General features: G+C 41.7%; 4 protein-coding genes across 27 annotated transcripts; 3 read left to right on the forward strand and 1 right to left on the reverse strand.

The window, feature by feature from the left end:
- Positions 1-27,281: 27,281 nt before the first annotated feature.
- On the forward strand, positions 27,282-37,615 carry LOC125439856 (histone PARylation factor 1). The gene is made up of 8 exons (XM_048509157.1): positions 27,282-27,435; positions 28,114-28,273; positions 28,882-29,071; positions 30,438-30,536; positions 32,201-32,351; positions 33,391-33,478; positions 35,909-36,081; positions 36,389-37,615. Exons 1-8 carry the CDS (start codon positions 27,304-27,306, stop codon positions 36,530-36,532), a joined length of 1,137 nt encoding a protein of 378 aa, XP_048365114.1. The 5' UTR covers positions 27,282-27,303; the 3' UTR covers positions 36,533-37,615.
- A 1,884-nt stretch (positions 37,616-39,499) lies between these two features.
- On the reverse strand, positions 39,500-108,438 carry CLCN3 (chloride voltage-gated channel 3). 11 transcript variants are annotated; one of them, XM_048509143.1, is made up of 14 exons: positions 108,135-108,437; positions 103,715-103,891; positions 70,749-70,906; positions 70,039-70,138; positions 57,354-57,541; positions 56,040-56,162; positions 55,527-55,733; positions 54,379-54,459; positions 52,738-53,283; positions 50,890-51,076; positions 49,043-49,441; positions 48,055-48,271; positions 43,949-44,024; positions 39,500-42,553 (listed from the first exon to the last, which is right to left on the reverse strand). In XM_048509143.1, exons 2-14 carry the CDS (start codon positions 103,872-103,874, stop codon positions 42,395-42,397), a joined length of 2,601 nt encoding a protein of 866 aa, XP_048365100.1. In that variant the 5' UTR covers positions 103,875-103,891; positions 108,135-108,437; the 3' UTR covers positions 39,500-42,394. The 11 variants fall into 11 exon arrangements, with proteins under 11 accessions (XP_048365100.1, XP_048365098.1, XP_048365107.1 ...); XM_048509141.1 differs by having other exon boundaries at positions 70,749-70,909; positions 108,135-108,436; XM_048509150.1 differs by lacking the exon at positions 43,949-44,024 and having other exon boundaries at positions 108,135-108,435.
- Positions 108,439-111,341: 2,903 nt separating this feature from the next.
- On the forward strand, positions 111,342-160,468 carry NEK1 (NIMA related kinase 1). 12 transcript variants are annotated; one of them, XM_048509468.1, is made up of 35 exons: positions 111,342-111,514; positions 113,393-113,540; positions 114,832-114,928; positions 115,243-115,340; positions 118,813-118,896; positions 119,213-119,280; positions 119,364-119,450; positions 120,275-120,329; positions 120,721-120,921; positions 121,944-122,004; positions 123,105-123,259; positions 124,729-124,788; positions 124,980-125,039; positions 125,193-125,240; positions 125,326-125,400; positions 126,255-126,430; positions 126,513-126,644; positions 131,478-131,580; positions 133,521-133,604; positions 134,004-134,087; positions 136,079-136,156; positions 140,238-140,333; positions 141,885-142,037; positions 142,620-142,682; positions 142,769-143,000; positions 143,572-143,724; positions 144,156-144,308; positions 144,732-144,852; positions 144,980-145,083; positions 150,125-150,342; positions 151,939-152,093; positions 154,048-154,247; positions 156,944-157,077; positions 157,303-157,435; positions 159,233-160,468. In XM_048509468.1, the coding sequence occupies exons 2-35, from the start codon at positions 113,424-113,426 to the stop codon at positions 159,268-159,270; spliced, it is 3,876 nt and encodes a 1,291-aa protein (XP_048365425.1). In that variant the 5' UTR covers positions 111,342-111,514; positions 113,393-113,423; the 3' UTR covers positions 159,271-160,468. The 12 variants fall into 12 exon arrangements, with proteins under 12 accessions (XP_048365425.1, XP_048365426.1, XP_048365431.1 ...); XM_048509469.1 differs by having other exon boundaries at positions 126,516-126,644; XM_048509474.1 differs by having other exon boundaries at positions 126,345-126,430.
- Positions 160,469-173,310: 12,842 nt separating this feature from the next.
- SH3RF1 (SH3 domain containing ring finger 1) lies at positions 173,311-238,144 on the forward strand. 3 transcript variants are annotated; one of them, XM_048509281.1, is made up of 12 exons: positions 173,311-173,413; positions 176,109-176,590; positions 214,775-215,050; positions 217,007-217,102; positions 221,319-221,621; positions 223,139-223,249; positions 224,297-224,448; positions 227,160-227,330; positions 227,482-227,738; positions 229,499-229,854; positions 231,749-232,086; positions 236,553-238,144. In XM_048509281.1, exons 2-12 carry the CDS (start codon positions 176,210-176,212, stop codon positions 236,719-236,721), a joined length of 2,610 nt encoding a protein of 869 aa, XP_048365238.1. In that variant the 5' UTR covers positions 173,311-173,413; positions 176,109-176,209; the 3' UTR covers positions 236,722-238,144. The 3 variants fall into 3 exon arrangements, with proteins under 3 accessions (XP_048365238.1, XP_048365236.1, XP_048365237.1); XM_048509279.1 differs by lacking the exon at positions 173,311-173,413 and adding an exon at positions 173,602-173,858; XM_048509280.1 differs by lacking the exon at positions 173,311-173,413 and adding an exon at positions 174,428-174,655.
- The last annotated feature ends 5,649 nt before the right edge of the window (positions 238,145-243,793 follow it).

Below are 243,793 nucleotides of genomic sequence, written 5' to 3' on the forward strand. Positions count from 1 at the left end.
GCTTGACACTTTGCCGTTTTCGGGACGGACATAATATCCCGGGGGGAAACAAGGTCATACATACCGGTTTCTATCTCGGTTTCTCCCTTCACACAGCTGCCTGTTATCATGTTACGATTGGGAGGAAGAACTCCAGGTAATTATGCAGAAGCCCCGGTGATTTTTTCACTTTTTTTCATTTTCCATGCCAACGTTTCCGCGCATATGTGGGCATTCCCATTTTCCCAACATTCTGATTGGCTGCAGCTGTGGGGCAGGGAGAGCAGGCAGTGTGGTGGGAAAAATAAACTGGTCCATCTCCTGTGGTGTTTGCGTGGGAGCAGGAGCGGTGTGGTGTTTTTCAAAAGAATTGTCAATTTAAGGGATAAGGGAAATCTCGTGGGGCTGGTCCAATTTAGGGCCAGAAGCCATGTGGAAGTCATGCTCAAACCAGGATGTTTCACCTCCCCATCCTAGGATATATGGTCCATGCAGAAAACGCCTTTGTGTGCTGCTGAAGGGATTCTCCCTGCCTCCATTTGTTGAAGGTTGCCCCGAACGTTTGCTCTGCAGGCTCTGATCCTGGGCATCTTTTCAGCCCAAAGAGCTATACTCTGCTCATCCTGCTGATTCTGGAAATATATAGTTTTCCTTTTTTATTTTTTAAACTGCTACACAGACTGAAGTTGTTTTGAGACTACAGATAACAGGCAAGCAAGGTCAAAGAAGGAAAAAATTCACAATATTTATGGAGCAGCTCTGCAGGCATCCTTCCCCAGCACTGCCATCTTCCATCGCCTCCTCTGGATGTCTTATTTGTGCTGTGTGGAATGTTTCCATTTGCTTTGAAATATCCTGAAGTAATTACAGATAAGAAAAAGATCATCAAGAACCTTGACAAGACTATTCTGAGTTAAATTGCTGGCGGTGACTTGCTGACTCTCAATTATTCCGTATCCAGAGTTAAATACATTCAATCTTTAAAAAAGAGATAAAAATGCACACTTTGGATACTTTGGATACATACATTTGCTAAGGTTATATTCCTTTAATTATAGATAGCTTCATCATTTATTACAGTTGTGTTTAAAAAGCTACTTAAATGGGTTAATTAATTGTGGAAATATCCAAATAGGAAATAATTTGGACGTCCACAAAACTATACTGCAGAGATAAAAATAAAATAACTAATTTCTTTGAAATGTCTTCACTTGGCTAGAATGCACCCTAATTCTCACACTCTGAGAATTTATTTCACATCAGTTTAAAACATTGACAGACATAAAAGGTTTCCACTCACAGCAAGATGAAATTTAGATTAAGCTGCACATTAAATTATCTCAAGTGGATTCAGTGCAAGCTTCAAATAGATGCTTTTGATACAAAAAAACCACATTGCAATTTGGCAGGAATAGCTTTTTCTGAGAGATGAATCTCCATGCCTCTACAGTCAGTAAAATTATAAGTTGCCTTAGAAAGTAAATGCTGAAATTTTCAGGGGCCCTATACAAAATCACAGACCCCAAACACATTTAATTGAAAAGATTTGTAAACTGGGTTGAGCACTGAGGCATGTCATCATCATGTATAAATATTAGAGGAAACATGGCCTTCACCCTTAACTGGCTTCATTTGTACTTAGTTACATTGTTACATACTGAAACATGATTGGCTACTTTGCCCTGTGACATCATCCTGTTCACTACGTGATCCCTGATTGGCAGTCATCAGCCATATGACTATTATGGAAAAACAAATTCAGTAATTATGAGGAAAAGAGCAGAAAAAAACAACACAACACAGGATCAAAATAGGAAAACATTCAGGTTTTCCAGGGTGGGAATGGTTCTGCTGTCAAAACAAAACTGTCTCAACAAAAACTGTCTCAACTGCTTTTAACCCTGAAATTCAGATGGGTATCTGGCACCTATAAGGGAGAAAAAAAGAAAGAAAGTAACTCTGAGGCATTAGCACCCTAGGCTTATTGTGTTCACTATAACGTACTTCTACACTTCAAGTTTATGTGCAAGTACAGGAGCCCTTTTCTTTGAAACATTCAATCTTGGACTTTTTCTATACCCCTAATTGCGCAAAATCAGATAAATGGATGAAACAAGCTTTAAAAGTGTTTGTAGCACGTCAGCTGCATGCTCCCTGTCTTATGAGTTTTCACTGGACCCAGTTACCATAAGCAACAAGATCCTTCCGAAGGTTTGAGGCAGCTCTTCAATCTATGTCCCCAAACATACAAGTTGTCTCCAGGTTTGCAGGAAATGAAAAAGAAGGGAGTACACACCTTGAGTGGAAGAGGGGAGCCAGCTGAGTTTGTTCACCTGTACACAGCTGGGGTGCTTTCCTAAAGTCAGGCACCACCATGGACAGCACTGCCTCTACCACTTCTCCTTTGTAGGCCAACTGGGAAGAAGAACAGGAAGCTGCTGGAGCTGCCACACATACCCTGTCCCATGAGCCACATTGGAGAGAGCAGAAGCCACTAGAGCTTTGACTCTCCTATGTGAGCCAGAAAGGTAGATGGAGAAGGAAGGAAACTGCCCCAGGACCTTCCCACTGCTTAAGTCAGACAGGTACAAGAGGAGGGGGGGAGTGAGATCAGCCAGACAGGTGGTGGCAGTGCTGGTGGTGATACTGCAGCTGGATGGTAAATGTCTGGCTGCTGATGGGGAGAAAGATGGGATTTCCACCAGGAGTCACTTGGGTTTCTGTCAGGTAGGTGTGGGGTAGGTGAGGAAAAAAGGGGAGAGCTACAACTGTATCTGCAAAGCAAGCAGCAGCTCTGCAGGAAAGGAAAAGTGGGAAGTCCAGTGGGGGGGGGGATGGGATCCCCGCACTTTCACAATTGTTTGCAAGTGGATTTTGCTATTCCATTTAAATTTAAAATCCAGCTGCAAATTGCATTGAAAGTGCATTATTCTGCATGTGCGGAAGGGGCCCAAGTCATGAAATTAGCCTTCTGACTATGCTTAGACCTTGTACCGAACCTCTGTACGACTGCACCCAAAACACAAGTCAAAAACTTCATCCAGATACATTACAAGCAATCAGGGAAGTTGCTACTTTAGGTGTCTTAAAAGGATTAGAAAAATTCATGAAAGATTGGCCCATCAATAGAACCTCCATGGTCAGAGGCAATAATCAGCTGTATGCTAGTGCTGGGGGACAGCAACATGAGTAGATTTCATGATATGCCTTCTTAGGGCATCTAGTTTTCATGATATGCCCTCTTAGGGCATCTAGTTGGCTGTTATGTGAAACATGGTGTTGGACTAGATAAAACATTTATGGAATCCAACATGGCTGACCTTACATTCTTGTGCTACCTTGCTCTGTTAGCCATGAATAGCAGCCTAGGGTTTCTATTTTCTCTGCTTAACACCAAAAATGCAAGAATTAGCTGCCATTTGCCAGTTCTTGTTATGCTTTTGGGAGCAACCTCACAGCTTCTAAAGTAATTTTTATCTCTTAAACATGGTTACATGTAGCTAATAATACCATTTGAGTGGCACAGAAGTAGTTCTCTCTTTTTTTCTTTTTTAACAAAGACTACATCTGTCATGTACTTAACAGCTCAGCTCTCAACGTGCCATAGAGGATTTCCAGTATAATTGGAAGAGAACATACTGATATAATTCTGAAGACAAATGTGACATACCAATTGTGGGGGAGGGGTACATGGGTGAGGGAGAGAAAATAGAATTGCAATTCTAAATATAGGTACATTGCCTTCAATGGAATCAGAAAGGTCTATCTGTTGAGAATTGTACTGTAAGTGATTTCTTTACATCTTACTTCACAAAAGTGGATTGCAGAGAGACTTACAGCACAATCCAGATCACCATGCTGCCTCCAGTGAGTTTTCTGGAGGCAGGGGGAGGGAGAAAACAGCAAAAACCCTCCCCACTGTCCTAAAACCCTTCATGGAGCCTAATGAACTCATCCCACCCATTTGCTCCATGCACCGGTGGAGCTGCCCCTTACACAAGGGTGGGGGGGCAAACATGCCAGCACAGTTCTGCACCACTTCCTGTGCACATTCTCCCCCCAAAAATCTGGATGGGGCTGTTATACCAGCTCACAAATTTGAAGTTATCCATACATTGAACTTACTTTGAGAATATGTTGATGGATTAAATAACAAAACGGCAACAAGACCCGATAGTGCTGATCTAAGAGGTCTAAAAGCATGTTGCAGAAAAATTGCTGGAGGGTGTACTATATCTGCTCTGTATTGAAAAACCAGAATGTAGCTAGTGCCTTTTAAACTATTATTTTGAAAGACTCCAGAAGTGGTTCTAGAAACTGCAATCCACTGATGCTATCAGCAATGCCTAAGAATAGAAGATGAATGTGAAACAGTTGCAAATATTATTTCATCTCTTACAGGAAATCCCATATGGCAAATACTAAAGTCTTAATGCATTTCATAAAATCATATTGCAAATGTATGGTTACTGAAGCATCAAAGTGAAGTTCAGAAGAAAATCAGCTTGTGTTTCATATATTACAGCACAGCTTTTGACTGGGTGGGGTGTGCACTATTTTTAAATATTCTGATCTCCTTTTATGTAGCAACAATTAAAGTGGTTCACAGTACAGAAACAATATTTTTTAACCTGTGCAATATGGTGTTTCACTTAGGTTGGCAAAGAAATTAATTTATCAGAACCTAATTAAAAAAAGAAATCACTGAATTGACTTGAATCATTACCTAAAATTACTCAAGAGATAAAAGGAGGCATATGTGATCCACACTACACAGGACACCAAGGATAAATAAAAATGTAGTTTTTGCCATGTTGTTATATGCACGTACCGCTCCACTCACACAAGGACAGGTGACATAGATAGAGAAGCAACAGTAGTAAACTCTTACATGTAGAGGCAAAGAAGATGTAAGGGTTGCTGCTTCACTTCAAAAGCATTTAAAAATATTGAAGTCATTTATCTTAAGCTGCTCAGTGTCTAGTTTATGCAAGTTTTATGCCCACAGCTTTTTAAAAATGATTTGTTTTAGTTGCAAACTTGCTCAAGAAGGTCTCTAGAGAGATGACATGTAAAGTTTCTAAACAAACAAATAAATTGGCTGGAATCCAAAGAACCTTACATCTAGTTCCACATTCCCCTGCCCTACTAAGCTCCAAGCCACATGGCAAATTACTTTTGCAAGTGAGGCCATTTTCAAAAGCAAATTATGATATTACATGGGTCAGCAAATAGGTACTAAAAAAAAATACAAAAAAATGTCCAGGAGAACTAATAGCTCTTGAGGTATATTGTTGAAGGCTTTCACGGCCAGAATCACTGGAGTGTTGTGTGGTTTCTGGGCTGTATGGCCATGTTCTAGTATCATTCTCTCCTGACGTTTCACCTGCATCTGTGGCTGGCATCTTCAGGGGATAAAGTTGCCAGTCACAGATGCAGGCGAAACGTCAGGAGAAAAATCTCTTGAGGTTCTGGCCATGATAGTTTATGCACAATTCTAACAACGTCTTGTTTGAACTAGATACTACTGATACTTCTAATGATATATGCTTAGTAATAGAGCGTTTGTCAGTTCATACTGGAAGTATGGACACTCCATTTTTCATGAATTTCCTGCATGACTATGGACACCATGAACACGCCTGAATATGGCCACTATCCTGGATTAATTTCACCATTCATTTAAATAAAGGGTGCAATTCTATGAGTATTTTTATTTGCTCAGAAGGAAGGCTTTTCCACTTAAACATATGGGGAAGCCTTCTGACATAAGACATATGAACATACGCATTAGCTAGAACACTGAGCTTTGGATTAACGTGGACCAGTATGGTGGAACTAATGTGGCTGAAGTCCCAACTCCCAACTATTTTGTATTTCTTTGAATGTGTATCAAGCCATTTGATTCATTAGGGATCCAAGAAGTACATTAATATAAAAAATATCTTCAAAAGTTCTTGAGATAGCCTTAAGAGAGTTTTTTTTAGTTTTTTCAACCATGATGCATTTTCAGTGGTTTTTTAAAAAATACATTATAACAAATAACAATCCATCAAGACCATTGCACTCATCTGTGAGCTCAAATCCTATGCTACTTTTATTAAGCTGGAGCTTCAGGTCCATTTGACAAGTTTGCATTTTAAAAACAAGCTGTAGTAAGTCAAAAATTAAAAAACAAAACAAAGCTCCTTCATGGGCAGTTCCCAGAAAATCTAGCTGGGTGATTTCCGAATTTGCAGGACTGGTGAATGGCAGTTGGCACTGCACCAAAGTTTGCCTCCTTAGTATTCACCACCATAGCCATTTGAGGAAAATCAGAAACACAATGAGAAGAAATTAAAGGCGAACAGCCGTAAGGAATGAGGGGAAAAAAGAAATGTTCCTTTATGTTGCTGGAAACATTTTTTAAATGATTCATTCTTTCTATCTCCATCTGTGACAGGGAAGAAGCAATTATCATGCAGTGCACACTCAGGATTGCCAAGATCTTTTTTTCACAAAGAGATGTTCTTTATTTTTAACGCGTGTTCTTTAACGTTTCATAAAAATGACAATGCATATTTTGAAAAATGGCTACAATGTCTTTTCAACAGTAAAGATATCACAGAATAAACCTCAAAGCTCCATGATGTACCATGTCTGTAAAAATTTGATCTGGAAATACTATACACATTGTACCAGTAATAACAATACCAGATATTTCAAGAGGTGCATATTAAGAGAGCCCTGATCTAGATAGCCTAGGCTAATCCAATCTCATCAGATTTCAGAAGCTAAGCAGGGTTGGCCCTGTTCAGTATTTGTATGAAAGACCACCAGTGTTGTGATGCACGCAGAACTATAATTCACACACTAGGTAACCACTGTCAATGAAATTTGACTTTAGATTGGCATAACTGCCTCATATTCTCATAACAAAGAGGTTTAGATCTATGCCAATAAAGGCTTGCTTCAGAAAAAAAGAGGTTTAGAGATGGAACATCTGCTCTAAAAGTCCAAAGAAGCTCATGGATACAGCAAGTGCCCTTCAAAAAAAAAATTTCCCATATTCAATCCTACCATCTCCACCTGACTGATGCCAGGCTGCGGAAGCAACAAAAGACCTTCATCTGACTGAGAGCCCAGACAGCTCTTGTCAGCCAGTGCGGATAGGTCTGTGCCCCACTACAATGCAGTGTCATATGTTTTATATCTTGACTTGGTGAAATAGCAGAAATCAAGAAGAGTCTGTCATCAATATTATTTTGGTTCATGAACACTGTATTGTGATTTAGGGATCTGGGACAATTGGCAACAGGTGATTTGCAGCTTTGAATGGCAAGGAAAATTAACTGGAATAACAACTCCTTTATTTAAAATACGTTTGAATGGCTCTTCCTAATACAAGAGTACACCTCTAAATTTATATCCATGGGTTTCTTCAGGATAAAAACATTTTTTACATAACAAAATGAAACTAAAGCTCATATGATTAAACTGGAATAGTTTCAAGACTAAATGAAAATAACAGTTTTCTATCTGTGCTCAGTACAGCAAGTATAGATTTAACTGTAAATGAAATCTAGATTTAATTGGTGCCTTATAAAATAAATGGGGAACTGAAACAGAGGGCTGTAAATGTTCAATGGCACTATTCATGGTGGCCCCTAGCCACTGGACTTTAGCAGAGTATACATTCACAACCTTCCAAACAGGTTTCTGCAATATACACAGCAATTAAAGTTTTAATTTCCTCCCTCAGCTTCATTTCCTGGTTATCAGCATCTCCATTCTCTTTCCTGGATAGTGGGTCAGCAGTCCCTAAGCACATTACTCTGATTTGCAAGTAGCACTCATTTTTTGCACCAAAACATTCAGAAGATGAAAGCAAAAGATGTATTTTTTAAATTGACCTTATCATGCCACACTGCCTGCAGACTTCGAAGTTTGTAACTCAAAACTGCAACTACATCCTGTGTCCAGGTCATCTCAGGTCTGCTTATAATTGGGTTTATAATGTGACAACAAAAATCCCCATATATGCAGCTGGCTTATGGCTGTAGTATCCATTGAAGCTTGTGAGAAAACCCTTATGAGGCAAAGGTGCAGAAAGTAGGTGAGCCAGCTGCCAGCCAAAGAGAAGGTCCAAGTCTAGATTGGAAAATTGCCAGAGATTTGCAGGGTGGAGCCTGGAAAGGGGGGTTGGGAGCCTTGATGGGGCACAATGCCACCGAGTCCACTCTCTAAAGCAGCACCCTTCTCCAAGGGAACCAACAGATGTATTCCAGAATACAGATGTGACTCCAGGAGTTCTCCAGGTTGGCAACTGTATTCACCAGGGAGGGGGATAGATGGATTGGGCAGGCTTCATTGGCAAGCTGACTGACTCAGGACTCTGGTGGGACAGAAAAGTGGGTGTGGGACTTCCCCTGCTTAGGAGGAAAAGTGTAAAGCACATAGTTAAAAGAAACAGCACATTATTCATTTGAAGACAATTACAAGTAATAGGAATTGGGTTAGGCCCCGGGCAGTAATGGCGAACCTTTGGCACTCCAGATGTTATGGACTACAATTCCCATCAGCCCCTGCCAGCATGGTCAATTGGCCATGCTGGCAGGGGCTGATGGGAATTGTAGTCCATAACATCTGGAGGGCCAAAGGTTCGCCACCACGGGGTTAGGGAAATAACAGTGACTGCTTAGCCCCTTTAGTGAACCATTGAAGAGTGTATTAATTTCCTCTGAATGCAAAACTGAAAAATTGAAAGCCATGCATGTTTGTGTACATGGGGTGGGGGTTCCCTCAGCCAAGTCCAATTCCCCTTCTTTTCAACACTGGATAAATGGATGGAGGGAAAGTAAGGCAAGGTACAGAAAGGTGGCAGCAACCAAGGGATTACAGAAAAAAAGCACTAGGACCCAGCAGAAGTCAGTTAGTGGGAAGAACTTAGAAAGAAAGCAGCCCAATCCTATTATACACTGAATAAGAAAGAAACTATAGCCCGACTGGAGAATGATCTGGGAAAGAAGACAGATGGCTTGGGCAGTTTTCTATTGAACAAGCTAAAATTACATTAGCTCTTATTGATTTCCGCCTCACCCTTCCAAATTCTGTCACGTACACCTTTCAGGAATTAAGAGTGACATTCAAGAAAGGCAGGAAGCAAGAGCAAGAAGGAGGTCTGAAGGAGACAAACAGCTGGAAGCACAGCAGAAAGAGAACAGCGGTGTGTTGTGGTGTGTTTGAACTGCGGGTACCACCTATTTATCCCTCCCATGACACTTTTTTTCTGTTCCTTCTTGCCGTCCTCCTCCTCCATTTGTTTTCCTTGCCAACGGTCAAAAAGACAAGGGGGTAGGAATGATGCCTGCTCTTATATAGGCTTCATTACACACACAAACCAAATCCATCACAAAGAAAGCAGCATCCTGCTATTTAGGTCATCCTCCTGTTAGGATGACAAACTGTGTTCCTTCTCCAGGCTCTCTGAGTCAGGGATTCAAGAGCTGCCTTACTTTCAAAACAGCCATAAGTGGCTACTGGTATTAATGTACCAGTGTCTCTGATATTCAATATGCATATACTCAAACAATTACAAATAAGCTTTTAAACTGTCTAACACAAACACTATCTACATAGGTTTATTACAAAGAAACATAAACCAAATAGTTCCTCTACAAAGGGCTCATAACAAAATTAACATTAAACAATATCCATATGAGCTGTCATTCCCAGGTTGTTGAGTGACTTCGTATACCTTCACAATGGCCCATTATCTTGTAATCTGTTTTTAAGCTTATATCATTTGTAATGTTTTAAATGTCTTTTATATTATTTATTGTACTGTTTATATGTTTTATTGTAAGCCCCCCTGAATCCTGTGGGAGATTGGCAGGATATAAGTGTAATATACAAATAAATATATAATAAAAATATAATATAATAACTTCTATGGGTTCTACATAAATATAATAGACAGACAGACAGACAGACAGACAGATAGACCAATAGACCGACCGACCGACCGACCGACCGACCGACAGACCGACAGACAGACAGACAGACAGACAGACAGACAGACAGACAGACAGACAGACAGACAGACAGACAGATAGATAGATCTTCCTTTTCTAAAAAGGCTATACAAAATCCTTTTTTCCGCTTTGTTTCTTTGTTTTGCTTTTTTTGCTTAGCTATATCAGAGCTGGCTCTCCAGGGTAGAGACTCTGGACTGTTACTCCGCTTTGGTCTCATAATCCTTGAGTGTTTGTGCATATAAGCAGAACCTCATTCTTTTTTTTATTTTAACATTGATTTCATTCTAATCTGAATTACTCCCATGATTGGGTATGTCCAGTGGTGGGATTCAGCAGGTTCGCACCACTTCGGCAGAACCGGTAGTTAAAATGGTGCTTATAAACAGCCAGTTGCTAAATTATTTGAATCCCATCATCAGAACCGGTTGTTAAGTTATATGAATTCACCACTGGGTATGTCCTCACAATCCACACTATCCAAAATTCTATTACTTTCATCATCTTTAAAAGCTAAGAAACTGCAAACTGCCGAAGCCCCAGTATGTGAATCAACCATCATGAAAGTAGGATAGGTTGCTCAAGGGTTAACCATCCAAAATCACCTATATGGCCACATTCGTTTTTATCTGTTAAAGAGTGCCTTTGTTTCACACTGAAGACTGCTATGTTTACTGGAAAAAAAAATCCTAGTTATATTCCCCCATGCACACACTAAAACAAAATTGTTCTAAAATGCATTTTTTGAGAAATATTCCCTTGTAATCAAAAATAAACCCAACATCTTATGAACTAGAGCCCACTTCTTCAGATGCAATGAACAGATCCTCACTAGGCTGAACAGAGGTGGTTGCCAATGTAAGCAAAGTACAAGTTAATAATAAATAACTTAAATATATCAGTATCCTTTGAACTGAATTGGAATAGTTCAATAGTGTCGAAAACTTGTGCAGTGTTAAGTTGTAATAATAGTCTCATTTCTTCATGTTCCAAAACTTCTTTTATTGAATCCTTTACTATCGGTTATTATGAAGCTTCACTGGGACCTTCCTAATGCAAAGTTAGCATAATATCAACTATGAAAGTCCCCAGAGGCTATATGCTGCCAAACATTAAAACAAACATTTGAGTTAACTGTCTGGCCTGATCAGCATTGCTTTTTAGGAAAGCCAAGCAGGCTAGAAGCCAATGCTTCTAGAAGGCTTTCTAAGTAAGATTTCCTGAGAAAGTCCCATTATGATTGAATCCAGCCAGCTTTTTCATTCGACTTTCAATTTCCTTTCCTACTACAGCCTTTATCTCACATGGCCTTTATTCATGTAAGTTCCATGATCTCCAGCATACCCCTTTTGGGGGTCATAGTGGACCCCTCCTTCCCTTTTTCACCAGTGGAAAAGTTGGTTGGATTCAACCCAACATTTGAGTACTCAACAAGACAACGCACACACAATAAGAGGCAATTTAGTACATTCACTAGGAAGGGATGGGACTATGAAGCAATTTGAGTGGTATTTGGTTGTTACTAATGTAAGATTTGTGTTATCAAAAAAGGTTAATGCTTTATTTATGAGTGCTGACAAGGACAGATGAATAGAGTGAGAATAATAAATAGTCCTTTGTGAACCAAGCATTTAAGCAAACTGTACCAGATAGAGGGTAAAAAACCATTTGGGCTAAAATAATATAATCTATGGCTAAAATACTTGATCTTCTGAGCAATTAAACTACATGACACTATAAGATCTTAGGGAAGTTTTAATAGTTACCAACATTTTGATCCAAATATCTTGAGTGTTCGGGGTTAAGAGCAATGAACCTGAAAACCTTACTGAGGGAGGCACATTTCTCCAATTAAAGCAGAGTTCTGCTTTGTAAATAGTTGCAAGCAGACATCATTTAAATTACACAACATTGTATAAAAGCGGGGAGGAAACTTCCTATTGATATGATCAAGGAGTAAGGTACACTGAAGGGTAAATGTAGCAGTTTTGAAAACAATAGAAGTCACATGTTTCTGTGGCAGCTTTGACCCACAAACATAATCTGTTGTCTAATTTTTCATTTAGCCAAAATAATTGATTATTTATTATAGTACTTAACCTGGTTTAGTCTTTAGTATTTCTTACAAAAAAATCTTACACATGATATGAGAAAACAATGTTTGTCAGGAGACCATGGGAATTGCAGGCTTGTTGTGAGGGTAACAAGGAAAAGAAAGAACCATGTATGCCAACCTTAGCTCTTTGAGGTAAGGCAGGATAAACATGTACCATATAGATAAGAGTATTAGACAAGGAATATGCATTTTGATGTTCACTAAAAGCATTATATAAATGCTGAAAAGCAATTACAAATAATTCACTGGGATCATATGACAACCTTATGTACACCTCAGACAGTGTCCAGTTTGGCTCAAAGGTCATGGACAATTAGAGATATGTGCTAAGGTTAAAAGCAGCTTTATTACTTGCAGAGTTATTGCAGTATCTGTTGAGTCCAAGGTCAGGCTACGTATTATATAGGGAATCTATGACCAGAAACTCCCTTTTTTTAACTTCAGAGTAGCCATGTTGAGTTGCTGATTCAATCAGAGAAGTGGCATTGATGGAGAAGCTTAATCCTTTCATCTTCTAATGCTTTTCTAATCTAAATCTGCCCCCAGCTGCTATTAGTTGGGTTTGAAGAGGCTACCACATAGGAAATTCTGTATGGAGCCCACTAAAGAAACAGTGGTTAGTACTAATTATGTTTTCTTGTCTTAATCCTGATTAAGATCCAAAATGAAACTGTTGTTGAGAATGCTGAACTAATCTTTGCTATCAGAAAACATGCACAGGGAGGAATCAGTGAGATGTGCTTAGCTGCTCATCATCTTCCAAGCACAGACTGGAGAGGCAGAGAAAAAGTCTTAATCAAAATTTCATTGAAACAATTTAGTCTTGCCTCACAAGTTGACAGAGATCCTGACAACCCCATATATACATTTTTCATGCTGAATTCAGATGTACCAGAAGATACCGTACTGTGCATCACCTCAACATATCTGCTTGGAAGAAAGATCTATGTTCATTTCGTAGATCGTGGAACTTTGTACAAAAGTACACATTGAATGTGCAGGATGTACTAAATGTGGGAGGGGCATAATTAAAGACAAGATAGCCCAATTATTCTTTTGCAGTTCAAGCTTTTAGCCAACTGATGAAATAAGCAAGGCACTGTAAACCTGGACTTAGAATAGAATTTGTGCCATACAATAAGCTTTATTTTAACAGTATTTTACAAACTTTAAAGAGTTACACCCAATAAATGAAACATTTATGTATAATATGGACACTGTTGGACTGATGCTACATTTTGTTATATGGTAAAATCAACTTTTGTTTTCACATTGGGTAGATTGTGTGCCACTTATCAAAGAAATTTCCCCTCTGAATCGCTTTTCTGCTTTCATTGTTGATATTCTTATCTTTTGAACTTGTTTCAATGCCAGCTTCACTTTCCTTTTCTAAACTCTTTCTCTGTGGGTTAAAGTATTTAAATATGTAACCACTGAATTGGTAGAACTTTCCTATGTACCAGTATTTTGCAAGAGACTTCTCATTATTGCACTAGCCAAGCTGCAGTGGCAACAGTGCATATACAGACATTGACCAGACTTGCTTCTGACTTTGATCTTGTCTTTTTTTTTTTTTTGTCTGTTGACAATGGTATCAAGAAACTAGGAAATTCCCTTGGCTCAAAACCTGTCTAGAAAACCCTGTTTGGCCACTTCTGTAGAAGCACATTTGTTCTGAACAGGCTGAAACAAAGCAGTGTACCTATAGAGTTTTATGCATACAACCAGAAAATCCAGTAACATTACCTGCAGCAAACAATTCAACTTACACTGCAAAATAAACACAGACTGTGTACTCACACTGTATGTTTGAACCACCCTGACTTAACCACTTGAAATTAGGAGACCTTAGTTTACCCTTAGCTGAATGGCCTGGGGCAAGTCACTGATTTTTTTGCTTAAATGTTGTACCTTCTAAAGTTGAGATGTTATGGTGAATATTTATGTGGAACAAGGTGCATAGTGTTGGCAAACCTGCCCTGTGTTCATTTCTCTACCTATCTTGGGACATCATTTTACATTTGATTGGAATGTATTATATTTTGTACTTGTTGTTATAGGGGATTCCTCCAGAAAAGGTTCACATTCAATTTAAATAATCAGCACAATAAAACCACCTTGTAAGTTAAATTAAATGGATCTGAGCTCATCTAGCAGCCTGAGTGAGTGGAGGCTATGCTGCCCCAGCAGCTCTTGGATGAGACATATGATCTCGACTCATTTTTAAAACTGAAACTGTCTCAGTAGTCCTGATAATCTTAGCTGTGGGGGACATATGAGATTGTGATCTTAATAGTTTCCTTGACCTTAGCAACATCTGATACTACCAACTACAGTATTCTCCTTAACTGAATATTTGACATGTGTGGGGCACTGTGTTCCAGGAATTCTGCTTGACTATCCCATTCCAGAAAATGCTGCTATCCAGCCACTTGGATACTTGTGCTTTGGGATCTCACCATGTTCTCAGTTCTGTTTAAAATATATACAAAACTATTGGATAAAGTTATCTGGACATTTGGAGTGATGGATCATTGGCCTGTGAACAGCATTCAGCTCTATTTCTCATTTCCTATGGAATCACACGAGACAGTGGAAAAGTCTTGATGAATCTCTGGATGACAGTTAATAAACTGGTGCTCAATCTAGATAACACTGAAGTACTACTGAGTGACAACAGAAACAAATCAGACTTTGAGGATTTATTCTCTTCTAGGTTCCTTAGACAACAGGTTTCAAAGATGGGCAGACTATAAAACCTGAGGTACAGATGAATGCTCAATCTCTGCAGCGTGTAGTGTCGTCAACCAACTTTAGTAGATATACAGTAGCCTTTTTCCACTTTAAGCACTAGAACAGACACGTTTGAATGTTTCCTAATATTACAGATATGTTTCCTAATTTTTCAGTTCAGATTAGCCACAATAATAGGAAGGGAGTATATTCAACTCAGGTTTTGTCTAGTCGACGTCTTCTTATTTTATTTATTTACTACCATTACACCTCATCTTTCTCCTTGTTGGGGACTCTAAGGCTCATTCCGCACATGCAGAAAAATGCACTTTCAAACTGCTTTCAGTGCTCTTTGAAGCTGTGCGGAATGGCAAAATCCACTTGCAAACAGTTGTGAAAGTGGTTTGAAAACACATTATTTTGCGTGTGCGGAAGGGGCCTAAGAGATTAACATTGCTCTCCTCATCTCCATTTTATCTTCATAACAACCACATCCTGATTGGGGTTGCCACTTTTAACTCAGGACAACACACTGGTGACTTTTACAAATAAACATTTCAGCAGTGTAATTTCTGCTGTAGTGGTTCAATTGTCAGGAAGAACACAAGGCAGTAATATGTTTACTACCTTTTGTCCATTACTTACTGTACCTTATTGCTACATCAACAGAGTACAGAAATTCTGTTATAATATGGCTATTGGGATACAATTCTAATTTGAACATGATTATGACTATACCTTAACGTTTTAGGTCCATCAATCAGAATGTTCATTTAAGAACCACAAGTTAATTAACAATCATTAATTTGAGATACTTGCTCACTCATCGTAAGCTGTTCTTATTTTCATAAAGTCTGGTAACCTTGTTCCAAAGTTTGGATTAGCATGGAAAATTGCTAAGAGAAAATTCCAGGCCTAAAGATAATTCAAAAGTGGATTGGATATCAGCTCCTAGATTGCTGTGGAACAGAACTGTAAACAAGCGTTTTTTTAAAAAAATCAGTGCAATGTATTATCTGCATTCCTCAGCTGGTAAGCAAGCCAGACAAGGCCATGCAGCACATAGCTAGTAGCTGTAAACTAACAATTACTGTTCTTTTCTGTAAAGCTCTTCTAAAGCTCTCTCCGTCACCTTCTCTTTGCTGCAATAGTTGACATAAGGAACAGTGGGACACAACAGCTCATATGCAGAGAACTCTACACAATTAATCTACTTCAGATCACATGACTGTTTTCCCACATTGTTATTTTCTTGAAAATATTGTAAAACAAGTACACCATCATGGCCAAACAAAATAACATCGCTTTTGCATCTTACACAGCAGGAGAATAATTTTCTTTCCATGGAGTAAAAATTAAAACTCACAGCAATTGTTTATTACATTGCAATCCATGATCTCATTAACAGCAATGGCCTGAAAAAAAAATGTTCAAATATCTAGAAGATTTTTGGATAATTTTTACATTGCAAATTTCTGCAGATGTGGGGCGTCATGTTATTTTACATATCGTCATAACATAGTTATTGCTAGGAAACTGATCTTCCCGTTCTTAAAAAAAACCCCACAGGACATGCTATACGAGCTGGTGGGATACACCAGCTGTGACACTAAAATATGATTTCAGGAGCTTTAAATTAAAATCTTGCCTCTGCAATGAATTCATTAAATGGCCTTAGCTCCCCCTGCTAAGCAGGGACACTAATATCAGTGTACCTCACAAACTGCTGTATAGACAAGAAATTCATGCACTGCAAAATATTAAGATGATGATGATGATTACATATGCTCTGAAAACAGACTGCATAGACTGTTGGGCCTAAATAGATTGCAAATGTCCTCCACAAGAACAGACCTGTTGCCATCCTTATGCCCATTCTGTCATATTATAACCAAGTGTATCTAAGAGCTACACACTAGCTTGGGAACTTCTCTGAGCAAGGGGGAAGGATACCCCAGTTTATTCTTCTGCATTAACTAAGGCTCCATGTCAGCCATAGGCTTTCAGCCTCAGTCAGCCATTGATGCCAGTAATGTTAGGGGATGCAGGCAGAAACCCAAGGGTAACTCTCCAAACACTATTCTGAAGCGGAGTTCATAGTCCTGGCCAGCCAGACAAGGGACATTCTGACATTCTGGACATTCTGAATTCCAGTCCTGGCATCCTCCACAGGTGATGGGGGGGGGGGGGCAAATTGTTTGTATACATTGGCTGATGCAGCCATTTCTTGATTGATACCCTAATCCTATTGTCCAATTATTCAGACACCTTGGAAGATCCTGTATGGCCAAACTATATGGTCCAAACTTCTTTAACTTCACAGATACCTTTCCAAGGGTCAACTTGCTGACCCAGGATCTATCATATGAAATTTATTCTTCTCGATCCTCCATTCTTCACAGTTGTTAATGACATAAGAATCCTTCCCTGAACTAGGATAAAAGCTGGACGTTTTAAAGTCTGCATCCTCAGGCCAAACAATGTACAAAAGGCATTTATCAGCTGAAAACTATCAGGCACACATTCCAGTCTCTGGCCCCTTCCGCACACGCAGAATAATGTGTTTTCAAATCACTTTCACAACTGTTTGCAAGTGGAGTTTGCTATTCCGCACAGCTTCAAAGAGCATTGAAAGCAGTTTGAAAGTGCATTATTATGCATGTGTGGAAGGAGCCCAGTCTAACAATGCCAGATCATCTGCAAATGGCAATTATACCACCTTATATGACCACAACTTATATGAAATATATCCTAACCCTAATTTTTCCAGCTCCTATATAAAAGGATCCCTCGCCATATGAAACAAACAAACAAACAAAAAAGACACATGATCTTCCAGCTTTACCCCAGCAGTGGTAGAGTGGTTAAGAGCAGGTGTACTCTAATCTGGAGGAACAGTGTTTGATTCCCCCCTCTGCCGCCTGAGCTATGGAGGCTTATCTGAGGAATTCAGATTAGCCTGTACACTCCAACACATGCCAGCTGGGTGACCTTGGGCTAGTCACAGTTCTTCTGAGCTCTCTCAGCCCCACCTATCTCACAGGTTGTTTGTTGTGAGGGGGAAATGGGTTTGTAAGCCCCTTTGAGTCTCCTTGCAGGAGAGAAAGGGGGATATAAATCCAACTCTTCTTAATTTAATTTCTGGGATAACACCATCTACCTGCTGGAATGATGTATTAGCTCCCTGTTAAGGATTTACTTACTAACTAAATGATATGCTCGTGTAGTCCTGTTCTTCTCAAAACCCATATTACATATTGTGTGAGACTGATTAAAGATTTTTTTAAAAAAAATCTGAAAGTACCTTGCCACCTAGTTCCCTATTTTTCACCTTTTTCAACTGAAACTCCACTTCGCCCTGCCACTGACTCCTCCCTCATTGCTAACACATTTCTCCTAACTTCTGCACCCCGATCAGATTTTCAGACCTAAAATTCTCAAAATGACCATATGAACTAAACTGCTCTAAGCCTTCAAAGATTCTCACACACTTCACTTCTCTTGACAGTGTTACTGTCTGCAAAGGCTCGTACAAGAATCAACTTTTTTTGCTGACTAAAAAATGTTAAGATTAAAAGACAGATTTCTGGTTAAGTGACACATTGCCATTGTTCATTGCTCCTGGGGTCTTTTTGTCTCACTAGAAATTTGAGAAGTCCAGTCGACATGACAGCAGGTTCAGCCAGGCCATTGTTGCATGTCACTACTGCTATTTCATCTGTAGATTTCAAGAATGCTACACACATAATCATTTTAGCATTTTGATATTTAGTCTTTGGGATTTGTTGGCTAGTCATCAGCAGGGTGAACAGGAAAGTTTTCAAAAGTTAGAATCAAGGGAAGCAAAGGCAGCCTCTTCAGTAAAATATACTTAACACTCTCATGAAAGAGCCGTATATGTGATGTGATGCCTTTGATGCCTTCAGTATCTGTGTAAACTTTCAAGCAAAGCCATTAAGGACCCCACACCAGCTATTAATTATTCAAGGCATGCCATCACATCTTTGAAATCCTTTATACACAGACATATTCAATATCCTGTATAAAAAGGGAAAAGATAAAATTACTCCATAAAGTCAATTTCCTGTGTTGAGAAATCTAGGTGCTTCTGCACAAAGCCTTGCACATCGCTAATGAGTCTTGTTGGATCATGCTCAAGAAATGGAAGGAAGGACATACCTCTAAAGAAGAGTATCTTGGTTGCTAAGCACTGTAGTTTAGCCATTAAAGAGGCCAAAGCTCACAATGAGCTGAGGCTGGCCAGGGAGGCTTGCTACAATAAAAAAAAAAAAAGCTTTTTGCAGATATGTAAGGAGTAAACAAAAGGCAAAAGGGATAATGGTCCATTCTTGGGTGAAATGGAAACTTCTAAGAGAGAGAAAACAGAAAGACTCAATGCCTATTTTGCCTCAAGCCCCCCCCCCCCTTAAAGAACAGGCTCATAAAGAGACCTCAGTAGGCAAGACACAGCCTCTGAGCTACCAGATAGAGAGATTGTTCAGAGGCGCCTTGCCACACAGGATGAGTACAAATTCCCTGGACCAGATGGCGCCTACCTGAGCATGCTCAAGGACTTCTACAGAACTTGCAGAGCCTTTGTCCATCATCTTCAAGACCTTTTGGAGGATGGGAGATGTGTCCCAAGAATGGAGGAGGGTGAATGTTATCCTAATTTGTTGTTTACTTGGATTTCAGTAAAACTTTTGACAGGATTCTCCATGATATTCTTATGGTAAATTGGAGAACTCTGGACTGGATTTTAGGATAGCTAGGTGGAGATGGAATGGATTGGAAACCACACCCAAAGAGTAGTTGTCAATGCATTTCATCTGATTGGAAGGAGGTATCTAGTGGGGTGCCACAGGGCTTGGCTCTGGGTCTGGTACATTTCAATATTTTTTTATAAGTGATATGGATGAGGAGGTGGAGGGACTACTAATTCAATTTGCAGATGACACCAAATCAGGAAAAGCAGCAAACAACTCAAAAGATACAGAATTCAACTAAATTTTAACATAATGTTGAACATACTGGAAAAGTGGAAAGATGTGAACAAGATGCAATTCAACAAGTGCAGAATTCTACATCTGGGCAACAAAAATGAGAAGCATACATATTGGATGGGGGAATAAACTTCTGGGTAGTAGTGTGTGTCAATAAGAATTTCAAGTACTGAAGGATGTAAGCTAACTATAAATGATGCAGTGGCAAAAAAAACAGCGAATGTGGTCTTGGGATGTGTCAATATAGGCGTAACAACCAAATTGCAAGATGTCATAGTTATATACACAGCATTGGCCAGGTCACACCTGGAGTACTGTATGCCGTTCTAGAGGCCTCACTTAAAAAAGGATGTGGACAAAATGAAGCGGGTGCAGACAAGAGAAATGAGGATAATTAGGGGCCTAGAGACCAAGCCCTACAAGGAAAGTTGAGGACTTGGGAATGTTCAGTCTGGAGGAGGTTGTGGGAGGACATGATTGCTCTCTTTTTAAGTATTTGAAAGGCTGTCATTTAGAGAAGAGCAGGGAACTATTCCTCTTGACAACAAAAGATAGGACTATCAATAATGGGTATACATTAAGCATGGGAAGATAATGGCTGATTATTATTTTATTTTATTTATTTATTTCTTAAATTTATATACCGCCCGATCCCCGAAGGGCTCCGGGTATTAGGTATTAGGGGGGAAATTACAGTCAGGGGTGTTCAGCAGTAGAGTTAGCTGCCTGTGGAGTTGGTGAGCTCCCTCACAGTGGCAGTCTTCAAGCAATGAGTAGACAAAGGCTTGTCAGGGATGCTTTAGGCTGATCTTGCACTGAGTATGGGGTTGGACTAGATGACCTGTATGGACCTTTTCAACTCTAATTCTTTGATAATGTCTAATTCATATTCTAGAAAGGCAATATTAGTTCTGCTTTAAACACAAATACCAAAGTGTCACATGGAGTTCTTCAGGCATAATCTGAGTGCTGTGCTTGTACATGTAACTTTTCCATGTAGCAATGTGTACTTTAGGGCCACAGATCTTTGGCATATTAAAACTGCATGTCCCTTGAACTATAAATGAAAATGAGTACCTGGAACACATGGGTAAGTTGTTTCTAATAAGCACACCATCACAGATAAAACATGCTTTAAGATTATGCTATTAGCAGAATGAGATACTGGGACCGAGTGGGTGCAAGATTATAATGATGGGATGTCATGATTGGATCACATGTCAGCTGGATTGGTGCAGCCATACTCACATATTTTTTTATCAAGTAGCCATCACTAATAGCCCTAGAAAAATCAAACTCTTTGCCTTTTTGCAGAACCAAAATCAACTTCTTTCTATAAGTATTTAGAATTGGATGGGCGGGGACATAGATGTAGATACAAGCCAAGTAACTTGTTTTAAGTTGGTGATAAATAGCTGGTAATTGTTTTTACAGTTTTCATATTTTACCATAATTGGATTAGTTCAGCACTATATACTTTACAATTTGGATTTAACTGAGATTTTAGGTTGGGGAGAGAAAAGGGTCTTCTCATATTTCATCATACATAAGAAATAGCTGTGTTTAAAGGTCCTGATAATACTATGATGAGGTTTTCCATCCCAAAACCATTTCGAGAGAGTAGCTTTTGCCATGAGAAAGAACGGTATTCATTGCAAAGCTTTCATGACCTTTCCAGCCTCCTTTAACAGTATTAAGGGCACATTTACCATTTTTACAAGTGAATGATTCACTATATTATACTTTAAATTTCCTTTGGCAGAGAAAAGGAAAAGCAGTTTTGTTTCATCATAATTTACCCAAGAGAAAATGTTCCTGAATAAAGTAATCTTGCATCACACAATGGAATACTAATATTCTTTCTTCTGACAGTCCACATGATTGAGTAATCAGAATGTATTATTACTCACCCTGGATACCAATTATTTGAGGTTTCCATGACAACATTTCTATACAGGCCTGACTTTAATCCATCCATTTAAAGCACACTCATTCAGAAGTAATGGGTACAGTGTGATCCACTTAAATATAGCATTATTTCCTAAAAACCTGATGCCGTTCAAAAAAAGTCTGGGACTCTTCTATCAGTTAGAAGAAGCAAGAGGTTGTTTCACATGTAGCATGTCCTAATAAAATTAACAAGTTACGGAACAGCTCATAGCTTTCCATAAATATTAATATATGCAGCTATAAGGCATGATGGTCTTTCAAACTTGATATCATAATTGTGTCCAAATGTTACATGAATGACACAGAAAGTGGTATTAATTTTGGTAGTCATCGTAGCACATCCATTATGGCATGTAGAGTGCAAAAAAAAAAGCCAGATATGAAATCAATACAGTCTTCAGCTTCCTTGCACAGGTGTCAAACTCACAGCCCTCCAGATGTTATGAACTACAGTTCCCATCATCCCCTGCCAGCATCATGCTGGCAGGAGATGATGGGAACTGTAGTTCATAACATCTGGAGAGCCGCGAGTTTGAGCATACCAATGAGGGATCTGGATTTTCATATTTTGTTCTCCTCCCCATTTCCCAAGCTGTATGGGCTCTTGAGAAGAACGTGAGAAAAGAGTAACCACTAGATGCTTGTGGTACTATAAGGAACATATCAATTTACAAATGAAAAGACTGGGTATGTATTATTGAGTTGCACAGAAAGGGCAGGAAGTCGTTTACAGATATTTCCAGACTATTTGTGATAGATTTTCAAGCTACTTTTTGTAGATGCAGGACAACTACTGTGAGTCAGTTCCTGCAGAAATGCAAAAATATTTTTCTAGCTCAGCATAATGTATGATGAGTTTTCTGACAGTTCTGGGAACTATAAAACTCCAGAATCCAACTGGCAGATTATCAATCCATGAAGAGCCACTATCTGTGTTGTACATTTATATAAGAGGTTTCTGAACAGATGTATACATGCAGTTAACCTACAAATATCTGTCTATGTTCACAAGGCATGAGTACTTGCATGTCAAAAGTGTTTCCACACAAATAATAATCTGTCTTTTTAATAGACTGAATAGACTACAGTACAACCTAAAGAGTTAATGCTTGTAAAGTATTAACCTCCTGAGTATAAGCTACTTAACTCCTATTAACATCAAATAGGAGTCATGTGGTTAATACTGTGTCTCATGCTAATTAAACACCATTCCCATCTGAGCTATTTGGTTTCAGATGGAGGATTCAGTATATCATAAGTATTCCTGGTTTTTTATGCTGAAAAAAATTCATATTCTTGAGGCCCAGTTTGCAAGATACACAAGTACAAGGTTCCAATTAGGAAAAAAAGTATGTATTGCTATCTCAAGTTTCAGTTTTCACTACAGACAAATCTTAGTGATAAAACATAATGACATTTGGACTGCTGTAATACAAATACTTTATTTTAAAATCAGCATTAATTAATCATATCTTACAGAAAGTGAAACAAAGATAAGAAAGGCTGGGCAAGTTAACCCCTTTTTTCAGTTTAACACTCTGCAAACTGCCAGTTCAGGACTTGAAGAAAGTTTTTATGATGCATGCGTTTAATAACAATAGCTGGTCATGTATTGCATTATTAGTTACAAAGAAAGTGTTTCAGGTTGAAGGTGCCCAACTCACATAAAAGAGTTACAAGCAGTGAAAATTCATATGTTGAGTTGATTATTGACGACTTTTGTCAACATCACTAACTGCAGCTAACACAACAAACAGCCCTGTAGCAAACAGAAGTCTACCTACTTAACAATCATACTACAGAATACTCATTAAATGAATCTACCTAGCTCACATTTAAACTGAAAGACCTTATAACAAAAGCTTTAGACAGTGGGAAATTATTTCCATCCAGGATGCAGAAATAATTTAAAGAAATATACTGTTTTGCAGAACAAGAAGTTTTGTGGCATGGAAGTTTATTATAGCAAAGGTTTTCATGAACTAGAACCAGATTAAATTGAGAGGAGGAAATAGGTTTTAGCTTACAAAAGCAATAATTTTGTTTTTCATACTAACATGGCTTCTCTTCTGGGATTTTTTTCCTAATTCTGATCAAAGACAAAACACCACTGTCAGATTTGACCCCATCTCACTTAAATATGATTATCAACTTCAAAGTGAGGCCTGTTGTTCTCCTGACCTCTACAATGCAGAGATACATTCCCTTGGAGGAACTACAGCTTTAGATGGTAAACTTTCTATTGTATATCACATGGCCTAGGAGAAACAGGGTGACATCCTAGGGTGACATCCCATCCCTGCTGAGCTCTCTGCCTTCTACAAATTCTACTTTCCCAGGGCACCATTTCCACCTCTCCCAAGAATTTCCCAAGCAGAAGCTGACAGTCATATATGAAGATCAACCATTAAATGCTGTGGCTTCCTACAAATCCATTTTTTCTTGAGTAGACTCAAAATTCAGAGCTAATCTTTCCTTCATCACAGAAAACTAAGAGTTTATGTTCTCTCACTACTATTGGTGGAAATGCTACTAATAAGTCTTGGTTTGGCCTGGATTTCACAAAGATGATGTTGGCATATAAGAAAGGTAGATCTGTTTTTGAGTTCTAATGAACAGGCTAAAAGGAATAAGGTCATAGAGAGTCATCATGTTCAAGCAATTAATAATGCAATCCTACAGTTTCACACTTCTAAGCCCACTGACTTCAATGGGCAAAGAAAGGTATGACTCTCTTCAGAGTTGTACTATAGAACACCTAAAACACAAATCAGTATTCATCTGAAAGTATATCCCCTACCTCTCCATTCATAACTTTATATACTTCAGCAATCACAATTTTTAAAATATGAAATGTATTAGCTTTTGATTAGAAAAAAAATAATTTTTCTTCTCTCAAGAGAGATCAGTATACTACCATGTTTTCCTCATCCCAGAGGTTTTTGCTTCCTTTATTCAACCATGTTTACAATGCCTACTGTGCAGAACTGTGGTGTTGAACAGAATTCCAAAATGACCTGTCAGCATGAAAAATAGTGCTGTGATGACTCAGCGAATCTATGATGTGTGTTCACACTGACTCTCCGAAGACAAATTTTCTATAAACCGTGACTATCTTGTTCTCCTTCATTCCATTTTCTACAGATGAAAGTGTTGAAGTGAGGACAGAGAAACACATAGATGGCTGAAACAAGACTGGGAACTTACACTGAGTAAAAATTAATCTACTCTGAAATATTGCCCCGTGTCTGTATAAAGAGACTCTAGATATGTCATAGGCTCTTAAGCTGTTTAAAAATTTAAAAGGGTATTTTCTCATCAGGCAGAATTTTATTGAAACCATAAAAATAAAAGCATTACCATATTGCCCTTTTGATGTGCTTACGTTATTTGATATTGTGTGAAAATAAGCAAAACAATGTCTGCAAGAATGTATATAAACACCTTCTATCCAAGTTTAGAAGGTTTGGAGCTGTGAATATGTTTATTTAAATTTAACAGGAGAATAGATCAGCTGTTCAAAAGCAGTTTACTCGGATCCTCACATCATGAGAGCTGTGTTGTCTATACTGGAGCTATCTTCCTCTTTCCAACTGCTTTGTCAAGGTTGACAGTTCTGCAAGAGTTTCAATGGCTCCCTCTTGTGGCAAAAATATAACATAAATTTAAATTCTTACATGTGCATAATCTTCATCAAAAATGGTCCTTTCCGCACAGCATAAATAAAACGTCCCATAGATGTTTCAAAGAGATCCATTTTGCCTTTTTGTGTTCCCATAGCATAGGTGACACAAGCATTGGTAACCAAAACAGTTCTTTTTTTCCTGCCTGCTGGCCAACACAGCTCTGGCCAATTTCAAAGTTGTGCAGAGCAAAATTTTGTTGATAGTACATTTTTTGCTCTGACAAAGCTTTCATCCTTTTTTTTAAATGGGCAGGATGATTCTGTATCCAAGTATTACTTTTTTACCTAAGGTGGCATCAAACTTCCATTTATCCCAACAGATTAATTCAACAGTCTTCTAATTCCACCTCAGAAGAAAAGGCCTCACACACTTTAGATTTACACAGAAATACATTAAGTGTACAGGACAAATTAAAGAAAAAAATGCGAACAATCCACTGAAGAACTGTACACAAGAAATTAAGAATGGCAGGTTCCTTCCAAAAATAAACTTTTGATAAAGAATTAACAGCTTTAGAAAGTAAAAACAGGGGTGCACTTGTAAATGAGTTTTATTATAGTTTCCACAGGTTGTCATCACAGAAAAAAAAGGAAACCTTTTTAAAGCCTTTGACAATACAGTAAACCTTTTTGTTTGTCATTCTGGTCGTAGATATGCTTCTGCTCAGACTTTGTGAAGCTGGATTTTTAATACCATCAAAGTTGCAATTATATGTTCCTTATCCATTGTCTATTCAAATTAACTCCACCAGGTCCCAAGCAACTTCAGCTGCAACACTCAAGGAAGTGTCACTACAGGATATGTGCAAGCCAGCAACCTGGACTTCACCAGAGACCTTTGCCTGTGACTATGCCATTGATATTAACACAAAACAAGAGTCAATGAGCTCTGCTCACAACCTGAATTTGATCTTAATAGAAGTCTGTTTCAGGGAGTTAGCTCAGGAAAGTAGACTCAGCCTTCCATCCTCCCGAGGACAGTAAAGTGAGTACCCAGTTTGCGCGGGAAAATAGATTTTATTGGGGGGGGGGGGATAGATTTTTATTTAAAAATATCCTTTCAACAACAACAGCAACAATAACTTTAAATACGAACTCGAAAATACAAAATACCACTACAAACTACAAATACAAATCACCAATGATCAGATACATCCTCCACTATACAGTTGAAACACATCATAACAGTACATAAACATTTTAACATATTTTTACGTGGGGTAAAGTGTAGATGACTGGGGAAGACAACAGCAAACTATCCTTTAAAAGTCTGCCAAGTAAACGTTGTGGTGTGACATCACCCCACGGGTCAGTTATACTCTGGTGCTTCCACAGGGGGCTACTTTTACCTTTAAAAAACAAAACTTGAAAAGTTCAGGACAAAGACATTGTAATACTATCCACAACAAACCCATATGCTTTCTCGAGCAGTTAACTGCATTTTTCAGCTCTGGAAAGTGAATGGGGTCTGAATAATTGCTGGTATGGTACGACGACTAAGAGAGAAAACTATGATACAGCAGCTTTCTTGTTCAAATTCAACCTCAACCAAGGACTGATTAGCCAGCCTTGCACAAGTCATTTACGCAAACCAGTTCTTCTTAGCACAGACCACCACAACTGCAAAGAACCCAGCACGCAGAGGGCGCCTATCCTCAATACGCTCTCTCGCCTGGTCAACCGAAAGACAAAGACTACGGGCGACATGCGCAGCGGCGCAGGAAGAGGAGACGAAACCTCGAAAGAGGCAGAGCCTTTCGAGGGTCTCCATAGCGACGAGGCACGGGAAGCTACGCGTCGTCTCTATGGTTGTCCTTGCGCGCGATGACATCACGGGACGGCGGCGGTTGTTGCGGCAGCCGGAGGCGGGATGTTGCCGTTGTAGCGAAGGTGGCGGCGGGAAGGGGAATGACTGGAGGAGGGAAGCGGAGGGCCCGTGCGGGCATACAGGAGCAGGTACCAGTTCTGCTCTTTTTTGTTTGTGAAAGGTTTTTACCAGGACAAGGCTCAGATAGCCCTGTCGTGCCTCCTGAGCCTCGGACGTCGTGCCATAATAAAGAGCATGCCTTTTCTTCCTCACTCTGAGCTCAGACTTTTCTTCTCGGCGATTTTGATGGTTAAATTTTGTGAGAGATCGGTCTGGATAGGATATTATACAAATATTTTCTTACTGCGTTTAAGTTATTTAACTTATTTAGCTTTCTGCTAAATGTACTTAACAATTACCTTCTACTTAAGTATCTAAAGTGGGTTCTGCACAGCATATTTATAACCAGTTGCAATCGTTATAAATGAACTGGTTTTCCCTTTTTATAAATGGAAAACGAATTCATGTACAACAGTTGCAACTGTTTATAAATATGATGTGCCGAATAGCTCTAAGAAAAGAGCACGCTTTTGGAAGAGATGGGCAAAAGTAAAATGTGAAGGGGGCATTCAGCCCCTCCCCGAACCCCAAGTTTATTTATTAGCAACTAAATATTGGGATGTGCCATATATTTTTGACAGTATGTGTCTTGGTACATAATATCTCTGCAAAAACTATTGGCTGCTTTCTGTTTAGGGAATGAGTTTGTGTTGCATTTCCATATCTTCATTTTTCTGCTCCATGCTTCATTTGTTTTTCGTTGGTAGTGTGAAAAAACAAAAGATGTAAAAAAACCACGGCCTAATGAAGCAGACATCCCCAGTCATTTGTCTCAAGAAGTGGAAACTTGCTATCGGCTAAAAATGCCTGAAGATTTTTATCACTTCTGGAAGTTTTGTGAGGAGCTGGATCCTGATAAGCCATGTGGTGGGTTTGAAAAATTATTTTTGTTCATCTTATACCGAGCCTAATGAATAATAAATTCAGATTGAAATGTCTCTCATGTGTGATTGAAAATTGATTTTTGCCTCCAGTATGCATATTGTCTCCTCTAATGTACAGAAGGATCAGTGACTTTTTCATGACTTTTCCAGAGTACATGGTTTGCGAAAGAAAAAATTATAAGAGTGGAAGAGTTGTGTACTACAAACGCCAAAAATACAACATTGTTGTTTCCACTAGCGTGCTCTGATTTTATTCTGCTTTAAGTAACCTTGTTGTTCAAGCACTTAATGACTGTACAGAGTATTTTTCGTATATCCCTAACATTTTTTCTATGAATACATAGAACATTGAGCACAGAAATAAATCTTAAGTTTATAAAGCAATAGTAAACTTTTGGCTTCCCTTTTAGCGTGTGATGGCTTGCTGTTTATTACTTCTGTTGTGAAAACAGTAATTAAGAAGAAGAGGTTTATAAAGCAGTGGGGACTGAAAGTTTCCTCACTGAAGAGTATTTTAATCCTGTTGATGTTTTGCTCAAATCTTTATTATCAAGAAACAGTATGTGTTGTTTTATTTACTTATTTTTATAGATGCACTTCAGTCAAGCATTGGCCTTCAGCTTGTTGGACCCTATGATATTCTTGCTGGAAAACATAAACAAACAAATAGACCAGGCAATGTAAACTTTAACATTCACTGGAGATATTTTTATGATCCTCCTGAATTCCAGACTGTCCTTGCGGGGGATAGCAAAATGCAATATCATGTGGGATATTTTAGGTAAGAAATTTATTTGAGAGAGAAATTTTCTTATTTTCTTGCCTTTGTGATGCTGTTATACAGCAAATGCTACTTTCCAAGGCAGATTCCACATGGGCCAAAAACCGTTTTAAACCCTTTTACACTGTTTTCACACTGCTGTTTTTGGCCCATGCAGAATCTGCCCAAGTATTTCTTCTTGAGATATGACACTGAAAATCTAATACCTCTCTCACTCAAGTGACAATAATCCTGTTGTGAAAATATGACACCAAAATGTGTTATTTATCACCTTTTTATTGTCCCCTTTCTTGAAGGAACTCAGGAAAGAGTCTATTCCCTGTAGTGTTCCTAGAGCAACTTTGTGAGTTAGGTTAGGCTGAAAGAAAGACAGGTTGGACAGACTTAGAGATACCCAGTGAATCCCATGACTGAAAGCACATTTAAACCCAGTTCTCTTCTGTCGTAATTTGACATTTTTATGACTATGCCATGGTAATAAATCTCTATGACAATTGGAGTGATCATGCAACAAAATTGTATAGTATGACACATACATTCAGAAAATGTATGTCAAGATATGGTACATCAAAAAGACTCCTGTGGTGCCAGATATTCTGTAATCTGTTACTGACTTTACTAGACATTTAGTAGACCAAACTAGACTACAAGCTAGTAGACCAAACTAGACATTTAGTAGAAGTGGAAGATTGTCATATCATATCAAAGCCTTATCCCAAACAAGCTTGTTATTAGAAGAAATTTTATGAGTTATCTAATTGGTCATTCCCCTTGCTATTTCCAACAAACTGTCAAGACAGAAAAAATCTGTGATTTTTGAGGTTGATTTATGTAACTATACTATTAAGTATGAAAGCATGTAAAAAGATAACATAATTTCCTGAGCTTCCCTTACTCAGACACAGGAAGCATTGCTAGTTGGTAAAATTGTTTTACACCATGGATAGCTGATACAGTAGTTTGTTTCTGTTTAGATTAAAATTTTGGAGTTATTCTGTATAGTTTATTATGTTCATTTTAGTCTTTCTGTTCTGCCATAATCATGGCTTTCCTGAACCCAAGCAGAGTTATAAAAAAAAACAAAATGAGTCTAATTGCATCATTTGAAGTTGGGAGGCATTTCAGTCTCAGAGAAGTATAGAATCTAATATCACTAGTTCAGTATTCTGTTTTAGACAGAAAAAACACTAGATGGGATTGCATGACTCTATTAGGGAAGACTGTTCACTTAGCAGAAATAAGTCATGGGATCAAGCTTTTTTTTGATTCCATAAAGCATCTTAAGAATGCTTGAGAATGCTGATGTAATATGCTATGTTCAACTGATGCATTTCTGACCTTTCTGTGTGCATATTGTTTTTAACAGGGACATGCCAGATGAATTGCCAGTGTGGGTTGGAGAAAACGAAGCCAAGAAAAGCTGCGTGATTTCTCAAGTTGGTGACAATATATTTGCTGCTGTAAAGTAAGGTTTAATACTTTCACTCTAATCTTGCAGACAAAAATTATACAGACTTAGAACCCAGCAGAGAGAGATGTGAACTTGTGGAATGTGTGTGTGTGTGGGGGGGGGGGGTGATGCCTCTCCCACAGCTGCTGCTTGAGGAGAAAAGCCAAAAAAGTTTTTTTTTCTTTCAGTGTGTATCCCTCCTTTTACAGAAGCATTCTGTAGGATGTAAGCTATTTTCTGGACCACACCAAACAAAATAGAGAACATTTTCTAACAAGAGTTTAATGGGATTTTTAGAAACTCAAATTTAACAGGGGTGCAGTTGAAGGGTATATAAGCTTTCTGCCTGAGATCTGATTTTTGGCTCAAAACTATGCTTCAGCTGCATATTTCCTATGTATGGGAAAGTAACTGGGAGATGTTTTTTTGTTTAAATATGGCACTTACTAAAAGTTATATTTCCCTTCTGTCCCTGTGTTGATCAAATTTGTTCAGGCACAGACATTTTGGTAGAGGGGAAAATCATTGGGAGACTGTCATGCTACTCGTAGCTTTGACATCAGAATTTCTAATTGGATATTTCTCTTGCATGCCAAATGCTTTCGCACGGCTGTTTCGCTGTTCAGCTTTATTAGCACTGGATGTGCCATTGGAGTCTATGTTTTAAAAGTTTTTTGTAATTTCTAAAAAAATTCTCAAACAGCTAATTGATGTGGTTAAATTTTGCTCAACTGAAGCTGTGTTAGACTATATAGTATCATTATTAGGATTCTGTATTAGAAAATATTTTAGACATTAAATTCAACTTTAAAATAGCAGTATACACTGGGGGTTGGCTTTCAGAATATTTGATGCTGCCTTGTGAGTTTCTGTTTTTTTCACATTCTGTAAAGTGGGTGGTAATTGACGTAATGTTCATTTCCAAGTACTTGTCAGAAAAGCCAAGTTGTTAGTGCTGTTCAGAAGTAAGGACCATTTGGTATGGACTGCTAGTTTTCCCTTTACAGCTCAATTCAGACGTTGGGGACAGCATTGCTGCCATGCCACTGTGCTGTCTGCAGAGGGTTTCTAGGGGGTGTGGGGAGGCAGCGAAAAAACAGAAAAAACTCAAGATTCCTGAACTTGATGGAGTTACACTTCCCAAAAGGGTGGCATTAGTCCGTCAACCCTCCTTCTAGCGTTCACAGGGCCAAAGCCCAGTAAAAGCCAACTAGCATCGACTCCACCTCTGGGGACACCCCTGGAACACCCTCAGCTGCGTCAGCCTCCATGTTTGCCTGCTGCAGCTGTGGAAGCAGCGGCTGCAAGCAAGGTGAGTACGATGGAGCTCTGTGGCACCAGCCCGCTTCCCTTTTTGCCCTCCTGGCTGGCATAAGTGCCATGTATCCTAGCCAGAAAGGTAGAAGCATTGGCACAAGCCCACACTGCCAATTGTGGCCATTCTACCCCCCACCCCTTCCATCCACATTGGTCTGCCGGTATGTTTTGGACTGGTAGATGGTGTCCCAAAGTAAATTCTTGAATATTTTTGCATTTTAAGATAACTTCCTACTAAACATAATAGTCTTAGTTTATGTTTGTTTACTGCAATCAGGTTAAATTCTTTGCGAGAACAAAAATTATGCTGTCTTAATAAGAGAAAAAGATGGCCTTCAGTGTAATGTTTTCATTTATTTCAGATTATTTTTGTCCAGAAAACTTAAAGAATTGCCAGATAAAAAGAAAAGTGGCATTTTGAAAGCAATAGATGAAAAACTAACCGAAACAACCAAAAGGCTGGGCTATTCGCTGGAGCAAAAAACAGTGAAGATGAAACAGAGAGATAAGAAAGTATGACATTTTTGTATTCACTGAAGTAGGGGGGTAAATTACCGGTACTTCTCATACCGCAATTCACAGTTTATTACCTTTCCTTCCCTTGCACTTAAGAATTCAAGTACTAATAATCCAGAGTTTTTGTGATGTCAGATTTTATGAAATTACGATCAAGCTGCAATCCAGGAAATAAGTGTCAATCATGCAATCACATTTTAGAATGGGAAACTGTTCTTAAAAGGGTTTCTTTAAATAAATTAGAACAGTTGTGTCATTTGTTGAAAATAGGTATGAAGTGCAAAGTGTAGCTTGACCCTGTCTATTTTAAGATCTGCAGGAGTCAAATTCAGAACAGAGAAGCATTTTCATAGTGACATCTGATAATTTATTGTTAAATAAAACTTAACTTTCAGTTACAGAACTGCCTTAAAGGCGCTTTGATTTTTATATTTTAAAGAGGGAAGAAGTCAAAATAGAGCAGAAGCACTAGTTTTGAGAGTATCGAAGGAGGTACCACAAATCTTATAAAGACCAGATCTGGAATTATGAGTAGGATAAGTTGTGATTCAGCTATAAAATTATAAATTTGGATACAGACAACTGGGTTGAAGTATGTCAATTACAGCAAAAAACATGCTGGAGAAAAAATGGTAGAGCTAGCTTTTCAGTTCTGCAAGGAAGGGACCCAACTGTTGCTATAGCAACCTTGATGGTTGATAATAACAAAGTACAAGTCACATTGCTTGTTACGCATGTTGCTAACTTGGCCTGTCAGAGAGGGGAACAGCTGGAATGCAACAGTGAGCTTAGTCCTTGTGACATCAGGGACCTTTTCCATCTCTCTAGAAATCACAGTTTTTATTAAAGAAAGATAGCAGCCAGTTTATTCTCTTTCCACAGACTCTGGTAGTTAATCAGTTTAAGATAATATTCTAGAAGATTTTCTGTATCCAAAATTAATATTTCAATTAAGCTTCGGCTGTGGTGTACTATAAGAGGTTTAAGGATATCGTATAGTAATCACACTAGTTTGCCTGTTTCTTTTTCAACACAGGTAGTGACAAAGTCTTTTCATGGAGCCGGTTTGGTTGTTCCTGTAGATAAGAATGGTGTCGGGTACAGAGAGCTTCCAGAAACAAATGGTAAACTAATGTTAGGATTTCTTTTTCTCAAAACGGTTTACAGTAAAGTGCCTAAACAGAGTTACACCCGTCTAATCCCATTGATTTAAGTGAGTTTAAAATTAGAAAGTGTGGCAGCCAAGGAACACCAAGGGGCACTACGCAGAGGCAGGCAATGGCAAACTCCCTCTGAATGTCTCTTGCCTTGATAACCTTTTGGGTCACCATAAGTCAGTTGTATCTTGAGGGCAGAAAGGAAAAAAATAAAAGAAAGGGGTGACTCTTCCTAGAATTGCATTGTTTGAACTGTTTTAGTCAAGTTACAAGTATATATCCTTCATAAAGGAAATGTCCAATGTGTCACTAGTGTTTCATTGACTCTGAAGAATAAAAAATAGAATTTTGCCATCGGTAATAGTTATTAGATTAAAGTTAAAGCTTTAAAAGGAATCTGTGAAAAGTGCTTTTTAATGTCATCAGTGAGCATAAAAGTTAATTATACTATTAAGCGTTCCTTCACCTGAGAGACCACATTTAGTCTTTGATAAAAGCAACAGTACCATGGCACATTATACTAACTATTGTGCTGTGAAAAGTGGGTTCTACAATAAAATTGTTAACCTTTTAGATCAGGGGTAGGGAACCTGCGGCTCTCCAGATGTTCAGGACAATTCCCATCAGCCTCTGTCAGCATGGCCAATTGGCCATGCTGGTAGTGGCTGATGGGAATTGTAGTTCCTGAACATCTGGAGAGCCGCAGGTTCCCTACCCCTGTTTTAGATAATTACAGGATTTTTTTTGTTTTGTGTGGCAAAATTGACAAAACATGGTTACATCCATGATGTTGTCCTAAAAATGGCTCATTAAATACATGTGAAAATCTGGGATGTTAATCCAGAATTTGAAAACAACCTTCTGTTCTCCCTTCTCTGTCAGTGGCTTTAAGCTTCGTGGCCTTAAAGAACACTTTCTATATAGTGACCTGTGTGAATTGTTTTTCTGTTTTGAAATGCCTGTGTTCTGAAGCATGCTTTCTCCAATCAGATGGGACCATGAAAACTCCAGCAGCGAATGAACGCACCTCAAAACTTGATTAGTTGTTAACCTTCTGGTATAGAAACTTCTGATAAGCATTGAGGAACCCCAGAGTTTTGTGGAATACAATTTAAGAACCGTGATTTTAAAACTGTAATTTTCAAATATTGTACTAAAAACACATCAGGCTCCTCTGTCCAGAAGTTTCTGATTTTGAGATGTTATTTGTTCACATTTTCCTTCACTTTAAGGTGCCAGAGGGGCCACTTGCTCGGCACTGATTCTCTGGCAGAGCTCTTTAGAGCCTCAAGTAGAAGAAACTTCTATCCCAACACTTGCCACCTGAGATGTTTTAATTGAAAATGGCAAGGTTTGAATCAGGGAAAATATAAATCCATTTGGCTTATGCCTTACTTCTTCCCTACTTCTGACAGCAGTGACTTGCAAACAATATTTCAAGTTCAGAACACTCAACATAGTAATATTATCTTCAGTTGTCCTATTTATTTACTTACCTCACCTGATTTATACACCACTGTTCTCTACAGTAGAGGTGCAAAGCAGCTGCCATAATTCTCCTGTTCGCCATTTTATCCTCACAACAACCCTGTGAGGTAGGTTAGACCGAGTGTGTGTGACTGGCCCAACATTACCCATGGCGTAATGGGGATATGAACCTGGCTGTCACCGATCTTGGTCTGACACTCTTAATCTCTGTGTGTATTACATGACACCAGGTGTGGTGTAGTGGTTAAAAGTGATGGACTCTAATCTGGAAAACCAGGTTTGATTCCCACTCTTGTACATGAGCAGCAGACGCTAACCTGGTGAACTGGATTTGTTTCCCCACTCCTCACATTAAGCCTGCTGGGTGACCTTGGGCTAGTCACAGTTCTCTCAGAACTCATCTCAGCCCCACCTACCTCACAGGGTGTCTGTTGTAGGGAGAGGAAGGGAAGGAGTTTGTAAGCTGCTTTGAAACTCCATATGGTTGAGAAAAGTGGGGTAAATACCCAAACTCTTCATCCATCAACCCTATGAATTAATGGCCTTCAAAATGCCTTGTCAGTCTTGCTCAGGGCTTGCAAATTGAAAGTCATGGTTTCCTTTTATGATTGAATCCATCTCATATTAAGTCTTTTTTCAGTGAGTCTTCTTCCTCTGATGTGAACAAAATACAAAAGCTTGAGTTTAGTCACTTTAGCTTCTAAGGGAGAATTCAGGCTTGAGTTGATCTAAGTCTTTTTAAGTTCCCATGGCATCTGCAAAATCTCCTCCAGCACCACATTTTTAAATGGATCAGTTTTCTTCCAGTGAGATTTCTATGTTATTCAACTTTCACATCCATAACCTTTAAACCATACGAAGAACATAAGTTTCAGTATAGTTCTCATGTGACTTTCTTTTTCTCTGCAGCTAATCTGAAAAGAATTTGTAAAGCCATTGTCGATGCTCCTAATGATGACCAGAGACTGAAAGCCTTTGCCCCTATTCAAGAAATGCTGACTTTTGTTCAGTTTGCGAATGATGAATGTGACTATGGGATGGGGTATGAACTGGGCCTAGATCTCTTCTGCTATGGGTCACATGTAAGTTGCACACTTTTTTCTTGCCCCTTCTTTAGTGTAACTGCATCAGAGTCTTCCGTTACGTGCCTGCAATCCTAAGGTCACTTTTGGAATAGTCCTATGAAGGAACTTGCTCCTCTGGTAGAAAGTGGCTTCAGACAGGCTGTAAATGGCCTGGAAAGGATGAGAGCTTAACTCCACACTTCTGAAAGAGAGTTCCCATAATCAGGAAACCACAAGTGTTTGATATGCAAACAAGATTAGATAGGAAAAATGCTTTGGGGGAAATGCTCTCACTTACAACTTGTTCTTATATAATCACTTGCAGTATTTCCACAAGATCATTGGCCAGTTGCTGCCCCTCGCTTACAATCTGCTGAAGAGGACCCTGTTTGCAGAAATCATTGAAGCTCATTTAGTCGACAGGCGAGAAGAGAATGTCGATCTACTTGCAGTGGGATGTAAAAAATAAATTTGTACGGTGAAGTATCATGTTGGGTTGTTTTCCATTAAACTGATGTAGTTTCTATGTGTGATAAATGAAACTTTTTTTTGTTTTCCAAACAACCATACCTTACTGGGAGGGAAAGGACCAAAGGCACATTTTTGCCACTCTCATGACCTCCCACTCTTTGTCTTGGATTAAAGCGCAACTTTAGTAGGCAATGGAGCTCAAAGTCTATTTCAATAGAATGTGCAGTGACAAATAAATTGTTCTCTAAAGACATTATTGACTGATATTTCAGATAAATGCCCAGGGGACTGGTGAGTGCATACAAGGGAGCACTCGCTGTTAACACAGCACAGTGATGAAATGCAGCCAGCACCCTTGTGCTCTCCACAATGCTTTCCGGAATCTCTGCAAAGGCAGGTTCTGTGGCAGATAACATGCAGAGCTCCCTGGAGCTAAGAGTTTAACAGCACGAGTATAAGGCAGCCCCATTTAATCCTCCTTTGTAGCTGCCAACATTCAGATGCCATTGAAAATAATATGAAATTTTACTTAAGGACAGTTTTGCTGTTTCCATTTATCTTAGTGAGTCCAACTAGTTGGTATATGCTTACTGTATTTCTGAGTAAAGATGGAGAGTGTACTGCTGAAAACAACAGAAACAAACAAGTGGGAACTCTTGGGGGGAGGGGAGATGATTCCACCCCCTTTTTTCCGCTGCCTTTCCCCCTCATACCACTGTCATCTCCTGCCATCACTGCTGCTTCTCTCCCCCTTCTTCCTTTGTTGCTGCCTCCTCCCCTTTGCTTTTCTCTGCTGCCCTCTGCCTGGTTCAAATGGTGGCTATGATACTTTCAGCAGTGTTTGTGGTGCTTCTGATGGCTGCCAAAATCTTGAAATGTAGCATCATAAGATTTCCCCCATATGTTACAGGTTTGGAGTTCTATTGTCATTCTGAGATTTTTCTGCAAACTCAGGGATTTTGCTTAGGTTTGTAGAGAAATCACCTAACTTTATATGACCCTATTTGTGTGGACTTCTTTTGAGCTGTACTCTGAAGCTGTTGTTCAAAACTACATATATATTAAAGGATTTAAGACTTAAGATGAATATCCTTGATTTGTTTTTAAACACCCTTGCTAGGGTGTTTCAAAGATAGGTAATCCATAGTGCTTAGCAACAGTGCCGTAATGGAAAGGAAATAAGAAGAAATTAATCAAAGAAAACTAGGATATGTTATCATGCATATATTCCGGTCAGTATGTTCCTGTTAATCTAAAGTCCAATTGCAGTAGGGTTCTCACCAAACAACCTTCCTCCTTAGGTCAATCTCCACAGCACTAGGTAATGTGATGCAGCAGCCCAGGCTAGAGTAAAGGTAGCAGCAACAATATATTGGTAATGAATGACTCATACCTAATCATAATGGAAGCATATGAAGCTCAAGTATTAGGTTTGAACACTAGTGGAGAGTAGCTAGACCTAACCCTGTAAATTATTTCAGTGTTCTGCAGTTTGTGTCTTCAGAGCACAAGATGAATATCTTTTTTATAGTCAACTATAGCTGAGTATGGAGCCAAATTAGCTCTTTAAAAAAGAAAATTAAATGTTTATGTTAAGGTACGTTGGAAGGTAGGTGGGATGCCAGTGTGTGAAGGGAATGGCAGGTAAAGATTTTTAGGTACAGCGGAGCTTTGAGATATTTTACAGAAAGATTACCAATAAATAAAAACTGAGACAGTTGCCAGTTTCCAAGTGTAAATCATTCACAGATTTATGCCAGGATATGGGCAGCCCAATCCAGTTGGTGGGTGGGTGAGGAGACAATGTTTGGAGCTGGTTCAGGGTTGCACTGGCTCATTTGCCCACTCCACCAGCTTAAGTGTGGTGCTGGACCTGTAAATGCCTGCCACCTGAAGAGCTGTGATGCCCTGAAGTTGGATGCTGGTGAGCTGGGGGCTTTCAGCCCGGACATGCCCCTGGCATAGCATCAGACTAAGTCTGTTTTGGGCTATGGAGGGCTTTGAGGCAGCCAGAGTTTTCCAGATCTTTGCTTCCTGTGGCACCTGGAAGGCCTGTGGAGGGGGTGCAACAGTAACACTGTCCCTGACTATTGCGGCCTCTAGATTGGGCTGTAAATCATGAAGCCAATTTATTTTGAATGTGAACATCGAAGCTGTAGTTCCTATCTATTGAGTCAGGAAGAATTCCTTCCTTCACTCCTTATCTGACAGAAGGAACCCATTGGATCCAATCCTGAATCTTTGTAGATACTAACGTAGTCTTCTTGTCTTCCTCAGAGAAGCAGCTAACTGAACCCAAGGTGCATAGTACAAATTCTGGAATCTCAGATGTCTTCTAGAAAACAAGACAATCCTGTGCATGCCTATTCAGTTGGGTTTATTTCTAGAAGACTGCAGTTTTCTTTGTCCCATTAACGTTAAGTAGCTTGAGCAATTAATTGATTGAAGCAATTCATTTAAATTTGTTGTCAATTTTTTTGTTTAAGAATTCTTGCTTCTAGAAGCAAGACTTTTTGAACCACGTTGGGGGTTCACGTTCCCTCCCTTTCCTGTTTTCTGGGTGAAGGTATTAACTGCCAGAGGTGGAGAAAAGATGCCCCAACACAAATGAGCGTTCTGATCAACAGAGATTTGCCATTACTAAGTGAACGAAGAGTGGTTTTTAATCTCCTGTGTGAAAATATCCTCACACTGGGCTTGACTTGTTTTGCATTTAGTGTCAGTTATATTTAGATGTTGCTTGTAGATTCTAAAGATTGATAGTGCTTGAGAAACAAAATAAAATTTTCACTAATACTTCCCCTTTAGAAAAGGCATAAGTGAAATATTTTTCCATTTTTGTTCAACAATTAAATACAAGAACATAGGGAAGATGATATCCTTTTTACTGTGCCCCCACTTTTCTCCAGATGTTCCAAATATATATAAGATCTGATTACAGCAATAAGAGTCAAAACCAAAAGCATCATACACAAATTGTTTAATGTTTATGATGAAATCATTACAGTAACGGAATGTTATTTTACTGTAATATTATGCGACTCTATCACACTTTATAAATAAAAACATTAAGATCGATGTTTAATACAGTGCTAGGAAATATCACAGATTAATAGACTATGCAATCTTTATGGACAAAAAAAGATGCTGACACTGCCCCCTCCTCCCATATTCTATTCAGTTCTTGAGTAAGGCTGCAAAGTATTACATTATTGTTAGTGACTCTTTTTGTTACATAGCACAGTCACACTTCTCTCAGTTCCTGAATCTCTAATGGATCATGGCTAGCAGACATACCTTTTATGTGCTGGTAAAGAAAAACATCTGTGAAATACTACCTGTGAAGACCTAGCATTTAAATTCATGTGTTTAATCTTTATGTACTACAGTGGGGAGTGTGACAGCACTATGACTTTGATTCCTGTTTTACCATTAGAGGCTGACATAGTGTTAAGTAGTGGAGAACTTCAAACTTAACAGGAGACCTTAAAAAATAGGGCATGCTACTCGTAGAAAGTCTGGTTTAAAAACCACATGATCAGAACTAAGGGTAAACAATACTTTAAATATTTGTGATAAATAGAAACACCTCAAGTTCCATGGGGAGTTTCTATAATAGGCCAAATTCAATACGGATAATACTGATTTAGACAAGTACCAACATGTCCCAAATTAACAGTATTCCAGATTTTTACTTAAGCTACAAAATGATGATCACATACTTTTTAGGCGAAACAAATGAATGGGATGAGGTGTTGCCAAAAGCATACTTATAGCAAGAATTCCAATTGCTATTTTGAGTCTGAAGTGAAATTAAACCTAAATCTAAATAAATTGAGTTATTAGGCACTCCAGAAAAGCATCCAAGAATGTTGAACAGCTATGGCCTAAACAATTATCACTTTAAATAAACCAATCAATATTTAGGTCAGTTAGCCAAACAGCACTTGCCTACAGTAGTTTAAATATGGTTATGTACTCCTGCTGACTTCACTAAGAGTTCTTCTGGCATATGCTATCTTCAGCCAAGGTTTTTGACAATACAGTGCCTGAGTATTTACAGTAAAGAAACAGTTATAATTTGCTCCTAAGAAATTAATGAGTAGTATGTATATGCATCAGAGCTCCTGGCTCCTACTTTTTAAAAACAAGCTCCCAGGACTATCTTGCAAGTTTTGAAAACTCCTGAGTTTCAAGAAGAGGTTCATTAAGTGGGGGCCAGTGCTTGGGAAAACTTAGCACTCACCAGGCATGCAAAGTTTACCATCTAGTTCCCCAAATCATTATATAACGTTTGTTATTGGTATAACCAACATAAATGTTCTCACTGTTAAGAGAAAAGATACCCTGGACTGGTTAGCCACCATTCAGATCAACAAAACCGTCCTCTCCTACTTCCAGTTTTACTATGGGTCAGTACCACACGATGAAACATCTTGGGGCTGACATTTTGTTCTAACTAAAATAAGTATTCAAAATTCAGAAATGCATAATGTTTTCAATTCAGTGTTTGAGATGATCTAGAACTGAGTTATTGCTACATTTCAAAGTTTATGTAAAGAAAAATCAAGCAATAATTACATAATAAAGTGTTTTAAATACTGCAATATTTACAAATGTATTCCAGTTCTTTGATTACAAACAGAAATATTAAGGTTACAGCAATAGACTGAATTATAAAGACAATACAAAGTTTTCTTTCTGCTATCAAACTTTTGTCCCAATCCCAATGCTGCAGAAAATTCTGAACTGTTGTTCAAAAAATCACATTATAAAGGTAAAATTAACTCTGACAATTAACTACTTTTTATTTAGTGTATTTTAATAAGCAAATAAATAAAATGGCAAAATCAATTTTCATCCAGTGCAACTGTGATTACATTTCTCTTTTCAGTGTCAGCAATGGAACACTTTTTTGTTGGAATGGGAAACAAAAAATGATCAGGTTTTATTTATTGGGAGGGGGAGTCATCGGTGTTTGAGCATGCAGTTATCAGATACACATTTACACAGAATTCTTCCAGTTCTTAATAGAGTAGCAGCATTTTCCATACACTGCACAACAATGGTACATACCTTAGTGTTTTTAATAATACAAAAAAATTGCATAAGCCCGGGTCACATCATCATCTAACAGAAGAAGCATTCCTCTTGAGACAGGTATTTGGCCTTTTAAGTTGCAGCTCCTCAGCTGCAGGATTTCAGACATGCTTTGTAAAAATTATTTACCTGTTCAACCTGCTTCTGTTGCAGTAGATCTAAACTGCCCCATGAATTTCGTGATATACAAACACTAGGTTTAAATGGCACAAGAAACCGTTCCTTCTTGTGATCAAACTCAATTAGGTCACAGAACGTCTCAATATGAGAAACTACCATTTCAAAAGGGCACACCGGTTCTAAAGAGGCTTTGTTACGGCTCAGGAGAGAGACAAAGAAATAAAAGCTCTTCTGGAATGTAAAGAGGTGATGTGGAATAACTATACATTTCATGAGTAAACACAACAGTGGTCCGTGGTAAAAAGGGCAAGTTCTTCCAGTTTTCAAAAGATGGCTCAGTTCAAGGTGAGCCCTCCAGAAACAGGGAGGACTGACAGTGTCTTTGATTCCAAAGTAACAGGGTACACATTGGAGCCTTCCATCTTCCCACAAAGCTTTCCCACTGCACTATCATGGCAGATCTAGTGATTCAGAACGCATCCAGTGCAGGACTGCAGAAGTCCGCTCTCATCCCCTTTGTTACTGTGAGAAATTTCCTTTTTGCATCTATCTGCATCTTCCTAAACCAACTTGTGGATCCTAGTGGCATGCGTTTCCAAAAATTTGGCCTTCCTCCTGTGTCACAGAATAATGCTTTATGCTACAGTGTTGTGCTATTCAACAAATGAACTTCCTCTTCACTTTCCCCTCTCTCCTCGGTAACTGAATTCAGTTGAACATTATTGAAGCGGGATCTTGGTTTGCCGTTTGGGCCATATGACGGAGGATATCTTTTTTTGTTATGATGCCAAGGAGGCGCCTGGAAAGAGACACACAGAAGATGACGAATTTAACTGAAGGGCAAAAGGAAATAGATTACAATCTGTAGCCAACTCATTTTTGTTGACAGGAACAGAGTATTAAACCCTGGTTTTCTTATTGGAAGCAATGCATTTTAGTGTAATCAGATAACCATCATTTTGTTAAAAACGACAGCAGTATTGTGCTACTGTACAGGAATGGTAACAAAACTATTACCAAATTTCCTAATAATCCAAGTAAATAAATACTGAGCTGATACTCAAAAGTTAACTTTTTTTTGTTAATTATCATATGCCAACAAAAAAAGTGACAAAAGAGGACAAAGGGGGGGGGGGAGGACAAAGGTGTGAATACATGATATTGATCCTATAATCAGAGGAAAGTGTTGTTCAATCTAACTTAACTCAAAATTGCTTGATAATTCAATTTTGAGGCTCTGCCCAGTATAACCTATTGGTTTAGGTGTCTTCATAAGAGCACATGATACATCCAAACAAATGATCACAAGTTAACATATTTGAAGTTTGGTGAGTAGGGGAGAAAAAACATACATTTAGGCTCCCCCCCCACCCATTTTGGAACAGTGCTCTTATGATCAAGGTATTATTAGCTAATAAGAATATGTGGGTTCTACAGAAATATCAAGGATTGAAGGTGTCTTAAAAGGATATTATCACAAGAGAAGCAGAAACAAAGAATGAGCTGCTGACCTTGTAATTCTGATTAGCAGTTTTGCTGGAATTTATTATTTTTTAAAAGAGGATGCATGAAACAATTGTGAAGCAGCTAAATTTGGACAACAGACTTCAATAGCAACTGCTGCAGAGCAACAACTACTATCTAAGTGGCACAGAATACAGCAAGACAGACAACTGACAAAGTTATCACTGATACTCTTAATTAAAACATAAATACCTGTCTAGCCGTCACTCAAGAAAAGTGACTTTCCAAATGCATAGGAAATGGAGTTGCTAAATCTACTGCTTCAAGATGAATGTCCTAGTTCGGATGTCAAAATTAAAATGAAGTTTTCAGGCTGATTGGCAGCTATTGTTGAAAGTGAAAAATGTAAAACCCGCTCTTTTTGCAATGATTTTTTACACAAAACTTATAAGAAAAAAAGGATGTACATGACACCGTTGGGAATAGCAGTACTTCTCGTCTTCCTAGCCCACTTTTTTCCACAACATTTTCTTTTAATTAACAGCATATTTTCCGCAAGTGGATTTTATTCATGTTTCAAATTTACACTGAAGTCTAAATGAAAAGCCTCTGTACTTGTAGATGAAGATTGGTTGTTCAGCTGTTGTAAGAGAACACTGAACAATTCACAAAGTTTCATGCCTCCTGATGTCTAAAGTGTCTAATGAGGAGATCTGATATATCTAATCACCAAGGGTTCGACGTGCTGCTTTAGTTGCTCGAGATGCTCTAATATGTTCTTCTTTGTGATGATCCCCAAGACAATCCTGAAACAGATCATGTTATGCTAATAACTGTGTGTGAAATCAAACAAAAAAGATCCAATCACAATGAGAAAAGTTTAGAAAAAGTAAAATGAAAACATGGACTGCAAAAATGCTAATAATGAAAAGATTAACTGAAAAAGTGATTTGAAGATCTGCACCCCCTTTCTCTGCGATCTGAAAACATATCTTATAGCAGCTATCTCAAAATATACATTAAACTCAGAATAATATTGACACAAGTCAAACTCAGGGCTCGTTGTTTACCATTATTATAACCAATATGATGGAAACACAACTTTTTATAAACATCAGAAAGTACCAGTTTTATCCTCCCCTCTCACTGGATTTCTGTTGCACTGGAAGATGGTTAAAACCAAGGTGTGTGAGGTCTGTACCATTTCTTCTATTACTTGTGCCAGTAAATATACAAGTGCTGCATCAAATATGCAAGGATAATTTGGCTGAATCAAAATTTGCATGTTATTTACATTTTTTAAAAAAAAGAGCTAGGGAATGGAAATAGGGAAGGATGTGGAATCAAAATCCTGTTGGAATAGAGTGATGGAGCAGTGGAAAAGGTGGATGGATAAGAAATTATGTAGGATGCCAGAGTCCCATTGCTTGACTTCTGGAGATCCTGCATAGCCTCTTCCTGAAGTCCTAGTTTCACCAATATTGCCTATGTTTGAACTGTTCTCAAAATAGAAACAGAAAGCAAAGATTTTCAAGTGGGACAGTCTGTGGCAAATAAGAAATCCCGTCATTTATACAGCAATTTCACAGAATATGAACGGCAAACATCTCAACTGCAAGCAACAAAACATTTTGCAAAATGCAGGAAGTGCAAAACAAAAGATAAAAGTCTTTTCCAGTTTAGAAACTGCTTTAGAGACAGACTGCAGTTTTACTGATGGTGACTTATAACACTTACGGGTCTCTTATTACAGACGTTTTATTGACCAGTGTTTTTAAAAGATCTGCACATTTATACTTCAAAAATTATTGATTCAGATGTTCATTGCTTTTTCCTGTATAGATATACTGGGAAGCAGAATCCAACTGCCAGTAGGCATAAAATCTTACAAGTCTAGTGTTGGGGATATGCAGCAAACATTATTGTTTGGGGGTTCGCCCCAAAAACTGAGAAAGGGAACAAAACCTAACAATTGTTAAAATGATCAAATTCAAACTAAGTTAACAACTTGAAGAAAGAAAACACACACACACACACACACACACACACACACACACATTACAGAGGTAGGCTGTAGGCTGACAAGGCCGGCAATATTTTTTCAGAGAAATTCACTCATTCATTCATTAAATTATACCTTTCTACAGAATTAAGTTATTATTGTGGCTAATTAGAACCTTTAAAATGTAATAATATATGATAACAACACATTTAACTACGATATAGATTTTTGTACAGTTTGTTTCAGATATCATCAAGGGTTTTAAATAGTAGATCCCAAACCCAATGGATTTTACTGAAAAATCTCAAAAGCAGTATCCTAAAGCAGAAAAAATTAATTTTCCAGGATATTGTGTGTATAATATGCTCAAGGATACATTTTAAAATATATGTTTGGAAGTACAACTTCCTTTTAAAAGAGTCACTAATTAAAATATAGTGCACACGTCACAGAGTGATAACTTTAAAAAGTGCCACAACACCAACACAAGTAATATATTGACACACAGTAAAACCAACTGCCCTAAACCTAATATGCAGTCTCAATTAAATAGTAATAATAAACTAAAGAAACACTTTAAAGAGGAAGTGGTTGTCTTCACTAACAAACTGACAAAATAACAGACGACTCCTCTAACATGAGTGGCCCACCCCGGAAGTAGTTAAATGAGCAAGTGATTCTGCTCAGTAATATCTACATTGGAACACAGTAGCTTCAAAGAGCACACTGGGAAAATTCATACTTTTAAACTATAAATAGTGGAAGGAGAGATGTATACTAGCTGGCATTATGTATATGAACTGGCAAATAATGAATGGGCACTGAGTTGAACTGCACGTTATAAGAAATTTTGGATTGCTCCCAAATTTGAGCTTCCTATTCATTATGTCTAGTACAACCTTTTCATCATCACGACATCATTGTGGAATGTGTTTCTGAGACTAACAGCAACACTTGATGATGTGGACAGATCTTATGATTAGCGAGAGCTATAAGATGATATCAGAAAACACTGAACAAGATATTAGAGGATTATTGGTGACAGTTCGTGGCAGTAGTAAAAATAATTCCATCTACTGTATTGTCAAAGTCTTTCATGGCTGGAATCACTAGGATGTTGTGGGTTTTCCGGGTTGTATGGCCATGTTCCAGTAGTATTTTCTCCTGATGTTTCACCTGCATCTGTGGCTGGCATCTTCAGAAGATATATATGCTCCACTTGCTTTACTACCATCAGATCCTCTGAAGATGCCAGCCACAGATGCAGACGAAATGTCAGGACAAAATATTACTGAAACATGGCCTTACAACCCGGAAAACCCACAACATTCTAATTCCCTCCATGTTGGAGATTATTAGGAAACAATTGAAAATGAAACAATATTGTAAAGCCTCCTTATAGCTCTATGGTTATTTAAAATCCTGTGAACAGTTCTAGTAACTGTATCATTTATGAACACAGACATGTTTTTCCTTGCCCTGCAATATACGTGTGTGTGTACACACATACACATACACTGCAGAGAAGGGAAAAGTGTAAAGAGAACCATCAAAGTTGACACAAGGACTAGAGTCTGGAATTTTCAGTTTAGGAAAAGATGGGGGGGGGGGATGAATAAAATTATACATAGGGAGAAGTGACATTTTCTGCTGTATTTCAGAACTGAGATCATCAATTGAGATGGTCAGCAGTAGATTCCGAATGGACAAAAGGAAGTGCTTCTCTAACAAGTAATTAAATTGTGGAATTTACTGCCAGTGGATATAGTTAAGGCCACGAACAGATTACTTTAAAAGGGGATTAGAAAGGTTCATGGAGGATAAATCCATCAGTAGCTATTAAGCATGACTAAAGGTAACGTCTACATTCTGAAGCAGCAAATCTCTGAACACTGGACCTCAGATGTAACGTTGGGGAGATCTTGACTTCTATGTTGTATTTGTTAGACCTGCAGGACACTGAAAGGCCACTGCATGAAAAAGAATGCTGGAATAGATGGGTCATTGATCTGACCCAGTGGGGGTTTTCTTATATTAGGGCCTCCATTTTAGGAGCAACTCCATGTTCCTTTCAATATGCAGTTCCTTTCTATTGTCCAGGGTTTTTTTTAAAAAAAGGAGGGAGGCCTAATAGAAGAAACTACTCCAAAAGAGGAAAAAAATCTTAAGAAAAGATAACTGATTGTTATTTGCACTAGCAGTACAATTAATACAATACACAGATTATATTATACATATTCTTATCTAATTTTAAGCATAATAAAATAATTCGTCTCATGAGAATTCTTGCAAACTCCCCTTGTCTCAAATACATCACTTAGGATGGATTGAAGTATTTGAGAAAGGCACAAAAATGTCTTGAAAAACTGGGAGCCATTCAGCGGTACTACACGGCCTCAACATATTAATCCATCCCATATGACTTTTTTTCCTGACACTGGAGTCATTTGAAGCTATGTTTCCAGTGTTTTAATGCAATATGACTAATGGCTCTTAATGAAGTTTAGCACCTGCCCTTTTCATTATGAGGCAAACGACGGAATACAGGAATGTTTTCTCATGTTACAAAACTGAACTAAGATGATGGGGGCTGTGCGACAGGAAACTAGGGAAAATGGTGGGAATAATACACAAAGGGAACCATTCATTTAGAAAATAAAATTGGGAGCAAATACAGATGCCTGATCACCCAATTAACTGATTGTTGTCCATGCTTAATGGTTTTACACTGTGTTTGGCTGCCAAATTTCTGTCAGGGTAATTGGAAAGAGGTGGGAAAATAAGCACTCTCAAGCCTTTGTGCTATGAACAGCATTTCCCATCACTGGACTCACCCATTGTGCGTTACGAGGCACTGCCTCAAGCCCAGCTTGCGAAAAATATCCACCACTATCTCCATTGGTGTGTGATCCGTTACAGTAAAAGGGCTCATATCAAGAATGCTTCTAAGCTTCAGTGGCCGAGGACTTTCTGCTGGAAGTGATGGGGTATGTTGGGCAAAGCAGACCCGGGAACTGCCAACAATGCCTTCTTGTTTCTTTCTGGCACTCTCTTTTGTCAAGAAAGGAAAAGAAAAATAAGAGAAGTTGAATTTACACTAAAATTATGGACCCTACTTTCAAAAAAGATGCAAACAGCTATTAACTCCTCACCAAACTATACATGCTACTTTATTTTCTCTCAAGATCCATGCTGTATGGTGGTAAGTAATATTCCTAAGATTTGAAATATGATTAAGAGCATGAAACCCACCAAATCATCAAATTTAGGAAGTGCCACTTGGCTTGTGGCATTCCAAGAAAAAGGGGTAAAAGGAGGTGCTGATTATAGAAAGCCAAACAGAATTATTCATTAAAGTATAATTGTTCAGAGACACTAAGATCAATTGAAACAATAACTTGATTTCCCATAGAACTTTGTTACAAATTACCATCACTTTGAGATTTCCTTGAAATATGCCTGTCATTAGCTGAATGTGGCAACTATGGTGATATTTTCAGAGCATTTTTATCTGTTTCAGAGTCTAATGCAACACATAAGAATTAAGTTGTGTTTTTCATAAATGCAACCAATGTATTTTCCTTTAAAATAAGGTGGTAATATACAATATGCTCTGTTTCAGTGCTCACAAGTACATGGCTACAGTGGCACAATTTCATTTCTTTTTCAAATTGTAAGGCATGAGTATAAGGCCTGTCTGTGGCAGTGGGACCAATTCTGTTCTCCAAACATCACCATCCAACCCATATCTGCTATGTTTGTCTTCACCATTAACTGCTCTGAAGGGGACGATACAAAGTCACATGACAGAAAAACAATTACCTATTGCAATGGTCAAATCTCTCCGTAAAGCAAAACCCACTAGTCTCTGGGACTCTTTTGACATTATAACTGGGAAGCCATTAAAGCTGGTTTCATTGATCAAATTTTCTATATCGTCCACTGTCATGTTATCTTGGGTTAACACAGCCAAGGGTGGGTCACTTCTTCGAGGCCTCATAACATCAGCAGCCAGCGTTGTATGGGTGAATTCTTCTTTTGCATCCAGGAAAGGATATCCATTTAGACGAATGTGTGCTTCATAAATACCTTCCCTGCCGAATGCATCTCCTACCCACTTGCTTGTCATTACTGCAGCCATGAGGGGCACAATGTATTCCAGGCCTCCTGTTAACTCAAATACAATAACCACTAGAGAGACAGTCATCCTTGTTACACCACCTGGAACGAAAGAGAAAAAAATCCTCATCAATATGCCCTTGGGGGATAATATATAAATTTGATGGTGTCTGACCACTGAGATACTGTCCAATATCAACCAGGTAATAATTCCCCATTTTCCCTATTGATTACCAATATAATTTAATTTACTGGAAATGTCTGCAGCGTTTACCCTCAAAGTGGCTCACAATGATGCAGGATATGATTCAAAATAAAGAACACTTCAGTTTAAAAAATCAACACAACAAATGGAGAAGTGAGAAGGTACATGGTTGGGGGAAGAGAAAAACAGACTGAACAGCAGAATTTTAAATACCAAAAATAGAACAATAAAATAATCCAGAGTGAGATTTTTTTAAAAAACCAACGAACAAGAGATCTCATCAGCTGATAGCCTGGGGAAGGGGGGATGTAAAAGTTTCAAACTGTAGCTGAATCTTGACTGTGTGTACGATTGAGTTTGCTTCTTGCTCTCTTACTGCTCTGTATGCAACATATATAAAAAAGCTGTTGAGGGAGATCATCCATAGCTATGAAGCTGGTCATCATCAATAGGTTAACAACACTCTACTCTACATTTCTTTAAACAAAGCATCTGGGACCAGCTGCCTCTAACTTGAACTGATGACTGGAAGCTGTAATCACGAGTAAAGAAGCTGAAGTTGAATCCAGAAGAGGTGGAGTTTATGCTGGTAGAAATCAAGCTGTTTGAAGGGGATATTCAACAGGCTTCTTCTATCCCTCTTAGAACTCATGAAGAGTCTTTTCACCTACATGTTACACAGTTATTGTCCATCCTTCTAAAAAGATCTGGCCTTGTGCTGGCCTTGAGTTGGCTCTGCATTGAAACTGCTTTCCGAAGTCATGTGGTGCGGGGGTTCTCTAACACTACTTCAAAATGTTATCTGATTTGTTAAATTCGGTTTCACTGTTTACTCATTCAAGAACTGATCCACCAGAAGTATCACAACTGGTTACTAGGAAGCATTTAAATCATTAGTCAGTTTGCATCATCAGTTTAGATCTGTGAGACACATGAATCTCCCAACAGGATTCAGAATGAAAAAGGGTTTTCCTGTCTCTTTAGGAAAAGGACCTCAGAACTCAACAGGGTATCCATCTTCAACATGATGAAACCCAGTCCTGGAGATGGCTAAATCTGCACTTACATTCTTTGCCAATATCAAATACATATCCTGAAGTGCAAATTTCTGTATTCTCAACTCTTAACTAATTTCAGATTCAGCTTTAAAGTTTTAAGTTCTACGATGCAACACCAGAAGTTGCTCCTGAATTTTGTGCATATGTGTCTATGGTGGGTGCACATTCAAAATGATGCACTCTTCTAATGCTGGTTATATCCATTCTGGTGGTCTCTTCTTTTCCACTTACCTGCTTAGACAACCTAAGAAGGAACTAATTTATTTTATTTGCTGTGTATTAGTTACCTAAGCATGCAGCAGCACCAACCATAGCGTAGAGGCCTGGTGTTATACAGTCTGCTCCAACTTCACACCATTCCTTGAAGATAAACCAGTCATGGTGGTAATAAGCAAGCTGCTCCACAGCAATTCCCACAATTCTTCCAGCTATTGCGCCAATGGCCATACTAGGTATGAACAAACCTGAGGGCACCTAACAAGAAAAAAGAACGCCAATGAAAATGATAGCCTTGTTGAAGAAATGCTTCCCAAGCACTAGCTTTAGCAATGTCTATCAACCACTTGGCAGCATGAAAGCTTCCAAAGCCACAAGCCTACACAAGCTTTGCATCTCTCTCTCTCTTCCTTTTCTTCTCACGGGAAAGTAGCTAGAAAAGAATGAGAGGTTTTGTTCAGCACTATAGCTAACTGAGGCTCTAGAACAGGGGTGTCCAACTCTGGCCCTCCAGGTGTTCATGGACTATGATTCCCATCTGCCCCTGCCAGCATGGCATGAACATCGGGAGGGCCAGAGTTGGGACACCGTTGTTCTAGAATGTTAAGAGAAGGAGTGCCAGTTTGTACTCAAGAATGCCAACTGCAATGCATAAAGTTCATTTCCACTGCCATTTTTGGGTGGTAGCTAAGGGGAGAACAGGCCAGTATACCTGCAGCACAGCAACTATATCTTCAGTTGGTAGCAGAAAACAACAACCTAATTGCTTCTCATGAACAGGTGCAGCACAGTTACACTAGCACTGCATGAATTTTTCTCTCTCACCAACTCTAGTGGCAGCCAATCAATACAACATTATGTCAAAGTTCTACCTACCCATCCATCTCCTACTGCTGCTGTGCAGCAGAGTCAGCCAGTCCATTATGAAAGGGTATATTCTACCCACTGCACCTGGAAACAAAGTCATTTTCTTCCCAACAAAAAGAAATCTTGCATTTAATATGTAGTCTTGTCATCATGTACATTAACATTCATTTAAGATAAACTGAAGACAGTGATGACGAACCTATGATATGCATGTCAAAGGTGACATACTATGACATTTTGGTGAGATCCCAGCATTTAATGACACCCGACAACTATTCTCCCAGTTTGAGTCTTCTTTGTGATATGCGAAGTTTCTTTATATTACATAGCACCACACATTTTTAAAATGTGCATTTAAAAAAAATTAATTAATATTTTGTTTGGGGGTTGGAGGGCATTTTTCAAGTTTTTGACACACAGGCTAGGCATTTTTCAAATTTTTGACACACTGAGCCCAAAAGGTTTACCATCACTGAATTAAGATGTATGCTAAACATTCATTTAAGACAAAAGTCCTCTAGTAATATGTGCAAGATGAAGCGATCTGCCAAGACCCAAATCAGTTTCTGCTCCCTACAACAAAATTTGACCTTAGATACTCAGCCATACTCATCCACTCATTCCTACTAATTCCAGTGAATTGGAACATGTTGCTTTAAGAGGTATCTTATTAAGCTTTCTACTACTCCAAATGGAAATAAGTCTGTCTCATCTGAACTCCTACACCAACCCTTGGCCAAGTGCAAAATGTCAAAACAGTTAAGATCTTATCTTCTTAAAACTGGCCTTCTAAATCCCTCATGACTTGTTACGGAGGAGAACTTGGCAGTTTTCACTCGCCTACTGAGGAGCCTGTAATCTAAAAACTGGGGAAATCATACTGTACAAACACTTAACTGAATCCTCAACAAGCAACCCTTTGCCTTCTGTCCTAAATGAACCTTGAGGAATATTCTTTTGACTGCCATAACCAATGCATCACATGTTTGAATAGGAGGAGTAGAATGGGAAAGAGAGCAATGACCAAAAACACATAACTTGTCATGTCTTACCTTGATTCCAAAGGTGAAGACTGTCATTATAATCTTAAATATAAGGGCTAAACACAGCTGCCATATAGCTGAATACACTCCAGTGCCTGCTGGACGGTCAGGAATATCGTCAACTATTTTACTGACATTCATATCATTTCGGTAATCACAAAGGGAGGAAGATTCCAAGGGCCCACAGTCCGTAAAGAGTTCTTTGATAAGCTCACTGGTGTTGACCCTGGTGTATGGGTTTGGGAAAGCTATGACAGCAGTTATTGCTGCTACAATAATGACTTCTAGTACTGGGTACTTTCCAAATTTTGTTGACTTGCGGCGGCGGCACCAAGCAATGTTTGCACGGATGAAAAATGCTCCCCACAATCCACCAAACACTCCCAGAAGAATAAAGGGTAACAGTTCAAAAAGATACCAAGGGGTATGGTATTCAACATAAAAAAGAACTAGTCGGCTGTTACCAAAAGGATTGATGGACCTCAAAACAAATGCAGCAACCAAAGCAGCAAAAAATGATCTCCATAAGGTTTTCAGGGGAAAATAATAACTGACCTGCAAGAGACAAATGAGGTCGATCTCATTATTTGTTCACATTCTGCTTGCTTACAATTCACAACTGCACTGATCAACAGCAATTAACTAAAGAATAGGTTATATTTTAAAAATACCGGTAGTCAGCTGCAGTATCCCAAAAAGAGTCTCTCAAACAGATGAATCAGATACCACTTTGTCATCTGGAATGCCCAATCAACTGCAAACAAAATGCTGCTAATAATGTTGAGTTGCATCAGTAATAGAAAGAATGGAGGAATTAACTACAGTTAACTTCTAACAACTTAGGTACAACACAAGTACTAGAAATAGTCATTAGGCTAGTGGCCTAGGGCAAGAAAGATTTGGCTCCAGGTAATTGGGCAGGTAGGCTTCTGTAAAGAGTAGAGAAGCTCTTGCAGTGTGCCACAAATAACACAGATATGTGGGATGGTCACTTTGGTTCACTTATTTGCAAGGGTAATACTATATTAATCATTTACCACCAAACAAACTTGGAGTCGGTACAAGCCCATAGAGATTAATAAAGAGTTGGGAGGGATTTTCTACTGTCCTTTATTGATCCTTTATCACATTCTCCAAATTTTGATGCGCCTTTTCAAGGGCTCGCTTTAATGCCTTTTCTTTTGCTCTGCTTAGTGGGAGATATCATTATGCACCTATGGATGCCCAACTGTGCCCCTGCAACTCTGGTGCAATTGAAACGACTACCACATTTTATTGTACTGTGAATTTTTTTAGGATGTTAGAAAGTGGTTGATTTTGCTCTTGTTGACCAGAATTTTTAAACATTCAGACAATTCTATAGTTAACTTTTTACTTGAGGATAAGGATATTACTATTTCTTACCCAGTGGCAAAGTTTTGTTATGCAGCCAGCAGAGTACGGAGATCTCTGGTTAGTGTACCAAATTGTAGCCTTGCTGTATTAACCTCTCAGGTTTTTAATCTGTTAGTCAAATGACTAAATTAATTGAACTAAACAGGAGTTAGTACACAGGGAGTGAAACCATGCAAAGCTTAAAATCTAGATGGTACAGGAGGGACTCAAGGTCAAGTGAAATAATATGTTATTTTAAGCAACAATTATAGATACCTCCTCCAGGCTGAAAAGAACTCCACCAATGGGGGCACCAAAAGCTACTGACACGCCTGCTGCTGATGCAGCTGATAATACCTGTAGAAAGGACATCATCAGATAATATATAACAACCAGCATTTTTTGTTCAAAAGCATACTACTGAAACTAGAATGTACAAAACTGCTGCAAATCTGAATAATTAGCAAGTGAGACTCTCATCCTTTGTGGCATCCTAGGATTTCTAACATTAAGCGATCCTGTGAGGGACACCAGCTTTTATCAAGGCACACTTAGTTAACCCTGTACCTCAGAAGATATAATCAAAGTATTAGATGTATTTATTTCAGATATTTCTATGCTGCCACTTAAAACAAATATAAAAGCAAGGCATTAAAAATCTCTTTCTCTTACAATAATGCTACTCTAATCCTTGTCATTTTCAACTGCTTCTAACATAAACAGGCAAAAACAGCAATGATGTGTGAAGGGGGAAGTGTATACATACTCAGGGAAAAGGAGAAGAGGAAGTTGTATTAACTCACTAAATTGGCAGAGAAGAAAAGGTGTTTTTCTACAGTGCCCTATAAGAAACAGAATACTACATATACAACTACTTGGGAAATAACTGGATCCTACTTCTGAAAATCCTTTTAATAGTATTTGCAGGTCATTTATTTCCAGAGCAGATTTCTACTGCTGGAGCAAGATGTGTAGGACACTGACCACTACACTTTTAAGGTTCCATCTCTATTAAACAATCATGCACCCCACATCTGCTGCAAAACCAGAAGAGCAGAGTCCCATTACGGCATGGAATTAAACTAGTCCTATGATCTCCTGCTGGTGTACAGCAGTGGACTTAGTTCATCCTGCCAAGACACAGAAGGTAAGACAGCACTGTACATTTCATTCTTTCCTCAAAATGGGTGGAAAGCTCCTGAAATATTTCAAGTACAAATATTTCTGGAACATGTATTGCCCGTGCCTCTATCCTGCTGCCTCATTCTATCAGGATGACAGTAATTACTTTTACCATTCCTCTAAAATACATTACATAAATAGAATGTATTCATTCAAACGTCTTTTAATACAGGAATATACTACTTCCTATTTAATTACACCATGATAAGCACATTTCATTTATGGTTTTAAGAATGACATACCTCTCTTTTTTTGGCTTCATTAGTACTGTATTTCGGAAAGAGGTAGGAAAAGATGTTGCCGCAGCAACAAGCAACATGTACGAGAGGGCCTTCTTTTCCTAAGCTCAAACCTGAGGCTACAGCCAAGACGAGAGTGACTGTTTTTATCAACAAGGTCCACTTGCCCAAGTATCCTCTAATTATGAAGCCGCTCAATATCGTTTTGATCTAGAACAGAAAAATGCATATTTAATGGCAAGGAAACCCCTCGTCTAATATGTGAATAGGTAACAGACGGTATATTATGGAACTGACATTTGTCTTAACACAGCTGATTACAGTTATTTGAAGTCAGATTTATACCTTGAAAAGACAACCTAATGCATTATTTCGTGGATCATCTCACTTGACACGCATTTTCATTCTGTGGGTTAATGCTTATAAAACAACCACAACGTCATGTGATAAATCATATGCTACAATAGTCGTTCTTATGATGTTTTCTGAAATATATTTAAAGGTAATAAAACCTACCTCTGGAATCCCAGAGCCACATGCATAAGGAGCAAACACTTTCACGAGAGAAACTGCCAGGAATGCAAAACTCAAGGCCCAAAAAATATACATTATATAGTTCATTATGTAGGAACCTGGGCCCTACAAAAGAGAAAAATAAACTGTCAGCAAATTTTAATAGCAGCCATGTGGATATTCTGCTGTATTTTAAGAAATGTATTTACTCAAATGCAAGACATTTTTCAGGCATGGCATCAAAAAATTTTTTTGTTATGTCCAGTAACTAAAAAAAATACACACATATGCAACTTTGTATGTATGTAAACTTTTAGAGGGTCATCTTACATCCAGGTTCCTCCTTTTGAGTAAGCATTTTTAAAAAGGCAAACAAGTGAAGCACTGGGGAAAGAACTGGCTATCTAATTTTTAAATAAAAACCTCTATAAAAATAAAATAGATTGGCTACAGTACAAGACTATAGATTAGCACTTTGCTTTGAGAACACCTACTGCACTGCACAAGTAATTACCTCCTGATACAATTAGTATTACAGTGGTTTGCCAGACCCTATCTCATCTCCCTCACCCCAAATAACAGGAGTTAAGAACTAGCCAGAACTCTCTGAGTGAGACAGGATTTTGCGCAGCCTCACTTTATAAGAGACAGGAGATAGAACTCTATATTCTTTCGGGCTGCCAGCAGATGTTAGGTTTACAAACTAATACCATTTACTACAGTGCACCCTACCTCTTCCCCTTCCTCCCCAGAAAGCCACAAAGATGAGGAAAAGCTCCAGAGCCATAAGAGGTTGCTACTGAAGGCAAATGGACACATGCACACATATCAATGCATGCATGTAGACATAGGAGTATATGGATTCTAGCCATTATTTTTGCTCTTTTGATGTTGAAATGCTTTGACGTTTGCTGCCTTGAAGACCCTTTTTTGGGTGAAAAGGCACAAAAGAAATGTTTTAAATAAATATATGCCGACTCATGACTAAAACACTACTTAATTTCTGAAGTCAGTGGCTCTGGTTGTACAGCTCTGTACTCCGATATTAATTTCCGTAAATGGAAGTACATGTGTCCATGTCTTCTCTTTGTAGCTGCTATATTTTTAAGGTAACACTCCTGTCAATTTCACTCTCCTGCACAACTTGAAATCAAGTGAACAGACAGATCAATCCATAAGACCAGTTTAATTGGCTTCATCAGCTATGATCACGCAGATAAGCATCCAGACTTCATTGTGTGGATGAACTAACATATCTTTTTTAAAATTAGGTTATCAATCTCCCAAGTAGCTGCTTTGTTTAAAAGCTATACTTACTTCTGCTTGGCCAATTATGAGTTCTGCCCATGTTTTCCATAGTGGGCATTTGTCTCGCTCTTCAAATGTTGTCTCGTTAGATGCCCAGCAGCACTGCTCATGGTTAAACCATAGGGCACTGAGACAAATACCTTCCTTCAAGTCAGTCATCCAGTCTGCAGCAATATCTATCAAGCCAGCCAATGCACCTGTTGGGTTAACAATGATGGGATGGGTTAGCACTTTCAAAAGCTTGAATATATGATGATTAGTTCACAAAGTAGCAACAAAATGCATGACCAGCTTACTTGGTAAAACAACGCTATTATCAAAACCAGATCACCTTTCCCAAAATACCACTAAGTCACTTTTTCCCAAATACCACTAAGGTAAATTTGGGAATATTTCTCAACTTTAAAAAGGTATATAAAACCAGTACTGCTGTCAATGATAGAAAGTTCTTCTCAATGCTAATATCAAAAGACTCCTTAATCAAACAGTGTCCAGAGATCAATAAATTCAAACATCAGCGGTCATATCAGCTACAAACTAATAGAGGGGGGTAGGTTATAAGATGCCAGAGATGGATAAGCAAGCTACAGTGAAGATTAAATTATTAGGAATATTGGTGGGGTAGGAAACAAAATTGTGTCAAAAGTGTTGCAAGCCACTTTTAGGACAATTCAGCAGTCAAAAAGTAGAATATAAAGCTAATAAAATCATTTTCATCCCTCTGTACCAGCATAAGCTCATTTTAAAAAAATCAGTAACTTCTATAACATCACATCTGATTATTTACAATTTAGAAAATAAGATTTTGATGCATATAATCAGTAGTTCTTTGGCTTCAGGCATCTCACATGGCCTGGGCCCTGTGTACCAAGAAGGATAACATTTCAATGTGCCACAATGTGATCTCTTTAAGTGTGAATTCATGCATTTGCCTTTCTAGATTGTGAAAACTGCAGTGGCCAAGGGCTTCTGACACACAATATGCTGCTCATGTGATTCAATTATTTGCTTAAGTAAAAAAGCAACCAAAAGAATTGGGTGAACTAGACTTCAGAGCAGTGATACGGACTCAGTGGCTAAGAAGCCACCTGTGACTTTGCTGAACACTGTACTCCTATGTAGCATCTATTCCATGTCCTAGGAAAGTAGGCAAGGATCTTGTTCAGTAGTGCTTGTGGTCGGCAAGTGGGTCACACCTTGAAAAAGTTGCTGCCAGGGAAACAGATAAAGCTGCAAACCTCCCAGAGGTGCTGGCCTTGTGTCAGAGATGCAAGTAAATGTGGCTTTTTTGGTTAAGGGTAACTGGAAAAGTGGTTCCGTGTGATCAGCAAAGTGAGTACCACAGCTTCAGAATGACTATATCAGCATACCGTTCATTTAGCTTTATGATGCTCCCATAAGACTCATGGGGAAGCATCCCACCTCCTCCCTGCTTTCTCACTGGGTTCCACTGTAGCCACCACAGTATCGGTGTTCCGTGGCTCCACTGGAACCAAGCAATGACTGCGTAGGAGGTAGGTGCATTTTCCGCGCTTGTACGTAGAAAGGTATTTTATTTTGGGGGGATTTAATCTCCCCAATGTATTTTTAAAAGATCAGTGTGGCCCAAATCCATAGTTACACGTATCTGCAGATGAAGGCCACACATTGCTATCGGTTAAAGACACAAAATATCCCAATCCTGTGAAAGTAATATGCCTTTCTTGATCAGGAACTATATGCGTAAAAGTACAGTACCTCCATGGTTTCTGGGGTTAATCATGATTACACATGATTTCCAAACAATGGATCAGGAATTGTAAACCTAGCTACAGTTAAATTTGAAACTTACTAGATTCGCACAGATTTTTATTTTGAAATTTGTATCAGAGAGCTATAACACTTTTTTTCTATGTACAGAACTGTGAACACAAAGGCTTGGCTTCAAGATGCTCTTTAAGTAAATGGAAGACAGTTCCAATTACACAAAGGATGGAGGTAAGTGTTACTCCGCGCCCCAGGTATGGCACAAAAAGTTACAGCAGGAGAATGGAAAGGGCTGTCCTGTGGTATACATCCCATAGTAGCCGTTGGATGCAATCTGTAATTTCACATTTATACAAGACTTCAGTGCACATGATTATGGGTCCATACAATGTACTTCTAACATCACACACATTATCATTTTCATAAACGCAATTTTAATTAAACTCAATGGAATCTGAAAATAACTACAACCAGACCAAAAAAACCCACCCACCTTGGGAAGATTTGAAGACAGACTTTTAAAGGCTTGGCATTCCCTGGGGTTTTGGACACTAATCACATTTCTTTTTAAATTCAATCAGACTAGAGTTAAAGTCAAAGTGTCTGCCTCAGGATGTTAATAAAATGTGACAAAAACTGAACAATCATTCAACAGAATCCAAGGAGAAAAATTATCTGTCAGTTCTGAGACAGCATGTATTCTCTCACATGGAGACATACAGATTCCTGCCAGGCCTCTGATCATTGTGACTCAGATGTTCCGACCCAGCAGAAAGAATGGTTGAGCTTGGTAACGCTTTATAATGGCTGCAGCTATTTCCTTTCAATGTGCTTTAGTTGTTCAAACCAAACAGCCGTCAGGACTGAAAGACATAAACCCTACTGCTAACTGAAGGGAGGAGGAAGATGTGTGTAGGTCTGTGCAAAAAGAAAACACACTATTTTTAGCTGCAAAATAGAGAGGCACATGGTGTAACGGCAGGATACATTATTCTCAAGTCTATTCTTGGACCCTGTGAAGACATATGCTGGGAGTTCCCAGGGGAAACATGATCCCCAGACACACATGTGGCCTAATTCAGATCCGTATAGTTGTGCTTGGGGAGAAGGGGCTTAAGCATCCCCCATACCATTTTCCTGAACATTTCATCATACTCCAGTTCTCTTTTCTGCCAAAGAAACCAACTGGTGTAAATAGCTGCTTTTGCGGCTTCTCATCACTCGGAAAAGTGAGGCAAGTATAACATTATCTTGATATAGAACAGACATTAGGTTGAATGCAGAGCAAAAAGCCCATTTCCACTAGATCTGATACACAAGAAGAAACACAAGAAAGGCAGCTGTAGCCATTTGAACTAAGTCAAACTTGTCGTATCTCCCCTTGCATATCTGCAAGACCTTCAGCAACCAATTTCGGGCACTGTAATATATATAGAAGAAATCACTGGTGCTACAAAGAGGATCTATGCTAAGTCTGTTCATGTTTTCACTTGTGCATCACTGGATGCAAGCTGAGTGTCCTATTGCTGAAGCTCCGGTGTACATGCAACACCTCTGATGAGCTAATGAGGTTCACAGAAGCAGGAGTTAACCCTTCTTGTTTAATACCAGAAGATATCTACATAGTGTTATGTGTGATCTGGAAAGCTGCACAAGTTTACATCTTAGCCATTCATGGACAATAGATAACATTGTATTGTCGAAGGCTTTCACGGCCGGAATCATTTGGGTGCTGTGTGGTTTCCGGGCTGTATGGCCGTGTTCTAGCAGCAGCAGGTGCCTCGATAGCCAGAAGCAAGCGGAAGGATAGATTTCAGCCGAGTGGTTCAGGGCGGGTGGGGAAATTCATTCGTGAAAGTAACAAAGGCGGCAACCAGGTCAATAGTTGAGGGCATCTGAATAGAAGTATGAGTAACAATGAAGACTATAGCCTGGGAGTAACCCTGTAGATAGCAAGGTCACTGGTGGGAGCATCTGAATAGAAGTATCCTGGCCTTTGTTTCTTTTGTCTATGGTCATCCTGTGTTTGTGTGGAGCTGGTTTGACACAGTCTTGACCCTAGTATTTTTCAACACTGGCAGCCAAGTTCTGTTCATTTTCATAGTTTCTTCCTTCCTGTTAAAATTGTCCATGTGCTTATGGATTTCAATGTTAGATGTTTTAGTCATCCGCAAACCAAACCAGCAATTGGGACACACAGTATACAGAAAACCTACTCACACAGATATCTACACAAAAACTCCAATCACCATCCAGGGCAAAAAAGGAGCACCATAAAAACTTTGGTACATCGTGCAAACAGAATCTGTGAACCTCACCTCCTACAAGATGAATTGAATCACCTAAACAGGGCTCTACAGGCTAATGGTTACTCTAATACAGAAATCAGAAGGGCTGCAAGACCAAGAACAAGCCACATGAACAAAGATAGAGAGCCATCTAAAGGGAAGGTGTTCTTACCATACATCATCAAGGAACCACTGGATCGATAGGAAAACTGATGAAGAAGCACCACCTACAAACAATCTACAGACCCACTCAAGAAAATTCAACAGATGCTACGCTCAGCAAAGGATAAGAGGGATTCTTTAGCTACTGCAGGAGCTCTATCGCGATACCATGCAGCTGTGGGACAAGTCTACATAGGAACCACCAAACGCTAGCACACAGACACGTATCAAAGAACACCTAAAGGCACTGCAGACTATTTCAGCCAGAAAATCAGCAATAGCAGAACACATGATAAACCAACCTGGACATAGAATATTATTTGAAAAAACAGAAATTCTGGACCACTCTGAAAGCAACTACGTCAGACTACACAGAGAAACAATTGAAATCCATAAGCACATGGACAATTTTAACAGGAAGGAAGAAACTATGAAATGAACAGAACTTGATGCCAGTGTTGAAAATACTAGGGTCAAGACTGTGTCAAACCAGCTCCAATAATAAACACAGGATGACCATAGACAAAGAAACAAAGGCCAGGATACTTTCCATTCAGATGCTCCCACCAGTGACCTTGCTATCTACAGGGTTACTCCCAGGCTATAGTCTTCATTGTTACTCATACTTCTATTCAGATGCCCTCAACTATTGACCTTGGTTTCGTCGCTTTGTTACTCACAGACAAGCAAGGTTTCTACCCACCCTGGACACTCCAACAGATATATACTCCACTTGCTTTCCCAACATCAGATCCTCTGAAGATGCCAGCCACAGATGCAGGCGAAACGTCAGGAGAGAATGCTGCTAGAACACGGCCATACAGCCCGGAAACCACACAGCACCCAAATAGATAACATTCTTTACACAATGTGAAAAGGATCAGTTCTGAAACCTTTAATATGCTTTTCACTCATTTCTTCAGTTTCTAAAGACCAAATGAATCTTTACAACCAGCCCAACTAGTTCCATTACAAGAACAATCACATTATTTACTATGTGTATATATTGTTTTACTTGGCAGGGAAACAATACAACACCAAACAATGCAGACATCTGATACTCAGTAAGACTGCACTCGAAGAAGAAGAAGAAGAAGAAGAAGAAGAAGAAGAAGAAGAAGAAGAAGAAGAAGAAGAAGAAGAAGAAGAAGAAGAAGAAGAAGAAGAAGAAAAAGGAGGGAGGAGGAGGAGAGGGGAAGGAAGAGTTGATTTATATCCCCTTCCCAAAGAGAGACTCAGCGCTTACAAAACTCCTTTCCCTTCCCCACTCACAACAAACACCCTGTGAGGTAGGTGGGGCTGAGAGAGCTCAGAAGAACTGTAACTAGCCCAAGGTCACCCAGCTGGGATGCGTTGGAGTGTACAGGCTAATCTGAATTCCCCAGATAAGCCTCCACAGCTCAGGAGGCAGAGCGGGGAATCAAACCCGGTTCCTTCAGATTAGAATGCATCTGCTCTTAATCACTACACCACTGCAAACTTTGTAAGGATTAGAAAAAGAATAATGCTTGGAGATCAATAAGATGACCTATCTAGACAATGTTACAGAAATCAGTGTTGGGATTTATTGACAGAAAGAAACATGGAAAGAAGGAGAAAAACTGCTGGGGAGAGAGACATTCTCTGTATATATCGTCTCCTGCAGGACCCATGGAGGAAAAAAAAACCCTGTGAATATGTGCCAGTAAAGCCTCTATCATTACCTCTGCCTGATAGCCACTTCTTCATTGACCATAACAGCGTAAGGTTCAGGTCAGTTCTTTCAAGGAAAATATCCAAAAAGTCAATTGGCTCAAAATGCAGCCATTGAATTTTATTACACAAGCAGGTTGTAAGACTATACTAAGATATAAAATGCATTGATATAGAAAGCACTGATATGAACACATAAACTCCATTGATACTCAACGCGGAATGTAGTCTTCCTCGGTGGCAGTTGGCCATCTGATGGGTTGTACCCCTTACCAACTGCCAGTGAGGCAGGAAGATTTCTTGGTGACTTCCCGGTTACCAAAACCCAGCATCTGACGGAGCCGAGAAAAGTGACAAGCAGACAAAACATAGACAGCACCAACACTGTGCTAACCTATTCTAACTAAGATAGAACTCTAATATTGAGAACATGGAAGGAACCAAAACTCTAGACTCAAAAATGGATTAACTAACTCCTGCAGGCAAATGTGCATCACAGAATCATAGTCCAGATCACCGGCATATTATCAGAGGAGCAGAGAATAGAGGGAATAAGATACCTTTCACCATCCAGAAGACCCATCCACGGTGAGCATCCAATGGGTCGCTCTCTAGGGTGGTTCCGCCATCTTGATGGACTCTGCCAGCACCCCAATAGGGTGTCTCGAATCTCCGGATAATATGCTCCAGGACCCTTCTGTCGGGCTGGCCTGACAATAGTCCACCGATGTCAGCCCATAGCGTCTGACAAACTAAGATGATCTACGGCAGCCCTCCCACATATCTGATCAATGGGAACCCGCTTTGACCAGGGCCAAGTGCTATCGCAGAGCTTCTAGTAGAGTGGGTCGCGGATCCCACCTCGCACTGGCAGATTTGTTACCTTGTGTGCCCTCGACAATGCACATGCCTTGATATTTGAGCTTACCGGCAGCAGTAGATGATACTGGCCTCCCCACCTAGCCACGCTGACAAAAGGGCTTCTGATTTCAAGCCACCGTTCGTGATGATGAACTCTCAGCCTTTCAGACGTCCAGACAGCGCCAGAGGCTTCCTTCGATGAGACGCCTAGGCAATTAGCAAACACCCACCTCCTGTCCAGATGGAATTTCTGCCACCTTAGGCCTGAAGGTCGGGTCTAACCAAGACTACCCTGTCAGGGAAAAAATTGGCAAAGGTTGGGATTGACGGAGGGCCCAAGCTTCTGATACACGCTCATGGAGGTAATGGCTACCAAAAAAGGAGCTTCATGCGCAGCCAGCGGAGATGAATGGTCTGACCGGCTCAAAGGTGACTTAGTGAGCTGCCCAACACCGCTGCGGGGAGCCGCCAGGAAGGGAACGATGAACGGTTGGGGGTTGAGACTGTTTCACCTTCAGGAATTGATGACATCCGATGACGGCTAATGGAAGCACCAGCCGCAATCGATGGCAGAACAGTGGCTGTGGCCGCGAAGTTGCCTCCGCAGTGGGAAGCAGCCGAGACCTCCGCCAAACCATCCTGTAGGAAGGCCAAGATGGAGGAGATGGACGATTCTCCGGCCTAATCTGCTTCCTCCTACACCACTCCAGCGGCCTTCCAGGACGAATTGTAAATCCCGATGGTGGACCTACGCTCATTGCCACTCATCGTGGTCCACCACCGCCTCGAATTCCCCTGCTGATTAACCCTCTCGCCAAGAGCCATGCGTCAGTTTGAGCCACCCTGATCCGGGGTGAAACAGGGCCCTTGTGACAGCAGATCCTGAGGACTGGAAGGGAGGGAATGGTATTTGTGGGAGAGCCTTTGGAGCACGGAGAGTACCATGACCTCCTGGGCCACCTCGGGCGCCACCAGAATGATCTCTCCCTCCTCCTGACCTCCGGGCAACCTGTGTAGCAGGGTGTAGGGGAGGGAAAGCATAGAGGAGACCGGGTCAGCCAATGCTGACAGAGCATCCACGGTGCCGCCATGGATGGAAGAAGCGCAGAGATGAAACAGCCGATCTGGCGCTGTTTGGCTTAACAGGTTCATCACCGGCCTCAACCTGACACTTATCAGACTGAAGACCTGAGGTTGAGCCTATCCGGGCGCTCGGACATAGTCTTGTCCGACCGAGCCAATCCTCACCAAGTGGTTGAGGCAAGGCATCCCAACATGCCTCTGCCTTCAGGGAGGAAAGGCTTGCTTCTGCCCACCGTGACACGGAAGGCCTCCCCAGGAGTTGGGAGGATCGACCCCCCCCTGATGATTTATATAACATTTTGGCAGAAACATTATCGTGTGCACCACAACATGACGGTGCAGGATGCTGGCTCTGAAGGACCGAAGAAGGAGGATGGCCTTGATCTCCAGGACGCTGATCGTAGAGAGGCCTGAGAAGGTCCAGACCCTGGGCAAGCTGTTGGTTCAGCTTGCCCCCCACCCCTGAGACTGGCATCGGGTGAAGACGCGGAACTGCTGTCGCTACCGCAAAACACCTTTCCCCCCGGCCAGATTGCCGCGGTCTCACCGTCGAGATCACCTCTATAGCTGCCAGAGGAGTTTACCATCTCCTCAGACATACGCGTGCGCCTTTGTGGTGCTGCCCGGCCTGGTTACGGGGCCCCGCCCCATTGGATACAAGGTCTATGGTGGCCATCAAGAGCCTCTGGGCGAGGCTGGCCAGCTGGAGCAGGGTCGCGGACCTGGCTTCAGCACCCTGAGGCAACACTCCTGAATCTTTTCTCACCTTGTCTGGGGCACCTAACAGGGTGCAAGATGCTGTATCTATCATAGCACCCAGGTGCTCCATCCGCTGAGCCGTGGGTGACCGAAGCTCTGGCCAGGTTGACAACGAAAACCGCGGGTCCGGCTGTGCGTCTTCCGCGACCAATTCCCACACATCCCTGACGCCTTCGCGCACTGGACTTGGACCGCAGGAGGAGGTCGCCCAGGTAGGGTGGATGGACTCCGGCTGCGCAGGCGGCTATTGGGCTACTCAAGACTCCTTTGTAAACACCCGCAGTCGCCAGACCTGCTGAGCTACATACCGAAAGCAGATTGCCCAGGCCAGCGTTCAAGGAAGGGAGTGAGGGGCAAATGGGGATAAGTGTAGGTATGCATCCTTCAGATCGAGGACGCCAGGAATCGCCTGCTGAATCGCCGCCACGTTGACCTGAGCCGCCTTACGCGAAACGAACTCTGGCGGGCGAAATGCATTCATTACGTCGGCATTGAGGATGGCCTCTGGAGTCCTGGGACAGTGAAAAGTGGGGAATAGACTCCCACTCCCTCCTGGCCCGGGCACTGGGCTCGATTGCTTTGATGGAAAGCAGATGGGAAATCGCTGTCTTCAGCCTGGCCACCTTTTCTGGCTTTGAACTGAGGGGAGGGAAGCGAATCGGTCCCCGGCAGGCGAGCGGAACTCTGGCGAGTAGCCGAGGAAATCCATCTCCTGACCCAAAGGTCGGAAAAGGAGCCGCCCATTGATTCTGAAGTGAAGAGCCGCCCGGTATGCTGTCGGGCAGTCATGCCTTGTTGCCCTGGATGAAGCCAGCTTTAAAGGACTTTCCTCCTCTGCATGTCCCTTCTGGAAATCCTGTCGCTGAAGGGACCCTGCCCTGCTAGGGTGGACCGGCCGCTCCCTCCCCTTGGCGCTCAAAGTGATCTAATCAAAGCGATCAAAGGCAGGTTTGTGGGTAAAATCCTGGGTCTATCCGCCTGACATAGCTGGCATGGTCTTTTATGGGTCTTTTGTTTCCACTCCAGATCTTTTCCAGCTCAGTGCGCCGGCGAGAATGCCAGCCTGGTAGTCATAACTGGCTTACTCTAATCGCCTTGAGAGGGTGTCAGCCTGCTGGGTTGCTTGAGCCAGACCAGCCGCCGGTGACAGCCGGGCTGATGCTACGACGCGGATGAAGTCAGAAATGCACGTGAGGGTGGAGTCAAGGAGAAAGCGACACGGCCATAATCACTCTTCGGGACTCTCCCCGATACCCTGGTCCCATGGATGATGGTCAACAGCCTTCAGCCAGACCAGAGTGGCTCTAGCCACAGCAGCCGGAAGGCTAAGATTCTGCGCCATGCATGACCCCTCGCGGACCCCACGAGGCTGCCCCCAGCCTTCTGGTCAACAGGGTCCCTGCTACCCTCCCTCGGCCCTTTGCACCAGGGCCCCTGGAGTGCAGTGGCTGCGACTGAACGGCCCCATGCTGAGTCTTAACTAGGGCGCAGAGATGGCCTGGAGCAAGGCATAGCTTGTTAAAAACAGAAGGGAAGCCCTTATTTGAAGCTGGGTTAATCCACTCTTTCTGAATTTTAATGTCAAAAGCTCACAGGGCAACGGAAAGAACCGCGGCACCCTCCTCCTCAGCTGGGGAAGGCTGAAGTCAAATTCCCTTTGGGGCATCCCTTTAATGGGTTTGGAGGGCTGAGCAGAGTTAGGGTCCCTCCGCCCTCTGGGCCTGCAAGGCCACGCGGAGATGGTCTTAGGAAAGCAAGGTAGGAAGCTGCTCGATTTAAAGAGCCTGTGACTTTGGTCAGCTGGCTCAGGAGCAGGGGGTTCGGTCAGGAGAAGTGGATCTGAATCTGACAATACCCCTCACTAATGTCGCTATGTCTGAACCATAAGGAAGGCTAGCCAATCCCTGTCTGCACGACGCAGGGCAGACTCCAAGACTCCGTCTCTGTGGCGGGACCCTCCTTCCCCTGGGAGTGGGGATCTGGTGGGGAGACCTCCTCCTACCGGAGGAGTGCATGAGGGCCACTAGCTGCCGGGTGAGAACTGACTCCACCGGGACGCCCCTTCCCCATCTGGATGAGCCCGGCATCGCCACCCCGCGCCAAGCAGGAGCTATCGAAGTTCCTCAGGGTCGGGCGCTGCCTGCTGCCGAAGCTGAGTCAGTCAGGCTGCGCCCGCTACGGGCCTGGAAGAGGCTGCAGGATCGGTGCGGTCTCCCTCGGGCGGGGCGAAGTTCCTGCCTCGGCCGCTTGCCGTCAGCAGGAGAGTTCTTCGGCGCCCGCACGGGCCGGCTGAACTGAAGCCGCCTCGCTCCTGGTGAGCGGAGGCGCTATACTGACGGGTTCAAGGTCGGTCAGCAGGGCGCTGGGCTGTTTCAGGCCGGGTTTCTGCCGCTTACGGGCGAAGCTGGAGGCCCGGCCGCCGTCTCTGGTGTTCTCGGGCAGCGATCTGCAAAAGCCCTCCTGGGCGTGAAAGGCGCCGCGGGCTACGGCCCAGGCAACGGAGGGAAAACTCGCCTGAGTACGGTGAGACGGAGGGAAAGACAAAACAAGGAACAAACTCACAGTCCAATTTTAAGGGAAGCGGGGATAACAAACGGATCCACGGAAGAAACAAAAAGAGACGCAAGGAGTTTGACGAGATTGTTGCTCATTAGCGAGCAGGAAGATACTGGGTTTTGGCGCCAACAGGAAGTCACCAAAAGCTCTTCCTGCCTCACTAGCAGTTGGTAAAGGAGTACAACCCATCAAGATGGCCGGAACCACCCTAGAGAACATATATTTAAAACATTTTTCTATGTAAAAAGATTAAAATTGAAATCTATTCTATAGGCAATAATTTGATGGAAATACTCAGTTACTGAAAAGATTTTGCAACAGTTTTTGTGCTGTTTCTAGTGTTACCTAAAAGAATGACAATGTTTTAAAAATGGTCATAGGCAGAAGACTACGGGTAAATTACCAGAACAGGAGCAACCAAGGAAGCTCTGGATTTAGCATATAACTCAAAAGAAAAGAAGAAGTAAGTAGGAGCTAAAAGTTAAAGGTAGCCTCATGTGCAAGGATCAGGTCATTACTGACCCATGGAGCAACATCACATCACAACATTACTAGGCAGACTAGGTTTACATTGTCTTACAATCGTTTGTCATTGTCTTCCCCAGTCGTCTATGCTAGCAATTTCCAAAGTGGGTGGTATGCCCCCCCGGGCGCAGTGGAAGCATGAAGGGAGGTGTTGAAGAATTTGGGAGGGGGGGCAGCTCAGGGATTGCTAGGCCAGCTGGAAGGAAAAAGGTCTTGTCCTTCTATCCAGGTGACTGGCAAGTTTTAAAGGAAAAGCAGCAGCACTCTCCTCAATGTCTAACCTGGGGACCGGTGTATGTGTGTGGGGGTGGGTGGGGGTGTGTGTGTGAAGGCAAAGAGTGCCGTCACTGCTGCTTTGCAAGGCAAGATTTTTTTCGAGGAAAAGCAGCAGAACTCTCCTTACTGTGTAGTGGAAGGAGCCAAGGCAAAGAGCCAGCAAAGAGGTCTTAATTACACAATTTTTGTGCCCCATTTACACAGTTCTCTCAAAAAGACTTCCGGGGGGGCGGGGGCTGGAGCCCCATTCGCCACTCCCGATGGTCACGGGGGATGAACTGCATGCCTCCTGCAAATAACCTTTTCCTGTCGTGTTCTCTAGACTTCCCAATAAAGTAGACTCCGTTGCAAACGAAATCCATTTTATTGACAGAAAATCAGAAGAGTTGCATCCTGGACAAGATCATTGCCCAGTCTGAATTCAGGTGCAAAAACTCCAACTGGAAGTCCCCCAGCCCCTCCTTCCAGGACCAAATAACTAGCAACAGTTCTCCAAAAGGATGTACAGCTGCCCCCCACCCCATTTCAGTTAGGTTCCAATGGAAAGTTTATTCCATAACAAGCTCACATGGCCAAAGTACCACAGATAAGAAATCAAAAGTAAGCAGAGTACAGACAGATCAGACCCAAATGTCACATCCCCCACTCCAAAAGTTCTGTGTTTTGACAGTGTTTTAGTGACCAGAACTTATCACATGACAAATGTGAAAAGTAAAAATCCAACAAGTCTTTCCTCTTGTCCCTACCTGATGCCAAGCCAGTTAGTGTTACAACTAACCACCCTGACCATGCATCGTACAAACTCTTTGTCATCTCCCATGCGGATTCTTTCTTCTTGCTATTGATCTGTAGAAACAAAATATTACCACGTATGTTATTATTGTTTAACTAGAGCTACATACAAAAAAATAAGCATGCCCCTATTGAGCTATAGCTCCTTTCTGATCTATGGGAAATGGGATCCTGATATAAGCCACCTTCTTGCCCACTAAGTAAACTTGTATTCAAGTCAACTGCTTGTGGCAAATTTCCAGAAGCCAGAGAAGCTATGCCCTTGTCCTGCTGCTAGACATTTCCTTAGCCCTCCTGCTCTTAGACTGAAGGCATAATGAGTCCACTTCGATGCACTGTGTCCCATCACTCCAGAGGTAAGAAGCTCAGAAAAGACCATCCTCTCCATCTTTTTTTTTTTTTTTGCCTTCCTTGTCACAAACGGCCAGCTACAGGTAAGGGTTTAGAGAGAAAAAGGTGTCTGATACACTTTCTCTTTCAAGCCCAGCTGTTCCCCCCACCCCCCACCCCATTCCAACCAGGCCACTTATCACAGGAGGGATGACAACAGCAGAGAAGAGGAAAATGGGATGCCCCTTTCTCCATGTTTCTTTGTGGGCATCTAGCTTGACACTTACTATCTACAAACATTAGCATAAAATGGCAATGAAGTAGTTTTAACTACCCGTCTGTGTCTCTCTCTGTCTTTGCATTTCTCCCGCACCCAATCAATGGTATGGAAGTCATCATATGTTCCAACTCCAGGAATAGGTTCATCCAATAGGTCCAGTAAGTGAGTTGTACTGTTAATACTGCCTCCATTAGTCATTGTATAATGAGTTCCTGCTGTGGAAAGAGAATGAAACATAATTAAGCTCTCTTTAAAAAGACAACAATTATCAATATTATCAATGCTTAGTGACATTCTACATAATATAAAATACTGTACAATGCTCATCAGACTAGCTTAACTAGATTTCTTTGACACCAATCCAGTTTGGGTAGAGTGGGAGATTCAGTATTTTCAAGACACTTTTCTACTTTAAACACGTTCAAAGATATCATTAGCAAAGAAATAGTAAATCCATGTGTTCCAGAAAGTGGTACCCCTGTATGCAATTAAAAGCACAAAGTAACAGAATGAACATCTAGTTCTAAAAGGAGTCAGAGTTTCAGAAGCCTGAGGCACCTAAAAAAACCCCTCTAATAAAGATCTTAACGAATGGGCACGTCGACATGGGAGAATGTGGTCCTTAAGTGACCCTAACTAGCTATGATATCTCAAGGGAACCTCCATTTTCAAAGACAATATGCCCATAAATACAACTGATCACACCCCTAAATCAGAGGTGCTGGTAATCACAGGTGACTCTAACACAAAAAAATGGGAAACAAAGTAGAACAATAATAGTCAGAAAATATGGGCTAAAGCACAAAATGGAGCTGGAGAGTGACTCAAAGTATTCTGTAAAGACAAGTTGCTCAATCAAACAAATGACTGTATCTGTATATATGGATATCACCATATGCCCAATATAGAAATCAAACTGATTAATCACATCACCAGAAATAGAAGATATTCTCTCTGCAAAACAAGACCAGGAGCTGACTGGGGTACAACCACAAATTGTTAATATCAAAAATTAGAGTAAAGCTGGAACAAAACACCAAAATATTCACAGTGCCAAAACACAATCTAAACAACACTCCAGAAGAGTTTAAAGACCATGTTAAAACACATTTGAAGCTATCACTGGGCAAAAACTGGGTTTGACAGCTACGTCCACTATGCCTTTCAGTGCAGGAACTGCCAGACCTAAGGGTTAGCAAAAGCCAATAATGAATACTGACGGATAAAATTATGGCAGCAAAGAACTCCAAAACAGCTCAACTTCAAATATTGGTAACCAAATAAGGCAACTAAAACGAATTAGATAAATCATTAGCTAGCAAGTGTAACTTCTCTGCTTTGGGTTTATAGTTACAACAGAACTACACAAATCAAGCACATTTTCAATATACCACCTGAAATAATTAGATCCAGAAACCTGCGTAATACAGCAGATTTTTAATGTATTGCTCACTGTTGCGGCAGCAAAGTGGACACAGTTCCCTCCATACCTGATTCCAGGCAGATGTTAAGCAAGTTTTTCTAGACCTAGAAGCCCCTTGAGGAGCCCTGTGGCTCAGAGTGATAAGCTGCAGTACTGCAGTCAAAGTTCTGCTCTGATCCAAGTTCAGTCACGAACAAAAGAAAAGTTTGGATTTGTATTCCACCTTTCCTCTCCTGTAAAGAGTCTCAGAGCAGCTTATAAACTCCTTCCCTTCCTCCCCCACAACATGAGGTAGGAGGGCCTAAGAGGGTTCTGAGAGAACTGTGACAAGCCCAAGGTCACCCAAGCAGGCTTAATGTGCAGGAACAAGGAAACAAATCTAGTTAATCAGATTGAAGTGTGCCGCTCATGTAGAGGAGTGGGGAATCAAACCTGATTCTCCAGATTAGAGTCCACTTGCTCTTAACCATTACATCACACTGGAAGTCGGTTTCAGGTAGCCAGCTCAAGGTTGACTTAGCCTTCCACCCTTCTGAGAGTGCTAAAACGAGTACCCATCTTACTGGGGGGTAACGTGTAGACAACTGGGGAAGGCAATGACAAACCACTCCATAAACATAATCTGCCTAGTAAATATCATGATGTGACATCACCCCATGGGTCCAAAATTACCCTATGCTTGCACAGAAGACTACCTTTACCTAAAAGCCCTTCCCCACAAGACACCCTTCTTTCACTCTGCCACTTTTAACATTACCAACGCACTAATTGTCATGAACCATTGCCTCATACTTCTTTATATCTCCTCAGTTAAAAAAAAATCCTATACCTTCCCTCCACAAATGTATGTTTTCAATTCAGAAACAAACAGCTGGAGAAGGGTTTTGAAGGTGTCCTTGGCTAAGGGCTAGGCTACAAAAGTAGGTCAACACTGCAAGTATATTAAGCTATCAAGTTTCAGATAACACGTTTATAAAACAGGAATAGAATTATTCTTTAACACCTTCAAAACACACCAGCTGCTCATTGGGAATCTGAGTCAAGTGCCTATAGTAATGTTTTCAAACATATAGAGTAAAGAAAGTACGTTAGCTAACAAACTTTACTTTGATTTTATATCTTTCTAGCACAATTTCCACCACTATTAAAGACTTACTCCAGTTACACTGGGGGATCAGTCAGTAAAAGAAACGGTATACTCTGTTGCTCTCCAACTATGGTGGACACTTTTCAAAGGGAGTCTAATCAGTGGTTCTTAACCTTTAACCTGCTACCAGACACCAAGTATGCAAGAATGTTACTGAATTCCCTCCAAGCAAAAATCTGGGACACAAGAACAGCAGTCTCGGCAAGACAACTTTATATATCAATATTTATTTTATAGGCATACAATACACAGCTTTCAATGAGACTTTTGTATATCAGCCACTTCCATAACTTTAACTTTTATTTGCTGTGGGCCACGTTTTAGGGCCTAGAGAAGGAACTCTGGAGTTTTATCCTTAGGAGAGAATAAGCAATATAGAGCACAAGTTCCTTCCACTGGCTGTCATAAGCCATTACAAGTGGGGTAAAGAGTTGCCTAAAATACCAGATGCCCTCCATTTGCCACCAAAAGTTCTGAATGCCCCTTATGATTCCTACATTGTCCTATGGATGACTGTGTTAAATCCTTGTGCCACTGTTCATGTACACACACAGAACTGAAATCTGTCTTTCACATACCAACATGTGAAATACACCTTTCTCACTGAGAAACAAGGCAGATTACAAAATATGATAAAGCAATTCAATCAGATGGCAAAGACCTCCAAAAACACTGCAGGAGAGCTAGGATTACAGAACTAGGAAACAATGCAAACAAAAACTGTCTAAGGCACTTAATACCATAATGAAGAAAGCATGTTGCCAAGGTAGAGGAAGTAAAAAAGGGAGATGCAATGTACAATTAATGCTGCAAAAAATACAAAACTATCCCTTGTAGCAAGCAACCTTCTATGCTGTTCTATTCTACTACTGTTCCATTATACTGTTGTTCTAATCCCTTGGCAAAAATGCCCTCCTGAACATTCTGTCTGTTCCACAAACCACCACAGAAAATGCACATAAGCGAGGAATTGGCAATTTTACCCATTAGCACCTTCAGACGGCTTTGCTTAGATGAGCAAAGCTACCATATGGGACACTGCAGGTCCTGTGGATATGTGGGTCCAAGGCTATTAAGGGCTTTGTAGGTGATAACCAGAGTCTTGAATTTAACCTGGAAGCTGACCAATAACCAGCTGAGCACCTGAAGAATTGGCATGGCATGCACATTTTGCTTCCTGTTTGACAGTAGCTTGCCTGTCATGCTCTCTAATAACTGGGGGTTTAGAGTTGTCTTGAAGGGCAGGAACATGAAGCATACACTGCAATAGTCTGGCCTAGAGGATAACCAGGGTGTTGGCCAGAAGGCACCCCTCCCTCCAAATAAGCCATGCAGGAGGCTCCTGCCAGTGTGGCTCTCTGTAAACTGCTGTGACATAATCTGTGTATATATGAATACGTTCAGTCTGTGACTGCTCAGCACTGAAAACTAAGCCAGATATTATAATTAGTCATCCTGAATCCCCATTATCCACCACTAAAACAAGTAGTGGCACTACCTTGCCAGAAGTCTGCATCAACCACCACTGACCACTCAGAGAATAGTGTAGAATAGAAAAGCCACGTCAAGTCGAAACAATGAAGCCTTCGAAAAATAGGTAACAGTTTGCATCTGTGAACAAGCACCAACTGAAGCAAAGAGTGAACTGGATTCACAACAGTCACACTTCTTTGATCATACATGTGTAAAACCATATTTTCAGTTCACCCCTCCGCCTATCCCCAATACATTGGTTTACTGAATTTGCTTTAAGTTAAAGCTTATGACATTCACCACAGAAGGTACATGTTAAGTATGAACAAATAACAACAAACCCATCACATCTTATTACTGCAGCTACTGGAGTGAGATAAGAAAGAGGCTTATGATATCTTGATGAGAATTTGAGGCAAATGTTTCTTTGATTGGGGTGTGGTTAAGTATGGGGAACAGCTGGGCAAGTTATATCATTTGGAATTTTGAAGAACTTCGAACAAAGTTCTGGTCATGGAATATATCTTTCCAATCACATTTCCTCTGAAGCCACTCAAAAAAGCTACTGCTGAAGGTCAGTTCAGACATGGCATAGAGATCTTCAGTGGGAAGAGAGATTTGACCAAAATCATTCTCTGCTCTTGTACGAACAAAAATGTGCCCTATGAGTTCAAAAGGGAAATTAGACCCATCTCAGTGGGCTAGAGAACAGAAATAGTTCATCTAACAGTGGCAGGGAAATGTAAGAGGGTTGGGTTGGATGAAAGCTGTGGATGAAATTTAATGGGTATCCCAAGAAAATTAAAATCATGTATTAATTGCTGCAGTTAAAGAGGGTTGTATTACAAACAGAAGATGCATCAGCCTTGGTTGGTTCATTCATATATGCCAATTTGTTTGTTTCATTTGAGATTATGAGTTTTGAGATGAAGAACAATGATGTGATCCTTTCCAAGACCATAGCATAGGTCAGATTATATATCTAAAATGTAAATTTTGTTTACATTACAATTTTGTCCCATGGGCTCGGGGTCAGCCAGCCAGGAATCCTCTGATGAAGAGCACTGGCACTATGACCTAACTGGGCCTCAAGCACAGCCAGAAGCCTCACAGGATGCAGACAGAGCTGGCCCAAGTCAAGAGTTGGAAGCCAGAGTGCTTGCAGAAGCACCTCCAGCCACTGAGGGCCAATCTAGTAGTCCACCCAGCTCACCTGAGTCTGTAAGGCAGCTGAGGATTCGTACCTGGCAGGAACTGCACTCTAAAAGGAACAGTGCACATCTGGAAGCCCTAAGGCAGTGGTGGTGAACCTTTGGCACTCCAGATGTTATGGACTACAATTCCCATCAGCCCCTTCCAGCATGGCCAATTGGCCATGCTAGTAGGGGCTGATGGGAATTGTAGTCCATAACATCTGGAGTGCCAAAGGTTCGCCACCACTGCCCTAAGGCATCGCAGAATATGCTGTGAGTCAGCTCAGAATTAAGACTGAGCCACAGCACAGGCATAGAAAGGACTACTTTAGGAAGTTGAAAGTCTGACAGCTTTCTGCTCCACCAGCTTGCAGACTGATTCCTTGGAACTCTGACTTGGATTGGATTGCCAGACCTGACTTTGCTTGGATCCTTGACTGCCTCTTACCAGACCTGCTTGGACTCTGTTTCTCTGGACTCAGAGTACGACTGCTCTTTCCCTCTCTTGCTTCTGTGCCTGCTATTAGCTGGAACCTGACTCTCTGGGAGCCTGGCTAGGTCTTGGGAGATTAAAAAAAAATAGGATAAGAAAATGAGCAAACAATGAGGGTATGTTTTCAGACACACTGTATTTTCATGCAGAAGTGTGATACCCTGAAATCAAACATACACAGAATAGGGATAACCCTTCTAATCCACTGAAGTTGGTGAACAGGTGTTACTCTGTTCAAGACTGAACCGTTAAACTATCTTCATTGGTTAGTAACTTTTTAAGAATATACCATCAATAATCAACAACTCTTGCCAAATATTCAGTAGGGGTAGAAATTACATTTCAGGGTTTTTTCTTCTATAAAGATTACAGCATTATAACAAAAATAAAATAAAAACATTTTTGGTACCCATCTCCCAGTAAGCATCTAGAAACTATGAGAAGGAATAAAAAGCAACTTATTTTAATAGAGAAGTGCAATTACAACAGAGAACTGACTTCGATTCAGTGGGGAATTTCCAGATGAAAGGAAGGGGGATCTCTTATGCCTCCAGGAGCAAGGAGGGGTGAGTCTCAGCAGGAAGGTTGAGGTGAGAGATTCATATTCTGATAACAAAAATCCCTTCCATCAGCATAAATTTCTGGTGGATACAAGCCTTTAAACAGAACTTGGTTGTTATTTTGTTGTTATTTGTACAATATTATAATGTTGCAACTGGATTAATGAAATAAAACCTATTTATATTACAGCATATTTGTACGCAATAATTGTAGTGAAGGCCTTCTATGAAAATGTAGGAATAAAACAGAAATTGATTACAGTATATTAAAGCACATTTTTTTTGCAGATTCTTGAACTGGTTCACAAGCTGTTCAACATTCATGAGAGAGAGCATGGCATTAGCATGTAGCCATAGTAAGGGCATGGATCTATAGAAAGACATATCAGTATTTTGAAGAAATCTGTTTCACTGGCCTTCCATTCTTCCAGTTTAGCATACAACTGCCAAATAAAAAGGCAAGAAATTGCCATCTGGACACACCAGGAGCAGCAGTGGCGTAGGAGGTTAAGAGCTCGTGTATCTAATCTGGAGGAACCGGGTTTGATTCCCAGCTCTGCCACCTGAGCTGTGGAGGCTTCTCTGGGGAATTCAGATTAGCCGGTACACTCCCACACACGCCAGCTGGGTGACCTTGGGCTAGTCACAGCTTCTCGGAGCTCTCTCAGCCCCACCTACCTCACAGGGGTGTTTGTTGTGAGGGGGGAAGGGCAAGGAGATTGTGTGCCCCTTTGAGTCTCCTGCAGGAGAGAAAGGGGGGATATAAATCCAAACTCTTCTTCTTCTTCTTCTTCTTTAATGTCCCTTGTTAGAGATGGGGAACTGTATTCATAGTAGTTCATTTACTGTTACTAGCTAGTCCATGCCTGAGTGTTCTGTACTCTCCACTTTTGTTTATAGCTGAAAAGTAAGGGCCAAACACAGCTAACAAGCAAACAGGCCCAAGACTCAAATTTGGAAACCCAACATACTACCATTTGCACCTTGCTACGTGGTGCTAAGTGCCATTAAGTTGCCTCTGACTCATGGCAGCCCTACGAATCAATGTCATCCAGAATATCCTAGCATGAACAGCCTTGCTCAGTTCTTGTAACCTGAGGGTTGAGCCTTCCTTGATTGAGTCAGTTCATCTCATGGTGGGTATTCCTCTCTTCCTGCTGCCTTCAAACTTTCCTAGCATTATAGCCTTTCCCCCTGACTCTGGTCTTCTCATTATGTGACCAATGATAGCCTTCGCTTAGTCATTTCAGCTTCTGTTTGGTTTGATTTGATTTAGATTGGACTATGCTGGCTTATTGCAAATTCATACGTGCCTATGAACAAAAAGGCAGGAATGAATAAATCTGTACTGACACAAAACCTGTCTTGTTTTTTTCTCAAAGGCATAAACAGGCTGGATTATAATGACCAAGCAGGAAATAATAACTGATCCCATCTTATGCTCAAGCATGGAGTAGGCAGCAGTGTAGGGACACAACAGATGCCTCTTTTGCCTTTTTTCTGGCACCATTGTGGCATCAGAAGACTATGGGAACATTGTTTCAGAAGTAAATGGGGCAAACAGAAGCAGCTCGAACTAACCATCAGAATCAGTCTATACCAATTCTAACTGTAAACCTACGTCAATGGAGTGTGAACTAGCGTTAACACATTTTAAATCACGTTCTTATGTCTGCTATTACAGCAGGTTAAAATGTCAATTTAACTTGTTACCCTGCTGCTGAAATGATTCTGGTTGAGTTATTGATCGAACACTGAAGAAGTATTTGTATTTGAAATTTACACTCAAATGCGGAGTAAAATGTTGTTTTAAAGTCAACATAATCAGAGTTCAAGTAATCGTCTAGGTAACAAAATTCCTTTCAGCATTAAGCATGCACAATATCCAGCAATGGCAGTATCCACTGGAACTGATTTTATATTTCACCCAAATTGCTGACTAAAACGAGTCAATGGTTTTCATTTATGAAAACCTTCATCCTGGTACAAGAGATCCTCACAAAGAAATCGAACACGTATTTAATAAATCAATAGCACAGTTCTACCACCTAAACAAAAGAGTCATAAATCTCAGTGCCACCTATGCACAGAAGCTCTCATGCTCAACTACAGCTGACTGAGTACATATAATTAACAGACGTCAATAATTAATGATACATTGTTTAATTGTGACTGCTGCTATAAAGTGTTTGATCAAGGGAAATAAGAGAAAATACATTTCTTTCCCATTTCTTTCCCCATCCCTTCTCAATTACTTTTTATATCTTGTGAACATATAGCTCTGTTTAGGATGTTATTAATAATTTGTTTCTGTTACAGCAAAATGATATTGGCTAAATTAAAAAAATTACTTCTCATATTTCCTTACTCTCCCTGACAGTGGTGTAATGTCCATTGGGCAATGTGGGCAGCTGCCTAGGGCTCAGGAATTTTGCAGGGCATGCTCCTGTGTTTTTATTTTTTGGTGTTTTTCACATTTTGGCCTGCAGGGGGCGCATTTTAGAGATATCGGCACCAAAATTTCAGAGTATCATAAGGAGACTGTCCTGATGATGCCTACCAAGTTTGGTGCAGTTTGGTTCAGGGAGTCCAAAGTTATGGACACCCAAACGGGTTGCCCCTATCCCCCATTGTTTCCAATGGGAGCTAAGGAGATGGGGGCTGCACCTTTGAGGGTCCATAACTTCCCCCCCCCCTGAACCAAGCTTCACCAAACTTGGGTGGTGTCATCAGGACAGTCTCCTGATGATACCCTGACATTGTGGTGTCACTAGCTTAACAATTGCACCCCTGACAGGCACTCCCAGAAATTTGCCCAAGAATCTTACTTCTGCATTGATTTTTTTCAATTGATGTCAATGGGGAATTTTTGGTGCAGCCTGTGGGGTGCACATTTCTGAAGGCACAGTCACAGAACTTTCAGGGCATCTTCAGGAGACTGTCCCGATGACACCCCCCCCCCCCCGTTTGGTGAAGTTTGATTCAGAAGTGCTAAAGTTATGGACCCTCAAGGGGGCAGCCTCTATCTTCTATTAGCTCCCATTGGAAACAATGGGGGATGGGGCACCCCTTTTGGGAGTCCATTAACTTTGGCCCCCTTGAACCAAACTTCACCAAGAACATAAGAACATAAGAACTAGCCTGCTAGATCAGACCAGAGTCCATCTAGTCCAGCATTCTGCTACTTGCAGTGGCCCACCAGGTGCCTTTGGGAGCTCACATGCAGGAGGTGAAAGCAATGGCCTTCTGCTGCTGCTGCTGCTCCTGAGCACCTGGTCTACTAAGGAATTTGCAATCTGAGATCAAGGAGGATCAAGATTGGTAGCCACAGATTGACTTCTCCTCCATAAATCTGTCCAAGCCCTTTTTAAAGCTAAAAACTTGGGGGGGGGTGTCATCAGGACGGTCTCCTGAAGATACCCTGAATTTTTGGTATCACTAGCTTTAAAAATGCTGTTTTTTGTTGAACCCAGCAGGCTTCAGAGCAATGATACTGTGAAATTTTGGTGCCAATATCTCTAAAAATACACCCCCTGCAGGCCAAAATGAGAAAAAACACCAAAAAATAAAAACGCATCCAAGAATCTTGGATGTTACCACAAGTTTGGATCGCGCAGAGTTCAGAGGGGGAGGGGCTCGGGCCCTTGGCCCTCCAAGCACCTCTGAACTGGCTCAGCTCGGCCTGATCCACAGATCGGGCCGAGCCGAGCCGAACTGCCAAGCCTTGCTGCCTGTACTCTGCCTCTTGTCAGCCCTGCTGTATCCTCAGATGGATCTTTGTGGGGTGGCAGGACTAGCAGTCAGGGTGCACGCGCACCTGGTCGACCCACCGACCGTGCTGCTCTCCCCTGGATGCCGCTGCTGCCCACTACTGCCCCCCACATCTCATGCCCTTTTGCCGGTAAAGGGGGTGCCTAAGTTCAGCCGGCAGGGAGGTGGGAAGCCACAAGCCACTAGGGGAGGAGGCCAGGGGAGCTCCACCTCCTTTCACTGCCCATGGGGGGCATCAAACTCAGGTTATGCCCAGGGCTCCAGTTTTTCTCGTTACGCCCCTGCTCCCTGAGCAGCGGAAATGCAGAATTCCAATTACCATCAACTCAACTGGCTGTTCAGTTCCATAGGCTGTCTGCTTTCTAGGTATAGTTCACCATTGACTCAGTATGCTTAAATACTGAGAGCTAGCGTGGCTGTCTAGATTTGAATGCAGTTCTGTTAAACACAGCTTCTGCCTGAAAAGACTGACTATTACAGTTATACATGATCTCACTTCCCTGTGATTTGTAGTTGGTTCTGCTTTCTGTGGCAGTCATTTTGTGGTTGGTTCCGCCTACACCAGCAACCATTTTGTTGTTGTGCCCAACCCTGTGCCAGAATTCCAAAGGTGCTTGAAGGCTGCAAAAAGTAAGGGACTCATTTCTTAGGCTGCTTCCACATGGAACTAATTGCCCTTCTTTTAAGATTTTCCTATACACTTACTCCCAAACCTGCTTTACTCCAATCTTATTGGAAACAAAGCAGTCTAGTCCATTAACACATCTTAAGGAAGGAATAGTGCACATTTTCTAAGGCTTTCACGGCCGGATTCAACTGGTTCTGGTGGGTTTTCTGGGCTGTGTGGCGTTGGTCTGGTGCAAATAGAGACCACAAACCAGACCACGGCCACACAGCCCGGAAAACCCACCAGAACCAGTGCTCATTTTTCCTGCTATAAAACTCTTGTTTTAAAAATTCAGAAAGAGCTATTGCACTATAACAATCTATCACTACTTACCTACTACTATTTCAGATTTTAGTTCCTCTGAACTCCCCATTTTCCTTGTGTTTTTTTTAAAATGAAGCTTCTAGCACTTCTTGTTGTGGAGACCTAAGAAGAAAGGTGCAGGCACTGTTTATCCCAATTGCCTGGAAAGAAATAGATGGGATAGCTACAAGACAGCTGCAGGGACACTATCTGCATATCGGAATTACACTTATAGAGGTGAACTCTTCAGTAGTTTTTCATAATTAACCACATTATAGAACATTGTGACAACTAGTGACAACATTAGTTACATCTATATATATAAAAAGCTAACCATTCGTTTGTTGGTCTTGCCCTAACGCCGAAATGGCTGGACGGATCGCCCCCAAATTTTCACAGGACGTCCCTCCCTGTTGCGGGCAGGTAATCGGACCTTCAAATCACCAAAAGTCCATACCTGAGCCAGGTAAAACGTCTTTTTCCTGGCGCACCAGGCCATGAAGCTGGCTATGTTTAACTGTCGCCCTTAGAATGTTCGCGCAGCATGTCTGTGGCCTGAGGGGTTGGTATGCCCTTAGAATGTTCGCGCAGATGGCCAGAGATGAGCAGTTAAAACAGTAAATAGGTAACACTGTTAAGTAATATGAGTGGAAGTGAAACACATACACACTTTGCCGTGTGAGATGTCAGGTGGGGTTCCCCCCCCCCCCACATGCAAGTAACTTTTACTCTCTGAGCCTCACCCACTACTACCATACAACATACATATTCTCATCCACATCCAGCTCATCCTCACACACCTCACTCTGCCCTCCCTCACATCCAACCACCACTTACCCACTTCCTCACCCATATTCGCCACAGCTCTCTTTCACTAAAATGAAGCTGGAGTTTGCCTTTTTCTTCTAAGAAAATCCACGGGGTGGGGGCGAACCAACACTACTGGCTTCGCTTCTTTTGCACGTGGCCCTTTAAAAACCCAGGGAGCTGGCCTCGATCTGAGTGCCTCAACACCCTGCCTCTGCTGTCTGACTGGGATAGCCTCCTTGCCCCAGTTCTGCCTTACCCAAGCCTGGACTGTGCATGTCAACCAGCCTCATGGACAACGGGATTCACACTCTGCACAGTTCCGTTGTGGAATGGAAAGGGTTACCTTATACTAAAACCCAAGATGCACCATATAATAATGTGAATTGAAAAGGGAAAGAGGGATTCCATTTGGCCACCCCAAAAGAAGAAGAATAAGGAGGAGTTTGGATTTATATCCCCCCTTTTTCTCTTGTAGGAGACTCAAAGGGGCTTACAATCTCCTTGCCCTTCACCCCTCACAACAAACACCCTGTGAGGTGGGTGGGACTGAGAGAGCTCCAGAAAGCTGTGACTAGCCCAAGGTCACCCAGCTGGCGTGTGTGGGAGTGCACAGGCTAATCTGAATTCCCCAGATAAGCCTCCACAACTCAAGCTGCAGAGCTGGGAATCAAATCCGGTTCCTCCAGATCAGAGTTCACCTGCTCTTAGCCACTATGCCACTGCTGCTCCCAAAAGGCTATGCTGGGGATCATTGGACCTGCATGGACATCTGTGTGGGTTGCGGACTGTGATGAGAAGGACAATTGCCACATCAACGCGTGGCTGGGCCCGCTAGTTTAAAATAAATGTATAGCTGAAAATTGGCATGCCTACAGTATGTACAGGAATTATCACCATTTCATGTCACAGACAGTCTTGCATAAAAGTCTTCATATTATACATTTGAGTGAAAAAAATATCATCTTAGAGTGGTTTTCATTGGAGTAGATTTTCAGTGCATCCCCAAATTTCTGATTTGTCCATCAGAAATATTGAAAAAGTCCTCAGAAGAGGGAAAAATTATTCTCGGGTCATTACATATCTTGTCACCACTCTATTTGCAGCACATTTTCCAGGAATGAGCCATCAGGCTACTCTTCTGTGTTGCAGACATGCTCAGCTATCCATCTGCTTTGGCTCAGTCTGCCATAACCAAGGCTAAAAGTTTTGTCATTGTGTATTAAAGACAAATAAATGTATTGTGTCATATATTTTTGTAAGCTATGGCCTTCGTCATCAAATGTACTTATTCAGGAAGTGGAGACACACATTTACAAAGCTAAGAGCAAAAGATGGGTATTACAAAGACAGGCCAGAATTCATTCAAGCTTATGTACCAACAACAGATGCAGAAGAGAAAGAAACTGAAAGGTTTTGTGCAAGTGTCCAGAAAGAAATGTGCTGGTAATTATATGTGACTCTAGCACCAAAAAGTTTAAAACAAAGTAGAACCCAATATTGTTGGAAAATTTGGGACCATATACAACATCCACAATAGGGTCAGCTGATCTAGAGTCAGTCAAGTCATAAAACACTTCCAAGGTCTTTCCTTGTATGGATCAACTGTTCTGAATAAAGTTTCAAATCCTCAGTAGGGAAAACAAGTGAAGGATTAATGTATTGTCGAAGGATTTCACGGCCGGATTCAACTGGTTCTGGTGGTTTTTCCGGGCTGTGTGGCCGTGGGAAGACTCTGTGATACACCTCTGAAGATGCCAGTCATAGATGCAGGCGAAACGTTAGGAACAAGATCCACCAGACCACGGCCACACAGCCTGGAAAACCCACCAGAACCATGGCTGATTCCAAATGGGCCAAAAACAGCGGTGTGAAAACAGTGTGAAAACAGTATAAACCCTTTTACACCGTTTTAAACCCCTTTACACCATTTTCACACCATTTTCACACCATTTTCACACTGCTGTTTTTGGCCCATGCGGAATCAGCCCAAGTGAAGGATCCCCTACAGCGTCCTCGGGGGAATGCTGAGATGAAAGTCTGGCTCTCTGTCAGACACAATATCAGACATATCTTCAAGCTCAGATGAAAGGTGAGATGTGAAGAAGGAAGGCATGTCTACATTAGACAAAGGCTGCTTCCTAGAAGTCCTGTGCTGGTTCTGTGGAGGATGACAATAGGGAATGAAGCATATCCCAAGCTAATCGTATATCCCTTCTTGAAGCTTGATATTCTATCTCCACAGCTGGCCTGCGCCAGCTGAACTGAAGGCCATTTCATTATGGGCCAAAAAAGCTGGTAAAAGGACAGTAAAAACAGCATTATAGCTGGGGAGTTTGCACGGCCGTCGCTGCAGAAACGAAACTGCAGTGATGCGGCAACGCTCCAGCGGGCCCACAACGGTTTATTCAAAAATCGCTCACCAGGCATGTCTTTTCAACAATGGTGCTCCGCAGTTGGCGTTGTGCAAAGCGCCTGCCAGGAATTGGTGCGGCAGAGCCCGCCCCCCACAATGGCGGCCCACACTGGGCAATCCTGGCGCTGAATGCCCATGACGTCTACCTGGGGAGAAAAGAACACCGTTTGCAAAGCGCAGCCATGCGAAGCGCCGGGGTTCAGCCAATGCGCTACCTGTCTACGGAGCGCCCGCCCATGCAAACGTTCAGTTGCTGCAGCGTTGCCAATAACACCAGCACAACACTATAATTGGCTGTTCAGAAAAGGCCGAAGACATGACAATGAACGTATTTCCGGCAACCAAACAGATGACTGTAAATGAGGACTTCGCTGGATGGCCAATACAGAAATCAAATAGATTTCCTAATTGGAAGCAGAAGATGAAGAAGCTCTATTCTTACTGATGAAACAAGATTAGGAGCTGATTGTGGTATAGACAAGGAATTGTTAATATCAAAAATAAAGCTGAAGAAAAACGGGGTGGAAAAACAGAACCAGAAGCTGAAATGCACTGTTCTGACAACTGGCACTTTGAGACAGGCAGTCACATCCAAGACACTGGGCACTCGAACGTGGTGCCGCAGCTACTCTGGGCTGCCGCTCCCACAGAGGCTTCCTGGCAGGGCGGGGAGGCTTAAAATGCCAAAAAGCCTCCCCGCCACAGGGAAGCCTCAATTGGAATTAATAGACCTATGCCACCTTTTTGGCAGCATACGTCTGAAGACGAGTCTGCCCGGACAACAGGGCAAATGGCTGAAAGGAAGCTGACTAACATTGGCCCCTCCCCAGTCATGCCCGTTATGCCAGTGGGGGTGCAGGGACGCTGGTGTAGTCCCACGTTGTGTCCCACTGCTAGGGAGGGCCATGGTGGCTGCACACCAGCAGCCCCTCCGCCAGGACAAATGTTCAGAGGAGGGCAAATTCACCAGCGCAGCACCACACCGCTCCCACCAGAGGATTTTGCCCCCCTGCTTTGGATGACACTCAAAGAGAACAATTATAGTAACCAGTGTAAAGAAATAAAACAGAATGACAAAAAAGGAAGAACAAGGTATCTGTTTCTCAAGATCCAAGAAATTAAATGGAAATAGAGGTATGGCCAGGCATGCTGAAAGATCAACACAAAAATATATTCACTGAACAGGATAAAATAAAGAACAGATGGAGCCAATTCTCTGAGGAACTATGTACAAGAGATGAAAGGAAGACTGATTCCTTCCACGAAGACTCTTTTGAAGAAGAACCTAAAGTGAAGTGAAAGCTGCACTCAAAGCAATTGGTAGAAACAAAACACCAGGAGTAGATACAACATCTGTAGAGCTATTTCAGTTCACAGAAATGGAGTCCACAAAAGTACATCAAGAAATATGGGGGGGGGGGGGGATAATGACCAACAGATTGGAAACACTAAATCAACTTTCCAATTCTGAAAAACAGAGATGTCAAAGAACATAGCAACCATCAGACTGTCACATTGATTTCTCACACAAGCAAAGTGGTGTTTAAAATCTTATAATAGACTGTTGTCATGTACTGAACAAGAAATGTTCAACCTGGTTTCAGAAAAGAGACAAGAGAGATCACATTGCAAATTTATATTGGTAACTGGAACATACAAGTGAATTTCAGGAAAAAAATCAGCTTGTGTTTCTTGGATTATAATAAAGCTTTTGACTGTGTGGATTATGAAAAGATATGGTTGGTTTTGCAGGAAATGGGTGTGTTTTGATGTGCAACCTATACGCTGGACAAGAGGCTATGACAGAATATTGGGAAACAGGATCGTTTCCAATTAGCAAAGGCCAACAGCCAACAGGTATCTCTTCGATCTACGTACAAAACGTATCAGTAAAACTGGGTTCTATTTAAACGAAGGTAATATGAAAACTGGTGGAAGGAATATTAACAATGTGATAAGCAGATGTCAACACATTATTGGCAGAAGGCAAGACTAAGTCAAGACTTTAAACAACTACTAATGAAGGTTAAAGGAGAAAGCGGCACAGCAGGATTATAGCAAGCAACAAGATGGAAGTAATGACTAGTGCAGTTGTTAAAGATTTTCTATTACTTGGTTCAACCATCAACTAAAAGAGAGACTGCAGCCAAGAAGGGCAGCCGTTAAGGCACTAGAAAAGATAATTAAGATAATTCATACTTGTTATTTATTTTTGTTGTCAAATTGCAACTGACTTGGGGTAACCCTGTAGGGTTTTCAAAGCAGGAGATGTTCAGAGGAGGTTTGCCATCGCCTGCCTCTGTATAGCAACCCCTGAAATTTCTTGGTGGTCTTCCATCCAAACACTAACTAGGGCTGGCTAAGCCTAGCTTTTGCAGTCAGGCCGATTCATATTATACCATTCCCATGTATATATGGAAGTTGGACAATCAAGAAAACTCACAGGAAGAAAGTTGATCATTTGAAATGTGGTACTGAGGGAGAGTTTCACTGACATCCTGGACGGCCCAAAAGATAAACAAGAGAGTTCAAATCAAGCCTGAACTCTCCCCAGAAGCTAAAACAGTCCAACCGAGGCTATCATATTTTGGTCATACTATGAGAATCACTGCAAGAGATAATAATGCTAGGAAAAGGTGAAGGCTGAACATGAGATGGGATCAACTCAATCAGAAAGTCAGGGCTTTCAGTTTGTAAGGAATGAGCAAGGCTGTTAATAGGATTTTCTGGAGGTCAGATGTAACTTGATGACACTTAGCCCACACATAGTGAGCTAATCAATCCCACCCTACTGAAACTAAGTACAAAAATGTCAGATCTCCATGTGAATTCTAACTCAGCAGCTTCTTACTAGAATTTCCTTGGCTATAGTTCTTAAAGATGCTGTGAATGCTGAGACAGTCATATTGGCAGTGAAGTGTTGACACAGGAACTTTCTAGTCACTTTCCTTGCCTAAGTCTCCATGGTTGCTATTCCACTCCATTATGCCACCAAATAATGTTTTAAACTCTTTAAAAAACAGTAATTGACATGTTGCTATAGCATTATGGAAGAGCCGTGTGGCATAGTGGTTAAGTGCTTGCACTGCCACTCAAACGGTCATGAGTTCGAGCCCCCTGTGGTTCAGATATCCTGGCAGCTGGCTCATAGTCAACTCAGCCATCCATCTATTTCTTGGTCGATAAATGAGTACCTCCCTCATAGCTAGGGGGTAAAGAATAGCCGGGGAAAGCAATGACAAACTACCCCACAAAAACGGCTTGCCTATGAAATCACTGCTTGCAGTGGTACCCCAGGGTTGAACATGACTGAAGGGGAAACTTTACCTTTTTTATAGCATTATAATACAGGAGGTGGGAAGGGGGGCACATGCAGCGCGCACACAGGGCAGATGTGTGCAGATGGCCATTTCTTCTTTGCTTACTACTACTGCTTGCGGGGGGGGGGGGGGAAATGCAGCCATTGAACCAAGCAGGTTTTGGAAAAAAAAGTTGAACAAAACAAGAGAAACCCTGAAAAGTGGACAACTAGAAGACACACACGCACATAAGCTGCAGTTTGTAGACACCAAAATAGAGCAAAACATCCATATGGAAGAAACATTTGATCCAAAAGTTTTAACATTGGTCTTAACTTTGAAAGTCAAGGGCCAAAGCATTCTCCCTTCCAGATTATTCTGGTTATCAGGAAAATATATGTACAGTGGATTGATCTAACTTATGTCTATATAACCTCGTGTTTCATTTTGCCTATTTTGAGAATGAAACCAAGTTGGAGAAGCCAGAGTTCTTAAACTACTAAAAGAAGGGTATATGATTCTTTTTTAAAGAAACTGGAGAACCTCAGTAGAACAGGACACAATGGATTTTAGACAATGCTATACAAGAACAACAAAGCAAAACCAATCTAGAAGAACCTGAGATCAGGTACTCCATACAATATTTATAACTAATAATTGGAGAAAAGGTATAGATGACAATCTATTGTTAAGACACATACAGTTATTCCTTCCACATTGTGACTTTCCCCATTGCAGTTTTGACATATTATGGGTCAGCATAAAGAGTTAAATGGGAATTTGGGGGCTGGGAGTGGAAGCTGCAGATGAGGTCAACAGAGGACACAGAAAAGGTTTAGAAATGCAGAAATGAATAAAATATGTGTATAGTAAAATATATGTATATATTTTATATTTATAAAATATAAAACAGATGTATAATGTCAACATATTTTCTCTTTTAATACCATAAATATGCACAATACCTTAAAAAAATTAAAAGAAAAGAAAAAGAAAAATTCAGACTCATTCTCTGGTAGGAAAGGAGGGCAAAAAATTTATGCAGATCCCGGGGTAAGGAAAAAAAAGGTTTTCAAGAGGTTTGATGTAGCCAGTGTTGGAAAAGTAAAATGGTCATGTCCAGAGGGAGTCATGCAAAGTGCAGAAGTTCATGGCACTGCTAATGCTTGTAGAAGGGTGAGGAAAGGCTTTCCTATGTCTATGCATGCTAATAACAGAAAAGGAATAGAACTGGAAGGATCCACAACTAGCTGCAACCCATTTTTTTCTTTTCTTGAGTTCCTATGGAAGCTAGGGCAACATCTCACAGAATCTGGCTTTTAATTTTAATAGTCCATGACTCCTGAAATTTGAGAAACAGTATCAACCATGAGCACGTTCAGATGAGAGAGCTGCATTATTGCCTAACTGATGACCAGCAATGAGACAGAGAAGTTTTGTTCTCTGCATGTTGTTGGGTAGATTGAAACAGTACATGACACACAAAAAACTCTCTGGCTGAAAGACTCATAGTCTTATTGGGCAGAAACACATTTGCCATTAAAATGGCTTAATGTCAGATTCACAAAACTATACATGATTACTCATTATCTTGTACATGGCTACATAGTCAAAAAGAGACAAATGTTTTAAACCACCTGACAAATCGCAAGCCTAACTATGTTCTTTTCCACTCAAAGATGACAGTAGAATTGTATATTAATTCGCCGTTTCCTGGACCTTCTTTGTTCTAGAATGCTCTGCTTGGGTCCTAGAGCCTTGGGGACAGAACTAGGTAAGCACTAAGACTCAACAACAAAGAAGATCCAGGAAATGACAGATCAGTATACAATTCAGCTGGTGAAAAAGCGTATAGATTGAAAAACAGTTGATTTAACATCAAAGTAACCATCAAGTAATTACTGTACAATAAGTCAGACATCTTAGCTTCAGTGAGAAAACCCAAGAGCGCTTACATTCGAAACAGCAAGCATGAAGTACATACTATAAATGCTGCCTGGACAAACTCCTGGCCTAGTTACTTCTGAACAGCAATTAAATCTATAACACAAAAATTAATAACCTAGTTGTTCCAAATTTACAAATGAGTTTGAGGTAAAGTAACCTTACCTCAAACTCCTCAAGAAAAACAAATCTGGAATAAGAACATACAGATCTGTGCTATTTTTAGTTCAGTCAGCAACTCAAAAAAGCTCAAATGGAAAACACCCCAATTACTGTACAAAATTAACATTTCAAGGGAAAACAAAACCCTACGCTCATAAAATATCAAAACACTTCTAGATATTTATTCAGTTTCTGACATTATTCACCTGATCTCCAGAAATCTCAGCTGAAAGCTTCACAAATGCAAACCGCACCTAGACAACAGCTTTCTGTACCCCAAGGCAGATAGCTAAATTCACTGCTAAAGGGGGGGGGGGGGGGAAGCAATGCCTCAAAACAGAGATACACATTTACATATCATTTTGTGTAACAGTCCCGTGTTAATATCCAATTGGGAAGATGCCATTCATAACCAACAGTACAAAAAGCAAGTCTGTCCTTTCAGGTAACAGAGATCAGCAAGAATACTTTTGTTGCTGCATGGCTTGTAAATGTTTGGTGCACAGAATCAGTGAAGCTGACACCAAAAATTCTCTGCCAGAAACCTCCCACAATATCACTGAACAGAGAAACACTGGTTAACATAATAAAAAACACTCACTGACATAATAAACAGAATTTATATACCAGCATATATTATGCTACGTATACAGATTATCAGCTGAAGCAGCCTTCTCTTAAGGGCAAAAAAACCCCCCTAATTTCCTAAACCTAATAATCTAGCCACAGCCCTTGTACTTTGATCTAAAATGGCTGTTTGAGTCCTGCAGTAAATTCATATTGCACCATACTTCCAAGGCGTCATGAAGGAGTTAACTCTATAAGCACGTACAGAAACTTCACAGCCTAGTACAAACAGCTTTCCCTTAAGTTCTCTGAAGAGAGGAAACGGCTTCCTTGATAAATTCTTGTGAGTCTAACTCTGGGCAGCCATTACTACTGAGCGGTTTATTTCCCAGCTTATGTAAAAGAGACAGGTTAGGGTTTGTCTTCTTTTACAACACTGTCACATATCGAAGATCAAGTCACCAGCTCATGTGATCCGAAGCAGAACTAATCAGCCAATTTAAAAGGAACAGAAACAAACAAAGGGTGGGGGAAGCACAGTTAAGCCCTGCTAGAGAGCCAGAACAGCGTGGGTTTTTCCCATATAAAATACATACGCTGGAGGAGGTCAGTTAAATATTGCAGCGTTGAAAAAGCATTTCAGAACTGCCCTCCAAAGCAGAAGCAGCTTCCCCCTACAAACACACACATGCAGACATACACAGAAATTGAATCACAACATGCATTTGCTATACCTCTTTTATGCAACTCTCTCAGTGGAATGCTGTCTCCTCCCCCATCGTATGGTAAATAAGGATCGGATGATACTTCCATGAGCGAAAACAAATAAACAGTGGGTTTGTTAGGTCAGAATGAATAACCGAGTCATTTCTTAAAGAACGGCAGCAGGCTGGGAAGCTGCCATATTTGATCAGGATTTGGACAGTGTGCTGGCTTGTTGCAGCAACTCCGTTCTCCCACAATCGATGATGTCATCAAAGGGTAATTATTGCAACCTGGTTGCTACTGGCTACAATCTAGGAGTGCTTAAAGGCGGAACGGCAGACTTAATCTACTATGAAGCCTGCGGTGCCTGAAGGTGACTAAACCTGCAGCCAAACCAAATAAACTGGTTTAGAGAATAAGCATTAAACAAACCATGCAGGCTAATATTAATTGAAGATATCAACACAAAATACAAAAAGGGAGGTTTCTTTTCTCAAAAAGAAAACTGAGAAATTGGTTCTCTGCCTGATTCACGATGTCAAATGACAAACACGTAAAGGCTACGTGTATAAACTAAAAGTTGTTGTTATAATTTCACAGACCACAAATGGCTTAAAAACAGAACATTTTTTCCCACATGAAAAGAAAGAAAATGAGGGTCTTTCCGCTACCTTCAGGGTAGATATTTCATTGTCCTAACTTACTAGACATAAGAATGATATTGAAGCTGCCAGTCCTGAACATACTTCCCAGTCTTGGTGCATGCAGTGAGATTTGTGTGAGTTGCTATGCACAGGATCAGGCTGTTCATTCATTTCCAATACACTCTCTTTCAGCATGGGCTCAATCCAATTGCCATCTGGCTTGTGGATGGTCTGCGTATTGCATCTGCATGGTTGATTGTGGCCAAAATGCCACAACCTCTACAAAATTGGGAAGTGAAAATTGAATGATAAGAGGAAGAGTAATTCTGAGGTGCGGTTCAGTCAAAATGACAAACCATAGTTTGTGAATTGGAATGACTGGGGAAGGGAGGTTCATGGTCATGGCCAAACATCTGCCTATACTTTTCACCTAGAATCCTGGCTGGCAGTGAAAACACAATTTTGTTTGCCCCCCCCCCACCCCCCCAGACAGAAATAGCTCACTAGCTGGCTCAAGCAAGGAAGAAGAGAGCTTGCAAGTCTGAAGCTGCCCCCAGGTTTGTTAACATGGTGACAGGACATGGTTGGCCATTACTTTCAAACATGCCCAAGAGAATGGATCTCTGCAATGGCCATATTCTGTATTACACAGTAGCAAGCTAGAGATCCACAAGGACTTGCACAGAAATTGATTTCTGCTCCTTCACTGTTTCTTTGTTCCTTTCCTGAAAGGCCACATATATTCGCCCCTTTTTCTGCTTCCCATCTACCAGTCAATCTACCTTTACTTACTACCCTGGTCTTCAGCTTTCCCTTCTTGCCCCGGCAACCTCTGTCTGGGAAAACTGGTGGCAGACCCAATTTAGTGTGTGGAACCCACAAGCACATGCAAAAGCCACCTTATTTTCTTCTGTATCCCTAATCCTGGCAATCCCCACACCCTAATCTTTCCCTGATTCCTTCGCTTTTTCACACCTTCCAACCTTTAATTCCCCCTTTAGCTGCATTATTTATTTATATCATTTATATCACAACTTTCTCCACAATGAGGACCCAAAGTAGCATACATCATTCTTCTCCATCTTATCCTCAAAACAACCCTCTGAGATATGTTAGGCTGAGAATGTGTACCTGGCCCAAAGTCACCCAATAAGTGGTGCTTCAAACTTGGGTCTACCAGATCCTAGCCTCAAAACTTTAACCATTGTACCACACTGGCCATTGTGGTGTGGCTGCATTTTAGCAATAGCAAGTAGTCAGACCTGGATAAGGCATGCAAGTCAGACTACAGCAAGTCATCCATTAGTTGCTGCCAAGCCTGACCCAGATGAATCCTCTCTCAAAGGTCAAATCATCCCTGGAAAGGGATCTGCCCTTTACTGACTTGAAACTAAGGCTTGAAGGATAGCAACACTGTTTCAGCTGTCCAGCAACAGCCACTGAGAGCATTTGTTTCTTAAAGCTATAGATACTGCTTCTATTTTGGGGGAAGGGTTGATCCCCCACTTGTTTTTAAAAAATCAGATTTGTCAGCAAATTTGGAGCGTCTTTCAGATTTGCAAAAAGATCTGTGTTGTATGTTTATGGCTCCAATCTTTGATTTAAGGATCGAGAAATTTGGCCATGGTGAGAATTATACTGATGATGATATTGTTCAACTTGTAGACAAAGTAAGAGGTCTGGGCAAATGTTTTGGTAAGCAAATATCTATATTTGCTTCCCAAAATCTTTTCCTGCTATTAACATACATACCAGTACTTGCCCCTCACTAGTATTAACATTTTTTAAAAGAAGTAATATTGGATAGGCTGGGAAAAAACTCATTAGCAATCAGGGAAAGACCAAAGGAAAAACTGGACGGAAAAAGGCTGCTTGAGGTCAAGACAGGATTATTACAGAAGATAAAAACTCACAAGTATATTAAATAATCTGACAAAAACAGCCTCATTGCCAATTTTAACAGCAGCAAGTAGTTCTACTGCTGCATCACAGCACAAAAATACATCATCAGAGCAAGCATACAAAACCACAAAGTCCAGGCAGAGAGGACTTTGCTCTCTTCTCTCAAAACAGGATCTTGAATATACATACCATATAACATGACATAACAGCCTCACCTTTTTTATGATCTTTCCCGCTTCTAAAAAGTTATACTAATGCCATATCATATCAGCATCTGTAAATTACAGGTATCAACAGCATCTTCTATAGATATATTTAACTTTTTATATGTTAATTTTTTTGGCAACCATTTTGACATTCATATAATTATAACTTATTTCCTAAGCTTACTTCCTAGCTCATTCAAAGCAACTCTGCCAAAACAGAAGGCATGAAACTCTAATACTACAGAACCTTTCTCCAGCTATATACCCTGTTTCCCCAAAAATAAGACAGTGTCTCATATTAATTTTTGCTCCCAAAGATGTGCTATGTCTTATTTTCAGGGGATGTCTTATTTTTCAGCTCCACAGCTGCATGCTCTGGTTGACGGGCATATAAGACTTTGCTACGTCTTACTTTAGGGAGATGCTTTATATTTAGCACTTCAGCAAAACCTCTACTACGTCTTATTTTCAGCGAATGTCTTAGTTTCGGGGAAACAGGGTATGTATGTGTGGCAGAAAACCACTACCCATATGGCTTTCACATGTCTTCTGCGACACTGTTTTCACTCTCCTCCTTTTAACCATATCCTTCCACAAAATTCGAGAGAGAAAGGAATATATTACAGCAGAAGTCGCTTTGGAGAAATTCCAGAAGTATCAGATGACATTATGAACATGACAGATTACTGTACTGAAGGACCTATAAACGCTGCTTAGAATGATCCCGAACAGCTATTATTTATTTAGTATGTTTATATGTTACCTTTCCTCCTTGGGCACCTAATATGTACAAATCTAATACAATACCACTATAAGAAGAAATAGTGTGTGAAACTCAATGATTCTTGATCACTCCTAGTAGTAACACTTCAGTGATGCTGCCTTATAGTTCTAGCCACATTATATGGTCCCTCTGTGGGGTATACAGAAAAGTTGAAGAAACCTCACTTGGAAAATATTAAGATTAATGCAACTGGTATTTCTTTCTCTCCTCCTTCTTTGTTCATCTGTCCCCACAATTTTTTACCCTTCCTCTTCTCTGTCACTATTCCACGTCCCTTCACCCCTTACTTTGATCTCCTCTTCAGCTGCCATATGGGTGGCAGGGCCTCGGCAGCCAGCATGGGAGCTGCTGCACTGGCTGAGCATGGTAAGATTTTTCTATTGTTAAGATTTTTCTGTAAACCTGAAGATTCCCCCAAGTTGGAGGAAATTATCCTCTCTCTCACTGTGGGGCCAAACAGTGGATTCAAATATCTGCAGATCTGCTCACACTTGAGAAAGAGATATACATGATTACCTCTTTTTGTCTCCACCCCAGCAATTGGCATTTACATGCCACACTGAAGGTTTCTCCCTCCCACTTCACCTTTTTCATTCATGCGGGGAACAGTAAAGACACAAATGTATCTGCTATTTTAGTCATATGCATTTTGAAGATGAACAACACTCTCCATAACCTAGACTACTGATTCCCAACCTGGGGCATGCAGACTCCCAAGGGTACACAACAGAGAATTTGGAGTATGCAAAAAAAATTACATAATGGGTTTGCTAATATGGGGGTAAATTTTAGGAAATGGGTTGCCAAGGGGTACACAGGTAAAAAAAGGTTGGGAACCACTGATCTAGACTGAGAGCAGACAAGTCACCAATACTAAACATATACAAACTGTCCTACAAGAACAGTGTGAAAGGCATACATCAGCACTCTGTGAAACTAAAGGACTTCCGGAACTCCAGAAAAGCTATCCCTTGCTCATACTGACCTGGACAGAAGCAAACAACATTCAGCAAGTTTATGAACTCACGAAGTCCACAGAAAGACCAACAAGTAGATGTGCAGCTCATAGAACCTTCTACATATTACAGGTTGGCTTGGACACAATATAAGGATTAGGTCCAAGAATTTGACTAACCCAGAAAATATTAATTAACAGGACAATTAATTGAATTTCTCTGCAGCCCTAGCAAAAACATTTGGTGTCCATTATTACTGGAAAAGTAATAAAGATTAGCTCTCATTAGCATTGCTTTCAAAACAGTTAATCTTGTCTTGAAAATTTATTTATTGACAAAATTTATAGTATGCCTTTCTGCCTTCCTAAGAGCCGCCGAGGTGACCAAAAGATAAAATACATACATAATAAAAACACAGTTCACTAAATCAAACACAAACACATCATTAAAACAGAGGTATAAAATGATCAACACTTAAAAAAATAAACAAATATATGAAGTGGGAAATGTATTACTGCGGAAACCCTAGAAAGAAAGAAAAAAGGACCGTATTCACCTGCTGGCAAAAAAACAGCCATGGAAGGGGACAGACAAGTTCATCTGGGAAGAGAGGTCTACAGTTTTGGTGGTTCTCTTACACTTGTAGATCTACAATGGTAGCTTCACGCAGCCCAGCATGAACTGCTCGTAAAACCCTTACCCCACTTAGGACTATTTACTATTATTGTTTCCACCTTTTTGAATGAGCTTCCAGTTTGATCCCCCCCCCTCCATTGTTTCCATTGAAAACCTTGGGAAATTTGAAGTAACTCTTGAATTTTTTCCTCTCTGGGGATGAAATCTGCTAAGCATAAGAGGCTGCTGTTTGCAGTTCCCTTTTTTAAATTCTGGAAATATGTGCAATTGTGGTTGTAAAAAACTTAAGCAATAATACTTTTACATTTCCTAAAGATGCCAATTAACAAAATCATATATGCTAAGCTATAAAGGATGTACCGGTATTTTATGCTATTACCGCACAAGGACAGTTTTAGGTTTCACACTATTAGATAAATTTCAATACTTCCTAAAATTTCTGTTGTGTTCTTTTTAAGGGAGAAAAGAACATATTTTCCCATGACCAAAAATTTCTGGAATCTTTAAATCGTGACAGAGTAAATGCAGGAGTAAGAAGAAATACAAGAGAAGAGTAGGTAAAGAAAAATCATGTGTAGGAGCAACATTTTCAGAGATTTTTCATACTACATTGTGAATATGTGTTTTGTATTGAATAATAAACCCTGTTCAGATGAAGCTCAATTCCTGCTCTACACCATCAGTTTGAATACTGAAATCCAGCTTCTGGTTAAATAATGCCTCCTATTTTTGGTACATATTAGAATTTTAAAAATAAAAAACAGGAAAGGGTTTATTGCACAATCAAAAATCCACAATAATTTTAGATTAATTAGTTCTGCAGCTAAAATCACTAAAAACTAAACTACTACCCCTAAACTTGCATTATTAATTGGTGCATTCATAAAATTTCTCAGGATGGCTTGCACTACAGCATACAATGCAGGAAATTACTTGGTAATTTCCTTTACATGCCATTAGAGCAAATTAAGAATTTGCACTGTACACAATAATAAAATAACCTTTTATAAAGATGAACTTCCTTGTACGAACTTTAGAACTTCCAGAATGCAGCAATGCACAAGCCAAAACAAAGAGACTTACTGTTGTTCTGCTTGTGCAAGATTTTGTGCAATACCTGGTGCTTTCCCATGTATGTATTATAGTGCCCAGAAACCAGTTGCACAAGAACTTGCAGAACTAGAAATACAAGTGAGGATACATCAAGTACAAGTAGGACAAATGGCTATCACAATCTTTTCTCTTGCATTGCGCAAGACCCCCAGTGTAAGCAGAAAATGTTGTGCTGGATCCATCTCTGTATCTGACCACTTGAATCCACAGCACTATAATCTTAAGGCTCAATTATTATAAAGACTCTACTCTTGAATTCAACTTGGAAACTCCAACTGGTACAGAATACCACAGTTCAGCTGTTATCAGGAGTTGGGAGGAGCATGTGTATCACACCCACTCTGCAGTCACTCCACTGACTACCAATTAGAAATTGAGTTCAATTGGCTACTCAACTGCTGACATGCCTGGAAGAAGCTGACTATCTAGATCAGGGGTAGGGAACCTGCGGCTCGAGAGCCGCATGCGGCTCTTCTGCCCTTGCACTGCGGCTCCATGAGCCGAGCCACCAGCCCCATCCTTGCCCGCCCTGCAGGCAGCAGGGCAAGCGCACCAATTGCCCGCGGCCGACTGGGCCGCGTCACGGGCTTCCCCACTCGCCCGCCCTATTAGAGCGGGGCTGGTGCTTTCCCGGCGGCCGGTGAGGCCAAGCCACCAGCTACATCCTTGCCCGCTCTGCAGGCAGCAGGGCGAGCGCACCAATTGCCCGCAGCCAGCTGGGCCGCGCCGCGGGCTTCCCCTGAGCCACTGGCTTCATCCTTGCCCGCCCTGCAGGCAGCAGGCTGGGTGCACCAATTGCCCGGCTTCCCCTCTCGCCCGCCCCGTTGGAGCGGCGAGGCCGAGCCGCTGGCCGCATCCTTGCCGGACGCATCCATGCGCTTCTCAGAATGAGTGGAGTAAAAGGTTAAAAAAACCAATATATACAGTGTTATCTTTATTTTAAATGTCAAAAATTATTTGCGTCTCCAAGTGTTTTCTTTTCCCATGGAAAACGGGTCCAAATGGCTCTTTGAGTGTTAAAGGTTCCCTACCCTTTATGATCTAGATCCATTTCACTCTGTTTTCTGGCAAGGTTTCAGCACAGAAATGGCCTTGGTCGTCCTGATAAATGACCTTTACAGGGACAGGGACAGGGGGAAGTCCTCCCTGTTAATTCTTCTGAACCTCTCAGCTGATTTCAATACCAATGACTATGGTATCCTCCTGAAGCAGCTTCATGGGTTGGGTTTGGGGGGCACTGTACTTCACTGGTTCTTGTCCTTTCTTCAGGGCAGGCTCCAGAAAATAGCAGTGGGGGAGGGGTTCCTGCTCCCAGTCCTGAGAGCTTCATTGTGGGGTTCCCCAGGGCTCAGTGCTATTCCCTCTGCTTTTTAATATCTATATGAAGCCACTGGGGGAGGTCATCAGGGGGTTTGGAGTAGGGTGCCATCAGTATGCATATGACACCCAGCTGAGTCAGGTGATTCCAGGTGCTGGATACTTGCCTGGAAGCGGTGTTGAACTGGATGAAGACCAACAAACTGAGGCTGAATCCAGGTAAGACGGAGGTGCCAAGGGTAGTGGGTCTCCAAGTCCAGAAGATCAGAGGGCACCCGGTGCTGCATGGAGTGGTGTTGCCCCTGATGGACTGGGTGCGAGATCTGGGGCTGCTCTTGGATTCTGCCCTGTCTCTGGAATTACAGGTGGCATCCGTGGCCAGGAATGCCTATCAGCAGTTCCAGCTGGTTCGCCAGCTTTGCCCTTATCTGGACAGACGGGACCTAGCCACAGTACTGCATGCCCTGGTAACCTCCCATCTTGAGTCCTGCAATGCGCTTTACATGGGGCTTCCCTTGAAGATGGTTCAAAAGCTGGACCTGGTGCAAAATGCAGCAGCTAGGCTGCTGTTGGGTCAACCTGGAATAGAACGCCAGCCTTGAAAGAACTGCACTGGCTCCCTATTCACTATCGGGTCCAATTCAAGGTATTGACAATCATATTTAAAACCGTAAATGGCTTGGGTCCCACCTACCTAAAAGAGCACCAACACCCATATGAGCCATCCTGTGTACTGAGGTGAAGTGGGGAGGCCCTCCTGGTGATCCCTTCTGCTGCCAAAGTGCGGCAGGAGAGGGCACGCAGGAGGGCTTTATCTGTGGCAGGCCCTAAGCTGTGGAACAGCCTCCCTGCAGAAATTCGCCAAGCGCCGAAACTTTATGGATGTCGGCGCCTGGTTAAAACCTTCCTCTTTATCCAGGTCTTCAATGTGTGTCCCCCAATGTGTGTCCCCACAATACGTGTATACCACATATTGATGTCAGCTGAAGGGTGGGGGGTGGGAATTTTTAATGGATGTTTTTATTGACTGTTTTAAAGGATGCTTTTATGATGGTTTTTATCATAAAAAGCAATGGCGTAGTGGTTAAGAGCAGGTGCATTCTAATCTAGAGGAACCGGGTTTGATTCCCCGCTCTGCCACCTGAGATGTGGAGGCTTATCTGGGGAATTCAGATTAACCTGTGCACTCCCACACACGCCAGCTGGGTGACCTTGGGCTAGTCAAAGCTTTCTGGAGCTCTCTCAGCCCCACCCACCTCACAGGGTGTTTGTTGTGAGGGCTCCTACAGGAGAGAAAGGGGGGGGGGGTATAAATCCAAACTTTTCTTCTTTAATGTTTTATGTTTTAATGGGGCTTTTAACCCCATTATATAAGCCGCCCTGGGACTTCAGTGTAGGGTAGGGTATAAATGGAACAAATAATAAATAAAGGTACTGGTCATTACCCACAATACATAGCCTTTAACTGCGGCAGATACCGCATGGGCCAAAAACAGCAGTGTAAAAACAGTGTGAAAATTGTGTAAACCCTTTTACACCATTTTAAACCCTTTTACACTGTTTTCACACCGTTTTCACACCACTGTTTTTGGCCCGTGGGGAATCCACCTGCCTTAAACCTACAGACGTGCAGACCACCTCTCCTAGTATGCTCTACCCAGTGAGCCACTCTCATCTATGCAAAACCTTCTGAGAATGCCACTCTGCTAATGCTGTATTGAAGGGTAAGAGTGGCAACTGCTCATACATGGGAATTATCTCTTGTGACTCCTATCTCGTGGAACAGCTTGTTTAAGGAGATCAGGAAGGCCCCTATACTTTTATCATTCCTCAGAATGCGCAAAACATAAATGTTCAGGATGGCATTTAGATAAAAGGATTAGACCAACGATATTCTCTGTAATCCACCTTGTGCACAAGTGAGAAAGGATGACTAGAATGCAAATAAATAAAGGAACACCTTAAGAGGACAATTTTATAAGGAAATAGGATTTAAGTCTATTGCAGTGCTCCTAAAAAATGACTTGCAAGGTGCACAAGCCTTCTCAACAAAGGAAAAACTTAAAATAAGCCAACAGAAAAAAAAGTTAGGTTGCCAAGGGATATGTGAGTGAAAAAAAGGTTGGGAACAATTCAACAAAGGTTTAGCAATCCTGTCCTGCACAGAAGTATGAGGGGAAGGAGGGCTAAATGAAATTGTATTGTCGAAGGCTTTCACAGTCGGAATCACTGGGATGTTGTGGGTTTTTCTGAGTTGTGTGACCCGGTTCCAGTAGTATCTTCTCCTGAGGTTTCCCCTGCATCCTCTGAAGATGCCTGCCACAGATGTAGGTGAAATGTCAGGAGAAAATACTACTGGAACATGGCCGTACAACCAGGAAAACCCACAACATCCTAGGAAATGAAGTTGTTAGGAAGGCCACTGTCTTCCTAAAATGCACTAGGAGAACAACATAAGGTATTAAGCCATTCCCCAGCCTAGTATACCCCAGAGAAAACAGCAAATGCTGGAGAGCTGGTTAAAGCCTTCAAACTGCTGTTCCCAATAAATGACTTGCAAGGTGCACAAGCCTCCTCAGCAAAGAAAAACTAAAAAGCCAACAGGAAGAACAACAAACATTAACACAATTAACTAATCAGAAATATGATAAAGCTACTTTTCTTTCTAATTTTAAGCTGGCCAGATTTTCCTGGATCCCGTTTCACTTTACCTAACAACGTTATGTCCAACAGCCTTGAATGGACAGATGCCTGGTCAGGTGACCAGTCAGATGGAAAAGATGAACCAAAGGATCAGAATCTGAACATCACACTTAGTACCAGCACTTATGTGACTGTCCTATGTGACTGCAATTTGGAGTTGTCAAAAGGATAAGTTCCTTTAAAAAATCACCCATTAACAGGCGTATGCACGCTTATCTTCTGCAAGGTTGCTGCACCATGTACCTTTTATCCAGACGCTCGAAGCAACAAAGCCTGATAAAGCTTTGCTAAAAGTGCATAATGAAGAATATGATCTGAGAGGCAGACTAACTCTCCATACTAGAAAAAAAGCCTGTTGTTTCTCGATAAGCTTCAAAATCTAATGTGTAATGACACAGTGTACTTCTTCTACAGAACAGCTTCCCTTTGCACATTTCGTTAAGTCCTATTACTTAATTACAACAATCTTCTGAGATCAATTTCCTGCATAAATTTTAATGTGATATTCTTTGAAATATCCAAATCTGATCCCACCATTTTCCTTTCTGGCATTCTCAAGTATAAAAGTAATTCACACAATTCCTTTATCAAACTTTTTAACACACTGTGTGTGCTGTTTTTCTTAATAGGCAATGGGGTTACATGTTTTCTCCCCGTAATTTATGAACAGCTCAACTAGAAGTTTGTTGTAAGTCATTCTCATCTTCCTCATTTTTCCCAACAGTGATATCCTAAGCAGAGTAATAGTCTTCCAAGTCCACTGAAGTCAATGGTTTTAGAAAGGTGGAACTCTGCCTTACAAAGGCAATATAAACGTTCTCAAGTATCGTTTACATTCTTGTCGCTTGTGGGTAAAACTAATGCATGCTGACAACACCAAAAGAAAAAGGATTCTTTTCCCTAATAAGGTAGTTCAGAAAATCCTGAAGTGCCCAAGTTACCTGAAATGGAAAAGATTATGGGACTCAAATTGAGTTCGAACATTTTTTATATTGCACTGAAAGGAGAAAACACAGCAGCTGGACGCTCAACCCCCATATATAGCCTCCCTCAAGCATGTTCAGATTAGTGGAGAGAAGAGGGCATTGCGTTTCAGACATTAGAGGTCCAGTGAACACAAAGCATTCAGCTCCAATATGTGGAAATATATGTAACAAGAACAATGCCAGATCAGATCATCCAATATTTTGTTCACATAGTGGTCAATCAGCCACTTCTAAGAAGTGCACAAGTCGGATGACAGCAATAGAATCCTCCCGCCCCAGCTCCACAGAAATTAATATGAAGAGGCGTACTTCCTCTGGTACTGGAGGAAGTAGATATCAATCATAACTAGGAGCCATCATGACTAGTAGTCATTGGTAGTCGCATCCTCCATAAATGTATCTACTCCCATTATAAAGCTTTCAAAGTTGGTATCCTGGGGCAGCAAGTCTCATAATTTAACTTCAGGCTGTGTGAAGTACTTTCTTTTGTCTGTCTTGAATCTTCTACCCTTCAGTTTCAGTGGGCTCAAATATTATGAGAGACGGAGAAAAGTATCTTCCCATTTTCCCTCTCTGCACTAAGCATAGATGCACAAAGGCCACTTGACTACTGCAAAGAAACGAACATGGCTTTAGATTAAGAACCTCTTCCAATAATCTGATGAATAATTCTTTAGCTTATTAAATGTGTCTGTGGTATTATCATTTTATACTGCATTTCAACTGACAAATCTGTCTACAATATACCACTAATAATTCATATCAACCATTCATCCTCAAAGCCCAATCTTCCAGAATGCACATATCTCACTGTATCACAAAGTATCACAGTGATGTACTTACCAACTGATGCATCACCATCTAACAAATTGTCATCTTCAGAGGTCTGAAAGTCCATAATGACCCCAGCTCCATCTAGAAGTTCCTCGTCACTGCTTGCACTAGTTATGCTATTGTAGCTATTTCGGTAGAACCCTCTATGGAAAAGCTGCTCCGACTCCATTTAGCTGTTTTTAAAACCTAAAAAGATATTCTGTGTTAGATAGTACATTCGAAATACATGAAAACAGAATTCAGAATTTACTGAAAAGAAAGATCCCTTCATTGGAAAGAGCTCACAGACATGCAAATACCATCCACCAACTTATTCAACAGAAACACCTGCTCCAGATACATCTTTACATTCAGACTGATAGTTTGGAAAATTCAGTCCCTTCTAAAGATTTGCAGTCCAATCTTTAGCACCAGCCATGGAAAGAAAACCACAAAACTGTTGCTCCACCACAAAGATACTTAATTCTACACTACCAACCCCTCTTTATGACACACTCAAGGGAGATACTGCATTTAGATGGAATGAAAAAAATATCAGCCTACTCAAAGGAAACGCTCCAAGTCCAGAACATTCCCATTCATATGTGCAGCTGACAAAGTGGACTTGCATTTTTTTTTCTATGAAAGGCTTCTATAAAGGAGCTCTGTAGTGGAATGGGAAGAAGAAAGCTGGACTCCATCGAAAGCACGGAGCACAATATACTTCAAGATCTCTACCCTCCCAACCAGCTTTACCTCTATCTTTCAGGATTTAGTTTACATTTGTTCAGCCTTAGTCAATTCATCACAGCAGCCAGGCAGGTATTTAGGACCTTTACCAAATCACCAGGGCATTTGAATGAGGATATATAGAGCTGGGTATCATCTGCACATTGACGACATCCAACCAAAGCTACAAAACTAAGGCCTTTACATGCAGATTGAAAAGCATGATGAACAGAATAGCGCCCTGTGGAACTTCACAGGTTACATCCCAAACAGATGTCAACTGGTCTCCCACAGCAATCCTTTGAGTACAGTCTGTGATTAATGATTTAAACCAGTTCAGTGCACATTCTCATATCTACTTTTGCCTCCAAGCATCTCAACAAGATGGCAGGATTTATTGCATTAAAGGCTGCAGTTAAGTCCAAAAAAAAAGCACTCAGATAGAGGTCATCAACTAAAGCCAGCAGAGCCATCTCTGAAGCCAGACTGAAAAAAGTCTTAAGCACATGAGCTATCCAAGAAGACCTAGAGTTGGTCTGCTACTGCTCTCTCAATCTCTTTGCCCAGAAAGGGCACATTATAGACCAAGCAATCATTAGCCATGTTATTTTTCGGCAGGAATGGTTTTTTAAGTAGTGGACGGATAACCACCTTTTTGAGTGGCTGAGGAAAGGTACCTATCACAATAACCATGATAATCACAGTACCCCAAGTGGGTGACTGACATAATTGATATTAAGGGTCTGCTGATATGGCTTTTATAGGATTTTAACAGTCATGATGGATCTAGAGCACAAATAGCGGCCTTCTACAATCTCAGGATTTTGACAAAATCCATCACAGAAACTAGGACAAAATGGGCCTTGAATAGACCGGTATATTAGCCCAGTCTCTGATGTGTCTATGTTGCAACTGTCATCCGATCAGAGCACATTCTCAATATTAAATCAGCAAAAAAAATGGTAAATGTATAACTGTTAATTGTTTCTTCCTGAAATAATAAAGGCTCAGATTTTGGTGTCAATAGTTGCTGAGCTCCCTTGAACAAACAGGATGGTTGTGAGCTAGCCGATGCTATAGTAGCAGAGCAGTAACATTTCTCAGTCGCTCTCACCACTGCTTCATAAATACGTGAATCAGAGAATCAGAGAATCAAAGAGTTGGAACAGACCACAAGGGCCATCAAGTCCAACCCCTACCATGCAGGAAGGCATGAGCAAAGTACTCCTGACAGATGGCCATCCAGCCTCTGTTTAAAAATCTCCAAAGAAGAGACTCCACTACCCTCCGAGGTAGCGCATTCCACAAACAGGTCTTACTGTCAGGAAGTTTTTCCTAATGTTTAGGTAAAATCTCTTTTCCTGTACCTTAAACACATTACTTCTTGTCCTAGTCTCTGGAGCTGCAGAAAATAAGCTTGCTCCATCCTCAACATGAGATCCCTTCAAGTATTTAAACATGGCTATCATGTCATCTCTCAACCTTCTCTTCTCCAGACTACCTAGCTCCCTACCCCTGGCATGGAATCCTGACCTTTAACCATTTTGGTTGCTCTCTTCTGGATCCATTCCAGCTTGTCAATATCCTTCTTGAATTGTGGTGCCCAGTATTACAGGTGAGGCCCACCATGCAGAGTTTCTGATCCACACATTGGTTCCGAGTTCAATCAAATTACAGATACAATAGACATTACAGTGGAGGCCTTTCTTTTCTGAGAACACAGTTTACAGCAGCACAGAACTTTTATTTTTAGCGAAGAAAAGTCAAATAATATATATTGTACGTATTGTGGTGTTCATGTTTTATTTCTCTATCCATAACATTAGAGCAGATTTAGATTACAGAGTAAATTTATGAAGGAAACTAAAACATAAGCATAGAACACTGAGCTAATGAAAATAGGCTAAGCAAAAACATTGTTTTACCTTAAATTATGTCTGTCTCACTGGAAATACACTGAATTCAACATCCATACTTTATGATGCTTTCCTTCAGCTCTTAAATCTTTCAATAAAAACTGGGGAAGCTCAACTCGTGCTCTGAGTCATATGATTCTTTAAAAACTACAGTAGTATCATTATGAAAGTGTAACACATCTTAGAAATGTCCGAGGGCAGAATATACAATACAAGGGATTGTAACACTAATAGCAAGCTGGTTAAGGGCATCTATTAGGGAAAATTAGTAGTGTTCCCTTGCTTATCATTAACCGCTGCTCTAGATTACCTTGTCTCAAAGCATTCCACTCCAAAACAGAAAGAATTTCTACAGAAAAACTGGGAGGAAAACATCTTTGTGAAAGAACAGTAAAAAAACCCTCCAAATTTTTCAAGATTTTGAAATCTTGAATCATGGTGAGAAGATACTCTTTAGTACAAAGCTCTGTGTGTGAAATAAATCTGCCTCCCCTGACATCTCTAACTTCTAAAGAAAGTCACTGCTGCTGATAATCAAGTATTACAAGGGATCATGCAACTCTTGTAGAACTAGATATATGGTACCAATTTTTTTTCACTAATATCTTGCTGGATATTTTAGGAGTACCACAGTGCTGTTATTGCCAACAGCCTTTCTTGCTCTGTCCTATCATTAGAAACCAGAGGGCTACACCAAGACTTTAAGAAGTGTTTCGCTAATGGTACCTTCTACTGGAAGAAGCAGTTTTAGAATCCTCTGGAAAATAGGTTTAAAATAAAGCCACAGATTTTCAGTGGTTTCATAACTATTTCTTATGCAGCGGCACCGAGGTGGGGGGGAGAGAAAAGTAAGCCAGTATCACCACCACTCCTGCTGTTACAGATTAAGAAGCCCAAAGAGTTTGCTATAAGTTTAATTATGTTTAACTTCATTCCAGGCAAACAGCCAGGAGGAGACTGGGCCTGAGGACAAGGCCCCATCTCTTCCCATCTTCACAGGCACCCTGCTGGCTACCCCCCACCCTCGCCTTGGCAAAGCTGGGATCCAGCTTTGCAACTAGGGGAGTGCCTATGGAGAACTCTCCCTATCTTCACAGGCACCCTGCTCACCCCACCCCACCCCCTTGCAAAGACAGGATCCATCTGGGGGTTCCTACAGAGATGGGGAGAAGTCTCCCCTTCACAGGCACCCTGCTGGCTTCTCCCCCTGCCCCCTTTGCAAAGCCGGGATCCAGCTTTGAAAATGGAGGAGTACCTCTGGAGTTGGGGAAAACCTCTCCTCAGCTTCACAAGCACCCTGTGGCACACACACACACACACACACACCCCCCAACACTTTTGCAAAACCAGGATTCAGCATTGCAAGGGGGGTTATCTATGGAGATAGGGAGAACTTTCTGGATCCTGGCGTTGCAAAGATTAGAGAGGGGAGCACAGTGTACACAGCGAGAGATGTTGTACGTTTAGTTAGTGCACCTTACTCAGAAGACAAGCAGACCTAACTACCCGCCACATCACAGCCAGGTTGAAGCAAGGTTGAAGCAATGAACATCCCTACAGGCTCTTGACTCAAGAGGGCGGTCTCCCCAGCCTCCCTCGTCCCCACTTCCCGTCAATAAAAGCCCGCGTCCCCTCACATCCCCCATGTCTCCAGAACTGCACGTCGCCTCCCTGAATGGAAGAGCGCGCCTCAGGCGACAGCCAGGTCCCCAGAGACAAGCCCCAAATGGCCCGGCGCTTCCTTTTTTCGCGGCCCTCTGCCAAGGTCTCCCTCTCTCCCGGCCCAGAGTGGGAATCCGCCCTACCTGGCCGTGTGGCGCCGCCTGGTGACCCCCAGAGAGGTGCTCACACATCCTCCTGCTGCTCAGCCGGGCGGAGAGGCCTGGGCCCTGCGGGAGGGGAGGAGCCGAGAAGCGGAGACTCGGGAGAAATCGCCGCGCAACCCCCCGCCGCCGTCACCCACCACCCAGCCTGCCCATCATCCCCGAGCTGCAGTCAGTCACCCAGAGGCATGAAGGTGCGGGGCCCCGCCCTAGACGGCGAGGTGCGAGTGGCGTAAATGCTCCACACCACGCAGCCGCACTCAAAGGGCCGGCGGATATTTCGCTGCCCACACTCTTAGCGACCACAGAAAGCCAAGCCAATAAGGTAGGGGAGAGCGGGCTCGCTTTTGCGCTCCCTCCCCCGACAAATGTGCCCTCCGCGAAATCTGTAGAGTAAGAATGAGTGGATTTGGCGCCTACCAGTGTTACTCTCCTACAGTACAATCTGCAAGAGTGCACAGGAGGAGGCTGAAAAATTATACCCATGCATAAATGTAAACATCCTGTGTAAAATATAAGATGAGAACTACAGAATGCAGCTGTCAAACGTTCTACTCTTGACGGGGGAAAACATACGATACACTTTGAAAAAATGTTTTCACCACAAACGACAACACGAAACTACTGAAATCACACTTTGCACCCAGGGGCTTCATCAAGCAGATGGAGTGCTTGTTGCTGCTGCCAGGACAGAAACAAACAGCCCACCACAGATTCTCACGGATTGCACAATTCTTATATGCAGCCCTACTATTGACTTCTATCACACTCATATTGTCAGACTGTGCCGCACAAAAATGGATTAAGTGCTTCATGGGGCAAAACATGGGTATGATGCGCTCACAGGATTCTTATAAGGAGCCCACAAATAGCCACAAGCAAATCTTATATCTGCACAAATAGCCACAAGCAAATCTTATATCTGCACAGGCTACAGTATAAGAAGTACAGCCCGAACACTGGCACTGCCCTGACAAACAATCAAAGCATGGAACTTGATAAAACTCGATTCTTCAAATCAGTTCAAATCCTGCTATTTAGGCAATCAATTGAAATCTACTGTCCGATCATTAACATTAAAATGCTAGTTTTAGTTTTGTGTTGTTGACTGTTGTTTGTGTTATGTTTTATATTGCTTCTAGCTGATATTTCAGTTTTTTTCTACATAAGACCTAAAATTATGTTGCAGGTAACTACACTGAAAATTCAGAAGCAAACACATTTTTTTAAAAAAGGTAATGAAATACTTTTAGTAGGACCAAACAAAAAACTCAAAACAGTGTGCAAGGCTCAAGGTTTTCTGAACTCTTTACCAGAGTGGCTGCTTTATTTATTATTTAAACAAAAAATCAAACAGGATGGGGAGAAAGAGTCTTTCAGGTCACAATCTTAAAGTCAAATAAGTAAATAAATAACAGATTAGTCAATTGCTTTTGATAACTGATTTGACAGTATCCATCTAACAGTGCAATCTAGAGGAAGTTGCACTGCTGCCGTGGACGGCACAGCCATGGTGCAGCTGCACCACCTCCTAAGAGGTTTGCTGCATCGCAGCCAGCAAACCAACAGTAACACTGCATCTTCTCCAATGAAAGTGGCCTATGAGGCACAAAAGACTGCACCACTGATTTTGTTCATGCTGGCAAATGGGGGTGTTTCTAGGCAGTCCATGAAAGCTGGCCCTGCTCCAGGGAACTCTCCCTTCAATGTCGACATGGGCTCCTGCAACAGAGGAGTACTGCTACTGCACCTGCACCGGTACCCAGTCATCGCATTGACTCATGGCTCCCATCACCAGCATAAGTGCCTCTCCGCCAGCATAAATGCCCCTTACAACTGCACAAGTGGTATTTATGTAACCACCAGGGCCATGCCACTTCCTAAGTGGTTCCCCCCACCCCTACCGCACTGGCAAAACAACATGGTCCATAATGATGTGTTGGATGCATATTTTGTGCCACAGTCAGTAGCACCACAGATGTCATTTTCAGCACTTTGTGGCTAAAGATACTATTTGTTGTATGATACTGTATGATACTGGAAGCTGTTGAATTGTATGATACTGGAAGCTGTTGTATGATACTGGAAGCTGCTGAAATTATGAAACTACACCTCAGATCCATATTTTTGCACTTGCACCACAACAAAAGAACAGTGATTTGTGATTTAGATGTATGATTTTAATGGTACCGTCCTGTGATCTGACAGTATGGTTTGAAAGAGCCAATGTAAAAATCATGACACAATGTAGCAGATCTCGCAAGCCCCAATTATTTTCTAGCCAATAAAGAAATTGGATTCATGAATTTTAAACACACTTCCCACTATAAAGAGCAAAGGGCTGAATATAATGGGCAAGAAAATTCAGTGGACTTTTAAATAAACATAACTGTAACCAAACAGTATTAACGATCCGAAACATGCCATTTCTCATCAACATCTAAGCATAAACGGGCACACAAAAATAAGACATAAGTTGGCCATGGCCTAAGAGAATTACATTACACGGGAGAAACAACACCTGCAGAAATTCAGCAGACAGTCCTTCACACACTGTGTGTCTGTGTGCATGGTTGTATCTAGCCTTTTCAGAGTAGTATAAAATGGCATAAAAGCAGAGGTTATCCAATGGGCTATGCCAATACTTCAAATTGTAGCTATGGGTTCCTATTTATTTTATTTATTTAAACTTCCTCAGGAAAAAAAAACTTTCTTTAAACAACAAAAAAAAACTGAAAAACTCCATCCAAACTCTGCTAGTTCTCAGTTTACTGGGGAAATGTTGGAAAAATGCAACCCCTCTCTCTGCCATACGAAGTGGTACAGTCCATTCTGACACAGCATGTGGAGACCACGCCATAAAGAAAACAATATGACAAGGCATGTGGTTGCTGTGAATTATCCCTTAGCAACCACCTGCGCGCGCGCATTCTATTCCCTACTCCGAAATACTCCGCCCCTCTCCCCCACCCTCTTCTTATGACGTAACCTTTGATCACGTGGTCTCCCTCCCTGCGTTGCCAGGGAGAACCTGTAAGCAATCGGTACGACACGCCCTGCGTAGTGCATCCGAACTCGGTCGCTCTGTCGCCCAATGGCAGCCCAAAGTTTAGCTCTCTAGCCTATAGCGACGTGGAAGGGGTGGGGCTGCGTCTCGGTCTAGGTTAAAACTGCTGGAAAAGGGTGAGGGGGAGAACGGGAATGAGGCTGGGTTGAAGGGGGTCTCTGGCAGTTCCGCAGGTAGAGGGAAGGGCAGGCGTGTAAAAGGTTGACGCTCCCTTACTTGGCCGCCTTAAACAGGAAGCCGCTCTGTCTTTTCTGTTTCCCGGATTTGATGGCATTTCTCCTGCATCTCTCTCCTAGTAAGTTACCCCCCCCCCCCGTACCTTGTTGTCTTTGCCAGTGTTGTAGAGAGGGGTTTGACGAGGCCGAAACCTCAGGGGTAGCCTGTGCTTTGTGTGTTGCTGCGTGTAACAAGGTCCCCTCCTCTTCCCACCTTTTTTCCCCCTGAAGCCCACCAAAGTTAAGTTTTCCAATGGCGTGTGCACAGACTGCTGTGACTTGGGAGGTCCTGGTTCCCATAACAGGCTTAAGGTGCCCATTGACCAGTTTTCATTCTTCCCTTACTTTAAAAGTAGATTAAAAGAGGGGGAAAAAACCATAAACAGTATTGGTATGTCTTAAACCACCCAGTTTCAGCTCCGGTATGCAGGAGGTTATTGTACTTTAACTGTGTTTTTGTTTGTTTTAATGAAATCACACAAAGCTGGAAAACCTTTGGGAGTAAAATATTTTGACTGTCTTTTTTGCTGAAGTGGATGCTTCTTACATTTGCAGGAACTCAAGCTATCTATGCTTAATTGTATCTGCAGATTAATTTATGACTAGTGAAGTTCTTTTAAGAGTTGAAGAAATACATTATCTAGAGTACCTGTTGCAAGAAAGTCGGCAAACACCTTCTGGTCAAGTTGATGTTTCCAGCACTCTTCAAGGCTTCTTTATGTACCACACAATGAGAGAATTTTGATCTACTGACTATTGAAGCATATATGATGGGCCCAAATTCCATCTTGCAGTACAGGATGCCATTGGTGTATTAACTGCTTCTGAGAAAGAAATTCTCCAGTCCACAGGCATCACCAGACATCATAAAAAAAGCACTGGTTCCAGGAGTGTTGCCAAAGCTGATCCTTGTGTATCTTGAAGAACAAACAGATCTTACAACATTGCCCTCTCCTAATTGTTCCTCATGTGCAGCTCAGCATTTTACCACACTTGAGCATCTTCTTTGTGGGGTTCATATTCCCATCTGGTTTAGACAAAAGGAGAATTGGTGTCAGTTGCACAGTTATGAAACTAACTGTGCACCGCTCCCATTTTCACATGATTCTCATAGTGCAAAGTGAAGGTCTTGCCCTTCTGGTACTAGAAAGTTGGAAACCAGCTAGATCACAGTAAAAAAAGGGATTTCAAATCTGTATGATAGAAGGCAGTCAAAAAAGGAATCTTAAATGAGGGTACAGAAATCTGCTGAGATATCAAGAGGAATTAACAGGATTATACTCCTCTTGTCCATTTCTTGACGACAGTTCTTTACCACAGCACAAAGGTAGTTTCTGTCTCCAAGCTGGACCAATACTGCACCTAAAGGGGTCCAAATCTAATCCAAAAGTATGCAGGATGTCTCTGCTATCACATTTTACTCAAAATCAATTGGGGAAGCTGTGTTAAGACTTCAAGTTTGTATGTTTACTGGGAAGTAGGTTCCATAGAGTTGAGTGAGGGTTATTCTAAGTGTAGAAATTTTCATAGTCCTTAATGTAACTCAGGGGGACTTACCTTTAAATAAATTTTGTATGATCACATTGTACAAGTGAGAAATGAAAAAATGTTCCTTTATGAAGTAAAAAAAATTTTTGTTTTGAATTTGGTATTTTCCTGCTGTGTTGAGGTACAAACTTCTTTACTGGGTGAAACTGTTTAAGTGATTCTGTGCCCATTTGGGGAAAATTCTGCAATGATAATTGTGGAATGAAGACAGTAGATGCCAAGTGCTATAGAGCTTAGTTGAACAAGGGCACTAAAAGATTCAGATATCATATTGTAGAAGAAATCAGTTGTGATGATGGTATAAAAAAAGGAAGTGTTTTCAAAAATGACTTGGGTTTCTTGACTTTATCTGGCAGAAAGTAGAACCAATCACTTGTTCAATTAAACAGTAGCTTTTCCTTTCTCCTTAGCTCACTAGTAAGGATGCCTTAGGAAAATACCATGGACAAATATATTAAGGTGCAAAAGATTGGTGAAGGATCATTTGGTAAAGCAATTCTGGTGAAAGCTAAAGAAAATGGCAAACAATATGTTATTAAGGAAATCAATATATCCAAGGTAAGTTTCTGAGATTTTTAATTTTGAGATTTTTTTCCCCTGAAAGGTACATGTCTGTGTATTATGTTTTTATTGGTAACATGTTCTGATTGGTTGCTTAAGCTTGTTAGGATGTCATCAAGGTGGCTTAAGCCAATGTTTCCACATTCCTGCTATCTCCCTCCCTTTTTTTTCATGTCAACAAGTCACAGCTGACCTATGGTGAACTTGCAGAGTTTTCAAAGCAAATGACGTTTGGAGTTGGTTTGCCAATACCTGCTTCCCCATGAACCAAGTGATCAATTTCAAATTGTAAAGTGTAGTTAGAAAGCCAATACATTCACCTGAAAGTATCTAATTAGAATAAGGTCTCTAATGTCATTTGTGATATGAGGTGTAAATCCAAGAAAACATTTTCCCCCACATTTTATAAGGTCTATATATCTCTTTACCTAATATAGGTAGTCTTTGGTACTTGCAAGTGTGTGAATTCGTGTCAACTATTAGACTGATTGTGGCTGTCCTGTGGGTTTTCTTGCACTGCTGTGTGTGAATTACAGACATGTAGCAACCAGGAAAAAACCCAGATGTTGACTCTGCAATTGATCTTGAGGGCTCAGAAGATTATTTTAGTGTTGATGAACATTAAAAATAGTTCCCAAAATTAGATGCTAGTATCTGTGAAAAGATCATGTAAAATTTGTGAAGAAAAAACATAAGCTTATTGAACGATTGCTGAATGAAAAAAATGAAGATGCTTGTTCGCAGTTGTCTGTCATCCAGTTACACTGGGTGTCACAGGCTGGCACTGGGTGATAATCACATAGAATATGGACCTGTTTTCCTGTACTTAACTGGGGCATATCAGAGTGAATTCTTCATGCTATAGCTCACTAAAAAGAATTAGCTGAAACACCACATGCTGTAAACCTTATTAAAAAGTTGGGCAAATTTGACCTTTTCTTTGTTTTATGCCTTATATCACAAAAACAATAATGGACAGAAACATTTTAGTATTAGCGATAAGTAGCTTTCTTACAGTGGAAGCAAAGTTGAAAGTGGTCACTTGATTCATGAGTTATAGTTCAAATTAGGAAAGGTAGGAAATTGTGTTTGGCCATCTTGAAGACATAAAAAGCTTATGCTACTAATCAGAATAGGTTATTGCATTAAAATATATACCCAAACGTACACCTTTAAGAAAAATGTAAACAAATGTGAGAAAAGTTTTGCTACCTTATCTAATGCCAATATGGCAAGTTTTCTTATATTTGTTTTCTACAACAATAAGTTTTTGTTTCTTTTTTTAAAGATGTCAAATAAAGAGAGAGAAGAATCAAGGCGAGAAGTTGCTGTACTGGCAAACATGAAACATCCAAATATTGTCCTGTACAGAGAATCATTTGAAGGTTAGGCTTTAAGACACATGAAGTTTAATATGTACAGAAATGTCTCATTGGCTGAAGAAGAAAACAGTATAATTTTAAATTGTACTTTATGCTTTTCTCATCTGTTTTTCCTTGTTACGACTTTCAGTTTCTACACTTGTGCTTGCTTAGGAGAAATTGATGTTGGAATGTGTAAGAGTTCTGAAAATATTTAAGATCAAGCTGAGTTTCCCATCTCTTGCACAGAGTTAAAGTATATACTATTGGGAAATCCAAAAACCAAGGAACTGTCTTCACTACTGACAAATTAATTTCATGGTATTTTCATTCTGTAGAAGGTGGTTGTCTTTACATAGTGATGGATTATTGTGAAGGAGGAGACCTGTTCAAGAAAATTAATGCACAGAAAGGTGTCTTGTTTTCAGAAGACCAGGTAAGTAACTGGTTTTGAAGTCTATATTGCTTAATAGTTCTCCCTCTGGTAATTGTCCACTACATTGATCTGAGAGTATTTAACAGTAGCCATGTAACTGCTGTTTATTTACAGCTTGGCTTAACTTTCAAATAACTAACAGTAGCTTTCTGTACTTAAGGTTCTCAACAGCTTGGGGGCAGAGGCATAGCACCAATGGGGCGGGGCAGGGGCGTAACGAGGCAAACTGTAGCCTTGGGCAAAACCTGAGTTGGATGCCCGCCCCCCCATGGGCGGCCACTCCACCACGACCAAATTTTTTTTGCACCAGGACATTGGTGCGTGCAGGGGGTGCATTTTTAGACATATCAGCACTAAAATTTCAGCGTATCATCAGGAGACTGTCCTTATGCTACCCCCCAGGTTTGGTGAGGTTTGGTTCAAGGAGTCCAAAGTTATGGACTCCCAAAGGGGGTTCCCCATCCCCCATTGTTTCCAATGGGAGCTAATCCCCAAATTGCATGCCCTATGCAGCCCTTTGTCTGGAGTTAGGTCAAAACTCCTTGGAATCAGCCGCTTGGCTGAGGGCTTTTAGATTCTGGCTGCGAATTCATTTTCTCTCGGACTGTAATTCCCTGGTCCACCATCTGTGCTCTGACACCCATTCCAACCCCTGGTTTTCCATAATTGAAGAAAAAATAGCCTCTATTGGACTGTCAGTGGATTCACCTTGCCCTTTGTCCTATTCAGAAGCTTATAGAAAATTAAAAGGTCAACTATTGGATAGAGAGTTCTCTACCCTAATCACCGCAGCCAAGAAAACTTGCTCCCCCCTGTATTTTTCTCTCCCATTTGAACGGGGCCACTTGGCACACTATCTGTATTGCTTAATAAACCCTGCTCAAAGGAGAGCCAGGTTTAATGTTATGCCTTCTGCCTTGTTACATGGCAGATTTAATAAGCAAGAAAAGGCTAAAAGATTGTGCTCATGTAACGATGGCTCAGTTGAATCTCTGGCCCACCAATTACTACACTGTCTCTGGCCGGCCGCCGGGAGAGCGCCCGCCTCGCAATGAGCGAGGCGGGCAGGAGCCAAAGCCCGCGGCACGGCCTGGCCGGCCGCGGGCGACGGATGCGCCCGCCCTGCTGCTTGCAAGGCGGGTGAAGATGGACCCGGCAGCTCGGCTCATGGAGCCGCAGAACAGTGGCAGAAGAGCCACATGCGGCTCGTGAGCCGCGGGTTCCCGACCCCTGTGCTAGCCTAAAAACTGTGCCCTGCAGGCCAAAAATGGAAAACCACTAAAATACCCAAAAACAAACCCAGCATTTTGATGCCCCCCACAAGGTGATGCCCTGGGCAGCTGCCCACCTTGCCCAATGGGCATTACGCCAGTGGGGCGGGGTAGAGCGCAATGCCCCGGGCGGAGGCATGGCAGGGGCATTCTGGGGTGGGTGGCGCTGCGGGCGGAATTTCTCCTCGCTCCACCTCTGCCTGGTGGTGGGGGGAATCCTGTCTCTTTAATAGAAACCTGATGGTCCATTTTGCACAGTCTAAATAAGAAATCTTGGGAATGCTTTAAAAAGGCATCCTCAGGATGCCGCCTTTTAGCTCAAATTTAAGATTAAGGGGAAGGTACACACACAATAATGATAAGAGAAAATTTGTACCCACCAGGCTGAAGACTAAAAAGTCACAAAGTGTTTTATAACATCATGGCAATGTTTAAGAATTATTTCAAAACAAATTTGCACAATACAGGCACACAGCAAATTTTAACACAATAACAGCAACAGCTAGCCAGAATCTAGATAATTACTGTTAGAGCATTGAGAAAACATCCCTGTTTTTTGCTTGTAAGTATTTCCATGTTTTGGAATTGGTGTTCCCTGTATATGGTGATTTTTTGTGTAACATATTTTTTATTTTGTTTTACAGAACAGCCTTGCAGTTTTCACGAGGCCAGTAATTATCTAGATTCTGGCTAGCTGTTGCTGTTATTGTGTTAAAATTTGCTGTGTGCCTGTATTGTACAAATTTGTTTTGAAATAATTCTTAAGCATTGCCATGATGTTATAAAATACTTTGTGACTTTTTAGTCTTCAGCCTGGTGGGTACAAATTTTCTCTTATCATTATTTTAGCTCAAGGCATCTTTTTGGGAGAAGGCTTCAAAGTGCACCTTTTCCCCCTAATCTGCTTGCAATACATCACCTGCCTGACTGTGAAGAATGCAGAGCTCAGGAGGCATCTTACTTTTCCTGCCCGATAGTTTTGCTCTGTGGTCTGTTTCACCCTCAGCTTGCATCCAACATTTTGTGTGCAGCTGAAGGGTTTCTCCATGCCACCATTTGCTGAAGGTTGCCTCCGAACATTTACTCTGTAGGCAAGATGCTGCGTTTTGCTGTTGCCTTCCTCTGCACCTGGAATTCCTCTGTGGTTCCCCCATCCAAATACTGAGCAGTCCAATCCTGCTTAGCTGCTGTGATCTGATGACTCTAGAAATACAGTGGTAGGGCAACTGACTTAGCAGTTCTCTTTCTTATGGTTTCACTCTTGGGTCAACCCAGAATTCAAAGAAAAGCCTAGCATGATGCTTTTTATCAGTCCAGAGAATTGGAAAGCTGTTCTCAGTTGGTGGTGATTTCCTCCTAGCATTCAAGATAAAAGAAAGTGTTTGCAAGAAGTGTAATTCACGCAGCACAATATTTCCCACATTGTGTACATGGTTATATGCATGGCTTGCAGTCTTTTCACATGGTGATATAAGGTCTTGTACATAGAAATGATGTGGGCAGTATATGGTCGTGCAATTGAAGTCGGGTATATTGTCTGTTCTTGTGTATTGCTTATGGTACTACAGGTCTGATATTTGAACTGCAGCTGCTTATAGTTTGAAGGAATTATTTTGTCTTCTACATAGAGGCTGTTTTTAAATTGGGTTGTCGTAATTTATTGTGGTTAGTGTTCTTAATGTGCTTTAAATTAGTGTGATGCTTCTCGAGGATCTATTTTGGAGGGACATGCAGGCTATGAGTATATTGCATAGTATTTTCTGTGCAATGCATGTAATATATCGTGCTGATTGTACTGAAAGTCATCTTCTGCTAGTGGAAGTGTGGGTATGAAGTGATTTTCCAGTTTCCTCCTCCTTATGGCATCTACATTACACAGCTCATGAGAGTTCCCAGCTCCTAAAAGCAGCATTTTGATGAGAGTGATAAGCTGCAGCAGGAAGGGGCAGATCTCTTCTACAATTGAAGCTGTGCTTTCAGTTCTTTGCATCCCATCTGTGATGCAGTATATTTCAGGAATTGGTCAAGTTAACAATGATCTAAAAAGTTGTCATTCTTAATCCTAGGAAATTGTACTGTTGTGAACTTAAGAAAAGATGAATAAAGGATATTGAACCTCAGAGTTTGCATTTATTGCTGTTCTAGTCATCACATTTAAAAATAACTTTTCTAACAAATGTTGCCTTGATTGTTTGTTTTAGGTCGTGGATTGGTTTGTACAGATCTGCTTAGCATTGAAACATGTACATGACAGGAAGATTTTGCATCGAGATATAAAGTCACAGGTAGGCAAGAGAAACTGTTACATTTCAGTATTCTAATGGGAAAACCTGGTCTTTGTTTTCATAAGCATTCAATACAGTGATATATCTGTGGTCTGTGGTCTGCATCATTTAATAGGTTACATTTAGCAGAACAACATTATCTTTTTCTTTTGATATCGTAATAAAACTTTCTTGCCATATCAATGTGTTTTTAGGTAAGAGTGTTTCCAAGGACTGACACGTTTAGCTAAAAGCATTCAATTATGTTTATAGATGTATTTTCTTGTTATTGACTATTGGTTGGTCTTCTACTCACTTTTTGCTCTTTTGTCTTTAGAATATATTTTTAACCAAAGATGGCACAATACAGCTTGGAGACTTCGGAATAGCTCGAGTGCTCAACAGGTAACATTCACTTTTTAAGCTGTTTATCATAATACCCTCTGCCATGTTATAATTAATTAATAATTTTTCTGATTTTATTTTAGTACAGTGGAGCTTGCTCGAACTTGTATAGGAACGCCTTATTACTTGTCACCCGAAATTTGTGAGAACAAGCCTTACAACAATAAAAGGTATCTTCTTTAGCATAAACCCTACCCTGGATTTTATTCAGCTTTGCTTTATTTCTGTCAAACTCCTTCTAAGTGCATAAGCTAAAACACATCTCACTGTTGATTATTGGGAAGAGGCAAAGCAAAAAGTTGTAGATGGCTCAAATTATGCAGAATTTTATCTCCCAACATTTATGTAGTATATATTTTCCTCCATCTTGTTCTTGAACACTATAGCTTCCCATAATCACCAAGATATGCTCTGTCCTGTTGCCCAGGGAGGTTCAGTCTAAGTTTTTCTGCTTGGGTATAAAAAAAAATCTATTGCAGTGAAAAAATGGCAGTTTAATAACTATCTGATTGATGTTGTTTAACAGTGCCCCAAATCTGTTGGCAGAATTGCTGATCTTCTTTGCCAAGGAATAAGTCTGGCCTTTGTCTAACCCAGATTATTAGTGAAGATCCATGTGCTTTTAATCTTTTGAAAAGGATGCTTCTGAGAATTCCTTCTTTCAGAGGATGAAGGCATAGTATTGGGAGCAGCCGAAGCTGGGGAATAGTAGCTTCTTGGAGGCAAGCCATTCATATTCTGCCTTGGGCTGCTTTCTTAACTCAAGTTACGTGATTGTACTCCTTATTCAAGTCAGGCATGTCTTTGATTTCCATGGCCTTGGAAACTCCAAAAGATTCTATTCAGATTGCAGAACTTGCCCACATTGAAATGCACAAACTCCTGGAAGTTAGTTTAAGATGATGTGCACCAGGCCCAAGTTTCAAAAATTAACTAATGTGTAGTAGGAAGATCTGGGTCAGTGCACTCTAACATAGTCTGTTTTCTTCTTTAGTGACATATGGGCTCTTGGTTGTGTTCTCTATGAAATGTGTACACTGAAGCATGCAGTAAGTAGACACTTTAAAATGATTTTAGAATCCATTTACTACTTCTAAGTATTAGGGGTTGGAAACCAAGTATTTGTGAATAGAGCACTGATCATGGGACAGAACTTCAGCACTGCTTCCAGAGTTAAGGAGGAACTGTGAGGGGCATTATTTGTGGGGAATTGGAGAAGATCCCCTCCTCTGTCAGCAAAAGTGCTGGATCCAGTTCACTATGCTTTGTCAGCCCTGTGGGGAAGACTACGTTGAAACAACTTGTTCAAGTTGTTTGTTTAAATATTTATTAAAATATTTCTAAATTAAATGGTTTTGCAAAATTCAGGTGTTCCTTTGTTGTTGTTTTGATAAGATGTTGCTGCTCTCTGATAAGTACAAATTGCCCCTATTTCTCTAGTTTGAAGCTGGAAATATGAAGAATTTGGTACTCAAGATAATCTCTGGATCATTTCCACCTGTTTCTACGCATTATTCGTACGAACTGCGGAGTCTAATTTCACAGTTATTTAAAAGAAATCCTAGGGATAGACCCTCAGTGAACTCCATATTGGAGAAAAATTTTATAATTAAACGCATTGAGAAATTTCTCCCACCACAGGTATAGTCTTCAGTTTTTTCTTACAAGTGAAGTTCTTCTGAAAATCTTTTTAAATGCTTTATATTAAGTGCATTAGTACCTACAAAAGTTCTAAACTTTAAAGCCAGAATAGGTAAGGGAATTAATAAAAAAAGTTCTAAACAAATGATTTGCCACTGCATTTTATAAACTGCTTCCATAGAAAAATAAAAATAATCACATCTGGTTCTATTTATTTTTGCCCTGATGTTCTCCCCTGTGGAGACCTCTATTCACCACAGCAACAACTTGTGAACTAGGTTAGGCTGGAGAGGGTGACTGGCTCAGGGTTATCCAGTGAACTTCCATAAGGAAATTCAAATCTAGGTCTTCCAAATTCTAGTCCTAATACTCTAGCCTCCATACAACTGTCCAAACATCATGTGTTGGAACTGTGTGTGGAACATTTTGAATGGCGGCAACGTTTTGCATGAAGTTCTGTCACTGTGGTACTCGAGCTTACTACCATTCTAGACATTTTCTGTAGCCATTTTCTCCCCTTAATATGCAAAAAATCTCAAATTAGATGTGTTTATACACTGAAAAAAACTTCACCTAATCCAGAGTCACATGTGGCAGTTCCAGTCAAAAGTCAGTCATACCCTGTCAGTGATGACTGTATGCAGAAATGTTGCCAAGATGGCAGGGAGGGAAGCCTGTTCTATGTCAGAATTCCACTTGCTCATTAAGGTTTGTAGATAATGGACCTCTGGATTGAGGCAAGTGGTTTATGTACTTGTCACACAGCTTGTAGGACTTTCATTTGTAATTCAAACTGGTTTATTATTGTATCAGTACTTCTTAAATAGTTCCATTAGCTTATTGTCAATGAGATTAGGTTTGATTTGAGTTTGAACTTGATTTCCTAAAGAGCTAACAGCTTTTCCCCACAAATTTAGGAATAGCTTAACATTTGTTGGGATGCAGCTATCCTTGTAAATATGTCTAATTTTGAAACAGTGGGTGCAAGTGTTTTAGCTACTAACCTAACATTATTTGTCTAGCTTATTGCAGAAGAGTTCAGCCATAAAGTGTTGCAAAAGTTTGGGCCGGATGCTTCACCAGGTAATGTATGAGGAGGAAGTCATCATTAGATGTGATTTCTGCTGAATCTTCTTACCGGTTTCCAAAATTGTCAAAATCTAGTTAACAGCAGCTCTGTGTGTATATACAAGTGTAAAACTCCTTTCATAGTTATCTAACAGACCTCATTATGACTTAAAATCATTATTGTATTGTTATAAATTTCTGTCTGTTAGGCAGCTTCCATAGAAGGAAAAGCAATACTCTGCATGTTTGTTCCGATTTAATGAACTTGTCGCTTGTGTCATTGAAACTTGTTGCACTGTTAGCTGTTTTGAGTTTAAGAAGGCGGGCAGCTCAATCCAGGGTGTGTGTGTGAATACCTCTCTGGAGGCCAGCAGAAATGCCCTCCCTGGGGCACTTAACCCAGCAGAGGGGCAAATGCACTGCCACCCAGCCATTGCGGTGGAGGCATTCCCAGGGATGGAGCCAACCTTGGTTGGCTTCCAGCTTAGGTTTGGCACCAGTTGCACCGCAGCCCTGGCTCTGCACTTATGCCACCCTTTTGGGTGGCGTAAGCACATAGGGCTCCATTGGGGGAGCCCCAGGAGCAAGGAGGGTTTTTGTGTTTCTCCCTTTCACTGCCTCCAGCACACCATTTCCCCAACACTGGCCTCCAGGATTGAGCTGATGGTATAATATTCATGTGCTAAATAAATAACAGGAATCCTCTAGAAGGCTGGTTTTGAAATTATGGTGATCAATGGACCTCTAATGCCATGTACATCCATTTACCTTGCCAAGTAATAGGTTGATTTTTCAGTTGATAATTTGAAGTGGCCCAATATGCCAACCCAAGGTTGCACATAAAGCATTCTGAGACACAATCTTCTTTGCAAGATGTATAACGCGTTCATTGTTTTGAAAGAACATTTCATTTTATCATAAAGGGAAAGTTTTTAAAAGTTTCCATTTTCTCCAATTTTAAAATGGTCAAGCAGGCCAATATTATGCCAAACTAGGTATGTACTTAGCTGAGAACAGAGTTGGGCTAAACCTGATCTGTGATGGCGTGTCTTGAGGGAGATTTCTAAAGAAACATGACCCATATGTGTATTCTCCAATATCTCTTTTTTATGTAGTAAAGAGACCGGCTCAAGGACAACACTTGGCTTCTGCTGCACCTGCTCAGAAAATTACCAAGCCTGCTGCTAAATATGGAGTGCCTTTAATCATTAAGAAGCCTGGGGATGGAGCTAAAAAGTACTATGAGAAGCCTTTACTTAAATGTAGACAGGTGAGAAAAAAGGTTTCAATAAGAAAATAAAGGTATGTCTTCTTGATTAGAAGGATTGGCTGTGGCTAGTTTTTTTTCATTCAGTATCCTTCAGTTCCCCCCTCCTTAGTAGTCCTCCCCATTCCACACAGATTTTGTCCATACGAACCATAGCATATGATTTCCCATCACAGCCTTCTGGTGGCACTGTTCCTTTTTTCACCAGTGAATTACCCAAACAGGACCCAGAAAAGGGGAAATTAGCTTTAAAAATGGTTTCAGAAAGAAATAGTAGAAGACCTTGTAGCCTATGTATACCAGGATGGGTCTTGGTGGGGATACCCCCAAAATAAAAGAAGGGGAAAATGTTGTAAACATAAAAAATATCTTCAGTTATATTCAAAATAAAATTAAAATAATAAAAACATAAAGAACCTACACTAAGCACCTAAGAATTGATTCCCTAAGTGCCTACTCACGCATTCCAGCTAGAGGGTGCACTTGTAAGAGACCATAATGTGCAGCTGAAGGGAAGTATTTTAGAGGTGACTTCACACATTTTATATAGGTAGCATTCTTAATCCAAGGTGAGAATTTCCTTTAATACAACTTGGAAATTATTTAATATCTCTTCTAAATTACTATTCTTTAATAGTAATTAACTTGATATTCTCCCATGTGATAAAAAGGCAATTATGTCTGTATGTGTTTTCTTTCTGCTCGCGACCATTTTGCAGAGAGTAACAATGTAATCCATTGTGGGGAGCGAAAGAGATGTAGAAGCAGCACAAAGGCATGCCAGTGAGAGTCCCCTGTATACTAGCACAAGGGGCAAATGCACTGGCAGGAGAGGCACTAACATCATCAGCAGACCACTGCAGAGCTCCACTGTGCCCAAATGCCGAAGCTTCCACTGCACTGTCGCTCCTCCAGCTCCAGAGACTGCACCGGCACTGGGGGGGCAGTTCCTGGGGGGTGGAGCTGACTTTAGTCTGCTTCCTATGGCCTTTTGTCCTGGGAACACTTTGACTGGCATAGACATACACCAGCTAAAAGTGTGACACAGCCCATTGGCCTGCCTAGGGGGTTTGGAGGGATAACTCTATTTTTCCGGCTTCCTATGCCGCCTGAAACCCCTTTGGAGATGGCACAGCTATGCCATGACAGCAACATCCCTGGCCTCTGCAGAGCTCCCCCCCTTCCCCCCCGCCCCTGGATTGCACTGTCCCTCAGTTGCTGAGACAGTAACAGTTACCACAAGCAGTTACTGAATGAGTTACTGAGACCAAATCCAGTTGAAGCTCATTTACGTTATTGCACCAAGGCAGGGTTAGCCTTGACACCTGCAGAGGGTGGGTTTTAAGGTTTGTAAAGTCTGAAAAATTTAACTGCGTAAATATGTTCCCACATTGATACTACCCTCAAGAATTGTCTTCTAGAACACATGTCTTCTATGTGTTCCTTCTAATGTGTAGTTTCGATTTGTTTAGGCCCGTCCATCTCCTGTGAAGAAAGGGAAACCAGGAGAAGAAAGGAGGAAAATGTTTGAGGTATAAGAGATGATGCCAAAGGGGAAAAAAAAACTGAGCTATGAGCTTTTAAATACAATCAAAACCTTCAAACCTTTCCTCCTTATTAGATATCCTCTAATCTCATTTTCTTTCCTGCAACATACCTTTTAGCCTGATCTTAAATCTGTTGAAATGACGATTTGGAGTTTATATTTGTGTTTCCTTTTCAGGAAGCTGCTAAAAAGAAAAGGCTAGAAATTTTTGAGAAAGAAAAGCGACAGAGGGATCAGGTAAATTAGAACATATTGAGGACTTGTTTCCATTAACAGGTACTTGTTTTTGTTTAGTCTTTAAAATAGAATGGAGGTGTGTGTCTTGTGGGTTTCTGTTGCTTTGGGGTAGCTTAACATGCTTAGTTCACATGCTCTGATATTTCATTTTAGATCAGTTTCATGAAGGTTGAGCAGATGAGAAGACTTGAGAAAGAAAGGGTACAATATCTTAATTTTTTTGCTTGTTCTTGTGAAGTTTGACTTCTATCAACAGTGTTTGGATTCAGTTTGTTTTTCTTTCTAGATGGATCGAATAAACAGGGCCAGGGAGCAAGGGTGGAGGAATGTGCTCAGTACAGGTGGAAGTGGTGAAACCAAGGTTGGTAGCAGCTGTGAGATGCAGTGGCCTTTCTAACCCTTTCTGTTACCTCCAGAGCACTGGCTTTCTTCAAAGGAAGATCAGTTGCTGGTACACCAAACGTTTGTAATGATTTCTGTTACTTTCACTACTGTGACCCTTTAGGGACGTGCTAGAAGGGAGATGGCATGAGGCGCCATGGAGAGGCTGTGCAGTGGTTGCTCAATGGCCTTTTTTACCAGGCTTCTAAACTCTACAAGTGCCTGCCTTTCAGCCCATTTTAAATGTAGCTCTGGGTTATGTAGGGGGGCGGGGGGATATTCTTTGTAATGCCTAATGTGTCCAAGGCATATATTCTTTTGCTAGGGTTGATATCAATGTGTCATACATACACTGCACATTCTGGTGAATGACCCTATTAGACATCTCAAACGAGCCTAGAAGCTATCCTGTTCATCCAAAATATTTGTTATATCGTGTGTTAAATTGCTGCATGTTTTAACGTGAATGGGTTTTGCTCAAGCAAGCATTGAAATGTATTCAGATAGATTTGTTAGAAATGTTTCAGATGTTTATGTGCTAACTGTTTTTCCAAGGAAGCTACATGATGATTTTGCATAAATCTGTGATTCTATGTTTGTACGTTGTTGGATTGCTAGTAGGCCATGTACAGAATTCAACATTTGGCCAAGTAATTAATGAACAGAAGCTTATTTGAATGGCTAAATTGCAGAAAACTATAGTATAAAAAGTGACACACTGAGAATGCATAATTAAGTTACCGTGTCTGAATGTGAATGTGCTACCTTTGGGACAGGTAAAGCTGCCAGTGTGTGCAAGAATCAGAATTTAAGAGTATGTTCTTAAATTTCTAGGCTCAATTTTTTGGTGGTGGGGGAGGTGTAGTGCCTTCACCTGCTCTGGCTCGAGGACTGTATGAACACTATCATGCTATTTTCGATCAGATGCAACAACAAAGGGAAAACATTAAAGTAGCTGAGGGAAAAGAGGCTGGCTTGAGAGAAAAGCAATCTCCAGAGCATGTGGACAGGTATGTTTGCCTTCATTTGAAAGCAGAGAACATGCAGCACCAGATAAAAGTAATGAAAATTACTGTACGTATTTATCTACAGAAGACTTCCACCTGGAGTTCATCCAGGCGTTCCTAATGGGCCTGAAGGTCACCATCATTCTCCTGATGCTGATGCAATTAGGAAAAGAGTGAAAAGATTGGAGGAAGTGTCTAGACAAGCCAATGCAAACAGGTTGGACTGTGGATGTGTGGGTCTGTCCCGTGTACTTGTTTAGGTTTTTGTCATGTATGTGGTTTAATAACCAAGTAAAGTGTGAATAACAGAACCTGGTCCTTTAAACATACAGGTGTTTAAGGCAGCATGTCTGTTATTTACCCTTTGCATGTTTGCTGCTGGAAGTGCCTTTCAAATGCTGATGTGGTGGCAAACATGTTTGCTCTGCAAAATGAGGTATTGATCCGTTTCCAGTGTCTTTGAAGGATTCTATTATAGAGGGTTTTTTTAATGTATTATTTTCTGTAAATACCAACAGAACAAAAAAGAGAAAGAATTACATCTGAAGACTAATTAAAAAGAAAATACTCATGATATTATGCATGATAATTTTCTAGATAATTAAGTCAAATGATCCAGCAACTAAATAAAGGTAAAATAGAAGAGAGAGAAAAAACAGAGAAACGTGTAACAAGTGGTTGTAAATCTTGACCTATGTTTCTGTAAACTGGTTTCAAATATCTAAAAAGTGCACACACAATTGCCATCTTATTTGTCATGGATTCAAATAGAGTACTAAATAGCCTCAATCCATTGATTTACTAGATTTGCAGTGTTGTAATATGAGTCTTTAGCTAGAGGAAGAGCCGAGGGATTCCACTGACATCGACCATTGGTTGGCCTCCGCCAATATCAATGAATATTCTAATACAAAATTGATATGAGTAATATCTTCTTCACAGAAAAACCAAACTGGACACACCCAAAGCATGTTTTTAAGGGGCACACACTGTGACTTTTACAGTGCCAGCAGTTAGATACTTAGTCCTTTGCTAAAGAGTCATTGTGGTGTCCAGTGTATCCTAAACATAATTTTTCTAGTCATATCCAGACCTCAGCTGATAAAAATTCATTATAATCAGTATTGTCAAAGGCTTTCATGGTCAGAATCGACTGGCTGTAGTGGGTTTTTTGGGGCTGTGTGGCCGTGGTCTGATCTTTTTTGCTCCCAACATTTTTCCTGCATCTATGACTGGCATCTTCAAAGGCATTTCAATTTTAAAAATTGGTTTTAGAATCATAAAATCACTGTTAGGGCTTAAGTTTAGCAATGTTAAATGTTGAATTCTGCAATAAAATAATATCCTGTACATAGTTCGGTATCTAATTTTATTTATGGGCAAGGTAATCAAATTATAGTGACTTCTTCATAAGTACTTTTTGTACGTTATACAGAACAATTATTGCCGTTTGAAGCTGACCTGATTTATCCTGATTCAATATAAAGTGTAATCCCCTATAATATATCTGGCAGTTTCAACTGTTGTGTGTTGCCATCTGGTCTCAGGCCCAAATAAGATGTATTCTGAATTCGATTAATTTGGCATGTGGTGCAAATCAAGATTGCTCAGTTTCCTTTGATTTGCTTTGCTCACTTGCACTATAGGAGATTGTTAGACTGCGGTTTGGATAACCTAATTTGAATCTTTTATTGTTTGTAGATGGTGCCGGGTTGTTGCTATCTAATCTTAAAAGCTCTCTTCTGTCATGAAACTAATGGAAAACAATAATGAATTTTTTTAAAAGTTTCTAACTTTTCTTCTCCCAAGGAAGTTTTAGAATGGTAAAAGTACAGGATGCATGATTTGGACATGCGTACATTTGTTCCTATTGAAGTATCAGTATATCTGATTCTCATCATGGCCAAACCTGTGAATACTTAAATCTGGAAACTGGAGTCAAGAACAGACAAGCGAGATCTTTTTACAAACCTGAAAAAAATCCCTGAGTTTGCAGAAAAATCTGCTATCTGCTAAAAAAAAACCTTGGGGACTAATCCCCGTTCCAAATAATAGAAGCAGCACCTGTAGCTTTAAGAAATGAATGCCCCTCTGTTGCTGTAACCGCAACAGTATTGTCAGAGTTCAAGTCTTGATTTGTCAGTAAAATGCATGGGAAGCGGAGGGCCGTTTGCAGGGTTGCCTCGACCCTTTGCTGGTGGACTAATTGGGGCTAAGCCTGGCAGCAATCACCTTGCGGACTGACATCGCCCGACTTGTGTGACTCACCCATGCCCAGCTACTTGCTACTGTTCAACAGCAGCCACACCAGCAAATCCAGTCTGGTATACTGGTTAGAGTTTCAGATTGGGATCTCGGTGACATGGCTTTTAATTCCTTTTCTGCTGTGGAAGCTCACTGGGGAGACCCTTGGCCAATTATGCACACTCAGCCCAATATACCTCCCAGGATTGTTGTGAGAATAAAGTGAAGAGTGAAAAAGTTATGTAAGCTGCTGTGGAGAAAGGTAGGGTATAAATGAATCAAACAATAAATTTAGCTGAAAATTGGGGGGGGGGGAATAAAATGTAGAATGTTTGTTGGTGGGAAGGAAGAAAGACAGGTGAGGGTCTGGGGTAGTGGCTGGAGGTAAAGAGAAAATAGTGGGGGGTGGGATACAGGGGGAAGTGAAGTGTCCTCCACAAATTGTTACAGGTTCCCAACCACATAACTGGGCCCAACCCAGACAAGTGGCTGGTACTGTGCAACAGAGTTTCCCTGGGGAGAGACTGCCAGCAGGAGTGTAGGAGTTAAAGTGGAAGACAGAGGAGCAGGAAAAGGGGAGAGGTTGTGGGGACTTTCAGGGATGGAATAGAGGGAAGAATGGGGCTTGGGGGAAAGAACTACAATGCCCTCTTACAAATTCTTGTGGGTCTTCAACTTATGATGTTATAATGCAGAGACATCAAAGAGGTTCAGGGCCTGAGTGCACATCCCAAAAGGGATCAAAGCTGATTGCAGTGATCCGCCCATGAGTTCAGACAAACATCTATGTGGAGATTCCAGGCTACCTCTTGACAGGAAAATTTAGGACGTATGAAAAAGGTGATGGACATGTGTGATAGCATGATTAAATATCCTATGTGCAGATTTTCTTCCTTTGATTGCATATATTCACCTGATAGAAGTACTAGATGAATAGGAGCAATGGCGTGCCTAGGCAAACTGGAGCTCTGAGCAACACCTGAGTTTGATGCCCCCCCTTTCCCACCATGACCAAATAATGATTTTTTTCCACCAGGTCATTTCAAAGTCACCATCACATTATAGAACATGTCCCAACTCACAAAGCTGAACACAGCGATGGGCCATGCCACACAGCAGAAATATTTTTTTGGAAACATTTTCAAAATGCTTTCAAAATGTTTTATTACTGCTATGAAAACATTTTATGGTGTTATATCCAGTCCCTTGAACCAGTGGAAACAGCATCACTTTCAATGTTATTTAAACTGGGGACCCCAGATTCTCCCTTTAAGGTGGATTTAAAAGGAAAATCTGGGTTCCCTAGTTTAAAGAAGTGATGCTGGAATCCACCACCAAACAGCATCATTTTCAATGGTGTTTGAACTAGGGAGCCCAGATTCTTCTTTTAAATCCACCTAGCGTAAAAGGAGGGAGAATCACTAGGGTCCCTGAATTTAAACAACATTGAAAGTGATGCTGTTTGGGGGTGGATTATCCCCCACCCTGAAACAGCATCACTTTCAATGTTTAAACTGGGGACCCCAGATTCTCCCTTTAAATCCATGCTGAAGGGGGTGGATTTAATAATAATAATAACCTTTATTAGGCAAAGCAAGCAAGCAAAATCTGGGGAAATTTAGAGGGTGCCTGCTGTCACGGGTGCAATTATTAAGATAGCAGCACCAAAATTTCAGAGTATCTTTGTGAGACCCTACTGATGATACCACCCAGGTGTGGTGAAGTTTGGTTCAGGGGGTCCAAAGTTATGGACCCTCAAAGGTGTAGCCCCATTTCCTATTAGCTCCCATTGGAAACAATGGGGGATGGGGGCACTCCCTTTGGGATTCCATAACTTTGGACTCCCTAAACCAAACCTCACCAAACCTGGGTGGTATCATCAGGAGAGTCTCCCGAAAAGTCCCAGAAATTTTTGTGCTGCTAGCCTAAAAACCGCGCCCTCTGCAGGCCCAAAACAGAAATACACTGAAAATACAAAAAATCCCACAAACGAACCTGCAGTTTTTGCGCGCGCCCCCCCCCACACACACAAGGGGGCGCCCTGGGCAACTGCCCACTTTGCCCAATGGGAGGAACGCCTCTGAATAGGAGTGTGCCTGATTCTATGATTCCCATGCCTGTGGCATCTCCAGCAAAAGCTCATATACTCTTTCTCAGTGCACATGACTTGGCATTCATATATTTCTCTTTCACATGTCGTTTTCCTCCACATGAGCCTGGACTATTTTAAAAAGCCTGGTGCTATTTTTAAAAGGTTGGATTTGATGATGGGCTAGAAAGAAGAAGCGAGATGGGACAATTCACAAGTATTCTATGATGCAGTTTCAGGCATACCGGGCAATGTAAGAAGAAAGGCAGAGGTGTATCGGGGAAATGGTGCCCTGGGAGAACACTTGGGTGCCCCTGCCCCTGTGCTCAGGGGCAGCTCGCATGGGTGCCTCAGCAGCAGGTCAGCTGTGTCTTTAGGCTCGGGGGAGGAGGGGGTGGGTGCATTGACCTCACCTGTCCCCGTGGGCGGTACACCACTGGACAGAGTAATCTGAGGGAGCAGAGGGCTGTAGACACCACGAATGGTGAATCTGGAAGAGTGAAGGGCAGTGTTGTACTGGGATTTAACAGCAGAGCAAAAAGGAGGAGTAAGGTCATGGAGACCTTTGAAGGGAAGGCTGAGAAATTAATGCTGTGTCTGGGAGCAGGCAGCCATTGCAGTGATTTAGTAAGAGATGTTCCATGGTCAGACTGATAGGAGAGGTGACTGAAGTAAAAAGGCTATCACTGTCTTGCATTTTCCCCGCATTTTACACAGGCAGAAAGGATGGGTGGCTGCAGAAAGAGCTAAACAAGTTGAAGAATTCTGGCAGCGGAAGCGAGAAGCATTGCAAAACAAAGCTCGTGCTGAGGGACATATGGTATGAAGCGCTGATCTTTTTTATTCAACAAACCGTTGAATTGCTTTTAACTATAACCTCCTATGAACATTTATCTTTACAATAAAAGAATGGTTCCACAGTCTTGAGCATTTTGTTCAGAGCTGTTCATAGTAAACAGATTACAATGGCTTGTATGGGGATAGTTCAAAGACATGCTGATTCTAATTGATCATCTTCCAGGATACAGTCTGTCTTTTGCTTTAACTGTAACTAGTGCAACAAGCTGAAGAAGTGTAAACTTCTATGCAAGTAGCAATCAATTATTAAAACATTGACAGTCCTAATCTGACTAAATCCCTTGAAGGTTGCACATTTGATTTGCCCACGTGGATTTTTTTTTTACTTATCTGATTAATGTTCCTTGCAATGAATTTGCTACATTAGAGAATTATTCTGGTACTGTCCCCAAGTTGAGGAGTAGTTCAGCCCATCCCTGAAGGGAACTAATGTCAGAAAAAGAGAGCCCTGCAATATACATTGACTTCTTGGTCATTAACAGCCACGTAAATCATGGGACTTTAGCAGTGTATAACTTATGAAACAGCTGTTTTAGTTAAACTTACTGGGTCAATAACGTAATGCGCAAGTATGTGAGAAGTTCATTATTATTTTGATCGAACGGTCATGAATTTTGTGTAAGAAAAATCACTGGTTTTTCGCTGGCCGCCCAATTTCAGTTTTTGAGTTCTAATGCCCAGTCATTGCCTGGTCATTGACACAGAATGCTTGTTGTGTGGGAAGCCTGTGACTGTCAAGAGTCTTCTTCCAATGGTGTTTTGAGTCTTAATCTGAACTAAGATTATTCCTCACTGGTATTGTTGCTGCAGCTTTTTGGAGTGCATCCACTTATATTATATATGCCAGTTTATATGTCTTCCTTTCACTGTTGTCGTTGTTTCCTGGAAGATATATAGCATTCATATGATAGACATATCCGTATCCTAAAGCAGAAATTGGCCCAATGTTTCTGGAATCAAAGGGATCAGGTCTGCTTGCACAAAGAACTGTTATGTGTATTTGGTTATTTTTGTTAAAAGGTTTTCGTTGTATCTGCAAAATCTGTAAATGCATTTATAGTATATTGGAAACACATATCATTTTTGTTTACACATTCGAAGTGCCCCCTTAGTTTTTAAAAATGCTGATAAATATAGACTGCAAGCTAAGAGATCAAAGTGATACTTATGTTTGTATCCGCCTAAAATATATTTCGCATATGGATAAATAGGGGGCATTGCTATATTTCTAGAGAAACAAGTCCTCTGAATATTATATTTTTCTTGTTTAAACTAGCCTCTTCAGCAGTATAAACAAGTGATGATGATGATGATAAAATTTGTAAGACAATAAAAGGAAGCAAATGCAAGCCTCTTGACTATTTCCAATTTTTTTAATTATGATGCACACTTCAGTGCAGTGCATCCATTGATGTGTGCTTTGTGAATACAGCAACTTATGCCCCTCAAGACAAACTATTGAAAGGAATGTCCACTATGGACAGAGAGCTGCCATGCTGACAAGAGATACGAAAAGCCTAATCTTGTGTCTGTTGCCTTTTCAGGCACATTTATTTTTGTGTACACTGAATTTTACAGTTTTGAGGCAGAGAAAGAATACCCTTTGTCTCAGAGCAAGTCTAGACTCTCAGAGCAAGTTCCTGCCAGAGCAAGCCTAGGCCCATCTCTGTTACCTCAGTTTTCAGGGAATTGCTAGGTGTTCTGGAATCCAAATGCTTTGCACTTCAGGTCAAACCTATGCATCAAAAGTGCAAGGTCTTTACTGCCTTGTCTAGATAGGAAATGCTTTTACTTGAGTTAGTAATGATCAATGAATGAATTATCAATTGTTGAGTAGATATGAGGCTAGATATTGTGATAGCCCCAACCATTCTTGAATTTAATACATTAAATGGTGAACAGGATACACTGCAAAACCTGACAGCTATCTATGGAGGCAGGCCCATTTCTTCACGAGGAAGGAAAGCCAGAAACAAGGAGGAAGAGGTACGCTTCCTGCATGTTTGCTGCCTTCATTACGTGCATAGCCACTTTCTTTGCCTCATCTTTGCTGCATGAATTATCATGTTTAACCAAGAGATAGGGTTCCTCCTCAGAGTTCCCATTAGTATCAACATGCAGTTCTTAGAAAAGCCTCTGTGAATGAATTAATTGTTACATAAACATATGATCAGAAACAGATAGCTCCTCTTCTCATAAAATAAGTAACTGTTCCATATTTCCTGATCCTCAAGTAATGGGTTAAATGAATAACTGAATTTATCTAGAAGACATAGAGATGAAGCTGTTCCATTAATTTGACCATTTTGTTCATTTTACGTATGGTGTTAAACGTTTTTATTTCATCCACAGATGGAAAAGTCTCTAATTTTGTTTTTCTTTCAGGAGTACTTGGCAAGGCTAAGACAAATTAGACTTCAGAACTTCAATGAACGTCAGCAGATTAAAGCCAAACTTCGTGGAGAAAAGGCAGGTGGAGATGTTCCTAATTGAGACACATGACCAATTAATTTAATACAGCTCTGCTTATCTTGTCCATGGTATAAGACAGACCATCCATCTGCTTTGCCAAATGGAACTGAATTGATGTTAGGAGTCTTAGTGACTGCCCAGCTCCCCAAAAGCAAATGTTAGCTGTGCTGGTCTATCAGATTAGGAGAAGAAGCTCTGAGGGCATTTTCACACATGCAGGATAATTGACTTTCAATCCATTTTCACAATTGTTTGCAAGTGGATTTTCCTATTTCGCACAGTAAAATCCAGCTGCAAAGTGCACTGAAAGTAGATTGGAAGTGCATTATTCTGCAAGTGCAAAAGTGCCCTGAGAGCTGTTGTGCTCATAGAGAGATTCAAGGTGGGACAGCATCTTAAGCTATTTTCCTCACATTTCCCTTTGGAAGCGAATACCTTGTTGTCATTAAAATACCAAGACTTTATTTGAAATTTTGTATTAGACACAAGTATCTTCTTGGTTTGAGGTTGCATTCAGACATTGCAATAAAACACGGATTGTGTTGTAAACTCTTAGTAATCTGAGTGACAGATTCTAATTTGAATGCAAGTCCTGGCTTGTCAGCTTCTCTTCTGCCTCCCAATAAGAAGGATGTTCTCCCTGTAATGTGACCTGGTGGTTAGTTGGGCAGAGCCACTCAAGAACTTAGATGAAAGAATTCAGATGTTGCAGCAAACCATAATTAGTAGAAATGGGTTAAAAAATCAGTTACAAACTCTAGCTTAACGCCCTATTTGTTGGATTGTCTTGCATTTAAACATCGCAAGTGATTTTGATCAAAGTACACTCTGTAAACAAGTTTTATTGTGATAGCTGAATGTAGCAAGAAGATTATCATATTTAATGTTTAATTGGCTGCTTGGGTGTGGGATTGTTTTGTTCTGTTGTCGGTTTCATATATTAAAAGGCAAATGGATTACTGGTTAGGAGACCACTTTATGTGGGTTTAACTGAAGTTAGTGTGCTGATAAACATCTTGAAGGGGAATGTTGTCAGATGGCATCCTGATAATTCTATTGCATGAGGATTAGGCAGTGTTTTCACTATTAATTATAACCTATTTTATATTTCTCTATGAAACAAAAATGTGTTTATTCTTTAAGTGAAAACGTGCACCATTATGAGATTAAGTATACTAGAAAAAATAAAACTTGTAGCAGTGTTATTGTGAAAACCACAGTATGCCAGCGAAGGTACGAAAAATCTTGCTGTAAAGGTCATCAAGGGTACAGAAATTTCTTCAGATCAAAATCCTTGATGCTTCTTTTTGCATCTTCTGTACAAGACTTTAACTATGTACTAATAGAAGATGGTGGTTTAAAATCTCTCTTGTGGCATCACTAATATGTGGAGTACTCTTTGTACATTTGTCTTAAGCCATTTGTTGCAAAGCTTTTATGCACTTTGAAGCTGGATTTTTACAGTGCGAAATAGCAAAACCCATCTGCAAACAATTGTGAAAGTGGATTGAAAATGCATTATTCTGCATGTGTGAAAGTGTCCTTTCTGGAAAGACAATAATGTTAAGGAAAATTGAAGATTGCAGGAACAGAGGAAGGCTTAACATGACATCGATTTTACTCACAAAGGAAATCACAGCCTCCAAATTGAAAGACCTAAGCAAACCTGTCAATTATAGGATGTTTGGGAGATCATTAATTCATCGGGTCACTATAAGGTGATAGTGAATTAATGACATACAACACAGAGATGTTAATGTTCTAAATTGACATTTTAAATATTTGTATAACAGCCTGGTTTTGTCACTTGCGATTAAGTATAAAATCATTCTAATCTAATGTATGTATCTTCATGCTTGTAAACTGTGAGACCTTAATGGGGTCTCATATAAATCCATGCATTTATACAATTCAAAAATTACAGTTATAGATATAATGCAGTCATCTGTTAGTTCGCAAATAACTGTATCCACCGCATTTGTATTTAGAATGAAGCTGGAGATTCTCCTGCCCAGGATCCAAGTGAAGAAGCAGAAATGAGGCGTAAAAAAATTGAAGCGCTTAAGGTAACATTGGAGGAGAGTGGCACTAAAGACCAGGTTGGAATATTGCTGCTAATGGTGCCATGATGAATAGGAAGTTTAGCACTATGGCTTGGACAAAACATAAACACAGGAAGGGTAATGCAGTAAGATAAACAAAGCTAAGAAGAGACTCTTCTACAGAGGTGAAGTGGAATATTATTGAGTAGAAGAAGAAAAAGTTGAGCGGGTTAATAGAGGGGATTTTCACATAGATACAGTTCAGGAGAGGCCCTTGTTTCAGTGTGTGGACCAAGAACCGAAAATTGACTTAATGGTATCAGGTAAGGTGGTGAAACTTTATATTATTCTGAAAGAAGTGTTTCTATGTATTATGTTTTGATGTGTGAACTCATTCTGATTAGTAGCTGAAGTGTTATATGATGTCATCAAGATGGCCAAAGCCAGTGTTTTTTTTACATTTTTATTTGCGTTATACCTCTGAATCTAAGTAACCAATTTCAAATTTTAAAGCACTGATAGAAAAGTAATACATTTTCCTGCTAATAGGTAATGCCTTTGTCAATTACTATTTTTGTGCTGTAAGAAAAAGTCAATATTTACGTAGTTTCATAAAGTTTGAGACATATGGTGGCTTAGCTAATCAAGCTAGTCACCTGAAATATATTAGACAATTGTATCATATTCTTTTGCCTTTCCAGTGAGCCATAGAATGAAGAGATTCATTTTGATATGCCACAATTAAGTACATGAAAATAGAGCCACATTTTATGTGAACTACAATTGTCTAGTATACTTAAGGTGACTAACTGGGTTAGGTAAAACACCATTATAAAAATTTGGGGGAAACTGACTTTTTCTTTGATTTATGCATTATATCACAAAAATGATAATGAATACCATCAGTATTAATTACCAGTAGGGGAATTATTTTTTCCAATAGTGCTATAAAATCTGGTTCCTTGGTTCACAAGATATAACTCAAATTAGAAAAGATTGGAGAAAATATCTGGTATGGCCTGTGGACTATGTCTCTGTATTCCTCTCTCAGCACTATCCCCTTCAGCACTGTCTTAGCTGGGCAGCATAACTGAATAGCGTTAAGTGTCCAATGGGTGGGATTCTCTCCAAGCAGTCTTTAGTAACCAACCCAAAATATCATGGGTATAAAAAGACTTTGAAAACTAAACCTACATTCTAGCACAGATACATAGGAACAATCCATGGATGTTCAGACTTTGGGCGGAGCACTATAAAAGAATGTGAAAAGTATTTTTAGTGAATTCTATATTTAAAAGAGCCTCTACTTTCGTCTTCCTGGGGATATGTCCAGGATGGATGGTTTTGCCATAGCCTGTCAGAGTCCTGATTCCAGAGACTTTATATAGAATGGCAGTCAAAGTTAACAGGAGAGCAGGATCCAAAGCTCTTCAAGTTAATTGAAGACTTCCTACATCCAGAATTCCTTCTAAGACACCAGCTTTAATAGCTAATAACACCTCCATCTTATCTGTACTTACCTTCAGCATATTCTCTCTTGGTCTTTTGACCACCAGGCACTGGCCCTGTAGGCTCCTGAAGGCTGGCTAAGATGTAAAGGCTATTTCAGAATATTTCCACAATCCACTGAATATTTCCACAATCCACAGAATATTTCCACAATTCACTGAATAGTCTTATGTAATAGATAGCATAGTGGGCAATACAGAACCTTGTAGAACCCAGCATGTTATGTCTGTCCCACAATTTGAGGGACTGTCTCACAGTGTCTGTCTCACAATAATCATCTGAAGTTGATCAGCTAGAGAACAGTTAAAATTAGTCAGCTAGAGTTAGTGCTGTTCTCCGGTAATTGAACAAGATTGTGTGGTTACCTGTATTAAAAACAGCTGCAAAGTCTAGTTAAATTGAAAGAGAAGCATCGCAAGACCATATTGACTTCTCTTCAGCGTGCAGGCCAGAATTCTTTCCTTATCCATAAAGTTTGTATTGTTGAAATTGCTTTGTCAGAGCAATCTGTGAAATTATGCCTGGTGGTAGCATCCATTTTCCTGGCCTCACTTGGCTATATCATACCAGCTTTTCATGTGGGACACCTGTGAACAACAGCAACAGGAAAGAGAGAATCAGAAAAGATGGCATGAGAAAGCTGGAAGCCACTCACTTCAAACTGTACCTCTTCTTGCAATTTTGATTTGGTATACACTGCTGTCGTTTGTGTGCTCTCAGCTGTTCTGCCACAATTCTTGAAAATCATTCCTTGCAATTTTGTGATGACTCTTCTGTTGTGGTCATTGCAACTCCAGTTCTGTGGTTGCCATTCAAGCCCAAGTACGATGAGGAGGTGATTCAGCATATATGTAGCATAAAATACAGTCCAGTTTCTTCTAGAGTATTCTGCCTAAAATCTGCAACGCCTGTTTGTAAATGTTTCCCTTCACACTGAGAACCTGCTATATGTTATCTTGTGAAACTGGTTTTCTATTCATCAGCTGCTTTGTGAAATATTGGTCATGCATTGTAGAAAAGTAAATTATGTCTGTCCGGGGGTCGCTGTGCCGGCTCGCCCCGGACTTCGATGGCCTGGGGGCGGGGCCGGCCGGCAACGCCCCGACCCGCGGCAGAAGTGCCAGCGGGGGGGCGGAGCTGGCGGACGACGGGCGCGATGAGGAGCAGCTGCGGCTTAGCTGGCAGCTGCCGCGCCTCTCGCAATCGCCGGGGTGTGGCCGGGACGACGGCGCGGCCGGGAACGCCCCCGAAGACCCGGGAAGCCTTCAAAAGGCGAGAACCGCCGGGAGAGCGAGGCTGGCCGCAGCAGGGTGTGGGAGGGTTGTGCGGGAGCCCAGGGAGGTCGGGGAAAGCATCGTGGGGGAAGGGAGGTGGACCAGAGAGAGAAAGAGCGATGAAGCAGAGGAAAGAGGCGTGAGAGAGAGTGGAGGAGCAGAAAGAGGAGGAGTGAGGGAGAGAGGAGGAGCAGAAAGAGGAGGAGTGAGAGAGAGTGGAGGAGCAGAAGGAGGAGGAGCGAGAGAGCGCGAAGGGGAGTGCGGAGGTGCCTTGGTGGGGGAAGGGAGGAGTCCAAGGAGGGGAGAGCAGCTGGCTGGGAAGAGGGTAGCAGACCCCAGTAGGGGGGCAGCCACTCCCAAACACCAGTAGGAAGAAACCCCAGGGAGTGAGGGCTGCCCTCACCCCTCGAGGAGCACCCTGTGGTTTAGGCAGCTGACCGCATTGAGAGCCCCAAAGACCAGGGCCACAGACGAGGAGTCCATCACCTCGGAAAGGGACGGTGGGACGGCTTGTCAGCCGCAGCCACAGGAGGGGGAGGGGAATCGCCACAATGTCCTATAAAAATGTATTCTTGGGTAAAAAATAAGTAGTTCTTTGCAACAAAAAGGAAGAGGATGATAGTTACATATGAAGCTAAGTATCCTGACGAGGACGTTGGCTCCAGGAAACACTTGTGTAGGAGAACAAGTTATTTCAGGTTCTTCCAGAGAAGAAATGTAAGAGGAAATGGAATGTATAGCTTCATGGAAAAAATATTTCTAGCATGAGCAGGGGAACGTTTCTGGGTTTGGTGCCACTTTGGTACCACTCCTTTTTTGCTCTGTTCAACATCAGGGTTGCCCTTATATTATTGGGACCCGCTGTCCTTCCCTTTTTTTGGTTTGTGGGGAGGGTTTGTTAATAGGCTTTTCGGTGCCTTTATTGTATCACCGCTGTTTTAAATGGGATTTTACTGTTTGTTTAGTAATTTAAACTGTTGGAGCCTAGGTAATTTGTTTCTATTGTTTGCTCCTCGTTAGTACTGTATTGGATTTTATGTTGTAAACAGCCCAGAGCCCCTCGGGGATAGGGTGGTATAGAAAACGAAGCAATAAATAATAAATAAATAAATAAATACACAATATCTTGCCATATGGTTAAATGCAGCTTTTCAGTTCAAAAGATACATTGGTTAGTTCTTTGCAGAAGACATGTTCTGCAACAAAATAAACACAATACAAGATCCAGAGAATATAAATGATTAGGATAATGGCTTGAGGTGCTCAACCAATTCAGAAGTTTGCTTGTTACTGATAGATTACCTTTTGGGTCATGTTTCCAGGCACAAGCAAATGCCCGGACTGTGGTCCTAAAAGAGCAACTAGAACGAAAAAGAAAAGAAGCTTATGAAAGAGAGAAGAGAGCTTGGGAAGAACATGTAAGAAATTTTAAGCTTTCAAGATCTTTGTATCTGCTGATGAGATTTCTGTGAACAAGATTTAAATTAGGAAGTAGCTCCAAAAGATGTTGATGTATGTGTCCCCAGTGTTTCCTCTTTTGTTTAATTTATACATACACCTATACACATATATATTGATTTTGTCATATATATATTTTAAAAATAAATTGTTAGCATACACTAGCCATTGCTGATGGTATGAGTTCTCACTCTATCTTAACATTCAGTATTGTGATTCAGGGGACTACAGTCTAGATCCCTGACTTCAGTGTGTGCACAGTTTCTTCCCTTACCTGATTCATGACTAGCTTGGCATGATAATGTACCTGTAAGGTGCTTCTCATAAGTAGCAGCTGGGGCACAGGGCTGCTGAGAACTTTATTGCCCACACTAAACGTGTCAGCCCTCAGATCGCTCCCCCCTTTTCCCCACTGATACAGCACAAAAACTGTTGCAGACAGCACTATAGCACTTCAGGACAGAAGAAACTGTTTGAGAATTCTTCAGTTTGTGCACAGTATGATAATAGATCTCATTTGGAGTTCTAGTGAACAGCTCTGTTTTGAAAACAATATGCATTTTTGGCAGAGCCTTACTCTTTCTTGCTTGCAGTATCTCATCAGGCACTAAAGGACCAGCATACACTGCCAGATCTGTGCTTCTCCGCAGCAGTTCCCACCTTGACTACCACAACAGTTATTCTCAGAAAGTAAACAGTTTCTTCAGGAAAAGGAACTGCTACAGAAAATGTGAAAGAAGTGCAGTTCCATTATACCTAAATAATTTATTGGCTTATAATTTTCTAAGCAGATGAAAAATGTTGGATAGGGCGCTCTCTTTTTTTGTTTGAAATGAGCACAATTCTTATATTTTCTCCCCTGAAATAGTAGGCTGTTAGGGCCTAACAGGTAAAACACTAAATCTTAAATTATAAAATTGCACTCCAGAATCTGCAAGATTTCAGTTTGTTACTAGCCACTATTCATGGTCACCAGACTGTTCCCCCAAATTCTGTAGCTTGGCTGGAGGTCCACTTTCACTGTCCACTTTCACTGTAGGAGTTTCTTCTGTTTTGCATAAAAGTTTCATGCTTCGTTTCTTTTGCAACCCTTGATGCAAAAGAAGAGAAGACATTTTCCATCCTCCTTCAGTACCATTTTAAGTAGAATTGTACCACTGCTACTCACCTCTGTTATCCTGGGAATTTATGAGGGGGGGGGCGGGGGGGCAGCAGTGCCAGGGAAGGTGGTGATATTACTGGCAATTAGGTTTTTGGAGACCTGGCTGTATGACCCTTAATAGAGTTGTCAATTGTGATCATATTACCCTCCAAGTTAATAACGTATGACAAAATAAATAGCTAATTTATAGTAACCTAAAATGACATCCATGGCAGGACATACTCAAGCATTCTGGCTCAAACACTGCGGTTTGCTTTTAAAAGATTGGGCGGGGAGGGGGTTGTCCTTTGCGGCATCACATTTTTGAAGTAGTCATGTTATGTAGGATATACATCTATTCTACCCACAGCTTGCAGCCAAAGGGATAAAGAATCCCATGGGAGTTGCAGAGTTAAGTCCCACACATGGCAGACAAGAAGCTGGAGGTTCTCCCACCAGGATGATAAAGCCCAGTTTGCCTCAAGTAATCTCCATGACATCAGCTTTGAAGGAAGTGGGTGCGGTAGGTAGTCACATTGTGATTTTCTTTCTTCCAGGAGGCTCATGGTTCTCCCTGTCTCCATTTTGTTTTCACAGTAGTGTTGTGAGGTAGATTACGTTGAGGGAGGCACCAACTCAGTGTGGCTGTGAGCCCAGCTCTCCCAGGGCAAAATATTCCAGAGCCTTTTCTCTACTTAGCTTCAAACAAACCCAGCCTTTCCAGACTTCCAAAACAAGGCATATGGGTCATAATAAAATGTGATATCTGGTCATGATTTGACTGTGTACATGTCTTTGCAGAAGCTAATATGATATCTGATTCATATGTCAACGATGAAGCATCTGCAAAGCAGATTCTTCTGTTGTACATGCCTCTTCAACTCGAGACTCTCCGTATGTGAAATCCGATATGATAACTGGCCTTGATTCAAAAATTGTGACTGTTTGAAATTCTGCCTAGAAGGATAATGTAACAGGGACACATAAGAACAGCAATGATGTTAAAACATGTACGTTTCAGCTATGAATTTCCTCTGTTCTTATTTTTAGTAAGTATTCTATTGACCCAATATGTCAAATTGTCTTATATCACCTTTATTTAAAGGATGCAAATGCTGTCATCTCTCAGGAACCTTTGGCAGAAGTGAAACCTGATGTGGCTGTTCAAGTAAGCTCAATGGTTAGGACTTCATTTCTGTTCTCTTCCTTTCTTGGTGTTCAATTTTAAAATAGATTATTTCTTCCCTGTTTCAGAACAAGCGAGAAATACTCCGAAGACTGAATCAAAACTTTAAAGCCCAAGAAGATGTGAAAGAGCAAAATGAACTTCCGTGCACCTTTGAGGTACCTGTGGCGGATGAAAGTAATCAGCCTAGAGAAGAAAAGTGTTTGATCTTAGCCGACCGCAAGAAGTGGGAGGCAGGGGCTCAACTTGTGGTTCCTCTAGCTCAGTTAACAATGGAAGGATCCTTCTCAGGGACAGAAGGTAAAGCATTTTTAAAAACAGGTTCTTCTAATGACTTGAATATATCAACTCCTTGTAATCCGGATGCCCCTTTGTTGAATTATTTAGCTTGTCCTGCATTGAAATCTTCAAAGAATTGTAGATACAAACTACTAAATTTGGGAGCTTGGCTAGATCTGATTGTGTCTTCCATCTATTCAGTGGCAGGGGCTCCACACAAGTCCCCACCTTCTCCAGGTTTTATAAACATAGGCTCATTCCGCACATGCAGAATAATGCACTTTCAAACTGCTTTCAGTGCTCTTTGAAGCTGTGCAAAATGGCAAAATCCACTTGCAAACAGTTGTGAAAGTGGTTTGAAAATGCATTATTTTGCGTGTGCGGAAGGGGCCATAGTTACAGGGCATTTGCTCTCACATTTTAAAGATGAAGGAAATCTGGTAAGTCTTCATATTTGGAACTGTTTTAAGAAGTAACTTGACAGAGGAAGTTTTGTTATTTGCACGTGGTTTTTCTTTGCTGTTAATCAAGAAAAAAGACTTGTCCAATTTTTGGAGAGCTTTATGCTAATTTGTTAAATATTTCCATACAGCACAAACCATTGGGGAGGTTATTAAAGTAGATGTAGCAGAACCCCAGCGAAAAGTCTGGGGAAAAAGTCCAACTGATTCGGTACTGAAGATACTAGGGGAGGCCGAGTTGCAGCTTCAGACTGACCTTCTGGATGACCTAAGCATTACCAATGGTAAGAATAAATTGAAGTTACAAATGTTAGTTACTTAAAAGTTTCATAGGAGTTTACATTTTGCATAGAGAATTTTTTTCTGAATGTGGTTTGGTTATGTTTTTATGGTAGAACTTAGACAGATATTTGGCATTAGGCTTTTAAAATTTTAATTGTCAGACCCCTGAAAATCTCCAGAAAATCTATTGCTATGCAATATATAATCAAATTTACCAATCTCCCCATTTCTCTGAAGAGGCTAACAGTTACAGTGATGTAGATGCCTTGAGATTTATTAAGTGACACCTGAAAAACAGTTTGTTTTCAAACTCTGAAAGCTTTTTTCCCTCTTGTAGAGGCATTGCTGTCTGAAGAATTCATTAAATCTCAGCATCTATTCATCTGTTTTAGAGATAAGTTTATAAAGTGACAAGAATATTACTTTACTGCAGAAATACCAACAGAAACAGTCAGAGAGAATAGTGAACAGAGAGATCGTGGAGAAAAATCATCACCTGAAGGAGCTATTAGTGAAATAATAACAGCCAGAAGAGTTGCTGCAACGGAATTCACAGATTTGTCACTCAAGCCTAATGTGACAGACGGTATGTCTTGTCATGTGTCTATGTCCATGTGACTGATTCGAAATATGCACACCCCTTCTACTTAATTACAAATTCTAGAAACCTTATTAATGGAAGTTTGATAGAGATAGATTTGTGATTTTCTATTGTAGTACTTGTGACCAAAAACAACACATGCATGGTTATACCAAAATACTGTAAGCAGGAGTGTAAAAAATTCCCAGATTGTCTTGATTTGGGCTTCAGTGTGTTGCTGCTTGCCAATTATGTGTCTGAGCAGTGCTAGTCAGTATGAATTATGAATGTCCTCCCTGAAGACATGGCTGTTGATGTGCAAGGATAAGAACCTCTGCTGCATTTGACATCCTGCAGGGATTAATCTGGATTCAAGTAAAGCTTTCAGCCCAATCCTTGTTTCTCATCTTGGTGAATTGATTCCCTCAGAGTCTGATGATTTGGAAACTGAATTGTTGGCAGAGTCCACAGCAAATAAAAACAACACAAACTCGTTCCCTGTTGTTGAAGAAGTGTGGGTTAAAGAAAAGGAAGAAATCACGGCTGCAGTGTGAGTCAATCACCTTCCCCCTCCTGTTATAGTTCTTAGAGTTTAGCCATAAAAGTGTGTTTTCAAAAGATTTTTTATGATTGCTATGTTATGTAAATGTCTTCTGGCTGTGATCTTCCTTTAACAGGCCACTAGATCACACTGATAGTGACCAGTATGACAACAGTGAAGAGCCAACTTCAGAAGAAGGGATATTTAAAAAGGTGCCAGCCCATGGTGAAGTTTCAATAGGTCAGTAATGATAATTCAACCCTCTCTTGTCCATTTATTCCAGTGATGGCAAACCTTTTCGAGACCGAGTGCCCAGATTGCAACCCAAAACCCACTTATTTATCGCAAAGTGCCAACATAGCAATTTAACCTGAATACTGAGGTTTTAGTTTAGAAAGAACGGTTGGCTCCGAGGCATGTGTTACTCGGGAGTAAGCTTGGTGGTAGTCGGTGGCTCTGCTTTGAAGCAACCGTGTGCAACTCTTCCAACGGGTGAATCACGACCCTAGGAGGGTTTACTCAGAAGCAAGCCCCATTGCCAGCAACCGAGCTTACTCCCAGGTAAAGGATTGCACTTTAGTTCTTTGCATGAAAATCAATGGGGTTTAACACTGCTTAACAGGGTTACCTACACAGCTTCCCCAAAACTAGGTCTTAGGTTTAATGCTAATAATCGAGCCCAGCGGCCCAGGCCAGCCTAGATGGGGGGGGGGGGGCACTCTTTTTGTGCGTGCCCACAGAGAGGGCTCTGAGTGCCACCTCTGGCACCCGTGCCATAGGTTCGCCACCACTGATTTATTCCATAACTCCCATTTTATGTGTGACCCATTCAGGGCAGACCCAGATTTAAAAGGGATCTGCTGTCATGTTTAGTTTGGGCCTTCAGCATGAACCAACTCTTCACATGACTCAGGATAAAAACCATGTGGATTACAGAGTCTTGTGAAGCAGATTATGTTGAGTATCCTGTTCAGTAATGACTAGATGTTCAAAATGGGTCTTCTGCTTACAATGAAAATTAGTAAAGTTCGGACTACCAAATGACCTCATAATGTGTTCAAGGTAGGTTTGCTGTCAAGAAGCCGTTCTCTAGTGTAATGAGAAATTAATGCATTACAAGGAAATGGCGGGATCGGCTCATAAGCAATAGCAGTCTTTAATTGTCATTCAGAGGTCGTTATTTGGTCCAACTCACCTGTAGAGTCAGAATAGATACAACCATTTTTAAATATGGGTTCTAGATTTTGTGTCTGTGGTTCTGGAAACTAGAGCAATAGCAGTAGCTTGGGTGGTGTAAGTTATAGAAGTGAGAAATGTTGAACTATATTGAGACTTGCTTCACGGGGAGAACAGCGATAGAGCATTTCCCCTTCATGATTCTAAACATATCTGCAAATACAAGAAAAAGTAATAGCTTTCGAGTAAGGTTTAGTCAGCCTGGTCATGAGTCATCTCTAATTGTCATCTAAATTAGAGAGCATCTGCAAGTATCAATCCTATGTTCCACCTAAGGTAGGATCTAAACCTCAGACTGCACTAACTTTTTGTGATAGATGGCCCCATGAATCAACTGTCTTGGTGAAGCTATGCAGGTATGGGTGTGGTCAGTACTGGATGGAACACTGCTGGTGTTCCCTTGCTGAGATCCATAATGGAACAAAGGCACCACATAGATACATTACGCTAATGTGGTGAAATTTGTTCCCAGTAAAGTGACTATTGAATCGTCACTGCGCAATCTCCTTTTTCAACATTTGATTTGCAAGCTGCCGAACTGCAATACGGTTTCCCAGTTGGGTTAATTTGTGCCATGATTCTTAGTCTTGAATGATGAAGCATTCAGATTAGGTGCTTGTCACATTCCAAGTAACCCACATCTTACCATATAGAAGAGATAATCAAATTGGTTTCCATGAACACAAGTTCTAATACATCTCCTTTTCACAAGAGTGAGGGACTCTTGGAGAGAAGGGTAGACTGGATCCTTTCTCTGCTTTTCCCAATTTCAGCATCCTTTTTTTAAATTGTGTATGCATTGCCTTTGCACATCTGTTGTCACTACACCACTGATTGTAACATACTAGAAGTAAGAGAATGATCTGTGATGTCCCCAGATCACATTTCGTCTCTGATATAAACTTGTAAAGTGTGGCTTTAGGAAATCCATTCTTTTTTATCTTCCACCTTCTGTGCAGGAGGAGGGATGGAAATAATCTGCATTAAAAGACAGTCATAAGATTTACACGTAGATAACATGTTCTTTGAAGACTAAAAATTCTATGCAACTTCTTACAGGAAAGAGCCCCAAGTAAAGATCCATCCTTTGCTCAACCCCACATTAGGGGCAGAGTAGAAGGGAATAAAGAACTTTTCCTGATTGCTGAGGGGTCCGAAAATGTTTTTCCATTTCCAATATCTTTTTGAGAACCAGCTTAAAAAGCAATGGGCTAAACTTGCAGCCAACAAAAGTTTCCCACCTTTTGTAAACAAAAGATGTATGTCCTTCCTGAGTTTGCAAACAGGCTATGTCAGGCACCTTTATCGAATGCCCCAGTAGCTGCCCTACAGTCTGGAGGATTGGTCTCAGAAGATGGCAGCGGCTTTCTCAGAGACTCACTTGACAAAAGATGCAAGTTTCCTCTGAAGAGGGCATGTGATGCCATGGCTATGGCTGTCAGAGCTTCCTGCACTGCCTCTGTAGTGTCCAGGATGTACATTATTTGGGCATGTAAATTGCTGCAGTTAATGTCCGATAAACACCTTATTGAGGGTACTAACTGTATTCTCAAAGCGTCTTTTCCAGCTGACACCACACTCGATGCCCTAGTCTTTTCTTAGCGAGCCATGACATGTTGCACAGTTGCACGCAGGAACCTGTGGCTGAGGGTTTGGCAAGCAGAACTACGCTCGAAGGCATACATGACAGCCTGTCCTTATCAGGGTGACATGCGTTTTGGATCAGCATTGGACAAGGTGCTTGTGGAGTCTCGAGATAAAATAAGGCTATGGCCAAATATGTCAGCCGATCTGAGACCTTCCTCTGGAAATTTCTCCTTTCGCAGCCACAGAATGCTACCCAGATATTCCAGAGACACGAGAAGTCAGCATTGGCAACAGCCCAATCAGCCTTTTTAACGATACCTCAACAGGGGCTTCCAGCACAAGGGAGACAAGGGCAACAAGGATGCCCCCTCCGACAACAACTCCAAAGCCTGACTATGCAGGGATTCCAGTAGGGGGCAGACTATCTCATTTTCTGGATGAAAGGGAAAGGGAACAGAAGAACCAATTGTGTCAAAAGGTTATTCACTGCAATTCTCAAAATGCCCTCGACATTGATTCTTCCTGTCCCCTACTCCCAAAAATCCAGAAAAGCTTCAGAAGATAAGAACAGACCTTCAGCACCTACTTGACATAAGGGGCATAGAGCTGGTTCCAGGGTATGAACGCTTCCAGGGTATTTACTCCATGTTCTTCACCGTGCCAAAGAGAAGTTGGGATTGGAGGGCCATTCTAGATCTAAAATTCTTGAACAGATGCATTAAACTGAGGAAATTCTGGATGGAATCTCTGCAATCCATCGCAGAGACCATCTAACCAAAGGATTTTCTCATATCTCTGGATCTTCAGGAAGCATATATTCCAGTCCTGCAGGGACATCACAGATTTCTTCCTTTCATGGTTGAGAACAACTATTTCCAATACAGAGTACTAGCTTTCGGTCTCTGTACTGCCCCCAGGTGTTTTCAAAAATGTTATTGCTTTCAGAGATCTTTTCAAAGATGTCCCATGATATCCTCGGCAGAGAATTAGACATACACCAGTAATTTGATGATCTCCTCTGCACTCAGAATCCAAATAACAAGTAATGAGCAAAACACAACAGACCATTCACTACCTACAAAGTCACAGCTTCCTCATAAACTTCCCAAAGAGCTCCCTGGAATTTACCCAGAAGCTGAAACATCTGGGGATCACCATAGACACCACACGGAGCCCTCTGTTTCTTGCTGACAACAAGGTCAAGTCGATAGTGGAACAAACATCAAAGTGCTGCTCCATCTTGCAACTAGCCAAGTTAGTAGGTACCCTAGTAACCACCATGGATGTCATACAATGGGCCTGCCTTCACTTTCATCCACTGCAATGTTTTCTTCATCCCTTTCAGTCCGACATCATGACAGCAGGGACAAAGCTGTATACATGCAGAAGGAGGTGAAAGTGGCACTTCAGTGGTGAATAATCCCCAAGAACCTTCACCAGGAGAAGTACTTTCACCCCATGGCCCAAATCCAAATATTTACAGATGCCAGGCTCTCAGGGTGGAGAGCACTGATGGAGAACACTCTGATACAGGGCCTAGTAACCTTCACACTGTCCTGTCAGCCTTAACCAAAGCTCCATTTGAACCCATGAGGCAGATCTCTATGAGGTGGTTAAGAATGAAGACGGTATTTCTGGTTGCCATTACTTCAGCTCGCAGTGTTAAGAGTTGGGGGCCCTGTTGATCCAAAACTGGCCAGCAGGTTCCATCTCGCTCAGGAAATTTCCTTGCCATCATTCTGTCCTCATCCTGTCCTCCCAAAGGAGAAACTTTGGCATAAGCTAGACATTAAGAGGGTAGTAAAGGTGTACATAGGTCAAACAGAAGACCTCAGAAGATCTCAGTCCCTATTTATTCCTCCAAACACAGGAGAAGCAATGGCTAAGGCAGCCATTAGCTCAACTCTAAAGGTCTGTATTATCGAGACATATAACCCTCAAAAAGGGTAGTCTACTTCTAGCATCTCGACCCAGTCTATAGAAGTGCCACAACAAATGCAGCTCTTCACTATCGAGCCCTGTAGAGGAGATATGCAGGGCCGCTACATGGTCTACTTTATCCACCTTTGTAGAACATTATAAGTGAATTCAGATGCTTAGCTGTACCATAAGATCCATTCTGGCTATAGTGTCCTAAGGCAGGTTGAGATGAACTGGATGGAGGAGAAGGGGAAATTCCTCTTCCCTTTCTGCAAGTGCAACTCCATTGTGGAAAGGAGCCAGTTTCATCCCTTTTTCCCACCTTAGTCCAGCCCACTGAACTTCATACATACGTGCACAATATTTATTTTAACCAGCAGTTTAAAACAAGGAAATCCCAGGTTGGATTCAGTGTTGCCATGTGCCTGATTTATTTGGTAACTTTCGTAATTATGTTCTCCATATTTTAAAATAGAATTTTTGCTGTGACAGGTTTCACCATATGTATTTGTTAAGTTGCTGCTTTTTATCGTTCTAGAGGCTAGTCTCAGTGATTCTTTGCAACACGAACCCTTTTTCCAGAAGATGGCGCATTATCAAGCAATACTAACAGCTTCTCCAGTTCTGTCGGCACAGTCTTCGCTTGACGATTCTCTTCCAACAAGGTCACGTTCTGTATCCCCAGAAAAGACGAGAGACAAAAATTCACTGTTGATAGGACTTTCTACTGGCCTCTTTGATGCAAACAATCCAAAGGCAAGTCTCAGAATCACCAAACTGGCAAATATATCAGCACCATTCACAGAACACATAAAGCTGCCTTATCCTGCATGAATCATTGGTCCATCAAAGTCAGTATTGTCTACTCGGACCAGCAGCAGCTCTCCAGGGTCTCAGGTTGAGGTCTTTCCCATCACCTCATCACCTGGAGAGGTGAGGGATTGGACTTGGGAACTTCTGCATGTCAAGCAGATGCTCCGCCACTGAGCCCTAGGAGCAGCAGCAGCGTAGTGGTGAAGAGCAGGTGCATTCTAATCTGGAGGAACTGGGTTTGATTCCCCGCTCTGCCGCTTGAGCTGTGGAGGCTTCTCTGGGGAATTCAGATTAGCCTGTGCACTCCCACACACGCCAGCTGGGTGACCTTGGGCTAGTCACAGTTCTTCTGAGCTCTCTCAGTCCCACCCACCTCACAGGGTGTTTGTTGTGAGGGGGGAAGGGCAAGGAGATTGTAAGCCCCTTTGAGTCTCCTACAGGAGAGAAAGGGGGGGATATAAATCCAAACTCTTCTTCTTCTTACTGTACTATGTTCAGAAATCTTACAATTGAATATGGACTGCTTTTTGTTGTCCGATGAGTTCAGTCATAAAAATACTACGCTACTATCAAACATTATAGTACTCCTCCAAGAAATCCACTTGTAAGAGCTCGATGTACCAATTGTCCATGACAACAGTTACATTGGCACAGCATGTTCACAGATCAAAATATATCTGTGTGAGATGGTAACGTGACAGCCAACTCAAGAAATACACTTGTACAAAATGCTTACACCAAAAGCAGTCTCATATGGATAAATGCTTGAAATGGGCTGAAATCTTTTAAAGTTCCAGTTTAAGAGAGAGTTATTCTGACTCTTCAGAAATCACGAAAACCCTCTAATAACCTGGAAGAATTCACCGCTTCAGCGTGAAAGTGTAACAATTCTACATTTTCTGGTGTCATCTTTGTTCCATTCCTTCTCCTCCTCCAGATAGCACAAATTGCTGCTTCTGCTTGAAAGAATTATATTGCTTTTTAACAGTTACAACATCACTATGTATGTACTGTTTAATTGTCATCAAAATTGGCTGGATCAGCACAAAAAATCCACCTATTCTATAACTTTTGTGGAAGAATAAGAAAAGGACCATGGTAGCTGCTTACATGAAGTCTGTACTGTGTCCCCACTTGCTTTTCTGCTTGTTCACCTTGTGCAGGCAATTTATGGCCGCTGGTATATAGGGAGGAAAGCTCTAGGTGTGCCACAAGATCTTAAGCAAGCAAAACATTCATGTTTCTTCTTGCACATTGCTGGATCCAAATCATAAGCTTGGGTGCTAAGTTCATTTTCTGATTATAGCATTTTGCCAGTTCTGGCCTCCCCTACTTTGTTCCTGGAGGCGTGCTTTGCTGACATCTAGGAAGGAGAATATCAGGGAACCTTGCAGGCTGCTGCTGGGGAGAGATGGGCTCAGAATTTCCCTTGAGTCCTCTGTAGTCACATAGCTGAGATCCAATCTGCTATTTTACCTTCAAAAAAACAAAGCAGTTTCTTGTTCTGACCCAATCCATTTACATAGTACTTCTTTGCAGATGCTGAGAACCTGCTCCCTCCCAGATCTTTCCAAGCTCTATAAAACATTAATTGATGTTCCCAGTGTCGCCGACATACAAAATCGAGAGAATCTTGAAATAGAGGACCTGGAAGATGAACCTACCAAAGAAGGACAGTCTGACTCGGAAGACATGTGAGCAAAAAAATAGTTGCCACCAAAAATACCCCACAAAGAGCATTGAGAGTTCTTTAAAATATGCAATTTGCAGTGAGAAAGTGGCATACTTTGGTGCATTATATTGGCATTTTTCTGCAAGAGAACAAAATTCAGAGTAAATAGCAAAGGATATGGCAAGTGGAAAATATGATGCCTTTGTACCGTTTCATTCACAATACCTTCCAAATTGACTGTATCATGTTGTGAGATGATACTATCCTAACTGCTGCCTGAGCTGTCTGAAAAATAGTGTATGGTGAGGAAAGTCAGTAACAGAAATTTGAGATTCAGTATAGTTGCTATACTTTTAATTCTTATTGGCTTTGTGGGCTGCGGGGGGAGGGTGCAAGGGCCTAGACTGAGAAAAAACCTTTTTGAAGCAAAGCAAGATAGAGGCAGACGAATTGTGGGGAAAGGGTGCCAGTGGTTTCTAGGTTATGAAAATGGGCTTTAAAATCTGCTTAAAGAAGATACACTGTCTCTTTCACTGCAGTGTGTCCCATTGCACAGCTATGTGGAGATCTTGACTTGGATATCAGCTGCTAAATATTCAACAGGCTCATGTTACTGTCAAAGTCATGCTGGTTTTTTTCCTGTAGGAACTAAAACTTTGTTCTTTATGCTTAGTATATTTTACAGTAAAATTTCAGTTAGGAGAATTACCTCTGCCTGCTGTCACTTTCTTAATTCATCCTGTTAAGCCTTGCTTGTGAATAGTCCACGCATTTCATGTTTTCAGTCTTCAGGACTTTCTATCCTACCCCCTTGCCACAGAACCTTTTGTCGTCAAAATGCAGGAGACGTTCTCCTGACCTGTTTTACACCTAACAAAAGTTCAGAAGTCTCATTGGAATATCCAGTGCAGGCAGTTCACAGGGAACCATGTTGTGGTTTTCAGTTCCTCTTCTTTCTTTCTTAAGTTGCTTCCATTTGGGGATGTTTCCTTATTGTGGACCTATTACCGCTGCACTTCTGCCCCCTAAGAAGGCTTCTAGAAGACTTTTTCCCTGGCTTAAAAAAATAAGCCATAGATAGGTTATTATAGTGTTGGAAAGATATGCATTCTACCAGTTTTTTTAAAAGCCTTCTGGCAGTGGGGGTGGGCGTTAAGAGGCTAGAAGGGAAGGTGGGATGAGATGTTAGTGAAAAAGTTGAGAAATCCTCCCCCTCCCATCCACATTTGGGTTACCCTGCTTTGGCTCTGATGTTTCTGAAAATATTTGTCCAAAAAAAAAACAACCAGAAAAACAGGAAAAATGGTAGGCTGTTGTATGGGTGCTCTGGCTTGGGCTAGAGGCCTTTGGCAAATTATCCATGTGGAAGCAGCCCAGGAACTGCTTTGATGACTTGTTGTTTTCAGCATATTAACAGCTTCTCTTTCCAGGTCCGCCTTGTCCCCTTTTTTCTCCTTCTAAGCATTCTAAAAATCCAGAAACTACTGTCACTGCATGTTACAATACCTGCTGTTTCCTTGCATGTGCTCTTTAAAAGAAAGAGTTCTTATCAGTTTGGGGGATGGTTGGATATACTGCCCCTGATTGCAAAGGTCTTTGTGACAACTGAATTTAGCATTTAAGCTTTACAATATTGGATGTCTAGCTGCTCAGCTCTATGCAACACATGGGTGCTGTGATCATATTTCCCATGGCAGTGTAAATAGCTCACTTTGAGGGAAGGACTGCCATGGTAAGTATCAAAATATCAATATGTTACCAATGCACAGCTGGTGCAGCCCATAGAGGAAAGCTTTCAAATCAGCAGCCACATACTAAAGGTGAAATGTGGCTTGGCCCTTCAGATGTCCAGTTTGTGTTAGATTAGCCGTAAGTTACCACTGCTGATGCAAAACATATTTTTAAATTTTAGTTTGGACATCTGAGGACTATCTATCATATATTCACTAAGCAGATAGTAATGTTTTGCCTTGCAGGATGTTCGGGGAGGCAGACACAGATTTGCAGGAGCTTCAAGCTTCGATGGAGCAATTGCTTAGAGAGCAGCCTAGTGAGGAATTCAGCGAAGAGGAAGAAGTTACTTTGAAAGCCGAACGCCTTACAAATGGTACAGCGGGGGATGAAGAGGACCACAATCCCAGTAGTGAAATTGCTCTTAATGAAGAATGGCATTCAGGTATACCTCTGTTGCAGTTGAAAGGTTGATTATTCAGAATGGTTTCAGGTTGGGGTGGGTCTTCCAACTTGGACATAGTGTAAACCAGGGGTGTCAAACATGCGGTCTGGGAACCAGATTTGACCCCTTAAGGGTACTTCTCAGGCCTGCAAGCCCACTGAGACACATTGGGAGTGGGAGGGGGGTTGTCTCAGCAGGCTCGTGGGCCTGAGAAGCCCTCTCAAAGCAGATACCCACAGGCGCTCCCCCCCAAGTGTTTTTCTGGAGCTAGCTGAGGAAGCCACCCTTCCCCCCACCCGCCCAGCTCGACTAAGTCAAATATATGTCATATCCAGTCCTTGTAACAAATGAGTTGGACACCCCAACCAACCTTGGGTTATTTCAGATAAAAACTCATAAATGCAGATTACTAGAATGTATGCAAATTATGTACATCTATGGGTCAAATCTACTTTTTTTTTTGTTCTGCTGAGCATTAATTGAAGATGAGAATGTCTGTGCTGTGTTAGGTAACATAGCTTAAATGCAAAGAATGCAGTAACAGGAGTTAAGACTTACATTCTGATCTAGTATATGAAGATGTCCCTAAACTGGGTTCAGAGATTTTTATTAGTTCAGTGCTGCATCTTTGTTTTGTTATAGAATTTTATTTTAGCAGAAAAAAATAAAAGCATAATGCATTTTTGTCAAAGGAAACAAGACTAAGAAAAATATACATATAATCCCGTAAGTGATATTAACAATAAGGTTAGGTAAAGGTTAGGTAAAGGCAAGCACTTGGCCATTACTGACCCATGGGTGATGTCACATAATGACATTTACTAGGCAGACTGTGTTTACAGCGTGGTTTGCTATTGCCTTTCCCAGTCACCTATGCTCTATCCCCAGCAATCTGAGCCCGTCCAATGGAAAGAGCAGTATATCAGTTAAATAAATAATAATAATAATTTTACCAACATCAGAAGAATGGAAGGCTAAGTCAACTAAGTCAGCCAAGGGGCTCCTAGCAATAATGGTACAAAATGTTGAATAATAAATGGTGATATTATCAGTTCTACATCTTTGCAGGGTTTGTTGCAGTCCCTGATTGCTAGTGGTTCTCTGTCTGTGGGTTGGGGGCACAAAAGCAGATCAGCTTTCTGTCACAGATGGGTCACAAGACCAAAAGGAAGAAGGAGCTCAGAGAGGTGGTTCAGTGGCAAATGTAGATTTTCGTCTGTATAACGTGTGGAATGATTATGAAATACAGCCTGCTACTCAGTAATATTGTATGCATAAATAGGAAAAAAATTAACATGTACTTTGCTAACACGTTCGTGAGATTTTTGGTGAGATCCCCCCCCCCCCCAATGCAGAGGTACATTTAGAAATGCATGTCAAAACATTTGAGGACCACTGTTCAGACCTACACAACCATAATTTATACATGCGCAATGCATCAATCCACAGACAGAGGGTATCATTGTACAGTCCTCTGTTGAATTCAATGAGAACATTGCAAGAACCAGTGATTCTATGGCCGTTTCCGCACGGCCTTTTTATGGCGCCCTGGGAACGGTAAAAATGCCGTTCCCAGGGAGCCATTCGCACAGGCGGCGCTGCTGCTAAGCAGCAGCGCTGACCTGGCGTCGCTCCCCCTCCCCCAGGGCGGCGTCAAGCCGCCCTGAAAAACAACCCTTTAAAGGGTTGTTTTTCCCTCAACAGCGTGTTCCCGGCGGCGTGGTGCGAACAGCACCGCTGGGAACACGCTGTTTTTCGCCCGTCCGACTTCACCGTGTCCTGCGTGGAGCTAGGCCTGCTGGCCATCGAAGTTCTCGCCCACTTTCGTCCTCCTCGACTCCTCGGGAGGTCGGAGGGCGCGTGGGCGGGGCTTCGACGACCAGCGAGGCCGGTCGACGGGGACACGGGGTGAGTCAAGACAGGGAAGGGGGTAGAGGCGGCTTTCCATCGCGGAGCCGTCTGCCGGCCTCGAGGAGGTCAGCCTGCCGCACGCGTAAGGCGTCGCGAGCGACGCCTTTTCCGCCTCCACGCCGGCAGAATTCTTGCCGGCGTAGAGGCGCCTGGGGGGCCGTGCAGAAATGGCCTATGTGAGTGGTTGCTGTGGGTCTCTGTATAACGTTATATATAACGTCTGATTTTTTTTTCATGTTCTAGAATCTCATGCTGTTAGATACTATCTAGCAAGGGCTTTTTGACCCTTGCAGTTGTCATCAAATGTCCTCCATTTGATCATATCAAGCTTAGCCCACCTACAGTCGTCACAAAGAAGAAATTTGGTAGCATGTATGAACAGCCTTTCGGCATTTAGTTTTGTTATAAAGCTGGTCTGCTTCTTCCCATTTTTAAAAAAATTGTCCAGGGCACCATTTTTTGGTTTCTTGACAACTCTAGGATGGGATGTATTAAATCCTAGGGTTTCTTCATCAGAATAACTTGATGTGTGGTGAGTGGCTACCATCCCATCCATATACTAACCGTGCTTTTTAGGATTACTACCTTTGACCATCAGCAAGACTATGCCAGGGGATCACAGGACATCTATGGACCCAGAGCCATGTGGAATGAAGGCTGCACTAAAAAGAGGAATTGAGCATGATTGAACAAAAAATCCATCCCACAGTCAAACTGCAAAAGAAATATAATATTGAACAGTGTTCTTATTTCTTTCTTTCTCTCACTCCTTCTCCTTTTTCAAGACAACAGTGACGTTGATAATGCCAGTGAATGTGCAGAGTATGATAGTGTGTTCAGTCATTTGGAAGAGCTGAGATGTAGCCTGGAGCAAGAAATTGGCTTCGAAAAATTCATTGAAGTTTATGACAAATTAAAGGTTTGTGGAATATTCTCAGTAATTTAACATTTCTAATAATATATTGTTCATGGCAATGTGTAGATTGTGCTTTTTGGACTAGAGCCTTAGTTTATTTGGCCTGCATTCACCAAGTTAGTTGTCTTGATAGTCTTGTGACATATCACACAAGAGCTTTAAAATGAGGAAGGAGTGTTAATTTTCTGTTTATTTTCAAATACGACAGTTTCTTTACCTTTCTCTTAGGCTATACATGAAGATGAAGATGAGAACATTGATATTTGTTCAACTATAGTACAGAATATTTTGGGAAATGAACACAAACATCTGTATGCCAAAATTCTCCATTTAGTAATGGCAGATGGAGCTTATCAAGAAGGTAAAGTGATCTGGAATGTGTTTGGGTACAGTTTTAATGCGGGTATGGCTTCCTGCCCTTACAATTTGCTTTTATTGGCCTTTCCTGTCTCTTTTATGCGACAGAAAACATGTTCTAAATGTTGCAAGTGAAAGCAATCAATGGTACATATAGAATTCTTTCTTCAGTCTTTTAAATCAGGCTAGTGTGGTAAGAAATCATACAAAGTCAGTCCTCGGAGTCCAACAGCGTATAGTTGGCATGATTTGCCAACTCCTGGTAAGTATGAATGCTCATTTTGAAATGCTGCTAACAAAGCAACAGTCTTTTTGCAAACCACAGTTTCGGTTAGTCATCTTTATTGAAATCTGGCTGGATGACATTGCTTGCTGTGTGCAACATTCATATGCGCTACCAAACCATTAGTTCATTGGTTTGGTGCAGAGGAAATTTCCCCCCATGGTGTGCATATTGCGTCTTCCCTCTTCAGAACCAACTATGGTGCTGCAGTCCACCTAAGCAATGGTAATGCTTGATTCAATCCAGATTTGAAAAACTTCTTCCCACCTTTTTAACAGCCCAATCCAGGGAGGGAGAGCTCCACGCTGCTGGGGATGATGTGGTAAAGTTGGCATCACACTGTCTCCAAAATAGTTTTGGGTAACATGGCAAGGAGGCAAATGTAAAAAACCTCCTGCCACCCAAATAGCCCTATTGGAGAAAAGTATGGCATAAGTCTGTGGCCATGGAGGGGGCATTCACAGGCCAAAAGTCCCATGGAAATCCAAGTAAATCGCCGGGACCACCCCTAGCCCACCCCCAGTTGCTCTGGTGTCCTCTGTCATAGTGGCGCAACTCAGGGAGGGGCAGCCTGTTCCAGATCAGATACCTCACAGCTGTGTGGCGCCTGCCTGCCACTCTGTGTGCCACTTACGCCGGCAGAGCCGGCAAACAATTTTGGTGCATGTGGTTCTGGTGGGTTTTCCAGGCTGTGTGGCCGTGGATCTGGTGGGTTCAACCAGTTGAATCCAGTCCCTCCCCCTCCCCTACCTTGCATGCTACCCCTCACTTTCTCTCCTCCCCTCCCTCCCGTTGCACGCCACCCCTCCACTACCTCACTCCCCTTCCCTTGCATGCCTCCCCCTCTCTCCCCTCTGCTAGGGTAGGTGGGCCAGGTCCAGATTCCGGGCCCCCTTCCCTCCCCTCCCTTGTCATGCCACCCCTCACGCCACCAGACCATGGCCACACAGCCTGGAAAACCCACCAGAACCAGCTGAATCCAGCCGTGAAAGCCTTCGACAATTTTGGTTCATACCCGCGCCACTTCTAGGATGTTTTTGCCCCACTCCTGGACCAGGCTATCCTTCTACCTATGGATAATACTACCGTTGTATTGATATGGTGCTGTGCTATGGCTGTCTTGGGCCGGAGGTGGGAACAAGGAGAATGCATGAGACCAGGAATCAGTTCCCCAATCATGTTTGAGAAAGTCACATCTGCATCAGATTGCGACTGCTAAAGTTTTTGTTTTCACATCTGTAATGTTTTTGATTTTGCAACTTCAGTATATTAAATTGATCAGGCTGTTCAATGCTAAAAAGTGGTGGGAACTCTTGAGATGTTGTCAGATTCACAATTGCACAAATAATAATTTCTACAAACTACCTGTTCCAGAGAAATAAATGTTGCCCTCACTGTAACTTTGGTTGCTTTTATAGAGATTTTTTTGTCTTGTAAGCTGTTTGCTTTAAAAGTAGATACATTCAGTAAATTATTTCTTTTATCATACTAATTTCCCAACATCATCTCCCTCTGCAGACAACGATTTGCCTTTTGTGACATTTCAAGCCAAATAGTTGTGCCGAACAAAAGCTGTACACCTACAAGCCACAAATGGAAAAAGAGCTGCTGTTTGTTTGGGCAGGCGTAAAAAGCTTGTTGAATGCATGAAGAAGACGGAAAAACGTGACACTTCCCGCTGAAGTTCTGTTTATAGATTTCCTTTGACATGTATACCCTAATTTCAAGAGCTAACTGGAAAAAGTTACATTTCTTTTTAAAAGTTCAAGCAGATAATAGGTTCACTCAGAAGTGATTTAATGTTTGAGAGGTTATCATGTATGAGTAAGCCCTTTGCCATACTAGCTATTGACTGTTTAAATCTTAAGTAGTTAAAAGAACAATCCAAGAAAAGATCTTTTTATGTTCTTCGGTTTAAAAAAAGAAGAAGGCTGAGTAGCATTAATGCCATTTTCTGCTCTTTGCTTTCTGCTCAGGGTATTTTTTCAATACTCAGTAGGGCCTCCTTGATCTTAAAAACACTATTATATAGAAGCCATTCACACTGAAATTGGTGGAACATTTCCATTTGATGTATGCTTAGAAACAGAGTAGTTAAGTACTTTGCTTGATTGTGTGTGTGTGTACATGCATGCCTGGGTCACTTAATTTTTCCACCAAATCAAAGCCAATAGTGTTTTATGTTAAAGACCTAATATTTCTATCAAGTGTATTAAAGAATGAGCTTGGAGCCAGCAAGGGGGTTCTACTACTATTCTTTTACAAACGATAGCAGTTTCCGTAATGAAAGTCTCTCTCTTATGATAGCCGTACGCACCGGCTGCTTCTTTTTTGTCCAGTAATTGGGACCATCCCTGCGGTGACTGAGATAAAAGAAAATGCAAAGGTTGTGCGGCTGCTTTGAAAGGAGATCTGCATCTGGCAGCCGGATTTTCTGGAGGAGCCAAGGTATATTTCCTTTCTTTGCATTTGCATGGGCTCTCCTTGAGAGGAAGGGGTCTTTTATGGGGAGAAAAACAAATGGTTACAAAACGACAACTTAAAATGTTTCTGATATGCAGCTGCTGAACTGTTGGCAAGCTAGATGGATAACCTGTAATGTTTAACATCCAATTACTTTATTGGAATAATTTGTTTTACATTCCCAAGCTAACAGTGTTAGGAGGAAATGTGAATTTACAGTGATTTTTTTTAAAGCACTAACTGAAATGTTATGTTTTATTTCTATCTAAAATAAATGCTTAATCTTTTGTACAATTGTGTGGATTTCTCTTTTGAGTTCTGGAATTAAATGACTTTTTCCACACCATCCTTGAAAGAGAGAAAAACAACATTTAAATGCTGTTATGGTTTTGGACTTCGTTTGGAAATTTTGCCCAGTTTAACTGTGACACCTTTGGGCTAAACCTTATAATTGTATTCTGTTAATCCCAGTTAACTTGCTGGAATTAGAAAATGATATATTATTTGCAGACCATTTTATCCCAGAGTTACAGGGCTAATAGTATAACTTTACTATATAATTGAGCGTGTGACATGTGACAACGAACCAGAAAAAGTGAAGGACTCTAGGAGATGTAATCCAGAGGGTGCCATTTCTCATGTACAGAAGAGCTGATGGAACTATAACTCCTGGACTCCTCACTCAGCTGGAAACACTTCTTACAGTTCTGAGGTCCTCACAGGGCTCTTATTCCTTGCCTGAACCAACTCTTCAACAGGTCCTAGCATGGCTATTCTATTCCTTGCCTGAGCCAACTCTCAAGTAAGTCAAGCAGCAAGTCTGGTGCCAGCAGCCAGGACTGAAGAAGAGTTGGATTTATATCCCCCCTTTCTCTCCTGTAAGACTCAAAGGGGCTTACAAACTCCTTTCCCTTTCCCCCTCACAACAAACATCCTGTGAGGTAGGTGGAGCTGAGAGGGCTCTGAAGAACTGTTCTTTCGAGTTCTCCAGATTAGAGTGCACCTTCTCTTAACCACTGCACTGTGCTGGCTCCTTTGAACAGGTCACCCCACCACAGGCTGTTTGGGGAGGAGGGGAAAGCCACGCTCCAGCTGAGGTAGTGAGAGTGGGATTGTGGGGGGAGAGGCTTCACCACACCCGCCCAGAATACTCCAGGCAAGCTACCAAGAATGGGGCTGGGGAGGAAGAAAGAGTGAGTTGGCTAGACAGTAGCAGCAAGTCTTCACTCACCTGCAGGGTCTGGCAACAGCTTCCCCATTTCCCCCTCTTCCCCCAACCCAAATACCAAACTGGGCCTTCCTGCCTTCCCCCACAACTCACAGCTCACTTTACCAACATATGGCCACCGACCCTCTCCCACTGTGCTTCGCTCTGCCACCACCTTGTTCTCCTACCTTCCACCTAGCTCGCTCACCATCTCACTCTCCTGCCTGCCACCTCACTGTTTTGCCCATGACCTCTCTCTCTCTCTTGCCTGCTCATAGCCTTCAAAACAATTTTTTACTGCGGAAGCACATACTTCTGCTGCACCACTATCAACCACACTTTAATCTTTTTGTGAAACTTTAATCTTTTGTGAGTATAGAAAACTAATCCTCCTAGGGCAAGAGATGTGGACAAAGCATATCCACAGGAGATGGTGCCCAGTGCAAACACTTAAATCATGCCCCCCCCCCCCCCACATCCCAGCTTTGCTAAGAAGGCGCAGCAGGGTGCTTGTGAAGATCGGGAAAGTTTTCCGTATCTTCATAGGCAAGCCCCCTTTTGCAAAGCTGGATAAGGGCTTTTCAAAAGGGGGGAGCCAGCAGGGTGCCTGTGAAGGTGAGAGCTTGTTTTGAGAACCTGCAAAGTGGGGAGTCAAGATTACATTAGTCCCCTTCTGTTCTCTCCTTTGCCTCTCACTCTCCATCCTGGCACCCCTTCTCTTAATCTTCTCATTTTTGCCTTGTACCCTCTTTTTCTGCCCCTACCCCAGTTCTTTCTGCTCCAGTACCTCAGCTGTTTAACTTTCTGCCCTGCTACCCCAGCTCTGTCTGCCCACTTATTTCAGCTCTTTCTCTCTTCCTACCCCAACTCTCTACTCTGTTTCTGCCATACTATCACAATTTTCTTTTTCTCATTTTAGTCACCTACCCTAGCGCTCTCTCTCTCTGCCTCTCCCCAACATTCATTGTCTTTCTTCCCCTAATCTGACCCAGCTTGGTGGTTGGGCTAGTGAGGCACTAGGACCCAACAGGAACACTCTATAAGGAAGAAGGTCCAGAAAGTAATGGCAGATGAATTTAAAATCTCCTGAGATCTTTTGGTGATACAGAGTTACCAAGATGTTCAGAACTCCCGTAGTAGATCTATTTGCCCAATACCAGAATGCACAAATCAGCAGGTTCTATTCCAGATTCTTCCATCCCAAAGCAGAGGAGACAGATGCAGTAACAGTACTGTGGCCCTCAGGCATCCTGCACACCTTCCCTACAATGCCAATCCTACCAAGACTCCTCAGAGCCACAGTTATCCTGATAGCTCCCTACTGATCTTGCAGACCATGGTTCTCCAACTTGAGAGAAATGTCAATCGATGAACCCATGAGATTACCAGAGGATCATGGTCTGCTACATCAGGGACCTATCCTCAACCTTCATCATCAGTGACTCTGGCTGACTGCTTGGAAATTGAGAGGGCAAAACTCCTACACACGAATTACACTCCAGAAGTAGTAGCAACCAAGTTCCTCTTGGAAAGTCGTCTACAGATGGTGCCACAGGAAGGGGGTAGATCCCGAGAGGTCCAAGATTGCCTCAGTGCTACAATTTCTTCAAGACGAGTTTTCCTTGGGTCTGAAGTCTTCCACCTTAAAGAGATAATTGGCAGCATTGGCAACTGTTCTACCATTATAAAAGGGTAACCACATCACTTAAGACACACCCATACAGAAATTTCTAAAAGGGGTAGCTCAATTTGCTCTGCCTTCCTACTCACAAATTTCCCTTGTGGAACCTATACATTTTTCTGTCAGCCTTACCCAAGGCTCCATTTGAACCTATTAGTCAGATTCCTATGAAGTGGTTAAGGATGAAGACCTTATTTCTGGTTGTCATAACTTCAGCTCATAGAGTGTCAGAGTTGGGGGCCTTATCAATTCAACCCAAGTGTTGTATCATCCATAGGGATAAGATTGCACTTCACATGGATCCTACATTCAAGCCAGAAGTGGCCAGCAGATTCCATCTCCCTCAGGAAATTTCCTTGCCATTGTTCTGTCCTCATTCTGTACTTCCGAAGGAGAAACCTTGGCATAAGCTAGACTTTAGGGCAGTCAAGGTGTACATATGTCAATCAGGAGATCTCAGTCCCTATTTCTCTCAGTTCTCCAAAGATATGAAAAAAGCTATAAATAAGTACTAGAATCTGAATCACAAAGTAGCAAAAGGTGGCAGTACTCATGGAGTAGCGAAGCTCAAGAATAAAAGCAAAAAGGCCAAGAAGAAGAATATTATCACTTGAAGTGAGAAATTAGAGAATTAGTAAAATGTTGGTAATGTCACTAGAAAGAAAAAAACAAATTCTACATATGTAAATCAGGATAAAAAGCAAAGCTACCCAGAAGCCTATGCATGGAAAGAATAAGAATAATCAAAGTGATCCAAGGTTCTGAACTTAAGAACCAATAATAGACAATGCTTGGGGGGAGCAGGTTGCATCCCTAATGAGGGTATTAAGCCTTATCTATATTTAATAAGGTATCAAGTTAAGGTCACAGTTCCTAGAAGAAGACGAAAAGCTGAACTGGACATCAGATACACCCATGGAGAAAAGTCTGAAAACACAGGGTCAGTGTTTGGAGAAAGGGTTGTGATGATGGAAAGGTCAACGTTAGTAGCGCAAAGAAATGTCTGCATTTCTCAGTACTCTCGTACTTGGTTTTAATTCTTCAGTGCCCTAGCAATCATCTTCTTCCATGGTTATTCTTCCAAAAATGTGGAAATTTTGGGGCAAAGGCTCAATACATTTTGACTCAAATTTTCAAAATTAGAATTCAAACAAAACCATTAGAAATTCAATAAACTTACAAGAAGATCTTATATTATATTGAGCTTTTCTGCTTAATCTTATCCAGTTCCCCTCCTCACTCTATTTTCTATGTTGTCTGAGTTATTCACATAACTTCCAGTGTAGCCTTTTTGTGGATCTCTTTTGTCAGTGGAATAGCTAGTAGCATACAGCACACTGAGATTATAATAGCAGAAATCTTTTACAGCTAATTAATTTTTTTAAAAAACATCCTATTTTAATGCAAACCAATTCTTCAATTTACAAGGATTTCACAGTACTCAATTTCAATTTTAAAATATAAACAATAGTTCTTTGTGGAGCCAGTGACAGTGTAGATAAATTTTGAAGACCAAAGTAACATTTCTACTGTCACTTTCAGCATTCATACTGCAGAAAGCAAAATGAAACTGTCGTTGCTATCAATTGTACTTTCATGGTCTGTTCCACATGCCTGCAGAGCAGCAACGTGAAGTAAGTTGTGTCAGTTTACATTTGCTCTGTCCAAAACTGTAATAACCCGTTGTAACCCACCCAGAGCCCTTCGGGGATTGGGTGGAATATTAAATAAATAAATAAATGATCTTATAATATATGCACAGAAAATATATATTTAGTACAGGGGTAGGGAACCTGCAGCTCTCCAGATGTTCAGGAACTACAATTGGCCATGCTGACAGAGGCTGATGGGAATTGTAGTTCCTGAACATCTGGAGAGCCGCAGGTTCCCTACCCCTGAGTAGCATGACTAGCTATCTAGCAGTTTTAACTAGAGAGGACATAAAATATTTTCCAAAAGTTAAAACTAGAAGCTTATATATATATATACACATTAGCTTTTGGGGGGTTCCAAATGTTCACATACTATATTAAAATAATTTTACAGTCATGATGTCAGTAACCACATACCTCAACTTTGACATTTCTCTCTTCTGCAACAGAAATAAACACTGCTGTTGCATACTTCTAAGGCTGTTCTGCTCAAAGCCCTCACAGGTACTCGCAGGAGATGCCAGTGGCCAGCCCTACTGATGGCATGCAAGCAAAAGCCCTAAGAGCATGTCATGGACAGTCGCTGTCCTAAGCCTATCCATAGGAACTCATGCCCCACATCACCTGCATCACAGCACCTGTGCAGCTTAAGATACTAAGCTGGCAGCAGTCACAGTCCTGCCAAGGACATACACAGCTCAGAAGAAAGGGTCCATAGCATAGGTCATATTGCTCTGACCTCATGTGCAAATTTAGAACATACAAAGAGGAATTTGGTGATTGGTATCCTAGACTGAGGGCATGTTGCACAAAAGGGGCACTGTATACAAACAGTCGAGAGAACAAATACTGGTGTTGTACAGGTCATGTACACAACATACCCATAAAAGAGTGGTCAAATCATCACTTTATTCTGCAGTTAACTTGGAAGCCTTTCTGTACAGAAGAATTCCACACATCCAGAACAGACTGCTGGATCAGAGCATCAGGAGTAAAGAGGAAAAAATTATGAATCAACTTAAACCGATCATAATCCTAAGGTTTTTAAATTATTAGAAACATGAAACTTTGGAATATTTCTTCAGAGCCATTTGATTCATATGCTCAGAAAAAGTAGGCAGTGTAGTTAGTCTACCTGGAACTATATTAGTTCAGGTCATATGTTTGAATATTTCTTCACCTCCAAAATTCCCCACAAGAGCCCAAGGCCATCATTAACAATTATGGCTTAGCTACACTGAGCAAAGACATTTGGTTACTGAGCAGCAACTGAGTAATGGTTACAAGCTGTACTAAAAATATATCACTGGGAACAGTCCAAAGTCTCAGTGAATCCACACAGATACATGTGACTAATAGCCCGTTAGTCATTTTGCACTAAGGAAGTATTCAGGTTTCCAGACAAAAGCTGCACTATTGCTATGACTAATCTTCCACCATTTGTGGATGCATCCTCTACTCCTCTTTGGCTATGAACAGCCCTCTTGTCCTGACATCTCAGTAAAGTCTGGCCTGCCCTCGTCTGAACCCCAGTCAGTGATGTGCATGAAAGACAAAGCAAGTTAGATTGGCCAGGAGAAAGGCAAGAAAGAACTCTGTTTTTGCATGTTTGAATGTTAATCATGGAACATAATAGCCTGTTAGTTTGACTGTAAAAAGGTGCAGCCTTGGCAAAAAAAAAAAAGACAAGACAAGATGATACAATCAGGCTTGGTCAGCTCTGTAACCACTAATTCTAAAATGTTTTCATCCATTGAAAACAGTGCTCTGTTCTCTCAGAAAAAGTCGCTAGAGATACTATTGTCTATAACTACAGGGCAGGGGTCTGCAACCCGTGGCTCCGGAGCCGCATGCGGCTCTTTCAGCCTTATACTGTGGCTCCGCATGGCCCTCCAGAGCAGCCGCCATCCCCCCTCTGCCATCCCCTCAGCCACCATCCTTCCTCTGCCCCATGGAGCAGGCAGCTGCCTGCTCCGTCGGGCAGAGGGTGTTTCCCTGCCTGGCGCCGCTGCTTCCCGCAGCGCGAGAGGCGACGGCACCAGGCAGGCCGCAGACGCCATCCCCTCTCTGCCCCACGGAGCAGCCGGCTGTCTGCTCCATCAGGTAGAGGGGGTTTCCTTGCCTGGCGCTGCTGCCTCCTGCAGAGTGAGAGACGGCGGCACTGTGAAGGCCGCAGACACCATCCCTCCTCTGCCCACGGAGCAGGCAGCTACCTTCTCCGTCGGACAGAGGGGGTTTCCCTGCCTGGTGCCTCCGCCTTCCAGCGCTGGAAGGAAAGGTGAGTGGAGGGGCCAAACTGGAGGCGGCTCTGTGTGGAGCCGCCTCTCCGGCTCGGTAGATCTTTGGGGCTGTGGAAAACGGGTCCAAATGGCTCTTTGGGTGGTAAAGGTTGCCAACCCCTGCTATAGGGTATACCCCGAGATGTCCTAATTCTTCCTAGGTTTTAACTCTTTATTTAGAAAACCATTCACTTTGAAAACTCCTCCCAAGCACCCTGCCTATCTCAGTCCTTTCCCTTTCCTTCCTTCTCAGTCAATCCAAAGGCTTCTTTCAGACATCTCCTCGCTTTTACTTCAGAAAAACCAGACTTTTGTCTCTGCCATTGCCAGCCCATGCCTTGACTTGGATAGCATTTGAATGGAACCATGACACAGAGTGGCAGGCAATGACAAACAAAGCATCTCTGAAGTTCATCTCTTGTCTTGAAAACCCTACATGGTTGTGATAAGTCATCTATGACTTGATAGCAAAAAAATTGCCAGCCCATATGACCAGATCTGCCCTCAGCTTTGCAGCTTATGCTGCTTAGATTCAGTAGTATAGGATTCTCATATTTCCCAGTCTGCTCTATATGTCCTCCCTTCCAAAGCTCAGTGGATTACTACCTGAACCATTGCTTAAATACCTGCTTGGCACTTTTGCCAAAAACAAACAAAAACCTTTCCTGGAACTCCCAAATTTCAAAATGGTGAACTGAAGTCAACTGATATAACTTTCAAAATGGTGGACTGCCTACTCATAAGCAGTGGTGAGATTCAGCAAGTTCGCACCACTTCAGCAGAACCGGTTATTAAAATGGTGCTTATAAACAACCAGTTGTTAAATTATTTGAATCCCACCACTGGAACCAGTTGTTAAATTATTTAGTTATATTTAAATTATATGTTATGAATCCCACCACTGCTCATAAGCCCCCCCAGACAATTTCCCCATGCAAAAAACAATAGGTAATCTTGCCCTCCCCTCCCCTTTCCTGGCCATCTAATCTTTTTCATTTTTATTCAGATTTGTTATATGAAAAAAATTAAAAATGGACAAGAACTAAAAAAAGTTAAAAGATGGTGCAGAGAAAATAAGAGAATAAAAAAGAAAATATATGAAAAGAAGCTTAATGATTTTGCCTACAACAAATACAAGTAAAATTACAAACTTAACATTTATTCTGTAATTACAAAAAACCCTCTTTTTTCTATTATCTAATTATTTTTCTTAATCATCAAATGTATAAATCATCAGCTTATTTTTTCCATTTTGTGTTTAAAAAGTCTGTAAGGGATTTACAGTCAGTAATAAAGATACTGTCTTTTCTCTGATCAAAGATGAAAATTTAGCCATTCCTGCAAATTCCATCATCATTACCAACCATTCTGCTATAGTAAGCAATGCCAGACCTTTTCATTTTTGATCATATAATGTCACTTCTGTAGTCATATATAAAAACAAATTTCCATTACTTTTTTCTAGTTGTTTGTCCATTAGTCCCAAAAGAAAAGCCTATGGTTTCAGTTTTACATGAGTCATTAGAATCTTCTGGATTAGTGAGTGAATTTGTTTCCAAAATTTGTTGGCTTTGCTACAGTTCCACCATAAATGATAACATGTCGCTTCCTGTTGTTCACATTTCCAGCATACATTCGAAGCACCTTTACACATTCTAGCTAATTTCTCTGGTGTCATGTACCAACAATACAACATTTTATAGCAATTCTCCTTAAAACTAGAACTTAATGTGAATTTGAGACCATTCAACCACATATGTTCCCACTGCCACTCAAGGGCAGGACTGGGACTGCTCAGAGTCCCCAACCAAAATTAACGACACAACACTCTTGTCTGTGGGGTAAAATTTTGGCCATAGCCAAACTGTTTTATTGACAAAGGATGAAAAGAAGTGTGAGGCGCAGCATGGGATCTGATCTGTACACTGGGCAGCCTGAGTGCTGTCCCCCAGTGAAACCTTCCTCACCCCAGCCTGTTGGAGGAAACGGTTAGCAATGCGCAGTAACTGTGAAACCCAGCTGGGCAGATGGCCCCTTTCTGGAGATCTGTTTTGGACAGCACAGCGATAGTGGAACACAGAAGGCCCCTTTCTGAAGAACCATTTTATCACTAAGGGGTGCAAGCCTCAATAACCCCTGCCCGGGCATCCTGATCCTGGCTTGCTCCACCCCAAGCCTCTTAAGGAGGTTCCACCAAAGAGGGTTAGATCACCAGCTCCCCTCACCATCATATCAGTTCCCATACGCCAGGGGTCGGCAACCTTTACCACCCAAAGAGCCATTTGGACCCATTTTCCACGACCCAGAAGATCTGCCAAGCCGGAGAGGTCAGTCAAGAACCTGATGCACTGTTCAGGTCAGTCAAGAACCTGATGCACTGTCTCCAGAGTTCATATTGGACTCTGCCAATAGCAGTTGGCCATGGGGCAGCAAAGGGTCTGGGAGGCAAATGACCTTGAGCCAGAGCCAAGACATTCCCTTGAAATCTTATTCTACAGAAGAAGCTGAGCACGGAACCTATGCCCTCTTGCATAAACAGGGCACGTGCTCACATAAGCATATTTGAACTAGGGGCTCAAGTAATGGATAACTTATCTATCATGAAAACTTATCTATCATGAAAAACCATCCTGGCACCAGCCATCAGTCAGAGAATGAGCAGCCATGAGGAGCTGGCTTGCTCTCTGCCAGAGAGTACTCTGATCTGTCAGCTGGCCCAGCTTGCAGAAGCAACAGAAAAGACCCTCTGGCCTGTGCTGCAACCAGCCAAAAGCCCAAGGGCCACAGGGAAGCTTCATCCCTCCCTTCCAGGAAGAATGCCAGCAACAGAAGATTAGCTTGGCCACAATGGGACATTCATGCTCACTTTGTTCCAACACTCACAAGCTGATCTCCACTCTCTACCTTCTCTTTCCACCCTCTTTACCTTGTGTGTCCTGTTCTTTGCTTGTTTGAAAGGCTGTGAGCAAAGGCTGACATCTCTTGATTCAGTGGTCTCAAATCCATAAGTCAGTAATGTGCTCCCAACTCACTCGGTTGCTCATTGAGCAATCAAAATGATCAGGAGGACAGAGCAGGTGCCCTATGATGGTTGCTTATGGCACATAAGGCTGTTTAGTTTAGAAAAAAAGATGAATAAGGTGAAACACGATAAAGATCTATAAAACGATGTATGGATCAGACAGAGTAGATAGAGAAACTTTGCTCTCCTTGTCGTCAGGGATCCATCTCTACTTTGGAGAAAGGCAAGAGTGTGCACGGCAAGTTGGGTAGAGGTCAACGGCAACCCAGGGCTCCAGGCATGCTTTCAACTCTTTTTACAGCAGGCACAGATTCAGGGGGTCTTCTTTCCCTATTTGGCTGTTTTGCCTCTAGCCATGACCTGTGTAGCTTGTGTTTGCCTTTCTACTTTCCAGCTCCTCTGTATGGTCACCTTTAAACCCAACCCCATTAATTTCCATCACCCTAGAAACCATGGAAGTAGTCTTTCGCCCCTCCACAACTATGGGCATACATTCCCAGTTAGGGTCACAGCTAATCCGATTATTCAGCTCCATGACATATCGTGTCCTTCAGGCCACACCCATCCCAGTAGTTTGGATCTTGCAGGAATCCCATTACCATGCCCATGGATAATCTGCTGGTTCCATGTGCCTCATCATCTGTCATACTCCCTTAATGTTAGAGCCAAGGGTCATCTGCAGAAGCTGAAGGCTGGGAGATTCAGGACAGACACTTCGCACAGCACACAGTTAAAGGCTTTACAAGGGCAATGAACATGTTCACGGGGGAGAGTTATGACTACTAGTCATGATAGGTATCCGCTCTTTCCAGTACCAGAGGCAGTATGTCTATTTCTACCAGTTTCTACAGAACACAAGCAGAATGCTCTTGAATTCATCCTGCTTGGGGGCTTCCTAGAGGTGGCCTGCTGGCCACTTTGTGAACAGAATACTGAACTTAATGGGACTTTGGTCTGATCCAACATGGGTCTTCTTATGGGTCTCTTTTTGTCACCCAATTTGAGTCCCAAGTCTGGCCAGTTGAAGACTACTGTCTTAATTGATGAAGGCCACTTTGGAAGGCACTTGTCTTAAAGGTGGGCATAAATTAGTTGTACAATGGGCCAAATTCCACTTTCATTCATAGTTCTAAGAAAAAACAACTTTGAATCTTCTGGTTCTTTGAAAAATAATCTTGGATAATTAGCCTCATTTTCAGAAAGTAAACAAGACCTTGCCTGCCTGATTTCTCTAGCTTTTGCCATGCTTGTGTTAGCTTATGGTATGCAGATTGAAATAGTATGCACACCTGCAATGGAATAAGTCAATTCCACTTATTTCTGTGTAAATAAACATAGGATTGAGCTTCTCCTATTAGTACATTAGGCTCCACTAGGTCCTTCCCCCAGTGCTGTTTGATGCTAATGTTAATGAATATACTGTGTGTGGGTTTTCTTTACCTTCCAAAAAGTATACTGGAGGATACCTGCTTAACATGCTTTTACGGTAACGCTTAGTGGAATTTGTGGATTACTTACATGAAAACAGTAATAAAAACCAATTTCTTTTTCCAGTCCTAACAAGCAACACAGGAATTTAGTAGCAATACCGTTGTTTTAATAATTCAAACTGGGATTCCATTTCATTTGTTGGTGTTATGTGAGTTGAGTCAATGGATGAGTCTTCTCCCTTGATTTCATGACAGATCTCCAGCTCTAATTTCTGCTTCCTTATTGCTATAAGGAAATGAACAGGGTCAAATATTTTCTCCACTGCAGCTTTTGCTGAAACATGCTAGTAAAATAACCCATGGAGGAGAGCTGTGTGTATAACTAAGGCCAGAGTTCACAACCCACTCTCAAGAACCACTAATATCATATGCTGGTTTCCACAAGTATATTGCCACTTTATCTCCGATCACATGTAATGACTGTCAGCCAGATCCGTGTTCTAGAAAATCATTGTATTGATGCTGACACTGGCAATTCTGTCTCCTCTGCAATGTCTCATCCTTATTAATCATCTCTCAGGTATGTATGAGTTGGTCATAGTCATTACTTCAGCAAGCCATTTCTGAAGTAAACCCTTTGAGAGGCTTTACTCTAAGCTCAAGTGGGCAATGCAGCAACTGACTCCTCCATGGGAATGAGCCACAGACTAGAGCAGGGATGTCAAACATTGGCCAGGGGGCTGGATCTGGTCCCATGATGAGAGGGCTTCTGAGGCACGCAAGTGAGCCGAGGCAATCCCACTCCCAATCTGGGTTGGCTAGCCTACTACAGGCTGGCCAGTTGAGGCAGTCTCCTCCCACCCACCTCAGTGTCAACTTAGTTCCCTAATGCCAGTCTAGGCTGGTGCACCAGCTGCAGGGCTTGACAGCTGAGGCAGCCCCCACTAATGTGGGTTGGTAAGCCTGCTGCTTACCAGCAGAGGTAGCCATCCGGCCCACTCCTGGCTCCGGCCCCACCAAGCCACATTTATATCATATCTGGCCCTCCTGATGAGGACACCCCTGGGTTAGAGCTTTTCCTGCAAGGAACAGAAAGTTGGACGCAACTCGCTTTTCTGCTGGTGAAAAAGAAATGGGGGAGGGATCTTCGGATCACCAGACAAAGTTATGCTGTTCTCTCATGGGACCTGAATACACAAAAATACATGTGTGAGCTGCACAAAGCAAGTGAATGGAGCAAGATTGAATGGGAAATCTGTTTGGATCCAGTCAAACGAATCTCTAGGTCCTTTGATTTCACCCCGGAATTTTGAATCTCATGGAGATGCATTCAAAAGTGGGATATACATATTTTGAATCAACCCAGCTCCTTACCAAAGCCAAAGCACATGTTTAAACCCTTACAGTAGGTTACTCTGCATCATCTCCCCCGCCCAAATGCTCCCGTCCCAGCTGCACTTTCGAACGAACCCTGCCAGAGATCGGGATCTAAACTCAACTACTTCGCCTTCAAGTTCCCCAATGGCTAATCCAATGAAAGGATTTTCGCTTCCTGTGAAGTCTTTCAGCCGCCGCGCACAGCTGCTCGAGACTTTCCTCTTCCTCCTCGTTCGCACGTCGGGCGCGCGGGTCTCTCCCCACGCCTTCCCCATGAATCGTGTCTCCTCTTCTTCCTTAGGGGCGACAACGTGCGGCCTTCCGCCGCCCAGCCTTGTTGTCCCTGGACCCCACCGAGGCTCTAACACGCTGGGCTTGGCTCGGCAGTCTCCCTGCTCCTCGAGAGCCACCCGCTGTACACTCTGCTCCAGTTCCGCGTGAGCCCCGCGGTGGTTGGGGAGGCACGAGCCCCCCCCCCCCCGCCTGGCGAAGACGGCAAGGGAAGCTTTCGCTTGTTCTTCCGAAGGAGACCGTGCAGAGGATCCGGCCAGCAGAGCGCGGGAGGGAAGGAAGGGAGGGAGGGAAGAGGTGAGCGGGCGGGATGGCTGCCCCCACACCAGCCTGGGGAGGGCGCAGGAACGGGACCTCCGTGGGGGAAGGCGGCTTGCCGGGGCTCGCACACAAGGGGCGGCTGAGAGCATGAGGGAGACCGACACACACCCCGAGCTCCGCCCGCCCGCCCAGGGAGGGAGGCCGGAGCTGCAGAAGTGGGAGGGCGGGCTCGCTCGGAGTCTCCCGCTCGCAGTCGGCGTCTCTCTTCTCGTCTACCTCAGCTCCTTCCCTAAGGCGGGGCGGCCTCTCCCCTTTTGGGGAGGGAGGGAAGGAAGTGGCGGGGGAGAAGCAGGGGGAGAGCCGCCTTCTGTGAGGGACTCCGCGCCGCGGCTTCTCCTCCCGGGAACAAAGAGGCGCGAAGGCGAGGGGCCGAGCGGGCGGAGGAGGGGTCCCCTTCGCGCCGACGGCCTCTGCGGACATGGTGAGTGAACGGGGCGGAGGGATGAGTCCCTCTGCCCGGTCCCTTGCAGTTCCCGCCTGGGGGCCGGAGGAAGGGGAGGGTGTGGAGACGTCCTCCAGAGACGGCCAAAGTCTTCCTCCCCTTCCCTGCGGTATCAGCAGCCTCCCAGCCGCCGCGAGGAGGCTCCTGTCGGGCCACCTTCAGTAACAAGACACCACCCGTTCAATCTCCATAGAGACCCCGTTCGCCCTCCGCGGCTGGGCTCCCTGATAGGGTAACCGGCGGCTGGCGTGCAAGGCTCGTCCCCCCCCCCCCCCCCCGTGTGCCTTGCCTCTTTTTACGTTTCTAGGTGGGTTTCTCCGTCTCATGCGGAGGTGTGGGTCTATATAACGTATCCTATGCACGTACAGGAAGCCATAATGCTTAATTTAGATTCGCCGGGGCTGCAGAGAGAAGGCTTTCATTCAGTCTGTCAAGATCGGTTTGATGATTCTCTCTCTCTCCTCCCCCCCCGCCCCCCCCGCCCTGCAACCCAGCGTGCCTGTCCTGGTAGCAAACTGCGAGGTTTTCCTCTGTCTCTGGCTCCTCCTTTCTTTGGCCTGGGAGTGATCTCGGAGGAAGTCTGGTGTTCCTAATCCCAAACTAGGAGGCATCTTCTTGCATTCTGCACTCAGCTGTGTCTGTTGCCCTGTACCAACCTTCTGTTAGGGATTTTCAAAAGTTTTGGTTGTGGTGTGATGGCTTATAATAACCCCTTTGGTGCATGGATCCAGCTGCACAGCACTCTGGATGCAGTTTGCTCAGAACGTCTGGAGTATGTATGTATGTTTGTTCCAACTAGAGAAAAGTTTATGCAATATGTGTAGCAGATAGGGAAGTAAATAATCTTTTCTGCCCTTAGGGGTAGCTTGTTCAGGACATCTTGACGACTGTAGGATAGTTTGAGTTGCTCTTTTAACCTGTGCCGCTTCAAAAAGTAAACTGGATAAATGCTGTTTGCTCTTGGTAGGTAAATTACATTTTTGAAACCTAGCACTTTTGAATTCATGGTCAATTTAATACCAAATACAAGAACATAATTACATATATGAGTTGAGCATTTTTTTCTCTTTCTTGAAAAAAAAATCTGACTTAGGTGTGCATTCAAGTTTATGCCTTAAAACTTCTTTTTAAAAATAAATTTTATTCATTTTGTACATCTGAACAACACATGTAGAGAAAGAAAAAAGATGCCTTAAAATTTCTTATTGCACAATATCCAAAAATTACTTCAGGAGTGTCCAAGCATACCACTGGGATTTTTGTTTTGTAGTCAATGCCCCCTAAGTGCCAGTGCTGTTGGGCTTTTTTTTTTTTTTATAAAAGAGGGATTTTCAAAAGTTTTGTTATGGTGTGGTGACTTCTAATGACCCCTTTAGCGCATCAATCCAGTTGCACAGTTCTCTGGATGCAGTTTACTGAAACTTTTGCTTTACAAAGAAACAGTGTAAAAACTAGTGATGAACAGATATTTATTCCATGTGGCCTTGCAAGATTTTTGGATAGTTGTTTACTTTTCCAAGCTGTATTTCTAATTTGAATTAGAGAACTGTCGTTAGCAAAGCTGAGCATGGGTATGTTTGTAAATATTAATGAGTTTCACTCAAGTGCATGATCTACCCTGAACAGGAAAATGTCTTAACTGAAATAATTTGAAGATATGAAGGCTGGAGGGTTTATGAAAGCAATGATTATATGTGTTTTGTAACTTCTGTGAAGGTTGTGGTTAACTAAGCTTAGTGATATTTTGAACTTGGTCATTATTGCTGGCTTTCACTGTGGAAGAAAAATAAGGCTGTAGCAATATTCCTAACACTTCAGTTTTCCAATAAGATTGGCCACTATTTACAACAAGATTCTGTTTCTTTAGAGAATTCAGATTGATAGCAAATTGTGCATTTTAATAGATCCTTTATTTATGACATTTCAAATGTAGATCTTCTCATATATAAGATTTTTAATCTAGTATTACTGATAACACTGTACTTTATTCTTAGCAGTTATTGTAGCAAGTGTTTCATTTCTGACATATCAATGGGAGCCAGATTACACATTAAACAAAAGTAATACTTTGGGGTTCTTGTTTAGGAAATTTTTGTCCATTATTTTGTTACACTGCAAGAATGTGTTTGAAAGCAAAGTATTTATCGTTGAAATATCCTTCCTCCATTTCCTGTTGTTAACATCTCTCTCTCTCTCTCTCTCTCTCTTTTCCTTCACAAATAATTTTAGATAAAAGAGTGAAGAGGCATGGATATAACATGATTTCTTTGACATGCTCAAAAACGATATGAATTTTATACAAGTTTATTCCTTGGTGAACTAAATAAAAGATGGATGAATCAGCCTTATTGGATCTGTTGGAGTGCCCTGTCTGCTTAGAACGCCTTGATGCTTCTGCGAAAGTCTTACCTTGCCAGCACACATTTTGTAAGCGATGTCTGCTGGGTATTGTAAGTTCCAGAAATGAACTGCGATGTCCAGAATGCAGGACGTTAGTTGACTGCAGTGTTGATGACCTTCCCAGTAATATTTTACTAGTTCGATTACTGGATGGCATTAAGCAGAGGCCCCGGAAACCAGGTGCTGGGGTGAATTGCACAAATTCATTAAAAGCCCAGAATAGCACTGTTGCTAATTGCATTCCAAAAGACCTGCAAAGTTCTCAGAGTGGCCAGCAGCAGAGAGTGCAAGCACGGAGTCCCCCAGTTAGGGTAAGTTTTTAATGTGTGAATTACATGAGAAATAGAAATGTATGAATATATATATGCTCACTTTGGGATCATCATCCAGTGCTAGTTTGCATTGATATCATCCCCCAAAATGAGGTTTATAATGAGTTGAATCATTTAAAGTCATTACAATGAATGTCTCAGTTGCAAATTTTCAACAGCCTTTTCCAGTACTGAACATACCTGAGGAAGGTTTGATAATGCTGGCTGAGGAAGAGAAGTGGTAATCTTAAAAAACAAACAAACAAACAAACTGGAATTTTTTCCATCATTGTCTTTCTGTCCAATGCAGCTGGCAAGAGTTTTTCAGAACTCAACCCTTTGAGAGGGTTCATTTGAGTTTTGGTAGTATCCTTGAACATGATGTGTTTGTGCAAGAATAATTCTCTATAAATGATAGGATAGCTAAATGTTCTGTGTTGGAACCTTGCAATCTTTATAAACTGTGTGGGTATGTAATAGAGACATAAAGGGAGACTATAATAAGCTTGTTGTTAAATTGCAGTCCTTAATCTACTTATTCCCACATAGATGAGGGGGAAATTGTAACTATAAATTTTATATATTGTGTATATTAAATAATGTTGATTTGTCTTATTAAGCAGAGTTATACCCTTTGAAATCAGTGGACTTAAAAGGATGCAACTGATATCACTATTAATACCATTTTGCTGATCAATTATTATAAATATGAGATCTTCCAGAAATCCTTAATGAAGGCATTATTTAATGTACTGTAGCCACTCAATAAAATGCCTATATTCTTTCTTTTACATTTCAACTCTTGCAATCTAAGCTGTCAAAATTCAGTGTCTTGTATCTTCTAAATATTGATTAGAGGCTTTCAGAATCCAGCTGAGATTATATATCTCCTTCCCTTGTCCTCTTGACATGGTTTCATATCGTCAAATGTGCTGTGTATAAATATCAGAAGCTTGAATTACAATAATTTAACCCAGAACCTGTAATTGTGAAGGTATCTCAGAAACATGACTGACCTAATCTTTCTTTTGCCCTCTAGCAGGTCACATCACATTCTTTTAAAAGAGCATTGCTTTTCATCTGTGATAACTTGTGTGTGCAGAGCCTCTGGGGTATAGCTTGAATTTGTTGTGCAGTGATTAAGTGCTTCATCAGTTGCAAAGAATGCATTGTGTTTAGAGTAATCATTCAAGAAATATGGGAAAGGAAAACCAGCTTTGAGGCATTTAAGCATTTAAAGTTTGCTTTAAAAAATTTGTTACTGCTTTTGCCGATACTCAGAACAAACAAATATATCTTGTGAAGTTTCTAGTGTAAGATGGGTCCTATAAAGAAGCAACCAGTTGCTGCAGGAGGTGCATGCTCTTCCCTGATCAGAAGATAAACATGAATTTCACTGTTGTGTGTAATAAAAGGCTGACATAAGTAGCAGTTAATATATGCCAGATCAAAACTGGCGATCATGTAATTGTCTTGGATACTTTTGAACTGTGTGCTGCATTTCATTTTTAGGAAATGATGTAAAGCATGATGAAACACAACAAGAAACATATTTTCAGCACTTGATTACTCAGGTAGTCTTGTTTATTGAAAGTGCCAGCATTGTTGCTTGTAAGACCTGAAAAGGTATTTTAATGTACTACTGAAAATTGGGTTGTCAGCAACCTGGAGAAAAAAATATCCTGCCTTAATGGTATGTTATTTACCTGGTAGTTGTTGTTTACCTCCATGAAAAGCTTCAGGTGTCCTTGTTCACACATTCAGCCTCTTTTAAAGGGCAGGATGTATTTTCTCCTGACTTTTGGCAATACTAAGCCTCAGTGTGCCTGTAAATTTGTAAAATCATATGCAAGGCTCAAAAATTATAGAATTCAAATTAAATGGCAAGTTCTTGTCTGCCTTTTTTGTTCAGGCCTTTGAGATATATGAGTGTGTGCATTCACTTGTTTTCAGACTTGTCTCCACAAGGCTGGCTATCACTTTTACTTTAAATTGAGATTGAACTCCAACAAAACCCCACGGGGTATTAGAAGCGAAGTATGTCGTGAGTCTAACTCCCCAACTAATCATACGTAATGATATGCCATCACACGATAGTGAGCGGTTTCTAAACAATCAGATAAAAGTTTTTTTTTAAATTGTAAATGTCAATCAGTGCACTGCCAAGTCATTATTCCTCAGTTTCTCACATTTCTAGGAAAATTAATCAAGAAACTGGATCATATCATTTGAGCACTATAATTGCTGCAGCAATATTGTGCAACGTTTTGTTATGCTTTGCAGTGCAGAGTACACTCATACATCATTTTATTATGCTTACTGTTTGATAGGGTTGTGACCCAGTGCCTCCCTTATGGAGCTTGCTGACTAAACTTCTTTTATCAGCAGATGTAAAACGCTTCCATAGGTCTGGTGTTGCTGGATGATGTGGTATAAGTCTATATGGGTTTTTTTCATTAATCAAAATCATTGACATTTTTCCTAGCATATAAGTAAGGCAAAAATAGAGAGTGATTATGAATTCTATTAATGCTTTTCGTCAGTTCACCAATCCTTTTGCTCTCTTTGTTTTTCTTCCAACTGCGTTCTGTTGCTACCACTTTCCTCTCCCACTCCTGCTGGAGCTATTTGCACCTCTCATACTGCCTTACTCCTGCTCTGTGCCTCCAATTTAATTGAACTAATCTGAGATTGGAATGAATCAATAATATTAGCACAACTGGAGCTGCCGTATACAGGGACAAATCATTGGTCTCTCCAGCTCAGGAGTGATAGTGATGGTAGGGTCTCAGATGGAGTGCATTTGTTACTTTTAACTCTGACACTTACCTGTCTTACATGAGCAGACATGTAAAGAAAGCAACACGGTTATCTGGGGTATGCAAAGGGAGATGCTTTTCTGAGTTCCTTAGAGAAACATGTGAATTGTGATTCAGTAGAGCTTTCTTGTATGTGCGAATAGGATCTGTCTCCATCTAAGAACCTGAGCTGGCACATTTTAGTGTAAACAAACTGAATATAGGAAGAACTAAACCTTGATTAGCAACTAGCAGAGGTGAGATGAATAATACCTGGTAAATGAATAGCTTGGGGTTATGATGATCAGGAACAGTGGGCTGCAAATGTTGACTGTTCTTGCTAGCCAACTGTTATTAATAGTCTCCCCAAAAGGAAAGGTCATTGTAAATAAGTCTATCTTCCCACACTGGCCTTGAGGGCTGGAATAGTCTTAATAACCAAGTATTAATTTCTGGAGTTGTAGAATTCACCTACATAGGAAACTTTACAAAAGCTCCTGGTATGTTGAGTGAAATGAATATACATAAGAGATATTGACTCATACAATCTGTTTAGTAAATACTAAGTAAAGTAAATACTAAGTGCCCCTGTAAATTATGCTGTGGCTTTTTTGTATGCTGTGTTATTATTTTGGGACGAAGTTGTGTAGCTCTTCTGAATTGTGTTGTGTGACTTACAGGCAATCTTATCTTGGAGCTGTTGGTATTTACAGTACAGAAAAACCATATAATACCCATGGCCTATTCATTGTCATTTGATGAACAGCAGCTATACGTTGTGTTTTGCTAAAACATGAGCTGTTTGCTTTAGAAAAATACCAAGTGATTTCAATTAGTCTGGAGTGATCAGAGTCACTGAATTAGAATGATTTGTACAATCACATTCTATTGTTTTTCTTTCATTCAAGTTAGAATTTTCCCGTGGAGAACAGATAACCCTAATCTGGCTCTGTTTTCAGAAATGTGTGTACTGCCCAGCGCTCCCTTAGTATTGCATGAGCCTGGACATTTCCACTATCTGCATGTGGTGATGTACACATAACGAGCCGCAGCATCTGAGCTGTCCAGTTTGTGCAGGAACTTCAAATTTAGAGATGCTTATACATGCAAAGAATCCTTAATTGGCCAGATTAGCTATTTTTCTTCATTGAAATTTATTCTGGATAGTTTTTTTCTGTCAGAATTAAACCATCTAGATAGCTTAAATCCAGCATCCCATCACATTTGCCTGTGTCCTCTGACCAATGCATTTTTATAGGTCCATTGCTAGCAGAAAAACCCTCCTCGTTACCTTATAATGATTTAATAAAGTCTAGTGATTAATGTGCTGGACTGCAGTTCATAATATTATACATTCTATTTTCCCAGTTCTTCTCTGATGGTTTTCTTTTATGATTTACAGAGATGTAGAAATAGGAATAAACTGGCCAGTGTGATTGTGATTTTATAATTCCATCTCTCTTTAAAGGAACCTGTGGCCCTTAAAGCATGCTTCATGTGTTCACAGCCAGAGTTTTAAGTATTTTGTATAACTGTTTAACTTCAGTACAATTTACAGAATACTTTGGACTACAGTTTATAACCCGCATTTTGTGTCAAGAGGTGAATCTGTGCATACCGGTAGTACTGCAGTGAAACAGAAATAATCCTGGGAAGATGAAGATACTAGGAAGAAGGTCATCCTCTTTCCTTCTTTTGTCATGGCTTTCTCTGGCCACTTCTGGTCTGGTATAGCACAGTTAAGCCAGGGCAGCTAAGCCTGCTTCTGCCCATAGTATGAATATCTTGCATGGTACAGATTCTTGTTAGGTGCACATGTACAGTTCAGTGACATGCTGCATTCCATAAATGCAAGGTGATGTCCCCCAGAGCCAGCATAGTGTAGTGATTAAGAGTGATGGTCTCTAATCTGGAGAACTGTGTTTGATTCCCCACTCATCCACACAAGCAGTGGATTCTTATCTGGTGAACTGGATTTGTTTATCTGCTCCCACATATGAAGCCTGCTGAATGATCTTAGACTAGTCACAGTTCTCTCAGAACTCTCCAAGCGCCACCTAACTCACGAGGTGCCTGTTGTGAGGAGAGGAAGGGAAAGGAGTTTGTAAGCTGCTTTGAGTCTCTCTACAGGAAAGGTGGGGTATAAATCCAAATTTCTCCTCCTCCTTGGCAGAGATTTTTTTCATTTTGTCCATGTGATTTTCTGGATTGTGCCAAGGCAGTGCTTCTTGAAGCAACATGTCTTATTAGCTCTCATTATTTCTGTGATAAATCTGTATTCAGTATGAGTTCCTTTGAAATGGGAAGTCATTTAAGATGGAATGCAGTAAGACTGCAGGCACAATAAATTGACAAGTAGCAGAGATTTTTTTATAGTTTACATATGAAAAAGCTTTGATCTTCTAAGATGGAGGGAGACAAAGTAGTATAAAAATAATAGGTAACTCTAAAAACTGATTTTTGGGTATATTAGTGTAGAATGGTGTTATTTAAAATGGAAAATCATAAGTACTATGATTATATTGTTAGATATTTTATTCCTATTGTTGACTTTTCCAAATCTTTATGTACATATAAAGGAACCCCTTGTGTGTGATGTATTCTTGGGTATGCTGATATCCACCAGTCATGTAACTGCATGCCAACAATGCCTGGGTATCAACTTCTAACTTCCAGGAGCTATCTGGAATTCTCCCACTATTACAAATGATTTCCAGAAGATCAAGATCAGTTTCCCCAGGAAAAAATGGCTGCTTTGGAGGGTGGACTCTGGCATTATACCCTGCTGAGGTCCTTGTCCTCCCCAGGCTCCCCCCCCCCCCCCCCCAAATTTTCAGGTATTTCCCAACCCAGAGCTAGCAGCCTTACACCCTTCTGATCCTGGTCCCTGAGAAGGAATATATAAACACCCTCCATTGTGTGGAAGACTGCGGCATGCCCAGTGAGAGCCCCGTAACTACCACTTTTCAAAGAGCTCTGCACATAGAGATTAAAATCCTCTTCTGCAAAGATTCAGGCCTGGGGCAAGGGGAGAGAATGCCTCAAAGAACAGCCTTTTGCAAAGTGAGGGGACCATAGGCATTAGCAGTGCAGTTCTAAACAGTGAGCTTAAAAGTGCAAGGATTGCTGTCTAAGCCCAAAGTAGTGCCGATGGCCACTGTGGAGTTGGGAAGGGATTTTCCTCAGGCCGAATTGGCTAGGGATCCTGAAGGTTTTTCATCTTCCTCTGGCATAGAGTGTGGATCACTGGGAAGTGAAAAGGAGGTAGTTTTAAATTCCCTGCATTGTGCAGGGAGATTGGACTAAACATCCCTTGAGGTCTCTACTACCTTCATGTTTCTATGCTGCATCTTTGTTACAGCTTAGTTGATCGTTTCGACAGTCTTGGAATGGAGCCATTCAGTCTTGGAAAGTCTTGGAATGGAGCCATTCAATAGCATGCCCAGTGGCTACCATTTGCTACTCACCACCAAATTATATGGGAACCATACAGCAGCTTCTACCCACGTGAGATTCTGGGGCTTGTCACTCCACGGTTCCCCCCCTCCCACCACGAAACAAGCAGACTGGGAGGGGATGGTAGCAGGTGGGCTGCCCAATACTGGATCCATCCCCATGCTGCATCAGTGCTCCTGCAGTTGTATTCAATAGAGCTGTCGCCTGTTTTTCCACAATCTGGTGTATGTGTGGTCCTTTTCCCTCAACTCCTTGCATTCTCTCAGCCCCACAACAAAACTTGTTTCTTTTGGTTACAGAGGAATATGTGGAAGCACATAAAACTGTTCTCTCATTCTTAACTTAAGATGCTGCTTGATTAATTGATCTCACACATGGAATTAAGATAATGTGTGGAAATAATGCTGACCTCACCGATCTATTGTAAAACATGCTGTCACCTTCTGTTTCAGTAATGAAGAAAATGATTGCATTTCTAGTAATGAAAATGACAAAATTTGGTCAAATAAATCTCCTAATGGACAGATTTCAACTTTTGCAAGCCCCAGGGGAACAACTGTTACTTAACCGGTCCAAGAACACATCCTGCTTTGTTCTGTCAAAACTCACAGACTGCAATATGTGTTGTAGAAAACAGAACAGAAAGTAGGACTGCAACTCTAATACACCCAAAGAATGGTCCTGTTTATTCAAATATCCAATTGAGTTCATCACTAATCACTAGTAACTGTTCTTAGGACATAAACTGGAAGAACATCCTTTCAAGTACCTTTTGTAGAAGATGTGTACTAAACAAATTACTTCAGTTTCCTTAAGGCTATATCTTCATTGGCTCAGAAAAAAAACACAGCAATGAAATGCCTTTCATTCAGAAAAAAAGAAGGGTTCTTCTGCAATACTCAATTAAAATCAAGTTCTGAGGCTTTAAGCCATACACAAGGTTTTCATAGCTAATACATTACACATGAATTCACTGTACTTCTGAGAAAATGCTGTTTTAGCATGCAATCATTCACATAAAGAAAACTAAGTTCACCTGACTGACCTGTCCTACCTGTATAGCCATATCAACTTTTCGAGTCAATGAAATCTGCAGCCAATCACAGGGTATGTGGATGCTATAAAAAACTAAGTCAAGGCACTTATCTCTCAGATGACAAGACACAGGGCATAAGAGTCTGTGTTTCTGGCATCATGTCACATACACTTAGACCCCAGGGGGGCTTTTGCAATGAGATTGCTAAAGAAAGGGCACACTGCACAAACAACCAAGGAGGGAACAAACATTCCTTTGCAAAACTTACAATGGTATTAAGTACTCCATTAAAGCCTGGATTGTGGTAAATAGACGAAGGCCATGATCTGGTCAAAATTAAGCAGGTAATTTTTATTGATTTCAGAGAAAGAATTAAGCACATGCTTTAACTAACTCGCCTCACAATCAATGGGTCAAATGCTTAACAATTGCTTGTGCTGTAGCCTTAGTTTGTGCTTTAATAGCATGTTTCAGCTTTACCTTAATGGTTTTAACTTAAATGATTTGAGTAGCCATTGGGATTAGTAGACTACTAGCATTTTAGGAACTATTTTTAAAAGACCAAATAATGAAGTTGTAACAGAATTCTTCTGGAGATGTCACCATTTGTGCTTGTGCATGTACATAATCAGTACTGGCAATAAAACATATGTTTAGTAATTTTATTTACAAATGTATTTATCAATATGATTCTTCTGTTTTCCACTTTCCCCTTAATATACATGTTGCTTAAGTATTATGTAGGAAGATAGATGTACAGCCTTTATAGTATCCATTGATACTATTGCCTTTCTGTCTGTTTTTATAGCAGAATTAAATAAATGTATCAGCATTGCTTGATTTTTTTTTTTACACGACTGTTTTAACGGTATAACAATTTCCTAAACAAATTTGCCTAAATCACAACTTGATAGGACACTTTTATAGTTTGCCTTTCTCACTGAGATTCACGGCCAATTACACTTGGTAAATCAATGCCATCAATAGGATATGACGTCTAATAAGCAATGTAATTAAGCTAGGAATACGGAAATGTGAAACAAAGCAATAAGTCTGTTACATGATATATGTTAAACAATGCGGGAAAATGACATAAGTAGAAGGCAATAAGATAATGCATAGTGGAACCGGGTTTGATTCCCCGCTATGCTGACTGAGCTGTGGAGGCTTATCTGAGGAATTCAGATTAGCCTGTACACTCCCAACACATGCCAGCTGGGTGACCTTGGGCTAGTCACAGTTCTTCTGAGCTCTCTCAGTCCCACCTACCTCCTAAGGTGTTTATTGTGAGGGGGAAAGGGAAAGGAGTTTGTAAGCCCCTTTCATTCTTATTCTCCTCCTCCTCCTCCTCCTCCTCCTCCTCCTCCTCCTCCTCCTCCTGACTTATTCAATTGTAATATAGCCATGTCCCCTTTACATAAATGTCCTCCTACATAGTTTGCTGAGAGATAGAAACATGGGAACCTTTCTTACCTCCTCAGGCAGACCATTACATAAGGAGAAGGCCACAACAGAAATTCAGGTGTACGGGCAGTTGTTGATGTTGCCCGTTTCAAGGTGACACCCTTAGAGAATCCTGGGTTGCAATATCTGGCTCTTCTAGCTATAGCACCAGTAGAAGGGGAGACGGAGGAAGGCCTTTGAGCTGTTCTTTCTTCCTGGGACTGATGCTTAATATGGAAGCTCTCACCCTCCCGTTTCATTTACTTATTATTTTGGTTGCTGGATTTTTGCTTGGTATTGGTTCTTTTGTGTTGTTGGCTTGTTTTCAGTTCATTAACGGAGAGCAAATGTATACTTTTTGATTTCTCTCTTTTGCTCTCTTTTTATTTGAAGCTATTGCTGAGGCTATCTGGATTAGAGTTTTGCAGGACACAAATAATTCAATATTTCAGTCCTTTCTATAAAATATTTTGATCCGGGCTATAACAGTTTTCTTTTCAAATATTGTTTAAGTAAAGAGTTAGCTAATTTCGCAAATTTTAATAAGTGACACTAAATTAAAGACATGTTTCATTTTTAGGCTAGTTTGGATGTGTTCTATAATTGGATATAAATGAGAAAATGTTAATAGGTTGAATCCAAAGCTTGTTTTTCAGTGGCTTTCAGTGGAAGTACCTTTTCACTGGCAGAGAGAGGCAGTCTTTATTGATACCCTGTTCCCTCTGCATATCACCACAAAGTTCCAAGAACTGTTCTTGGGGGTATCCTGACTTCTGCTGCAGCAGTTCAGGGAGCACAGTGGGATTAAGGGGGGCAAGGATAGATGAAGAAGTTGAGTTCCATGAGAATAATTCTACTTGCACTAGCTTGGATCCAGCTAGAGACTTTAACCAGTGACAGCTTTTGTTGCATTTATCTTTCACTTCCTTGTAATGTATTTCTCACTTACTTAATTACTAAGGTTTTTGTAGTTTGCTAATTTAAATTCTATTGATTGGTCCAATATAACCTAAATATCAAGCTAATACTTCTTAATCAGTTGTTGGCTCTGCCGGTAACCTGTAGAGCTTTAGTCTTCATGAGCAACACCAAATATTTTTAATAGTCCAGGCTAGCTTGGCTATCTCGGAAGCTAAGCAGGGTCAGCCCTGGTTAGTATTTGGATGGGATTCCTCCCAGGAATATTATGACTGTGATCTGCAGTCAGGCAGTGGCAAACCACCTCTGAACGACTCTCGCTTTGAAAACCCTATGGGGTTCCACAAATCAGAGTGATTCCATGGTACCTTCTACCACACCACAACAATCCAAACTGTACTTCATTTACTTGAAAGTGTATCTTGATCCTGTAATAAGAAACACAGCCATTATTTCCAGGGACAAATAAGGCCTAGGGAAAGTTCCTACATTTAAAAAGTAGTGATATAGTCAGGACCGAATATTGTACGATACCATGGTTGGAGGCAAATCAAGACAGGGGTCCATGAGAGGCTAAGGGTGTTCCTAGTTCATCAGTATAAATATAAGAGGGTTGAATACCACTATGTGATAGTGCTATTCTCTTTGTGCAAGATTTTACATAAGAGCTGCTATAAGGCCAAATTATGATTTTTTTCCCCATTTCCAATCAGTGTTTCTAAAAAATCTGAAGGCAAAAGGCTATTTTTTTTGTAGTCATTACAGTCCAATATGGATATGTGATATGGTTTGTTCAAACTAATTATTGGAGGTTGAAGGGTTTACTGAAGTATAACTGACACAATGTCTTGTGTAAGCAGAAATACAAGACTTCACACAAGCTATTTATAGTGACTTCTTTTTGTTTCCATTTGCTGAACAGTTGTTGTGTAAATGGAAATGTTCCAAGGAAATCTAACTCAGAGCCCACAATTTGACATATAGTTCTGTTTGGGGTAGATTATTTTATGTAACTTATAAGAAAAATGTCACTTTTTACATGGAGTTGGGTGTTCTGAACCCATAAGGAGGTACCTATTTAAACTATTGAAAGAACAAAACAAGAGACTGGGGATTAGAACAAAGTTAGGGGAAGTATGCTATGTTGAGGAGAACTAGAGAGGGAGGAAAAGGAGATGTAAAGAGATACAAGAGAAATGGACAGATATCCACAGGGACTTGGTTTGGTTTTGATTTCCACTGTTGGTAAATTTGAACAGATTCCTACTTTGCAAGCTAATGGTGATGAAAAGTGCCGTTAAGTTGCAGCTATTTATGTTGACCCAGGGTTTTTTAGGTAAGAGATATTTAGTAGGGATTTGCCATTCCCTGCTTCTGTATAACGACTCTTGGTGGTCTCCCATCCAAGTACAAGCCAGGGTTGATTTTGTTTAGCTTCCAAGATTGACAAGATCGGGCTAGCCTGAACTATCCAGGTCAGGACGCTTTTCAAGCTACACTCTCATTCACTCCAGTAAGATAACCATGTTAATCTGCTGTTATCATAGAGATTTACAAGGTTTTATTCCAGTGTAAGGTTTGTGGACTAGAAACTTATTCATCAGTTTCTTGAATTGTGTCATGGGCAGTGGTGTTTTGTTTGTAGGACCATATGTGTGATGTAGGGTTGCCAGCCTGGCAGGAGAATGAAGGAAAGGGGACATTGGGGGGGGGGGGGTCAGCATGATGTCGCTTGCTGGTCAAACCTGTAAATGATGTCATTGTGTTGACACAGCAGGAATTACTGGGAGCTCTATGGCTTTACCATAGCATTGATACAATGATGTCACTTCTTGATTTGCCCCAGAAATGAAGTAACACAGTTACTCTAGTGTTGAGTTTGGGAGTATTTTTTCTTTTGCCAGCTCTTCAAATGGAAGCATAGTTTGGAGGCTGCTGCTAGAATGTCTCTAGTTGTAATGGATGGCACCTACCCTGTTTCCCCGAATATAAGACATCCCCCAAAAATAAGACATAGTAGAGGTTTTGCTGAAGTGCGAAATATAAGGCATCCCCCGAAAGTAAGACGTAGCAAAGTTTTTGTTTGGAAGCTTGCCTTGACAGAGCAGAACACAGAAAAATAAGACATCCCCTAGTAGACATAAGCGCATCTTTAGGAGCAAGAATTAATATAAGACACTGTCTTATATTAGGAAGCTCGGTAGCAGTCCTAATTAGTGTTGCGTAAGTGGTGTTGGTGCCAGTTCTAGTTCTTATGGTGTTCCAAAGCATCTCTTTTACATAAAGATACAAATCATGTGTTGAAGGCTCTGAATAAGCAAGACCACTTTGAAAGAAGAGGTTCAGCCAAGGCCTTTGGATTATAGCATTATAATCACACTGCTGCACTGTACTCTTCTGGCTTTCATGGAAAATAGGTATTAAATTTAGTGAGGCATACCAGAGTTTGCACTTCATGGTTTTCCCACAGAAAATTTTAAGGAAATTTTAAGTAGAACTTCAACATTGGTTTGGATAAATGCCCTGAGACTGAAAGCCTATTTTGTAGCTGTGTAAATCAGTTCAGGTTGTGTTATTTATTTTATGTGGATAGGTTTTTAGCTATTATGTTTAATTCATGGTGAAACAATGTATTATTAAAAAATAATCTGCAAAGTGTCCCATTTACATGTGATAAAATTCAACATCTGATGCCTGCCCCTTTTTAAAGCAATGTGATTTATTCAGGTGAGTGAACCTGATTTGGAGCAGTGTAAGCCTTTGTGTTCCAGAGAAGTGTTATGAAGCAACATAAGGCAATTTTTTTTTGAAATCTTGCTAACATAATCTGGGAAGAATTTTTGCACTGATGGCATTTTTCTGACTGAAGGTTGTGGATCAACCTCTCGTAGGATTTCCTCTTAAGGCATGATCACCTGCACATTAGTAAGCAGTGTCCCTAAAGTACATCAACTTAATTTTTCTTTCTATAATTAAAAAAGTAGCTGGGGTATAAAATAACCCCAGGATTTTCCCACTGGTTCGCTTTTATTCTGGTTTGTATAACATTTTGAGGTACAAAAATACTTTGATTTTTTAAAAACACCTCCAGGCCAGCTAGTTCTTTGCCCTGTTCCTGGCCATTTCTCAGCAGAACATGGAGAGCAGAAGTAGTTTTACTGGAAAACATTTACCTTGGATGCATTGGGCAGTATTAGCTAGTGGTTATGTTATGCTTTTATTTTCCCTGTTATCCTTTGATTAACTCTATATATTTGTTTCTGAGTTCAGTTCATAAACCAGTGGTTCTCAACCTTCCTAATGCCGCAACCCTTTAATACAGTTCCTCATGTTGTGGTGACCCCCAACCCTAACATTTATCCATTTTACAGATGGAGGACACTGATGCAGAGAGCCTTAGGCAATCCCTGTAAAAGGGTCGTTCGACCCCCAAAGGAGGGTCCCGACCCCCAGGTTGAGAACCACTGTCATAAACCATCTCTATGAACCGCGTATAGCTGCAATCCTCTGATCAGGTCCTTTTGTCTAATTTCGCTTACAGCTTGTTCCATCTGCCTATGCCTGATCTCAATGTCTTTCAATAGTTATTCTTGTACTATGAGAAAGTGTCAAGGAGGCACCTGCTTTTTGTGTTCTGGAAAGCAGCATAAGTTGTCATTTTAAAGAGGGTGTTTTGTTATACTGCTTGTGGTTTTTTTGATAGCTATTTTTTTAGAGAGGGCCTTGAAGGCACAGCTGCTTTATGGTGGCCTTATAGGTTTTCAGGGCAAGAGATGCTCACAGGTGGTTTGCCATATTGCCTGCCTAGTAATCCTGGAGCTCTTTGGTGGTCTCTTCATCTAAATAATAACTAGGGCCAACACTCCTTAGCTTCCAAGGTCTGACAAGAGGAGGGTAGCCTTTTTACTTGATGTTAAAACTGGAAAGCCTGTGTTGTTTATAGCTATCCTTGTTAGCCACCTTGAATATTTCCAGGAAAAAGACAGCCTTATGTCTTAAAAAATAACCATAGTAGCAAGAGAACACAAACTGGTTGGAGAAGTTAGAAAGTGGCATGTTGGTATTCCTGCTTGGCCTTGCAAGGCATTGCAGGCATTTATAATGTATGATATCTAACACTAGTGCATATTTTGTCCTCCGTCGTTCTGCCAGACAGAGATGAAGCCTCCTTGCTGCTATAGTGTTAGTCTCTTCCTTCCCCAAGAGTGCAGAAAACAAAAGTAATAATGAGCTCAATTGTGTTTCAGATGGATGAATGGCATTCCAAAAGGAAACAAAGTAGGTGGTGGTGCAAAGGTCATAGCAACTCTGGACAGTGGCAGCTATTGTTCGCAGGAAAGTATAACTGCTGGGAAAACTTTCTTGTATGCTAAGGAAAGTAGTTTCCTGAAACTAAAAAACAAACAAAACAAAACCCTAACCCGAAGGACAACAAAAATTGCACTAGTCCATTCCAAATGTTTGAGAAAGTATGCATGCTGTTTCTGTCTTTAAAATCATAGCTTGTTTTCTAAGAATAGATAATTTTAATATGTAAGAATAGGTTTTAATATCAGGTGATCGGAGGAAACAGCTATACATTCCCCCAGATTTTGTTTGTTTCTAAGTAACAGCAGTTCAGTTACATTTCTAGCAGCAACTTGATTTCTCATTCACAGGTCTTTTGAAGTGTTAATTTGCAGATAGTATGTAATACTATGCTGTTGAGCATTAACAGACCCAGTTTGATTGCTACCACTGTGTAGCAATCATTCTAAATGAATAGCTTGTTAAAATTTTACATTGAAAATCGTAGTTCGGAGAAATGTCACGTTTGCTCTATAAGCTCAAAACAATTTTTTGTTGTTCAGCTTTTCCATTTCTACAAAAATAATTTCTATTGTGGATAATAATGGTTTATAAAATGTGAGGCACTTCCGTTTCAGAAGCGGCTATGAGAAGCTTATATATGTAAAAAAAATGTTCACACATTTAAAAACAATAAGCAGTGGATAAAAAGGAAAAAAATGAAGCTAAGAACAGCGACTAAACCCTGCACCTAACCACCCACAGTACCTCAGGGAGTTGGGGTGCACAGAGCACAACCTCAGAATAATGTTGGTACTAGTGCTGCCCCCTTCCATGTGAGTCTGCCTTAAGGTACCATATTCTTAGGCTATTTAGATAAAATGTCAAAAATGAAAACCGGCATTGATTTTGGTTAGCAAACCATCTGGAAGTTACTGCAGCTGTTTCATCACCAGTATAATATGTGCCAAACAGAACTTCTAAATGGTTTTTCAAGGCAACCCCATATAGAATGTGTCATAGTAGCCTAATCTTCAAAACACCAGACATATAACATTGCATCCTTAGCCAACTTTTTGCCCTCATATTCTCATCTGTGTCTCTCCCCTCCCCACTTGGTATTACATGAATATGTATTCGGACACTAACAATGATAGAAGTGTTGAATTTAAAGTAGCTACATTCAGTTAAATTGTCAGATTTGTTTGAATTCCTTAGAAAATGATGAATTCTTGAAAGTACAGGCGTTTTATATGGGCATAAATTGTCTACACTCGTATTGTTGGCTTAAAAGCAATCTCTCTTTTACAGGTGTGCAGTGAGATTTAGTATGCAGTGAGATTGGGATGGGGATGCAGCATTCCCAGGAGATCATAAAGAATTCTTTATATGTAACTTCTTGAAATACTGTATGTGTGTGTAGGGGGGTGGGGATAACTGCTTATGAGTCTCTGCATATCCCCACCCCTTGTTTAACTGTGCAAATGCTACATGCATCACCCCCCCCCCCTCAATTCACAGGACTAATATGTAGTCAGAAGAATTATGTGGTACATAATGCCTAAACATTTCTGTACGGTGGTATCTCATCACAGCTGTTTACTCCAGAGCATGTATCAGTCCTGTCTCCAGTACAGTTTAACTTCATTATACACCTCACTCACCTTTCTGCTGGACTTCTGTGTACTTCTACCTGCAAAAACCAGGGTGCAAAGTCATGAGGGAGAGGTTCTTCTCCATGGTGGTGTATCACTTCCAGCAGAGGTTCACCTGGTGCCCTGTCTGCTTTTTAGGCTGAAGGGGGGGGGGGGCAGTATCTGCTGTGTTTTAATTTTTTTTGCCTTTTAATTTTTTCCCCTATCTCATAATGTTCTAAACTATCTCGTGAGCCAAGAAGGCTTGAGGGTACAGGATATGATATTTTAAATTAAATCCTCCATCACTTCAAGTGATGCTGGTGACATGCAACTGTATGTGTAGGGCTTTATGGATGCCCTAGTGACTCACAAGGCCAGTGAACATGGAAAAGGAGTTGAGGCAAGCATGCTGTCCTCAATATGGCCAGTGCATTTCTTACCACACTATAAAAGTTGTATGTTTATATGAGGAATTCCATTATGAGGAATAAAACCTATATACAGCTTGACTGCATGTACTTTCTATGCCCATGATCAGTAAACATGCAGTGAGCATAGGTAGGAGGGGGAGAGGCAGGTGTGCATGGTTGCCAGAGGGGGCAAGGCCAACAAGCTATTCCCCTCCTCATCTTATGCTCACTGATACTGAGCACCAATATGCTGCATGTACTGGTTTAATGTTTTTGTTTTACCACAAATCAAGTAGTAGCAGTTTCTGCCGATGGGTGATGTTAACAGGCTAGGCTACTTTCAGTCTGCTGTTTATTTTATAAAAAAATGTATCTGAAATAGTTATTACCTATCTTTCTAAGTTCACATTTTTAAGCCAGTTTCAATCAAGACAGAAATGTTCATGGTCCATTGGCTTTTACAGTTAAGACCCAAAAATTCTGGCCTTGTGTATTTAAGGGATTGTTTGCTCCCAGTCACCAAGCTGTTTCAGTGCTATTCTACTCACTCGCTTTCACAGAAATTAAGTCTGTTGGAGCATGAAGCCGGGCTTTTTCAGTAGAAGCACCCATGTTGTAGAATTACTTCCTTAATTAAGTTTGCCTTATTCCCACTTTGTACAGTTTCTACCACAAAGTAACTTTTAAAATTCTTCAAGTTTCACCTAAACAGTTTTTTCCTGGTATTATTTACACCATTTTAAGGTATTTTTTTATTATTGATGATTTTGTGATTGGACATTATTTTAGTGTGTGCTTATTTTTATTAGTTGGTTGTTTCAGTATTTTTGTAAGCTGCCTCACATATTTCAATGGAAATGCAACATAAATGAAAACCTTCAAGGCAGTGAATTGAAAACATTCATTATTGTGTCTGTGTAAATGCCAGCATGGTATATATTCTTTTCATTGTACTTAAAGCATCCACCCCTCTCAAGTTATGGTAAAAGGACAAGATTATGCATGTTTGAACATCTGGGTGCCACATTTTATCTGCTTTTTTCCAACAGTGCTCACAAACACATGGAAGGAAACTAGTAATTTTTAAATGGCATAAGCAGCTATGGACCTTTTGGCCTTAATCTTCCTGTATTGCGTTCGTAGTGCAATTGTGATTTAACCAAACCAGTAGGAACTTGTATCTATAATGCAAACATACTTTAATTTTGCCCCTTTTACTCTTCTGATCCTCAGTTTAAGACTGAGATACATACAACATTAGGTTGCCAAACAAACACATTTAGACAGTACAGAAATTAATTCTTTTGTCTATCAGCCAATACAGACTGCATCCTGGAACAAAGTGGAATATGATATTGTGGTTTACATGTTCTCATCCCTGCTTATGCTTTGATCTTGCAGTTTTCATTCCATGGGGTGAAATGAAGGAGGCAAGCCTTGTTTTGCTCAGTGTGGGGTCTTCAGCTCTAATGTAGATGGGGAATCTTCTGAAATACGTTCCTACCTAAGGATACCTTAATCACAGTGGGAATTTCAGCAAATTTAATCCTGTCCTAATATCCTTGGAGGAAGCATGGTACTAAAACAATAGCTAACCTATGAAAGCCAGTGTGGTGTAGTAATGGTTAGAGTTTCATAGCAGACTCTGGGAGGCCCAGGTTTAAAATCCCTGTCTTGCAATGGAAGTTCACTGCATGATTTGGGGCCAATGACATACTTTCAGCCTAAACTATCTCACAGGGCTGTTGGGAGGATAAAAAGGAGAGAATAAGATGAGCTACTTTTGTTTCTCACTCCGGAGAAAGGTGGAATATAAATGAAGTGAATCAATGATAAACATAGCTGAAGATGGGAGGCAAATAAAAGTTAGGTCTGAGAAGAGGAGAAGGAGGCAGAAAAAAGGGAGAGGAAATTGGGATTGCTAGGAGGAGGGAAAGAGTACTGCGGGTCAGCCCACTGACACCTCCTTAGACAAGGAAGAGATGGAGATGATCAGTCCCAGCTCAAGGTGATGACAAAGGAGAACTCATGAAATATGGGGGAAAAAACCACCAATGTCCTGAATCCAGTTTGATGTCTGCAGATGTGTGCTAAGATTGTTGTAATCAAGGCTTATTATTTTTATTACATTTACCAAAGCATAATGTAGTCTGCCTGTGCAACAAAAAAAACGTAGTTAACTTACCGGTATAAGACAGAAATAGCAGTGCTGCTATGCAGCTAGCTTCAAGTAACAGTCTCCAGTGTGCCAGTACACGGTAAACTCTTCACCTGGCATGCCAAACAGAAAAGGCATTGTTGCTATGCAGCTATCTCAAAGTAACAATATAAATGCTCTATTGGTATGCAATTTGACTTAGGCCCCTTCCGCACACGCAGAATAATGCGTTTTCAAACCACTTTCACAACTGTTTGCAAGTGGATTTTGCTATTCCGCACAGCTTCAAAGAGCATTGAAAGTAGTTTGAAAGTGCATTATTCTGCATGTGTGGAATGAGCCTTACTGTGATTGCAGGTAACATAAGCATAGTTCTTGACTCTTAAATGTGGTTACAAAAGAACCTACCAAGTAAAGGCACAATATACCGTAAGTCCCTATACAACAGAGGACATAATTACAAATAAAGGCCACACTCTATAATACTTGTCAGAGTGTGACGATCTTGTTGAGATATATGTAAACTGCACAGCAGAAGTTGTAACAGGGGAGTGGTTACGGGTAGCAGCTGTGGAACCATGCCCTCAGCCCTCCAGCTCAGAAACTCAAGCTATGCCTGAGACTCACCAACTGACAGCTTCACCTTTGGAATCACCAGAGCAGCAAAAGAGAAAATTAAGATGTAAAATTCTGGGGAGCCAAAGAAGCCCAAGACTGCTGGCTCATTGGAGATCAATCCTTAACAGCAGCATTAAGGTAGATGAATTACACTGGGATGGGAAAGAAACAACCTAATTAACTGCAGCTGGCTTATCTGTCCCAGCAAGATCATTCCCTTGTTAAACAGCCAGTAAATGGAGCCTTGTGCTGGAGCAATGCGTCACTTGTATGCCTGCCTTTGTAGCTTGCTAGACATTAGACTCCACACTCCTGACTTTTCTGAACTAGACTTGACCATGACTTTTGGGTTTGCATTGTCCTGCTTTGATGTTTCGGACTTGGAATGATATGTTCTTGACTGTGGACTATATCCACTGACAACATCTCCTGCCATAGCCAGCTGCCTGACTCTGGACAGTGGGAAGGGAGATAAGGAGAAAGTGAGGGTTCCCAACAATGCCTGGCTTAATGGCCAGCACCACACAACTGGGCCACAGTTTTCTTTGGTAGAGGCTGGTGAAGGGAGGATAGACTGAAGGCAGAAGGACAGATAAATGTACTAAGTTAGCTGTTGGGTGGGAAGAAGAGAAGGAAGCAGGAAAAGGGGAGAGGCTGTGAGGGCTTTTAGGAAGGGAAAGAAGAAACAGTGGAGGAGGTGAAATTAGATTTTTCCTGCAAGTCCTTGTGGGTTCGCACTTGTATATGTTAATTCTAAACCTGGCCAAACTGGAGGATACTTAAATCCAATGATTGGAGCCCCGAATGGATGAGAAAAATCTGAAATCTTTCAAAAAAGAGATCTTAGTGTGTTAAAAAAAACCCCAAAATCATAAAATGAGCACCTGTAGCTTTAATAAATGGATATTTCAGTGGCCACTGCCCTCTTTCCAAAATCTGCACATCCAAGAGAAAAGAGTTGGCATAACTTGGAAATTTGCAGAATATTGTGAATGTATTATCAGGCACACTTGGAGGAACCGAGGCCTCTAGAAAAGAACAGTACCCTTGATCCAAGTTGTTGCAACCACTTGGACCAAGATTTGATACAAATATATCATCATAGGATACATGCATGGTAGCCACATGGACATCAGTATCAATGTTAATTCGGTATTACAAAACACATGAAATCCCCTCATCTGATGCAGCCTTCAGGTACAGAATTCTTCAACAGGCCCCGTGATCCCATATGCTTCATTTGTCCCCAACCAGAATACGACCATACTTTGTCACACCAGATCATTCAGGGCACACTATCCTCTTCTGAGTAAGAATGAACCATTGGACTTGCTATGACCATTCCTTCTACTGAGCAATAGATAAGGCATCCTGCCCTAGTTTTGGAAAGGAGAATTTGCCTCTTGGGAGCAGGATCAGCTGTACCAGTTCTGATGTCAGTGTGTGACATGGTTCTTTCTTGTCTCAATCACTGAACCATCATTATTGTGTTCTCTCCCTTATTTATATGTACAAAGTTATTTCCTCTGAACCACTTGTAGTGGGAAGGGAGGCAGTTATTTATGACATCCAAGTTCTTTCAAGCTGAGACTGGGAATTCCCTCGCATAATTGAAGATAGACAATTGGAGCGAAGCCTGATCTCAGACCTGAGGGGAAGACTTTCTTCTTATCTCAGAGTAGAAGGAGCACTCACAAGGAGGCATGGTTCAAAGGGACATTACTGGTCATTTTAGAATCCATGAATGACTACCTGTATTAATATCAATATCTCACTCTGTCACAGAGTCTGAGCCACTGTGCAAGTAATTCTGCATTCACTGTTGCTGCTTTGCTATTGGGAGCTGATAGTGAGACTTTGGGGAGGCATGAACCCATGCCTCAGGTGTTGTAAAAATTGGCTGTTACAGAATTTCCGGGTAACTAACAACTAACAATTCATGATCACACAGGAAGAGAGACTCATCTGCTACCAGGGAAGCCTCATTTTTAGTCATACACACCCACACTCCTGCCACTGCCCAGCAAGTTTTATCCAGCCCAAAACTTAAACATTTGAATGGACCAAAAGTGGGTTTGTATTTCATTGCTAATCTAGTTAAAATGGCAGGAAACTCTATGATACACCTCTCTCTTGATGCTGACAGCACTATATACAGAAAGCATATCGAATTGCAGACAAGAACAGTAAAAAACTAAGTGAATGATGGCAAAGTACAGTAGTTTCTCTACTGCATAGGCATAGCCTTTAAATAACATAATTGACACTTTTTTGATACCGAGCCCTCTTCCACAGGTAAACAAAAGAATTTTTTTGTTTTTGTGTTTTATTCCCTGTACTCTAGATCATGTCAGAATCTTCATTGGTGCCAGTGCTATTGATCATGACAGGACAAGGAAGGGTTTTTGAAGCAAAGCAGCTTATCTATGCCATTAAAAATTGTGCCTTTTGTTTTCTCTTCTCTTGAAGCTAGCATCAGAGCTAGAAGAAAATAGACTTTAGTTTACACAACAAGCATAAGATCAGGTAGCATGGGTTCAACAGAATGAAGGGCAGGCAAAGTTTGCAAAAACAGAAGAAATGAGGAAGAAACAGAATGGATAGTTGCAAGGAATTTGGGATGGGATAAATCTTAGAAAGGGCAAACCTAACTGTGGGGCGGATATTTCAGTATATTGGTAAAACGGAAGTAATTGAGTTGGATTGCTACACAAGAACACAAGTCCCTACTGTGTCAGGTCAAGGTCTACCTAGTCTCACACTGGATTTCTGAAGCAGCCAGCCTGGAAGACCACCAATGGAGTGTATAGGAGATTACCTTTCACTTTCCCTAACACCTGGTTTTCAAGAGATATACTGACAGTGGACATTTACGGTCTATTTAGGTTTCATGGCTTACAGCTGTTAACAGACCTACCTTCGAAAATTTTGATCAACCCGATAAAAAGTTCTCTAAACCATCCACTGTGCTCTGATGCATTGAATTCCATGAGTGAGTTGTGAATTGGATGAAGTAGTGTTGTTTTGTGAGGCTACTTTATGAGTACATCAGCCATGTCCGTATACATTTCTGTAACAATAAAATGCTTTAGTGATGTTCTCCATAGCTGAGTATGGGAGAGGTGAATGCCCCCATATTCAGCCTTGTCCATGCAATACCCTGTGGATTTCAGGTATCTTTTGCATGCTGGCATTGCAGTGTGGCAGCATACGCAGTGGAGTGCAATCCTACATTGAAGAGGAGTGGGTGTAATCCCAAAGGTAAGAACCATGCAGTTTCATAGGTGGCTATTTATATATGCACTCTTGCAGTGTGGGGTTTTACCCTATGAGCAGTGCTATTTTCAGTCAAGTTACATCCTTCTAAGCCTATATGCTTCAATGGACTTGATGGATACAGCTCTGCTTCAGGATAGTAGTTCAAATTTCTGCCATTCTGCAGGTGATATAAGACAAGAGAGTCACAGTAGCATATGGATCTGGGGAGGGGCTATGATATTTTTTTTCCAGAGAAGAATTCTCAGATTTTCTTCAAAAACCATTTTGTTTATTTTTAACTATATATTTACCTCATGTGCTGTTTGGGCAAAAATTAGGGTTGCCAGGATCCCCAGGCCACTGGGGAGATAGTGTTAACAGATCCTGGTTGAGAAACTCCTGGAGATTTGGGGATGGACCTCAATGGGGTACAGTGCCATAGAGTCCAACCTCCAAAGCATCCATTTTCTCCAGGGGAACTCATCTCTGTAGTATGAAGATGAGTTGAAATTCCAGGGGATTCCCAGGTCCCATCAGGAGGCTGACGTCCCTAGTGAAGTTAACATATTTAACTGTTCTTTGTGGTAAAATGCAGCTGCAAAATCTGTTCCCTCCTGTTTCTATCCACTACCTTAAGTCATCTTTTTCATATTTAGTCAAGTGGGAGACTTAGAATAAAACGTAAAGTCTAGCTCAGCAAATGTTCAAGGGCCTGTAAAGTAACCAACAGCTGCTCAGTATTAGAGTATTAACTGGTTTATGGAGCCTGTTTAAAGGCCAAAGATCCCCAACTGTGTTCTGGCTGTCAGATTCTTTGGATGAGAACAAGATGAACACAGTCTCCTCTAGGTATGTTGCCTCAAAAAACCCTCTTTACAATCCAAAGCAATTGTTCTGGTTTAAATTTTTAGAAACTAGAGGTGGAAAATGCATTCTTGAGTATTTCCTTGCTGGGAGAAATGAATGCCTTATTGAACCTCACTTTTCTGGAAATACCACAGTTAAATTTATTTAACATGGGTGCACTTTTAATAGTCTTGTATTCCTCCCCCCCTTTCCCCTTTGTTCTACCTTTGCAAAGGAAAACAGTGAAAAACTTGTTTGGGATATTTGGTTGTAGTTACCTTGCGGTTTTATTACAAAGAAAAACTTTATTATAACTTCTGTTAAAATCAACATGTAAACATAAAGTGATAAACCACCATATCACAGTGTTCTTCAGATCAGGGTAAAAACCCTCAAAGTAGGTCTGAAAGTCTGAAAGTGTCATTCCTCTCCTCCCATTATCATCTGTTAATGATAGGTATTTTATTCTGGGTTTTCTTCTACCTCAAATGAATTTCACCAAGTCTTTCCTCCAGTGGTAACATGGCTTCTGTGTTAGAATTATGGGAATATTTTGAAATAGAAAAATAAATTTTAGGCAAAATATTCATGTTATTATTTCTGTTCTTCCCAAAATTTCTCCAAATGTTTTAAAATATTTTGCAGTATACCCATCTGGGCCCAGTGCTTTCCCTATTTTCAGTGCTCTTATGCCATCTATTATTTCTTTTATTGTTATCAGTTCATCTACATTTTTTAAATGTTCGTCTTTTATCTTACGGATGATTTGTTGTTCTAAGTATTTTGTCAGTTTTTCCTCACCACTATTTTCTTCCTTGTACAGGTTTGCATAGTATCTAAAATGTTTTTAAGTTTTCTTAATCTTATGTACAATTTTTTTCATCTTTCATTTTAGTTATCTTTTTCTCCCTTTCCTTAATTTTCTGCTAACCACCTCCAAGGTTTATTTGCTGATTCAGAATCTCTTTGAATCTCTTTGTTTCAAATATTTCAGTTTCACAACCATCTCATTTGTCCTCTGTAACTTTAATTGTTTCCTGTGTCCTATTATTACTTTTTAAAAAATTGCCTCTTGTAAAATTGTAACTCTTTTTTCCTCAGTCTCATCTGTAATTAGTTTACTTTTTTCTTTTTCTTTTTCTTTAAGTTTTTTCTTGTTGTAGGAAAAGTCCTCTCATAAATGCTTTACTAGTATCCCAAATTACATTTGGGTCTACTATCGAGTTATCATTAATTTCGAAGAATTCTTTTAAGCTTTTCTCACAGTACTGTTTCACTTTTTCATTTTGTAGCAACCATTTTAACCTCCAAATATTTTGCTTATGTCTAGTTTTTATTTCCCACTAAATTTGGTTTGATTTGATACTAATTTGGGTGAGATCGTAATTTTCTGCATTTGTATATATCATCACCCTGATGCCCAAATCATATCAATCTTTGTGAAACTTCTGTGTTTATTTGAAAAACAGGTGAAATCCTTAAACCTGTGTTTCCTGTTCTCTCTGTATGTCTTTTAAGCCAAGTTTCTGCATTAAATTTGTAAGTGTTATAGGTAATTTGTTTTGTTTCAACTTCATTTTCCCTTTCTGTACTTTTAAAATCTATCTCTGGGGCAAGTATACTGTTAAAATCACCCAATATAACCCAATTTTCATATATGTATTCTAGTTTTTCATTTAATAGTTCCTTATAGAATTTTGTTTTATTTTCATTAGTTGCATACATGCCAACCACATGTATCTTAATCTCTTGAACACCTATTGCCACTCCCAAATATCTTGCCCCTGGATTCGGAAAAAATAATTTTGGATTTAAATGATATTTCAAGTATAAAGCTACTTTCCCCCTCCTTTTTTTGTAATGGCAGCATGTATTAACATTCCCAATTTGCCACACTTTAAATATTCTCCCCACTTTTCTTTATATAGGTTTCTTGTATACAGGTCACATCAGTGTTCATCTGTTTTAAATACTGGAATACCTTTTTCGTGCCTAGTTTAGTCCTTTCACATTGCAAATTAACATTTTACAGCTCATTGTCAATTAATTAAAACACACACACACACAAAAAAACTAATCAAGAAAAAAAGAAAAGGGAAACACAATGAAAAACTTGCTTGGATATTTGGTTGTAGTTTCTTTGCTTGACCAGTTCTTTGAACACTGTTAGTCAACTATCAATGAGATAATGTAGCATCAGTATAATGTAACTGAAATTTGATTTCAGCACAGTCACTACTGTAATAATGTGTGTTTTATGTTCTTGCATTAAGCATGGCTGATGACATAATAAAGGTAAAGGTAGTCAGTCATTACTGATCCATAAGATGATGCCATGTTACGTTTACTTGGCAGACTATGTTTACAGGATGTTTTGCCTTTGTCTTCCCCAGTCATCTACACTTTATCCCCAGCAAGCTGGGTACTCATTTTACCGATCTCAGAAGGATGGAAGGCTGAATATATGTTGAGCTGACTACCTGAAACCGACTTCTGTCGGGATCAAGCTTGTAAGCAGAGTTTTGTTTGCAGTACTGCAGCTTACCACTCTGCGCCACAGGGCTTGATGAAATAAAGCACCTAGGGAAAATAGCAATTCATAACAGCAAGTGAATGGAGCAAGTTCTCCCTTTGCCATTGTGAGTTTGGACAGACAGGCCAACACTGAAAATTCCAGTCTTCCCCACATACTAGTGCAGCAGTTCCATTCACCCTGTTGATGTTAAAAGAATAAATTACCATTGGAGACTGTAAAGACATGCACTTGGGGCAACCAAAGACAGGGCTTTTTCAGTGGAGGCACCTTGTCTGGTGAATACCTTCTTCCTTGAGGCTCACCTGGTGACAGTCCTTCTCTCTATTAGGTACTGTCCAAAACATTTATTTCTATCCAGATATTTAATTAAGAGTTTGATCTTTTAACATTGTTTTTACTGTCAGTTTCTAGCCTGAGGAATATTTTATGAGGTCTTTTTTTTAAGCTGCTAAATATTTTGTGCTGATTTTATGCTCTGGAAGAGTTTTAATGCTGGTTGTTAACAATTCTTATGATGTGTTATGTTTTACTTTATAAGCCACCTCAAACAGATTCAGGCAATGTAGAATTTTTCTAGGCAGAGGCTATACCTAATCCTTACCTCTGGTGATTCACACCGATCACAGTGGTTCAGATTTCTTTAGCTTCCTTCTTTCTGCATAGCTCCTTTTCTTATCTCATAGCCACATTCCGGGTTGATTGCTGGGGCTGCACTGTCATTGATGTGGGAAAAACCTGTTTCTGGTCTGCACCTTTTCAGGCTGTAAGAGGGCAGTGACATGACAGATACCGAACAAATCGTACACACGTAACATATTCTTTGTGCATAGAAAACTGTAAGTCAGTGATATGGCTTCCATCTTAGCCTTCTTTCTGGCATCTAATTTTGATTTAGAGATAATACATTTCCTTATATCGAAGAATGCTTAATCCTGTGTGTAGTAGTCGACCCGCGGTCAAGCGTAAAGAAACGGGCAGAGGCAGCGGAGATAACATCTGGTGGAGATGTCGCCAGCAGCGGGAGACGGAGGTCGTGTTCCTAGCGAGTCTCCGTCCTGCCGGTTCCTGGCACCTTTTATTGTTATTACTCTGTCGGTGTAGGAGGAGGAGGACTGGGGAGTTCGAGGAGGGAGGTCGAGGAGATCATCATGTGATGTGATCTCATCTGGCTCGTCGCGGAGAAGGGCGTCTGGCGTCTGAGCCTAATCCTCACCTGGGGGGGCAAGACCATTGTCCTAAGCGGTGATTAGGCAGACAGTTCATGACCGTGACTCATGGGGGGGGGATGAGGTAGAGTGCGTCACGACGGCAAGGCGCCGTCGTTAGCGTCCCAGATTCTCTCTGGCACTACTGGAGTCCGGCGGTGCACTACATCTCCTCCTTTTACATTTTACTGAAAGCGGGGCGAAGCGCTAAGAGGCGTTAAAGGGCGCTTCTCCTCCGCCCGTTTGAACCAAGTTGACCAAGCTGCTTGTGCAACATTAGAACTTGGTTGCTGAGGGTAAGAAATCACGAGGGGTTTCTTACACCGTTACAGGCAATATTAGACCGCGCATTGAGCGAAGCAAGATCGATAACAAGGCACACAATTAAGCCAATGCAGGCTGTTACAATGGCCTCAGCCATCACTCGGCAGCCAGCTCCAGAGGCTGACCACCAATAAGGAGCAAAACATCATACTTCAGATTAGATACAGCTTCTTGCAGCTCACGCGCTTTCATGTGATCCAACTGGGAATTATCAGAAAGATTAAACAACACATATTATACATTCTCACAACCTTGGTGATGCTTAACAACAACAAATAATCAATAAGCGGCCACGATTGTCACAGGTAAACGGCGGATTCCTGCTGCTTTCCCGGAGGCCAGGGCATGGCGGTGGAGGAATGTAAGGATTGATGGACTTGCTTAAGGGCTGGGCCAACCCAGCCAATAGTCTTAGCATTGTAGGAGGCAGTCCGGGGACTCCCACTAGAGATTCGCGAGGGAAGCGAACTCGCTTAGGAGAAGGCGACCCAGCATTAAGCTCCGACCAAGAGAATTGAAAGAGCAGAGGCCGGGCTTGGCGTCGAGGCTCGGTGGAACCTGGGGAGTAGGACAATGGTGGCGACTGAGGCAACAAAGAGTTCCGGCAGGGAGTGGCGGGAATGTAGTTAAACGTCCTCTCCCGCAGGTCCAGAACCAGCCCTGGGGAGCAGGATGTTTCGAACACCCGGAGAATGTCCTCCATGTGCAGTTCCAACTGGCGAGCAGCGAATGGGCCAGGTGGTTCCCGTTAAATGCGCCCGGTGATCACGAAGGCGCAGGTGTTGGACTCGTGGTTAGCGACCGTCACTTGGTGACAAAGGAAAGCGCCAGCGAAGGGTTTAGACGGCGGGTCCCAGTGGCTCGAGAATATCTGATGGATGGGGGGGGCATTCATGAAGGGCTCAGCCCAGACTCGCTGAGAGTCTCGAGTGCTACAGAGCGAGAGCAGGCAGAAACTTAGCAGGCTCCGACTCGATACTGGCCCAGGCAGAAAAGATGAGGAGCGTTGGCGACGGCAAACTGCTCCCAGATGTTGGTCTGGTGAAAGCTTGCCGGGGGTGGCGGTCATGCATCGGCAGGGCAGCAGAGCAGGCAAGGATGGTGGTCGCTGAGTTGGTGGTGATGATGTCATAAAGGCGGCTGGGAGTTCTCGGGTGTCACCGGGGTGGTCTTGCTAGCGCCTTGGCAGCTGGGCCTGGCTGGTGGTAAGCCAGCAGCGTCTCCCAGGTCGTGGATCTTTAGGCGTTGGCGTGGCGTTCCTACTGGGATAAGCTGGGGCGGGATCCTCTAGAGATCGCGTTCCATCTCGGGATAGGGTTAGTTTCCTCTGGCGCCATTCCATGGGTTGGCCTGTCATGGCGAATGTCCGAGTCCACGGGAACCTGTAGGAAGAGGACTGAAACACCCCCCCTTTCCCGGAGTTCTGCAGGGGCGAATCCATGGAAGCTCAGTTCGGCGGATGGCGGGGTGGGATCCGAGTTAGTGTTTAGATTTAATATGGGAAGGAAGAGGGCTTGTTTGCAGCCTGTGAAGGTTGCTTTAATGCAACCCTCCTGAGGCATACCACCTCCTCTTTCTTTAGTTGTTTGACAGGAGGGCAGAGTGGCGACCCTGGTGGGGATTGGCTTCAGAAGCGTCATCAGGGTGCGTCGAAGGTCCGAGCTACCGAGGAAGGGAACAGGCGAGTCCTGGGGGGGGGGGATTGTGGGTATGCATGTATCCAGCAACACAAAGGGGGCTTTGGAAGCACCTTTTTGGGGGGGGTGGGTGCATCCGGGGAATGAAGCAATCAGGCAATTAGGGGCAAATTCCTCGCACACACAAGGGGTTTCTTTGCAAAGGGGAGTTGTACCCGTGACCTTGGTGGCTAATGCAGGAAGCTGGATGGTGCTAAATTTTGTGATCGAATTATCTTGGGAATTACCGCCGGGAGCCGCTCCTTAAAGAGGCGGTTTGACCTGGCGCTAACCTTTAATATGGTACTGATAAAGTTGCCAGGCTGGTATCGCAACTTAAGCGGGTTTTAAGGTATTAGGCATAATGGCGGCAGCCCTTTTAAACTGGGGCCTGTCTGACAGTGCTCGCGGTATCAGGGCCGAGGCCCAGATTTTAATCCAGGGGAGGGCCAGTCAGCCAATTGGCCCTCCGCGCTACTATTCGAAAAAACAGAAGGGAAAGGGGGGAGGAGGGAAACAGATTTCCTGTGGAAATTAGAGGCAACCCGGAAGGCGATTGGAATCAATGATCCGTGGCTGACTTTACCCATCCCAGACCAGAGTCGTTTTAACCTGACTCATGGTCTCTTCCCCAGAAGGTTGACATGGATGTCTAGAGCGATGCGGACTGTGAGCTACGCTCCGAGTCTGGAGCTGTTGACGTGGCGGATGCTCCGTCTGCATGGTTTGTCTCCACAGATGTGCGGGCAAAGCCTGCAATTGACCACTGGTCGAGACCCTTTCGGCTGCTCTGATAGCAGTAACATCAGCGGTATCCACCAGGCCCTTGAACTTATCCTTCTATAGCGAGCTCTCCAGATATGGGCAGGAGCTCCCGATAATCGTCTCCACCGCTGCGGCGGTGGTGTAGGCCTGCGCCATTGGCTACTGGGGCTCGTAGCCTTTAGATGGAAGCAGCGAAGACGGCATGGGGCAGAAGAATCAGCTGGCCTTAGCGCTGGCTCGGCGGGCAGCTCCTGTGGGATGTTTGTCAGACCTGGAAGTGGATTAAGGTCCGCTTGAGAAGTGCGTGGGTCGATCACTCCGGGGACGATGAACAGTCCCTGTTCGGCGGCAGAGGCCTTGGGCAGCACTAGCCCAATTGTCCCGGTAGGGGATGGGCTGGATCATACTGGGTTAGGCGACAAGAACCTCGTGGGGAACTTAAAGGAGATGGGCTGGGTGCATGCGGCGAGATGCCACGAGAGGGGTGGTTTTGGCAGGGGGCCTTGGCGTTTGGGTCTGCTCTAGTACTCTCCTCCCTTGGTCCTGGGCTGGGGAGAGCGCCGAGGCGGGGAGGATTTCCAGCGGGCAGTCGTTTCTCCAATGGAAGCCCTTCTGGCAGCAATGGGCACGGGTTTTAGGTAGCCTTCTCCTCCTGGGGAGAGACCACCCCTCCGCTCGGGGTTGTAAGGCCCCCCCACGGGCTGCCTACACTCCCCTTCCGGGAAGTGTCGGGTCTGCCACGGATTAAAAGCAGTCATCTGAGACTGTCTCCCGCTTGATGGAAAGTCTTTCTTGGCCGAGGAGGCTAGCAGTGGGCGGAGGACCCAATGTCCTGGCAAGCCTTAAGCATGCCGGCCAGTTCAGGTTTGCCTAGGCCCGTGATTGCCCTCGGCACTCCATGGAAAATTCTCCTTCGCAGTATGAGAATAGATTTTAGGCCTCCTGCGCTATCTACCTGCCCTCTTGGCCCTTCCCTGGAGCCTGTTCACAAATTCAGCATAGGGCTCTTGGGGTTTTGCCCGGATGGAGGAAACTCTGGGTTGGCTGGCGGCATTGGGGACTTTGATAAATGCCTCATAAAGGCGCACTCAGAAGGCGACCGTGGGTGGCCTCAGGCAGGACAATCTGATGGTTAGGGTTGGCAAAAGCATGAAGCCGTGGCTGGCTGGCGGTGTAGGCGCCCGCCAGAGTGGCTGCTCTGTTGAAGCTTATTGCTGGCGGAACTCTTTCCCCAGACCACAAATTGCGCAGGGCTCGGGCGGCGAAGGTGGTTTCAGTGCATCTGGAACCATTGGTGGTTCCTTCGCGATGGCTTCAGCATGCCTCTCGCGTAGGGCCTGAAGTGACTCTCACGTCCGCATTGCTGCGAACTTCGGTAAGGATGTTATGGCTGGGGAAGCGTTACTTCGACAGCCCGCCCGAACTAATATAGCCTCTCGGTATCTGTGAAGTGGATGGGGCTGGCATACAAGAATATGTGACATCGTCTTCCGTCAGGAGTTTCTTTCTTCTGCAGATGCGTGGCTATCGTTCTCGAGTTTTGAAACCAGCCATTGCGATGGTGGCGGAGTGCAGTGAAACGAGGAAAGCGAACAAGGGGAGGCGTGGGCGGCGGGAGGATTTGAATTAGATTGTGGAAGAGGCAAGGGGGGCAGAAGAGGACAGAGGCGTCAATTTAGTGGATAGAAAATTCGGGGTTGAAATTGAAGGTGAAAGGTCGAAAGGAGGCCTACAGCAAAGGGAGCCATAGGTCTGCAGGCTGATGGCGACAAAACATTGTCTCCGTCAGTAACTTGGCGACATCAGTAGCGAGGCTCTGTCGCGAAGAGTCGCCCGATGTTTTAGTCGCCAAGATTCAATGTCACCCCTCTGGGTACCATGGACACTGAGCTCAATCTCCTCAACCAATTTGCGCAGCTCCCTTCTCTTCTGGGGACCCTGCGCATTTAGATTACTGGCTTTGAGTTAGATCAGCGTGTCATAAGCCCTGCTTTTAGCTCCATACTCACCCGGTGTTCCGTCCGGACGAAGAGTGTCCTGGACGCGTGTCTCTGGATGCGCTTGATCAAGAGGACGAGCGATACGAAAGCGATTGGTCCCTGGATACGCCCGATCCAGCGGACCGGTATCATGACCCTTCAAGAAGCGACGGTAGGCAGGGTGGAGGTTCGAGGATTCCGGGTTTTGGCACCAGCGAAACCGACCGGTCAAGCGTCAGGGCGAGCGAAGGCGGAGATAACATCTGGTGGAGATGTAGCGGGGGAGCGGAGGTCCGATGTTCCCCTAGCGAGTCTCCGTCTGCGGTTCCTGGCACCTTTATTGTTACTCTGTCGAGTGTAGGAGGGAGGACTGGGAGTTCGGGAGGCGGGAGGTCGGGGAGATCATCATGTGATGCATGATCTCATCTGGCTTCGTCGCGGAGGCGTCTGGCGTCTGAGCCTAATCCTCACCTGGGGCGGGCCATTGTCCTCGCCCGATGATTGAGCCAGACCAGTTCATGACCCGTGACTCATGGGGGGGATGAGAGTGGGGTCGCGATCACGACGGCAAGGCCGCCCAGGTCCGTTAGGCGTCCCAACGTTCTACTCAGCACTGCTGGGTGTGATTGCACTACTACTGCCTGTGTAGTAGACCCGCAGCGGTCAGCGTAAAGAAGCAGGCGAGCGAATAGCATCTGGTGGTGAGATAGCCAGCTTGGCGAGAGCGGAGTCCGTGTTCCCCTCGAGTCTCCCGTCTGCGGTTCCTGGCACCTTTTATTGTTACTCTATCGGTGTAGGAGGGAGGACTGGGAGTTCGGAAGCGAGGAGGTCGAGGAGATCATCATGTGATACATGATCTCATCTGGCTTCGATGCGGAGAAGGCGTGCAGCGTCTGAGCTATCCTCAACTGGGGGCAAGACCAGTGGCACTGCGCCCGGTGATTGAGCCAGACAGTTCGCGACCCGTGACTCATGGGATGAGTGGGAGTGCGTCACGACCGGCAAGGCGCAGGTCGTTAGCGTCCCAACGTTCTACGGCACTGCTGGGTGGCGGTGCACTACTACATCTCCTCCTTTTTTACATTTTAAGCGGGGCGGCGTAAAATTTAAAGGGGCTGTCTCCTCGCCCGTTTGATCAAATTTGATAACTGCTTTATTTGTATTAGAACTTGGTTGCGGGGTAGAAAGAAATCGAGGTTTCTTACACCGCGTTACGAGCAATATTAGACATTGAGCGAAACAGATCGATAACAAGGCACGGTAAGGCAATGCAGGCACAGCCTGGCACTCAACCATCCTCCCGACGGCAGCAGAGGGCTGACACCAATGGGGCAAAACATCATACTTCAAGATTGAGTACAGCTTCTTGCAGCTCCACGCGCACCATGTGGGGATCAGCACAGGAGATTATCAGAAGATTAAAACAACACATATTATGTACATTCTCACAACCTTGGTGATGTAACAACAACAAATAATCAATAGCGGCCGCGATTGTCTAGGAATTCGGCTTGTGAAGAGTTCACACCTGCTGGAGCCAGGGCATCAGAAGCGTTAAGTTGATGGACCGCTTAAGGGCACAGGCCAGCCAGCCAATAGTCTTAACATTGTAGGAAAGGCGAGTCGGGGACTCCCACTAGGAAGTTAGCGAGGCGAACTCGCCGGGCGACGGCGTCGCTCGAACGAAATTAGAAACGGGCGGCGTCCGGAGCTCGAGGTGGAGCCTGGTGTTAGGACAATGGTGAAGCGACTGAGGCAGCAAAGAGTTCGACGGGGAGTCGGTGAGATGTAGTTAAGCGTCCTCTCCCGCAGGTCAGAACTTAGCCCTGGGGAGACAGGATGTTTCAATTTCTGAGGGAATGTCCTCAATATTGTGTTACCCACAGTTCCAACTGGCGAACCCGGCGAATGGGCAATTGGGTTCCCGTTAAAACTCTTTGCCCGGTGATCTGGCCGCCCAGTGTTGGACTTCGTGGTTAGCGACCGTCTTGGTGACAAGGAAAAGCCAGCGAGAGGGTTTAGCGGCGGGTCCCCAGTCGGCGCTCGCCAGAATATCTGATGGATGAAGGCATTCGCAGAGGGGCTCAGCAGACTCCGCTAGGAAGTCTCCGGTGCTTTACGGAAGCGAGGAGCGAGCAAGGCTTAGCAGGCTCCCGACTCTAGGTACTGGCAGGCAGAAAGATGAAGGCGTTGGCGGCGGCAGCAAACTGCTTCCAGATGTTGGTCTGGTGAAACTTGCCAGGGGTGGCTTGTCGCCATCGACGAGAGCAGCAAGAGCAGGCAAGGATGGTGGTAAGCTGAGTTGGTGGTGATGATAGCAAAGAAGCTGGCACAGAAGGTTCTCGGTGTCACCGGGGTGGTCTTGCTGGCGCAGCAGCAGCTAGGAGCCTGGCGGTGGTCGCCTTGGCGTCTCCCAGGTCATTCCGGTCTTTTAGTGGCGGCGGCGTTCCTGCTGGGATAAGCTGAAAGGATCCTCTAAGTCGTTCCATCTCGGGGTCGGGGTTGGTTTCCTCCTGGCGCCATTCATGGGTTGACCTGTCATGAATGAGGAGTCCACGGGGAACCTGTAGGAAGAAGGACTGTACCCCCCCTTTCCCAGATTCACGGGGGGGCGAGGTCCCGCCAGGCTCAGTTCTAAGCGGATGGCGGAGGTGGAAGTCGAAGTTGGTATTTTGGAATTTATGGGAAGGAAGGGCTTGTTTGCAACCTGTGAAGGATTTAGCACAATGCAACACCTATGGGGGCGCCTACACTCACTACTCTTTAGTTGTTGTTGTTTGGCAGGGAGAGGGCAGGAGGTAGGCGACCCTGGTGGGATTGGCTTCAAGCGTCATCAGAGATGCGTCAAAGGCGAGGTCGAGCCTCGAGGAGGAACAGAAGTCCTGGGGGGATTATTAATTATCATGGCTTAATCAACTTAACACAAAGGGGCTTTTGGAAGCACCTTTTGGAAGTGAAGGTGCATCAGAATGAAGCAATCAGGCAGTAGGGGCAAAATTCCTCGCACACACAAAAGGGAAGGGTTTCTAACTGCAGGGTTGTACTTACCGTGACCTTGGTGGCTAATGCAGGAAGCTGGATGGTGCTAAGTTTTGTGATCATTATCTTGAGGGAATTGCCGAGACGGCTCCTTAAAGAGGCGGTTTGACTGGCGCCCTGGCGCTTTAATGTGGTACTGATAAAGTTGCCAGGCTGGGCGTATCTATAACAAGCGGGTTTGGTATTAGGCGCCAATGGCTGACGGCCCTTTTAAACTGGGGCCTGTCTGACGGTGCTGCGGTGGGCCCAGATTTTAATCCAGGAAGACCAGTCAGCCAATTGGCCCTCCGCCTTTACTGATGAAAAAACAGAAGGAAAAGAGGGGGAGGGAGGGAAACAGATTTCCTGTGGAAATTAGGAGGCAACTTGGAAGACGCGGTGGAATCAATGATCGTGGCGGCTTTACCCATCAGACCAGAGTCGTTTGTAGCTCGCAGAGGTCTCTTCCCCAGGGTTGACGCGGATGTCTAGAGCGATGGAAGCGGACTGTGAAGCTGCCGCTTTCGAGTCCTGGGCTGTTGACGTGGCGAGGCCCGGATGCTCCGATCTCAGCGGTTTGTCTCACAGATGCGGGCAGCTCGATTCGGCCACTGGTGGGGCCCTTTCGGCGCTGCTCTGATGTATTAACATCAGCGCCCGGTGTCACAGGCCTTGAACTTACATCGCTTCTATGGCTCCAGATATGGGCGGGAGCTCCCGATGGCGTCTCCACGCTTCGCGGCGGTGGTGGAAGCTGCGCCATGTTGGCTGCTGGGGCTCGTAGCCTTTATTGGAGTGCGGCAGCGGGCAGCGCATGGGGAACAGAAAATCAGCAGCGCAGCTGGCTCCAGTGAACGCTCCTGTGGGATATTTGTCCAGACCTGGAAGTGGATGGGTCGCAGTGGCGTGGAAGTCGATCCTCGGGGGGCGATGAACAGTCCCTGTTCAGCGGCAGAAGGCACTTTGGCAACACCTTGGTGTCGGTAAGGGATAAGACCGTCATACTGGTTGAGGCGACAAGAACCGTGGGGAAAAGGAATGGGCTGGGTGCATGCGGCGAAGATGCCACGAAGGGGTGGTTTTGGCGAGGGCCTTGGCGTTTGGGTCTGCTCTAGTACTCCTCCTTGGTCCTGGGCTGGGGAAGCGCCGGGCGAGTTCCAACGGGCAGTCGTTCTCAATGTCGGAAGCCCTTCACAGCAGCGTGGGCACGGGTTTTAGGTGGCCTTCTCCTCCTGGGGGGAGGACCCTCCTCCATCGGGGTTGTAAGCTACCGGGCTACCTACCTCGCCGGAATGTCGGGTCTGCCACGAGATTAAAAGCAGTCATCCTGAGACTGTCTCCCGCCCGGTGGAAGTGCTCTTGGCGAGGCTAGCAGTGGTGGAGGACCCAATGTCCTGGCAAGCCTTAAACGTAATGGAAGCCAGTTCAGGATTTTGCCTAGGCCGTGATTGCCCTGCGGCACTCCATGGAAGCGTTCTCCTTTCGCGGCGCGCGGAGAATTTCGTTTTGGGCCTCTTTCGCTATCTACCTGCCTCTTGGCGGCTTCCTGGAGCCTGTTCACAAAATTCAGCATAGGGCTCTTGGGGTTTTGCGGATGGAGAAAACTCTGGGTTGGCTGGCGGCATTGGGGACTTTGATAAATGATACCTCATAAGCACTCAGAAGGCGACCGTAGGGTGTATCAGGCGGACAATCTGATCGTTGGGGTTGGCAAAAGCATCAACCGTAAAGCTGTGAAGCTGGTGTGGCCAGAATTAACGTTGAAGCATTGCTGGGCGGAACTCACTTTCCCAGACCACAAATTGGCGGGAGATAAACCGAAGAAGATTGGTTTCAGTCATCTGGAACCGTGGGTGGTTCCGCTGCGATGGCTTCAGCATGCACCTCTCGCGTGGGGCTAGTATTTCGATCCCGCGTACTACTTGAATTCGGTAAAGGAGATATTTATAGCTCAAGAGGCGGTACTTCGACCGAACTTCGCCATCCTCCTCGGTATCTGTGAAGTGGATGGGGCTAGCGCAAGAACTCGGCATCGTCTTCCGTCGGGGGTTTCTTTCTTCTGCAGATAGGTGGCTATCACGTTCTGCGAGTTTTGAAACAGCGCCATTAAATAGCTGGCGGAGGAATGCAGTGGCTTCGGAAAAGCGAACAAGGAGGGCGGCTGAGCGGGAAAGTTTGAAGATGGGTGAAAGGAGCAAAGGGGCAGAAGGAGGACGAAGTCAATTTAGTGGATAAATTCGAGGTTGAAATTGAAGGTGAAAGATGAAAGGAGGCTGACCTACAGCAAAGGGGTACATAGGTCTGCAGGCTGATAAAACATTCTCCACGTCAGTAACAGCGACTTCGGCGTAGCGGGCTCTGTCGCGAAGTGGCGATGTTTTCCCAGTCGCCAAAGGTTATCCCCCTCTGGGTACCATGGACACTGACTTCAATCTCCTCAACCAATTTGCGCTCCCTTCTCTTCACGGGGACCCTGCATTTAAGTTAAGCTTTCGGTTCGTCAGCGTGCTTGTCATAAGCCCTGCTTTTGCAAGCTCCCATACTCACCGGTGTTCCGTCGGTTGAAGTGTCCTAGGGCGGCGTGTCTCTGGATCGCGCCCGATCCAGAAGGACGGCGTCACAGCAATTGGTCCCTGGATGCGCCGATCCAGCCGGACGGTATATCGCGTATTACTTCCCCAAGCGACGGTAGAGGTGGAAGGTTGAGGATTCGGGTTTTACGGCACCAACTGTAGTATTCGACCACCAGCGGTCAGCGTAAAACGAGCGGAGATAACATCTGGTGGAAGATCGCCAGCGGGGAGACGGAGGATAAAGTGTTCGCGAGTCTCCGTCTGCGGTTCCTGGCACCTTTTATTGTTACTCTATCGGTGTAGGAGGACTGGGGAGTTCGAGGCCGAGGAGAATTAGGAGATCATCATGTGATGCATGATCTCATCTGGCTCGTCTTGAGGCGTCTGGCGTCTGAAGCTAATCCTCACCTGGGGGCAAACCATTGTCCATGTTGCCGATTGATTGAGCCAGACAGTTCATGACCCGTGACTCATGGGGGGATGAGGAGTGGGGGTGCGATGCGACCGGCAAGGCCGCAGGTCCGTTGGCGTCCCAACGTTCTACTACGGCACTGCTGGGTCGGCGGTGCACTACTACACTGTGAAACCCGTTCTGCAGTGTGGAGTGGTTTGTTTATGATAATTTTGTATCAATAATATGTAAGCACTGCTGAATATTTCTAGTGGGCTTACTTGAGGTTTTCCTTGACATATTCTTGAATAATGTTCTGAAGGATGGTATCCAGATAATGAACTTCTTAGAGATGCGTATTTAGAAAGGATATCCTAGTTTTTCTCCACCCTCCCAAACAATCTGTAGCAGAAAATAGGTATCCAGTTCTCTTATTTTCCCAGGAGGAGTCTTTTTACTGTAGACAAATTTAGCAGATACTAATAGAGCAGGAAAAACCCCTGTTTGCCTGGAATGCATGAAGAAACTTCCTGGAAATCTGAGACAGCCTTAAACCTTGATCAGAGTGGTGTGACATCATGGAAACTGTTTGGCAGGAAATCATTTTTCTTCTTGGCCCCCAATAAATGGTGCTCAATTCCCATGATAGGAGAGGAAGGGGTCTGGAATCTCGTACTGTTCATTAACAGGTTTCTATTCATTATCTGCATTATACTGTCCTGACTTTCATAAGGCACCACAAATTCCAGGGATCCAAACAGATTTAAAATATCTAGGTTTTTAAAAAGCATGTTTGAACCTGCATGTTCATTTAAATGCTTTGACTTCAAAATTATGTCTCTCTTTATGTAGGGTGTACCTCAGTTACCCTGTGCCAAAGCATTATATAACTATGAAGGGAAAGAGCCTGGAGATCTTAAATTCAGCAAAGGAGACATCATCATATTACGACGGCAAGTTGATGAAAATTGGTACCATGGAGAAGTCAGTGGTGTCCATGGATTTTTTCCTACGAACTTTGTCCAGATTATTAAACCTTTGCCTCAGCCGCCACCGCAGTGCAAAGCACTTTATGATTTTGAAGTTAAAGACAAGGAAGCAGATAAGGATTGCCTCCCCTTTTCAAAGGTGAAATTTCAGTGTATTATTGAATACTTCAGCAATATTATACTAATTGTCAGAAATCTATAGTACATGGTTACAGAAGTCTTTTATTATTTATCTCATTATTTCTTTTTCTGCAGGAATTCTCTAGTTTGAGTTTCACTACTGGAATTGAAAGTCACCTGAATTATTTTTTAGAGTATTTTTAAATGTGATACCCGATTTATTTAATACATTTTACAGCTTTTGCTCTCTTTGAGAAATCAGTGACATATCTTCTTTCCCCCTCCCAGAAGCCTTAGAGGTAGGGCTATGCTAAAAAAGACTCACGGTGGAATCCAGAGAGAGGGCGGTTGCTCTGTAGATGTTTGCTGTGCTGCTGCAAGCTCTAAGACAGCGCTGACATGGGAGGGTGAGGCAGTGGTTCTGATAGACAAGACAGCTGCCATTTGTGGCGGGGTGGGGGAAGAGGAACCGGTGAGGAAATAGCCAGGCCAGGGGCAGGGAGTGGCTGGAGTAGACAGATAAGCTCCCAGCCACAATCCCCACCTCTACCAATTGAAAAAGATGAGGAGAAGGTCGAAGGACAGTATAAAACCTAAAGTGAGGAAAGGATACCCCAGACATAGGCACCCAGACCCCCAAGATATATATTACCCCCCAGGGAGGGACCTGCCCTTTTTGCTCAGCAATTACCAGGCTCAGAAAGCAGTCATGTTGACATGGGAGGTGTACTCCCCAGGAAAGGGTCTGCCAGGTGCTAAAAGGTGCCCTTCCCCACCCATTCTGCTAACAGGCTGTTCTCCCCTCTCTGTGGTGTGGGCATGCAGAGTGTACTGGCATTCACATCTGAAAGGGTTCCCTAACGAAGTGAAGGGGCAGCAGTCCTTTCTTAGTTTTGAACTCTTACTTTCCATTAGAGTACTCTGGATCATCGTTATTTCTAAATAGTCGCTGGGTGCCAGCCAATGCACTCATTGCAGAGACACCAGCCAACCAGAATGGTCATAGGAATTGCACACCTGATCAGATGGTTGTTCCCTCAACTGTACAGAGAGTGGGATATCTAAACTCAGATGACAACAATCCCCGACCTGGGCATGGGCAGCCAAGCAGGCCTGTAGCTTCCAGCCCAGTGCCCTTCCCACACAGGCTGGCCAGACCCATCTCTTGGGTGCCTCTCTCAGGCAGGGCAGCTGGGTTTCATTGCTATTCAAACTGATATTTCTATTACTGGCACCTCAAACTAAAAATAACAAGACCCTTAACTCCTGAAAGTATGTTTCTGTCATACTAGAATAGCACGCATGAGCTAATTTGCTAGCACCATTCTAGTACTCTGTCTGTACTGAGTATTTGTATACAGTGTGAGGGCAATTTAGTCTCACCTTACGCCACTCACACATACATTCATATACAGTCAGAAGCAGCACAGTCTGGAAACACTTTATCCGTCAATCAATCCTGAACAGATTGGCTAGGTCTTGAGGCTCCCAATTCCTGCCTTTGCACTCTCACTGGTTCTTGAGATCTCTTTTTAGAGAGAACCTGTCTGATAGTGGCATTTACTGTCTTGTCTTCACCTGAGGATTTGCATTGGAGAGTCTGAATTTATTTTTCATAATTCATGAATTTAAACCCCCCAGAACAACAGTGCAAATTGGCGGAGAATTAGGTAACAGGAGTATGAAATGTATTGAGAGATATTTTAACATGAATGATTTGGGGGAGGGAGTGAAATTGAATGAGTGTGAACATTCAGTCTGATGCCCGATATACTGGTTTGGAGATTCGTTTCAGAAATGGAAGGATGCTGTTGAAAGATTTTTAATTCTACAGCTGCACATCTGCTTTGTACATTTGTTTTCTCAGTACTTGTTCTGCAGTTAGTACTTTGTCAGGAAATACATATATTCAAAAGAGAAATTAGGTGAATTTTTTTAACTAGAACTAAAAAAAATCTATTGCTTTTTTATACAGGATGATATTTTGACTGTGATTCGCCGAGTGGATGAAAACTGGGCTGAAGGAATGCTGGCTGACAAAATAGGAATATTTCCAATTTCTTATGTTGAGGTGAGAGCCTCAAAGATCATCATTCCACTATGTGATTGTGATAGAAGACATGAAATCATCTCACAACAGACCGACTTAATAAATTACATGACACGATCTTAGTGTTCTTTCACTATGTTCCAAGCTATGTTGGAGAAAAGACAGTACTTGTCAGAGGTTCCATTGCATAATAAATGTTAGTCTTTAAAGTGAGCTGAAACGCCTGGTAGAGAGTCCAAGGTGTAATTATAGGATATGCTTATGGGCTCTTATTCATGATGCATGTTGTCATCTGTTCACACAAAGCAGGCAGTGTAGAAATGCAAGAAGTTTCTGCAACTGTGAAATTGACCTTCAAAAATATTTGTGAGTTTGTATTTATTCCTCAACATGTAAGAGAAAAAAATCATTGTTTATTTAAAAAATCACTGTATATTGTTATATATCAGTCTGTAAAATAATCAGAACTGGAACACAGACTGTAGTTTTGTTTAGTCTGTTAACTGTGTGTTCAGAAACTACATTACGTTTGAATTCCTTGCTATTGTTTCCTTGGTAGACCTGTGATCAAAGAAATTTTAGGCATGGCTGTTGCTCCTGTGTTGCTTCATTGGGTGGTATATTGGTGCAGTTAAAGAGAGAGACATGTTAAGACCCAAAAGTATAGCTTTTTGGTTTTAATTTGCTCTGGTACTATGTTATAGTGTCTTAATTAGAACTGAAAAAGTCACGGTAGGGGCATATAAGACCTTTGCATAAAACTTGAAGGTCTGGCTTAATTGTAATTGAGTTTAAATAGTTCTTTCTCAAGTGCGCAGAATTGTAGAGACACAAGGTCAGCATAGCGTAATGTTCAGCAGTAGCAGCAAACAGCAGGTGGTCTCAAACACTTTGCTTATGGTCCTTATCCAATTCCCAAACTTCCTACCTTCCATTTGAGACTTTTCTCATGGTAGGAGTTACTAGTTGGGGAACATAGTGTGGTTGATTAAGTAAATAATTACGTATCCCATATAAGAAGTTGCAGTGGAATTAACTTTGTACTTCCTTTTCTGGCTGCTCCTGGCAATTTTCTAGTAAAAGGAGATCATGGGTGTTTGACCAGAAGTCATGGTGGGTGGAGTGGTTCACTCTGTCAGGTATCTTGGCTAGGGTGTATTTACTTCTCAGAAGACACCTGACTGGCTGCAAGCCTCATCAATATCCCAGGCAGTACCATGGTCAGAGGGATTTTTTTCAGTCTCAGTGAGTCCAGTGAGAACACAGGCGTCCTCCTCCCCTGTCCTGCCCCAGAATGTCCCGCCCCTGTCCCATCTCCGGGACACCCCCACCACACCCCCGGAATGCCCCCTCCACACCCTGGAACGCCCTCGCCACATCTCCACAGGGGCGCACACCAGGTGTGTCATGCACCCGCCCTTCCCCCTTGGAGCTACGCCTCTGAGTGAGAATATTTATACTGCTGACCTGAAAATTCATTAATCATTCATTTGAAAACTCTCTTTAATTTTACATTAGGTGTAGCTAATGAAAGTGGAACATTTACATTATTTCCATCCCATATATTTTAGACAGTTTTCAGTCCCATTCATTTCACTACGATAGCATTAAGGATATATTCACATTGGCTGGATTGTCCCCATATCTGTCTGACAGGAATTATATGTTTTAACAATTAAACAAATTAGTGATAATTATAGTCCACATGGAAAAGTTCTCTGGATGTACTATTAAATAAAGTTGGTTCAGATGTTTCATAGAAACTTGCGTTCACTTGTCTTGACAGCATAATCTTAAAATATAACAGAAAGAAACCAAATACCTTCTGAGAGGTTTAAAGTTGACTCCTAAAAAGAGTTGCACTTTTCTAAGTCAGTTGAATGGTTTAGAAGGGTAGAACTCTGTTTTGGATTGCACCATTAGAACTTCTCACAAAAATCAAAATGTGAAATATGTATTTTTGTTTACCAGGGGAAAAAAGTTTTCTTTGCTTTACATTTATACCATCAAAATTAACCCAGATTCACATTAAGAAAGCTAGAAATTGTTGAAAAGTCTTCTGAACACTAGGGATGCTCTAAAATAATGCTGTCCTAGATCTGGGTGAAACCCAAAATTTTCTTAAAAATTGAACATAGTTAATGTTATTAATTTTATTAATGAAACATAAAGAAATGCTGCCTTATAACAACAAGGAAAAGTGTAATATGTTTGTATACTATGTTAACAAAATATTAAAGTTTATACAAATCCAAATTAAGTTTATGCTTCCACTGTTGAACAGTAGCAAGGATTTTCTTTACATTGGATCTGATTGTTGGCCTTCTTTCAATTGTAGAGTTAGAATCATATTGAAAGACACTCCAAGGGCCATCAAGTCCAACCCCCTGCAATGTATGCAGTCACATGAAGCAATCTCCCCAAAGTACACATGGTGTGATATAAAATAACTCCATGCTTACATAGCTCCTAATAGTATTATGGTGTCTTTTAAATCAGGACTGCATCTTCCCTATAGGCACACCAAATGCATTTGACCTGTAAAAATTTACTGGATCTGTAATCTTTTATAGTTAAAGAGGAAAACCAGGTCAGAATTCAGAGCAAGAGATCAATAAAGAGCCAGTATAAAAGGCCTCGTTTTCATAGCTGAGCCAGTGTAGTATGACAGTTAAGAATTGGGCCAGTATCTGAAAGACTCAGGTTCAAATCCCCACTAATGCTGTGAAAGCTTACTTACTAGGTGACCCTGGGCCAATCACATTCACTCAGCCTAACCTACCTCACAAAGTTGTTGCGAGGATAAAATGGAGGAAAGGGGTATGATGTAAGCCATCTTGGGTAGGAAGGCAGGGACAAATGAAGTAAATAAGACTGAAAATATGCGATGCAACTTAAAAAAACAACAACTTAAAAAGCACTGCTAAATGACATGTTGATTCAAATTTTTTCTTATTATAAAATTAACTTAATATACTGACAAAGTTGTTATCTTTGTAATCGATATTAAAAATTTAGAGTCTGTTGCTGTGCATTATAGTAACATCTCAGGATATAAATGGAATACAGATAAAACGAAGGTCTTTTGTTTTAATTTGGATCTAAGTGAATGCAGGTATAAAAAAGGTAACTGGATGTTGGTATTAAAAATTAATAATATTTAAATATTTTATATCTGATTAACCAGGAATAATGAAGGTCTGTATAAAATTAATTATGACCCATTGATAGCTGAAAGGTGCTAGAATTTGTATGTTTCTAGGTTATTTAAAATATCCTAATACATAGTGCTTCTGAGGAATGGGATTTTTAAGTTCAAGCTTACTTAGGCATGGGTGTCCTGCTAGTTGAGGCAAGCAAAATAGATGAATTGGGGCAGAAAATGCTGGAGCTTTCAGGCAGGTTATCATGTGGCATTTATAATTAACTAGTTGGTTTTCACTTCAGAAAATGGCAGCATGATCATCTTAACCTGCTCGAACGCATTTATTCTTTTATTTTATTTATTCTAATACAAAGTGTCATACCCACCTCAAGTCTGGAAGATAATGGGCACAACATTCAATCATTATTTTTTGTTAAATATTTCTATTGCAGAAATGAGTCACGGCTACTGAAATTCTGAGTGCTGGAGGTCTTCCTTGTAGCTTCTGAGACATCACCAGGCATTGGCCACAGCCCAGAGGAGGAAACACCTTGTTTTTTCAAAAATAAATACTGTGTGTTTCTAGGTTTTCCTGCCAGTATTTTATTATTTCATCATTTAAAACTATAGGCCCCTCTTTTCCAGATCTAGATCAACAACAGTTAGTCCTTGGATTTTTAGAATCATGCTTTGTGAATTTGGCACCACTATTGTTGCTAATTTCAGTTTGATTGTCTTCTATTGAAGGCTTCATATACCTCTCTTAAATGATACCTTTCTTGATCATTAACCATTGTAATGTAGTCGTCTCTAGGCTGCATCTTAACTGAATCTTCAATTCTCATATTCCCCTGTTCTTAGTTGTACTGATGAATGGCAGAGCTATTACTTGTCCATTATTGCCAGTTATACCCCACTTACCATCCCAGTTGTTCAACCCCCAAGGCACTGAAGTTCCGTTGCTGATCCCCCCTTGAAGGAGTCCAAGTATTGTTCAGCATTTCAAGCATTCGACATGTTTTTCTCTTTCCTTCAGAATTCCTCATCAGAATTCTTACACCACATTTATAAAAATGTGCTATTGTTTTACAGTTTAACACAACAGCAAAGCAGCTGATAGAACTGGACAAACCCTCAAGTTCTGCAGTAGACTCTGGAGAAGGCACTTCTGGTGCATCCCACAGCAGTTCAGTTCAAAAACACATGGATACCAAAAAGAACACCAAAAAGCGTCACTCCTTTACCTCCCTTACCATGTCCAACAAGGCTTCCCAGTCTTCTCAGAACCGTCACTCAATGGAAATCAGCCCTCCTGTCCTCATCAGCTCCAGTAATCCCACCGCTGCAGCCCGCATCAGCGAACTTACAGGCCTTTCTTGCAGTGCACCTTCTCAGGTAATTGCTGGAAGCAGAACACAAAGCATATCATCGCTTTCTAATGAACAATTTAGATGACTGTCAAAACAAATGAAAGGTAATTACTACCAATTCTTTTGGAGTGTGTGCAAGCCGTCATTAGTTCCACATAAAGGGACAATTTTCATGCAAACTGAACTGTAACTTAGAGAAAGATGCTCTTGCTGTGAAAATATCTGGCCTGTTTATTAGAACATGCACAAGTACCTCTTAATGTTTTGTATGACTCAAAAGAGGCAGATGTGACTTCTTGAATAAAATTCAGAGTGTAAAAAATAGGCCCTCAATTTCAGTATACAGTATCTACATTAATCTCGTAGAAACTGCTGCACAGAACTTTGTGGCACATGGGGAAAACAGTGGGTTTTCATCAATGACTAGCATACAAGCATAATCTGAGCACAATACCTACAAAACAAGGGAAGAATAAACTTAGAACAAATCTCTTGATATAAAGGGCAACACAATAATTTCCCCGCAATCTCCCCACAACCACTGGGACATAGCCTGTCTGCCTTTGGAACCTTTTTGTATTATCCATCCAAAACTGCAGAAGGAAGTACTTGACACTTAGCAAGGGAGAAAGCTTTCTCGTGACCAACAGTCTCTAAGTGGGAGAGCTAAACAGCAAGAGAGACTAGGTATCTGTATGTTTTTAGAAGACAGCAAAGCTGGTCATCTCTCTAACTCTGCCTGATGCTCAGTATCTGTAGCTCTTTGTCTTAAAGCTAGCTTCCCTACCCATACCCCATTTCTAAGACAGAATGAGAGAGAATCCCAAGCTTGCCAGCTTAGTCTTAACTGGCTTTAACTACCTAATTGATAACTGTCATAGAGAAGCAAGGGAATTAGGCCTTGAGGAACTGAATTTAACTTTAGCCGAAGGTTAGGGGAGGCAAGGCAGTGTCAGTATTCTAAAACACTTATGGAGTCTTCCGCTTTGAAGCATGTGATCAAATCCACTTGTCGTCAAATCACAATCTGCTGATTGGGGAGCATCCTGCAAATTGTACTCATGGCAATGTAAGATCATAGTTCATCATGATATCTAGAGTTCATAAAGACATGTGTAGAATTTGACTGCAAACTACATTTTTGCAAGCCCACAGTTTGAAAAACCATTCCTAGTTAGTGTTGCCACCATTTAGTGTTGCCACCATTTAGTGTTGCCACAAATAGTCAAATTATGGTGAGAGAAAATGAAGAAAAGCGAAGAATCCTAAGAGAGGAAGAGGGAGTGCAGTTTGTAATTGAGTTTTTGATTACATTCTACACTTGCAGTCTTTGTACTGTACAGTTACATCATCATAATAATTATGGGGGAAATGAATTGATTAAAGCCTATACAGTGCTAAGAAAATTTGGCGATAAGTTATTAATGTACTAACTGCTAATGTTGCAGTAAACACATTTAGTTATAATTGGTTAATCATGGTGGTAATTGTTACATTTTGCTTCACTGCATTAATTCTGTTTTGATGATCTTTTTTTAATAGGTTCATATCAGTACGACAGGGCTAATTGTGACTCCACCACCCAGCAGTCCAGTAACAACAGGACCTTCATTTACCTTTCCACCAGAAGTCAATTACTCAGCTGCTCTTGGTGTACGTATCTTCTGCATAGATAAGAATCCTTTAATGCCACGTGTCATTTGCTTTTCTATAGTCTCAGCAGGCCGAATTGAATTCATTGTTAAAATTTGTTTTTGACAGAAGGAAATCCAAAGATTTCTGAACCTTTCTACTTTTTTTGCTGAGTACTAGATTTACAGCCTAATGTAGTTCTTGAGGTGGCTGGGAACTTGCCACACTGCCCTGTTTCCTGAGGGCTTCCAGGTGGACTGAGAAGGCAGCTAAAAGGGAAAAAAATTATGACCACTAGAAATTCTTCATAGGGTGGTGTAAATCTTAAGCTCTGGCCACCATTTTTCTGACCCTAAAGACTGGTGGAAGCCAACTAAAGTTAGCTCCACCCCCAAGAATGCCCCAGCTCACCTCCCACCTGTGCTGGTATCCAATCAGGTTTCACTGCCACGGAGCTGTGGGGTGCCTGGCCACTGGCACCTTTGCCCTCTCCACCAGCAGGGGTACCCCTTACACTTGCGAAGAGGGCAAATATACCAGTGCAGCCATCTCCCACTCCCTATGCCCATTTCCCTCCCCTCTCCCCAAAAAATCTGGATTGGGCTATTAATTTATGCCTATATATTGAGTTGTATTGTTGAATGCTTTCATGACCAAAAACAACTAGCTGTTGTGGAGTGCCACACTGTGCCATGGAGAGAACTTCTTATTGTGACATACTTTTGAAGATGCCAACCACAGATGTGGAAAATCCATAATACCAACAAAAATGATGAGTTATTCAACAGAGAAGCGTAGGAATATATTCACTTTTTCTACTTTTTTAATTTGCCACCTAAAAACTTGTTTTGAGAAGAAGGAAAAAACAGAACCAATTGCCCAGTTATATTGAATCTGAAGATGACACGGTTGTGTGCTCACTTCATTACTTACTCCTGGTCTGTTTGAGGTAATGTAATATGTATATCACTGTGGCTGTGTTTATAGGTACAACGTGCAGTTGAGTGCAGGTATCAAAATGTTACATGCAGTTTTGTTTTAAATGTACATATTTGTTTCAATTTATAGAATATGAATCCTCCTCTTCCACCACCACCTCTCTTGTCAGCTACAATCATTGCTTCCTCATCGACTGGGTTACCCTCAGGAGCAGCACAAAAATCTGCATCAGGATCCACTGAGCAAATAGCACATTTACGCTCACAGGGAAGACCAAGTGTGTAAGTGAAATGAACACTTGCTATTGAAATGAGGTGGAGGGCTGGAATTGATGAGAGAAGAAAAGTTGAGCGTTTTTAGAAATCTTAGCTTGCCACCTCAGTTGAAAAATGCCTGTTGTGTATAGCTAGGAAACCAAAAGCAAACAAGCATGGCCTTGCTTTGCAGTTTTTCAGGGCTTTTGCTAGCAGCATGTAATAGTATATCCCAGTTGGTACAAGAGATAGGCCACTGGAACTTCTGTTCTATGCATGTGTGAGATGATACATTGTGTGCACAGTGAACCTGTTTTCTAACTCTTGCAGTGCCGAGAATAACTGACAAAACCGTGACTAAACTGGGAATTATTATTAATGAAATCATTGGAGGGTTACACTAGATTTCTAGGTTGTTCTTTGCTATTATGCTGCAGCTGGTATAGTTGAATTAGTAAGTGAATGCCTGGAGTAATAGCAAAAAGCTGCTACTTGGTATAGTGTTTTCACACATGTGAGTTGACCCAGCTATTGGACATAAACATTTTGTACCTAAGATACGCTATTAACAACACGTATTGGAAAACAAATGCTGCATGAAGAATGACAGGAAAGGAGATGTCACAAGCTAGAATTCCAGACAAGTTATTTTCTTCGCTGCGTTAAAAATTATAGGTGCATACATTTTGACATCTGCCACTGAAGGCTGCTTGCTTCCTCATAGGTGCATCAGTGCAGGTATTTGTACGGCGTAACAACCAAAATAAATAATTATAGAATTAAGCCATTTTATACAATCCAAGTATTGTTATTATGTGGTGTTCTTTTAAGGACTTGAGAAGTTTTTGAAAGGTGTAGGGGTTGGGTGCACATGGGAGGGCTTTCTCTGTGGTTGCCCCCAGGCTCTGGAATAGTTTCCCTTGAAGATTTGCCACGTGCCTACCCTTTAAGGGTTTAGGCACATGGTGAAGACCTTCCTTGTCATCTAGGCATTTGGTTAGCTGCCCTCCGTCTACAGCTGCTGGCATAGGGGGTGGGGGAATCAGTGTTGGGGTTATTTTAAGGCTATCTTTACTGTAGTGTTAATTGTTATATTTTATTGATGATTTTAAAATTGTGGTTTTTAATTGTTTTTAACTTGCGTAAGCTGCCTAGAGACGCTTGTATGAGGTGGGGTATAAATACTTAAAAATAAATTTCATGAATTTATCTATTTGCAAGGACCTCCCCTTTTTCAGAATCTCATCAGTCCTGAAGGACAAACTACTCCATGTCATGTTATGAATAGCCTGTCTAGATTGATTTCTATCCCCTAGAGTACAGGGTGACATTTTGCAGAGAGATGGCTCAGAAAAATAAGTGGCCTGGATAGATGGATGAGCACTGAAGTAGTTGGGTGCAATCTGTTTTCAAGTTCCCTGCAGCTATTTATTTTCAGTCAGTAACATTCAGAGTGTCTCGGCTTGAGACTTACATCTGAGCTCTAGTTTAACACCAGCCTAGAGGATTCTAACAAGAAAGCAACATTAGATCAGACAATTTTAAAAAAGAAATCAAAAGGATTAATTCTGAATCTTCTAGCTTAGATCTCCATTGCTGGCATATTGCCAAGTTTTTTCTAATTCTTAAGCTGCTAAGGTAGGATTCAGGATTTTAAACAACAACATGATACCATACAAAGGTACACAGCTACCATTGTTGGCTCCCTCCCTGCATTCCCAAACCACTATTTCCTGTAAGCAATGTGTTCTTTGGAAATTCTTTCCAGGATCTTAGTGAAATTTATGGATTTGGAGTGGGCAAATGACCTCTAAAGCAGGGCAGGAGGGGTTGGCTGTTAATGACTGAAGGTGAACGAGACCCACAGTTAGCTTTGCTTTCTGGGTATAATAACCATAATGTGTTTTTTTTTCACAGCCTGTGATGGGGGCAGTTGCTAAAGGGTAATGTAGACATTTAGTCACAACCACACATTCACATGCAGTGAGGTTGCCACTTGTTAGTGGAACTGAGTGGGTGCTATTTTTCATGGAAGGTTTTTTGGAGCCATTTTAATCAGTTCACCTACAGAAAGGAGGACTGTAATTGCTTGAACTACTGCATCTACTTGGGGAGCTATTTTCTGCATTGAATTGCATCTTCCATTTTCAAGCAGCAGCTATTCCAGAAGCAGTCCTGTGCCCTAAGTAATTGAAACACTGGGAAGAGTGTGGAGATGAAAGCATTGTTAACCCACCTGTGAATTGATTGATTCCTGGTTTTTGCATGATTTTCTGTTTACTTTTTTATTTGTAACATTGTTGTCTCAGATTTTATGCATGTTTCATAAACTGCCCTGAAGTGTTTGGAAAAGTGGAATAAAAATGTGTAAATTGTGTGAACATTCACTTGTTCTTTGTGCTGAGCCAGGGGTCTGCAACCTGCAGCTCTCCAGATGTTTGTTTGTTTGTTTATTATATTTTTAGACCGCCCTCCCCAGTAGGCTCAGGGCGGTGTACATCATAATTAAAACATACAATAAAATATAAAACAGTAGTTCATGGACTACAGTTCCCATCAGCTCCGCCAGCATGGCCAATTGGCCATGCTGGCAGGGGCTGATGGGAATTGTAGTTCCTGAGCATCTGGAGAGCCGCAGGTTGCAGATTCCTTAAGGCTAACATTAGCAGAACATTATGACAGATGATTTTTCCCTTCTTTAAAATATGTAGAGCCTCATGAACTGTTTTCTTTTCCAGATACATTGCTATATATCCTTACACTCCTAGAAAAGATGATGAACTGGAACTGAGAAAAGGCGAGATGTTCTTGGTATTTGAGCGTTGTCAGGATGGCTGGTTCAAAGGCACCTCCATGCATACAAGCAAAATTGGGGTGTTCCCTGGCAATTATGTGGCACCAGTCACAAGGTATGACTTTCTGCTGAAACGAGAATCTTTTATGAACAGTAAAGTGAGAACCATTTTTGAATATCCAGTTTATATCTAAGAAGATGATAGTTAAGTGAAGAGGGCTTGACTGACTTAGTAACACCTAAACACTTTTTATTACATTTGACAGAGCGGTGACAACTGCCTCCCAAGCAAAAGTCCCTGTATCTACTGCCGGTCAGACAGGGCGGGTGGTGACCATGGTCAGCTCTTCTACTGCTGGAACACTGCAGAAACTTCAAGGAAATGGTGTAGCAATGAATTCCAGTGTGGTACCAACAGCAGTGGTTTCTGCAGCACACATACAAACTAGTCCACAAACCAAGGTTCTTATGCACATGACCAGCCAAATGACAGTGAACCAAGCTCGTAACGCAGTTCGAACAGGTACAACTTGCTGCTTGATTCCACTTAAAGTGTGTGGTATATTTAGAATGAAAATATTGGACACTCACTGGATTTTGTCATAAGTGATTAGAGAACCAGTGGGTTTGATCCAGCTAATCTTTCACTAGTTGGAAAAGGGAAGGGATGGTCCCTTTTGACCACCAGAAAGACTGTGATGGGAATCATAGGGGTTTGTCCCGGCTTGAGCTGCCAGGCAGAGATATCAAGTTACAGCAGGGAGCTGAGTCCAGTCCAAGAGTCAGGTTTGAGCGTTAGGAGTCTGGTCCAAGAGTCAGAATGCACAGAATCTACAAATCAGAGGAAGCGTTAGTCAGGAGCTTTGTTGTGTCAGGATATTCTGTGAACCTGCTTGATAGGCTCTTCCAGCATGTTAGACTTCATCCTGTGCCTCCCACTGCTGCAGAAGGTGCCTTCTCTGCAGGCTCAGGTGAGCTAGGTACTTGAGTCTCTGCAGCTGGAGCAGGGCTAGAAGCATGGCCTGCTTCTGCAGGTACTTCTGGCTGTGAGTTTTGACCTGGCTGTTGTTCACCCTGAAAAGCCTGCAGGGGCCCTAGCTGCTCCAAGCCCAGCCCTTGCTGGTTCCCAGCCTGCTCTGCTCATCACTCTCCAGGGGATGGCCCATGACAGGCTTATATGGACAGACATGTGGAACAGGACCTATAGGAAGGAGGGTAATTGAGTGAGACTGAGCAAAAAAGTTGGTTGGATCCAGCCAGCTCTGTATGTTGTCATGGCCAGAGCAGTAAAACAGGACTGTGGATCCCCAGGTTGATGCACCACTGAGCTGTAAAGGTCACTGGGTGAATCTGGGCCCATCACTACATTTTGGATTAAACTTTGAATGTTTAAATGAGGATAAGATAAGGTCGCCACCTGTAAGCTGTACTATTCTCCCTTTAGAAAGGGGTAGAATAGCTTCATTAGGTACTACTAGCCTTAAGTTCAAACTATGGACTTCAGTTGCTGAGGAGCAGCAGCAAGGGGGACTTTGCCCTTTGTGCTCCTGCTGTGGACTTCATAGGACCACTATGAGAAGCAAGATGCGAGACTAGTAGGGATGGATCCTTGTTCTTAGAATGCAAATAGAATCATAAATATTCACTAAGAAATCAAGGAGTACATTTTTGTGACATTTTTAAAGACTGATCTCATAATCCTGTTTCCTTTTGAGGAGCTTAGACTGACAGATTAGGCAACAGGTCACATTTTCTGTGGGCTGCTTCACAACAAGAAACTATTTCATGGTTTTGTATGTTCAGCCATCAGCTGAGCATTCAGCCAAATGAAAATAGAATCTTTCGTTTTTGCCTCTAGCAAAGTTTTGGTGATACGTTGACAGTGTTCAGGACTTTCCTTTTCTGAACGTTCATGGGGAAGCTCTTGTGAATTGACAAAATGTATTAAAGAGAACCACAGGGATTTCTGATGCCTTCTTCTTTGTCAAAAGGCCAATTCTGCTATCAGCTTGATATAGAGTGATCACTCAGTGTTTCTGTTAGAACAGTATTCATTGTAGTATCATGTCATGGTCAGATATTTCTGGTACAGTAAATCTTACTTGGTTTGAAATATCAGTTGAAATAACCACATGAGCTATTTTTTATATTGAAATTGGGAAGGTAATAGTGTGTGTGGCGGGGGAACCTTTTAAATGGCTTTTTCATTGCAGAATGGTTAGGACATTTTTTTTCTTACTCTTATGAAACATACGTTCTCTTGCTGTTCCTCTCTCGTTGCAGTTGCAATACACAGCCAAGAAAGACCTACAGCCACAGTGACACCGATTCAGGCTCAAAGTTCAGCATGCCTTATTCCTGCTGCTGTAATTATTCCACATCATTCCGTTGCCTCCCAACAGCTCCAACCTCAGCTTTCCAACACAGCTACTTATATCACAGCTGTGAACATCAACCGGACAAATGTCCCACTGGCTTGCGCAGCAGCTACGTTAAACTCTCCTGTCGCTTCCGCATCTCTGGATGGAGATGCCAGTGGAAGGGTCGTGGCGGTTCATCCTGGAGCTCCAGCTTCCACAGAGAATACATTAGCAGCTGGTGGGGTTACTACTGTCAGTAAGCCAGACAGAGACAGCAAGGTGGGCATGCTATTTAGTTGCTTCCCACTCATCATATTTCTTTGTAATAGCTGCTGCATGCATCTTAGATACAAAGAGTAACATACAATGCGATTTTGAAACCTGTACCTGACTAGAAGTAAATGTGAAGATTAATTTGCTTGTTTCTTAGCGTTTCTTTGAACCCAGGTCGTGAGAGGTTTGAATTGCTTACTGTAATAAGGAAACTAGTATAGATGCTAGTCAAGATGTTTGTTCCCCTGAGGGGAAATGGATGTAGTTGCTAATTATTGCTTACTCTGTCAGAAGTGGAATTTTTAATTGGAGAAATTAATGACATCGACATATTAAAAACAGCATTGTGGTTTCTCTTGATCATCCTGCACTTCCAGTGCTTTGCACCTTTTTTCCCTTTAGAGCAGGAATAACAAGCTGGAGCATAAAACAGAGTGCAGTAAAAGATTTGCCCTTGTGACTAATTCTAAAGCCTTTTTAAAAGCCCAAGGTTTTGCTCACAAAGGAAGGAAATATTATCAAATTATAAATACAAAATACTTTACTCTTTAGTGTTTCAGCTATTCTTTGATTTTTTACGTATGTCAGTGACTATAGAGAAGCCCACATGCTCAGTATCAGTGCCAACAGTTTATCAGTGCCAATATCAGTGCCAACAGTTCTGATTTCAGTGTAGTGGTTACCAACCCCTTCATTACCAAACCAGCAAGAGGTCCAGCTCCTAAGACAGAAGCATGGGCCTCAATCATCATTACAACCAAGGGGAAAAAACACAGGGAGAAACATCAAGCTGAGGTAGACTAATAGAGATCCTCTCCTCCATCTTTGGTTCAGGCCTCTGGGGTAAATGTTCTTCCACATGTTTCTATGAACCTAGTTCCTGTGGTGCCTCACTAGTCACTTCTCTCCAAGGTGAAGGTGAGCACCCTTTGGGTTCAATCGATCAACCAATTGCAAATCCACCTCATGTTGCATCGTCTACTCCACATTTTACTAGTTGTTTTGCAAGAATATTGTAGGGGACTTTGTGAAAGGCCTTACTGAAATCAGGGTATGCTACATTCACAGCACTCCTTTTGTCTACCAAGTTTGTCGCTCTATTTAAAAAAGCGAGATAAGATTACTCTGGTATGACTTGTTTTTGAGAAACCCATGTTGACTTTCAGTGATCACAGCATTCCCTTATTTTTAGTGATTACAGCATTCCCTTCTAAGACTGTTTAGTGATCTGCTCTAGAATCTCTCCTGGTATTGATGGCAGGCTAACTGGGTGGCAATTGAGTTATCTTTTTATCCTTTTTTGAAGATGGGGACAACATTTGCCCTTCTGCAGTTCGGGTGGGATTTGTCCTGTTCTTCAAATATTATTGACAGTGGTTTTGAGGTTGCTTCTGCCCATTCTTTTAATACTTTTGGATGCAGTTCATCAGACACTGGAAGCTTGAATTCATTTAGAGTAGCTGTGTTCCAGTACTACCTCTTTATTCTGTGCTGGATTTCCCCTACTGTATCATCTGCTCCATGTTCCCCAAGCAAAGCATTATTTTCCTTAGCCCATCAATGTAATACAGAAACCACAAAATTAAAAAATAGGTGTTTACCTATAAATGGTGTTCTATGAAAGGTCATTTGTGCATTCACACAATCCACTTTCATTACCTGCAACAGGTACATTTTAACATGCTGCAGGACTACTTTTGGGAAGAACTAACCAGAAAGATATGTCTCCTTCTGAGGGGGGAGGATTTTCACACTTAAATGTTAGCTCCAGAGTAAAATTCTTTGCTGGAACAAATCCCATCAGTGGGAATGCACAGTTTTTCACCTGAAAAAAGCAGTTGCATTTCCTTTTCTAGTAAGTATTTCTTGCTTTAAAACAAATGCTGATTTTTATTTAAAGAAAGAAAAAAAGGGGTTGCTGAAATTGCTTTCTGGAGCATCTACAAAGCGCAAACCTCGAGCGTCTCCACCATCATCACCAACGTTGGAAGTTGAACAGGCAGCTGCAGAGCTCACCCTACAAGGTGCTGTCGGGCCAGAGGTGCCATCAACTTCTGGTCATGCAAAAGCTGAATCCTGTGCCATGGATGGAGAAACGTCATCAGTAGTAATGCAGGAGACTAGCCATCGGAAAGCAAGTTCTTTAGATTCTGGTATTCCTATAGTCCCCCCTCCGCGGCAGCCCTGCTCTTCATTAGCCCCAGTCCTGAATGAGTCCAGGTCTGTGGTCTGTGAACGGTAAGTCACTTTTCAGCATCTAAAATATATTCCCTTTTTTGTTTTATTTGAAATTGTTAGCTAATAAATGGTGGAAAGTCTCTCGTGTCCTTATTTGGTTTTGATCCTGTCATCTTTTCTAAAAGATGCAGTGGAGCAACAGTGGCGTAGTGGTTAAGAGCAGGTGTACTCAAATCTGGAGGAATCGGGTTTGATTCCTTGCTCTGCCTTCTGAGCTTTGGAGGCTTATCTGGGGAATTCACATTAGCCTGGGGAATTCAGATTAGCCTGTGCACTCCAACACATGCCAGCTGGGTGACCTTGGGCTAGTCACAGTTCTTCTGAGCTCTCTCAGCCGCACCTACCTTACAGGGTGTTTGTTGTGAGGGGGGAAAGGAAAGGCGTTTCCTAGAGGAGAGAAAGGGGGGATATAAATCCAACTCTTCTTCTTAAAAAAAAGTGCCAGTTGAACCGTGGCTGCAGTGCAGAAACCATAAATGCACAACTCCCGTTGCTGGTAGTGATTCAGAAAGTAGATTGGACCAAGAGTCCTGTCTAGGGGTCACTGTTGGAAACAGTGCTGGACTAGATGAATATCCAGGCTGCTCTGTCAGAACTGTTTTTAGATTAAAACTATTCTTTCAACCAGTCCAAATATTTACAGCTTCATTTGCAAAGTTGTGGACACTATTAATGTTTTCTTTTACTGGATGTGAGCTCAATGTGAAACAAAAATCAAGCACTTTATTAAATTTTTCATTCTATACCAGCTAATGTCCTGGTATTGTTCCCAAATCCTCATTTCTAATAATTGAAAAAAAGGCCAAATAGACATCTGAGTTCTCCAGCTTGTTTCCGCGTATTCATAAGGCGGTATTTTTCTCTTACTGCAATATTTGGCACACTTGAGCTCCTCAGTTGGCAGGGACTTATGTCAGTTCTCAAAGAAACAAGTAACTAAATATGCTTTGTTTCATATTTGAATAGCACAGAGAATCCTGCAATATTAATTTTTCTCAGTCCCTGGAAAACATGCAGGAAAAATGCAAATGGACTAAATAGTATAAAATTCCAGGCATCACTAAGCTGTTCAAACAATGAACCCCCACCATTGTCTACCGGAAACAAAGTTCAGAATGGGGGTATGCGGCTCAACTGTTTTGTATTTTGCACCTCTGATTTCCTGTGCTGACAAATGTTCCCCTTCTATCACACAAACCTTCATTTTTCTCTTCAAGAGAGCCAGTATGGTGGTTAGTGTTGGACGAGGATCTAGGAGACCTATCTTCGAATCTCTCTTCTTCCATGGAAGTTTTCTGGGTGGCACCAGTCTAAACTATCTTTACTGGGTTGTTGTAAGCATAAAACTGGGGAGGAGAGAACAATGTAAGTCACTTTGGGGGAAAGGCAAAGTATAAATGAAATAAATATATAAAAGTAGTTTGTGTAGCTTGTCAGCCCAGACAGGCTCCATGAAAAGAGTAATAGCAACAGTTTTCACATTCATATGCCTAGTTTTTTTAAATTTATTTTTATGCAGCACTGAATTGTGTCTCTGTTTTGTGATGTGGAACAATTTGTCTGATATGGCACATTTCTAATATTAATCCAGTCAGTCCCTACATACAGATGTCACCAAGGTCCTTAAAGTTCTGTACTGGTTATATTTTGCTTTTAAAAATATGGCTATTATGTACTACTTCTGTTCGGTGTACATATCAACACTGACCTTTTTCAAGCAGAATCTCTGTTTGAATAAAATTTGGATTTATAATTACTATTCTGCATGGTAAATTTTGTGCAAATAGCTTTTATCTATAATTTTAAAGGATGCTGAATTATTTGTGAAATTTCAAAATCTAATTAAGATTTTTTTAAAAAAATTATGAACCTTAACGAAAATATTGTTCATACATCTGTATTTTTCACCCCTTGAGAATTCCTATTCTTGGCATGTATTATCTATTATGAAACAAACAGAAGCTATCAGCCTTGCCAGCTTCATTATAGACGTCCTGTTTCACATAGTTGTAAGATTTTTGCATCCAAAACAGCCTAATTTCAGCTCAAATTCTCCATTACATTTGTATTCTCTTGCTCATTACTTCTTTGACCCACTTTATTATTTACTTCATTTACACCCCACCTTTCTCCCCGGTGCTGATCCAAAGGAACTTACATTATTCTCCTGTCCTTTTATCCTCACAAACCCCTGTGCAGTAGATTAGTTTGAGAGGCTGGCCCAAGGTCACCCAGCAACTGAATCTTAGTTTCTCCCTGTCTTTATTTGTGTGTGTGTAAAATCTGCAAAAACTACAGTGAAACCTGAAGCTGTATGTTATAAAGAGCAGGACAAGGAAATGTATTTGAGGTAGAAATCTTTCAGGTTGCTACATCTTTCTTAAGTGTGTATGGTTTATGTATTGGGACTATTCAGCACATACTCTTGGTTGAGCTTTAACATACACAAAGCTGTAGGACAATTATTTCAGTGTTTGTGACAATGAAGCTACATATTTGAATTGTAATTAATGTAGCATGTTGTGTGGTTTCCGGGCTGTATGGCCGTGTTCTAGTAGTTCTAGTAATTAATGTAGCTGTTTCATATTTCTCCTTACCTTTATAACTGAGCCTAATTCTTTACAGCATAAAGCTTTCTTCTTGGCCATTCATTCAAAATAGTTTACTAGTTACATATTAATCCCAGTGGGAATCTATCTGATGAATAATCTTTAACCTTTTTATATTGTTGGATGGTTTTGATCAGGAAGTTCAGGTCAAAGCTAATATATAGCTTTGATGCTAAACTTGATTTAAGGTTTTCAGTGTAATTCAGCTTTTTGTAGACAAAAAGGTTTGGAAAGTTTTTCAAACAAGACAAAACAACAGAAAAACTCATACTTGAGGAGAAAGCAGAATGAGTAACAGCAAACAATGGTCCCTTTTTCAGTTCAGTCTTGAAGGGGTGTCCTTTTAAATTTAATGGAATTTTAATAGTGAGCCTGCACAGTCAAAAGTAATTAATATTAGTGGTACGGTTTTTGTAAAATTCTGGTGTTTAAAATGGAGGCCTTTATCAACTATTGTGTGGTCCATCATTATGTGAATTGTAAGCCTTCAGTTTAAATATTTGAGCTCATGAAGAGGTGCTGGAGTTAATAATGTTTGATCAGCCCCTATCAGGATATGTGCAAGATCTGGTTATGGCAATATATACTGGAGGAATGGAATCTCAGGGTCTAACCACACATTGCACTGTTTTGGGGTCTACTCAGGTCTGTCAAACTGACTGATTTGGATTGGCACCACAGCAAGCAGGAAAACTTACATGTATTGAAGGGGTATGCATAAATTTCCCCAATAGGAGAAGAACAATCTCAGGTTAGCATTTCCATGCGAGGGAAGTCTTAAATCCACTCTTCCTGCGTGCCATGGTACTGATCCAAATCAGGCCTCTATGACTAGTTTGACAGACCTGGGCAAACAGTTTCCCCAACAGAACAAATGGCAACTTTGTGTGGGCTTTCCAGGTCAGGAAAAAAAACATGGGCTTAATGGCTTAATGATAGGACCCAAAGAGGACCTGAAAATGGTGTCTCATGTGGGGAGAACCTCAGAGAAACATCTCCATAACATCCTATCAAGATGAGCCTGGGAAGAAAGGAGAATCTCATCATCTAATTGTTTTGACAGCTTTCTAGAAATGTGGGAAAGGGTGCCTTTTCCACAATTTGTGCATCGACAGTCAAAAAGGAGTTAAGTACATTAAGGGAACTATATTTACCTCTTGTTGCCTGATTATACATGAAAGGCAATATCCAGAGTCAATGGGGTTTTTTGACCACATTGTGCTGGTTGTGGTGAACTGCAGCTCCACTACTTGACCATGTATGCTACCCTTTTTACAGAAATGAAATAGAGTTAAGTTCTGAATGTAAAACACTGTTCTTGCTTTTTCATGTTAAGTGAAAACATGCAATTGTATTAGAAGTGGTGCATTCATTTTCTACAAAAAATTACTCTCAAAATCAACTAATGCTTATTTTTTTAACTGAGAGCTTAGTAAAGGACCACAAATAAGTGACCTGTCTAGATTTGACTTGATATTACTGTTTTAACTTTTCTTTGGTGATACATTTTATGCTTTTAATGGGATGGTTGTGTACAGTTAATGGCAGCTTCCTGTTTCATGTAGTATCTAGTACAGGGGTGTCAAACATGCAGCCTAGGGAATGCATCCAGCCCTTGAGAGAGCTTATCAGGTCTGCGCGTCAGCTGAGACAACCCCACCCCCCACTCCTCAGCTGGCCTGGTGAGCCCATGCCGGGGGCGAGGCAGCCACACACACACCTGGCCCAACCAAGTCAGTTTTATGTTGTATCTGGCCCTTGTTGACAAAAAGTTCGACACCTCTGATCTAGACAATGTTTTTACAGACTGTATAGTTTCTGTAATAACCTCAACAAAAATGTGTGTTCCTTTTGCAGATACAGGGTTGTGGTATCTTATCCTCCTCAGAGTGAAGCTGAGCTGGAGCTTAAAGAAGGAGACGTTGTTTTTGTTCACAAAAAACGTGAAGATGGCTGGTTCAAAGGCACCCTGCAACGCAATGGGAAAACTGGCCTGTTCCCAGGCAGCTTTGTAGAGAGTATCTGAGAAGAGAAGTATCTGGTAGAGAGTATCTAAGAAGTATCTTGTTTCAAATCACACAGCACTATAAAATAGCACAAATATTTTACAAAACAGAGTGCAGCCATCGAAGACGACTTTTTGAATTACTGTAATATAACAAATTTATATTTATGTTTTTTTCCAGTATCTCATAGCACAATTTTGCCAGCAAAGAAAGATTATGGCATTTGCTGGGCTATTTTTTTTAATCATTTTGAATTCTTGCGTGTAATGTGTGCCTTGTAATGTCTGATTTATTCTACAGATGAACTTTTTAAAAAATATAACACAAAAGAACTATTGTTTACAAGGCTGTAACTAATTTATTCTTCATTTTCTAAACTTGAATTCTGTTTGATAGCTAAATCTTGGTGATTATGATTAACAAGTTATTAATTTATGAAAATGAATTAAGGAGGCTGGATTCTCTCTTTTATACAAAGGCGTCGTGTCTGACAGATTGCTTTCTCCCACTGTACATGGCAGTAAACTGAGTTCGTTTTATAGGTAAATGTTGGCTGTAATGATAGTGTTGTGGTGTCAAACTGAAACTGGGATAAAATGGCATTGTGGGCTTATTCTTATTTGGGATGAGAAGCTCTCTGTCAATGGCAACGCTAAATTCCCCAGGCAGTATAACATTTCTGGAAAGCAAGACTATAACTGTGCAACTGATTTAAACCTTAACATTCTCAAAGTGAGAATGAGAAACGCAGAATATGCCAGAAACGGGGGGAACAACTTCCTTTAGCTTCTGTTTGTTCAAGAATTTGGACCTCTGACAAGATTTAGCTTTGCACATTTGGCTAGCTGTTTGGGTACTTGGCAGTCGCCGAATATAGAGACATAAAACTATGTTAATCAAAAAAGCTTGGAAGAGGGAAATTGAATTAGTGAGATCTGAAAGCGTTTCTGGGATTCAAAATTTAAATTGAAGTTGCACACCCTGTCTATGCCAAGAAATGTCATTTGCTTCTTTATCTTTTCAAAGTGACCTGCATGGCTGAGAGACAATTTTTACAATGTATGGGCAACAGTGATGGTGAGTGATACACTTGTGTTTTTAAAGTAAAGGCTGTAAGAACACTGTGAAAATTTTGCTAATTTTGTAACTGGCTACTTTCATGTTTCTTCACTTCTCATCATTTGGCATGTGTTGCCAACTCACAGGCATATAAAACAGTGCATGATTTGTAAATTGCATTCCAATGTTCCGTTGTGGGTTAACTCTAAAAAGGGCCCACTTGAGGATTTTTAATCAACCAATTTTCTGCCAGCACAAAAGCCACTGACCAAAACTAGTGAGTGAGTGACTCCCAATTAGTTAGAGGGTATTTTTGTGTTCAATTTTGAATATCCTTCCAGTTGTGAATATCTAGAAATAAAAGTGTTTTTAGCCTCCCCCAAATTTCTGGTATGGAAGAAAGTTCTCATAGTTTCCTTCCTTTGCTACCTTTGCAGTCTTCCTCATTTTCTTGCTAGGGTGGGGAAAGATGCGCATTGCCATATGGGCCACTACTTTATCTACTGCCATCTTCAGTAGAAGATGGAGATATTCTTGCACAGTAGCAATGCTCCTGAGTCCCAAGAGCTGATGGGGTGGGAAGGCTTGTGGAACAGTCTTTTCAGTCTTTTCAGATCAAATATATCGCTCCAGTTGGAGGTGCATCTTCTTTTTAAAAACTGTACAGTTAGGGGATCCGTGGTCTAAACCACCCCAGTAATTTGCTGGAAAACCCCATACTGCTCTACCTAACCTCCCCCCGCCCCCCCTTTGTGCTCAGTGAAAAGGCTGAAGGCATAGAGGAGTGGAACATTTTGTCTAGCTCTAGGAGGAAAGAAACTTCTGTTTGGTTTGCACATTCTTACCTTTTAAAGCTGTTCCTTGGCTTGAGGAGACAAACGGAGGAGGTTTTCATAGCATCACCCAGCTTTCCAAGCAGAAGCAAAAAGATCAAATGAGAGAGAATTTTTTGCTCTAGAGGAATTCTTAATCTGTAATCAGTATGAAAAAGAATAGAGCCAGATGGAGGCTAGCAACTGAACGACCAGACTACACGATTGTGGCTGAGTTCAGCACACGAGCTGCCACTTTCTCACAGCCTATATCAGTGGTGGCGAACCTATGGCATGGGCGCCAGAGGTGGCACTCAAAGCCCTCTCTGTGGGCACGCGCAAACAGAGTGCCCCCCCCCCCACACATCTAGGCTGGCTTGGGCCACTGGGCTTGATGATTAGCATTAAACCTAAGACCTAGTTTTGGGGAAGCAGTGTAGGTAACCCCGTTAAACGCTGTTAAATCCCACTGATTTTCATGCGAAGAATTAAAACACGATCCTTTACCTGGGAGTAAGCTCAGTTGCTGGCAATGGAGCTTGAGTAAACCCTCCTAGGGTCGTGATTTACCCATTGGAAGAATTGCATGGTTGAATCAAAGCAAAACCACCGACTACCACCAAGCTTACTCCCGAGTAACACCCACCTCTGAGCCAACCATTTTTTCTAAACTAAAATCTCAGTATTCAGGTTAAATTCCCGTATTGGCACTTTGTGATAAATAAGTGGTTTTTGGATTGCAGTTTGGGCACTCAGCCTCGAAAAGGTTCGCCATCGCTGGCCTATATCAATGATGGTGAACCTTTTCGGGACCAAGTGCCCAAACTTCAACCCAAAACCCACTTATTTAGCGCAAAGTGCCAACATGGCAATTTAACCTGAATACTGAGGTTTTAGTTTAGAACAAATGGTTGGCTCCGAGACGCGCGTTACCTGGGAGTAAGCTTGGTGGTAATTGGTGGCTTTGCTTTGAAGCAACCGTGCAACGCTTTGAACGGATGAATCACGACCCTAGGAGGGTTTACTTAGAAGCAAGCCCCATTGCCAGCAACCAAGCTTACTCCCAGGTAAAGGAGTAAACACAGGCACCATCCTTCCCAGCTGAGTCCTACCTGCTCGCCACAGTGCACACACATCGTGCCCAGCGGCTCAGGCCAGGGCGATTTTCTCCCCCTCCCCCACACGATGAACTCTTTGCATGCGTGCCCACAGAGAGGGCTCTGAGTGCCACCTCTAGCACGCATGCCATAGGTTCGCCACCACTGGCCTATATCCTGCAAGAAAAGTGCTACTATTTCGGGTTGTGGGGTTTGTTTTTTTCCGTTATTGATAATCTATAGTACACACCTAGGTGCAAGCCCAATCTCTTCAGATTTTTGAAGCTAAGCAGAGTTGGCCCTGTTTAATATTTGGATGGGAGACCACTAAGGAAGTCCACTGTCGCTATTCAGACACAAGCAATGGCAAACCATATATGATCATCTCTTGCCTTGAAAACTGCATGGGGCCTCCAAAAATGACTTTATCATTTCTCATACACATACAGAGAGAGAGAGGGATACACAAGGTAACTGTCTACTGTTTTGGGAAGTCTCCATGGACTCAGCTCACCTATCATGCTTAGTTGGGGGGGGGGGGGGGTTCGCTGTTTTTTTGTTTGTTTTTTGTTGTGGTAGAGCGCCTGGGTTTCAAAGTATTTGTGTTAACAAGGAAAATGATAGTGGGCACATCTCCTAGCACAGAGGTGCTATCACAGGAAAAATATCTAATTAATTTCTATCATGCAGCTATTAAAGACTTCAAAACTCAGTTATGGAAAAAAAAGGATGAACTAGAGCTCACCAGTTTTCTTTTTCCTGTATTCGAATCAATGAGGATACTCTTCGTCCCTTCCAAGGTGGAATTAGCAGAACAGTATAAATATAAAGAAGACATACACAATATCAAGAAGAAAAACAGATGTAGAGTAGTTGGTGGTGGGCTACTGATTCTTTGATACGAAACACAACTGATGGTTTTGTTCTTTTAAAGGTTGCAAATGAAGAGGAAATTATTAGCGGAAAGGGATTTTTTGCAATATCAAGTAGTTTCATGATGGTCTTAATATAAATTATGTTATGAAAGGTGAAATCATTCCTAATTTAACACCTGTGTGGAGCACTGTTCAAGTCAGTCCTTTTCGAATTTAAAAATTAGTTTACTTGAATGGTTACATGACATGCAAGTTAACTGCAGTGAACTTTAGATAGGAGAAAAGCTGATATCAGCTTACATTCACAGAAACTGACACTAATGTGTCAGTCTTATTTTCAGAAATTAGTGTTTTTTATATATTAAAAGACTACTGCAAAGAATTTTTTCTATTCTCCATAAGGTAGAATACTTGTGTGACAGGAACCTCTGTTAATAGGATTTTATTATGTAAAGTCTATCTAAATATAAATTAATACAATAGTGCTTCTAGATGTAATACATTTTCTAATGACTTTTTAAAAGAGAAAGGATTTTGTTTTGTTTCAAGGGCGGGTTACACAGCTGTACAACAATAACAAAAAATTGCAGTTTTATTATGCCTTGTGATCTTTATAAAATGGTGGGAGTTGGATTAGGGTATTTTGGCTTGTGTGTAATTCAGTGTAAGAACAAACACTTTGCATTTGTTTTGTGTATTTCATTAAAGAGATTCTGTGGGATATTTTAATGTCTATATTTGAGGTCCAGTGACTGTTACGTGTTTGATTTTCTCTGTTGAATTTCCATTCCTAATAAATATTTTCTTAGCAAACAGCTTTGACCCAGAAGTGTGTGATCAGTTTGTGATTACTTGTTATGAGTAGTCAAATACGTTTTGCTAATCTGCATTTAAAACAAAATCCTATTACATAGTATAAAATGAATTGGGTCGGGGTGAGATTGACATGTGGCTGTGCGGGAAATTGAGATGATCCTAGCGGCTGATCTTCTCCATTTCTGAGCCTATTAATATCTGCAGGAGCTGGTTCCAGTGCTCATGCTTTATTAAATCAGTCTAAGTCTGCTGTCTGTATACCAACAGATACTTTGGCATGTTTATGCATAAAGTGGAGGGGGGGGGGGATAATGGCAGCATTATGACAATGTTGGGTTTTGATCAATTAAAGCAAAGTCAAGAGATGCTATGGGAATGCATTTTTAGAAAAGATATGGAGCAAAGAGGAATACATTGTCAATATCGCTTGTTGTGGAACTCTGTGAAGAAAATGATGCATACTGGTCTGGACATTTGAAGAATCTTGTGAAACTTGGACATTTCAGTAAAGGAATCCAGACTGCCAAGAAGAAGTGGAAGGCAGAAAAAGAAATGTGGTGTTAACTGAGATACATATAGTGTGCTTCAACCTAGAAATGTTTGGTTTTCTATGTCCCATAACACATGGAATGCTTACCTTGCTCTCTGTCTTCCTCCTCCTCCTGCTGCTGCTTCTGCTGCTGCTGCTGCTGCTGGAGAAGAGAGTGGCTTGTTTTAAAACAGTCTCATTTGAAATAAAGTTTTAAAAAGCTCTCCCGATCACTCTCCCGATCATCGGGGAGGGCGAAAGTGGAGCAGGGAAGGAGTGGAGCCAAAAAGAGACCCTGGTTGTACTGTTCCTTGCAAAAGTCAACTTTCTGTTATTAATATATTGATATAAGTATTTAGGAAATCAGGAAGAAGCTGGCAAAATGGAACAGGGGTGAGGGAGAAGGCATGAATGGCAGTGTGAGGGAGTGGGAAGACTGGCTGTGAGTGGAGGAAAGATGCTTGAGCAAAGCTGTGCTTGCTGGCAAGTCTCCCTGCTCTGGCGGCGAAGCAAATGAAAAGTTGTTCTATAAGTGGTCTCGCTTGCCATGGAGAGAATGGAAAGTGAAAGCAGGGCTCCAGGAAATAGGTCCATACAAGAAATCTGGCTGCAATGGACGCCACACAGCAGACATCCTGTGCATAATTGGCCTATTTTTGCATATTTGGTACATTGGTTGATTTTTTTAAAGCAGTCACTGTGACCATGTAGTTGTGACCATATTGAAGAGAATGCCGGGGCACCAGAGGTAGAAGGGCAGCAACAAGCAGGGTTGCCCACGCACAATGGCAAATGGCGGTTCAGGGAGATGACTCCAGCACTAGGGGTGACTGCAAGGAAACAACTCTTTCCCTCCCATTCATTCGGGGGGTGGAGCAGAGAACTCTCCTCTCCCACCTCCTTTGCTTCTTTTCAGAGGGGTGAGTGGGATGAGTAGCAGCTCCCCCCCCCCCCGCCTTATTTCAGTGCTGGGGAATGGCTTCTTTTCAGCTTCCTCAGATTGTGTTGTTCCTCATAGCCACACCTTGCCTTGCATGTGAGGGAGGCAGATGCAGCTTTCTGTCCCAGAGCAAAAAGGAAGGGGCGGGCAGCGGCTGTTTACTACACCCCTGAAGTACAGAAATACAAATTCAGTGCTCAGCATAAATATACTTAAAACAAGGAAATACAGTTCCTATTCATTTGGTAAGTTTTTAGGATCCAAATACATATTTTATCAGAAGGACAGAGGCCAGAATAATGTGTAGAAGTGATCAACCAATCAGGGGGGAGGGGGCGCTTTCAGCTTCGTGGGAAAAAGTTTTATGTGAAGAATGCTATACAGCAAAGTTTGCTTGTTGTGGAACAAAAGTTTGCTTTTTAAAAAATAGATATTGCATTTCTGAAATTTTGCTTGTGGCAGGTAGGGGGGCTCCTACCTTTGAACCAGTACAGTACTCTAGAAGAAATGTAGTGGTGTAACTTGGGTGATACAGAATTTCCTTTACGATCATCATTAGTGAGGCACAAGTGCAGGAGCCTCCTAAGTTTAAAGTAAAAAAATAAGACATAGTAAATAATAAGATCGATACCTCTGCATAGAAATGTTTCCCCAAAAGCATTCTTCCATTTGACCGAGTAACTTGTAATGCTTAGAGTAACGTTGGTATTTGCACAGTTCAGTTCAAAATGCCCCATCCATTGTGCACAAAGCTTAGCATCCAGAATTGGATTACAACTGTTATGCAATAAATATTATGGGTTGGATCCTCTGACTATTCTGTTAAATCTTCCTTCTATGGGAAATGTTTTTTTTTCTGAGTTTTTTCTGATGGAGAAAAGTGCTTCTTCAGGGGAAGAGGACTTGGTGGAATCCAACCCAGTGTTTTATGCTCTGTGACTAATTTACAATGCATATTCTTATG

The sequence above is a fragment of the Sphaerodactylus townsendi genome, linkage group LG10, assembly GCF_021028975.2.
Source record: "Sphaerodactylus townsendi isolate TG3544 linkage group LG10, MPM_Stown_v2.3, whole genome shotgun sequence".
NCBI classification, from domain to species: domain Eukaryota; kingdom Metazoa; phylum Chordata; class Lepidosauria; order Squamata; family Sphaerodactylidae; genus Sphaerodactylus; species Sphaerodactylus townsendi.

Bases quoted from the DNA above. Each gene is read 5' to 3' on its own strand.
- CLCN3 (XM_048509141.1), bottom strand. From the start codon at position 103,874: ATGGAGTCGGAGCAGCTTTTCCATAGAGGGTTCTACCGAAATAGCTAC. The intron at 44,025-48,054 runs GTGAGTCCAGTG...GATCTGTTTCAG, and splicing joins TGCCTCGTAACGCACAATGG to GATTGTCTTGGGGATCATCA. The intron at 42,554-43,948 runs GTGATTAGATAT...GTCTCTTTCCAG, and splicing joins AGCAGCACGTCGAACCCTTG to GCGCCTCCTTGGCATCATAA.
- NEK1 (XM_048509468.1), top strand. From the start codon at position 113,424: ATGGACAAATATATTAAGGTGCAAAAGATTGGTGAAGGATCATTTGGT. The intron at 123,260-124,728 runs GTGAGAAAAAAG...CGATTTGTTTAG, and splicing joins CTTTACTTAAATGTAGACAG to GCCCGTCCATCTCCTGTGAA. The intron at 145,084-150,124 runs GTCAGTAATGAT...TTATCGTTCTAG, and splicing joins CCATGGTGAAGTTTCAATAG to AGGCTAGTCTCAGTGATTCT.
- LOC125439856 (XM_048509157.1), top strand. From the start codon at position 27,304: ATGACATCACGGGACGGCGGCGGTTGTTGCGGCAGCCGGAGGCGGGAT. The intron at 32,352-33,390 runs GTATGACATTTT...TTTTCAACACAG, and splicing joins TGAAACAGAGAGATAAGAAA to GTAGTGACAAAGTCTTTTCA. The intron at 36,082-36,388 runs GTAAGTTGCACA...AATCACTTGCAG, and splicing joins TCTTCTGCTATGGGTCACAT to TATTTCCACAAGATCATTGG.
- SH3RF1 (XM_048509281.1), top strand. From the start codon at position 176,210: ATGGATGAATCAGCCTTATTGGATCTGTTGGAGTGCCCTGTCTGCTTA. The intron at 217,103-221,318 runs GTGAGAGCCTCA...ATTGTTTTACAG, and splicing joins TTCCAATTTCTTATGTTGAG to TTTAACACAACAGCAAAGCA. The intron at 223,250-224,296 runs GTACGTATCTTC...TTCAATTTATAG, and splicing joins ATTACTCAGCTGCTCTTGGT to AATATGAATCCTCCTCTTCC.